Source organism: Dermacentor andersoni, chromosome 3, assembly GCF_023375885.2.
Source record: "Dermacentor andersoni chromosome 3, qqDerAnde1_hic_scaffold, whole genome shotgun sequence".
Lineage (NCBI taxonomy): Eukaryota > Metazoa > Arthropoda > Arachnida > Ixodida > Ixodidae > Dermacentor > Dermacentor andersoni.
In genome coordinates, this window is record NC_092816.1 from 87,295,961 (window position 1) to 87,584,318 (window position 288,358).

Below are 288,358 nucleotides of genomic sequence, written 5' to 3' on the forward strand. Positions count from 1 at the left end.
AAAAAATATAAATTTTATGCTATATAAAACCAAGAGTATTTATATAAAATGATGAATGAAGCATTTTTGTACCTTCCTGAGTCGTACGTATTCTCTCCCCAGGTTTGTAATGGTTGCGTTAAATGCATTGTTTTATATAAGTACTTGTTCAATAGAAACTGATTCATTTTAAGCTTGCAAAACGAGTAATAGATACGCTGTGTACATGTAAACAAGTGCAAAAGTCATGCAGAGCTGCTCTTTCTACTTTTGTCACTTGCAATGAAGCTAAAGAGCAGACGACGGGCAGCGTTGTAGAAGGCACGGGGTTATTTTTCTGTCGCTATCCGGCATGTGCTGTAGCACATGAGAGCTCTACTAAACCAGTCATCAAAATACAAAAGTCTTTATTTATTCCGACAATTACGCGTTTCAGGAACACCATTTTTCGAGCGGGATTATTTTAGTCGCGGAGGCAATCGGCTGTCGCGTTTCGGTCATCTGGGCGGGGCCGCCCCTTTTTTCTAAAGTTGTATCCGACTATAGTAGAACCCTGGGAGTGTTAGCCAGCGCCACCACTCACAGAACTTGGCGGCGGACGTGGAGCGTCCTTTCTGCCGCAGGCGTCACAGAAGAGTGATCTTTTTGGGTGAAGGCGACTGCTTATTAAACCCTCACATGCTACCTGAAGGCATCAATGTTGCCGGATTGGAGACCCTCGTTATGTAATAAACGAGAAGGAAAGTGATTAACCAAGGGGCCCGATTTTCTCATAAGTCATATCATAAGAAGCCATCAAACACTGACACCAAGGACAACACAGGGGAAATTACTTGTGCTTAATAAAGGAAATAAAGAAACGATAAATTAACGGAAATAAAAGTGAATGAAAAAAAAAACTTGCCGCAGGTGGGGAGCGAACCCACAACCTTCGCATTTCGCGTGCGGTGCTCTACCACTTGAGCTACCACGGCGCCGTTTGTCCATCCACTTTCTTGGGTATTTATTTTTCTAGTAGAACCCTGGGAGTGTTAGCCAGCGCCACCACTCACAGACCTTGACGGCGGACGTGGAACGTCCTTGCTGCCGCAGGCGTCACGAGAGCATGATCTTTTTGGGGGAAGGCGACTGGTCAATAAACCCACACATGCTACCTGAAGGCATCAATGTTGCGGGATTCGAGACCCTCGAGACCTGCTGCAAGTTATTTTTTTCATCCACTTTCATGTGCATTAATTTATCGTTTCTTTATTTCATTTATTAAGCACAAGTAATTTCTCCTATGCTGTCGTTGGTGTCAGTGCTTGATGGCTTCTTGTGATATGACTAATAAAAAAATCGAACCCCTCGGTACATCCCCTTCCTTCTCTTCTTCTACCTCAAGGCATTCCGACCATATCTTGACCAATGTCTCAATAGTGGGTAGGAGCGTTGTCATAGCAGCGACGCACACCAGCGCCGGCGGGCAGCATGGCCAACCCAAACGGCTATTTGAATGATGCCATAACGGCTTACTTTATAAAACCATATCTATATAATTGGGTTTATGTTTGCACCAGTATTATAGCACGAATGAAAGTAGGACGAATGATTGCTTTTTATTACCGCGCAAGTGTTTCATATTGAGCTTGCACCCATGCGTGGCGTGAGAAGGCTACGGCATCTTAAGCCGGATTCTTGGCGTCCGCCTTTTTAGTCCGTATCGCGTGGATAGCTGGCGCGCGGATGCTTGGTGACACTGGCTTTCTTAGAACGACGTTTTGTGGGCGGCGGCCAAACGGCGTCTATTTTACTCTGCGATATCGGGGCCACATTTCCGCCAGTCACCATCGGGGCTCCTGGTGTCGCCATGCCTTCGGCTTGCTGCAATTCCTGCCCTGGAGCTCCTGGTTGTGCCATCATGTTGCCGGCTGGGTAGAAGCCCGGCGCCAGTGTTCCTGGTTGCGCCATCATGCCGCCGGCTGGGTAGGAGCCCGGCCCCAGTGTTCCTGGTTGCGCCATCATGCCGCCGGCTGGGTAGGTGCCCGGCCCCAGGGCTCCTGGTTGGGCCATCATGCCACCGGCTGGGTAGGAGCCCGGCCCAAGGGCTCCTGGTTGGGCCATCAGGCCACCGGCTGGGTAGGAGCCCAGCCCAAGGGCTCCTTCTAGGCCTATCATGCCGCCAACAGGGTAGACACTCTGCATCGGAGCCCCTGGTGCCATCATGCCAGCGGCTGGGTAGGCGGCTGACATCGGAGCTCCTGGTGCCATCATGCCGCCGTAGTAGGCTGGCATCACCTACAAGCCCGCGCCATGATAAGTACGGATCAGATTCTATCGTACTAGAGCTTCAGTGTTCTTTTTTTTTTTTGGCTGAGTATTTCCCATATTAGACGCCGCAGTCAAAAAATCATCCGTCAGCCTAAGTTTTCCCTTGCGTCCTTAAGATAAGGAACAGCACACATCCCGAATTCATGCCGTCTATATGACTAGCGAGGTCTCTTATGTACATGTGCTTTAAAACATTAGCTTTGCTACATTAGTTGCCATCATATTGCCTCTAGCAATATTATGCTATAATTCAGGGGATTTTCGGTACTGCTTCTTCGCCTATCCAGTTTTTGTCTATTTTGTTAATGAAAAAGTGGGCAGTTTAGGGGTCAATGCGAAAGCGGTGGCGTAGAGGTAGAGTATCCGCCTCGTGTGCAAGAGGACCGTGGTTCGAATCCCGGTGTCGTGCAATTTTCCACCGGATTAAAAAAAAAATCCGCTGGTGATAAAAATTGCATAAGCAGGCCTGGAGTGCGGCCTGATTCCGGTGAACAGAACCGGTAAAACACTCCCTCACCAGAGCAGGATTGGCCACCCTGGTGCAGTACTTTGCCACAACCTCCTATATGAATACAACAATCAAATCCCGGCCCTCCGTCCCCAGCGGCTGCGAAGCGACTGACCACGACGGTGGTCAGGCCTGGTCAGGCCTACAGCACCATTTGTGCAGGCAATAGTCGGAGAAGAACTCGCGAATTTAGAGTTCATTCTGCATGTGCCGTTGCCACTTCGCAGCTGTCTCACACCCCAGGTTCATCGACTGGTCCGCAGAAAATTGCACGCTACCAAAATCCAGCCGAGTGGCGAACCACAGACGATCGGCCAATATGTTTAGCCTGCTGGCGTATCGGTCACGTTGCTCGCCATTATAACAACCGCACTGCCTTCTTCCCTCTGCGATCGCCATTCACCAGATATTACCGCCCAGAACAGAGTGAGCGTTATTACGAGCCTCTATTGGCTCCGCAAAAGCCAAAGAATGACGCTCGTGCTCCTTGGAACAGTCCATCGTCGTCACTCCGATGTCACCAGTCCCGTTCGCCACGTGCTCGTCGACCACCGTCCCTATCGCCGCAGGCTCGTTGCCCACCGTTGCCAATGCATCCCCGACACCCGTTTTCGGAAAACTAAGTGATGCCGCTCCTTGAGATGACGCTGCATTGACAACTCGACCAGAAAACCCTTCCGTCATTTTGCCGACCAAACACAACTTTATGTATGTTTTAGTCGATGGCATTCAGTGCGCCAGCACTCATTCACTGGCACGCACGTATCCGTGATTGGTGCCCAATTGCGCCGACCCCTGGAAGTCACACAACCATGGTTATGCTCTCCCGAAGATATCCGCCTGTCGCCTCAAGCCACAACGTACGCCACTATACTGTCGTTGTCATCTGTTCCTGATGGCGTCCACGTACTATGTCCCTTCGCTGACATACTGCTTGAAAGAAATTTGGCCGTTCTCCATACCCTGCGCACTGTTACAGGCAATCAGGCTTCGCTCCCTCTCCTTAATTTTAACTACCCCACTCAAATTCTTGCCAAAAGCATGTCTTTGGGAGACATCTCGGCTGTCAGCGATTGCAAGGTATCGGCTTTTGATGTCGAAATTCCGTCGACGTTTACATGAACCTACGATTCACGGACTCTAAGGGACAAACTTAGCAAAATGATTGTACTTGATCTTTTCTCGGCACAAGCTGCTCACCACCGCCATCTCTTGGAAACTTACCGCGACCTTTTTTTACCTAGACCGTCGCCCTTTAGCCCAGACATCGGTGGTCACCTATCGTATATACACCGGAGACGCCACTCCGATACACCGCCGACCGTACCGTGTTTCACATGCTGAACGACAAGTAACACAACGATAAGTCGATAAGATGTTGACTAAAGGCGTTATCGAGCCATCTTGCAGTCTGTGGGCGTCCCCTGCTGTCCTTGCCAAGAAGGGCGGCAGCTGGTGCTTTTGCTTGTATTACAGACACCTGAACAAAATCACACGCAAGGATGTCTACCTTTTGCCGCGTATTGATGACGCCTTGGACTGATTGCACGTAGCCAAGCACTTTTGATAGATAGACCGCCGATAAGTCTATTGGCAACTCTCGGTTGATGAGATGAACCGTGAGAAAACTGCCTTCGTAACACCTGACGGCCTCGACCAATTCAAGGTTATGCCGTTCGGCTTTATGATGCCCCTACAACCTTCAAAAGAATGATGGACTTCTTACTTCGCGGCTATAAATGGTCCACATGTCTGCGTCCTTTCACCAACTTTCACGAGTCGTCTAACGCGTCCATCGGCTATTGCTGTTTTCAGACCCGCAGGCCTGCAATTGAACTCATCCAAGCGCCACTTTGTACGTCGTCAAACATCCGTTTTGGCCATCTCGTCAGTGCCGCTGACGTTGAACCCGACCCAGACAAGATTCGCGCTGTCCAGAACTGTCCTGCTTCGTCTTCCGCCGGAGACGTAAGAAGTTTTGTTGGGCTATGCTTGTATTTTCATGGTTTTATCAAGGATTTCGCCGAAACCGCTCGCACACTCACCGACTTACTAAAAAAAGGACGTTGCTTTCACATGAGGCCTTTCACAAACCAAGGCCTTGTCCACCCTCGTACGCTTGCTCACGGCTCCACCCTTTCTGGTTTATTATGGTCCATCTTCCACTGTTGAACTTCCCAACAGTGCCGTTCGCCATGGAATTGGCGCTGTGCTTGTTCAATGGCAGCGTAACACAGAGCGCGTAATTGCATACGCCAGCCGCGTTCTGTCACCCGGCAAGAGGAATTTTTCAATTACTGAACGGGAGTGCCTTGGGTTAGTTTGGGAAGCTGCCAAATTCCGCACCTACTTGTACGGCGGCACATTTTCTGTCGTTACCGACAACCCCGCCTTGTGCTGGCTCTCCTCGCTCAAAGACCCTACTCGACGAATGGCTAGATGGGCGCTACGGCTCCACGAATATTCATTTTCTGTTTTACACAGTCAGGCCATTTGCTCAAGGACGCCGACTCCCGTCATCATGTCGACCGCATTGAATATGATGCGTGTATCATATAAGCGACAGGCAACATGCACGGTACCCGCCTAAAGCTGTAGGCGATACGAGTGACAGGAGAAAGGCACTAGCCCTCTCCTGCGCGGTCTATACAAATAACCGCCGCTCAATAAAGTCGGGGCTTTTTCCCACATCAGCACTTGGCCACGATGAAACTGATATATGGTGTCAGAAGCGGCCGCCATTAATGCCCACTTCTCGGAAACGTCTTCACAGGTCGAAGAAACAAGCAGCGGCATGGATTTCGTACGGCCACCGGATTTACTACGCCTCAACGGGGGACATAAAAGAATTGGCCGCAAAAATTTGAGATATTCCTGAAGGCGACGGAACCAGCAGAGAAGCACCCACAAGAGTCAACGAAGACAGCGCTATTGCTGACGGCCGCTGACGAAGAAACCATTGAAACATTTAATACATTGACATTTTTGGAAGGCGAAAGCAACACTGACTACTCGACGGTAGTCAAGAAGTTCGACAAATACTGCGAGGCCAAAAGCAATGAAATATACGAGCGCTACTTGTACAGAAGGCGAGTGCAGGAACCAGGCGAACCTTTCGAGCACATTTTACAGGATTTGCAGTGCAACTTTGCAGTGCTCCTCGATCCGATGGTGAGGGATCAAATTGTTTTCGGGACAAATGAGGAAGAACTACGAGAGAAGCTACTGAGAGATAGCAAACTGATGCTACAAAAAGCAGAGCAGATCTGCAAGGTGGCGGTTGCAGCAGCAGCGCATCAATAAATGTGGGGGAAAGAACACAAAGAAGTGGACCCGGTCCAGAAGAGGAGCGCAAGTCATGTGTGCATGTGATATAGGCGAAAAAAAAAATTAAATTATGGGATTTTACGTGCCAAAACCACTTTCTGATTATGAGGCACGCCGTAGTGGAGGACTCCGGAAATTTTGACCCCCTGGGGTTCTTTAACGTGCACCTAAATCTAAGTACACGGGTGTTTTCGCATTTCGCCTCCATCGATATGCGGCCGCCGTGGCCGGGATTCGATCCCGCGACCTCGTGCTCAGAACACCATAGCCACTCAGCAACCACGGCGGGTGTGATATAGGCGAGTTTTTGCCATCAACTTGAGAGGCTTTTAAAAGCAGGCTACCCTCAGTCTGTATTAAATGCTGTGGTCGAGTCCCTCCTGCAGAAGCAAAAAACTACCGCTGCGAGTGGGAAAACGGACTCGAAGGAAAGAGAGTGAGTAAAACCAGAAGTAGTACCTTATGTGCACCGTGTGAGCCATCACCTCAAGTAGGTAGCTACCAGATATGGCATTCCGGTTGTCTTTTCGGCTCCCAACAAGTTAGCTCAATTGTGCCCGCGATCAGACGCGAGGGGCCGCGGGGCTGCCACAAGTAGCACGCCAAACATTTCACGGACTGTGTTGAAGGGGTGGTCTACGAGATACCCCTAGATTGCGGCAAGTCATACGTTGGACAAACGGGACGTTGTATTAATGACAGACTGAGGGAGCACGCTAATAGAATCGGTAAGTGTGACAAGGCGCATCTTTCTGCGCACTGTGAAGCCTGTCGTTGTACGCCATGCTTTGAACAAGTGTTGATTCTTGGCAAAAGTAGAGACCAAACTGCAAGGGAGTTGTTGGAAGAATTTTATATTAAAAAGAAAGGGTCTGATTGTGTCAGCGATACATCTATCGTATTATATTCCGCAGAATTGTGCTTTATCCAAACTATGTTATCATGACCATGTTGTTCTGTCAGACCTTGGCTCCCTGCGCATGAGTGGAAGTTGTCTTTTCTTCGATATGTTTTTTTCAGGCTGCCATTAAACAGTCGGTAGTTTGGCGCTTCACTGTCTTCTTCTGTCCCTTTTCAAGAAATGTATATTGCGCCACAATGTATACCTAGGAAAGCTAAGTGTTTCGTTGTAGAGAGCAGCAAGACTACAGTTGTCAAATGTGCGCCGAACGCAAGCACCATGGAGCTGTGCTGCATTCGGGCGGACATGTTACAAATGTCAGCGGAGAAACCACTTGTCTGCTGTAAAGCAAAGAATAGAGTGGACGAGCTCACCGGTGCAGAAGAATTTGATATACTGTATATGGCTGGGGGAAGAGCACGGTTAGCGAACGTGACTGGCTTCCACAAGAAAAAGTTGGCGACTCGACAGTCGGCCTGGAGGTCGACACCGGTTCACAAGCCAATATTTCTATCCTCAATGTGATCAACAAGATGAAGCCCAAACGACCATTGAAGCCCAACCGCGCAGTACTACGTTCCTTCGGAGAGAGCGAAATCCAACATTGTGGCATTATAACAGCAGAAGCGCGGCTAAACGGTCACAACGCCGTCCTTCTTCAATTTTCCATCGTGCGGAAAGGCCAAGCAATACTGGGCCCACAGACGTATGAACGCTTTCAGCTGTTTTCTCGACAAGTGCACAGCGAGGCGCAAAGAACATTACGACAAGTTAAATATAAATTCAGTCATCTTTTCATAGGCACGGGTTGCGTCCACCGTCGCTACCATATGGTTATCCGTGACGACGCAGTAAAGACAGCGCGACAGGTACCCCCCTAAAATTGCGGGAGCCACTGCGCGAAGAGTTGCAGCGCGTGGAACAGGGGGGCACCATCGTCAAAGAGACGGACTCCACAGACTGGGTAAGCCCTGTGGTTACGGTGCGCAAAAAGGATGGAAAGCTTCGGGTTTACATGGCGACCCCAGGAAGATTAATGAATGTATCAAAAGAGGGCGCTACCAGATGCCGATGCCAGACGCGAAAAGTCATAGAGGCAGAACTAGTAGGAGCAGCAGTTTTTACTCGCCTCGATGCTAGCGATGGCTTCCATAAGATACCCTTGGACGAAGAAACCTCACAAATTTGCACATTTGCAACGCATTTCGGTCGTTACCGCATTTGGAGGCTACCTTTCGGCATTTCCTCAGCACCAGAAGTTTTCAAAAGATTCTAAGTGAAATCTTTGAATGTATGCCTGGTGTTAGAGTATATGTCGACGACATGCTAGTCTGGGGCAGCTCGGCTAAAGAGCATGGTGTACGACTAAGGTCAGCGCTAGGGGCGGCAGAACGCGCTACACTGATTTTCAATGCGGCCAAATGCACAATTGTTTTAAATGCACAATTGGCGTAGAGCAGATATATTTCCTAAGTGGCGCAATCGGCATTGAAGGAGTCAGACCAAGTATCTCGCAGATACAATGTATGGCAGAAATTCCAGAGCCTAAGGACAAGCAAGCAGTACAAAGAATGCTCGGCGTGGTGAACTACTTCAGGAAATTTCTGCCGTCTTTGGCACAAAAGACGGCACTCCTTCGAGGTTTACGAAAACAGGGCACGATATTTAAATGGACAGCGAGCCACGCTGAAGAGTGGAAACCGCTGTGCGACAGCATGAGCATGCAGCCCCTGCTGTCGCTCTTCGATCCACGGAAGGAAACCAAAGTCTCATTCGATGCGTCAAAGAACAGACTGCTGTCACGACAGCACGTGGAAACCTGTTGCACATGCGTCCTAAGCGCTCACGGAGGCTCAGTAGCAATATTCTCAAATCGAAAAAGAAGCGATGGCTATTGTGTTATCGTTGAGACCGACCATCGGTCGTTGATTGCTATATCCCAGAAAGCAATCGTAGACATGCCGCCAAGGCTGCAGCGCTTCTTCATGCAATTGCTCCGTTATGACACGACAATTATTTTTGTTCCAGGAAAGCACCTCTTCCTGGCTGATATGCTATCCCGGGCTTCAATCAACTGCGACAAAGCCGACATGGACAGCAACGATACTGAAGTACACGCCGTGAGTGTGATCTCATCTCGCGTCAGCCAGATGACTAATGCGATTGGTTTCCGAGACAACAAAGGATCGCTACCTGAACGGGGTGATCAAAAGCCTGAGCAAAGGTGAACAGGTCGATGGCCCGCTGAAGCCATTTATTGCCGAGCTGTCGCAAGTGCAAGGCGTTTCGTTGAAAGGGCGCAAGGTTGTAATTCCCGCCAGTATGAAGCGCGAAATGCTGGAAAAACATAACGAAGACCACTTGGGCATAACTAAATGCAAGTCGAGAGCACGGGGCGTGATATTCTGGTCGGGAATGAATACCGATATTGAAGCCTTTGTTAACAAGGGCGCAATCTGCTAAAAATATGCGTGTAGTCAGCCACGTAAGCCATTGCATATGCGTCCAGTGCCTGACCAATTTGGTCCAGAGTTAGCATCGACATCTACTACGGGAAACTTCTGCGGGTAACTTCTGAGGCGCAACCGAAAGGACTTACTACGTACAAAAGAGACATTTTGGCGTGAGCCTTTGGACGATAGTGAAGACGACTGCGAGACCGCACCTGAAGACAGCCCATGGCCGCAGCAGTGACCAGTGACGTCCGCTGATGGAATGTCTAGCGCTCCGGCGTTAAGACGATCGCAAAGACAACGTGTGCCCTCCGCGTCGTTTGGAATACGACAAACTTTCAGCAGGTTTCATGAGTTATTGTGCGCAATAATGTTTTTGTACTTGAAATTAATTTAATGTTTCTTGAACGGTATGTAATCGTATTGAATGTGCCGTAATGTTTCTTTGCTTGCAACTTCAATTTGCCGTTGTGCTTTCATTGTTTATTCCAAGAAAGGGAAGATGTATCATATCAGCGACAGGCTACATGAGCGGAACCCGCATAAAGCTGTAGACGATACGCACGACAAGAGAAAGGCACTAGCCCTCTCCTGCGCGATCTGTATAAATAACGGCCGCTTAATAAAGTCGGCGCTTTTTCCACACGAGCACTTGGCCACGATGAATGCGATACAATGCACATGACACCGACTTTTACGTCCTAGCCATTTCTGACCTGCACGACATCCGCACTGAAAACGGCGTGATGACTGCTTATATGTTCTCATCAATCGTCTCAATTCTCGACATTCGGAGCCCACGCTCCGCATGTTCGTGCTCCGCGATGACGTTCCCTTTCCTTAAACAATTAATATCTAGTGAGGAGCAGTGGGAGGCTGCCTTGCGCAGCTCGAGACCCGGCCTTCAGGAGACCATCCTGGAGTGGGCTGAGAGGATAAGGAGGCCTGCTTCAACTAGTTCCTCCCCCCACCCTCTTTCCCGTTGCCCCGTACCCTTTAATGAGGGATAAATAAAATTTTCCCTCATGAACATCTACAATCGCAGCTTACGCCCTGAAGGAACAGAATTTTTATTCGTTGTACCACGCCATCACCGGACATCCGTTCTTGACTCCAGTAGGGGCATGACGCCCCTACTGCAGGTCACCTCGGTGTTTCGCGTACTTACGACTGCGTACGGCGCCACTTCTACTGATCAGGCCTCTACCGCTCTGTGCGCCGCTACGTTGCAGCCTGTGTGCTCTGTCAGCGCCGCAAAAATTCAGCTGTGTTGCCTGCTCGACGCCCTCACCCCGTCAATGTGCCCTCAGAACCATTCTTTCGGGTAGATGTCGCTCCTCTCGGTCTTTTCGGGCCTCTTCCGACGTCGAAATCTGGCAAAAAAGTGGGTCGTCGCGACAGATTACGCGACCCGGTACGCGAACACGCGAGCTTTGTGCACAACCTGTGCAACTGAGGTGGCAGGCTTCCTTTTGCATGACGTCATCCTACATGACGGCGCACACCAGCAGCTCCTCACTGATCGCGGCCGCACCTTCTTGTCCCGAGTAGTTAAAGACCTACTTCGCTCCTGCTCTGCGAAGCAAAAGCTTTCCACCGCCTACCACCGCACACAAACGGACTGACGGAGCGGCTCAATCCTACGTTGACAGAAATGCTGTGCATGTACGTTTCTTACGACCACAGTGATTAGGACGGCACGTTACCCTTCGTGACCTTCGCCTAGAATTCGTCCCATCACGAGACAGCTGGCTTTTCGCCCATTTACCTTCTCTTTGGCCGCCACCCTTCTTTGCCCTTTGACACACTGCTTCCTTCCTCAACGAACACTCCCCCTGAATATGCTCAAGATGTGTTCGCCCGAGCTCACAAGGCGCGCCAGATTGTCGGCTCCCGGCTCACTCAGTCTCAGGCCGCGCAGCAAATCCGGTACGCCAGCCCACATCGGAACTTTCGACTTCCTTCTGGTTCAGTTGTCCTCCTATGGACACAATGTGACCGCGTCAGCTTGTTCGAAAGCTGCTGCCACGCTATACAGGGCCCTACACGTTATTGTGTCAGTTTGGCGATGTAAACTACGAGATCGCTCCGCTTGACTCTCGTGTCCCCACGGACATTGTGCATGTGTTCCGGATAAAGCCTTACATTGCAGCGAGTTCACTTCCTTTATAGTTAGCGCCGAGACGGCGACATTACATATAATAGGGCGCAACTATTAGCGGCGCCAGTAAAAAGAAGACGATTTGACGTGTAGAGGTGGAATCGATCTCGACAGCAATCTTGTTAATGCATCGTTGTCTCTCTTGTAAGTATTGTAAATGCACCTTTATATGTGTCATCGCCAACGTGAGTATATATATATATATATATATATATATATATATATATATATATATATATATATATATATATGGACAGACGAGAGATCGTCGCGATGCAGAACAGGATATGCAGACAAGAGACGATAACGAAGAAGTGTTGCTGCTGGGGCGCTTCGGCCGACATGTTCTATTCTGAGCTGGTGCCTTCAGCATTCGCCTTGCACAAACATTTGTGCTTGTCCCCGTCTCGCAACAATTTGGTCGACGTGTACGGGTACCAACGGGTACCGACGGGTACCAACACGGAGGTCCGCGACGGCTTCCGCCTCAGCACTGCCAGGATGATCGATAGCCAAAGCGCCACAATGACCGACCGCTCCCCCCGGTGCCACAAACTCTGACCTCCGTCGTGTTGTCCCAGCCGCGAGACCCAGGCACCTTCTATGGGAGCGATGATACGGACGTTGAAGGCTGGATTTCCTGGTATGAGCGTGTAAGCGAAAATAATAGGTGGGATGCAAGCCAATGCTCGCGAATGTGATATTCTACCTCCGAGACACGGCGCGAGCGTGGCGAGGTACGTGGGCGAGGTACGAGACCCACAAACACGCCATAACGAGTTGGGATGTCTGCAAGGAGAAGCTTCTAGACCTCTTTTGAGAGCCCCTTGGCCGTCAACTGGCAGCGAAGAAGGAGCTGTCGACCCGCACTCAAACGTCGACAGAATCTTAGGTGGCGTATATTCAATATGTCCTCACGCTCTGTCGTAATGTTTACAAAGACATGAACGAGTCCGACAAGATTGGCGACGTCGTGAAGGGCATAGAAGATGACGCATTTAACCTGCTTATCCGCAAGAACTATCGCTTGGTGGACGAGATCATTAAAGAGTGCTGCAATTTCGAACAGATGAAGAGTCGCCGCATTACGCAGCATTTCAACAGGCTACCAAGTACGGCTTCGACGTCTTCGTGTGAGGAACAGCCACGTGGAACTCCTCTGACTGGAGAAAAAAATTTACGCGCTTAATTCGTCCCGAGCTACAAGCCATGTCTCCCGCCGTTCATCGTCAGCATTGCCCAGACAACGTATGTTCTCTCTCGCTTATACAGGCCGTTGTCAGGCAAGAGATGACGAATTTAGGCCTCCCGTCTCTCTTCCCCACTCGTGATGCCGCGGTCAGTCAGGACTGGCCCCACCCAACCATTGCTTCCCCGTTTTCAGCGGTTTCAACTCGCCGCCGTCGCCCGGCCGACTGGAGAACGGACGATAGGCCGATTTGTTTCAACTGCCCGCGTGTTGTACATATCGCCCGTCATTGCCGCAGTCGCTTGTCATCGCCCCTAGGTGCAGCTTCCCGTCCGACCGTCCAGAGCAAGGTGCTCCCCGTTGCTCTGTGCGTCCATCTGCGAATACCGACAACGTACCCACGACCTTCCAAACCAGCGTGTCACCATATATATATATATATATATATATATATATATATATATATATATATATAACGAGAAGTAAGGGGGTTAACCGGGGGGCCCGATTTTTATTAATCGGTTCATGAGAAGCCAACAAACGCAGACATCATGGACAACATAGAGGAAATTACTTGCACTTACAAATTGAATTAAAGAAATCATAAATTCATTATCATCATTAGCCTGGCTACGTCCACTGCAGGGCAAAGGCCTCTCGCATACTTCTCCAACTACCCGGGTCATGTGCTAATTGCTTGTCATGTTGTCCCTGCAAACTTATTCCGTTCACCCACCTCGCTTTCTGCCTCCCCCTGCTACGCTTCCGTTCTCTTGTAATCTACTCCGCAACCCTTAATGACAATCGGTTATCTTCTCTGCTCACTACGTGCTCTGTCCATGCCCATTTTTTTTTTCTTGATTTCAACTAAGATGTCACTAATTCGCGTTTGTTGCCTCACCCAATCTGCTCTGTTATCCCTTAACGTTACACCTATCGATTCTTTCTTCCATAGCCAGTTGCGTCGTCCTCAGTTTAAGTACAACCCTTTTAGTAAGCCTCCAGGTTTCTGCCCTGTAGGTGGGTACTGGTAAGGCACAGCTGTTATACACTTTTCTGATAAATTATAAATTAATGGCAATGAAAATTGATGAAAAATCAACTTGCCGCAGGTAAGGAACGATCCCACGTTTTCGCATTACGCCTGCGATGCTCTAACCAATTGAGCTACCGCTGCTCCGCTTCCCGATCTACTTTCTTGGATGTTTATGTGGTACTACTAGAACTACCCTTGGCTTCTTATAAAACGATTATATATATATATATATTGGGAAAATATGGTCGCTACCTGATCAGAGGGACAGATATAAGGAAACGTATATATCCACCGTCCTAAAACATGTCGTGAAGGCATGCTAAAAATTGAAACCCTTTCGAGAAAACATGTCGTACGAAGAGCGCAAGCCGTTGGACTCGCTGAGCCGCCGACCAGATCTGGTAATTAAACTTGCGGATGAGAGTAGCGCAATCGTAATATTGTATAAGGTCGACTACCTGAAAGAAGGATATCGGCCAATATAAAATAAGGACTTCTATGCAAAACTCGCAGAGGACCACACTAAATTGCTTGAATGAGAACTAGGCCACCGATTAAGCTCACTGCAGCACGAACCAGCCATATCTTAAGGTAATGCAGCCGATCCAGCCAGCCTCAGGTTCTTTTTATTTGCTTCCTAAAATTCACAAAACTAACCACCCTTTCGCCCTGTTGTTTCAAGCAACGGCACGATAAGGCAAAGAATTTTCAGTGTCTTGGATTTCATAATTAAGGACATAGTCCTGTCCATTCCATCTTACACACAGGAAACCAATCAATTTCTTCGCGTAATAACTGGACTCGAAATCCCCAAATAAAGCTTCCTGGTACCAATGGATGTAGTAACCCTATACACAAACATACAGCAAGCAGATGGCATTGACGCGGCAGTCAACGCTTACATGAAGGTAAACATGCCCTAAGGTTCAGACGAAGACACGCTGTCAACAATACTTCGCTTATTACTAGAGTATAATAACTTCGAATTTTACAAGAAACACTCACTCCAGATCATCGGAACAGCAATGGGCACGAAGATGGCTGCGAATTATGCGAATATTTTTATGCCATCGCTTGAAAAACCCTTTCTTGCGACCAGATCTTTGAAGCCGCTCTTCTACAAAACGTTCTTAGATAATATATTCTTTATTTGGCACCCCGACGAAGATAGTCTCCTTAGATTTGTAACAGATAATAATTTAGTTCACTCATCGACCTCTTTCACATACAGCTATTCTAAATGAGCTGTAAGGTGTTTGATATTACTGTGCAAATTAAATATAATCGCATACTCATAAGCTTACATGAAACGCCAGCAGACATCCACAAATATCTTCATTTCAAAAGTAACTGTCCTCAATACTCAAGTGGGGTGGAAAATTCGGGAATCGCGTGGCTTTGCATGGACGTGGCATTATGTGCTAATTGCAGTTTGCATGAATTTCGCGAGCCAGAGAAACGCGAGCGCAGCACTACGCGACAACGACACCACTAAAACGCGAAAGCGCGGGCGGCGCAGAGTTAAGAAAGGGAAACCATTCAAGCCACGTTGCTGTCAAGGGCAACGTCGATAAGCTGTTTTTGCTAACAAAAAAAAAGAGAAAAAAAACTAATACAACAAGACAAGCTGCAGTTTCTTTGTTCTTCTATGCAATGCAATGATATTTGTATTACGAGTGGTCGAGGGCAAGTGAGAGAATTACAGTGAGGAGTGTCTCCGTCATCAGGCTAATGCATGACTGTTTCGGAGTGAATCTCACTGTGCTGCGTTTGCCTGAATTATTCGATGATTACTAAAGCTCTGCTCGCGATAATATTAATGACTTAGACGTTATCAAGCACTGATCTATTATTTTAGCTTGACCTATTATTGGCCTTCAGTGTCCCATTAACTTATTTGCGTGTCGATAAAGACAGAGAATGGAGGAAGGAAAGGCAGAGAAGGCGCCTACTATGTCGCTAATCATATAGTTGCAACTGTATATAGAGGGAAAACTATAAGTGCGGTTTATGGGACTGCTTACATAAACAGCGTATCGGTGCTTCAATGTTTAAAAGCAAAAGAAGAGAATATATCGATTCGCGTGTCCTCAGCGATGCTATGGGTGTACGTACTCCGACGAACTAGCACGCCGCAATACTAAATCTATCACGCAGTGCCAAAACACTAATCAGTAGAATCCATATTGTCTACGCCCTGACCCAGGACATGATGACCATGTGACGTCATAGGAAGAAGGGCCAGAGCCATCACGCCTTGGACTACGACAATAGCAAAAAATTGGACAAGCCCGGCATGTAAGTAGACAATCACGCCGATGCAGCGCAGTACCATGACGATTCAACCTCTAAGACAATGGGCGCCTACTCAACGTGCCGCAAAGGCGCTCGACCGAAAACTCAACACATCCTGCCGGTCGGAGTGCCTTGGCGGCCAGAACGCCAGGCAAAAATGCATCCAGCGAGACATCAAGGCTTTCAACAACGGCAGACAATGACCTAGAACGTCAGCGCCAACAGTTTGTCGCGGTTTCTAACGACGGGCAAGACATTGGCAGTGATAGCGAGGTTTAGCGTTGTACTTGTACGAACTCCGACGATGTTCGAATATTACGTGGCTGGAACAAATTTGCCGCAAGGCAACATGCAAGGGAAGTTCTGCTGGGCCGAAGGAACAGCGGGTGTTAAACAACTCGTGTGAGGAGCAGGTCATCGGGTTTCAGTGCCAACTGCAAGAGTATGCTACAACAGCCCTGAAACGAACGCATAACATCATGACGTCTTTGTTATTAAAAAATACGCCTTTCTCATTGGTACAATCACAAGGAGGTTGATAAGTCATATAATAGAGTTCTGACGTGGTTATCCGCCTTTTTGGTGCGCTTGTCAATAAATGTGTCGGATGGTTTTATCGCTGCTTCTTCGGAAATGATCATAGGGGATCTGATAATTTCAAGGAAGATGGCGATAAATGCTAAGCGTCTTTATAACTGAATTTGGTGACGGCAAAAATGAATTCGCTTTGTTCTCTCTTTCTAATACTGTTTGTTTTCTAGTCATCTGTGAATTATCTGTAAGTTGAACGTAAATCTCTTAGTTACCTGATTGAATACCTGTATTTGCTGTCGCTTCAGGTAATCAGCGTCCAGAAGGCCATTGGAGTCCAGTGATCCTTGCTGCTTAACGCCCTCGTAGAAGTCGTGTATAAGATACAATATCACCACCTGCACCAAAAACAAAAAGATGAAAATAGAAGAAAAAAAAACGAAAGCAGGACAAGCCTTAATGTGACGGTCCTCCTAACAAATTTCTGCCAGCCGAAAAATGTTCATAGAAATGAGCGCAATTTTTCAGCAGCGACATATTGTGACACGATGACGAAGAAGATGTTTTAATCATCGTCGGAAGAAGACGATGTTCGGGGCTTCGCGCGCTGTCTGCCATCTTGTCAGCTGATATATTTATTGTAAATATTCTGTAAATACACATCTGACTGTTTTTAACCCCGTAACATTTTTCGGTGGAGGTTGCGGGATCATTATCAAGACGGATTTACGCAGCGGGCGCTCCTTGGCTGCATCTACAATGCCAGCTCAAGGCGAGGATGCTTCGGGCCCGTCGGTATCCACGCCCACCGTCATTCTAGCACAACCCCACGACCCAGGAATTTTTCTGGCACCGACGACACTGATGTTGAAGAATGGCTTCAACTATATATATATATGAGCGGGTGAGTGCGAACAATCACTGGGACCAGACCATCATGCTCGCGAATCTGATATTTTAAATCGTGCGCAGGGCACGCGTCTGGTTTCAGACCCACGAATAGGCACTTATCAGCTGGGACATTTGTAAACAGAAACTCAAAGATTTGTTTGGCAAGCCTGTTGGACGTCAGCGCGCCGCCCAAAAATACTTCGATTCACGTGTCCAGACGTGCACAGAATCCTATCTCACTTACATCCAGGACGTGCTCGCTCGGTGCCGCAAAGTGGATCCAAAATGTCCGAACCAGATAAGGTTGCACACGTCATTAAGGGCATAGCAGATGATGCCTTCCATCTCCTTGTCTTGAAGAATTCTTCCACTGTGCAAGCCATCATTACCGAATGCCGGCGGTTTGAAGAAGCCAAGAGTCGCCGCAGTGCCCAGCCATTTCCCCACTTTCCCAACACGGCTGCTACGTCCACCTGCGAAGACCTCCGCAGTCCTATAACACCCATTCGCGCTGATGACATCCTGCATGTCATCCGACGTGAAACAGAAGCCGCATCTCCTGTCGCGACCCCGATCCATGGCCCCGACAATTGCCAGGCGACCGTCTCATTGATACAGTCCATCCTGGGCCAAGAATTGGCCAAAGTTGGCTTGACCAATGTCTGCTCAGTTAATCGGCCTGAATACACTCCGTCCAGCGCTGTCATACGCACCCGCAGCCTGAATGCCCCAACGCGGTATCGCAACCCGGCCGAATGGCGTACTACAGACGACAGGCCTATATGCTTCACTTGTGGCCGCATCGGCCATATTTCACGTCACTGCCGGTCTTCGTGGAATTCGACCCGCTGGTCCTACCACCGATCCCACGGCCCTGATGCTGCTCCTCGGTTCGCCCCGCAAACGCAGCCAGCAAATTCTGGCGACACTTCTCGTCCTACCCGCTCTAGCCGCTCTCCTTCGCCACGTCGGCGCTTCTCCCGATCGCCCCCATCTCGCCGATCACCGTCCCCTAGTTCCTTCCGGCGCACCCTCCCGGAAATCTAACGGGTGCAGCATCTGGAGGTGATGCTGCCCCACCGACCCGACGCAAAAAATCCTCTTTTGACCTTGCGCACACATCGAAACCTCAATAACGTGAACGTGCATGGTGTACCTGTTACGGCTCTGATTGACACTGGCGCGCACATATCTGTGATGAATGCTCAGCTTCGGAATCGTCTCAAGTAAGTCCTCACTCCTGCCCCCTCGCCTGTGGTCCAAGTCACAGACGGTGGAACACCAGCCGTTATTGGCATGTGTCCGGCTCGTGTGAGTGTCGCTGGACATCATACTTCTCTTTTATGTTCTAGAGCACTGCCCTCACGACCTCATCCTGGGCCTTGACTTTCTGTCTACACATTCCGCTTTGATAGACTGTTCTGCTGATGTTGTGCAACTCGATCTACCTGCTGCTATTGACCCTCCCGATAGTGCTCCGATGCGGCTATGTTCCACAGAGCATATTCGCCTCCCTCACCGTGCCGTTACCTACATAACGATCGCGATCAGTTATCATGGCGAGACTTGCAGTCGTGGTGCGCTTTTGATTGCGTCGATGTCGTAATATTTGGAGCCAAACATGATGATGATCATGTATGTATTTTATTGGCGCAAGCACCACACATGGCCACAGAGTGCCAAGGAGCCAAACATCGCAGGTATGTACTACTTTCGTCAGATGTTGTAGGCGTAATTCTGAAGCCGACGTTAGAGAGAGTGAGAGAGATAAATGTTGACTCATCATATTAAGGAAAATCGTAGGGTCCTTCTACGGGTTCTGGGCGTGGGTGGAGTCCTCAGTCCAGGAGCCCATGAGCATCGGCCGCCCAGCGGGCTCTCACAACAAGATTGAACCGGTCCTGGGAATTGACTCTACAGACAGCAAGGCTTCCCACTGCTGTGTGGCGGCGTGTGGGATTGCCGGGTTGGCGCTCCTGAGCAGTCACGCCGAGGGGGCGCATTAAGGCGCGGGCGCAGCATTGCTATCGGGGCCTTTTCGCGGGTGCTCTGTAGGGCACACATCGCGATGTCGTGTGCGGTGCGGAAATGTGTCTGGAGCTGCCTCCACGAAACAGCTTTTGCGCGCACGAGAGAATCGCGCAGCGGGGGGCATTTCCTGCGCTGTAGTCTGTAGTATTCAAGTGTGGTGTAAAATAGATTTTGGAATTGATTCCGAACTGTGCTCGTCACGGTTGCTTCGCTGTGAGGCTCCGCGAGTTGGCGCTCGAGCCGATGCGTGAACTCGAAACGTTCTGTGCTTCGCACATCTTTATCAAACCGACGTGAATAATTTATTCTTCGGCGTGCTGTCTAATGACTGCAATTATTTGTTATGTGCAAATGTGAGTATGTATGATTTTGTGTGAGTTGGGTGTATGTCAGTGGACACCTGGAAATAAATACGAGCGCGAGTTCGCGTGTACTAAGCTTGCAGTGCTATCTGGCCATCGTATATTTACTAAAATTTTGCCTTCAATGAAAGATAAGCATAAAAAATTTCATTACAGCAGAACCTTGAATTGAGTTACATGGTGGTCAGACATCTTGTTTTCGAGTTTGAGGCGTAAGAAAAGAAAAAAAAACAATACAGGGACATAGGATCCACAACAGGATGGAAGGTATACAGTCAAAAAGAGTTAACCAAACATTATTCAGGAGTATTCACGTGTGGCACATCTTTCGTTCCTTGCTTCTCGTTATCATCAAAAAAACGCTTTGAAACGACAAGCTCTTAATATAGAAATCTGCCTAAGAAATGCCACAGCTAGCCGTCCACTAGCCAGAATGCCGCTTTACTTAGGCATGTACGCGTACAACCAACAGCATCATTAAAATATGTTCAGCATATTTATATTGTGGACACCATTCGGATGTGCACTATAATTCGAAGTATCAGGACTGCTAGTTATAAGCTGTTTTTGAAATGTCATTTTTTACACTGTAATAAAGCCATTATTCTGTACGTGCGCTTTTTGTGAGGGGCTGTTATTATAGTGTGTGTTCCAGTGGCGAACTAGCTTGTAGGGATAAAAAATTCGCCGAAGTAACAAATATTTTGAGCAGTGTTCTTGCTACAGTGACAATATGTGAGTGCACAGACGAAAGCACAGTGCACTATGGCCTGAGGCTGGAAAGTGCACCCATCAAGTTGTTGGAGTCACCATCCCACGGCAACCTTTGGACTATTACTTTAGCGTGGAGGCTCTGGATTCATTTTGGCCGCCTATAGTCGATGCCAACCTAAACATGCAGTACAAGCTCCGCCCACAAAAACACAGCGTGCCTACCTTTCACATTTGAAAGAGAGCCAAGCGGGAATGGAGTCCACCCCCATCTAGATGACTTTTCTATGCTATCGCAAAGGCTAGGCTAATTGGCAAATGCAAGCTAGTTGTTTCAAGATAAAATATTTGGGTTTGGCTAAACACTAATTTCAGGATGACCCAAGAAATTCCGGTTTCATCCTAAGATGAGTGACCCCAAGACAGATCTTTACGGAGAAAACCGGTCATTTTAAGCACGCAAAGCTGCTTCACAAGTCGGGGTATTAAGCGAGCGGCTAATTGGCTGGTGTATCACTGCAAATTGTGTTTGAACTGGACCGCCTGCATTTAAACTTTTATGCTTAAGTTGTCAAATAGTGTATTGTTCTTTCACGTGAACCTCAAACTAAGTACAGGAGAGCCAGTCTTTGCATCAACGCGCATTGGAACGTGACGGGCACGTACAGGGAACAGAGCCACGACGCTGAGGCAACGCAGCGGGTCTTGAGGCAGGCCTACTGGCCTGTAGCTCGGCCTACCAGAAGTCTGATCCCAATTTAGTGAAGAAACTTGTTGGCGTAAAGGATATGTGCGACGGTTCAGTTACCAGTTTCCTGCTCCTAATTGCACGCATAGTATGTGATAGCTGCGGTTTAGAGTGCACTTCACTTAGGCCGCCACAGAGGGAGTGGCGCTGACTAATACTCCCAGGGCTTTCACGGTTCCAGGACTTACATTTACAAATGCGGTTGATCAGGAGTACAACCAGGAATTGATGGCAAGCAAGTGCAAGTTGGACGCTTCGCAGTAGGCGCTCACAGGAAGAGAGAGAGAGAAAGTTTATTTACAGAAAGGCAGAGAGGTCGGCCTGATCTGTAACTTGCTCTGGCCTGCTACTCTACCTCACAGGAAGAGTACAAATGAAGCTTTACACGGTGATATGGGCTAGACAAGTTTTTACGTGAGGGAAACTCACAGTAAAATTGATTTCGAATAACTACTGATGAACATTGACGCGTGTATTCTATGCAGACGACAATGAAGATGAGGGAATTAACGGACTCCGTCTAGTGGGTCAGCGAGATTGGGCGAGGACAAAGAACACGTGTCTCTGTTCTGTGTGTCTTTGAACAGGTTGTCCTGTTGTTCTTGAAGAACGTCTTCCCGTTTTTGGTCCACGCTGTGCCGCGACGCTGGAGGAGATGATGGGTACTAACCGCGCCTAATGCTCCGGAGCCCTTCTGGGAGTCGTTCATCTAGCCCGGATACATTGCCACCAGTTACGACACCCGTGCATCGCTTTAGTCGTCGACTGCTAGGCCTTGCCCCGGAGTTCTCCCCTCTTCAACCACCTCTCCCCAGGAGCTCCACATATCACCCAATGGGCGAAACGAGCCCACCGCAAGCACCCCAAACCAGCCGGTTTCCCAGTCCACAACACGCAACCGTTCTGCCTCCGCTGGTTCCCAATCGCTATCGCGGTGCAGTTTTCGAAGACATTGAAGACTGGCTTGACAAGTATGAACGCGTCGCTCAGATTAACCAGTGGACTCCCACGTCTATTTCGGCCTTGACGAAAGTTGTGGAACTTGGTACTAGATGCGCGAAGCAAGCCTAACGACATGGAATGACTTGGAATCAATGACGCCGCAGTGACTGCCGAGTGTCAGAACCCGTTGCGTGAATTTATCAGAGAGTTCGTCAGAGAGGAAATTGAAAAGATTTTGATTCCGACACTGGATAGACCGGTAGCGTCAATCGCCGAAGTGGTGCGCGACTAAATTAGGCAGGCGTTCTCAGCAGACAATCTTCAAGACCACCAGCGTCCAACATATGTACCCAGCTGTCAATGTACGCTCCACTGCCCTCCATGGAGAACTTGGGCAGGCACGTACCCAGGATTTCTTTTCGGGGGAAGGGCATCCCAAGGCAGCTTTTCTATGCAAATGATGGGGGGTACCTTTACTAGTATAAATGTGAACAACGCCGGCCATTCGCGTAAAACCATAAAAGAGACATTAAATAAGGTGCATTTCAAAGGTACGCCTGTGAGATACACCTCTTCTTTACCTGGCAAACAAGGAACCACATCGAATGGAATCGCGGAGGAAAGAAGCGCAGCAAGAACACTGCCAAGGACAAGTAAACAAACGAAAGTGCAAAATAAAGATTTCTATCATCATCATCAGCCTGTTTTATATCTACTGCAGGACGAACGCCTGTCCCTGTAGTAGATTTCTATAGTAGCATAAAACTTAAAAAAGCAGCAGTTGGCAACCAAGGAACACGGACCGCGCGGGGTTGTGTTACTCCGCCAGCCAATCACAGAAGCAGAAAAAATTGTCGTCGTGCGGCCGTTTCGAAATGGCGTCGTACTTGATACCTGGAGCGTCTGTTGTTCTTGAAGAGTTTTTTCAAAGACGGAAGCAATGAGGTGTGCAACAGAAATTAACAAAGCGTACGGAGTCTGAGCATGTTAGTCTTCAAAGTCTACTTGCCGTGGTTGCTTAGTGGCTATGCTGTTCGGCTATTAAGCACGAGGTCGCCGGATCGAATCGCGGCTACGGCGGCCGCATATCGATGGGGACGAAATGCGAAAACACCCGTCTAGTTAGATTTAGGTGAACGTTAAAGAACCCCACATGGTAGAAATTACCGTAGTCGCCCACTACAATGTGCCTCATTATCAGATGGTGGTTTTGGCACGTAAAACTCCATAATTAAATAAATCTTCAAAAGTATGTGGTTCATTTCGCTACTGAAACCGTTTTACCCATGAAATTTCACTGCCAACTGAAGTGACATTGGCCAATAAACAGTTGCAGCGAAGCAAGCATTTTATTTCACTTCAATAAAGAATTAGGCTTTCGCCATTCCACTATGATACGCGAGGGAAAACGTATAAAATTATGCGCTAATAACTGTATTTTTTGGTTGCCGCCTAATTTTGGTAACAGGAAAATTTTAAGTAAAATTATTTGCAGTCTCGCGAGGGAACAGTGGCTGGCGGTTATGAGGGCGTGCGCGGGGCTTCACTGTAGACTTAAGTTGTATCCGACTATAGTGGCGCTTTTTTTTTTTATGAGCTACGGAAAAATTATCGAGAAATATATATTTGTGGAACAAGCACAGTTCTTTTGGATCCCTCGTTAACTGCTCTACCAAGTGAAGTGCCAAAACCGACCGCTTAATTTAGGGGGGGGGGGAGGAGGTCCGGGCCTCCCCGCCCCCCCCCCCCTCCTTCCCGGGTACGTGCCTGAGTCTTGGGATCCAGGATAGAAGGGGGAAAGCTAAGAAGTCGCTAGCAGAGATTAATAAAACGCGATTGGAGGTCTGGTCTCAGAAAAGTAGGGAGACTAGAAAGAACAGTAGCGTACGAAAATAATGTTCGGAATAGTGGTTGAGAAAGTTTGATGCTGGGAGTCCATTGTCTCCTTGCAAAATAACAGGGAAATGGGACGACGATTATGCTTCTTGGTAATGCGATTTTCGAGCGCAGCTACTACCTTATTTCAACAACAGGCACCCGCATACTGAGCACGCAGTGCCGAACGGAGGCGGTTTTACGTTTCGGATTGGGTAGCACATAACGCGATCCGCCGCTACCGAGAAGGCACTCCGCCGACGCCATCCCTCCATCTTACAGTGGGTCACCGCCACGGACGGGGGGGGGGGGGGATTAGCAATTATTACTCAATGTTTCTTCTGAGGTGAGATGAAGAAACGGGTGGAGAACAGGGGTAATGAGTAGAGGTCACACACTCATTCACTCAGAGAAAGGCCTCAATGTGGCCGCGCAAGGTTGGGGTAGGAAGTAGAATAAGGGGACGAAACGCTATAAGCTAATCGTAAAGAAATCTTGGCTCTATTCAAGGAAGATTACGTATGTCTTCTTCAGATTGATGACTTTTCGTACTGGCCCCGTCTGCTCTCCTTCTCACAGTTACTGCCTACCAGACGTTCCCTTTCTGATCTCGCACCCCGCACGTGCACATCACTTCGTGGTCGCAGTAACGGGTGGCCGCGCCTGGCTTCACAGTTGTGCACTATGACTGGCGCGTCAGTCCCTGAGACAGTGCACCCTTAGGCTGTTCTAGTTTACCGGAACTAGATCATACCTTATGTACCTCGTCTAAAGCGATTCCAGCGAACTGCAATATCTCCGCTGCACCTCAGGCGCCCGTATCCCTGCGTGTTCTCCACAACAACGCTATTTGTCTGTGACCAACGTTGAGCAGCAGATATGGCTTACTCCAATGAGGAAAGCGCGGATATGATTTTGGCTATAGGTGCGTCAAGTGGACGTACAAGGCGTGCAGTTGAGCTATTTCAACGCTGGCATCCAGGAAAGTGTCCGAGCTCGATGACAATTGTGCTTGCATATGAAACGCTGAGACAAATTAGGACTTTTACGAAGAAACAACATAAATCAATCCTTGGCGAGCACGCGGAGACAGAAATCCTGTGAAAGTTTTTCTTCAGACCCACATGCAAGTGTTCGTAGTGTGGGTGCAGAAGCTCGAGTGTCAAATTCTTCAGTGTGGAGAGTACTTGAGAAAAGGCAGCTTCATCCATACCACGTGCAGCTGCACTGGATGTTCGAGTCCCGTGATTTCCAAAATTGAGAGCACTTTGAAACTGGAATAGAATCAAGACAGAAGAGGACACAGGCTTTGCCAACAAAATACTATAGACCGATGACGCTACTTTCTCACGCAATGCCCATGAGGACATCCACAAGGCTGACTATTGGAGCGACGAAAACCCTTACTGGGTTTTCAAGACACATCACCAATATCAGTGGTCGGTTAATGTATGGTGTGGAGTTTACGGTGACCCTATCATTGGCCCCCTGTTTTTCGAGTCACCGCAACCTCACTGCGCCAGGTAAGTGGAGGTATAGGGCACAAGTGAGGTGGGAGAAAGAGAGCCAGGCGCAAGTACTGCCATAGGCAACAAATGCCACTGAGTAAGGCGCCCTGCAAACGGAGAAGCGAGAGACACGGCTGACAGCCGTACAGCCACGCGACGTGGAGACGGAGAGGAACAGACGGCCGTGGAACACGCGCGAGGCGACAAGGGGCGCCCGCCGCCGGCACTGCGGCAGTGCCGCGACAGCGGGAGAAGGGACGGCGAGGGCTCAATGCGCGGTAGCAGCGAGAGGCACCGAAACGGCGCTGCGTGGAGGAAGGGGGAGAGAGGAGAGGCGAGAACGCGTGATCTAGCTTTGGAGGACAAGGGGAGAGCAAGACTCGCGCCGCGCGCGAGACCGCAGCAGGAGTGCGCGCTACTAGAGCAGCCCGTGGCTGCTGACCTTGGTTACATCGAGGCCGACGGCGACGCGAAACGCGGGATTGAGCGCGGAGGGCCTGCGTGGTTAACGATGCGTGGTTCGGAATGATTATTCTCTTACCGACGACGCCGCCGACGCCGACGCCGGGTCTTCTGCGACGCGGGAGCCGGAACGCTATCGCGTCACATAAATAACTTGGTGGCGCAACCCAACGCCCCTTTTCGTTGGGGACATTGATAGCATCCATCCATCCAGTGAAAATTTTGTACACATGCACACAGGAAAAGCAGGAGGAGAAGAATTTGATGAAGATAAAGGAAGAGAGCTCGGCCGAGAGAGCGTGTAGCTCGCCCACTATTTCGCACTGTGGTAAGGGGCATAGTGGGAGATACAAGGATAAGAAAGAGGTATACGACAGGCAACTGATATATTACAATGAGGATCCACACACGCTTTCCGATATGCGGATGTGCACTATGGAGGCATCACACGGACTTAACCCAATACATTCAGTCGCAAACGTATTTCTCACATATTCATGCTACATATGTTCTACGGGCATGCGCCTAAGTCCGTCTCACATAGAAAGATCAATGATTTTACGGCGCGTTCGGCTTGGTCAACCTGTCTCTAAGCGACCAAAATTCTCTCCTTCGAAAACGGGTAGGAGTCCAAACGGTTTGTAGTAAATTTAAAGGCCAACTGCATTGAAACTTTCGAACGTGTAAAAAGCCCGCTTTCAGATAATTTAGCCATATAATAGCCGCTGTGAAAAATCTTACGCTTGAAATACAGATCAATCAGTCACAAAGAGCTCGCAAAAAATCCGTGTTTTTCATACGAAAAAAAAAAACGACGCCATTATCACTCAGCGGAAGTGACGTACAGTGAAGAATGTGGAGAACCAGCACCTGTACCAAGGTAGACCCAAATAGGTCGCGAAGCTTCGGGCGAAAAGCGGTTCAGAACAAATTGTCGCCATCATCAGCAGGGGGTGATTATGAATTCAGCGACTAAAGCGCGACTATGTTTGGAGAAAACAAACATTGACAAAGAAAAAAGCGTTTTTAATTAAAGCGAGACACAATTATATTTATTCAACGAAAATGAAATTCCTAATCAATTTTACAAATCCCTGACGAGTAAAGAAAAGACAATTCTATTTTATTTTATTATAATGAATAAATACATCTTTTCAGCGCCCATTGTAAGAGTGGGCAGGGGCGTTGACGCCGCTGTCGCTTGCAGTGCAATGCAGTTCTTGAAGTGTGCAGGAAGGAGCTCTCGTAAAGTACACCTGCTACGATACGCCCCCCACACACGTAGCGTTGCTTTGCTTGTCGACGTTTGTCTGAATTTGGTGACGCGGGTAGCTTCATCGCTTCTTAACCTGTTCAGTAAAAAGCACCGAGTTCCGATCGCCAGATAATTGTTTACTTTAGTTGTTTCCGTGCGACTGCGCTGGCCGATGGGCTTGGCGCCGACGATAGGATCAGCACCCTACACCTAAAGCTTTCGTCGGACTCCAACGAAATTCTGCTCTATGCAGGAGCGCGATTTCGACAACCGAGCGGCTGGCCTTTTCCTGCATTGCTTTTCGCGCTGAAAGCTCCAAAGGCTCTCATGGCAGGCCATGAAAACAAGTTTCACGCCTTCGAGAACAAAATGACGTCACTTCTATTTTTAACGGATATGGCGCCACATTATTTTTCCTCCCGCCGGAAGTGTTTCCTCGTCTCATAGATGGCGCTAAATCCCGCGAACCGCCGTCGAACCGCCACGTTTTGAACGCGTGGGCTTCTGTGGAATCGTTAGCGGTTATATTTACCTTGCCCGTGCCGTCGGCTTTCTTTGCTTGCATTTCGTTCTGGTGTATCAGCTAACAGGTCCCACACGTCCGTTAACCAAAGAGTTAGTATGCTTTGTTAGCTGCTTCGTGCGCTGTGACAGCGCGGTTGCGCGTCCGTGATGCTCTCTTAATTCAATGTATTCGCCGAGTCTAGCCGGTTTTCTCTATGTGGTTGTCCACAGTCAACAGCAAGGCCTCGATGCGTTCTGTCTCTGCTCGAAGAAGAGCGTATTGGGGGTACGCTACATCGGCGAAAATTGGACGCACTACAGTCTGGTGTGGCTGGCGGGGGTACAGAACGTGTCCTATCGCACGCCGGGGCAGCTGCAACAGGGTGCATCGCGCTCTAGCTTCGCTCATCAGCAGCATGCTGTTCGAGTTCACACAAGCGAGCTGTTCTTTGACCTTCGTCAAAGAAGCGCTCGCTCGCCGCGCACTTGGCCGCTGGCGCTGCGACAACAACTGATCGCCGCGCTGCTGCGGGTCACGTTTAAAGCGCAGGGTTAAGTTTTAGCGAACTTAGCATCTCTGGCATGACGTATCCGAGCTCACCGGCTGCTACCTGGCACGCTGAAAGCGCCCGACCCGTCGACTCATCAGACCGTCCAGACAACTACCGCCATCTGTAGTAAAGGATGATAAGTAGCTCAGGCTTGGTACGGTGGAGCTACAGTGGCTTTGTGCTAAATGTGCATAAATTCACGGCCAGACACGGACAAGCGGGAGTGCGGCCCTGACAAAGCTTCGCGCATTTCGCTCTGGCGGCGTTGAATTCCGGCACCGATTGCCGCCGCTTCTACACCACCACCGCCGCATCGCGTTCTCCTCCGCGACAAATGCAGCATGCGGTTTCTGCTCGTTCCCGGTGCTTTGTCAGAAAGGACTTCGTCTACTTCGACGCGTCCCATGTTGAGATGCGCGAAATATCTTGAGGGTGACGCGCTACCCGAAACGATCGCTCGAGAATATCACCCCAGCTTCGTCAACTGCAGTTTACATGCTTTGTGCGCGTTGACTGTTCCGCGTCGCACTTGCCTTCTGCACCTGGGCGCACGCTTTCGCTCCGAAAGCTGGCACAGGAAAGATCTGTTCGGCCTTCCTCTACTCAACGTTGTGCAATGCACAAACCATTGCTCGAGCTCGAGTACGTATTCGCGCAACCGACGACCACGCAACGCATCGGCATTCTTGCAACAGTCCAAATCACGAGTGCAACAGGACGAACGCACGCCGAGAGGGACGCCCGTCAACTCGCGAATGACGAGCGAGAAATGCGCCTGGCTGCCTATGTGCAGCATGGCGCAACTGAGTGATCAACAGTTGCGTACACTTCTTCAATATTCGCGAAGAGGCATCGCTACCACTCTGCCACCAGGTGCACGTAGGTGCAGGTCTGCATAGGCGCTGTTTAATAGCTGTTAATAACAAAATTAGGCATTTACCATCCCTGTGGTTTGGCCAAGCTTACTTTGAGAGTTTACGCTAGTCATTTAAAGTCAATTTTTCCCGAGTAAAATTTCCTTGCAGTAGAGATTTAAGTGTCATTCGATTACTTTAGTGTCCTTTTTGGGGCACATGCGCGCGACTAGCTGATGTGTTGTAGGCCAGAGGAAAGCCGTAACGGTAGCTTATGGGTAAAACACCACGTGCGTATTGCAAATGGGTTCAGCTCTCTCCAGCGGCAATCTCTCCTTTCGTGCACTTTAATTTCTCTATTACTATTTATAGATTTTCTATAAAATAATGTCTAATTTGATAATGCTTTCATCGGCTTCATTTCCTCAGGCTCCGTGTGCTTTATATCTTTAAAGCAATAGAAAGTGCTCTAGGAACCATGTTATAATATTTCGCATGGAGTAGACATCGCAGAACCTGATTTTTCACAATTGCTGGCCAATACGGCTGGTATACCGGCAGTTAGCTCTGGCAGTAATCATACTTCAGTTTCATATTATTTTCCCCCATCCTTTATTTGCGCAGGATAGAAGCTTTTGCTTTCTGCTGGTGTTTAGGCGTGTCGCATGTTACACGTACCTATATCCAGCACGGTTGAGCTAAGTGACACAGTGTTATCTGCTGTCTGCGTCGCACATGGGACGAACAATACTGACTGCGTTGAGGACTCACCTTAACGGCGGTGGTGATAGTAATTACTAACACACTGAGCGGTACCATAATTACCTGCGAGAGAAAAACACCGTGCAACGTTGCCTTGTGAGCACTGATCTTGATCATTTGATTTTCTTGTTCGTGCCAGTATTTTTTTTTTCTACAAGCTTCATACCTGCTACGCGGCGTGGTGCTAATATAATAAAAATTCTTTCCTTTTCTTTTTTGAGCTACTAGTGGCGCTGGTTGTGTGAAAAATTGCAGAAGTGGTTTTGTATCGTGAACCTGGCGCTCTCCTTCTTTAGCTAACATTAAAGGCTGAACAGGCAAAAATTGCTTTAAACTGCAAAGTATTTCGTTGAAGCAATGCACCCTACAAGTCACGAATACCTACACGCAGGAACGCAAGGCAGTTTTCGTAATTGTCGCACATTACAAGGCGAATAGCCAGTCTTGAGTGGTCCAAACGCGATCCGTAATTAAGAGGAAGCATTTACTCGAAGCCAAAACCGATACCGCTTATTCAACTACATGCACACCGCCTAAATGTGTTTCTTATCTAATCACTGGGCCGATTTTAATGAAACGTTGCAATTGAGGGAAAATGTTAAATTGTAACGACTTTTTGAAGCATAATTTTGATTTAGCGTCTGAAATGTTTTTTTCACAGAAGTTACAGTAAGATCGGCAAGGCAAACAGGAAAATAGAAGCAGGAAGGTTAGAGATTCCGAATTCTGCAATAAGAACAGATAGCTCAGTACTCTTAACTCCCTTAATTAGAACATGTAAGGCGAACTAATCTCCCATCTTAATTTATATCTTACGGGATCTAGTTGCAATGTTTGCAAAGGTTTCCGAAAGTCCGACTCACATATAGTGGTGCGTTTCAGAGCCATGTATAATGCATTAGTTTCGTTCGCAGCACATGCGCTCTGAGATACAGTGAAGAGAATTGTGACATTATTTTTGATTGCCGCATTGCAGAGTGGTAAGTCCGACAGTATCATTTTCTAAAAATGTTCTTTTCTACAATTTGTATAATACATTTGACGGCCTAAATTTAAAAAAAAAACAATAATGTTGCATGTATTAGGTTTGAGGTCTTATTTCCTAAATTAACAATTTGAAGCCGTCTTAAGACGGAACTTGGCACATAGAATTTGTTCTTAAAGCGCCGCAACAAGCGTCAGTACTGTGCCATTACAAAAGCAAGCCTGAGCTTTGCATAGTACATAGCACACTTTGGCTGCCGCGTTGCTATCAGCGGGGTTTAGGTTGGAGATTTTTAGCAGGTTTAGCTCAGTAACAATAGATTTACTAAACTTACCCCATCATATGGTGCGTCTGTTGATTTCTTTCCCTTAAGAAACTGTAAAGACAATAGGGTGCGGGAGCTCAGAAAATACGTTCAAGCAAAGCACTGCATCGAAGCTCTCAGTGACTCTTACTCATAAATAAAAGCCCTAAAATGTGCTAACGGCATCGATGGATGATAGAGAAAAAACAATTACTACAACGGAAATGATGCCAAGGCTGTCAATCCTTCTAGTCAATGTGACGGATATTCTAAACGTGCGTTTAAAGACTTGGTTTTACCCTCTAACAAAAAAGGAGCTTTGATGCTGTAAATGCATATGAAAAGCTGTCGACGATTAAGGAGTAATCCGTGAGAACAAAGCAACGCGCTTGCACCGGTGTTTCGGAAGACGAGTGACAAAAGACAGCCATGCAAGTTCAGCAAGAAGAACCAGCCGAACAAACATTGAAGGCAACAGCATTGCTCGCAGCTTGAGCGTCCATGTCTCAAAAAGAAAAAAAGGCTCTTTGTGAGTGCATTCACAATCGCACGTGAAAAGAGTGGAAACGGCCGTGTAATTCTTGGGTATGCGAGTGCACATCACCATATAGAATTGACACAGTTCGAAATCAAAGAAAAAAATTACAAATAATATTCATATCAAAATGCAATTTCTGGATCGGCACAAAGCGATCGACCCTATAAAACATACTATACTATAACAAAAGCGCAGCAATGTTGGTACAAGGGGTGCATCGTTAAAATTGTTTGATAGCGACCTCCAAGATATAGTTCGCCGCTCAACGGTTAATTCTTCCACTTCAGCTGCCGGACGGGTGGCAACAGGTGTGCTTCAAAGGTCCATTTCAGGGCCTGTAGCAATTCTGCTTAACATAAGCGATAGAGGTAATATGCCCAATAATAAGGACATATTTGCAAATGATACTAACGTCTTCTTTATAGGAAATAGCCTTTGCGATACAAGAGATTGAAATAGTAAGCTTAGCGTACATCCCACACGGCTACAATGAAACGAATTTGATTGATGTGAAACTAAATACCTGATTTTACAGTGTCAATCCAAATTATGATTTGAGAATGAAATATAAAGGTGGCGGCTCCTCTTCTTAATTAAGAAAAAAAATTCATTAGGAATCACACACTATTTTGCAGAAGCACTTGCTCTGGTCACAGCACGACGTTTATATTCGCATCAAGGTTGCACACTCCTTGGCACCAGATTAGGAAACGTCTTACCTTAAATTTATACCCATAGTATAGTGCTCTGGAAATTTGCCCTCCAATATTGTAATGCATACACATCATGACAATACCGTCAGCATCGCTGTCAAGTTTACATAGCCCCTATTATATATATATATATATATATATATATATATATATATATATATATATATATATATATATATATATATATATATATATATATATATATATATATATATAATTAGTTGAAGAAACGCAGAAGCACACTTACGAAAATTGCATTTTTAATGCTTTGACGTTTCGGCCGTGCCACCGTTGAAACGTAGAAACATTAAAAATGCAATTTTAGTAAGTGCGCTCCTCCGTTTCGTCAACTACGTATGCACCTGACCTACACAACTTTCGTTTGAAATATATATATACATAAATATATATATATATATATATATATATATATATATATATATATATATATATATATATATATAGAGAGAGAGAGAGAGAGAGAGAGAGAGAGAGAGAGAGAGAGATCGGGCCTTCAAACGTTATCAAAAACGTATATTTCTTAACTTGAAACCTGAAATACGTGATCTAGCTAAACAAAACATGTCCGAACTGCTGTTTAAACTAGTCATCCAAGCACTCCCTACCACATAATCCGTTTATGTCATCTGTTTCATTTACTTCTGCAGATTTTATCCTTGCTTGTTCTGCTTAGTGCCTGAATAAATACTTAGTGTTTGTGTATTTTACTCCATGTAGTGTACCTATGAGTATACTCTTGTTTGTATATCCTGTCTTAAGTACCAATGTAGGTATATGTTTTGCGTAATGTACCGTAATTACGTGTTTGCTTTAGTCTGTTAATACCTGTTAGCGTCTCTATACTGCCAATGTATGTTTCCTACTGCGTTTTGGTGGGCATGCCTTCGACAGATCTCAATAACATCTTTCGCCTGCGTTTTCGTGGTGTCTGAATATAAGTGGACCAAAAGAATCAATACCGACGAAGGATACCGAATCGAAGTAATTTCAAGTATTTTACGCCAAGCTACAATGTACACCCGCTAAAACCGTACATTCAAAGCCCAGCAGCCTCTTCGCCAGTGACGAGAGATATTAGTCAGCAGTAATACACAACACTGACAAGCTACCTGCTTCCACGTTGCAATAGTGAAAGCTTTAATCACGGTTATCACCGGTTTGTTTGGATTTACGTCATTGTAGGAGGTAGGTAGGTCAGAAGGTTGGCTTCTTATGATGTGACTAATAAAAATCGGACCCCTCGGTTAACTCCCTTTCATCTCGTTTATTGTGAGAAGTATGTAATAGCAGTATCTGTTAACTATATAACTATGTTGCCAGTATACGCAGCGTGAGCTACTTAAAGAGCTGTTTACGGCGTAAGACATGGTCCTAACATTATCGAATAGAACAAAACAGCGCTGTATAATATGGCTCGTTATTGCTATACAGCATCATGCATGTTGAAAATATGAGAAAATAACCCAAGGCGATGGAGACTTGAAACGCCACAGTGGTCGCAGAAGTGTGGACACAGCCAACGTTTCGAAAAGTGGGCTTGTCTTCGTTAGGGTGCGTAACACGTGACAAAGGCAAATCCGTTTGTTAAAACAGTGAATGCGGTCTATAAGAAAAACCTAAACATAACCGAAAGCATTCCTTACGTCTTCCCACTTCTTCCATTTGCCTAGTTTCCTGATGCACTGGAAAAGGTGAAATATATATGGCTATTAGCAGCACAATATCAACTACTCTGAGGTATAACAATTATTGGAATAAAGTGGCACAACCAACAAGCGACAAGTAAGCAGTTGAGCACGGCTAAAACCTGCCAAGTGGAAGTTTACTAATAAAGTAGACAGTATAGGCCGCTCCCAATGCTCTGCTATTATTAGTCTACCTCCAAGCTGCAAAACGCATTAGTACACAACCGATCACTCCATGCTAGAAAGTTTCGCTCTGTTGGTTAATTCGCCTTCTTCCTGCTATAGCTTCATGGTATAGACAATGCTGTTGGCAGAGAAAGTGTACGAAAAGGCAGTGGTACCGATTGGTGCCCACTCCGGCTGCATACTTGCATGTGAATGGGAAGTTTCGAATTTCTTTTATGAAAGTAGTTTAGGCAGTGCTCCACCGTGCCGTAACCATAAAACCTTTTTGTATGGTAGGAAAACGGCATGGCACATTATTTTATGATGATGCCGTATGTGGTCACATAATTAGAGACGACTAAGTGGCAAGTCATAGCATTGTCAGGGTTCATTTGGTTTACGAATAGGTAAACGGCAGAGCAACAATTCACACATTTTTTGGATTGATTTGCTGCTAAACAACCGTACGTAGTGAGAAAAATCCCTGCAATACTTTGCGTCTGGTCATGCAACTTCCCCGAAAGCTTAATATAGGGACAAAAGGTGGCATCAGGGCTGCTTACGTAAGTAGAAGGTTTTGGCGGAATGTAGCTTGGAGCAATGGAAAAGGAAACCTGCTATGAGTAACTACTTAAGAGGAAAAAAATGAAAACAGGAAAGTAACAATTGATGATAACTCGAAGGGAAGCTCATAACCTTAGATGCAATATCAGGATGCCCCAGAACAAGGATTTATAAAGCGACAGATAAGAATGACGAAGAAGCATGTGCTTGCTGCGGTAAAGGAGGGGAAACGATGGTGCATGTTTTATATAATGTGAAGATATCTGCCCAGCGGTCGATTTAGGTAAGTCTGGCCTCCTTGAAGCCCTTTGGTTCAGCGAGAGTAGGGGGAAAGTAAACATGTCCGCAATACAGATTAGTAAGAGGTGATTGGAAGATTTGTGGAAGTAGGGAAACGCCAAACAACGAAGGCTTACAAAAACAAAGTTCCCAGTAGGGGCTCAGAAAATTTCTGTATGGGAGTTCTTCATAGGTTCTTTTTATTGTTTTGTTTTTATTGACACTGCAGGCGCATTCCTGCCGTCGGCGTCGCCGTCGCCGTGATGTTCCATATGAGTGAAAGCGTGTGAGGGTTAGCCAGTGCACGCGGTTCCATCTAACGTGCGTGAGCAAGGAACACGGCCCGGATGCGTGCCCTCTCCTATAGCGTGCAAGGCAGGGAGGTGTTCTTCTCCAGCAGCTGCTAGGGTGCCTCAAGATCCTTTTCGCCCGCCGCTCCGTAGAGCGGAGACAACCGCGGCGTCTACTATGGCGCTAGCCACGCGAATCGCGAACACCGTAGTAGACGCCTTTGGCCGACGCCGCAGGGATGCGTTGCTGGCGCTCGTGTCTTTAAAGCGATCTGCTATGCTTGCAGAGTGCACGTAGTGCCGGTAGCTTCCTATGCGCTGTGCTTTTGACATTTCGTTCACGTTGGAGACCACTCAGGACGCCTTGGCATTGAGCTCCGACAATCTCATGCGTTTGGTCGTTTTTCCTGCTACCAGCCTATCGACGACATTATGCTCGGACAATACTTCGCTCAAGGAACGCCTGGATGTCCTACCCTCCACATGTGAGCCCATCTTTTGAATTTGACGAGAGTTTTTTCACCCGACCACGCCGCTATGCCTAACGCCGGAGCTGAGACGCAATCCTGGAACCTGCTCTCGCTCCCGTCGACGCCGGCCTCGCGCCACCGTGTGCGGCGGCGTGCCACGAGCTGTCACGTGCCGTAGGCGCCCACGTGAAGTCCGAGACGTCTCGCTCACTTCTAATGGGCCTTACCCAGCCTGGCCACGCAACCGAGCAAGCCAATGTAATGGACACTCAGCAAAACGAAAACGCTGCTGAAGACGGCTGGACATTAATTCCACACAAGAAGAATCTTACCGCCCCCTGCACCCGGCTGCGCTCCACACAGTCGTAATTCGACCTCAGAGCGATGTGCACATCCTTCAACACAAATTGCACCACATCTCACAGTCCGTGCGGAAACAAACCCCCCTCACCCCACCCGAAGCTATGGATCTCTCACTGCATATCAAGCCACGAAGCAATATAATCGTGATCAAGACCCTAAGTTCAACAGCAGCGGAGAAAATCGCTGCCATCTCTCAACTCGCACTTGGGCCAACCACGCACACTGTCACAGCATACATAACCACGCCCGCAACTCCTGCAGAGGGGTTATTCACGGAGTGGACGCCGGCACACCTTCGGAGCACCTGATGCAGAACTTGGACACTTTTGGACCCACCATACTAACCGCCTGGATGATGGGCCGTTCAGAGACTGCTGTTATTACATTTGAAGGAAGCATTATCTCCAGGAACGTCCTCTATCATAGAGCTATATTCCGATGTTCGCCCCACCACCCCAAGGCACAGTTCTGTTCCTTATGCCTGATGTATGATCATTGTGCTGACAACTGCCCCATCAAATCAAATATTATCAGATGCCCTGACTGCATGAGACAACTCAAGCAAGCCGGAGAGGAACACCAATGCTTTCTCCTCTGCCTGCACTACGGTGGAGATCATAGGACCAACGACCGCAGCTGCCAAATTAAAAGGCAGAACGACCATAACAAGACAGAACGAGCCTACTTACAACGCATCAAACTGCGCAACCAGCAGCAGCCTCCACTTGGTTCCAGCACCCCCAACACAGCAACCTCGACTGATTACCATCGCGAATACCCTGCATTATTGTCACCCAGACAGCAACGGCAAACAAAACAGACGTAACAGGCCAAGAAGAAGCAAGATGACATGCGACCTAACGCACCGCTGCCACAGCCGACGTCATCGGCAAGGGCTACACCGAGCGTGCAAAGACCGGCCTCGAACAAATGCCCTGCGCGCACCCCACAGTCTGGGAGAACCGACACAACCAAGGCGCCGTGTAAGCCAAGCACTCCTATCATCCCACAGTCCCCATCCTTCAATACCCTAACCTCACAAGCGCATTCTACTACTCCCATTTACGAAGCACCACAATATCAGCAACGCGTCCTACACGCGCATTCCCACAAGACACCCTCAACGCTAGAGTCTCGTCTAAACAAATCAGACCCTGTTAGCCCACTTTGAAAGCATACAACAGAAACTCGACTGCCTCACGGACATTGTCAAAAAACTTGCCTCAGCCTACGAACGTCACGAAACACGCCTAACCTAGAAATACGGGTACACCGCATTCTTAAGCGCCTTCTTCTAGATGAAGATCTTAGCTACGAAGACATGGACCACATGTCTCATTCGCAAAAGAGACAACTTCCTGATGACCCAATCGACATCTCCAGCAACCAGTCTAAGACCGAAAAGGTCGCTAATCCATGGCAGAAGTAAGGGACGGAAACTTCTGCTTTTGGCGGTGGAACTGCTGCGGTTTCAGTAACAGAAAAGCAATAATGACGCAATACTTCATACAATAAAAAAAATCCACCACATGTGTTACTTCTGCAAGAAACATACGAAGAACATCCCAGGATATAAAGCTACACATTCAGTGCACAACAAACACGACCAACCAATAATTTCGACGTACGTAAAACATAACTTTAAACACTACACGAAAATAGCACCAGACTGTTTAGCAAAGTATGCCTTAATAACGACAATACACCCGGACAACTCACAACGACCTGTCAAGCTATACAACGTTTACAATCCACCAAAATCCACGTACAACCTTAATCACATTTTCAAACACGCTAAACAAATGAGAAAACACATTACATTATGGGAGACTTCAATGCGCCCAACACATCATGGGGATACAAGGTGAACACGAAAACGGGCAGGTTGCAGGAAGACAACATAAACAGATTTCAGTACACAGTTCTCAACACTCCGGGTTAACAACTCGCACAGGGGCGCAAAATCAAGTTCCTACTACACCAGACCTCGCGTTGTACAAAGGTGAATGTGTTATGAGCTGGGAGAACAGCCACGAAAAGCTAACTAGCAAACACGACATAATAAACATCACTATACATATGACGCCTCGAAAGCGGCGCGCTACAGTCACCTTCACCAAATTGGGACTAATTCCGGAAACTGAGGCAGAGTATCACTCACACATTTAATGACTTAGGCACGTGGGCTAAAGTCCTTATAGAAACTAAGACAGCAGTTACAGACACGCATACAACTTCAGCGCCGGCAGACCGGCCCGACCCGCACCGCACACGCGTCTGGAAAAAACGCAAAAAGCTTTTGAGAGCCTTATCCAAGCAACCGCATAGCAATCAGTTTCGTGGAAAGGTCGATGATATAACTATTCAAGCGATCAATCATGCCCGGGCGCTCGAACAGACAGAGTGGAACCATATTTCCGATAGCATCCAGAATACGTTAGACAAAAACACACGTGGCATCTTTTCCGTGCCCTGCTCAGCACAGTGATATAAGTGATCCCTACCAGAGAGAAACACGCCAGCACCCAAGGTATTAACAAAACATTTGATGAACTTCGGACCGTTGACATACCTGCGGCACATCAGCCACTGTACACAGACTATACGGCCGCCCCCAAACGACAACATCGATGCCAACTTCTCTATGGCAGAACTAAGCATAGCATTGTTGCAAAACAATAGGGCGACGGTGCCGGGTCCTGGCGGCATCACATATACTCGTCTGCGTAATCTACCCGACGGAGATAAAGAAACGCTTCTCTCGCACATAAATGAGCATTGGAACACGGGCGCCCTCCCAGACGAATGGAGAACATCACACATTACCATGATCCCAAAACCAGAGAAAAAAGCCACATTTTGCAACCTCAGACTATTATCCTTAACATCATGTATGGGCAAAACAATGTAACGGCTTCCATTGAACAGACTAAAACAACATTTGGATAAAACGAAAGATTTTCCGCACCAGCTCATAGGCTATCGCAAGGACATTTCCGCACAGGACTTATTTGTCATGTACTACAGAACACGCTTCTCCAGCCAAAACGGCACAGACCCAAGCCCCTTCTCGCAATAGATATAAGAAAGGCATTTGATAATGTTCCAGACGATCACATACTCAAATCGGTTCACGACACTGGATGCGGCGCCAACATGTACAATTACGTACGCAGCTTCCTCAAAGTTAGGACAGCACACTTCAAGGCAGCGCAGTCTCTTTCCTTCTCCATCAATATTTCCCGTGGAACACCTCAGGGATTGATTATATCCTCCCCCCTCTTTAATCTTTGCATGACAGCGCTATCAAGGCACGTATTCACAATCCCTAACCTTCACCACACTTTCTACGCCGACGATATTACCCAATGGTGCGAAACCGGATCTCCAGGGAACGTCGAAACGACCCTCTAGGAAGGCGTCGACACCATATCTGATCACTTACACAAAGCCGGATTCCAACATCCAGCAGAAAAGTCGGAGCTTCTCCTCATGAATCGAACACAATACCAAAAGAAAACAAACGCCCTGACACAACTCACCCTATTAGGCAAACAGATACCATCGTACCGAGTGCTCAGATTTATCGTAAATCACAACAACAATGCTAATTCTAACGTTATACAATATCAAAAAGATTGCCGAAATCTCACGCTCCTCATGCGAAGGATCATTTGCAAAAAATACCGACTGAGGGAAGAACAAACAACACAGCTCGTGACTGCGCTCGTGTATAGTAGGCTTTAGTACACCGCCCCATTCCTCACACTGACCCAAACTCGAAAACTCGAATATTCGCTCAACACCCTTCACAAGGCCGCCCTGTGTCTACCGATATACACCTCAAATCATCGCCTTCAACCAAACGGGCCTCTTTCACACTTTCGCAGAACTAACACAGCAACACTGAGACAGACAAGTAGCGCGCTTGTCTTGTACGGAGCAAGGATTCAACATCCTGAAACGAGCAGGGATCGCCCCTATCCAGTTGACATCAGTTAGTCAAAGCCCTCCGTACCACGCAATATTGCCTTTACAAACATACCAAAAAATATGACGCCACACCTACATGACGGTCGACGTCAAGCGCAAGCAAAACATCACCAGATAGACAGGGAATGCATCACGATATACATGGATGCCACACGCTCTAACATGGAATCATACGCGTATGCAATATATTGTCAAGTGGTAGTGATGGTTAAGAAGGCAGCAAAACTTTGGTTAACGAAACGAGCGTTTTATTGGGCAAACTTGTGCCCTCAAAAACAGGCTTCCCTCAAAGAACAACGGTAGCGGCGAACACGATCGGCGGTTGTCGCAATCTGATCAGCGGGTCAAGCGCGTCGGCTTTTATAGATCAGTCGTCGAACGTTCCAGAGTAATCGCTGGGACCCGCATGCCTTCCACAAAGTGCTACGCCATTCCCGTCGCGCATACATGCAATCAGATTACACAAGGTTCGGCGACAACAGACAGCGGATGGAACCATCGATACCATTCCAGAAACTTCCGACACATGCAAGCGCGTCCTGCGCTGTGCGATAACAATTGTTAGATAGTGAAACGCGTTGCCCGATGAAGACGAGTACACGTGTCAATATACACCTTGACAGGCAGCACCGATCATCCATACAGCTGGGCCATATTCCAACCCTTCCAACATAGCCACTCTGGAAACTCACGCGATAATATATGCCATACAAGAAGCCTCTGTACTCTCTAAGCACCATTTCAGTAACATCAACCTTCATACCGACTCCGGCAAAGCTATTCCCAACATAAAACACCGACTGTTGGAAACACACCTACATGGCATTCTAATAGAATCCTGTAACCGCAAACCGAACATTACAATCACCCTGCGTTGGGTGCGTGGTCATCCTGGCATCGAGGGAAATGAGTTGGTTCATCAACGTGCCCGCAAAATTAACCTCCGGGCGCCCTCAATTCCCTTGCCAAATCCAATGAAAGCGGAAGACGCTGTTACGTACAAAGATCAAACAGCTGAACACTACACGAACATATAGGAAAACCGCACTATTTTGCTCCAACCTCACCCTTCCCTCAACACGGAACAAGCACATGTCCTTCGCAAAGTTCAAACGAACACTCTTCTCACGCCACTAATGCTGTACAACTTCGGTTGGCGTAGCGCAGATCACTGCTCCAACTGTCCGGAGATAAGGGCAGGTAGATAACACATTCTGTACTCATGTAACACTGCCTTTACCTCTCCTTATTTTTCTTATCTTTCCCCTGCTTCCTGGAGTACTTGGCTTCACTCAGACTCGGCGGATGAACAACGGGCCTTAGCGGGGCAAACGCTCTACTTTACTGGGCCTTAGTATTGGCCTTTAATAAAAAATTTCCTCCTCCTCCTCGTTCACGTTCACGCGAGAGATCCATGAAGGTCAATTCGCTTGCTGCTGCCACGATTGCTGACGCCAGAATTTTGACAGCGAGTTTCCGCGCTATGCGAGCAAGATGTATCAATGTTTACCTGTGCGCGCGTGACACCGTGCTGGTTAATCTAGTTAAAACACGATCGCGGGCTAGCTAGTTTGAATCCATGATGGAATGTGTAAGCGCCACTGAACAAGGACGTAGAAAGTAGCAGACACACATTGACAGCGCTGTCTGTGTATCTGTTTCTTTCTACGTCCTCGTTGAGTCACGCTTACACATTCTATGGTTGCTAATTTAGTTAGTAAGCGAATGTTTACGAAGTTTATAAACCCAATAATATACTATATTTACATCGTACAGTAATCTACTAATTTGCTATCGCAATCGGTGCTTCGCCTTTTGTGCGGAAGTTCGATTTTGTTTTCTCTTCTTTTAAACATAGGTAGCCCACAGCCTCGTCCCAAGGGGGACGCTCATAGCATCCATCCATCCCTCCGGTGAACAATCTGCGGCGCCAAATGGCCGGGCTGCGCGATCATGCAAATCTCTCACGAGAGAAGGCGCCTCTCCCACATTTATTTCAGAATGTTTGTAGAGTTAGCATGCAACGGTAACTTTTGGCGAATTAATTTAATGTGAGATGCGCTTGTGTTTAAATGATACACGGCAGCGTTTTATTATTCACACCGTCGTCCTCCTTCCTGCTAGCAGCCTTCCTTGCGCAAACTGTTTCGTTCGGCTGTCTCTATTCGCACTTTGTCCAGTTAGTTAGTTGGATAAGTCAGTTATGTATGATTAGCTAGTTTAGTGTGTTAGTTATTAGTAGATTAGTTAATAAGTGATATATATTTGCTTAGTTATTATATTTAGGCAGCTTATTAGTGAATAATTTTGCTATTTCTGTTAGATAACTTAGTTAAGTTATCTATTAGTTAAGTATTAGCTTTGTTATTTAGATTGGGTAATTATGTTTGTTAGTTACGCTATTTATTTAGTTCCCCTGATTCGTGTATTATTTGTTATTATTTCGTAATTATTGTTACTGTAGTTTGTGACATTACTCCTTATTGAGTTTAGTTATTAAAATCAGTTGGTTAGCTTTGTCAATTTATCAATTCACCAGTGTTAGTGATTAGCTTGTAATTATGATAGTAATTCGTCTGGTAATAATTATAATCATTTGGTAATTTAATGCAAGTTTAGTAATTTGATAATGTATTAGTTTAGTAATTATTTGGCTACCTTTGTTCGTTTAGTAATTACCTATTTTATTGGTTTATTAATGTGTTGCCTAGCTTGGGAAGATTGAAACGCAGGTTGCAAACGCGCAATTAGATAAAAGTGGGACGTGAACTTTTTCTGTAGTCGATTTCTAACGACGGAGTAGTCCAAATGTACAATTTGTATCGTGAATTAAAACGCTGTTGCAAACGAAGTTAAAGCTTGAAGTCAAGCAAGTGGTTGTAGTTGCTTCGAACTCGTTTAAATTGAAGTTTCTCAACGCTATACAGAAAGATGGCGGCGATTCGCATGTTGCGTCGACAGTATTGTGACGCCGACGCAGGTAGTCGACCCTTGCGCAATAGCGAGCGTACGCCCAGAACGCCAATGGCGTCTGTTCGGCTTCTGCATCAGCTCCACCTTCTATTTGCGCCAGAACCTCGGTGCGTCCACTGTAGGCGCTACATGAAGCTCTCCCGTAGCATTACACGGAAGTTGTATGGCCAGATAGAACGTATTGAAGGACCTTATGTAGTAATACGTAGCCCTCTACTAAGGCGTTCTCCGTAACCTACCTTGCAGTTTCTGGATAGTAAAGCCCACAATTTAACTTTATTGTCTTAAGTTTAACAAAGTGAATGTCATTGCTTTAGCCTAGGGCTAAGAAGCTCGTAAAAACTTTTACTTTTAATAACAACGAGTACAGAATGTATTTCACAAAGTCCAGCTATAATTATGTGTTACCGCCCAAGAATAAAGTTACGTATGTCAGAAATACGACAAGCTCTACGTATTTGACGCGCTGTGCTTTAGAAGCATTGCTCAGTCGTAGATTTTATACCATTGAACGGATACCATTCACCTTCGAAGAGCAAAAGTATTGCTTTCATATTTCTCATTGAAGAATGTTGGGGTAAAGCGTAGCAGGAAGTCGCATGTGGGAAATAATACTCATGTATAAAAAGTGATAAATTATTCCCCCGAGGCACGAATTACAGCTATTGCTGCTATCACCCGTTTGCAGAGCACGTCGCCTAGTTCATTACTTAGCGAAAGCAGAGCCTTACGCGATTAACTTATACACAGGACTTCCCAATGATCCTGTCTTCAACATTACTTTTGTTTATTATTTTCGAAGTGAAACGCTTTATAGTTCGGTCTAGAGGTGAACTTGCTAAAACGGCATGTAACGAAGACATGTTATACTATTATCGCGTACATCTTTGCAACCATACTATCCACACGCCTTACTTTTCTACTGTTGTGTATACAGCAAGGAAGCAGTTACACGATCAAGCATGTGCGGCATGTGCTGATGCCGCACTTGTCGTGCCACGCATAATGCAATATCAGAGCTAAATTTCATCGCCTTGCTCATTGTACAGAGAGGCGTTGTTCAGCTTTCAAGTTGTGAAACCGGGGCGGGACTCTTCGTTATTGGTAGTGGTGACTCTGCCGTAGCAGGTATATATATATATATATATATATATATATATATAATCCATCCAACTCAAACCTTTGCCCATGTGAGGTGTTATAACGTCTTCAAGTTTGCAATATTCTGCAGAAATTTCGTGCTTGCTTGGCTATGGCGCCCCCGCCTTCGTGCATGGCGTTCACCGCGAGCGTTTCCCGGTAAACGTCACGGTTACATATTCTGCAGTTGCCAGGAAGCGTGAGAAGCAGTCAGATGTTTGAATGCTACCGGCGTTCCACTCTTAAAGGCGAAGCTTAAGACGAAGCTGTAGCTCCGCTGCTCCTATCTAAATACATGTAAAAGGAGAACTCAATTTTACCGGCAACCACTGCACCAAATTTGACGAGGTTTGTTGCATTTGAAAGAAAAACTTAAAATCTAGTGACGGTTGGTTTAGAATTTTTCATTTACGTCGTCAATATTTTATTAAAAATTGGCAAAATCGAAAATTTTCAGAACATGAAACTATTAAGTTTACAACTCTGTAACTAAACAAAGAAATGATAAAACAATTATGTGAATTGAATATAATAGTGCATATAAAGCGGACAAAATTGATAAGTCACACATGAATATCAAAAAATCTTGTAACATGGAAATACGGCTTTCGCAAAGCCCTTGTAAACAACGTAATAATTCACGTAAGATGTAAAATGAGATATCGAATTTGTCCGCTTTGAACGATCTAATAGATTCTTTTTACAGAACCGCGATATCTAATCTTGATGCAGAACTATAGATTTGTAAACTCCCTGCTTCTATCTTTTTTTCGAACGGCGGAATATTTGAAAATCTTTTTAAAATAATTCAAGTCAGAAATCGAAATTCTGCTTCCAACAGCCACTGGAATTTAGCTTTATCTCTCAACTCCAACAACTTTTGGTAAGATTGGTCCAGGCGTTATCTAAAAAAAAAGGTTTTGCGTACTACATGCATTTGAATAGGCTGCGTCGGAGTTAAGCCCGAGCTAAAGCTTCCCCTCAAGCGTTGTCCAAATGTTTTCTGCAGTTTTATCATGACGAAGGATTTCTGGAAGATAATCTTGAACACGCTATCTTGCGAGCATATCAAGATTCTTTCATTGAACAAAATAAGCCGGGCACCAGTCCGCTGGTGTGCACGAGAATGACAAATCTACTTACCAGCTTCTGAAATTGAGTAAAGAATGAAATGGTAAGTTAAATATCAATGAATTATTCCACCATTTTCTCAAGTGTTAAAATCAAATCCAAGTAATCCTTTTCAATGATGGCACAAATGTTTGGCGTTGGGACTAGCGTCGAAGACAACTTAGAAACGCTCAGAACCACCCTCGCACGACGCTATGTTACCAAGAGTTGGTTTCCTCAAACAGAACATTGCGCGACGCGTTACGTTTGCGCGTATTCAAAGCACGGATAACAAAATGTTTTTTTTAAGTAGGAAAAGGTGCTTTTGACGAACTTATGAGCAGCCCAGCAAGTCAGCCTGTGTTAATTAACCGCCACAATTTTGATCTAGTCCAGCCATAACACCAAAACCTTGCACTCTTGTTCGATAGCAACTCCTTCGCTTCAATAAAGTATAAAAATAAGGACAAGCAAAACAAAAGAAGCTTAAAGAGATTTCCGGACCGCGATGAGTCACGCCTGAAGACGCCAAAACACCCGCTGTGGTTGCTCAGTGGCTATGGTGTTGGGCTGCTGAGCACGAGGTCGCGGGATCGAATCCCGGCCACGGCGGCCGCATTTCGATGGGGGCGAAATGCGAAAACACCCGTGTACTTAGATTTAGGTGCACGTTAAAGAACCCCAGGTGGTCGAAATTTCCGGAGTCCTCCACTACGGCGTGCCTCATAATCAGAAAGTGGTTTTGGCACGTAAAACCCCATAATTTAAAAAAAAAAACACGCCAGAACGAGCCATGCTAACATTACGGAGAATGTCGCTGCCTAACTGCTGCAGGACAAACCTTAAGGAAACTCAGTTTTAATAGAACATCCTTATAATTTAATAATTCAAGAGCAGCTATATTATCAGATACACATGTATTACTTTGCTGCTTTTACTGCACATGCTACACATTTTCGAAGTGGAATAACTGTACCTGAATCCGAAAAGTTCTCCTTTATTCTTTTGTGGGCAACACCACTACTGTTCTTTGAGCACTTATATTGGCACGTCGGCGCCGGGTGGCCTCAGCTTCGTCTTTCGGAGAACTTAACCGGTGAAATCATTTTACCGTGTAATGCGCAATGTATCATACATATGTATGCCACGCTAGTTTCGGTAACTCAGGAATGTGATTTAGGACGGGAAACCTAAAGCATAGCCTATAGTAGCGTGTTCGATATGATGGAGCAACTTTTCACTCAAGGATAGTTCAGCAAGCGAAGACCTAATAAATGTACTGGTATAGTAATTAGGCTTTACCGCTCATAACACATCGTTATGTCTTTATACAAACGTGCTCTCCATGGCCAAATAAAAGTTTTTTTTTCCTTCATGTGGAGCCGGTTTTGGCTACTAGAGGGTGAGATCAAGTACCACTTCTTTGCCTACTCCTGCATTTTTCATGGTGCGTGGTCGGCGGCCAGACTTTCAGCGTGTATTCGCGCGCAACCGAATTTCGGGGCGCGTTTTACGCCTAAAGCCCAAACCACACGTACGCTTGCGCACGCGCGCAAGCTCGCGGCCGCGCACCCGGGCATGCGCAGACGGTACGACATGCCTCGTACGCATCGAAGCGCTGCGCGATCTCGATGAACAGCTTCTTCTGGGCGTGTTCCAATCGTGGCCAGCATGGGAGCAATCTACGCATACCGCTAGGAAAACAGCCAAGGCAGCTTCAAGACCATGCAATGGAACGCGCTCCAACCGTCTGAAAAGCGCAGAACGTGTGTGGAAGGTCATGGGAAGACGCCTCTGCGACATGCCGCCACCTCGCGGCGACTAGAAAATTTGAGAAAAGCACGCATGATTTCTATATTTTACGTTTTTGTGCCTGCAAACCTGGGAAAAGCACGAATGTGACTTATAAGAAGGGTGCAGCAAAGCGACTTCACGTTTTCTTGTGCGCAGATGACCTTCCTGTCAGCTTTCCAAGCGTCCTGCTCCGCCACCATCTTGTTGGCACAGGAATGCAGCCTGCTTCGTTATCTTCTTCGATGCTGCCTTCGCGAAGCTGCGTGGCTGTGTGCTTTGATGTCTTGGTGAGAATTGGAACGAGACTTAAGATGGCCCCTGTCCCCTTAGCCGTCTACTTTGCCGTCTACGGTGACTGTGAGAACAGAGCCTCTGTTGTGGCGCGCTTGGGCTGCCCCTCGCCGGCGCGCCTGGCTACGCAGCTACGGCGCGCTACATTCAAGTCTGATTGAAGCAGATCTATATCATGCAAGAAAGTGTTTCTTCTTTCTTTTTTGTGCTGATCTAACAGCATTGCGTTTAGAGGCATCAAAGCATTTTGAAGCACTGTCGATAACCAAGTACGAAGTGACGCCTGCCAAGACTTCGATGAGTGAGCCCAGTGACCGCGCGCTGTCGCGCATCTTTATGGATGCGAACCGCCATTCCTTGTGAAGCGCCGCAGGCGCAATGCGCGTAGACGTGAGATTGCACGCGTCTGCAAGCGTACGTGTGCTCTAGGTTTGATGTTCGTGCGTGAGCTCTGGGGCGTCGTTCAGCTTCTGGAATGAAGCGCTCATGGAGGTGTCAGACCTTTCTTCCTTATGTTCAGTATACGAAATGCTCTCTGCCATAACTACAGTAACTACATACTTGCAGAACAGGCCTTACTTCAACCTTGAAATTCCCGATCCAACGTGCATTTCTTATCCTTTTATTACTTGAAGTTTTTAATTTATGAGCGTCAAACCTAGCACATAGCCTGCGTATGGTATAGGGCACTTGATACGCAGGAGAGAGACTTAAGTGGCGCATAGATGCGCCACTCAAATTAACAAAGAAATAATTCATGCACTAACTACGTTATAGCTCTGATTATATTTCGTTTTATTATTTTGGGCAAATGTACTTTCCATGACGAACATATACCTTAATTTCAATATGCTAACGGCCACCTTTCTTGAATAAAAGGTGCGTTCAAATTTCTATGTGCGTTACAATCCTAACTAATCCTACTCAGAATAAAAAATGAAACCGATTCTTACTAAAAAATAGGTCAATGGAAATTATCGAGCCACGCTGAAGAAAGCGGCGATCGGAGACGTCGCAAGGTGGGTTTGTGGAGCGTGGAATGCCCTCCCGCAGACGATGGCTGTGCGAGCCTTCAAGAAGTTTGGCATTTCCAATGCATTAAGTGGACCTGATGATGACTTTCTGTGGTCGGTAAACAGCAAAGAGGTGCCACCGTAGGAATCCGATAACGACTAGCCGCTAGGATTCTGCTGTATGCGTGTCTGTGTGCCTTTGTAGGCTACATAAAATCGTTTCAACACGGTACGCGTCGGCTCAGGTTTCATTAATTGATGTGCGTGGTAGAATCGACACCAACTTATATTTTTACATTTGGGTGGAATCTGAACCTGGCAACGTTTAACGTTAGAACGTTATATAGTGAGGCGAGTCTAGCAGTGTTATTGGAGGAATTAGAGGGTACTAAATGGGATATAATAGGGTCTGGTAAGGTTGGGAGGACAAAAGAAGCATAAACAGTGCTAAAAAGCGGGCACGTCCTGTACTACCGGGGCTTAGCGAAGAGACGAGAACTAGGAGTCGGATTCCTGATTTATAAGGATATAGCGGGTAATATACAGGAATTCTATAGCATTAACGAGAGGGTGGCAGGTCTTGGGCTGAAACTTAATAAGAGGTACAAATTGAAGGTCGTACAGGTCTACGCCCCTACATCCACTCATGATGACCAGGAAGTCGAAAGCTTCTATGAAGGCGTGGAATCGGCGATGGTTACATTCAAAACAAAATACACTATACTGATGGGCGACTTCAATGCCAGGGTAGGCAAGAAGCAGGCTGGAGACAAGTCAGTGGAAGAATATGGCATAGGCTTTAGGAATAGCAGGGAAGAGTTATTAGTAGAGTTTGCAGAACAGAATAATATGCGGATAATGAATACCTTCTTCCGCAAGCGGGATAGCCGAAAGTGGACGTGAAGGAGACGGAATGGCGAGACTAGAAATGAAATAGACTTCATACTCTGCGCTAACCCTTGCATCATACAATATGTGGACGTGCTCGGCAAGGTGCGCTGCAGTGACCATAGGATGGTAAGATCTCGAATTAACCTAGACTTGAGGAGGGAACGGAAGAAACTGGTGCATAAGAAGCCAATCAATGAGTTTGGAAACTAGAGGGATTCCGGATCAAGCTACAGAACAGGTATGCGGCATTAACTCAGGAAGAGGACCTTAGTGTTGAAGCAATGAACGACAATCTTATGGGCATCATTAAGGAGCGTGCAATAGAAGTCGGTGGTAACTCCGTTACCCAGGATACCAGTAAGCTATCGCAGGAGACGAAAGATCTGATCAAGAAACGCCAATGTATGAAAGCATCTAACCCTAAAGATGGAATAGAACTGGCAGAACTTTCGCAGTTAATCAACAAGCGTAAGATAGCTGACATAAGGAAGTATCATATGGACAGAAAAGAACATGCTCTCAGGAACGCAGGAAGCCTAAAAGCAGTGATGAAGAAACTAGGAATTGGAAAGAATCAGCTGTATGGGTTAACAGACAAAGCCGGCAATATCATTACTAATATGGATGAGATAGTTCAAGTGGCTGAGGAGTTCTATAGAGATTTATGCAGTACCAGTAGCATCCACTACGATAATGTGAGTGAGAATAGTCAAGAGGAATTTGAAATCCCACAAATAACGCCGGAAGAAGTAAAGAACGCCTTGGGAGTTATGCAAAGGAGGAAGGCAGCTAGCGAGGATCAGGCAACAGCAGATTTGTTGAAGGATGGTGGGCAGATTGTTCTAGAAAAACTGGCCACCCTGTATACACAATGCCTCATGACCTCGAGCGTACCGGAATCTTGGAAGAACGCTAACGTAATAATAATCCATAAGAAAGGGGACGCCAAAGACTTGAAAAATTACAGACCGAACAGCTTACTGTCCGTTGCCTACAAAGTATTTACTAAGGTAATCGCAAATAGAATCAGGAACACCTTAGACTTCTGTCAACCAAAGGACCAGGCAAGATTCAGTAAAGGCTACTCAACAAAAGACCATATTCACACTATCAATCAGGTGATAGAGAAATGTGCGGAATATAACCAACCCTTACATAAAGCTTTCATTGATTACGAAAAAAGCGTTTGATTCGGTCGAAACCTCAGCAGTCATGGAGGCACTACGGAATCAGGGGGTAGACGAGCCGTATGTAAATATACTGAAAGATATCCATAGCGGCTCCACAGCCACCGTAGTCCTCCATAAAGAAAGCAACAAAATCCCAATAAAGAAAGGCGTCAGACAGGGAGATACGATCTCTCCAATGCTATTCACAGCGTGTTTACAGGAGGTATTCAGAGACCTGGAGTGGGAAGAATTGGGGATAAGAGTTAATGGAGAATGCCTTAGTAACTTGAGATTCGCTGATGATATTTCCTTGCTTAGTAACTCAGGGGACCAATTGCAATGAACGCTCACTGACCTGGAGAGGCAAAGCAGAAGGGTGGGTCTAAAATTAATCTGCAGAAAACAAATAATGTTTAACAGTCTCAGAAGACACAGCAGTTTACGATAGGTAGCGAGGCACCGGAAGTGGTAAGGGAATACATATACTTAGGGCACGTAGTGACCACGGATTCGGATCATGAGACTGAAATAATCAGAAGAATAAGAATGGGCTGGGATGCGCTTGGCAGGCATTCTCAAATCATGAACAGCAAGTTGCCATTATCCCTCAAGAGAAAAGTGTATAACAGCAGTGTCTTGCCAGTACTCACGTACGGGGCAGAAACCTGGAGGCTTACGAAAAGGGTTATGCTTAAATTGTGGACGACGCAACGAGCTATGCAAACAAGAATGATGGGTGTAACGTTAAGGGATAAGAATAGAGCAGATTGGATGAGGGAACAAACCCGAGTTAATGACATCTTAGTTGAAATCAAGAAAAATAAATGGGCATGGGCAGGACATGTAATGAGGAGGGAAGGTAACCGATGGTCATTAAAGGGCCCCTGAAACGGTTCGGACAAATTTTGTAGACACGTAGGGTACAACTTAAGTAGAAGATTCGCATCACAATTTAGGTGAAGCGTTACGTATTAATGGAGCTACAAGCGATTAGAAGTTACCCTCCTCCCGAGTCATGCTTTTCCTCCTCAACTCGTTCGCCGAGCCATCGGGGCTAAGCTCCGCCTTCACTGGTTTCGCGTCACGATGCGACGTCACATCGTCGCTTCCGGTTGTTTTGGAGCCCACCCCGCCCGCGTGAAACCTCTCCGCTAGCCGCTTGGCCGTCGACCCCAAGCGAGAGCTATCGAAGCAGCGTGCGTTGCGAGCATTCTGTCGTAGCGCTGAACGTGTCTGGTATTCCGGTAACCACAGGCAAGCTGGTCATTTCGGCAAATGAATGGAGGCATAAACTCAAGCTGATGAAGGAACTTTAGCGTAGACGTACGTGCGGCCTGATCGGTCTGCACGGTCCAGCCACTTGTTGGCGCAGCGCTTAACCAGCCAAACAAAGCGCTAATATTGCTCTAACCAAGTGTAAAACATTTTAAACATTTATAAAAACAAAGTGTTGATGATTACACTCCTGCGAAAAATGCACACCAGCAGCAAAGAAGAATACACTTCGTTACTGCTACTGTGTATGGTTGAGCTCTGTGCCACCAGGTGGCTGCACCGTGCAGACCATTCGCATTTGCGATTCTGCTCATCCCATGGCTCATCCCGTTACGGCACAGTCAAGCGGCCAGACCCTGTCCTCTTGCGCTTGCATGTGCCCTAATACCGGACTCGCGAAACGCTATTGCGTTAGTAATTTTCCGGTGTAAAGTGACGAACACAAACGCTCAAACCCTGGCGCCGATCAGATAGCGGCAGTCCGATGCGCAGCAGCCAGTTCGCTCGTATGCTGCCTTGCAGAGGGGCACGATGTCGCAGCTTGACATATTGCCAGTCGCTACGTTTGCAGTCCACAAAGCAACAAAGTCGAATCATAGTGCTCGTGAAAAGACTGAGACCGACTCTGACCGCGGAGCTCTCGTCAAAATGGAGTACGTTGTAACACAAGCAGACGACACTTGCTGTGTTCCGGAAGTGCTTAATTGTATTGAAAAATTGTTCTTGTGCATTCTCTTTATGTTACTTTCTGTTTATAAAAGCAAATGAACTAACATTCCAACTATTACGAAGATCATTTGTTTACCATAATGTTGGAAAAATTATTGATCGCGCGCCCTGGTCAGCCAATCGGATAGCTCGCCCCACTGACGTCATATGGGTGATTTTCGTCATATGGGTAGGGGCGGCTTAAAATTCCGCCGAGCAGCGTGCTCCGATCGGCAGCGATGTGCATTTTTAAAACCTTATAATAAATTACACGCTTTACGCGGAGCACTTAGATGTGTCAATTAATGATCAGAAGGACCTACTCAAACGACTCAGTACGTTTGTAGAAAATCGTCAAAATCGTTTCAGGGTCCCTTTAAGGGTTACGGACTGGATTCCAAGGGATGGGAAGCGTAGCAGGGGGCGGCAGATAGTTAGGTGGGCGGATGAGATCAAGAAGTGTGCAGGTACAACATGGCCACAATTAGTACATGACCGGGGTAGTTGGAGAAGTATGGGAGAGGCCTTTGCCCTGCAGTGGGCGTAACCAGGCTCATGATGATGATCTCTGCGCGTTACAATCGGTGACGCGCTAGAATCATGCAAATAGGGTAGTTGTGTCATATCTTCTATTTTGTCTTAATTCAGAACTGTGCTTAGGTGTTACAAAGCGAAGAAATGCGAGTAGTAGCGTCTTTTCCGGTGATAAGTAAAGTGTTCCAATCCTTATGTAGTTTACTGTGGTGCGGCTGTTAATTGCCTTTTCTATGACTCCACTAAATATGTTCGATATTATAAATACGTGAAGCGCTTGCTTCCTCTTTCGGCGGTGGGCTGCTCGAAACTGTACACTATAGAGCCTCGATGTGTGGACATGCTAGGTGCTTCTACGAAGATTTTAGCTAACAATTAAAAATAGCCATATTGAAATAAAAGGATGGTTCCTTTGGAGTCATGACGTCAGTGATAAGGATAACGCGGAGAAGCATGATACGAGGCAACGAGTCGCTAATTAACAAAAATCTATTAAATAACTTTTAACCTTTTAGTTTCAGCAGACACAGCGCAGCTGGGAAATAGAAGCGAGCTCTCCGTACAAGCCATATCAACTTTCGGAACTGTAAAAATACGTTTGCCCGCGTAGATGTAACGGGACGAATCAGCAAAGCGCGAAACCGGTACTGGTAACCTGCAGTGGGAGCAAAGCCGTGCCCTTCGAGGCGACGTTCTGCTTAAGTCATCCAGGAGCGGGTAGCCAGCGCGAAGCGGCTGCGGGTTCCTCGCTGTCGCAACATGCTGGCATCCCGCTGCTGCGTGACCTGTGAGAACGTCGCTTCGGGGGGCGCGGCTTTGCGCTCGCTGCAGCCTCCTAGTTTCTGTTTCGCGCGCTCTGATAGCCAAAATCCATTGTGTCGAACTTCCGTGGGTGATCGATTTTTTTTAAAGCGCAGCTCTTTGGCGCCCTTTTCCGCGTTTCGCGTCGCCAACTCAGTCATTAACCGCGTGCTGCTCTAGCTGCTAGCGCTCCTGCTGCCATCTCTCGCGCGTGGCGCGAGTCTTGGTCTTCCCTTTTCCTGCAAGGCCGGATCACGTGTTCTCGCCTATCCCCTCACCTATTTCCTCCGCGGAGCGCCGTTGCGGTGACTCTCGTTGCTACCGTCCACTCCACTCTCGCCGTCGCTTGTCCCGCTGTCGCGGCACCGCCGCGGTGTCGGTGGCGGGCGCTCCTTGCCGCTTCGCGCGTGGAACACGGCTCTCCGCTCCTCCGTCTTCACGTCGCGTGGCTGTACGGCTCTCAGCCGTGTCTCTCGCTTCCCCGTTGGCGGGGCGCCTTCTTCAGTGTAATTTGTCGCCTCTGGCAGTGCTTGCGCTTGTCTTTCCTTCTCCCGCCTCCACCCTTGTCCTACACCTACCCTTACCTAGCGCAGTGCCATTGCGCTGACTCGAATGGCACTTATAGCGTTTCGTCCCCTTATTCTACATCCCACCCCAACCTTGTGCGGCCGCATTTAGACCTGTCTCTGAGTGAATGTGAGTGTGACCTCTAATCATCACCCCTGTTCTCTATCTGTTTCCTCATCCCACCTCAGAAGCAACATTAAATAATAATTGCTAATTTCCCCCCCCCCCCCCCCATCTCCGCGGCAGTGACCCGCTATAAAATTGCGTGATGGTGCGTGGCCGGAGCCCTGTCTCGATGGCGTCGGATCGCGGTGTGTGCGGCCGAATCCGAAACGCAGAACCGCCTCAGTTCTGCACTGCGTGTTCTGTATACGGTTGCCTGTTGTTGAAATAAGGCAGCAGCTGCGCTCCAAGATCGCATTATCAAGAAACGTAATTGTCGGCCACTTCTTTTCAGGTCCAACATTTGATATGGCTTGTACAGAGAGATCTTTTCGAATTCCCAATTACGAGGAACTCGCTGAAACTAAAGGGGTAAAAGTTATTTCATAGATTTTGTTAATTAGCGAATGATTACCTCGTATCACCCTTCCCCACATTATCCCCGTCACTGGCGGCATGTCTCTGAAGGAAGAATCCCTTTATTTCAAAACGGCTATTTTTAAATATTAGTTCCTTGTGTTCTCTCATGTGCCTTGCATGTCAATGTCGTTCTGTTTAAGCTAAAATGAATTCGAAGGAGCAGCGCCTGTATGACGGAAAGCTATTCCAATATGTTTTTGTTCCAAATCCGGTATCAGCACTCCGTACTAGGTCAAAATGGCTCGGGTTCTGCCCATTTGGGCGTGGCACCTACCCCTATGGGATCGACTCGGTCCCTTCCGACCTATCGCCGACGGCTAATTGCGGTTTTGTATCAAAAACATACTGGATAATTTTGCCCTAACGTGGCCCAGATATATATCTCTATCTGTGCGCGCATGCCTTTGCCGATTTGCCGAGCGCTACCATCAGCCCTTCTTGTCTTTAACAACACTTTCTCTGGCAGTGCGCATTTTAATGGTTTTTCTCGGGTAGTTTCTCATAGCTTTATTTGTTCATTTGTAGCCTGTATAAACATTTCTGATTTCTTCTGTTGTGAATGCGTTAGCTACTGTTTTAATTCTACGACAAGATACTGACATTATATTATTTGCAGTTTGTACTACATTTCCTTTGAATAATCTTCCGCTTAGTGACTACTGCACTGCTGTTTTATGCTGTATATTTGCACAATCGCTTATATTTTCTGACAGGAGGTGCCCTTTCAGCCAAATGCTCTGGATACTCCTTCTGTATAGTTATGTAAGCATGTATCCCCTGTGAAAAAAATACACTGAAACGGAAATTGACATATGCCTTGACCGAAAAAAAAACGTGTGAAATTGAAATTCCTTAGATACTTACGTCTAGGTAGCAATTGTATAAGTACATAGGTGTCGTGAAGAAGTCGAAGATGATGACGAACACCTTGATGCAGAGTGCCCATAGCATCATCTTCATGGTATTCTGCAGGAAGGAGCGCAAACGTATAGACATACGGTTTGACTCTGAAGATGCCAGGTTCAACGTAGACAGACACGAAATAACCAAAATAAAGTGAGCCATAAGGAAATACTCATTCGAATCAGCAACATCGATGTCGATCTGTGTGTGTGTCGGGACCTTGAGCCGTTAACCAGTACTATATGTTGTGTGAGTGGACCTCCACACCCCCCTCCCTACAACCACCGACGTCGTTCAACAGCAGTGTACGCTACACATGCAGTAGCAGGGTGTTCCTGATTCGATACCAGACAGTGGCCTTTGCTTCAGTGACATTAGCGTTTAACAGGAGGCTTCTCGGCTGGCGTTCTCACCATTAGGACGCAAAGCATGTTTGCGTGATGTGAGGGATGCGGCGCTTAGCTGCAGAAACCCCGCACCGACAGGTACTACCATGACGAGTATGCGTGGGGAAAACGATGGCACTAGCTGGTAGCGTCTGCATAGCTGCACTACAATTCGTTACAGCAAGGAAAGCTGTTTTAGAATACAGCTGCTTCTGTGCGCCAGTCTGTGCTATAGAAGCACGAATATGTCTAGCCATAACTCGCCATCTGGAGCTCAAGGTCTTAAGCTCACGTTGCACCTTGGCCTCCTCCTTAGGAGCGTCCGAGATACAGCTTCCTCTTATCTAAATACATGTAGGAGCTGAATTAGTTTTTCTCGCCAACCACTGCACAAAATTTGATGAGGTTTGTTGCATTTAAAAGAAAAACTTAAATTCTATTGTCTTCTGGTTTCGAATTTTTCATTTAGGTTGTCAATTTCTTATAAAAAATTGGCACAAATCTCACATTTTCAGAAAACGAAACTATCACGTTTAAAACTCTGTAACTCAACAATGAAAAATAATATCACAATTCTGTGAATCGCACCTAATACTACAACTACAGCGGACAAAATTGATATGTTACAAATGCATCTAAAAAAGTTTAGCATTATCCAAAATACGGCTTTTGCAGAACCCTTGTGCACCACGTAACTAATTCACGTAAGATGCAAATTGACATACCGAATTTGTCCGCTTTGACTCTTATAATAGATGCCGTTCGAAGAAGCGCGATATCTGTTTTTGATAAAGAACTTTTATTTTGTAAACGTCGTGCCTCTATCCTTTTCGCACTTTCAGATGTTTCAAAATATTTTAAACAAAATTCAGGCCCTAAATCGAACTTCCGCTTCCAACAGATACTAGAAGTTAACTTTCTAGAATTCAACAAATTCCATTAAAAATGATCCAGGGGTTATCTCAGAAAAGAATTTCTGTCTTTTAAATTGATTTGAATAGGCCGTATCGGAGTTGGGCCCGAGCTAAAGCTTCCACTTAAACAATTTGTCGAGAGATCAAATACATGATTAGTAACTGCATTGCCATTGCCAGAAATGCTGCAAACGAATTCTTTAACGCTATTAGGCACTGTGAAAACAAATAATATATGTATTCTCTAACAAAAAGATTTACTCGTATGTGCCAGAAATTCTGCTCAATATAACTGATATCAATGCTTCCATGTTTTTGACCATTTAATATGTAAAGAAAATATCACACGATCCTTCGAACTATATCAGTTCGACACCAGCAAAGCAGTGCATGCCACTGATATGAAAAATGTAAAGGCCATGAAATGAACAATTTGAGGACAAATATGTTAGTGAAACTTTGTCATTCAACAACCTTGTTTGCATTTTTGTACATATGCAACGACCAGTGAAAAATCTCAATGACGGTGTCATTTATTCCAATGTATTACGCAGGGGCTGCTGTCACCGGTCGTGTATCGTGAGTAATTGCACCGAAATTATTGTCCCAACAGAGAGCACCTATATAAAGCCGTTCCGCAAAATATACGAGGGCGAGTCAAATGAAAGTGAGCCAATGCAAATATGTGACAAACGGGGTACCTAATTTAAAAGTCTCTATGAGCATTTAGACATTTATCCCATTGAGTAACGAGTCGGGTGATTCTCGTCTCATAAAACTCCTTAGGTTGCTGCTTCAACATATCTGCAACTGACTCTTTCACGTCATCGTCCGACACGAATCTGTTTCCCTTAAGCTGTTTTTTCATTTGCCCCGAAATGTGGAAGTCGCAAGGCGACAGGTCTTAGCTGTATGGCGGATGCTGCAGCGTTCCCCACTTGAACTTTGCCAGTTTTGTATTAACCACATCAGCGACGTGGGGACAGGCATTGTGGAAAAATTAAAAATTAAATTATGGGGTTTTACGTGTCAAAACCACTTTCTGATTATGAGGCACCCCGTAGTGGAGGACTCCGGAAATTTCGACCACCTGGGGTTCGTTAACGTGCACCTAAATCTAAGCACACGGGTGATTTCGCATTTCGCCCCCATCGAAATGCGGCCGCCGTGGTCGGGATTCGATTCCGCGACCTCGTGCTCAGCCGCCCAACACGGTAGCCAGGTCGCGGAACAAGATGACCCCATTCGTCAATTTTACACGTCTTTTGTTCTTGATTGCGACACGCGGCCGATCTGGGATTTCACAATATCGGAAATGATTGCAGGTTTCTGCGGCTTTAGAAAATTCTATCAGTAATGGCCCCTGACGATCGAAAAAAAAGATAGTAAACAACACCTTTCCTGCGAAAATGACGGCCTTTGCTTTCTTTGGGGGCAGTGAATTCGAATGTTTCCACTGTAAGCTTTGCCATCGTGTTTCAGGCTCGTAGTAGTGGCACAATAGTTCGTCCCCGATCACAATTGCAGACCAGTCGTCACCCTCATTGTGATACCGGATCAGATGAGTCAAGGCAGCGCAGAACCTTCTTCTGGCAGTGGTTTAAAATCTTGGGCATCTATTGCGCACGCAAGAGCCGATGACCGAGATGTTTATGAATTATGGTGTGAACCGAACCGCGACTGACGTTGACACGCTCTGCCAGTTCATCGATGTTTATCCTCCGTTCTTATCGCATCAGCTCATCAACTTTTGCACTTGTGTTGGGGGTGATTGCACGATGACTTTGGCCCGGTCTTGCATCGTCTTTGCAACTTCCACGTCCTTTTTCAGCCGTTTCCTCCAATGCTTCACAGTGGCCAATGAAATGAAATGTTCAACGTACACGGCAGCCATACGGCGAATAATTTCCTTTTGGGAAACCAGCTGTCAAAACATTCAAGGCACCCCGCTGCCCAACTTCTGAAGTGTGCATTACGTCACGCAACCATGTTCACTCCAGTGTATGAGCGCATTAAAGAACATTTACCCTCACATCTGCGCGTCACTTTTGTAAATGAAAGATGCCTGTGTGCTACGCGCATGCCTCGCAGATAATGAACCGAACCGTTATTGCGCGGGGTGGGTAGGCTCACTTTCATTTAACTCGCCCTCGTTCATTAGAAATGCGAAGATACAATGCAATATACTTGATAAAGGGCAAAAAAGTGTCACTGGAAAGAAAGTTCAATGCACGTATACACAAAACCTCGCAACAAGATATTTAAATGTACGTATAAGTCTCCAATAAATCTACGTATCTAAGAAAAGGTCACAGTATATAATGGGCCAAACAAGGCAAATAAACATGTAGCGCAATCACAGATTCAGAGTCCTAGATCCCGCCCCCATTCCATCCACTCCATCCGATGTATCGCGTGCGACGGAAGGCGGCGCACTTGCTCCCCGCTTTTCTCCTTTGCGCACGCAAGACTGAGCCACCATCGTCGGCTCACCCATTCCGCCGCCCGTACTCTTTCACTCGCACATACAGCTTGCGGCGCGCGGTCACGACGTTATTGCCCTGAGACTTCATACGAAACACGAGGGCGACAGCGAAAGTAGGAATGCGCCTGGAGTCTTCATATTATTGCTATACAATAATATAATAATAGTATCCGGCAACCGAAGCGTGCCGTGGCCAATTACTTTCCGCAAAAGAAGTAACAAACTGTCACCATGCGACAATTCGCTGCGCCGCAACAATGTATCTTTTTTTTTTTTTCCTTTCGTGGGGCGAGGGCACCGATATGAAAAAAAAATGCAAAGGAGAGTATGTTGACCACAATCCAATGCCTACTTTGGGCACCTAATCTGGCTACCGAATGAATATCGAAGAAAACGTGAGACGATTGGTCCACCGAGAACCTTACGCATAGTGCTCGGTATTTTGCACCGGCGAGAGACTTTCCGGAGAGGTTGCGCTCAAGCGAGCACGGTGTAATGCGTCAAGTCTTCACAGTGATGGCGGTGAGCGACCATTGTTTCTTTTTCTCGTCTGCTAGCCAGAAGGCGTCCAAAACTCTGCCAGGCAAAAATTCACTCGGCTAGAGAAAACCACACGCGCACCTACGTACGCCGCGCGGTGGTTTCGGGGCAACACGAGAAAAACGCATGTGCTCTGGCTGGCTGTGGCAGACCGCGGGTAAGGTAGCGAGAATAAAAAAAATATTTATGAGGCTCAATGTGTCCTCACGAATGAAAGTCAAAGTAGAAAAATAAATAAGAACGTAGTTACCCTGGCTGGCTTTAGTGTGTTGACATGGATGCTTTAACGTAGGTGAAAAAAATGTTGATATTTTTTATGCGACATGACGGCACAAATGAACCACCACAACGCTTCGTATCATCGTTTCTCGCTGCGTGTTTTGTCAACTTGTCTGATAGTGTGTTGATTTGGCTTGTCACGTTGTATGTTCAGATCTAAGACTTTAGAAAAGTCAATGCACCTTTGGCGTCAAATGTTTATAACAACATTAAGCCCACAACGTTCAGGCACTGAAAATGTAAAGCACGACTTTAGAAATATCAATGCACCTTTCGCATCAAAAGTTTATTAGAACTTAATACCCATAAAGTGTCAGAATTGTAATCCAAGCGTTCCCGATTCCGCGGCATCAGCGAGATGCCGGGACGAGCCCGCCCGCCACGCCTTTGGAACTTTGCGCTCGGATACGATACCTTGCGTTACGATATGGGACTCTCAGTGCACGGGCGTTGCCGCGAAATCGAGCCCGATTTCGCCATGTTCGCGCCAAAATCTTTTTTCGAGCGTGAAAAGGACATTCTAGACAAAATCAACCATGATTTCCGGCGCCGGGGGTTGTTTTGGCCGGCGGTGCATGGACAGAACGAAAAAATTTCGGGGGGGGGGGGGGGCTGAAGCCCCATAAGACCCCCCCCCCCGGCTACGCCCCTGCTGTAAACAGACTGGTTAAAAATCGTGCATCACTTTTGTTTGACGGCCCGTCACACACTGGTGGAGGTGCGGGGTACTCTCGCCACATGATGAAGCTTGGAAGCAGTCCGCACTGCGATGCGACCACCATGGCAACACCAGCCGGTATCTGCGTCTGCATTGCGGACCATAATTTTTTTAGTCCATCCTCGAGAGCCTGTAATGCTCAATGGGACCGATGACACCAACTTTGTGCGGCCGACACAATACGAACGGGTGAGCGATCAGAATAACTCAGACCTGACGGTCATGCTGGCCAATGTGGTTCTTTATCTGAGTGGAACGGCTAAGTTGTGGCATGAAAATTATAAGGCCGAACTTGGGAGCTCGGATACCTTTAAGGCAAAGCTCCGTGATCTGTTCGGTAAGGCCTCCTGTCGGAAAATCACGGCGAAGAAACAGCTGTCAACTCGAGCCCAAACGTCCACGGAGTAGTACATTGTACAGGATGTGCTGGCGCTGTGCCGTAAAGCGGACAGCGGCATGCCAATGTCTCACAAAGTTAGCCACGTTCTGAAAGAAATTGCCGACGATGCATTCAATCTGCTCATGTAAAGAAATTGTGCTACCGTCGATGCCGTGATCGGGGAGTGCCAACGCTTCGAGCAGACCGAATTCAACGACCATTCACCCGGCTTCCCAACACCGCCGCGACGTCTTCGTCTGCAGAGAGGCCGCAGTCTCACCTTTCACCACCTTCGGCCGAATTGACGAGGATTGTCCGCAGCGAGATCGAACCGATGGTTCCAACTAGCCTCTTTGCCAACTCGAACGCCGGCGACCCGAACGCGCAAGCGGTTTCACTCGTCCAAACCATCGTGTGAAGCGAGCTAGGGAATCTCGGGGTTCATGCTGCTTGCGCCATGGATAGTCGTACGTTCAATTCTGGGACCCCGACATCGTTTCCACGTTATCAATGGTTCATTCCACGACATCAAAACCTTGCTGATTAGAGAACAAAAGACGATCGATTTATCTGCTTTAACTGCCTTCGTGTTGGCCACGTTGCTCACTACTGCAACAACCGACGGTCGTTCCTGCAACGTACTGCATCCTTTGCTCCTGCTCGCCGGCTTGTTCGCGGCCTTTTTGAGCCAGCATCTGCGGTATATCCATATAATCCCCATGCTGCCACGGCATGGTCCAGCTGCTCTCCGTCACCTAGAGCTATCCAGTCGCGTTCGCAACCTTCCCGTCGTCCATCCTCCTGTTCCCCACCACCTCGCTGCGCGACGTCGCCGAGCAACCGTGGTTCCTTCATTCCGGAAACCTAGATGCAGCAGCCGGGGGTAACGCTGAATCCGCGACTCCGCCCCAAAAGCCTCTAGTTACTCTGCCGGCTCGACTATGTATGCTGGACGTTGACGTTGATGGCGTGACCATCTCTGCACTTGTCGGCAGTGGAGTTCATATTTATATCATGAGCTCTGGCCTTCGCCGTCACATAAAGAAGGTGATGATACGTGCTGTATCCCGCTTCATAAGAGTGGCCGATTGACGAGCTCCCGTCATCCTCGGAATGTGCACCGCCCGCGTCACCATCGCTGGTCACCCAACTTTTGTTTTATTTGCCGTTTTTGAGCGATGTCCTTATGAGAGTTAGATTTGGTATCGACTTTCTCACAACTTATTCTATTGACGGTGCGACTGCCCTCCTGCAGCTCGAACTAACTCACCTAGCCGATACTGCAACCCCGCTTTTGGCCCGTCTCTGCTCTCTCGATTATGCGCGCATGCCCCGGGTGCCTCCCAAAAGCCGCCATGTATATCTCCATGACCTTGAGCCCTCCTGCAGCCGATGGTAATTACGCGCTCTCCCCAGTAACAGACGTTCTACTCGGCAGAAAGGTCGCATTGCATAACACCCTGGCGACCACAATCGGCAATCGCATCTGCATTCCCATTTCAGCACCTCTTAACTGATTCCAGCTGCCATGCCGCTCACCGCCATCACTGCTGCCGAAGAATGCGAAATTTTGCGGGTTGGATCTATCCATTCCCTCTATTCCCTCCAATTCATCCTTCATTCTACTTCAACCAATTCGCCGCACGATGCCTTGGACGGAATGATCACTGCTGACGTTTCTCCTGCTCTAGCTGCCGACGTTCGCATCCTCATGGAGTCGTACCATGATATTTTCGACTTCAACAATCGCTCTTTGGGACAAAAGTCTGTTGTCCAGCATCGAATCGATACGGGACGCGACCCCTATCCGCTGCCGTCCCTATTGTGTCTCCCTTGCTGAACGCCGGGTGATCCAAGGAGAAGTCGGCAAAATGCTCTCGAAACGCGTTATCGAACCTTCTTGAACTCCATGGGCGTTCTCTATGGTGCTAGTAAAAAAGTACAGCAGCTGGCGCTTTTGTGTTGGCTGCCGACACTTGAACAATACGCGCGAGGATACACCCCATGCTCCGAATCGATGATGCCTTGGACTGCTTCCACGGAGTGACGTAAATTTCCTCCATCAACATGCGCTCAGGATATTGGCAGATTACGGTTGATGCAATGGCCCGCGAGAAGAGTGCGTTCTTCACACTTGAATAATTTTACCACTCCATGGTTATGCAGTTTGAATGGTTTAATACCCACGCAACCTTCGAGCGAATGATGGATTCTCTCCTTAGGGGCTACCAGAGGTCTACCGGTCTTTGTTATCTGTATGATGTGATTGTCTTTTCGCCTACTTTTGAGAACCACCTGAACCGCCTGTCAACCATTCTCCATGTGTTTCGCCACGCTGTCCTGCAAGATAACTCCTCTAAGTGTCGCTTTTCTCAGCGTCACATCACCATTCTTGGTCACTTTGTTAGTCCTAGTAGTGTCCGACCTGATCCCGACAAGGTGCGTGCCGTCCGAAACTTTCCTGTTCTTCGCTCTGTCAAACCCTTCCGGAGCTTTGTCGGCTTGTGCCTTACTTTCGCCGCTTTGTCAGAATTTTTTTCAAGGTATTCCCTAGCCGTTTACTGGCCCACTCAACAAGGACGTCCATATTTCTTGGGGCCAAGAACAAGCTACCACATTAACAACCCTCATCGGCTTACTTACAATACCGCCCATTTTGGCGCATTTTGACCCTTCGGCGCCTGCAGAAGTTCGCACGGACGTTACTGGCCACGGCGTAGGTGCAGTCATCGCACAACGCCAGAACCAGGAACAAGTCATTGCCTACGCCAGCCGCAATCTCTCGTGGTCTGAGCGGAATCTTTCGATAACTGAGCGCGAATGCCTGGCTTTAGTCTGGGCTGTGGCAAAATTTCGGCCTTACTTACATAGCCGCACATTTTTTGTCATCGCGGACCACCACATCCTTTGCTGGCTCTCGTCTCTGAAGGATCCTACAGGAAGGCTTGGTCGCTGGGCTTTACGGTTACAGGAGTACACATTTCACATTGTGTACAAGTCTGGACAGGCTACCCTGTCAAACCTCGCGACACCGGCAAACGTGATACTGGTGGCTTCGTTACAGCTATTTCAGATCTGGCCAACATTCGCGCTGAACAGAAAAGCGACGAGACGTTACGATCTTTAATAGGCCACCTCCACTCTCTTCAGCCCGACCCATCGCTCCATCTGTTTGAGCTTCACGAAGCTATTCTTTACCATCGTATCACTCCCGATGGCCCGGAGCTTCTGATTGTTCTCCCCAAAGCGACTTCGTGCTACTGTTCTCAAAGAACTCCACGATGCCCCAACCACTGGCAAGCTTGGGGGTCCCGCACATATGACCACGTGCGTGCGGCGCCGGTTCTTCTGGTCGCCTCTGTACCGGCCTTGTAGACGCTACGTTGCTACGTGTGACCTTTGCCAGCGACCGAAACGGTCCTTGGCGTTACCTGCAGGCTTTCTACACCCCATTGACATACCCGAGGAGCCATTCTACCGCATCGATTTCTACCTCCTCGTCCAATTCCCTCCGTCTACTTCAGGGAACAAGTGAGTCGCAGTTGCGACTGGCTATGCTACGCTGTATGTCATCGCGCGGGATTTGCCGACTAGTTGCGCCACTGACGTAGCCGATTTTCTACTTTATCACGTTACTCTTCATTATGGCGCCCGTAGGCAACTGATAATAGAACAAGGCCGCTACTTTCTGCCCAAAGTTGTCGATGACCTCCGTCGTTCCTGTTCTGTGAAGCACAAGCACACTACTTCTTACCACCCGCAGACCAACGGGCTCACTGAGAGGCTGAACCACACCTTAATCGAGATGCTGGTCATGTACGTGTCGGACGATCATCAGAACTGGAATAGCAATTTGAAAACTCATCCCGTCACGACACCGCCGGTTTTTTTGCCGTTCTGCCTACTCTTTGGCCGCCACCCAGCATTGCCTTTCGACACGTTACTAACTGCTATCGTTCAAAACGGCACAGAGTACGCCCGTGATGCTGCCGTGCGAGCGCATCTGGCAGGTCAGATCCTCATGAGCGACTATCTTACTCGCAATTACTTCAGGAGGACTGCTATCACAGGAATAATTGAGACCTCTGCTTTTCTCCGGGATCTCTTGTATTTCTCTGGACTCCATTTCATCGTGTAGGTCTTTCTGATAAGGTTTGGTCGTGTTACGTTTTGTCGCGTTTTGTGACTGGACAATTGTTCACCATCTGCCCTCTCATTTTGGGACGTTCATGTATCCCGGTTCAAGCCGTGTTTTTCCGCCGCTTCCTCCTTTTGTAATTAGGCTGCGCCGAGACGGCGCTCCACCCACTCGGAAGGTTAGGTGTTACAAGCCACCTCCTTGGACTAACGAAGAAGACGATGATAGCCGGAACGTTGTGCGTGTTCAGTCAAATTGGCCATCCGTGTATATATGCTGTTTAGGAATCGTGCTTCGCTGCGATTTATATATATATATATATATATATATATATATATATATATATATATGCGTGTTGCACAATCTGCGGAATCGTCCCACAGTGAGATGTTAGAAACATGCACGATACCGAATGGTGTTGACTCGCTAAGAAATATCTTGCCTTTAAAATGTGGCAATGCAACCCGAAGGACGAAGGAGTGACACTGATAGGCAGCTTGGACTCAAAGGGCAATGTTCCGACTTGACGTGGTTGCACGGCGGTTGACGTGAGGCAGCACGCAAGGCAACCCCTTCTGAGTAGACAAGACAGAGTCCTGGCACCTACCCGGCATCTCAAAATGCTCGTGTGGTGCAAAGCATCACCGTTGCAGGTGTCGCTCCCTTATGGTGTGTGAGATTGGCCCGCTGGGATATTGTCGGAATTGGATTAGTCCCCGGTAAAATACTAACCCCTTTCAGGTGCGAGAAATATACTCATGGTTTCTGCTATACTATCCAAAATGAACTGTACCGCAATAAAGAACCACAAAAAGATTATTATTTATTGTCTGTGAGCATATCATGCGAAAAAAACAGCGGAACAACACTTGTCCCACAGATATCTTGAAACGAAAATGGGACGCACGTTTTCCCTCTGCAGACCTTAGGCTTCGTCTTTTCAGGATCGGGGCTGATTACGGCTTCTTGTGAAAGGTGTGAAAGCACACAATGCGAAGAGCTACTTGGCAGGCCCTACACGCAAGCTTTGTGCGTTTTTACTGCGAAGACATCTAGCACCATCGGCACCTGTTGCGTGTAGTGGTGGTGCACCCTTGCCCTTGCCCTTGGGGCCGAACGTGTCTTGGCCCCCCTGTCATAGCTGAGCAGTTTTGCTGCCGTTCGTGTTATACACTCGCCTGCACCGACACTTGCGAAAGCTCCTCCCATTGATGAGCTGTCTGCCCATTGTGACCCAAAAGAACAGGTATGTCACGGTGAGTCTGTAGCAGTGCTGGGTGTTACGTTTCGCCTACAACGCGCGGTATAGCCGGCGCGGATGCAACGGACGCCGGAGCTTCGTTCAAAGCGGCGGACATTTTGGCCCGTTCGGAGCTCCCGCAGTCTCCCCGCCAAGCGCGTCCAGGCGTGTTTCAGTGCCACGTGTCTTCGTGTGTGCGTGTGTGTGTGTGTGCCCACGCTTGTCAAAGCGCGGCAGCCGGGGAGAGGAGCTCCCCAAGTGTGAAGCGAGGAGGTCTGTCCGGCGCCCGGCCGGCGGTTGAGTCACTACACTCGTCTCAACATGTATCTCAGCTCGTCCGTACCCGCCGTCACGTGGTCTCGTCACGAGGTCTTCCTTCTTGCCCTCAACTGCGAAAGTATAAGAGCAGCTGCCCCCGGACGCCAAGAGAGAGGCTCCGATTTCTTCTGTCGAGTTACGTGCTCTCCCGTCTCTCACTTCGGTCGACCTGACCGCCCGCTCTTTTGCGATGTTAGAATAAACCAGTTGTTCTGTTACCAGTCGACTCATGCTTTGCCGGGACCTTCGGATGCTTCCAGTGCCCCAGGCCGCCAGGCCAACGCTACCCTTGGGGCTTGCGACCCGTTTGCAACAACGGGCATCAGCGCTGAATTTGCAACAACTCGTGCCAGGAGGTGCGATTACAACAGCTGGTGGCAGCGGTAGGATCGCGACATCGGAGGCCAGCAGCGAAGAGATGCGGTTGACTGTATGCTGAGCAGCACAACGACCATCCGGGAGCAGTGCAACGAGCCCTGTGTGATGACTGGTTGCCTGCAGCGGAACGACTGCGCTGAATTCTTGGCTGCGAGGTTTGGTGAGTGCGGGACTTTCTTCTTCTGAGTTTTGCCAGGCTTTTGTTAGTGTCAGAAACAGTGCTGGTAATTGTGGTTGTCGTTGCTGCCGGGTTACATTGCGGCAAGACAATAGTAGGCAGTAGAGAAAGCAGCATTCAGAGCAGCCATGGATTTGAAGTCGTTGCGCAAACCGATATTGCTGGAGCTTGCAAGAGAGTTGGGTCTGGATGTCTCAGACAAACTTAGAAAACCAGAACTGCTAAGGGCTATTCTCGAGTTAGAAGCTGAGGATGACGAGCTGTCGGAATGCCTTGAGACCATTGAGGAGCGGGCAAAAAGACAGGAGCGCGAACTTAAAGAGCAAAAAGAAAGACATGAGCGCGAACTTCAAGAGCAAAAAGAGAAACAGGAGCGCGAACTTAAAGAACAGAAACAGGAGCGCGAACGAAAAGAACAAAAAGAAAAAGAAGAGCGCGACCGTCAACACGCTTTGGAAATGAAGCGTCTCGAGGTAGAGATGGAACGCGCTCGTAATGGAAGTCAGGCACACGGTGCAGGAGAACGAGTATCGTTCAAAATGACTGACCTGATGCGGCCTTTTAAGCTTGGAGAGGACATTGGTTTGTTCCTGGTTAACTTTGAGCGAACGTGCGAGAAGCAGGGGTTCTCTCGGGAAACGTGGCCGCAGCGCTTGCTCACTTTGTTACCCGGCGAGGCGGCCGACGTAGTCGCTCGCTTGAAGAGAGAGGAGGCAGAGGATTTCGACCAAGTGAAATCGAGTCTGCTAAAAAAGTACAGGCTGTCCGCGGAGGCGTTCCGTCGGAAGTTTCGGGAAAATGAGAAAGGCAAAAGTGAGTCATATACAGAGTTTGCCTACAGGCTTATGTCAAACATGCAGGAGTGGCTCAAAGAAGAGAAAGCGTTTGGTGACCACGAGAAAGTTCTGCAGTGTTTCGGGCTAGAACAGTTTTATAGTCGGTTACCTGAGAACGTGCGGTACTGGGTCTTGGATAGGCCAGACGTTAGTACGGTGGCTCGAGTCGCGGAGCTAGCCGAGGAGTTTGTGACGCGTCGGGCTCGCGGAGCTAAGGACGGTCAAAAGGGTGAATTTGGCTCCAAGTTTGAGAGGCCAAAGTTCACGCCCATGAGAGCAAAGGGGGACACACGTAGTGCGGATGCGAGTGAAAGCAGTCCGACCGAACGTAAGGAGACGGCGGCAACCGAAGCCGAACGCAGAAAGCGGTTCGAGACGAGGCAAGCGCGCGTTTGTTATACGTGCCAGAAGCCGGGTCACTTTTCGGCGCAGTGTCCAGAAACAAAAACAAAAGTCGTGTTTTTGTCTTTATGCAGCACTGACGAGAACATGAAGCTTCTCGAGCCTTACATGCGAGACCTCCTCGTGAACGGGAAAGAGTGCCGAGTGCTTCGCGATTCCGCAGCTACGATGGATGTAGTTCACCCCTCTTACGTAGAACCGGATATGTTCACGGGCGAGTGCGCATGGATCAAGCAAGCAGTGGAAGCTCATAGCGTGTGTCTGCCCGTAGCAAAAGTGCTTATTGAAGGACCTTTCGGAGCGCTTGAGACGGAGGCGGCAGTGTCATCTATGCTGCCCCCCCAGTACCCGTACCTATTTTCGAACAGGTCCGATCACCTCCTGCGCGAGAAGGGGCTTTTGTTTGGTGAGGCTGGCGTTCAGGCCTTAACCAGATCAAAGGTTCGGGAGCTCGCTGCAAAGGCGGTAGTTGCGGGGCCGACGTTGTCGAACAATGAGAAAGGGTCAGAGGCGCAGCAAGCTGATATTCAGAGCACGTCCGAACTGAATAAAATTGAGCCTGTAGCGTTGAAGGCACCAGATACTGGAGAGGAAATTCCCGATGCGGGAAAGTTAGAAGAGCTATCTGCAGATTTGCTCATCGCGCCTACGTCGGACGGACTTAATAGGTTGCTAAAAGTCAGCCGGTCGGCTTTGATAGCCGAGCAAAAGAAGGATGGCAGCCTAGAAAACATACGCTGCATTGTCAAGGAAGGCATCGCCAAGAAAAATGCTCGCTTTGTGGAAAGAGGTGGGGTCCTGTACCGAAAGTATCTAGACCGCAGAGGAGTGGAGTTCGATCAGCTGATCGTGCCTCAATGCTATCGTCAGGATCTGTTGCGCTTGTCGCATGGGGGTTCGTGGTCCGGACACCTAGGAGTTAAGAAAACTAAGGACCGTCTCTTGCAAGAGTACTATTGGCCAGGGTGTTTTCGGGACGCAGACCACTTTGTGAAGACATGTGACACCTGTCAGCGGGTGGGCAAACCAGGGGACAAATCGAGGGCGCCGTTGAAGTTGGTACCTATCATTACGGAGCCTTTTAGACGGCTCGTTATTGATACAGTGGGACCTCTGCCGGTAAAAACCACGGGGTACAGACACATTTTGACTGTGATCTGCCCAGCGACAAAGTTCCCTGAAGCAGTGCCGCTTAAAGAACTCAGCTCTGTTGAGATAGTCAATGCACTACTGTCCATATTTGCGCGAGTTGGTTTTCCTGCGGAAATCCAATCAGATCAGGGCACAGTGTTTACTAGCGCTTTAACGACAGCCTTTCTCGAAAGGTGTGGGGTAAAGCTGTTACACAGCTCAGTGCACCACCCCCAGTCGAATTCCGTTGAGAAGCTCCACTCCGTCATGAGGCGCGTGTTGAGAGCATTGTGGTTTGCACAACAAACTGACTGGGAGCTGTGTCTGCCTGGGGTGATGTTTGCATTGAGGACCGCGCCGCATGCGGCTACGGGGTTTTCGCCAGCTGAGCTAGTGTACGGTCGCTCGCTGCGTTCTCCGCTTCGCATGCTTCGAGACGGATCACTGCCCTCTCCAATGGCTGCAGACCATCTCTTCCACAAATGGCCGCCTCCTGCGCCGGAGCCTCGCTTTGCAGCAATATTCCTTTGAGGTGCGTTACAAAAAGGGGAGTCTCAACGGTAACGCCGATGGCTTAAGTCGAAGCCCCTAACGTGGGAATCAGCCTCAAAATTGTTTGTTACTGATGTTTTTCTTCCTGAGGCAGGATTTTTAGCATATTGCTTTTGTGTAGTGTTTCAAAGTGATGATGTGCTTTCTAGTGCAATTTTCCAAATTGTGGACGTGTTCTGAGTGCTGCTAAACTACTGTAAGGAACTAGGCAGTAGTATAAAAGGGGAAAGAGCCTGGCAGGGCTTAGTGAGGGTTGTGCCGTGCTTGCTGACTGAGCGGTTGACTTTCGGCGTGGTTCTAACGCTTGCCGGAAACGAGAACAAAAATGTCAACTCTCCCGAAGTCACTTTGCAGTGTCCTGTGTGAACCTGAACGAGAGAACGAGGCCTTCTATGTGCGCTGCGCTCAAGAAACGCCGAAGGACGACCGACTTCGGTTATGAGCATCATCGAGCGACATCCCTCCGGACAGCGGATGCAGTCCCCTGACCATCGGGATCTCCTTCCCCCGGCGGGGCGGTCTGTTACGTTTCGCCTACAACGCGCGGTATAGCCGGCGCGGATGCAACGGACGCCGGAGCTTCGTTCAAAGCGGCGGACATTTTGGCCCGTTCGGAGCTCCCGCAGTCTCCCCGCCAAGCGCGTCCAGGCGTGTTTCAGTGCCACGTGTCTTCGTGTGTGCGTGTGTGTGTGTGTGCCCACGCTTGTCAAAGCGCGGCAGCCGGGGAGAGGAGCTCCCCAAGTGTGAAGCGAGGAGGTCTGTCCGGCGCCCGGCCGGCGGTTGAGTCACTACACTCGTCTCAACATGTATCTCAGCTCGTCCGTACCCGCCGTCACGTGGTCTCGTCACGAGGTCTTCCTTCTTGCCCTCAACTGCGAAAGTATAAGAGCAGCTGCCCCCGGACGCCAAGAGAGAGGCTCCGATTTCTTCTGTCGAGTTACGTGCTCTCCCGTCTCTCACTTCGGTCGACCTGACCGCCCGCTCTTTTGCGATGTTAGAATAAACCAGTTGTTCTGTTACCAGTCGACTCATGCTTTGCCGGGACCTTCGGATGCTTCCAGTGCCCCAGGCCGCCAGGCCAACGCTACCCTTGGGGCTTGCGACCCGTTTGCAACAACGGGCGTCAGCGCTGAGTTTGCAACAACTCGTGCCAGGAGGTGCGATTACAACATGGGCATTTTCAACCACTATGTTCAGCATATTGGTAGGTAACTAAAACAATGGCTTACTTTCACGTCATATTGGTCTACAATTGATCTAGTGTCATTACTGGAGTGCAAGAAGTAATTTTTCTACTAACGAGAGACCTAATTCGTGGCGAAAGAGCGAGCAAGATCACGCACTTGAGGTGCCACGACAGCTAATAAACATAGCAACAAAGAAAACAACTCGAACTACTAGCGACACCTACCAATTCAAATAAAAACTTAGATTTTCCTTGCTTTATATTCTACGAGATGGTGCTACCTATTTCTGTGGGGCTACGTACTTCCCTCTGAAAACTTGTGGCACCTTTCGCTTGTGTTTGCAGGTCGGACATATATGGCCCAGTGACCAACGAGAGTTAAGTAACGGGCGCTAACGTTAAGGGCCCCGTTTACTATTAGTTTCGCTCACAGCAGTGCATTCATACCGCAGATCAGTAAGAACGCTAGTGTGGTGATAGTGGCATGTGCACTGCGCTCACGCCTGCACCTGAAGGCAGACCCTTACCTTAGCCCCACCATTGTAGCGCTGACAGTGCGTCGACTACATTTAGAATTTTTTGCAGCCAAACGATGTCCGTGTCTCTGGAGGTGTTCGCTAGCACGCGAGCTCTGCATGTACCGTCCAGAGAGAAAGCACAACAACGGCGGAAACGCCGTTCTTGCGTCCCGAGCGCCCTCATACATTTCTTTCGCACTGCTGTAACTTACGCTTGCAAGCCAATCTCCCCAATATAGCTCAGGGACGCGGTCATCACCACCATCCACAGCACGTCTATTCTTGTAATGTGCTACGTATCTTGACGTTCACCGATTTCCACACTGTGTGTGGAATCTGATTTTGTATTTGCTAGTCAGGCCTCGTCCTTGAATACAAGGAAGGCCTTCCAAAAATTTGTACTGACAATAAGACAATACTCGTCAAACGCACGTCATGCAATTAGGGGAGCGTTCATGCTTCGATCACACTGCGTTCGAGGTAACGCAGAGATGTCAACCGCGTCGGCTCTGCGTGAAGTGCAGGTTAGTTGGTTTATTGCGAATTGTGACTTCGTGTTTAAAATGGCATTTTTTGTTTCTTCTGTAGCAGATTATGCAGTAACAACATCAATCACATACAACTGATATTCATGAGTGTCGGCTGCTGAGCAGGCTCACAACAAATAATATATCTCCGTGGCAGGAAACTTACTCTGTGGTACTATTCTCTGCTCCTCGCATGGCAGAGCACATGGTGATGCGTTCAACTAGCTCCGCGTGTTGTTATAACCAAATCGGAGCTTGTCCACATTGGGACATCGCGTGAAGATTACACAAAGACGTTCTTATCCGTATCTGCCGGCCCTATCGAAGAGACACCGGAGATATCAATTCTAGGATTGTACATCTATAAGGAAATGCGGGTGGACACAACACTGGACAAACTCCGCAAGAGTGAAGACCAGGTGGGCAGTATGGTGAGCCGCGTTTCCAACAAGAAGCGGCGTTTACAGTGCAAAGATGCCTCACATTCTTTTGTCTTTAGCAGAATGCTCTACTCGGTACTCTATCTTCACCTGCGCAAACACGAAAACGACACGATAGACGTCATAATACGAAAGCTGATAACGAGAACATTTCAACTTCCAATAGCCACCTCGGACACTCGCCTACGGCGCTAGCGGTAGTGAACACGCACCAGGAACTCAGGGAAGCTCGCCTTACAAATCAGTACACACAATTACCCCAAGCTTGCTGTGGTGAACTGCTCGTCAGGCTACGCATGCAACATGACGTACATATACCGGAGAGAGTGCGGATAGCTCGACTATGGCGCCGTGCTACATTAGTTCACCCTCTCCCCACGAAAATGGATAGAGAAGAAAATAAGGGCTGACGAGCGGTGCAGACGCATACCCTTAAGCGCTATTATGCATGGTGGACAAGGCAGCATATATTACGTTGGCATTGCTGTCCCAAACCGAAGAGGGCGAGACACGGCTGTAGTACTTCACAACCGACAGGTGGACGGCCTCACCTTCAGAGTACGTGGCCCAACACAGGCGGAGGAAGGGGCCATTGCTCTGGCTGCTTCCAACCCTTCTTCTAAATATATCATTACGGATGCGCGAGGGGCGTTCCGTAACTACGCGGCCGGATGGATCACACCTCTGGCGGAAATATATAATGTTGGGCTGGAGCATGAAGAAGTCAGGTCATCTAAGAAACCATATTGTCTGGACTCCTGGTCACCAAGGCTTGGTGGGAAAAGAGGCCGCGAATGCGGCCACCCGAGCACTCCTCTCCCGGGTACGTCCCGCACACTCCATTGATTGTGTGTTTGTTGTAGCCAGTTTGCGTTGGCTCAGTGCCTGTTTTTGGAAGGCCATGATAGGCAGAGTGCCCGTATTATAGATCTGCTGCCGTAATGCTCTTTTTTCACGTTTGCAGCTGCGACACTTCCCTCGTCATAGAATGATGAAGTTTGTGGCTTTTTCAGGTTAGGAGAGGTTTTGTCATGGTACAGATATTGAGCCTTGGAGCCTTTCATATGTTGAACGATTTTTCTAAGACGCCCTACATATTATTGTGGATTAGCACTGCATTATGTCAAATTTTTCCTCAGCCAGCTTCCTGGTTTATGATTTCGGACTGTTGGTACGTACCTGGGCCGCTATCTTGTACACGTTCGAAAAGGCGACGTTCGATTTCGCCTCGCGCGATTGTGCAGGCTGCGCCGATATCGCGGCCCAGGCCAATCTATTCCAATTGGATGAGGCGAAATCGAACGTCGGCTTTTCGGACGTGTACAAGATAGCGGCCCTGGTTTCCATTTGCTATATAGTGTTTGTGGAGGGATTGCTCCTGGCGTTATGCTCCATTCTCGCTCAGTTCCGAAATCTTCGCCCATAGTTGCCCATTTTCTTCGTTCAGTGTTTTATTTTCTTCATTGTGCAACTTCCAATTCTGGCATATACGTTGTAAGAGATCATGTGGACGGCTCTTACTTATTTTAGTTTGGTGTTGCTGGAATGTAGGGATTTGTGGTTTCTGAGTTGAGGAGGAAGGAGAGTGTTATGCTGGCCAGCTCACACTCTGTGCTACTGGTCCAGCTTCTCCTTGAGCCTGAACTTTGCCTTTCTTATTTTTTGTTTAGGGGAACCTGGGCCGGAACTAAGATATCGAACAGCACGCAGGTTGTTGCGTGGCCCGGGAACGGTATCTGCAGTGGCATTCCGGTTGTTTAGCCAGGGATCAGGATCTCACGCGCGTATTTAGTGCTTGTCTAGTATGGCGCCGCAATCTCAAGCTGGTAATGTCCCGGTGACTGGTTCGTTGTTGCAGAATCGAGTCTTGTGGAGGGGTGTGTTTGACCATCTTAGTCGGTGTGGGCAGTTCTCGGAGGCCGTCTGGTGCGACCCTGGCACAGGGTACTATTGTTTTTATTTGGAAGGTCTTAGGTGTGGTAATTAGCTGCGCTGTGAAAGAATATTTGACAGCTGGGTTGCGGCATAGGTTTTGCGATTTGGCAGCAAATATGACCAGGCTGTTTTTTCTGCCTTCATAGTTTCACCGTAATTCCCAGATGCTAATAGAGTACGCCACGGCAGACTCGTGTGCTGAAAAAATTAACTGCATGCCTCTGCCCAAGCATTCTGACATGTAGCACTTAATGACCAGCTCCATCTAATAGTTCTGCTGTTGTTCTTGATGTGATCCCGTGTATATTTTACTTTCTTGAATAACAAATGTGTACATGAAGAAGTTCCTTTCTTGCAGAGTGACGCAGCTCGCAGGTATCACCAAGTAACTAGAATACTTTCCACGTATGTCGTGGCTGGCAGCACCTCGGGATCGACAGTTGCATCAGCACCGACGCACATATTGTGCGGGTTCACGCCGTCGTACATTTCAACTTTTCCTTTATGCCGAAAGTAAAAAAGGATCGAAAATCCCGTCCACGCACGCAGGCCAAAATTCAGGACTTCTAGCTTGTACCATCACACAGGTCGCAGGACCGTAAACCTGCGACCTGCAAGTTTCTAAGCGAACGCTGAACACAGAGCGTGGCACAAGCGAGGCAAGCGAGGTATCGAGCAATGGCAGACGGTCAGAATAGACGATGGATGTGACGTCACGTGCAAACTATGTACTCCTTCACTGTGGCGCTTTTATAGAATCTGAAGCAGTGACTGCTTGATTGTTGTTGAAACAACAGGCAGCGTTGTGCGATGGCCATATTGAAGTTTTCGTTTATTTCCATCGCTACTTTAGCCTTCGCGAGATTGAGGGTTTTCATTGTCTCAGACGCCGTGGAGTCCTCTAACCTAGCACGACTTCGCTCACGAGTATGGTAGAAAATGGCGACTAGCCGTGCTGCTCGTTAGCGTTAGCGTGGTGGACTCCGCTCGCCAAGTTTGAAGCAAAAATTATTTTCAGCAAAATTACCTCATGATTAACATTTTGGTGTCCGTGTCATGCGCTTGACAGAAGCAACCGACTGGTGACAGATGATAGTTGAGTCCGCCTGGAGTTTTGATGCTATAAGCGATACAACCCATACATGACGCGCCTGTCTTGGTCATCCTCTGCCGGCTTTTTGCGCATTTGAAGCAACGCTTTTCTTGCGAAACCTCCATCAATTCACTGGCTGTGTCGTGCCGATACCTGAACTCAAAACAATGCATATATAACGGGCCGGGTTTCTAGAATTACAAGCATATGTGCTACATATATTGACATGAACGAGACCGGTGATGCCTTTTTAGATATTACGCAATAAATCAAAGAGCACTACTTCAATACTGATGCGCTTACCTTTTTACTCTATCCTCGGGGACCGCATTTGACACACTGACATCTTAGCTCAGCGCAAGACGCGCCTGCATGAGTGGCACTTATTGCAACGTTATCGATGGTTCTGTGCGCTGTCTGTTGTCATTGAAGCTTATGTAATCTGATTGTATGGATAACGTCAATATTGTAGTACTTTCTGGAAGACACGCGGGGCACCACCGATTACTCTGGAACATTCGATGACTATATAAAACCCGACGCACTTGACCGGTCGATCACATTTTCGACGATCGCCTACTGTGTGCACCGCTGTCGTTGTTCTTTGAGTGCAGCCTGTTTTGAGCACACAGGTTCACCAAATAAAACGCTGGTTTCGACATTCACGGTTTTGCTGCTTTCTTCACCGTCACTACTATGTGGCAATATTCGAAACGTATAATATGAGTTTGAGGCAAACCGTTCATCTACTAAAATAAATGGCTTTGTTTGGATCTTTCTCCTGTTTTGGGGATCGGAGGAGGTTTTGGTAGCAATCGCATCTATACTTCTCTCGTGCGAATGGCAGGTGTTCGAGCGGCACGCGGTTTCGCGCGAGAGCCTTGTGGAGCGCGAAGTTAAGCGCTGTGCAGCCTTTGTCCATGAACTAGGTTTGTGCCAAACTCCGCTGCACATCTGTTGTCGAGATACGTCTGTTGCTTAGACCTACTGCCACAGTGCGAAGGTTTTGCGTAATTCTAAAGAGAATGGACAGAGGAGGACTTGGGCTTCATCGACAAAACAAGCTGGGAAGTTTTAAGGCGGAGGTGTGGAGCCATTTTCATGCTATCACCGTCCACTCCGGTAACTCTGTTTCCGCAAGAGTCTATAGTGCTAAAATTTCTTTTCGAGTGTAGCCCGGATTTTCTTGCCATCTGTCTATTTGCGCGAAGCAGTTATAAAGCGCCCAAATCTTGCCCGATATATCGGTGAAACGTGAGAGATTGTTTATCGCTTCACAAATCCGCACTTGAGTTCCAGGAAATGTGATCCGGCATCTTTCCACAATTCAGCGATTGTTTACGTGCTTGTTAGCCCTAGTCGTATTGCAATCTAAGGGACATAGGACGATAGACGCCGTAGGCGCATGTAGGTGACCCAGAACTTTCTATGAAGATAGCGCGGTCCTTTCTGCTTCTGTGCCCCCAGGTAGCGCCTTGGTGTACAAAGCTACGTCACTATACAGGTCCATTCTTCTTCAAAATTTCTCAGCCCAAGAAGCTTTTCACTGCAGCCGAGTTGGAGGAACGAAAGCGTAAGTGCGTAAGAGTCGCACGTTGTCGTTCTGGGGCGCAAATGCCTGAAGTCCGCGCTTCCCTATTGGAACGAAATGGGATCGCGGAACGCGAACGCCACAATCAATCAAAGCAGTGAAGGCGGTGAACCAACGGAAATTGAATAATATTACGTTAAAGTAATGTCGTACATATTTATCATATTTTATCATAGTGTACAGAATCATAAATTACAGTTAAGCGAAATAAAACATATTTATCTAGAAAAAGCACCGGGCCACTCCCGCAGCACATTACATCACATCGCTCCAACACTAGAACTTGGGCCGCAATATCACTCCATAAAACTGAAAGTTTGTGAGAGCCCTCCTCCTCACGAAAAATGTTTTGGATCAAGCCACGCTCGCATGGTACAGCGGCTGATATAACCTTTTCCCTTTTTGTTCAACTTAAGTGACAACAGCTACCTTCTTAAACAAATGCACACCCTGTGGGATGTATATTTGAATAATCGTCATTTATCTTGCTTGCGTTTCCTTTCTTGAAAACGCTGCGTTCGCTATTTCCTATCGAGAATGCTCTGTCATGCTCATAACGCGCACGCCGTTCGTGACTTGGAAGTACCAGGCTCGCAGCGTAAAAGAAAGGAATTGCGAACAAGACAGATGACGATTATTGTGTGGCAAGATACCACCCAAAGGGTATAATTTTGTTTAAGAATGTAAGCATGGTTTCACATCATCATATTAGGAACTGTGGACGTTAACATTGAGTTTGGCCGCTGCGTTAACACGAACTACACATCTATCTATAAGACACGGTCTTCTTAGACCTTAATTTCGAAAATTGTAGGTCTGCTTGTAGCACACAAAGAAATGTAATAATTAAATTGCATTACTGAAGGAACGTTTCTTTCTACAAATGAGGAGCCATCATTGGAAAATTAAAAAAAAATTTGCTGTAAGCGTTATGAAAATTTTTCTACGTCATATATTGTAGTTTATAAATTGTAGATAGTGAGTTCTCAAATCAAATCCACTTGGAACGAACCCTGACGATGGCGCAAGCTTCAAGATATAAACCATAAACTTTGCGGTAATAATGCAAGTATTCCATTTACCTAGTATAAAAAAATTGGCAGTGGCTTAGATCGGCTATTCCAGGATATACGTACGAAAGCTAAGGCATAGCATGGTTAGCCTTAGTTAATCATGACTAGCTGTCTAGCTATTAGCTATGTAGTTGTCTAGCTATGATGCGGCGTTTAGCAAGTCGTTCGGCGCGCTGTTCGTCTGTTTCCTTGGCGATTCGTTTCCTCTTCATCTCGTTCCGATGTCGATTGCTTGCCTCCTCCTGTTTATCAGAATTTTCGCCGTCCATACTGCCGCCTCAACTGTGGTTGCGGTACATGCGAGCCATCCTTTTCAATCCTCCAACATGTCAGGCATGCGACGTAGCTGCTGAAGCAAGCGGAGGGAGCGCAACGACGAGGTACGCAGTGTGACGTCATACCAAACGGCGCACGCGGAAAGGCGCGGCGCTACGCAGCGGCGGAACACCTGTGGCTCGGTGCTACTAGCAGCGCATGCGCAGTAGTGACTAGGGAGCGAGAGAGAGAGAAATATCGGGGGCGAGGGCGCGTGTTGTGACGTCATGTGCCTCCTCAGAACACCGCCACGGCGAAATCGCAAGTTCGCGGCCAGTAAAGCTTTCGCTTTAATATCCGCGACGAGGCGCGCGTTGTGACGCCATATGTGCCTCCTCGGAGCACGGCCACGGTGAAATCGCAAGTTTGCAGCCACTAAAGCTTTCGCTTTAACATTCACCGGCGAGTAAGATACTCGCGATCTATTCGCTGGCACGGACAGTAACGCTACCGAGAGCAGCGATGCGCCCGCGTTGAACGCGCATAGCGGCAGCGGAACGTGAAACGTTGCCTGCGTTCCACTGGGAAACCGATTTAGTGGAGCGTCCGGGTGCGTCTAGTTGTTTTCTTCGTCGTTTGACAGCGAAGCTGAGAGCACGTCACTGGCGACTGTGGGAGATGCGGTTGTTAGTAAGCGAAATCAATGTAGCCTATGCAGCCACCGTTGCGCGTGCAATGTGTGTGGAGCAGTGCGTAAGCAACGCTCTACTAAAACTGTACAATATGTGTTGCATCTGAATTGGCTGAAATATTTTATTTCGACGAATGAACCATTAGAAGTTTTTGTGAATTTGAGCCCAGAATTGCACGTTTCCTAGAACATGCTACAGTTCTCTCATTGGTAGTTCATTCGTAAATATGACGCTTGCAAAGTTGAGTTATTAGTTATTATGAGTTATGTGTTATTAGTTATTAGAGAACACAAATATATTTGTGATATGTTCTAAAGTGTGCTCGACAACATGCTTTTAGCAGTGCACCTCTGTAGCGCAGCGGCATACTTTTCATCATTGCCCAGCGTAGCAGTGACACCGTGTAGATGAAAGTAACAGCGAAGGATGAAAGAGGAAATCGTAGCGCTGCCTAGTGCCACACACGACGTGTTCCGAGACGAGACGATCGCTACCAGATGGCGCCAGAATACCGCGCGTCGTCTGTTGAAGTTATCTTTCTTCTGTCACTGCTTTTCATCGGCTAACGTGCGTTAAACGTTATCCCTTGGCGAACGACGCGTCTGCAAGCATCAGAAGTTTCTGGAATGTCATCGACAGTTGCCGCCAAAGCTTTTTGTAATCTGATTCTATGCGCGAAGTGAATTGTGCGGTACTTTCTGGAAGCCACGCGGGCATCAGCCATTACTCTGAACCTTCTACGAGTCATATAAAAAAGCCGACGCGTTTGAACCGCAGACCAGATTTCGACGATCGCCGGCTTTGCTCGCCGCTATTGTTGTGCTTCAGTGTTGCTTGCTTCGCTCCGTTTGCAACGTGCCACACGAGAATCGACAGTTTTAGCAGATGACTTACTGTCCACACCGCTCAGGACAGGCGTATCGTAACGATTTTAATACAGCTGTTATTATTAACGAACCCGACCCGCCAATGCCAAAGAGTACTAATGAATGAAATGCCTAGTGAATTCTACCCCAGTAGTAATTATTCGTACCTAATACATCTCAATCATTTTTAGCGCCATAAATAAAGCTCACTAACAATTAAAACCCCTACGTGATATCGTGTTAGTGCCCTACTATTGCGGTGTTTTCAAATGTGCTACGCATGAAGGAAAAATTTGGAGGACGCTTCAGCTTCGCCTTTAAGGGTGAAACGCGATAGCATTCAAAGATCCCATACTGCTCCTCACTCTTCCCGGCAACTGCAGCTTATGTAATCGTAATATTTACCGGAAAACGCTGGCGGCGAGCGCTGTGCACAGAGGCGACCATCCTGGTCGAAACGCGGCCCCTCCCGTGGGCTGAACTCCTATTTTTTCGAACTTTCAATACCTCAGTCCTAGAAAATCTAACATAAAAGGTATGCGCTGTCGGTGTATTATTTCAATGACATTTGTTTGTGGGTTGTCTTTTTCAAAACTCCGAGGAATACCTTCGTAAAGAATGAAAGACAAGGGTCGAGTAACACTCGTGATAGAAGAGTGGTTGGGTATGCGTGGTTCGGCATGACTTTTCAAGAAAAGGCAGTTGACACTGGACTCCGACGCCGGATTTTCTACGACACGGGGTGGGCCGCTCCCTTAACGCTGTCGCGTTAAAAGCGTTTCCACCTAGCGGCAGAGTTTCCGCCTAGGCAGAGCCATCGGCTTCGATTTTCAGGCGTGTGACTGGTGTTGCCTGATTGCACTGAGGGAACCGACAAACGGGCTCAGCAATGACTGTGGCAAAAACATTATAATTTTACATGGTTATAACATTACAATTTTACATGACGGCGCGCTTATTTGAAACGTTTTTCCTTCACGCGCTCCGCGGCAGAAGGGACTGCCATCGTGACATGTAACGCGCGCAATCACATCTGAAATCTCAAATATCCCTGGCTTTCTTTATGACGCTGCAAAATGATCGCATAAATGCGTATTTCCATACTGCTGAATGAGATTTCCCAGAACACACTAAAATTTCCTCATTGAAAGTTTGCCTATAAATATATCGAACGTTTATATCATTATGGACGTCATCTTTTTCTCCTGTACATAACGATCACAATAGTTTCGCACCTTCATCTTCGGCGCAGTCTCTGGTCTTATTTGTTTATTTGTTTCATATAAAGCGTCGGTTCAGCCGTTCTTTTGCCCTAAATGGGCGCGGAAATTTGAGCACAGCAGAAATCTTATCAGGATCGGGTTGATTGCAGCAGTTGTTAACAACCTGGCTCATAATTTTAATGTTCGCTTTAGTGAATCCTCAGTTCTTGGTGTTTATTTGACGCCCACAATTTGCAAAGCCCGAGAGCACTTCGTTGAGACACTGCAAATGCTCAGGGAAAATCGAAGAAAATACGACACTGTCGTCGAGAAACCGTAAGCAGGTTTTCCACTTGCGGCCGCGAAGAACAAGGTCAATCATTCTTTCGAACGTGGCTGGACGATCCCATTAGCCGAAAGGCATTGCGTTGAAATCGTGAAGGCCATCAAGAGTAGAAAAGGCGGCCTTTTTTTGTCAGCTTCGTGCACTGGAATCTGTCGGTAGCCACAACGAAGATATAGGCTGCAAAAGTACAGCGCCCCTTGCAAGACATGAATTCCGAAGATGAATAATGACGTTTGACTAACTATATGCAAATATAGGGAGTGCAGAAATTTTGCAATCTGTTCCACAGAGTGCCTGTGAAGGTGTTTTTCTTGTCGCATGTTCCTACAGGCACACTCAAATATTTATTCTTAAACCTTGGCTAGCCGAGACGACTTTTGTATAACATAGCGTGTTAAAAATTCGAAAGCATTATATGAGGCATGAGGCAGAAAAACTAGCGTTGTCCCCAACCATTGGTAACAAAAAACATCATGAACTGCGTCATCAGCATTTTGTATGATGCGAGTAGTAATACAGAAATAACGTTAAAACAAGTTTGAGTAAGGTGGAGTAATGTGAATTAAGGTAAAGTATAGTGAATGAAGGTGAATTTAAGTGGATTAAGGCAGATAAAGGGTGATACAAACTAGAACAAGGTGGATTAAGATGTATTAAGGTGGATAAGGTTGGTACAAATTAGTGCAAGCTGTGCGTATGTGTAGTAACGTGGATTAAGGTTGTATAAAGTGGATTAAGGTTGGTACAAATTAGAGCAAGGTGGATTCTGGAGGATTAAAATGAAATAGTCCGGTAGAATTTACAGCAAGGTGGATTAAGGTACCTTGGTGGATTGAGGTATAGTTGTCAAGGACAGGTGAGAATGTATGACGTCATGTAAAATGGAAGTAACAAATGAAATAGAGAAATCATGCTTTCGCATGCAGATCATGTATGAATGCTTACGCAACTGTCAATTTTTTTTCTGATTGTGTCATTAAATGAGCAAACTTGACTCATTGTCGTGGTTCTGAAAGGCTATGGTGCAACGTGATGATAGCAGCGTCATCGAAATATGCGAACGTCATACAACCTCCCAATCAACACCCATACATTTCCTGCGTGAATCACACTGCCGTGGGAAAAATGCATCAAACCTTCGACAGTAATGCTTATGACCACTCCTGGCCCTCAAACTGTTGGCCAGTAAACACAAAGCGAAATAAACAAAATAGAAAAACAAGAAGTGACAGCAGTTCCACTCCCGCGTCGCGTACAGGCAGGAACTTAAATCGTTGTTTCCAAGTTCTTGAAGTCATTGTCGTTGCCCTTGATTCACCTCTCAGTCGCGAGGAGCGCTAAGTGCTGATGTCTCCTAATGTCCTTATTTCCGAAAATCGCGCTATTTCTACATCTGTACTTTCAAATTCAAAGAACAGGAGAAATCCGTGAAAGCGAATGCTAGCGAAGCTAATTGGTTCACATAAACTCGATTTTGTGCATGCGTATATAGCTCTCTCGAGGGGAGCTCGTTTGACGCTTCTGCTGAGGTGACATGGTTGCTCTAATTGGCTCTCAATAAAACTTAGAGCAAATCTCACTGTTAACGCGAAAATGAGGACCTGGCGAATGACAGTTCGGAATCATAGACAAGAAAAAGTGTAACTTACTTTCAATGCATCGTCAGTCCCCATCGGGTTTATTGGCGGGACCTGGGGAAAATTAGAATATACGTATAATCCCACTCCGCCGGTTGTACGCCTTGGACGTGTGCAGCACAACCGCCATCTTCAACAACTGACAGCAGCGCCGGTCACCGTTGGCAATGAATATGTTGACTTTGAATCTACTGCCATAATATAGCTAAAAAAATAGGGGCAATGACTTTGTGATTCGCCCTCACATATATAAATATATATATTGTAAGGAATATAACGAATGTGAGCGCAGAGTGAGCAGCATCGGCAGCATCAAGCCTGCGGCAGAGGCTCGAGCTAGGAGACTGTGCTCGGTGCATCCTAGAAGCGGCTGTCATTACGAACCTCAATAAATCTGCCTTAAATATATATATATATATATATATATATATATATATATATATATATATATATATATATATATATATATATATATATATATATATATATATATATATATATATATATAACGCCACATTCAATATGCGGCACGAAGAGAAAAACAAACATTTCGCGTATTGCAGAAGAATGGAGTGGAATGGAATGGAAAACTTTATTGACTCTTTTAAGGTTTTAGCAGGTCGACGCCGAAGTCTTCATTCTTGAAGCTTCGGTCCTCTTCAGCCATGGATGGGCCCCTAGTCCAGGGCTCCACTGAGCCGGGCCGCCTCGCACGCGTGCGCTATTACAGCTCTTTAAGCCTTTAGCTCGCGGCTGGTGAGCCAACTCTCCCATTGCTCCGCACTTGGTGTTTTGTGTTTGTGGAATGCCTGAAGAGAAGACGAGCTCCCTGCATGATTATATTCACTTTGCCTATATCAATCAAGGCTTGTGAATCGTGACAATATCTAGAGGTATGTATGTTTATATTTGATACACTTCTTGAAAATATATGGAATAACAAGTAATGCACCACTGCATCAACAGACCCGGCTGACCGTCATCTCACCTTTGTCAATGGCGCCGCGACGAGAGACTGCAACAAACGGCACAGGGTGCAATTATCGTATTCACGTGTTTACCTCAAACCACTTCTTATGCTGCGTCTGCACACTGAGCTGAACATGTGGCCCTAACAACCTACAATCTGTCACTCGTTAAGATAACCACTTCCTACCCAAACCCTAAAGTGAATGGTGTGAATCCTTACCTCTATTCTCTTTCTCTCCCTTTCACACACACACACACACACACACACACACACACACACACACACACACACACACACACACACACACACACACACACACACACACACACACACACACACACACACACACACACACACACACACACACACACACACACACACACACACACACACACACACACACACACACACACACACACACACACACACTACATCTTTCTTTATTGTTCTTGCTCTTTCTTATATGTGGAAACTGGCATGAAATGATATTCTGTATATTTTGTTTTCTATCTTGAGAAAGGTTATATATATATATATATATATATATATATATATATTTATATATATATATATATATATAACTTTAAGTTTATACACGTCGTTCGCAGCAAACCAATGTTCGCACAGTGTATCAAACATTAAATTACATACATAAAATGTAAAATTTGATTGAAATTTGGCAGAATATCTCTCGGAGCGAGACGGGGAAACATACAAACTTTCTTCAATTGCCTCAGCTGTGTGTGCCTGCCCGAATGACTCTTAGGAATTTCTTTGCAACCTTTTCTTAAGTTGCTTATTCTCTCTTAATGTGTCTTCTTTAAGAGCACTATTTGTAGAGGTCCGTATCCCGGCCTGTTTATCGGGTGTTTGTTTCGCGTTTAGTACAATAACCGTAATGATGCTGTTGAGAGCGCAGATGGTGTTAGAGCGTTTGCTTTCAGCGCGTTTGGTCTGGCGTTGTGGAGAGCATTGGGAGGGTGCTTGCTTTCGCCGAAGTGGTTGGCGTTGATTTTATTATTATTATTATTTCAAATACTGTTGGCAATCTTGGCCGTAACAGTGTGGGTACAGCTGGTTTGCACATAGCGTAAAAAATGTAAACACTTTACAAACGTAAATAGGACATGAAGCAATGAATGTTGGAAATACAATGCGAAACAAATAATGAAATACAAATACAATAGTTTGGCTAAGAAATACATGTTTCTAACATTGTGACAGTGATATTGGAAGCAGCATAAAAGAAAGACTATTGTATGTATTTCTAGAATAGTGTGACAATGTTAGTACGGCACCACTAAGATTAAATTTCATAAAAGGTTTTTAACGTGTTCCTCAAAGATTTTAATGCTACTCGACTGCAAAAGAGACGCCGGCAAACTGTTCCATTCCTTAATCGTTCGCGGAAAAAATGAATAAGCGTACATGTCCAGATATGCTTTTGGAATTGAGAACATGCAATGATTGCTTGATCTGACGTTTATAGCCTGCCTGGGAGCAAGATAGGGCGTGGTTTCAAAATTGAAGTGGCCTTTTGATAACAAAAATAGAAATTTAAGTCTAGCTAACTTCCGCCGTTGAGCCAGTGGAGGCAAATCAAGCAACCGAAGCATTTCGGAAACAGAGTCAGTACGATAATACCGGGAAAGAATGAACCTTGCAGATTTTCTCTGTATCTTCTCAATGCGGTTTATAATTCCGGATTGAAACGGATCCCAAATGACACTGGCATACCCTAACGTTGGTCTAATGTAAGTTAAATATGCAAGTAGTTTGACGGGTGTCGTTGCTAGCTTTAATTTTCGGCGAAGGAACCATAACTTTTTTTCTGCAGCTCCACAAATTCTGTCTATGTGTGGTTTCCAGCTTAAGTCTTTCGAAATTGTTAAACCTAGGTATTTAAACCTAGATATTTTAAATTGTTAAACCTAGCCACCGGTCACTCCACAAGCTTTCTCAGATCCAAGCAAAGGGAAGACTAGAGGATGAAAGGGCGGCAAAGTCATTTCCTTAACCACATCAAGGACGTCCCTCAATCAGCACGTGGCATACATCGAGCGCCGTCGAACAGCTCGACTTCTGGATGTATTATAAGGCGGCGTGCCATGGCACGTGTCTATCATCGAGATGAAGCTCCCACTTCTCCGCGACAAATTAAGAATTCGACGAGGGGGACTTCAAGAAGCACCCAGCCATCTCCGCGACGAATCACGAATCGACGCGAGTGACGTCAGCACCTGTCCCGACTGGTTCCGGCCGACGAGGAGTCGCCATTGGGAACTTAAGGAAGAACAGGCCCATTGTGAAGGAGAGAGTCGCCTCCAGCGACCCAGTCGGTCTGATGATCTGTTACAGCTACATGTAAGCTACCATCCTCTATCTGTAAGTATTGCACAATGTTTTTCGTTTCTTCTTCGTCTGCGAAAAGAGTCAGTCTCTCGTCCTCCACCCCGAAGTCACAACACATCACGCAGGTCGCAGGACCGTAAACGTGCCATGTGGAGGAGTCGAAGCGAACTTTGAACACAGAGTGCGGTACAAGCGAGGCAAGCGAGGTATCGAGCAATCGCAGATGGTCAGGACAGGTATTTGATGAGACGTCACGGGTAAACTATGCATTCATTCACCGTGGTGTTATTCACTATGAGGCAGTGATTGTTTGGTCGTTGTTGAAACAACGGGTAGCATTGTGCAATTCCATATCCAAGTTATCGTTGCTTCTTATCGTCACTGTAGTCTTCGCGGGATGGAAGGTTTGATTATCTCAGACGCCGCGGAGTCGTCTAACATAGTACCAGTTCGCTCACGAGTATGGTTCAAAATGGCGATTAGCCGTGCTACTCTTTAGGGCTAGCGCTGTGGACTCTGCTCGCCAAGCTGGAAGCAAAATTATTTTCCGCAAAATTACCTCATGATTACCATTTTGGTGTCCGTGAGATCCGCTTCACAGATGGACCCGATTGGTGATAGCTTTGGCAATGTAAGTACAGTCCGCCTAGAGTTTTGATGATATAAGTGAGACAGCCCACGTATGATGCACCCGTTCTGGTCTGCCTCTGCCGGCTTTTTACGCATTTGAAGCAACGCTTTTCTTGTGAAACCTCCATCAATTCACTGGCTGTGTCATGCTGAATACCTGAACTCAGAACAATGCATATATAACGGGCCGGGTTGCTAGAAGTACAAGAATGTGTGTGCTACAGATATTGACGTGAATGAGACCGGTGATGCCTCTTTAGATATTACGCAATAAATCAAAGAGCACTACTTCAATATTGATACGTTTACTTTTTATTCTTTCATCGGAGACTGCATTTCACCCACTAACAAGGTAGTTACCGCTCAGGGCGAGACGCGCCTGCATGTTTGGAACTTGTTGTAATGTTATCGATGGTTCTATGCGTTGTTTCTTGTCATTGGAGCTAATGTAATCTGATTGTATGGACGACACGAATTGTGTAGTACTTTCTGAAAGACACGCGGGCACCACCGATCACTTTGGAAACTTCGATGACTCATGTAGAAAAGCCGACGCACTTGACCGGCAGATCAGACTTTCGGCGATCGCCGACTGTGTTCGCCGCTGTCGTTGTTCTTTGAGTGCAGCGTGTTTTGAGGACACAGGTTCGCCCAATGGTTCCGACATTCACGGTTTTGCTGCTTTCTTCACCGTCACTACTACGTGACTATATTCTGAAGGTGCAATATGCGCGTTGAAGCACACCATTCATTCAATAAAATGAATGGCTTTCTTTGGATCTTCATCCTGTATTGGGGATTGGAGGCGGTTTTGGCAGCAACCGAACCTACACTTTCCTTGTGTGAACGCCAGGTCTTCGAGCCGCATGCGGTTTCGCGCGAGAGCCTTGTGGAAGCCGAAGTTTGAGATGTTGCGCTTGGAGGCAGCGCTGTACAGCATTTGTCCATCTCCTAGGCTGGCAGTATAACGGCGCGTTCGTGCCAAAGTCGGCTGCACATCTGTTATCGAGATGCGCTATTTCGACTGTGTTTGTAGCAGAAATGCTTTTGTTGGCGAGTAATGTGGCGCATATTTCTCTTCGATCGTAGTGTTAATACTTTGCGAATTTCGACACGGTTTTGCTGTATTTAACTTTGCATTGTATGCTTTATTTTTGAAAAGATCGAGCCAATTGAGATGAAGTATATTTCTACACTGCAATACAGATGAAACTTTAGAGAATATAGTTATGATTTATTACTAGATGTATTGTAAACTTCATGGATATTAATGTAATCTGGTGTTATGTATGTGTCACTATATTTCGCGAAATATTATTGAGTTTGTCTTGGGACAGATATATAAATACATTGACCTATTAAGAGAGAAACTGTTTTGATTTTAGTAACTCGGCGACTACAGATTACATCCAGTTCACCAAGCATAAATGGAGGAGCTGCTTATGAAGGAATCAAATATTCCCAACATGTAAGCATTTGGAATCCCTTCTAAAGTGACCATGGCTCTACGTAGTGAGTGCTTTCACATTATTGGAAAGAGTACTAGTACTCTGTTCTGAAGGAGTACGATCTCTCTGTTAGGAATACAAGGACTCTGTTTGAGGGAGTAGAAGCAGTGGGTCACGGAGAGTACTATTACCCTTATGGGGAGAGTATTAGCACTCTTCGGAAGAGTATCAGCACTCCCTTGCGGTGGAGTAAGAGAACACCGTCGTGGGGAGTTATTCTACTCTCTATGAAAGGGGGTCGATCAACTCTTAGAAATGGAGTTAAGTATGGGATAAGGAGATACTCTCTGGAAGAGAGTTTCCGGAAGTCTCTTTATTTTTAGAGCATGCGGATAGTGTTGAATGCCGCATTTCTTAACAACCAGGCTCAGAAATTTACTCTTGGCGCTAATGAATCGGCAGCTCTTGGCGTTTAGTTGAAGACCGGCATTTGAAAGGCACAGGATCACTTCCTTGAGACACTGCAAATGCACAGGGAAAACTGAAGAATATACGACACTTTCGTCAAAAAAACGTAGGCATGTTTTCCACTTGAGGCCGCGAGGAACAAGGTCAATAATTCTTTCAAACGTGGCGAGATCATCACATAAGGCGAAAAGGCATTGCGTGCAAATCGTGAAGGCCATCTGGAGTAGAAAAGACGGCCTTTTCTGTCAGCTTTGTGCACTGGAATCTGTCGACAGCCACAACGAAGGCCTACGCTGCAAAAGTACTGCGCCCCTTGCAAGATATTGTTACGTGTGGAAAGACAAAGAAGAAACAGGCTATTTACTGGAGCCAGACAGCCAGGCCGACACTCGCTCGCGCCAAGGGCACAGACCAACTTCATCGTCATTCTCGTGGCGGCTTGTCTCTTGAGCATCTCTCGACATCTATTTATTTATTTATTTATTTATTTATTTATTTATTTAGGAATACAGCAGGCCTTCAAAGGCCCAGGCAGGAGGGGAAAGGTACATACAAAAAAAAGAAAATACAATGGATTGACGAAGGTGTAGAAAAAGCTTCGGAAAAGTGTAATAGAAAGTAGGAATGCATGATGAATAAAATATCTAAATAATGCAAAGAGAGTGGGAAATACAAAGTGAAACACTGTTTCATAAGTACAATTTCCAAACACTAGAAATGTAATAGAGATAAGGATGAGTGTATAATTCGAAATTGTTACAACGCGCAAATCAATAAATATTGATTGATAAGAATATGAATTCCGGAGAACAATAATAACGTTTGACCAATTATGTGCGAATATAGGGAGTGCATAAATTTTGTAATCTGTTCCAATGAGTGCCTTTCAACGTTTTTTTCTTGTTGCGTCTTCCTACAGGCAAATTCAAATGCCACCTTTTAAACCTTGTCTAGCTGGGACGTCTTTTGTATCACATAGCGTGTTATTAATCAGAAAGCATTATATGTGCCATGAGGCAGAAAAACTGGCGTTGTCCGCAACGACTGGTAACAAAGATCATCATCATCAGATGCGTCATCAGCGACTTGTGCGATGTCAGCAGTAATACGGAATTAACGTAGAACAAGTTAGAGTAAGGAGGACTAAAACAAATTAAGATTAAGTAAAGCGAGTGAAGGTGAAATTAGGGGATTAAGGCGGATTAAGGGTGGTTCAAATGCGAGCAAGGTGGATTAACATGTAATAATGTGGACTAAGTATTGTAAATATTACAGCAAGGTGTACGAATGTGTAGTAAATTGGATTTAGGTGGTATGAAGTGGATTAAGGCTGCTACAAGTTACAGCAAGGCGGATTGAGGTGGATTAAAATGAAATACGGTAGGTACAAATTAAAGCAAGGTAGATTAATCTGGTGGATTGAGGTAAAGTTGTCAAGGACAGGTGAGTATGTATGACGTCACGTAAAATGGAAGTAACAAATTAAATAGACAAGTCATGCTTTCGCATAAAAATCATGTACGAATGCTTAAGTGAGTGTCAATATTTTTTCTGCTTGTGTCATTAAATGAGCAAAGTTGAATCATTTTCGTGGTCATGAAAGGCTATGGTGCAACGTGATGATAGCAGTGTCATTGAAATATGCGAACGTCAGGAAACGTTCCAATCAACACCCATACATTTCCTGCGTGAATCATACTGCCGTGGGAAAAATGTATCAAACCTTCGACAGTAATCCTTATGTCAACTCGTGCCCCTCAAGCTGTTGGCAAAAACACAAAGGGAAATAAACAAAATAGAAAAGAAGAAGTGACAGCAGTTCCACTCACGCGTCGCCTGCATGCAGGGACTTAATTCGATGTTTGCAAGATCTTGAAATCATTGTCGTTGCGCTTGATTCATCTATCAGTCGCGAGGCGTGCTAGGTGCTGATGTCTCTTAATGCCACTATTTCCCTAAGATCGCCCTATATCTACATTAGCACTTTCACATTTGGAGAGCCGAAGGAATAGCTGAAAGCGAATGCTAGCGAAGCTAATAAGTTCACATCAACCCGATTTTGTGCATGCGTAAATAGCTCTCTCGAGGGGAGCTCGTTTGACGCTAATGCTCAGGTGACATGGTTGCTCTAACTGGCTCTCCATAAAACTTGGACCAAATCTCACTGTTAACGCGAAAAAGATGACCTGGCGAATGAAAGTTTGGTATCATAGACCGGAGAAAGTGTAACTTACATTCAATGCGCCGCCAGTCCCCATCGGGTTTGTTTGCGTGGCCTGCGAAAAATTAGAATATATATATCATCCCACTCCGCTCCTCGAACGCCGTGGACGCGTGCAGCACAATCGCGAACTTGACAGTAGCGCCGTACTGCGGAGCTACCGGCAGATAAGGCCGGGCCGGTCCAAAAATGCCCACCGTTGGCAACTGATTGTTTACTTCGCATTTTGTCCCGTAATATAGCTAGAAAAAATAGGGGCGAAGACGTTTTGATTCGCCCTCAGAAATATATATATATATATATATATATATATATATATATATATATATATATATATATATATATATATATATATATATATATATATATATATAGAACTTGAGTGGTGCTACAAGGTAAACAGAACAAATATTTAATTTCGACAGTTTCGATCGGTGGACCGATCTTCATCAGGGTTTACAAAAAAATGGCAGTTCGGCCCTGGTAGTGAAGACACCAGACCGGGTGCCCGGTCGTTCTTACATACATCAAACCGAGAGGAACAGTTGTGACAGTGATTGATTTTCGGCGCCTTGGCAGATTTACAGCGGCCTTTGGCAGCTATGCAGGGCAAGAGGAAGGCGGATTCACATGTATGTAGAGCAAGGAGGTCAGTGAGGAAAAAAATGGAAAAAGAAAGAAAAAGGAAAAAAAAGCACACAGGAGGAGGGAGACGTGAGTCGGAGAGTGAGGGGGGCGGGAAGTAGCGGCAGCTAGGTTCCCGTGCACCCGAGGCAAGGAGGGAGAAAACGGTCGCTCCGCAGCACCAGTGCGTGGGCTGCCGTTGTAGCGGGAGAGAGGGCAAGTTGAATCGGGTGGCGGGTGGCACAATAGAGAAGGGGTCCAGAAGGAAGACAGAAGAGCGGCAACTTGTGGAAAGAAACACAGTGTCACAGTACACATATACAAGGCACGGCCCGTTCCGGCAACTCTGTGGTCCAGCTACGGTGCGAAAAAAAATATATAGTTCCAAAAAAGTATATATGCATGGGATTCGCAAAGCAAGTGCGCCCATGGGCTTAGATTTAGGGAGCCGAGTTAAATAGACTCCTTGTGGTCCAATTTTTGAACGTTTAACAGACAACTGCCATCAAGTCAGCACGTGCGTATTTCAAGAAGGGGCCCACGCGCCGGGGCTCACCATACCATCCGGGCGACGCCCAGGCTGCCCCCTGTGACGGATCGGACCAACACGCTGCACGTGCCCGCAGCTCAGGCACGACCAGGGGCGCCGGTTGCCGGGAGGGCCGCGGACACCGCGGAGATCGCCCCACCTACGCCGAGGCTGTCGGCTGCGCAGCGCCAACGCCGAGAGATTGACTTGCCAACACTTCAGGTACGGCGCGATCCGGCACTTTTTGGTCCCGCGAGTTCATGACGTTGCGTAAAACAGTTGACAAGCGTTTGCGATTTGAGATGCATGCCTCTAATATGAATAAATATTTAGCCTCGGGCATCGCACCGAAGGGTCTTCACGTAAAAGAGAAGCTGGCAATGGATGCCTTTGACGAAAAAGAAAGAGAGCAGTGGAATGCTATACTGCGGGAGGCCTCGCTTGGGCTCACTCGGCTGGTGGCACAACATAGCGTGCGTAGAGCATCGCAGCTTAAAAACGAGGAGCAGCTTCTGTTGTGTCAGTCAAAGCTCACTGAATCGGAAGCGCTGGAACTGGTAAAGTACGAGGGAAGGAAAAATGGCAATATCCAAGAACAACAAAGAAAGAAACGGGAGCGTGACAATATCCCAACGGCCATCAGAGCTGATTCTCAAAGCCAAAACCTTGAATCCGAGGCGGGCGATTGTTCTGAAGTAATCAGTGGAAAAAAGCACGAGACAGTGGGCAATGCCTCAAATGTCATAAACTTGTCGAGTAGCCCATTGTCGAGTGCACAACTAAATCTCCTTTCGAAAGGTCTAACTTTTTGTCCGGCGTCAGGAAGGATGAACGAGTTTCAATTGTTTCAAGATTTGGATGACTTCGCGAGAAATTTGCGACTACGGGAGTACTTTTATGATAAAAAAACTACAGAAGGGCGTCTTGATCAGCTACCTGAACTCTCCGAAAAATCATGGACACCTGGCGAGGCACGCGACAAATACTTGGACATGTATATTTGTGCGGTTCAAAAAGACATTATAAAAGAGTACGAGAGGCATCGTCCCATCCGCAGTAACCTCTCAAAAGAGGAAGAGCAGGCACTGCGAACTCTACGTGATGATCAGACAATTGTCATTAAGTCAGCGGACAAGGGTGGTGCAGTGGTGGTACTTGACCGGAGTGTTTACATAGCCGAAGGTTTCCGTCAACTGGGAAACTAAATTTTACAGAGAACTCCCAAGCAATCCTACCGACAAATTTGAAAGCGAAATAAAGGACGCCCTAACCACTTTGCGCAAGGCAGGGCAGATAACCGATAAGACGTTCAAAGCATTGATACCAAGAAACTCTGGCCCCGGCCGTTTCTACCTACTACCCAAAATTCACAAAATAAACAATCCCGGTCGGCCTATCGTTTCCAGTAATGGAACAGTGACTGAGAAAATATCCAGCTTTATTGACAGTCTCATTAAGGACATCCCATCTTCATTCCTCTCGTACATTAAAGACACAAATCATTTCCTTCGGGAGGTATCAAACCTGACGGTACCGGCGGGGGGTTACTTGGTCACTATGGATGTCGCATCTTTGTACACCAACATACCTCACGCCGAGGGCATAGCTTCCGCAGTTTCAGCTTACGCTGGCTCCAGCCAACCTAGGCAATTAGATAAAGATACAGTTGAGGCTCTTTTAAATCTAGTACTGAAATATAATCACTTTGAGTTCGAGGACAAGCATTATTTGCAAATCAGTGGAACCGCCATGTGAACGAAGATGGCGCCAAATTATGCAAATATCTTTATGGCATCTTTAGAAATACCCTTCCTCGCAAACTCGGCCGTAAAACCAATATTTTATAAGCGATTCCTGGATGACATTTTCTTTGTGTGGGCCGACAATGAACAAAGTCTCTTGAACTTCATTTCCAATTTCATTTCTCTGCACCCGTCAATCTGCTTTACGCACAACTTCTCGCAAGATAGTATTCACTTCCTCGACGTCACTCTGTCACTGAGTGGCGGTCGCATTTCCACGTCCCTATACAAAAAGCTGACAGATCGTCAGCAATATCTGCATTTTTATAGTAGCCACCCCCATCACTGCAAAACAGGCATTCCCTACTCCCAGGCCCACAGATACAGAAGAGTGTGTTCCGAATCTGCGCAATTTGAGCGACACGCGGAGGAACTGAAATCTGCTCTCATACGCCAAAAATATCCTCCAAAAATAGTAGACGATGCCATTGAACGCGCCCGCAGCTTAGATCGAGCACAGATAATGGGAGAAAAGGTTAGCAATAGCAATACACAATCAGATCCAAACTTGGTCCTCACATACACCACCGGTGCTCCGCGGGTCCATGCCATTCTCACCCGCCATTTTAATATCATGAAACAGAGCATCCGACTCACTACTATCTTCAAGCAGCCGCCTCGGGTTGTGTATAGAAGAAACAAAAATTTAAGGGATTTGTTAGTCAGGGCGAGGACACAGAAGTCAAACACGCCCAAGGGCTGTCGACCGTGTGGGAAACCTCGTTGCAAGGTATGCCGTCACATGACAACAGCAGACACGGCTGAAGCATCGAACTCGCCCTTCGTACATAAAATTACCGAAAATCTTGACTGTGATTCCAGCAACGTCGTGTACAAAATTCGATGCGAGGTGTGTAGGCAGGAATATATCGGCCAAACAGAGACCCCTTTTCGCCTGCGGCTTAACAATCACCGCGCGCATGTGAAAAGTCTCCCCAATTTACCCTTCTCCAGGCACGTTCGGCTGCAAGATCACTCCTTTGAACGCGTGAGCGTTGTGCTCTTGCAATCTGGGTTCCAACACACCCGTGCACGCGAGCAGAGAGAATCTTTTTTCATACATAAATTTGGAACGTACACTAAAGGAATTAATGAGAGTCCGGGGCGGCTGACGTGCCTCCGGGATATGCCGTGAAAGTGCATGGGAAACGCGAATACATGTTCTGTACTTAAAGATTGAGACGCTGTCTATTTACTGCTTGCTCACCCCTCCGCATGCGCCTCAAGGGCGCGAGCGTAAAACCAATAAATTCGGTTTCCTGGACCCTGCCACTGAAGTGGTCATTCTGAGTGACCTATTGCCCTTCTTGAAATACGCACGTGCTGACTTGATGGCAGTTGTCTGTTAAACGTTCAAAAATTGGACCACAAGGAGGCTATTTAACTCGGCTCCCTAAATCTAAGCCCATGGGCGCACTTGCTTTGCGAATCCCATGCATATATACTTTTTTGGAACTATATATTTTTTTTCGCACCGTAGCTGGACCACAGAGTTGCCGGAGCGGGCCGTGCCTTGTATATGTGTACTGTGACATTGTGTTTCTTTCCACAAGTTGCCGCTCTTCTGTCTTCCTTCTGGGCCCCTTCTCTATTGTGCCCCCCGCCACCCGATTCAACTTGCCCTCTCTCCCGCTACAACGGCAGCCCACGCACTGGTGCTGCGGAGCGACGGTTTTCTCCCTCCTTGCCTCGGGTGCACGGGAACCTAGCTGCCGCTACTTCCCGCCCCCCTCACTCTCCGACTCACGTCTCCCTCCTCATGTGTGCTTTTTTCCCCTTTTTCTTTCTTTTTCCCTTTTTTTCCTCACTGACCTCCTTGCTCTACATACATGTGACTCCGCCTTCCTCTTGCCCTGCATAGCTGCCAAAGGCCGCTGTAAATCTGCCAAGGCGCCGAAAATCAATCACTGTCACAACTGTTCCTCTCGGTTTGATGTATGTAAGAACGACCGGGCACCCGGTCTGGTGTCTTCACTACCAGGGCCGAACTGCCATTTTTTTGTAAACCCTGATGAAGATCGGTCCACCGATCGAAACTGTCGACATTAAATACTTGTTCTGTTTACCTTGTAGCACCACTCAAGTTCTTTACGTTTGAAAGGTAGCCTGAAGAATCCCTCTTTGCCTACTACATATATATATATATATATATATATATATATATATATATATATATATATATATATATATATATATATGTGTGTGTGTGTGTGTGTGTGTGTGTGTGTGTGTGTGTGTGTGTGTGTGTGTGTGTGTGTGTGTGTGTGTGTGTGTGTGTGTGTGTGATACACTTTTTTGGAACATATGGAATAACAAGTAACGCACTCGGCATTAACTGGAGCTGGCTTATCGTCATCTCACCTTCGTCACCTGCGCCGCGGCGAGAGGCTCTCCACTCCAGCATTCAATAAACGGCGCAGGGTGCAGTGATCGCATTCACGTGTTTACTTCAAACCACTTTCCATGCTGCGTCTGCGCACTTAGCCGAACTTGTGGCCCTCGTAACCTACAATCTGTCACTCCATAACATAAATACTTCCTACCCGAAACCTTAACTGGCCTCCATAAATTCTTACCTCTACTCTCTTTCTCTCCCTTTCACACGCACACGTCCACTTTCTTTATTGTTCTTTTGTCCACTTTCTTATTGTTCTCCGGCCGAAATGTCGACACCAAATACCATTGTTTGAAAAGTGTATCGCATTTATATTATATGCATAAAATGTAGAATTTGATGTACTTCTTAGTGAAAGCGTGCGAGGGTGAGCCGACGATCGTGGCTCTACTTCGTACATGCAACGGTGGAACGCAAGGAGGAAGCGCGTCACCTTCCGTCGCGCGCACGACATCGGGCGGAGGTAGCAGGGGGGAGGGGTTCTGCTCCGAGCAGCCCAGGAGGCTGCGGGTCACTGTATGTTGAAGGCCATCAGCGACTGGTACAGAGTGCGCGCTGCGCTGTGTTTTCAAGGCGTAGTTTGCGTTGATACGAGGGGCTGTACGAAGGTCAATTCGCTCGCTGTTGCGGTCGCGCTTCCTCTTCGCAACGCTTTAACAGTGAGTTTTCGGCGCCATCGAGTGAGACGCGTTCATGTTGACCCTTGCGCGGGTGGCGCCATGCTTGGTAATACGGTTAAACTTGCGGACAACTTTCTGTGGCTATGAAGGGAAAGCTGCGGAAGCAAAGCGAGCATATTGAGAGCGCTTCCGAAAAGAGTACCGCGTTTCAATCCACGTTAGTTTATGCTTGGGCAGACAAAACATAAGCAGCTCATTAGCAAGAGGTAGATAAGACAGAACACACCCACTCAGTGTAAGAGTTTACTTATTTTTTGGCTTTTCTCTTCCGCGTCTGGGGAAACGCGAAACCGTCGCACGTGGAAGCTGCGTCGATTCAGAGTCTGTTCCGAGCAACCGAAAGCACTGTCAAACGCTGCTGCGCTACTTGGCGCGACAACACATATGCAGCGGTCACGGGCCCGTAGTTCTCCCTTCAAAGCCACAGAAATCTATCCGCGATTACTGTAGGCCTACGTTTGCAAGTTTATATGGCCCATAACTCTATTATCCCTACTTCATATAGCTGTCCACTAATTTGCTATGACAATCGATGGTCCGCCATTCCGAGGAATCTGCGACATTTTTTTTTTATTTTTGCTTTTCCACTCTAGTGAGCTTCATTCCCGTAGCCAGGAGAAGGGGCTTGGAAGAAGCGGGGAAGGAAGTTGGTGACGCGCCCAAATAATTGAAATCGTTGTTCAAAGCACGCGCGCGAGCAGACAGCAAGAAATAGATCCCTGCACGGGCCCGAGCTGACCCGAAAGCTCGGGCCCGGCTGGTTCCGATTTCAGCGGTTTTCTGCGAGCCTGGGCTTGAATCCGCGGGCCCGTGCGGGCTCGGACCCGCTCATTACAGGGTCTAAGTCAGGCCTTCGAGCACATGCGAACGTTAGCATACCCTGGTCCAGGACATTCTGCGCCAAGCTGAAGTGAAAAACCGATAAAGTTCTAAATTTTTTCAAAAAGAAATAAAAAATGGAACACCGTGCCCACGTATGGGAAAGATATCCCTGTTACCGCTTTTGCGCTTGCACTAATACCGATCTCGATACTATCATACTATTTTGGCCATAACGCAAGGAGTCTCTTTTCGTACCTGTGCGATTATTGTATGCAGTATGCCCGTTAATTGGACTGCATATATATATATATATATATATATATATATATACATATGTGTGTGTGTATATATATATACGAGCGGCAAAATAACAGCATGGGCAGTGCGCCAAATTACTGTTATTCCCAAGAGAGAAATGAATGTTTAGGTCGTATATTGCTTATACACTGTAGGTGATTAGACCCGAGTAGGTGTGGCTGACACTCAATGTACAATCTGTAAGAAGCGAACGCAATTTTAGTGTAGCTGCGTACGTATACCAAGTGAGATATTTTGTGCCAGATATGATTCCAGAGTGGTCCATAGATTGCTTTGTTTTACTTATAAAGTTTCGTGTGGGATTGGGCTTGATCAACCTACATAAGGCAGGCTTGTTGCTGAAGTAAACTTAGTTGTGAGTGGCGCCGGTCCTGTCGTTTGTGTTCTTCTTGAGTCCTCGTCTTCTGCGCCTTGCCTTTACTAATTCAAGAGAGGAGGACCTGCTTGAAGCGTAGAGCCTGGACAAGCTGCTGCTTTTTTGCCCAGAGCATGTAGGTTTCTGCCTTTTGCTGGCCTTCGCACAGCCTTAGTTTTGGGGCAACCTTTCCAGGTGCAATCTTTTGGGTCACTGCGTGTTATCTTAAGCGTGCTTTCCGTCTATTAAAAAAAAACGAGGAACCTTTTATCTGGGATACCTTGAAGCATGGTGCGTGGCAACTTCATTATTTGAGTTATATTGCACGTAGTGATTACCTTTTCCTGTCGCGGTCAGAATGTGATTGATTTGCAATGAATTTCCGTTTTCTTGCTGTTCACTGTATGTAACCTGAAGTTTTTTATCTTGGTGCAACAAATTATTCATCAAGAACCTTTTTTTAAGAATTTGTGTAAGCATTGTTTCCAATGTAAAGTGGAGACTACGGGCATTAATGATAATGCCCTGGGTTTGCTTCTGTCCGCTTTCTCAATTTAGTTTTCCACTTTGTTTAAAAAAAAAAAAAAAAAAACTTTGCGCAATGTTTCGTTGTCGCTAAACCTTTCGTGTAATGACTTTTCATGCACATCATCAGCATTTATATTCTGGCGTATTACGTGCCTAAACCACGATATGATTACGAGGCACGCCCTACCGGGGACCGAATTAACTTCAACCACCTGGACTTATTTAACATGCACCTAAATGTAAGTACACCAGATGTTTTTGCATTTCGCCCCTTCGAAATGCGGCCGCCGTGGACGGAAATCGAAGCCGCAGGTTAGAGCTTAGCAACGCAACAGCCTAGCCGCTAAGCTAGACTTGCTAGAAAAGAAGAAATTGAAGAAAGGAAAAGAAAACTAGAGGAAAGAATAAGATGGATAAAATATAAGCATGAACGAGTATAAAATAATTAGGTAGGCAGTCCTAACTAGGTAAGTACAATCGCTGGAAGCATTTGTACTTACCTAGTTACTTTAAAACACTTTAGTTTAAAACACGTAAACATCTTTCGGGCGCAAGACCCGAAGGGAGCGAAAGTAGCACCTATTCATTTAAAGCTTGCTAAGAGCACCGCGTGGCAGGCGAGTATTCTACCACGCGTTTCCCCCTCTTGGCCGGCGGAGAGGGGAGGCTTCGTTCCGGCCGCGAAGCTCTCTCCACATCTCTGTAAGGTGCCTTGTGGATGTCTCGTGCTGAAGATGCCCTCTCGGTGAGCGCATATTTCACCCCTCATTTTTCAAGAGGTTCAATACATACAAGCATTTGTCTAGCAAACCAGATTTTTTTCAAGGGAATTTTCCACGTCTCAGTAATTTCTCTCGTCGTATTCCAGTGCTGATTGCCGTGTTATAGTTTGTTAACGAAGCTTTCCCTCAAGTCTAAATATTTTAAGGCAGTTTTCCTAGCCTCTAAAGCCGCTCGAGTTGGCTCTTCTCCTTGAGCGGCCATTTTTCCTAGAAAGTATGCCTTCCAACTACTCCGCCCTTAAACTGGCTCTCTCAACTACTACACGCAGAGACAAAGCAACAGCGCCTATCTTAGAAAACCGACTATCGCGGACAAGGTGAGTCTCTTTCCACGTAAGTGTGAGGCTCGGAGCAGGAGCAGTGGCGCTTGAAATTAGCCTGGCGCCTGACGAACCAACCGACTGAGCTATCTTTTCGGGCAACATCGAAGGGTCACGAGTTCAAATCACCTGTTATGTTCCTTTTTTTTTTTTCCGCCCCTTTTTCTTTCTTTTTTTTTTCTTTCTTTTAATGTCTTTTCGTTTATTTTATCACTGTACGGGAACCCTCCTAAAAAAAAAAAGAAAGATATATATCTTCAAATATGTATGGCCTCACACTCACATGTGCAGGTCATAAATACTAGGTTCTCTAGCCGAGTGCCATCCATGCGGTATAACCGAGCTCAGATTGGTCCACCTTGACTGACCAAGTAGGGCACCACTGTAGGTTAAATGAGGCGTACAACTCCTGCGGGACCCGCCGTGGTTGCTCAGTGGTTATGGTGTTAGACTGCTGAGCACGAGGTCGCAGGATCGGACCCCGACCACGGCGGCCGCATTTCGATGGGGGCGAAATGCGAAAACACCCGTGTACTTAGAATTAGGTGCACGTTAAAGAACCCCAGGTGGTCGAAATTTTCGGAGTCCTCCACTACGGCGTGCATAATCAGAAAGTGGTTTTGTGACGTAAAACCCCATAAATTATTTTTAATTTAACTCCTACGGGGACGGTAGAGTATCCGTCTCCAGTGCAAGAGGACCGTGATTCAAATCCCGGTGCCGCGCTATTCTCCACCGGAAAATACAAAAAAAAAGAAACCGTATGTTGAGAAAATTGCACAAACAGGCCTGGAGTGCGGCCTGATCCCGGTGACCAGAACCGGTAACGCACTCTCTCACCAGAGCAGGATTGGCCACCCTGGTGCAGTACTTGGCCACAACCTCCTATATGAATACAACAATCGAACCCCGGCCCTCAGTCCCCAGCAGCCGCGAAGCAACTGACCACGGCGGCGGTCAGATCTGTGACGCTGCAGAGGGTGCTAAGAATACCTGGCTCCGGACAGGCCGCCATTGGAATCTGAACCTGGCAACGTTTAACGTTAGAACGCTATCTAGTGAGGCGAGTCTAGCAGTGTTATTGGAGGAATTAGAGGGTAGTAAATGGGATATAATAGGGCTCAGTGAGGTTAGGAGGACAAAAGAAGCATATACAGTGCTAAAAAGCGGGCATGTACTGTGTTACCGGGGCTTAGCGGAGAGACGAGAACTAGGAGTCGGATTCCTGATTAATAAGGAAATAGCTGGTAACATACAGGAATTCTATAGCATTAACGAGAGGGTGGCATGTCTTGTTGTGAAACTTAATAAGAGGTACAAAATGAAGGTTGTACAGGTCTACGCTCCTACATCTAGTCATGATGACCAGGAAGTCGAACGCTTTTATGAAGACGTAGAATCGGCGATGGGTAAATCAAAACAAAATACACTATACTGATGGGCGACTTCAATGCCAGGGTAGGCAAGAAGCAGGCTGGAGACAAGTCAGTGGGGGAATATGGCATAGGCTCTAGGAATAGCAGAGGAGAATTATTAGTAGAGTTTGCAGAACAGAATAATATGCGTATAATGAATACCTTTTTCCGCAAAGCGCGTTAGCCGAAAGTGGACGTGGAGGAGCCCGAATGGTGAGACTAGAAATGAAATCGACTTCATACTCTGCGCAAACCCTGGCATCATTCAAGATGTAAACGTGCTCGGCAAGGTACGCTGCAGTGACCACAGGATGGTAAGAACTCGAATTAGCCTAGACCTGAGGAGGGAACGAAAGAAACTGGTACATAAGAAGCCAATCAATGAGTTAGCGGTAAGAGGGAAACTAGAGGAATTCCGGATCAAACTACAGAACAGGTATTCGGCTTTAACTCAGGAAGAGGACCTCAGTGTTGAAGCAATGAACGACAATCTCATGGGCATCATTAAGGAGTGCGCAATAGAAGTCGGTGGTAACGCCGTTAGACAGGAAACCAGTAAGCTATCACAGGAGACGAAAGATCTGATCAAGAAACGCCAATGTATGAAAGCCTCTAATCCTACAGCTAGAATAGAACTGGCAGAACTTTCTAAGTTAATCAACAAGCGTAAGACAGCGGACATCAGGAATTATAATATGGATAGAATTGAACAGGCTCTCAGGAACGGAGGAAGCCTAAAAACAGTGAAGAAGAAACTAGGAATAGGCAAGAATCAGATGTGTGCGTTAAGAGACAAAGCCGGCAATATCGTTACTAATATGGACGAGATAGTTCAAGTGTCTGAGGAGTTCTATGGAGATTTATACAGTACCAGTGGCACCCACGACGATAGTGGAAGAGAGAATAGCCTAGAGGAATTCGAAATCCCACAGGTAACGAAAGAAGAAGTAAAGAAAGCCTTAGGAGCTATGCAAAGGGGGAAGGCAGCTGGGGAGGATCAGGTAACAGCAGATTTGTTGAAGGATGGTGGTCAGATTGTTCTAGAGAAACTGGCCACCCTGTATACGCAATGCCTCATAACCTCGAGCGTACCGGAATCTTGGAAGAACGCTAACATAATCCTAATCCATAAGAAAGGGGACGCCAAAGACTTGAAAAATTATAGACCGATCAGCTTACTGTCCGTTGCCTACAAAGTATTTACTAAGGTAATCGCAAATAGAATCAGGAACACCTTAGACTTCTGTCAACCAAAGGACCAGGCAGGATTCCGTAAAGGCTTCTCAACAATAGACCATATTCACACTATCAATCAAGTGATAGAGAAATGTGCAGAATATAGCCAACCCTTATACATAGCCTTCATTGATTACGAGAAAGCGTTTGATTCAGTCGAAACCTCAGCAGTCATGGAGGCATTACGGAATCAGGGTGTAGATGAGCCATATGTAAAAATACTGGAAGATATCTATAGCGGCTCCACAGCCACCGTAGTCCTCCACAAAGAAAGCAACAAAATCCCTATAAAGAAAGGCGTCAGACAGGGAGATACGATATCTCCAATGCTATTCACAGCATGTTTAGAGGAGGTATTCAGAGGCCTGGAGTGGGAAGAATTGGGGATAAAAGTTGATGGAGAATACCTTAGCAACTTGCGATTCGCTGATGATATTGCCTTGCTTAGTAACTCAGGAGACCAATTGCAATGCATGCTCACTGACCTGGAGAGGCAAAGCAGAAAGGTGGGTCTGAAAATTAATCTGCAGAAAACTAAAGTACTGTTTAACAGTCTCGGAAGAGAACAGCAGTTTACGATAGGTAGCGAAACACTGGAAGTGGTAAGGGAATACATCTACTTAGGGCAGGTAGTGACCACGGATCCGGATCATGAGACTGAAATAACCAGAAGAATAAGAATGGGTTGGGGTGCGTTTGGCAGGCATTCTCAAATCATGAACAGTAGGTTGCCACTATCCCTCAAAAGGAAAGTGTACAACAGCTGTGTGTTACCAGTACTCACATATGGGGCAGAAACCTGGAGGCTTACGAAAAGGGTTCTGCTGAAATTGAGAACGACGCAACGAGCTATGGAAAGAAGAATGATGGGTGTAACGTTAAGGGATAAGAAAAGAGCAGATTGGGTGAGGCAACAAGCGCGGGTAAACGACATCTTAGTTGAAATCAAGAAAAAGAAATGGGCATGGGCCGGACATGTAATGAGGAGGGAAGATAACCGATGGTCACTAAGAGCTACGGACTGGATTCCAAGAGAAGGGAAGCGTAGCAGGGGGCGGCAGAAAGTTAGGTGGGCAGATGACATTAAGACGTTTGCAGGGACAACATGGCCACAATTAGTACATGACCGGGGTAGTTGGAGAAGTATGGGCGAGGCCTTTGCCCTGCAGTGGGCGTAACTAGGCTGATGATGATGATGATGAAGAGCACCCGTATTTTATGGGATACCTATGCATTTTATTCATGCTGGTTTCGCTTCAGACACAACACACACACAGCAGTAACCAAGTTGGAGAAACCGAGACTGACGAGTAATGCATTGCGCTTAAATTACAGGAAGTTTTTCAATGACTTTGCTTTTGCAGATTGCTGCCTGCTTCAGGGACGTGTCTGTATCAATTTGCTCCAAACAAGGGCCTTTCTGTCATCATTTCAGCATAGAAAGATTTCCAGCGCAGGATCGAACGACGACCATCGCAACGTATTCGGGAACTCACAAACACCATTCTTCGTAAAACTTGACGCAACATTCGTAAAATTGAAAAACGATCCCAAATTCGTAAAGTTTACAAAAAATTTCGGGAAAGTTAAGCTTATGTTACTGGAAGGTTAAGCATATTGATGAAATGGCGCTCACAATTGTGGGCACGGAAGGACTGGTACAGTCAGGAGTCCATACATATACACTATTTACGTTGTTCCTTGTTCGCACATTGTGATAAAAAAGACGTACAGATATCGAACTTTAAACGTATTTATCTTTGGTATTAGTTACCTCCCTTCAATATCAAAGCACCCCTAATTGAAAAGTGGGGAAAATAAGGATAACCCGTTATTTATGCATCAATACATGTCTTTGTTTGCTCTGAAGGGCGACTATTATTACTTAGGAATAACAGTTCAGCGGAAGCGTAAGCTAACTGCACGCTGTATATTATATAGCATTGATGCTCACCAATGGCCCATACTTCGACTCAGTTTGGCTTCCTCTGCAAAACTAACGTTTTTATGCTTACGGCAACGCGAAAATAAACCTTAAGGTGTTTATACACGTCTTAAGAAAGAACGTACTTTAGATCTGGCAGACATGATAAGCAAGATGTCACCATAGATGCTCAGTCCGGTAACAGCCATGCTGGCGATGTTGAAGATAGCTGCTTCGGCTGCACAGGGAAAAGAAGACGCAACCCATTTTAGAGTGTTTCATATTCAGGTTATGAAGATATAGTTAGTGCATCGTGTATTGCGCCAGAGTGTAATTGCACGAAATTTCAAAAAAGTGCAGCACATTGCTTCAATCGTTTGAATAAATGTGGCGCTTTTTTAAATTCTTATGCATGGCGCACAAAACACGACTACCAAAACAATATGGTGACATACGGTGCACTGTCTTTCTAAGGAAATTTATTTGGCGGTAAAGCTTGAACGCGCGCAAACACACATATACACACGCACGTACTCACACACGCACACACACACATAGATAGATAGATAGATAGATAGATAGATAGATAGATAGATAGATAGATAGATAGATAGATAGATAGATAGATAGATAGATAGATAGATAGATAGATAGATAGATAGATAGATAGATAGATAGATAGATAGATAGATAGATAGATAGATAGATAGATAGATAGATAGACAGACAGACAGACAGACAGACAGACAGACAGACAGACAGACAGACAGACAGACAGACAGACACACAGACACAGACAGACAGACAGACAGACAGACAGATAGATAGATAGATAGATAGATTCTGCCGCCCATGCTCCCCGTATTCACATCTCTACAAAAGAATTTAGTTTTTCTGATTGTGCGATTGATGGTTTTCGCACACAGAATTTACCCAGCTTAGCTTCAAGCACGTCTTCTATAATCTGATCAGCTGGTTACGGGTGCTCTAGACAATAATTGTTATATCTAGAGCTGGTCGGGAGCCACACACTATGCACTAAGGTCAAGAAATCCTTGATTTGTCTTGCCGATGTGTTTTTCATATTTAATCAGTCTATCCTAAACGCATGCAGCTGTTTCGCCCACACAGACCAAATCACACGACAAAGGTAAGCGATAAATGACCGGCTCTGCTCCGCCAATAAATTTGTTCTTGTGAGTTTCTTCAGAAATGTGAATTGGGGGAAAAAAGTACGTAGTGCGGCGGGCATTGTCCCTGTAGCTTATTGGGCACTGAGAACATGACCTTCAGTGAAAGCGCATTGCAAGGCTTTCACCTTGCCAGATACGAGGTGAATAACACGGCGTATTTTTGTTTTTCTGTAGCTGCAGGCCTATCATAACGTTTCCCACAATGAATCTCCTACAGAACATGTGTTATGCGATTTGGAACGTGATCAGAATAACTTGCAATAACTAAGGGTGCTATCTTTCTTCATAAGAAACGCGAAGAGGAGAATGTGATTTTTGAAAGGGATTCACGAAGCACAAATTTATAACGGCCCTTTTTGTTTGATTTCATAACTTTGTGTAATTATGTAGTATGCATATTGCAGTATGCATATTGTAGTATGCATATGTAGGGGCCGTACAACGTAAAACTATTCCAATATGTTTTTATTCCAAGATCCTGACGTCAAATTTGCGTAACCGCCGACACAAGCATTAGGCGGTCACCCGCAGGATTGTATGAACAAACCAATCAAATGCTCCCCTTGTTCATAGGAGGTAACTTTTGTTTGCTTGAAACACGAATAACATTGCGTGCACTGAGCGGCCTGTCTTATCTAATGGTCTCATAAGAGGCGAGGAGCATGCTCAAGTGGAGAGGGATTCGATGGGGCCGAGCCACTGCACTGAATATCGATAACCAGATGAAGAGGATGGTGCCGGCGTCTGCGATGGTCCGCTTTCTCTTGTTTCGCTTGCGGTGGCTCGTCGACAATCGTGGCTGCATGCAACGGAAGCTTAGGAATGATTCTAAAACGGATCTTCAGCAAAAAATAGTTGGCAGAACGAGGTTGTAAACGTGCCGAAAGTTCTGGAAAACGTTACACGGCCACGCAAAAAGCTTTATTACACTCAAATGAACCCATGCTCTTCGGCAGGGGCGAGTAGCGAGTGCCGGAGCGATCGGCGGCAGCCATATTTTATTCCTTTCGGAAGGGGGCAGCCTGCGCCTATTCAGTAGAAAATTGAGTTTTGTTTGGCACATTAATACATCTTGAACGCGTACGCGTCACTTTGACGCGGAAAGTTATTGCGGTTTTGTAACGTCGTGTGAGGGGCAGGTGAAGTGGGTGCAGCCCCAAAACTTTTGACCAATCGCCGAGGGCTAATGGCAAAAATGTGTCGAATAAGAATTAACTTCTCTTTTCTTCGGTCAAATTATGCATAATCAGTCCGTACACGTTATATCAGATGAGGAGCTATCGCGGTTTTCGTGACGTCGCGTGAGAGACAGGTGAAGTGGGGGTGGTCCAAAATGTTTTTGACCAATCGCAGTGGGCTGATTGCAGAATTGGAATAGAAAAGTTTGGAATAGTTTTACGTTATAGCGCCTAGTATGCATAATGCGCTGTCAAAGGCGGCCGAGACGCCTTATACCTAGCCGGGTTCCCGGCCTGCTGCGCACGTACGATTCCGGAACTACGAGGCCAGAACCGTTTAGAAATCAATCTATATTGGGTTACCCATCGCGATCAGCTAAAGGCATCTATCGTGGACAAATCAAGGACATATTTAGGCACGTAACATTCACGCAGTCGGCAGCCGAAACTCTTGAAACGCGCCGCCGAGGCATGCCAACTGAGATGCATGCGCCCCTTTTGTGGTGAAAGCGAGCACATAGTGGACGTTATTGCTGATATAATCATATTTAAATGAGAGTAGGGTGTTGTGAACTCCGTGCCGTAGAAAAATCCGGGTTCGCAGTATTCCCATTCGCTCGTGAGCGAAAGTTTTCGTGTATACAGGTGTATATATGCGTATCTGCATATATGCGTCTGTGTGTTCCGGAGAAGGCGTCTCAGATAAAATAACAGCATCTGCGAAATGCACGGAGTCACTTCCACATGACCGCACTATTTCCGTAGCGTCTGCAGGTGTTCCCCGCGAAGTATGAAGCGGAATAGAAACCACATGCACGAGCTCAGGGTCTTCGCAACAGAACTCTGTAGTTTGTGAGGAGCTGCAGTACGGCGACCACTTACGCTTATGGAGCCAGCGCTTGCTCGAGGTCTACAAATACGTAAGCCAGGAACAAATGAGAACATTATTTTTTCTTAATGCCACATTCATTTCAGTATATTACTTGCTTTCAACTGAAGGGGGGGGGGGGGGGTCTTCGCGGCCGCCATGTTGTAGTACTAGCGAGCCGGGAGGCTGCGTAAGAAACGTGACAACACGAACGGCAGGTGCTCTTGCACCGAGAGAGATATCGATAACAGTGATACGATCCGGTGACAAATGGTAACCGTGAAAAAGTAAAACAACGCATGCGCAATAATATGGTGCACTGACGTCATCGTGGCTGGCTGCTCAGGCATGGCACAGACACCACGGTGGAAAGCAGCGTGAGTGACGTCACTGGAAATGTATTCGTACAGCTCCGTGAACTATTGCCATCGTCCTCGCACTACGTGCAAACCAAGTTTAGTAACGGGCTTTGGCGTATCGGAGCGAATATAGTGCCACACCAACCAGGGCAACTGATAAGAGGGAGAGAACATTGGAAGAATACGACACTGCAACATATTATGGTACTGCTTCTTGCTTCTGAAAATACTTTGGCGACAAATAAGATTACGTAATATATGACATCCGCATATGAAGGTATAGATACTTACGGAAAATCTCAGCAGCAAGACTTGCCAGGGTTATCAGTATATTAATGACGTTGAGTACCTGAAACGACAATAATAAAAATTATTAATGAAGTGGTCAGGAACCACTGGCGATCATGTCAACTTAAGCCAAAAGTAAACGGTTTCTGAAGGCTATTCAGTTTATTCAAGGAATGGCATTGTCGATGGCGCATATTTGCTGCAATCAGAAATGTATTCAGGAAGTGTTTTTGATTTCACGGTGTGATTCCGTAGAAGAAAGTCATTAGCCAACTCATCTGTAGTGGTGATAGAGGCGGCTTTACATAGAGCCAATTTGTCATGTGGGTGGTGTGTCCAGCGACCATCCTACCCGTCCTACGATCCCCCCACCTCTTCCGGTGACCTCTCTAGCAGTCGCCATAGAGGGTGAATTGATAAAAAGATAAAGTGCGCGTTCTGTCGGCGCTTTGTTTCATGAGATTTGTTCTTGGGTCCCAAGTCTCGAAATTCTGAGGAATAATTTAGTCAAAAATATAAGACCTGCTGTGAGCAACCTTAGTGATAGAATGGCGCGGCTATATGATCCTCGTATACCGCACGTCATATTGGCGTATGCATACACATATCTAAGTATGTACGGAACCTCACGGTGGCGCCAACGCCGGCGACAAAAATTCACTTAGGGTGTCCATGTTATTGCTGTACCAATAAAAGAGGAATACCCTGCACGTACCCGCGTCTAATACTAGAGGTTCAGATACCACAGAGCTCACGAGCGAGAGCACGACGACGATTCGGCGAGAACCACGCTCCGCAACGTGGCCACTCTGTCACGTGACAGCACATGTCCTTTCCATCGCAGGTGAAATTCCGTACGCCAATCGTCAATCCCGAAAATAAGCGAAAGAGACGTGGAAACCTACCACCTTAAAGTTTAGTTTTATTCGATTTCCGAAGCAAACGTGATTAATGACGTATATGCGTCAGCAGAGTGCCAAAGGAACAGCGAAGGCAGCAACAAGTGTCTTTACAAGCGCACGGCATTAAAATGTGGTTTGCCCATGGAAGAAGAGTGCATTCTAGATCATTCAGACATGAGACCCGCAGTGTATTTTGAGCGAGTGAGTGAGTGAGTAAAGACTTCATTTGAAAACAAGGTATTGACGGATGACCTTGTTGTGCGAGAAACGACGCCCGCAACCGTCAGCCCAGACGTCGCAGCAATGCGATAAAGCGCCACACGTCTCAACTTTGAGACGCGAGAAAGCTCTAGTGCAGCAGTACCTGAGCCTGAATCTACGCAGGGTGTCCCACGTAACTTGAGCCTAACATCGAATATATGCAAATGCCATGTAGCTGCACAGAACCAAGGTAATGTTGCTTGTCGTCGTTAGGAGATACTCAGATTATTTCTTTTTCATTCTAACTAATTAGGTAATTGCACTTAATTAATTCATCAACTCCTCAAATATTATAATAAGATGAAAAGTGTCAATGAGAAAATTGTAGAGAAGCATGAAAAACTTGCCGATACAGCATTCTGTTGCTCGATACGTGCTACATAAAAGTATTTTCCAAATCGCAACTATCAACGGCGCACACAAAGGGCTTAAACTGAGCAATCTCTCCCTGTATTGGGAAAAAGGCTTTCTGACTTCAAATGGAGTGTTCTGACCAGCTCGCCATGCAATGCGACCCATTAAAAGCATCACATAATCGTGACCTTGCAGAATCTGACTGCTCAATTTGCAACTCAGCTGTTTCCTCTGGGCAGTTGCACCAACGTTTCAGTTGCTGGAAATGAAATCCCATACTTTATAACCATGGTTGCATTTGTTTCTCCAGTTTGAAACGTTGACCGCATCTCATGCTTTCAAACACCTTCATTGTGTGGTTTTTGCTTTTATTACGAACGGTTGTTTTTGATCCACACACATTTTAATACGCATACAAATCTGCTATAGCATTCTGTCGTGATATTTGATCTTGGAGGTATTGTTTTGCCAGGGCGAAATGTAATATTCCGCATCTTTCGTAAAACGCACTTGTAACGGCCATGATCGCTTTCGTAAGAAGTTTGCTTCTAAAGCCCTAGCTTATCCACATAATTGGAACTCGCCTACGCAGATTCCATAATGCGGCCCAAATTTTCATAGAAAGTAAACAAAGTGCTTGGTTAGTTTAGCGACAACGCCGTACATCGGGAAAACCTCATATGAACGAAGTATATGACATAACCTAGGGAAAATACTGTAAGAACTAAGATTCAATAAATATTTACTGTGCTCTTAATTAGTGCAGCAACACTAAAGTTTCGCTATACAATACACCTATAATTATCCCTGTTACCACCAAATGTAAACTTGCTGTAACGTAGCGCTCACTCGGGACTTTTGTATATATATATAGCGCTAAAGGGAAATATAGCGTGACGACCGCCTACTTGCTCGAGGAAGCTAACTTAAAGACAATATTTATGTAACTTTGCATACTGAACAGTCATAAGTGGCCTTCCAATTCCTTTTTTGATGCATTCATGAATCAACAGAGCAAGAAAGAACTTGGTACACATCTGCTGAAGCATTGCGCAATTTCACAGCTAAGCTGCTAAGGGCTAGTTCTCCCGGGATCGTGTCCGTACGTCGACACAAAACTCGAGCTGAGGCGGCGGCACTCGCCCCCCGACTTGTGTGTCGGCGGGTGGGTAGATCACCTTTTCCGTTGGACATTAAAGTTCATTCTATCTATCGAGCGTTCTCCTCCGGCGTCCGCGTCAGACGCCGCCTGCATCGTACGGTTGAGCACGCGCCGTGAGTGCCGTGGCCCTACTTCGCGGTCATTACGCTGACTGATCCTGAAGATAGTGAAACGCCGGGCCAACCCGCGGTGGAGGTGAAGCAGGTGTTAAAAACTCCAAATACATAGGCCGATCCCGAAGATAGTACAATACCGGGCCGACCAGCGCCGGAGGTGAAGCAGGCGATAAGCATTCCCAATATGTGCTCCGATCCCGAATATTGTGCAACGCCGAGCCGAACCACAGCTGAGGTGGAGTTGGCCATTAAGGGGCCCACATACATAGCTTCCCTGGTCATCCTTCTTGACAGAGTGAAAGGGCACTTAGTTTTTTTTAGCAGCTTGACAGCGCGTGTCATGGGTCTTTCGTGTAAACGGCAGGTTAATAAGTAGCTTTAACTTTCACACCGATTATTTAGCCTCGCTGAGCACTTCCACGGGGCATTTTCTTAGGCCGCTATACCGAGCCTTCAAGGTGATCCGGACGTTAGGTTTCATATACTTCGAGGAGCTACGCAAATCTCAAAACTCGCAGATTTGCTTGCACGCTGTAGTTTAGGTTCTTGTTGGCAGCGAGCGATAAGTGGTCGATACCGAACACATAAACACGATGAGCTTACCGCACAAATGCCGGATACGACCGTCACAAACACAGCGCCGGCCATGTTGCTTCTCTCATTGGGCCCTCGTCTTCTTCTTCGTCTTTGTCATCTTTGCTGTCCCGCAATTCGCTCGGATTACACCGTCATCTTCACAATTCGAATACAATTTTAGGCTTCCGCGAATATGCACGACAACGTGAAGTAAAAGTGGTTTTCGATTTTTTATGTCAGGATGTTCCGTATAAGCATCTCTTATTAGCTGACGTGGCATGTTATTGATTGCTATCGGTTGTGCTTTTTCCAACTATGATTGACGCAGACACTTTGTAGATGCTGTTACGATGGAGATTGCCACGAATTTGTTTACAAGGCCTAAACAGCGACCAAGAGTGCGTGATTCTCAACCTCTCATTTTTCTAGCCCTGGCGCGTCATGCGTCGTGCGACATTTTCCCAAGCGGCACATGAAGGTCGCCGAACGGGCCAAAGGGGCCTATGAGGGTTGTACGTCAAAACACTCGTGATTGTCCCGTGAAGATCTTGTCCTCATGAATATCTCGTCTTGTGTGTGGGCGCCCATTCCTAGACGGCACTTTGACGAAAACATATTTTGCATCACTCAAGCGAGTGAGTATTTCAAATGGTCAAAAATGGATGACGAGCAACTAGTGGTATAACGGCTATCATACAAGTCATTAAAAATAAATGACACTTTCGGCCCGAAGGGTGGAGCACTAACTGCAATGGCAAGGTTTCTTGTTGCACTTGAACCTCTTGCACGGTGTCCTAACTATGCCCGGGTCTGACTGGCACGAACGTGACATACGCGGGTGTGCCAGAATTTCTTGCACCCTCAGAAGCGTTAACACGTCGTGTTGGGCCTATAATGAAATAGCACAGGTCTCTATAAGCTGGCAGTGTCACGCCAGTAAAATTACGTCCCTTTCAGGTTTTAGCGCTGATGTTGTTTTACTTTTTCAATATTTATTGTCTGAAATTTAAGGTAAAGGGTATGCGCCGATAATGTTATGTTTCGTGAGCCTTGTTTGCACGCTGTTATTTCCAAAATGCTGAGAATTAATTGAGACAAGAACGTAGGTCCCGGTATGGGCATCTTGAGCGTTTAAATAGTGTAGCAATGTAAACTGCCTAGAGGGCATGGATAACCGTGTAAATACATATACCTAAATTGATCCTGAGCCTCACGGCAACGCCGACGGCAAAAATTCCCCTGGGGTGTCCATATAACTTATCATCATCAGCCGATCTTTATGACCACTGCAAGACCAAGGCTTCTTCCTACGATCTCCAATTACCCCTGTCTTGCGCTAGCTGATTCCAACTTGCAAGTGCAAATTTCCTAATTTCATCACCCCATCTATTGTGTCCTTTTCGGCTGTGCTTCCCTTCCCTTGGCACCCATTCTCTAACTCTATATGGTCCAACGGTTAGCTACCCTAGGCATAATGTGACCGGCCAAGCTACATTTCTTGTATCTATATGCCAAGTGGAGTATCAGCTATCCCCGTTTGCTCTCTGATCCACACACTTCCCTTGGTGTTGGATCGGGGGTGCAGGAATGAGACAGAGAATAGAGTTTGCGCTGTCTGCCGCAACATGACAAAATTTAAATATAACACAGTTGTCTCAACTAACTGTTTTGCCTATACCTTGTGGACGCCTGGAGATATATCTTTTAAAGCACCGTTTAACAATACTAGCCGCTTCTACAGCGATCGATTAAGCAATTTCTCTATTCGAAGTAGTTCCAATTTCTGGCAATGAAGTTTTGAACAAAAGCATTGTGCAAGGTTTTGTAGCCCGGACTTCCCCGGTTCTGCAGGCGTCTGGCGCGTTGCTGCTGCGGCCTGCTTCATTGGCTCTTTGGTAGTACTTGTACATGGACATAAACATAAATAAATAATTGAACTCGCCATGCAAAGTACAGGCATGCTAATATGAATGCCATTCTTCATTCTGGCTGCAACTTAAGGTTCTTTCGCTATTAGTGCAACTAATCTACAGTAAAAACATTTTAGTAAGGACATCATTTTTTTATTTCTTGTTTCATTTTAACAACAAACAAACAAGCAGTATTGCGGTTCAGTTTAGTTCTAGTTTGCCGCAATGGAACTGAACTGAGCCGCCATCAGTCGTAGCGGTCTCGCCGTTTCCGACGAAATCGACCAACTGAGTTGAATTAAAGGGATGTAGTTCGCGTTTGTTTCACGGAATATTAAACGGCGTTGTATTTTTTAATTGTACTAGTTATAGAAACACCGCAACAGCAAGCAAAACAGAAACATTTCTTTGTACAATTCCTGCATTTGTTTTTTTTAAACAGACGTTCGCGATGAGTCCTTCTTCTCCTCCTTGCGAGTCGTACTCCTCCTTGCGAGTCGTACTCCTCCTCGATGGACGCATCGGACGGAAGCAAACGTTGATACAGGCCTGCGCCTGTTATTTCTCAAAACCTGCCGTTTTTGTGGACTACCTACAGGACGGCATCGACATAATTCAGTTGCACAGTGAAACTATCGCAGCGCCTTCTGGCCACTGGTGGTTCCCTTAGACCCACAAAATTGATGCTGGGCAGCGTTGCACGTGTACTACAAAACCAACACCGAAATTTGTTTAATAAAAATAAATTCTGGAGTTATACGTGCCAATACCGCGATCTGACTACGAGGAACGGCGAAGTGGGTGACACCGGATTAATTTCGACTGCATGGCGTTCTTTAACGTGCGCTCAGAGCATGGTATATACTGGGGTTATTGCATTTCGACCCCATCGAAATTCGGCCGCCGCGGCCGGTATTCGATCCCGCGAGCTCGTGCTAAGCAGCGCAACGACAAAGCGGCTAAGCAACCACGATGGGTAGACGGCAAAACTTCGTCATAGTTCGCATGGTTAGTGCCTACACACATAAGAGATTTAGCTAAACGTTTACAGTTCGATCTATTTAAACTGGCGTACCCTTAACCCCTTTAAGCTAATGGCATAGTAGCTTTGCATTTTATTACGATTGCAGTCACATGTGCTACACTCCATGCAAATTTTCGCTGTCACCGTCGCCGTGATGTTTAACGTAAAGTCAGAGTGCGATAACATCGCGGTCACACGCCGCGCGCTGTAGGTGCGAGCGAAAGTTTCCAAAGGTGAGCCGAGGGGTATCCTGGCTTGAAGCGGTGGTGCCTTCAAGCGCTTGCAATGGTGGAAGGCGGGTGGATGGCGGGTGGTGGAATGGTGGAAGGCGGGTGGTGGATTCCTCCTCTGCGTGCCGTCTTCTCACGCGCGCGAGAGGAGGAACGTAGATGTGCGTGCACTAGGACTGGGAGGAGCATGGCGCTAGGTTATTGCTAATATCCTCTTCTATTCCAGCCGAGGCGGCTGAGCGCAGCCGCGCATATCCTATCTTGGAGGCAAATTGCACTGGGTTCAAAGGCTAGATGACCGGATATAGATGACGGCTTCGTGGGCACTGTGTTCTCGCGCTCCTACTTCGCGTTGAAGCGAGAGGCGGCATGAAGCGGCATCCACTCGCCGCTGCTGCCACTTTTCATCACGCCAGGTCATCCAGTGAAATGTGTTCATACTCGCGTGACAGCGTGCGTATCAATTTATTTAGTAAGAGAACGTTTGCACCAGTTTATGCAGCTGACAAAGCGAGTAACCTTGCCTCGTATAGCTCTCCAGTGATTTGCTACCGCGATCCATGCTCCGCCTGTCGGGCGAAAATGTTTTATTTTTTTTTTTACTTTCAACGCGGAAGCCAACGTTTCGACATGGGTCATCAAGACACTGAAAAGTGTCGTGCTTTAGACGCTGGCTCCCGAATCATCTCTTTAACGACTACTTTTGACCACTTTAAGTATCCATACACCTGTGAACGTCTGTACTAAGAGGATCTGGGGGGCACACGATTCCGATGCCTGACCATTGGTGCCCAACTGCAATAGATACGCACGCGAAAAACTTGTGGCGTCATCTGGCGAGTTTATTGACTTATTTACGCCCGTATAGTCACACGACCGGCTGAACAATACAGATTAGAAAAATTATTTAGACGCGCTTGCTCAGGGCACTAGAGAGCGCTTGAAAGGCCTAGGTTTGTATTCCTGCGTAACGTGTGAATCTATAACATGAACCTAGAGCCCACGTGCCTTACCCATGGAGAGATCCTGATAGGAGAAACTGTGCGATTTTGTTTTCAATCAATTTCGTTAGCAAGAAAACTATTTCATGCTGGCGGAATGCGCCGGGTAGGCCAAAATGTGTGTGTATGAGTAAGCGATACTGTTACCTACAGCAGGAGTCTTTAGGTAGCAACAAAAGTACATACTTGTCGAGCAGATCTACTGGATGTGGTTCGGATGAGAACAGTTCGGGTCAAGATATTGATGGATTGGACTTCAAATACGGCCCATAAAATATGTATTTGACGTTAATGCCCAAATACTTCACTATGTATCTAACATCTCTTCCTACGAGTACTTTGCCAGGAACGGGCTATACGCAAAATTAACGCTTTCTTAAAAGAGCCTCAATAAAATTATTTTTTTGAATTTATCAACATGATGCTCTTCTCCCCGTTTTTCAGAGGCTCCCAGCAAAAGAATCTTCATCTGCAAAGCAGACATTCTTCATATAACGGCAATATTTCGGCTTTTGTCAGCGTTAACACACAAATATTACTTTTCTGACGCAGAAAGAAATAACACTATAATCAAGTCTTTCACTAAAATAAACTAATGCCAAACATTTCTTGCAGATTTCTCCAAGGCATTCGATAGACTGCATAGATATTTGAAATTTGTTTGGTTAATTGTAACCTGGTGACTTTAGTGGTTCGCTTCTTTCCCTTCTATAGCCATCCTTAAAACATTGACAGCAGGCAGCAGCAATCACAAATGAACGTATTCTCTTGAAGATAATATAAAGGCGCCTTTAAAAGGCCGATTGCTATCAATATTATTCATTGCATCTACATAAATATGTTGCAAAGGCTCCACTGCGCATTTCATCGCTCTTGTTGACGAGTCAAATTCGTCCAAACGCACAATGTTCATGAGCTTTCTCGCTTAGCAAACACTTTGAAGCTTCACGCGTGGACTATAATAAATTTACTATAAACGAATACCACAAAAAACTATGTTTCATTTATGCCATTTCAATGTTCAGTGAACCGAACAATTGATTTGTATTTGGAAACTAAAAAAAAGACACCCTTTTCAGCCAGGTTAGTACACAGAGAACAATTTTCACCTAGCACCTAAGCTGAGCGTCTCCCAAACCTTTTCGCACATTTACCGGGCTCCGGCAAGCTCTGCAGACCGGGATTAAATTACTGTTCTGCAATGCTCTCACTGGTCCTCTCATTAGCAATTGTACTATGTTGCATTGTGCTGTATTTTATTGTATAGCGGGAACCACATTGTGCGTATAGAAGCATCTGGAACGTGTATTCCGCTGAAAATGAAAGGGAACACAGCGTCATAGGTCTGGTTTACTACGATAATGATTCAATGCTGGTATCAATTATATAAAACAATTCCTTTACATGTATTATGTAAGTTTATTTTAGTTTTGAGATAACTCAACCGTTTCAAGCAGGACGGGGAAAGATTTTCTGCATCATGTGATTTAGCCCCTCTTTCGAAACCTTTTTAATGTCTTTACATTTTCCTTCAACCCTTCTTAAGAGCACGTCACGAGAGCAGCGTTAAGTTCCTGCATATCTATTCCATCAAATTGTGCTGTAAATGAAACATGGATAGGTAATTTATCCCACCGAGAAATGGAAACGCTTCTGAGAAATCGCTCCCGTTTTTAGACACATGAAGGCAGCCGAGATTTTAATTGTAATCGTTTAGTAAAGCGAAAGCCGTAAGTGGCTCCTACCCCCGTTGGTCTGGAAAAGACGTCGTGCGGTAAAGAAAATCACGTGAGCTCGCCTCGCGCGGACACGCGCACGTGCCCCTGCTCGCGCGTTCGTCGTCGTCTCCTTCCACAGCTGGCTCCGATGCCACTCATCATGCCAAAAAATAACGCAAAGTTAATTAAAATGGAGTTAATTCATGCGCTCGAACCCACGACCTTCGATGAAAGTTGAAGCCTCGAGTTTATACGGAAGTCTAAGCCACGAAGTTTGGTGCAAAGGCGAAGGCCTCGTTAATATAGAGTTAACTGAGGTCCTAGAACCCACGACCCTCGGTGTGTGTGTGTGTGTGTGTAATGCACCAGGCGAGGACCTGTTTGGATAAGTTGACGCGCAGCAACCCGAAGAACAAAGGCAGTGCTCGGGTGACCATGTTTACCTATACGACCGCAACCTCCTGCTGGATATATATACGTATGTATACCGTATGTATGTACCGTCGGCTTTATCAACCAAGAAAAAAAAGTCTTATTTGAAGCTGCCGCACACACAAAAAGAAAACGCAAATCCACATTTCATGGAATTGTCGGAAACCTTGTTACAAAGACAATATATATATATATATATATATATATATATATATATATATATATCACAAGAGTGTAAGATATACATTTCTGAAAAAAAATTCTCGAAATGTCTGCTATATAAAAGCCGGTGGTTCGCAGGCGCTTGGGCTGTCTTAAGCATTGGCGATGCAAGCATGGCGGTGGTTCAAATCACATATTCATAACACAAATCAAAACACATATTCAAAAAACAAAATTTCCCTAATTGACTGCCCAATTACTTGCTTTATGGCACGAAATGCACATTACCAATTGTAGCCTGTGAGATTGCATACGCATCCACTTGAAATGAATATCCAGGATGACATCTGTTTCGAGTTGTTACTTATCAATGTGTTGGACCAAATACACGGGCGTTCCAGTTACTTTAGTGCTTCAATGCGTAAAAATCATTTTGTTAATGAAATGGAACGGACCATTTTTACGGCGAGTTCGATGGTAGATATCTCCAAACTGGTGTAATTCAGGGAATTCTTTCCAAGTGGACACGCCTATGAATGTTCCAGCTCAAGGATTGTCTCTCGGAGACAGGTGTATTTTGAAACTTCCGGAAAGCGTGAAAGTGATCACCCCGCATATCCTCCCCTTGAACCTAAAACGGGGGGCTTCTTTAGAACCTACTTCAATTTCTTTTAAATATCGCTTATGCCAGATCGCACAATTGTACTATTGGAGGTGCATTACTCGAAGCGGCGGACATTATGCTCACGAAAAATCAAAATGCATGATTATCTAATCAAAGTAATTAAACAACTTTGTAATTACTTAATTGTTGCATGTACTGGAATTTACGAATTACAGCTGGTGTGCTTGCAAGGCATATGCGCTGGTAACGAATTCTAAAGATCGCACGGGTTTGGACTCGCGCCCTGGAACTTGCAGCAAGAATGCAGTGTCGTCACGCGTTTTCTTTTTTTTTTTACTTTTTTAAGAACGTCCGTATTGTACAGTGAAGTTCAAAAGTAGCTGGAACGGTCATGCATTGCATTGCATACTTTGGCAATGAATGTCCAGAAACTGGTGCCGTCCTGAAGATTTGTTCCAAGCGGATTCGTGAATTGCAATATGTGCCACAAAGCGTTTTATTAAATAAAGGTCACTGGTCAATTTTCATGAAATTATTCGATTCTCGTGCACGTCCACGTCATTTAGCAATCCGGCTCCAGTTACGCTATCTGCCCCAGGTGATCTTTTACGAATTCTGCAGTTTCCAAATATATGAACACGAAGGAATGGGAACGAGGGGCCTGTTTTGGGAAGTCACAGCCACGTTCGCTTTCTGTGGTTGCAACTTATATAAAATGAAATTAGTTCAAGGTGGCGCGCTCCACGCGTGCTCTGAGAGTGTGTGTAACGGATTGTGCGCATGCTTCTGCAGTGTAAGAACCGGCCGCGAATAATGTAACTACTGCATTCCAATGCCACTTCTTTCCACGCTCCAGCAGTGATCTGATTCCGGCTCCGCGCACGTTACCACAGGAATCGGTCGCTCCTGAACAATGAATAATAAGTGAGAAATAGAATCGATTGGATGAAATCCTTTTGTAAAAGCGCCGCCCGTGTCTCTTTTTGTTGTTTTATCGTCATTAGAGATACAGACCGAGTTGACTGGCAGTTGAATCGCGTATATGTCTTGTGAGAGCGCCAGTGAACTCCTAAGTCAGGATCTATTCTGTCTGGATGAATGCATCCTAATTGTTTAAAAAATGCAAAGTTCAGTGCACGAGCTGTCTTGAATCACAGACACGTGCACAAGATGTCCACAGCGGGTTGGAGGTTCCCAGCTAAGTCGGCCTCGTTGGCTCGTAAGACTGACTTGGGTAGAGAGCGTCGCCGAACGGCTGGGCGAGGTTTGCAGGATTCGGCGGGAACCCAGTTCCAATGAGCACGTCACCGTGCACGTAAACCGGCAACACCTGCAAGCACACGTTGCTCTCCTTAAGTGACGTGGAACATTCACTTTTGTCGTTGTGGGTGTACCGCCATCTGTATCGTACAGGTTCTTTTAATAAATAAGGAGCTGGGGTCATACGAGGTTACATTGTACCGCCTAACGTGCAAAATAAAATGTTGAAGAAAGTGCGCTGGACTTGTGCGCAACCACTTTCAGTCGCACAATATTTTTTGTGGGGACGTACATAACAATCGTCAGCAAGCTTTAGATCCAGTGTGGAACATCGGCAGAGCTCGTGTACAACAGAACTATATACAACGCGCCCCAGCTATCTGGAGCGAATGTTTATAAACATTCGGGTGGGTTTTAAGATATTTTTTCACGTGACGTCACAGATACAGCGTCTCGCCGTACTTGTACCCGCACATGGTAGTCATGATGACGTTGATGCACAATACCGTCACGCGTACATTATTTTACTTGCTGACAGTGACCATTTTTTTCTTCTGCGGATTATCACTGTTGCGGATTATTTGCTGCTCGGCGCGAGACACCAACGTCCTGCTGTCACGTTTCTTGTTGACGGAGCTTCTCGACGTGCTGGTAAGATTTCAATTCTCGGATTTTACATGCTAAAACCAAGATTTGATTATGAGGCATGCCTTAGTGAAGGATTGCGGATTAATTTTGACCAACCGGAGATCTTTACCGTGTCCCCAATGCACGGCACGCGGACGTTCTTGCGTTTCGCCCCCATCGAAATGCGTCCGCCGCAGCAGGGATATGATCCCGCGACCTCGTGCTTAGCAGAGCATCACCATAGCCGCAAAGTCATTGCGGCGGGTAAACGTGCTAGTAAGGTCATGACCACAATGATGTCAATGCAGACCATCTATAGGCGCCTAGCAAAAACACATGGTTGGTCAATTCATAGAGCAAGTCACTATTCTTGTATTAGGTGTAATCGAATATTTAGGCGAAATTCCTTAGTTACATTCGGAAGCCTTGAAGCCATGGGAAAAATATGCAATCAGGAAGATGTCACGCGCACGAGGCAACGCCTGACTTAGCAGTACTTAAATAACTACAAGAGCACCATTATTGCTTAAAACTACCGAGAAAATGCCCCCGTCAAAGTACGAGAGCTAATGGCCGTGACCAGGTGAAAACCGCCGTGGTTCCATATATTCGGCTGGTATCGCATAGCCTGAAAAAAATAGGAAGCCCAGAAAACCTGCGGGTTGTTTTTTCAGCTCGAAACAAGCTAAGTACACTGTGTAAAACCACTAACGCGATTAGGACCAAAAAAAAAAGAAAAAAGCCGATTTGTGATAAGAAGCACAAAGATCAGTTCGTCGCACGCGGTGTAGGGGTAGTTTACTGTATTTCGCTGTTTTGCGGTAAATGCTACATAGGTCAAACCTGAATCTTCAATGAAAGCTGGAGAGCGCACAGAAACAAAGTGAAGAGTGTATCAGGTGAAGGCTTGCTGGCGTTTCATTGCAAGACGTGTACGTGTCACCCTCTTCTAGAAGACATCGCTATCATAGACAGGAATAGACATGAGTCTAAGATAAATAATAGAAGCCGAGCACATCCTGTCGGCCGCTGACCAATGTATAAGCAAACCTTCAGTGTCATTGTCCGCCAAAGGAACTGATTATTTGCGCATGCCTTAAGAGCTGACTTCATTTGCAAAGCAACGTTTAGGTTTTCTCGGGTTTTTTACAGTGTATTGGTTACAGGATTGCTGTCACGCCATCATGCATCTCTGAGGTTTGATATCACTCTGCACGGGGTTTCTTGTGCGTATAAGTACGATCGACCTTGTAACTAAAATATCCTTGTTGATAGTTAGCGTTTGTGTCTGTTGTTTCTTCTTGTGTCCGTGCATTGGTGGACTATATAAGATACCATTTCATGCTGTTTGAGAAGAGTGGCGCATACATATATCAGTTTCCTATCTCGCTGGTTTATAGTAGCTGACACAGCTAGTCTTTCATAATAACGCAGTTTACCAACCGTATATGTAGCACACATAATAAAATGTAAAGGACTTTCAAAAGCACGTCACAAACGAAACATAGGCAGTGAAACATGTGCAGCAATTTCGGTGCCATATTTGTTGCACCTGAGCCCAAATCTACAATGTTTTTGCCCGTAAGTGATCCTTGCCATTCGCTAACTGTCTCGCTAATTATATAATAATAATAAATTATGATGTCATGTCCAGCATCTGGATTGACTGCAATTCATTCTTATGAGCGATACTAGCGTAATAGTTTTTTTTTATACATACTACCCCATTTCTTTCCATGTGACCTGCTCGTAACGTGGTTTTACAAGTTTTCTATGAATTACTAAGTCACTGACACACCCTGCTATAATTCACGATAATAAGTTAGTTACACGCACAGTAATAATCCACGACACGCTAAAGCTCGCGTGATCGCTGATTGCGAAGTCGCAACTGCCATGCGTCCAGTCGCTTCATGAGGGCAGAAATGTTTATTATTTACCTACCGAAATCATTAAAATTCAATGTTACATTACTGCGCATAAGGCTTGTGGATATTGTCGTGGAATGCGGCAAAAGTTTATGTCGTGGCATGGATATCACTGCCATCACAGTGACCATAATGCCATCTAGTGGATATCTTTAGTGCACCCAATGTGGGGATATAAATATCCCTGATATGTGCTTAAATTCGCTAGCACACGCTCTGCGCATGATCGCTTGGACGCCCATTGCGCGTCGTGCGGGCATTCCTTGCATGTGCGTGATGGGGCGTGATGGAGCCATGTTGGGTACATCGCAAGGGCTAGAAGCCTTTTGACAGTGTTTGCTGCGATGAATATTACTTTCGCAGCAGACGTTGCGTTACGACTTGCGCAAAAAAAAACAGATACCCCTCGTGGACACGTATGCATGCAAGGACGCGCGGGAACGTGGCAATGCACTACACTCATAGTGTTTTTGTGCCTTCCGCCAGGCACAAGTTCCGTATTGGAGTAACTGCGTTTTGAAATTTAATGTGCGAACATATCCGAAGCACCTTGCATACGTGAGCTCCTTATGTGCAATACCTTCCAAATACGATTGGAGCAAATCAGATTACACAACTTCTTGATGGGGAAACTGAAAGATGAGGCCTCTGGGAGGACAACTGTTCCCGCAGGCACCAGGAAAGCTGCGCTTCCAATATTCTTGGCAAGTGCTTGGTGGCATACCTGACACTGAACGTCCAGTGGATATTCCATTTCTCTGCGCAAGGGCTTAGGTATATAAAAAAAAATATTTGAATGGTACGGAGGGAAAAATTGTGACCCAGGCGTACCACGGAAAATTGGAACTTCGTTTGCCCTGTGCTCAGGTCGCCTTAGAATTGCGCGTGAACCACTGTGCCACAGCCCATCTGTGGTAGCGCTCCCATAGGAAGCGAAGTCTCTGAGCGCCTTTAGGAGCATTTGTGGTCAAGGAGAGCTCAGGATCGCCAGACAGCCTCTACAGTGTGTGAAGAAGTACGTGTACCCAGGTCAATTAACAGGGAGTCCTGATTATGACAAAGAAATTAATAGAAGAATGAAAATGGGTTGGATCGCATACGGCAGACATTGTCAGCTCCCGACTCGAAGCTTACCATTATCACTGAAACGCAAGGTGTACACTCAGTGCATTTTACCGATGTTCACATATGGGGAGCGACTTGGAAACTGTCAAAGAAGCTTGAGGGCAAGTTAAGGACCACGCAAAGAGCAATGGAACGAAGAATGCTAGGCATAACGTCAAGAGACAGAAAGAGTTTGGATCAGGGTGCAAATGGGTATAGCCGATATTCTAATTAACATTCAGAGAAAAAAAATAATGGAGCTGGACAGGTCATGTAATGCGCAGGTTAGATAACCGTTGGACTATTATGGCTACAGAATGAGTACCCAGAGAAGGGAAGCGTAATAGAGGACGGCAGGTGGGACGATGAAATTAGGAAATTCGCGGTCGCTAGTTGGAATCGGTTGGCACAAGACTGGGGTAATTGGAGATCGCAGGGAGAGGCCTTCGTCCTGCAGTGGACATAAAATGGGACGATGATGATGATGATGATGATGATGATGATGATGATGATGATGATGATCGACGAAGCCTGTGCCCAAAGCTCATGATGCGAGTAAGCAATAAATTTTAAAAAGTCGTAGCGACGTTGCACTCACGCTCTCTCCACTTGAAGGAACACAGTTGATATACACTACAAGCTGCCCTGCTGCATGACAAATCAGAACTTTATGCATGCGCTTTTTGTGCGTCCTGTGTTTATTCTGTCGAAATGGAAATTTAACGAGCAGTGCTTACATGGATCAATATTTGATTGCTTGTGAAATTGAAGAAGAGTGGTATACAAGTTCGTAAAATGTTACAATATGCCGTGGGAAATGATGTCTTAAATGGAAGAACTGTGGTCAAGTTCACCCAGCGCGTTCAGGAATGCTGTTAAGACCCAAAGGGCGATGCAAGGTCAGGACGGCCCGCCACGTTGTGCGACGATCAACACAACAATCGTTTACTTATCTCGTGCTCAGTGACTGGCGAGTGGCTGTCAGAATACTATTAAACGTTCTTGCTTTGGAAAAGTCGTCTGTTGACCGCAATTTACCGGAATATTTGGAAACTGCCGACTCCTTAGCAAAACTTGCAACGAAAAAAAAGATACCGCATTGACTTTAAAAAATCGGATAAGAGCGGTGAATTCTTGGAAGAGTCGTCACGAGAGACGAAACATGGATTTACGAATGCGACTTCGAGGAGAAGCCGTACTGAACAAGAAGCTGAAAAAAAAAATGAGCGATGAGAAAAATAGAAAAAAGAAAGCTGCAGAACAAAGCAATAGAAAGTCGCATTCATCGTATTTTGACTGCTACGAAAATGTGCAACACGAACTTGTAACAGAACATCGACCTTTCAACGCAGCTGTCTACTTGGAGGTGAGCGTCTCAGAGATTGTGCGCCCCGCGTTTCACCAAATTTGTCGGAATGTGCACGACGATAATGCTCTTGTGCAGTTTGCATTAGTAGTGGCAGAGATTCTGGCACATATTTTGTCACTGTGCTAGGATCCCTCTCTTCTCGCCAGATTTAGTCCCCTGCGAATTTCTTTTTTTTTTTTTTTATGAATGCAGATGCGTGTTCTGGGGCGGCAATTCGGGGATGTGATGACAATTGAACGCTTAGCCATAAACTTAAATAATTGTGTCCGCACTGTTATTAGTGTATGTTCAGACATAAGCAATCAATCACCCAGTGTGATCAGGTATTCAAGTCTTACATCACAAGAAAAAGTTCTCCAATGGCTTTGATACCTACGCTGAATTTATGTCCACGTTTTTGCCAATTCATATTGCTTGTTTCATATTTATATTTCAAAAGAGCAAAAGACATAAGAAAACCGTAGAATAGACCAGAACATGGTAAATATAGACACAAGAAAATTGAAGTTCATCAACATTTGTTCTCATTAGGAAAGCCATTCCAGCTAATATATTTAAGAAGTGCCGTAACCAATTAAACTCGGAACTGAGAAAACTAAACCGCTGTATTATGATGGACGCTTCTCTCAAATATCGCAGATGACTACTGAACAATCATGGAAAGTGTTAATGAAGTTTTGAAACTCAGAAACAGTGAACTAACAATTTATAAACGGCTTTCGGCATCTTTGGCTGAGCACATGAATTCTGACTTTGTAGATATCGTAAAACCCTCACATGACTTCCCCAAAGCATCGGCAATTAAATTCCGCAATTAAACAATTTCCAGTGGGGCCACAGAGGAGCGTGACATTTGTCGCGTATTTATGGTTCGGAAGAACAGAATGACTGCAGATGTTAACAATATACAGATTGCGCGAGCAATATACGTATGACATACCATGTCCCACCACCTCGAGCATATATTAATAAGGTATTATTAACTTTTTGTCTTCCATGTGCGATACAACATGCAAAAGTAACGGTTATGTATGAAGCAGGCGAAATGAACCAAGTTACTAACTATGGACCACTATAGATACTCCCAGTATTTTAGACGGGTACTCAATGAATTATTCTTTTACATGTAATCATTTTTTACGAACTACGATGGCTTTTCTGATAGCGAACTTGCTTTTCGGCAGGGATAATTGACGGAAACAGCGTTGTAAATTCTGAATAAAAATTATTCTTTACAATACCAAAAAAAGACGAAGTAATACATGATGTTTGTATATATTAGCCAAGAACCTTTAGCTATTAAAACCACTACATTCTTTCAAAGGAATTTGCAGCTATGTTGTAGGTTGTGTAGCTTATTTCTTCCTTGAGACCTACTTTAATAGTCGCGAGCAGTGTGTTATGGTTAGTAATTGCATGTCCTCTTAAAGTGTTACATCAGGTAGTCCACAGCGAGTCTCCTGGATCTTTTTATAACGTGTACGTAAACAATGTTAATAAAGTAAATAATGGTATTTCCATAGTGATGTACGCAGATGACTTCGTCAGTTCATAACTGGCCCATAAATAAATATTGTTTTCAATGCATATAACTACCCAGTTCATTAGTATTTTATATCATTTATGTTTAAACATGCTTTAAATTAATTATGCTTTTAAGCTGCTTCTGTGCACGCTATAGAGAAATTTTAAAAATTATGGGGTTTTAGGTGTCAAAGCCATGATCTCATTATGAGGCATGCCGTAGTGAGGGGACTCCTAGAAATTCGGCCCACCTGTGGTTTTTTAACGGGCACCTAAATCTAAGTACACGGGTGTTTTCGCATTTCGTCCACATCGAAATGAGGCCGCCGTGACCGGGATTCGATCCCACGACCTCCTGCCTAGCAACCGAACACCATAGCCACTAAGCAACCACGGCGGGCGAGATAAATTCTTGTGCATACTGCGTGGTGTATGGGAAGCACCCAGGAACCTTTTAGCTGCATTTCGCCTCTTTGCGCCCGGGTTGTCGCACAACTACCATGTTAGAAATAAAATCGCAGTTGATTAAATGATTGATTGAGTGTTCAGTGATTGAAGGATTGATTTATTGAATGAATGAATGAATTCAAATGAGACCGACACTGATGCTTAGCGCTTCACAAAATTAACAGACATTATATACCTTTGCGAAAGCATTTGATAAAATTTCGCACCAAAAATGGTTATATAAGATTTATGCGGTCTTTAAAAATCAGACACTCACACAATGGTTTTCTGCGTATATATCCTCTCGTGAACAGTATGTAACTGTTAGAGGTTGTCAGTCCAACATTCTTCCCGTTGTTTCTGGTGTACCGCAAGGTAGCGCCTTATGCCCACTCCTATTTTTGCACTTTATTAATGATTTACAAAATAGCATTGATGTTCTATTAAGACCTTTTGCTGACGACTGTGTGATGTACAGTACCGTAAATGCAGTTGATGATCAGATTATATTAAATTTAATTCTGCAAAGAATAGTGAAATGGTGTAACGACTGGCAGATGGAGTTAAACTTTAAAAAGTCTCTGTTCATGTCAGTAACTAGAAAGAAAAACGTTCTTCATTACAATGATCAAATCAACGGTTATATGCTTGAAAGAGTCGCTCAGTATAAATACCTAGGAATAACATTTACATCAGATCTACGACGGAATTCCCACATTGAAATTGTCATTTCCAAAGCTTGTAAAACACTATGGTACCTGCGACGCACTATGCACAGTGCTACTCCGGATGTAAAGTGCCACGCTTACAAAACCCTAGTAAGACCGATAATCGAATACGCTAAAGTAATATGGGATCCTCATGCAGCAACTAATTGTCACAAGCTTGATAGGATTCAGCGAGTCGCTGTAAGGTTTGTCTTTAATAAATACCGCCGGAACCATTCTTCAACAGATCTCTGCCAGCAAGCCCAACTACCTATGCTAGAAACCATGAAAGACCATGAAACCATATGAAAGACTAAAAACTCTTCATCTCAGCAATTATTATCTTAAGATAAATAAATCAGGTTACTTTGTGATCAAAACCAATGAAACATCAAGGCATCGTCATAGTAAGTTTATCCCATTACCGACAATAAAAAGTAATTGTTTCAAGTTTAGTTATCTTCCCCGAACTTGTAGAGACTGGAACTTTCTTCCAGATTCTGCTGTTCGATCGACATCATTAGCTGAATTTCTACGCCACTTATATAATTTCATCTATGGCACTGGCACAGAGCGATGAGGTCAGATTGCTGCTACATAAGATGGCTGTTCTGATTTCTGAGTGATGCATTTTTGTTTTGTTTATGTGTGTAGTTCACGAGATGATTCTTTTCTTTGACTAATGTATAACTATCGTTTTCAATATGATCTGTAGTACTTATTTTGCTGTTCAGTTTCGTTCTCTTTTTTCCACTACTGTTACCACCCCTGAAGGACGCTGTCAGTATTAATAAATGAAATAGCACTGCCAAGGGTGCTTTGAGCAATGGAAGAATAGGTGGAACCTGTGTATTGTGTCTAATGTAGAGTATTATGAAGGTGATCGTCATTGATCTACCCGAGAGATTGTGAAGACAACTTTTTTAGACGTACTGCACGAAGTTTTCAGACAGACGTCGTACAACTATTCATTTGAGACATTCCATGTGATGCCAAACGCTTATACTACCTGGGTAGGGAAGTTCGTAATGCCAGGTATGGGCGGCGGGAAGACATCCAAGAGCCCATTTGAATTCAGTGTTCCCTGTTGCTTCACGCCTTCGTAGAAGTCGTGTATATAAAAAAGCACCATGCCCTGCGCCAATAGAACATATTTAATTAAGGAGACGGCGATGAAACGAAGACAGCGGGGATCTTGCCCGGACATTATTCTACAAGCTGCCCGCACTGTTTACAATACAATGTTGCTATGAATAAGCAGATAGTCAAACGAAGAGCAAAATATGAAATAAGACACTGCGGAGAGCTATGCTGCTTAGTTGATAGTAACAGCAATTATATTTCTAAATGCATTAGCGCCAACTGTAATATTAACAGATTAGCTGTATTATAGCATCTTAATACGTCAATCACGTTAGCGCAGGGCAGCTATAGGGACAAAGCACTTAGCACGTTTCATCACTTCATTACGAAAGTAGCTGATCACTGGTGATAGCCAGCCTTATAAAACCAAACGCTGTCGATAAATTTTATCTTTTAAAACAAAAAAATACCAAGGTCCTGACCAAAGGAACGCCCCAGGGCTCGGTAACATGCCCTGTAGGTGGATGACTTAACCATATGGGCGCTCGAGGAATCCGCAAAAAGACAGCAAGAAGCCTTACAGGAGGCGGTAGAGAGAACGTAAAGGTACCTGGGTGTTTGTGAACTGTCATGCGCCCCTGAGAAATCGAAAATCCTGATTGTAAGAAAGAGAACAAGGGGGTGACCCCCACAGGAGACATCAGATCATGAAGTTACGCTGAATTGAATCCCCACCCGAAAGGTTACTACGCTAGGTATCCTTCGATTAGCCTTCCAGAACAATGGAGCGGGGCTGGCCACACTACAGCGACTTCAAGAAGCAATCGAGTAAATTACACACCTAGTGAAGAAGGTTACAAATAGAAGACGTGGATTAGAGGAGCAAGACACGTTGGAACTCATACAAGCATTGGTCATCAGCAGAATCACCTACGGCACAGCGTACTTAGAAATGGAGAATAGTGAAAGAAACAAGTCGAACATACTGATAAGAAATACGTACTGATTGACGACAGGGCTACCACCCACCACCTTAATAGAAAATCTACTGAATGTAGGAGTGCATAATACCTGGGAAAAATTAGCGGAGGCTCACAAGACGAGTAAAATACAAAGAATAAAACTTACCACTGCCGGTAGAAGTGCCCCGAAAAGACTTGGATACCCTCTCGAAGAACACAACAGTCAAGTCAACAACGGTACCCCCGACCCTCAGAGCAAGGATACCCATAGAATCCACACACACAAAAAACATGCACCCAGACTACAACAAAGAGAAGACAGGCGAGGGCGACCGCACTACAAAAATGCTAAACAAAGAATGCAGCAAGGTAGAAATAGGGTATACCATCGCCGCCACAAACAAGGCAGGGAGATATGTCACTTGCGTAACCAATAAGAACGAAGAGATAGGTGCTGTATCAGTAGTTCCTAGGGACGTTGAGGTAGCCGAACAGATCGCCATAGCAATGGCCATACGATTCTGGCGATGGGACGTGGTGGTCATCGTCGCCAAAGACTCGCAGGCATCTTGTTTTTGTCGGGAAGGATCACCGAGACCACGCTCAACATCATCAAGAACCCAGACATTCCTGAAGCTGCATTGTCTTGACGCCGGGACACGAATCCTTGGTGGAAAACCAAGTGGCTCGTGCCGCCGTCGGAGAAAATGCACGCAGAGCAACCCCACTAGGACATCGTGTACCATCAGACCAAGACGAACTGATGCGAAACAAGTACCAAAATATGCTAGGACATTACAAGAAGAATTGGCGGGATTGTCCGCTACCACACTGCAAGCTTAGCAGAGAAGAAGCCGTCATACTACGCCGACTTCAGAAGGGCAATTACCTCCACGGCACTCTACTACGCGCGATGTACCCCTCAACATTTATAAGAGACTGCCAATTCTGCAGTGTACCAAACACCCTTTATCACATGATCTGGGAAAGCAAAAAGAACCCACGCACAACGGCTATCCAAGCACCAACAGAAGACGAGTGGAAGGGCCCGCTGACAAGCCCGAGACCTGAGGACGAGCTGGTGAACAGGTTTAGGCGGTCAGCACAGGGCCGCGGCTACCCTGGAATAAGGTGGCCGCCGGGCCTTAGGGCATTAGCAGCTTGGTCTCCGTAATAAAGTTTATTCACATACACAAACGCAGATTTGCGAATACTGCCCTTAGGCGCTGACTACAACGCTGCTGTCTTTGTCAGGGGGTGCAATGTTTCAATGAACTTCCATACCTGAGAGCCTAATGCTGTGTAGATGTCGCAAATCGCAATAAAGATCACATATCACACTTTGTAATTGCGTTGATCAGGCTGCACGAAGCTTGATCTGCACTCACCTTAACGGCAGTGGTGATTCCAATACCTAGGAGACAGGCGAAGACAAAATCAAGCTGCCAGAAAAAAGGTAGCAATTCTTGTTAGGCCTTTTGAAATCAGTTTACCTATGAATATTTGTGCGTGAAAGCGTCTCAATGTTTAGAACACCGCAATTCTCGTGTTTTTTTTCAATCGAATTTTTGAGTCAACCGCAAAGATTGTGAATGACGCTGGCGTTCGCCATCAAAAATAAAGCAAGTTTTCCGAGGTAGTCGGTGACATGGAAGTACGGAGAGCGCCTATATTGATCCAACTCTGACCTAACCTAGCCTGAACTAATATAACGTAACTTTCTAATGTCGGATTTTCGGTCAGGTGACGACAAATACAAATCACACTCCAAAACGACAAGCACTCTGTGGCACCTCCTCACCACCCCGCAAGATGCACATGACCACGTCAAATAAGAAGCTTTCACAAACTTCGTCGACCTGCCTTTAGATATAGTAATAAGGCAGGGAATGACGACACTAAAAGAAGTTAATGACAAGTGTTAAATACAAGTGCGGTTTTAGCGCGACAAATCCACGAACATGCAACGAAGGCTAATCATAATCGTATGCACACTGATAGCTCATAACCACAATGCTATAAGCATGAACTACGACTGTAGGCAATGTAAAGGAAGCAGAGCATGTGGCTCCTAATAATAATGCTGCCAAATGTTCAATAGTTTCCAATAATGTCGAAAGAGAGTACGCAGTCCTTTCACATAGCCAACTAGCATTATCACTCGAACCGCTGTTATTGCCGATTTGTTTTTATTGCTAGCTAGGTAGTGCGCCTTCACAAGCGGGTTAGAAAATGGCGGCTTAGCTTGCTCAAAACGCGAAAGCAGTGAGGTTGAGGAAGAAATTTGTATGCTGGGGTGATTTCGCCTTTGGCACATGAACAAAACGAAAGTAGAAGTGTTGGTTCAGTGAACTTTAATATGTGGTGAGTGAGTTCAAAGCCACGATGCTAAAGTTATATTCTTTAAACCCACTAGCTACTAGATGAATAAATTGTTTCCCGCAATATTTTTGTTGAGCAATGGAGCTGATTTGTAGCGTTGTTTGAAGTGCCATTGAGCAGAATTTGATAATATTTAATCTAACACACCAACCTAGTGACATTGTGCACCTAGCGAGCCGATGTACTCCTCTTTATGACGTTGCAGCTTAGAATACAATAGCCAAAAACATTTTTTTTTTCTTATGAGAAGAATTTGCGCTCTGACATCAGTGAGCATTTAAACGAAAGCGTTTAGGTTTTCGCTCATAGAGCACATCGTCCACTAGTGAACGCGTATAACTTTTTACTATACATGTGGTTCTTGGCGGTCATCACGGAGAACGAAGCATGGCCACAGGTAAGAACACAGAGACCAGCATCTCTGGGCTTCGTATGTTGCGTCAAGAACAACAGATATATAGTAAACCTACACACTACCTTACCCAAGAATAAGTTCTTTTGAGGCATTACTGCATGCGTGATCAGTCCGGAGCTTGGCAGCCCTGAGAATTCTCAAAGAAAAGGCGCTCGAAAACTTTTACAGAAGCGAAATAATGCTTGTGTTGCACAGTTAATGCGGAAACTCCACGCAGCTGCGTCCCTCACGGACAGAGAAGTAAGAGCATGGCGTAATATGGGAGGCATCTGTTTTAGTATCATTGATGCACAGGTATTGAAACTCACTGCAGCACCGCCGTCTGAGCCGGAAGTTGATGCTCCCTTGAGATACTAGAAGAAAAAGTACCGTGAACATAACATCACTAAATAGATAAACAGTAATTTGACACTCGGGTATGCACTATACGTGCTTAACTTTCGGCGAATGAATTAAATGATGTTCATTCCTGTCAGACATGAAAACAACTCGCTCACAATAAATTGAGCGACAAGAGCCGTTCAAATGAAAATCTACAATGCTGAGCATTCTATTGGACGTCGCAATGCTATCAAAGTGAACACCTGCGCTCTTTCGCCAAGGCTACATCGACTGACATCCCAGAATGTGAACAGCTGCAGAGGGCACAGTCGAGCAGAAAAAAGCGACGCTGAAGCCGTGCTGTTAGAAGGAGCAATGCTTAGCATTAAAACTGCATTGCTTATATATAGTGCCATGACGTGTCAAGCGTTAAATTATTAACTGATTGCTAAATTTCCGCTACCACTATAGATTCCGACACGTTCACCGTTGCATTGGTGCAAGTGGTGCTAGGAAAATTTCTGTGGAACTTATGCTTACATCCATAACCTCCCTGGCAGCCATTAAGAGGAACCAACTAAGAGGAGCTTTGTAACATGGAGAAGCGTGTAGATAAACAAGCAACTGCAACGCATTGGGTTTAGCCAGAATCACAAGAAGAAAAAAAAAACGATGTTTAATGCGCATTCAGCGCGCATATCCCCTTGCGGCCGTAGTCGCTGCTCGCCGTAATCATCCTCATTTCCGCTGCAGAACGAATGCCTCGCCTAACGATCACCTGTTACCCCTCTGTTGCGCCAACTGACCCCAAGAAAAGGTAATTGTAGTTGGCCGGGAAAGACCTGTCACAAGGCTGCTAGATGTGTGCCACTAGAGCGTCGGACAGCAACACGGATATGAATGGAATAGTGCCGGAAATAACTCCAATTTAAAGCCGAATACTCTAAAGAGCGAGAATTGAAACAAATATTACCAGTTCATGTTGTTATCCTAGGGTATTATACGTGTTTGCAAGTTTCGGTCATAAAGCGCCACGGCATACAGTATTACTTGATACAAGTACAAATCGAGCATAAAAAAAAAACAGTTTTACATAAGTAGGACATTTTGGAGAGCGCAAATCAGCTCCGTTTAGAAAGGAACATCTGGCTTCCCATGCTATGCAGAGCGTGCTCGGAGATTTGGCTGCTCTAGTTTTAGGTTTATAACGGCCGTGATGATTCACTCTATTCTATTGCACGGTGGCTCAAATTTTATGTTTGATCGCGCACATTTGAGTATTCGCTCTTTAATAACTATTCGGTTAATATTAGCAGATGCAAATACAGACTATTCGATACAAGAACCAAATCCGATAGGACGTTATACGATTCGCTATTCAAGCTTTACGAATAATCGCGCATTCCGAGTAGCTGGCGTCGGCCAGCATCAACACGTGTCACCGCCGTAGTCAAAAACAATGCAATCCCTGGCCAAGCTTTTTCACCGAGAACATTACATTGTCAATAACCAGCGCCCACTGTGCAAGCAGCTCAAGAAGTTAGAAAATAGGTGATAGCACGGATCATGCGTGGCCTCCGATATACCGTGCAGAAAACGGCACACGTTATCTCGGTGGCCAGTAACAGACCATTTCGTACAACCTGAACAAAAAAAAACTATATTAGGTGGAAAAGAGTGTTTATTTTTTCTAATAATTACAAACGCCTTACTCTGGATTTCAAACTTTACTTCGGCTGTATTTTACTATTGTCATCCGCATTTTGATTCTCCTCTCTCCTAAAGCTCACTGTCCAAGACCTCTGGAGAGATAACTACATCGTCGGTATTACCTTTAGATGGATACTGCGACATGCCAGCGCCATCATTAGTTTTTCTGCTATTTGTGCAAGCAATTGCATGAAACATAGTCATTAACCAACTTTTCTCCCGTATTTCTACATTGTGCGACAACATTATTTGTGCACGAACAACAGGGTGTTTATGAATACCTTTTTTTGCTTTTATTTCATTCGTTTTTCATACGACATAGTTGCATGCGCGACTTTCCTTCCAGAGCGGCTACCCAGTACGCTGGTTTTATACACTGCGACTAAGCTTAACAGATATTTTCACACCGCTTTCCATTCCATTAGCGTAATGCTCACAGGATACTTTCTTGGCTCTTCTCCCGCGTATTCCGTCAAAGCTTTTTTCTTCTAAGCAGATTGCGATATGGCCTAGTCGGGCACATTGTCTAGATTGTTCTTTCATTGTTCGCCCTTAAAGCTAGCCATCTTGACGGTTTGCTTAATTTCAAGAGCCGATAGAACTTTTGATTTTCAAGCAGTACCAAACACTTTTTTACTTAAGCCTAGCTTTGGGGCTCCTATCTAAATACGTGATAACAGAGAAATTGCTTTTCTCGGCAACCACCGCAGTCACTTTGATGAGGTTTGTTGCACTAGCTAGAAGAAGTGAAAGTCAGGTTATATTGGAAAGCGGATTTTTTATTTAGCCCACCAACATTTCGTCAAAGCTGCTGAAAATTCATGAAATTTCATATTAGGTGATCATTTTGATGGTCTATGAAATTTTTCAACATCGCCTGTGGCATGTAGCATAATTCTTGTCCTTGAGCGGTATGTTTCGGAGAGGTGGACATTACTAGAACGAGAAATTGAAGCAAATATTCAACTAATTCACGGAAATGTATTAATTAAGTTCTTAATTGTTTACCTTACGGCACATATTGAAATTTACTAATTGTAGACGACGAGTTTGCAAGGCGTGTCCACTTGAAATAAATTACCAGGATGACGCCAGTTTGACCTCAAGCATTTGGTCGTCAAACTCGCTGCAAGAATGAAGCATTGAAGCATGAAAGTAACTGGAAAACCCATGCGATTCGTCCCACACTTTGGGAACTAATATCCCTAACTAGTGTCATCCTGACAATTAATTTCAACTGGATACGTTTTGCAAGATCACCGGCTACCATTCGTAAATTGCAATATTTGCCATAATGTGAATAATAAGGATGTTTTTAGTAGAATATGTGTTTCAATTTAACGTGCTAGGAATGTCCGCCTCTTCGACTAATCCATTTCAAGGACAATAATTTTGCTATCTGCCACAGGCGATATTTAAACTCGCCATAAAACTTAAATGTGATCACCCCTTATAACAAAACTATAATGTTCACAATTCTAGAACTCGGCAATGAAAATTGAGAGCATAATTCGGTGAACATCACCTAATAATATATGTAAAGTGGGCAAAATGAATATAATAAACACCGGTGTGAATTCTAGCAATAATTTGTGAATAGGCGTTTTGCAAACCTTTCGCAGACATTGTAGGAAATTAGTTTAAGCTGCGAATGCATACGATCATAATTCCCACTCCAGATGAATTAACGGATGCAGTTTACAGAATGTCCATAGCGTATTTGGGGCTCAGGTACGGATTTGTAAAATTCGTGCTTGTTTTTTTTTAATGCGTCTCCGTTTTTCCTGCAGTCTACTAGCTGCACGCTTCCATTACTCTTTGTTTTGTTACCATAATTTATTGTGTACGTGAGCGCTACCGTACGTTTGCGTTCATTGCGGTTATAAATGCTCGGAACCTTTCGTGTTTTAGTGCACGAATGTTGATGTATATATACATGATGTATATGTATATACACGAATATATATATATATATATATATATATATATATATATATATATATACACGAATATATATATATATATATATATATATATATATATATATATATATATATATATATATATATATATATATATATGTGTGTGTGTGTGTGTGTGTGTGTGTGTGTGTGTGTGAAACTACAAACGTCTGAACTACAATGGGATCTGAATGAATGACTGCCGCCAAAACTTGCTCCCAATTGGAACGAGTTCATGCATGCATGAAACTGTACATGCCTGCGAAAACACCCAACAACCAGTAACAAAATACTTCTTACTTGTCTTAATTTTATGTGTGCATACAGTTTCGTGCCCAGTCTACTATTGCAACAACACACCATTTCGCTTGTCATGAAGTCTTGCCTTACGTTGTCAAAGCTAAGACACTGAAAGCAAGCCCTTACGTCTTGCCACGTCACATTTCTTCTTGACCCGCTCTTCATGAGAAACTGCAGAGAAGCATGAGAATACATTGTGTCAAAGTAGGTTTGTTTAAACAGGGCAATTAGAGGAAACACAGCAAGAAAGAGGTGCTGAGTTTTCCGAAGTAGTCCTCTTATAAAAAAATTTCACGCCGATATACAAAGTCTATACACTCACTGTATGAATCACCTATGTACTCTGTGCACACAAATGTTTCAAATGCAAGGAGGCGATAATGATGGGCTCGGCTTCTCCACAGGCTGAGAGCTTATTGTCTTACGCTTTATGAGCTTGAGCAGCAGATCTATATGGTTCGTGGAGTTTAGACAAGAGAAGCCGACAAATCACGAGCAAGGTGGCACTGTCGATGAGATTTCCATACATAGTACTGCAGGGTAAATACATGTACAGGTAAAATCAGTTTACAGGAGCCGCTGTTCAAGCGTTTTATCAAAGTAGAAACACAAGAGCATGTCGCCCAGCTGTAGGTGCTCACAACGCTTCTCATTGCAACAGGCCTCTTTGATTGGTCGCCGCGAAAGTAACGGTACCCTCGAATGCAGCTATAACATAGTTGGCAGACGGCTGCCAAAGGCTCAAAATTGTGCATCTGAACATGTTGAATGAGTTCGACGCGCATAATTAGGCGCCTGAATACACCGTGAAGGGTATAATTCGCCATTACAGGCGCAGAAATTCGGTAATGAGGCTGACAAAGTGATCGCTGTCTTTCTGGCTGCCCAAAAACCCTGATTTGAGAGTGCGGTGCTTTCGGGAGCGGTATTTGCAATACTAAATTTTAGGAAGTTGTGAGGTCAAGTGGCAACACAAGTATGCCTGCTATACAAGCGAAGAGAAAAAGAGGCATGAACATTATTGTTCAAACAGCTCATTGTCCGAGCCCTCATCGCTTGTGACACATTATATGTTGCTTGAGTTCGGCAAATTCCCTTAATGTGTTGGAGATGCTGCCCGAGGAGTCGCCAGAACTTTGAAGGGGGAGCTCTGTTATAGCGGTTCAACTCACCCAGGACAGGGAAATGAATGGGGACGGAAGAAAGACATGTAGGAAATACGGTGAGAATTTAGCACGAAGACGAGACGTGTAGGTGTGTAGGACGTTCGGGTAGCGTCCGCATGCACTCAGTAGGAACGGAGATCACGACAGCGCTGCATTAGTTTAGTCGAGGGAGTTTTCGCAGGTGTGAGTGCCTGCGCTTGGCCGATCACGGAACAGTCGTGTCGGCTGAATGTATGAGGAGGTGCTGAAAGGTAGCGTATCGAAAGTCGCATGTCTTTCAATCTGGATCAATGCTGTTTTCTCTCCTAGGCGCGACGTGTCCTCGGGCAAAACACATTGGGCCACAGAATTTGGGCACTAGGTATCTGTCCCCCGGAAGCGAGGAGGTAAGCTCGCTCGCTCGCTTATTTGCATTCCCTGCTGACGCGGCACCCACTCCAGTATAACGCGTAGCTCGGTGTGCAGTTTGGTGCGTGATGAAAATGTTCCTCGGATGTGGGGAGGTAAATCGTTATGAGCGAAAGCGCAGAATGCCCCTTGGCGGTTAGCGCAGGTAATGATAGGGGGCGCGCAGTACAAGGGGAGCTGGGCAATGTTTTTGGAAATTGCTAGGTTTTCCACATCAGTCGCTATCCGCACTACCTTGTTTCCTCAGGTTATGTTTCCCTGAAGACCATAGACTGTCCTCGTAAGGGGGGAGTGTGAGCGGCATCGCTGTAGCAAGTGTGCTGTAGTTTGGACCAAGGAGTGGCATGGGTTTGTCTTCTTTAAGCGTCGCATGACGGGTCCACGTTGCAGGACATCGGCCGTACCTCGGCTTCAGGGATGGCCCTCTACGGTAGTCGGTCAACAGAGAGAACTGGGTTCTGTACCCAAGCTTGGTAAAATGACTCACCCTTGAGAGAATGTGCTCTGACTAAGCGGTTGAGATTCATGGAATGCTTGTACTATCTCTTGAAGAGTGTTGTACATGGTGGCTGGTTGCGCGTTAATGCTTTGGGTGTAATGGTGACTCTCATTTCTACACGCTAGCACATTCTGAGTGGGGCCTCCAGTCATCTGATCTCGGTACGCGTAAGGGCTGTGTATGGTAAGCCGCAGAAAACCATGGAGCAAATTACTGCTTAAGTGACTCTGCTTAGTTCTTGTTCACGCTGTCTCAAGTGATATTTGCTTACGCTCGCCTCACTGCAAAACAATGTATCCGATACGTCTTGCACTTTAGAATGGGCTGGCTTATCATGGATAGAGGAACGAGTCCTCGGTTGGTGCAAAATTTGTGGGTCGAGTTGTTGATTGCTACGACGTATACAGGATTTTTAATGAGCTAGTGAGCAAGCAGTTTAACATTACTTAGCAGTGTATAGGCCAGCTTGAAGAGATGCTTGTTGCTGTCCCGTGTTACGGTGTTGCAACACCGTGTAAAAGTGTGAGCGTCTATTACATGCCGTAAGCCGGGAATGACGTTCAGGTAGGCCACGAGGTACGTTATGACCAGATGAAACATGATTACCGATATAATAAATATTTGTGATGTCACGCACTGCATGGGGAATCGTGCTGATGTTTGACTGCCCGAACCCCAGAAGGAAATTCGCATGTCGCTCGGGAAGTGTAGAATGCAGCGCAACAAGAAATTTCCCGGATATATACTTGCAAATTTGTTTCTGATTACTTCTTACTGAAAGCTATCGGAAGCTCGTTTCAGGACTGCACCGACTACCATCCGCTACTGGATTTCACTTCTGTGATCGTACACGTCATTCATGATCTGCTGCATTACGTCTTGAGTAATAGAATACTTGCGGAAGGCGATGAATGTGTCGGGAAGGTGTCCGTGGTTAGGGGGATGTCTTTCGAGCCGGTTAACACCATTTTGTCTTTTGCTTTTCCCACAAACGAAGTCAGGAAGATCTGTAGAAGGTGTCGTGGTGGTTGACTTTTCAAAGTAAATAAGGACTTCCTCCCACGCGATAGGCACATGTGTCATTTGTTATAGCTGGTTGACAGTACAATGTAAATGTGCTTGATGGTATGCAGAGAGAGAACGAAGGATGGTGCAAGTGACACTGTTTGAACCGGGGAAGGAATCATGCCAGAATCGAGTGCAGCGCTGACTGGAGCTTTCCCGGGCTTCATTGGGCCGCTAGGGGGCTGGGGGCGGAGGCGGCAGTTGTGAAGAATAAGATTCAGGATAACGAATGTTACGAAGCTCTCCAGTGAGCTCGTCGGTGGAGCAACAGTTCTGTAGTAGGCACCCTTGAAGTGCGTAGTGTGGTTCTGACATAACCACCAGATCCTCAAAAAAAAAAAACGAAAACAGACACAACTACAGTAGATGTCTTCGTGATGTCGTTACTTAGATATTGTTTCTTACTGTGATACCTTGTCGCCCAAGCTGGCGTCAAAAATTCGTTGTAGAGGATACATAGTAGTCCCAGTGACACATACCCAAGTTTAAATAACGAGGAGAGAGGCAGTACTTGTGGCCCCAGGGGCACATCTTCAAATTAGTGTGAAAGAGGTTAATCGAAAAGCAGCAGATACCCATTGGCGCACACACAGTGACTCCTTGAGCATATACCCAATGACACATACCCAGAGGACACATACTCAAGCTAATGTTTAAAAGGGAGGAGGAGGAGGAAAAGCAAGGAAGGAGAGGGAGGGAGGTCAACTAGACGTACGTCCGGTTTGCTACCCGACACAGAAGAAGGGGTTTAAGGGAAGAAAGGAGAGGGAGGGAAGAATGTGCGGATGTCCATAATTTCATGCTTATAATTGGTCACTGGGCCAGTCACCTTTATGAAACATAGCAGTGCCCGCGTCGCGTTGTGAGCCTGCGACGCGTGGGGGCATGGTACCGAGAATCTCAGTCTCTGAATATGGTCGGTTATAAAATCGGCTTAACACCTTCCGGAGAACGCCGCGTTCGTTGTCATAGAGCTTACAAAAACAACGCGTGCTCCGTCGTATCTTCACAGTTGTACGAGTCACATATCGGTGTGTCGGACATTCCAATAATGAATTAGTAGGCTTTCGTAGGCGCGACAAGCTATTTAATTTATATATGAAAACCACAAACTTAGGCACTTTAGCCAAATATTAAAAAAAAATCTGAAATAAACTAGGCTCCGATATTAAGAATTCATGTATCGCGAAGAAACAGAAAGGGAGCTGGTCCGGCTATTTATATGAAAAACCAACTATACTATGACACCACCTTGGTACACTCAAACGTTACTCCTTACTGCGAATGTCTAATGCTTAAATACATGGGCACAGTTATTATTCCTATATACAGAACCCCTTCTGCTCGTGTTAATGCATTTTTAAGTTTTCATGTGTACATGAAAATTCATGAGTTCTTTGATGAATTTTCATGAATTTTCAAAGTACTATGGTCAATCCGGACTACCGGCCATCTTTTGTGGTGACTTCGACATCCACTTATTACTAACAGCGGCTGATACGCAAAATCGCAGTTGACATTTTCTGTTACTTTGGATATTAAAACGTAACTAGCATGCCGACAAGACTTCCTGATGCCTCTGAAACCCTGCTAGATCTGTGTTTTACAAGCTATCACCAGATGAATGTGATGCAGGGGTGCCGCTAGCAGATTAAAGTGACCAGCTGCCCTCTCTCCCCCTCTTTCTTTTTTCCCTTCATGCTTAACCACCCATGACTAAAGCACACAGAACACGGCCGTCACGTGCAGAATAATACCTAAGACCAAATGGCGGTTTTTAAACGTTTATCATCGGGTACCCGCTGGCACGCCGTAATGCCGATAAAAGACCCCGTGGCTTCGTATTGCCTCTTTTTAGGTATTATCAAAGGACTCTAGGATAGTGAGTTTCCTATGGTAACGGTTAGGAAACACCACGAATCTAGGAAGCCGTAGATAGATTCAGGCGTTTTAAAGAGAATACAAGAGTGCGACAAACTGTTCAATTTATATATCAAAACCACAAACTTAGCCACCTTAGCCACCTTAGACAAATATTTAAAAAATCTGAAATAAACTAGGCTCCATTATTAAGGATTCATGTCTCGCATATTACTAAAATATGTTTGCTAGCGTATCGAATGACTAAATAAAGTAAAAATAGTAAATGACGGTATGTTTAACGATGATAAATCTGTTATACCGGAGCTCACGATACATGATGAAGCATACTCGGACGCACTTCTTGCCAATAAGCTGAGTGAATACTTGAGAGCTGGCCTTTCTAGAGCTTCTGTTGATAGAAATGGCAGTTACACTTCTTACGTCACTGATAAAGTTGTATACACAGTTTTTATGTTCCCCACAACTGAACCTGAAATATTCACAGTAGCTGCCGCCAACAGACCTCCACTCATGCAGTGCTTTGTTTCCACACAGACAACGCGCGCTACTCGGGCACCATATCGTTGGAGCCGTCTTGCGCGGAACTACGCTTTTATTCTCACGCTTTCGTGCCACCAACGATGAGAGCAGCCTTTGTTGGGGCGAAATCGTGCCACCAGTGTCAGCTGCAACACCCAAGGGAGCGTCACATCGAGCCCTTCTCACAGCCGCTTCGCATCGCCCCTTCCAGGAGCAGTGATCTGAGCGCGGACTGACCTCAGCAGCTGACGCTGCGGACGAGCGTAGCCCTCCCCACCTCAAGCCAGCCTTGGAAGCACAGATGAGATCGCCCACGCGGCTGCCGATGCCATGGCCGCCGGCAACTCAGCTATTGCTCAGGCCGTCTACCCTCCGCTCCTCAACCACTTTCCGCCTCATGCTGTCATTCTGGCCTCCTTCTCCACTTTCCACCTCGCGCACCCTTCTTATCGCTTTAATCTGCCGCTGTGCTCGTTCGCTCGGTTATGAGGTACGACGCCGAGGCACCCCTACCGTCAACGCGGCAACGGGCACCGAAAAGCTGCGCTCTAACAAAAAAAAAGATAAAAATAAAACAGAAACGCTTTTCCAATACATTAAAGAAAGAATGTTTCACAATACCGAACGTCGATTGCTCACTTTAGGGGCCTTTCTTGACTTACAGAAGATTTTCGATACACTTGAGCACCATATATTATTGCGGTAGCAGTTACGACACTCCAGACGCATTTCTGCCGTCGGCATCGCCTTTAAGTTCTGTATGAAGTCCAAGGACGATAAAAATGTCGCCGCGCTCCGTATGCTGTATGTGCGAGTGAAAGTGTGCGAGGGTAAGCCCGCGATCGAGGCTCCAAAAACGCGCACGCAATGGAAGAAAAGGGTAAGGAAGCGCGCCGGCTTCCGTCGCGCGCAAGGCTACGGGGGAGGGTAGAGTGGGGAAACGCATTCTATTGTGGGCGGCCCGGGCGGCCGCGCGTGCCCGGCTTGGGCCGCTGTATCTTGAAAGCCATTTGCGACGGAGACAGAGACCGCCGTGCGCTGTTTTTTCGCGGCTTAGTTCACGTTGATGCGGGAGGCAGCACGAAGATAGATTCGCTCGCTGTTGCGACCACGCTTCCTCAATCCATCTGAATCGCGTTTCCGCGGTATTCAAGTCAGATGGTTTCATGTTTGCTTGTGCACGCGTGACAGCATGCTTGTTAGTTTATTTAGTGTACCTATGTATAGAAGCATATACGGCCTATAAACTTACTATCCTTACTTTCTATAGCTGTCCACTGATTTGCTATTGCAATGGATGCTTCGCCTTTCGGGAGAAACTGCCACGTTTTTGTTACACTTCGTGTAATTTGGAAGTTGTGAAAATAAATCTTTCACTGTCGTTTGCCTGCGTTAATTTTGTCATATTTTTGGTTTCGCTTTTATACTCTTTCTTACTTAAATATAACAGTCATAATTTACGTATATTTATGTACGATATGTATTTAGAAGACGGTTATTGTTTACTTTTTCGCACTCTTATAGCTTTAGTGAAGTTATAACACTAGGCATTGTGCCATATTGATGGCAAATTTTAATTTTCGGGAGGCAGGTGCACTGTCAGGCTTTTCTGTCTGTTCCCCGGTCTGCTAGGCAACTGTATATTTTTCCACAGTTACCTTAAATAAACGTCGAACTTCAAACTTCAAAAGCAAACAAATTTACTTACAGGCCGGCACAAAGATTCACGCCTGTGTTGCACATATCGGACCAGCTGTGGTGTAGTCGAGAGCGCGTTCGTTATGTGTGTTAAAGACTTGAAATTTCGTGCTGCTAACTGCATTCGGAATTGGTAGGTGACACCCAAAAGTAACAGTCACTGGCTGCCTTGTTTAGTCGGTAAGGTTACTAAATCAATCGCTACCAACTACCGTTATACCAAGGTAGCAAATGACGTGACACTAGGGAGTAACTACTACGACCTTTATTTAAGAGTGAAAAAGTTGGGGTCATGTCCATCGTGGTCATTCCGATTAGTGATTCAAGCCACTAATGTTGAAGGAATGATGCCGCTCAGATGACGGCTTGCAGAAGCGAAATCTCAGCGTCAGGAAATATATTAGGGCGTCGCGTTTGGCATGTATTTTTTAAAAGACGGCTATTCAAACGCCGCGGAGATACCCGTGAGCTCACGCAAGGTTTCTGTTTCCGATTCAAGTCAAAGCGCTATTGATTCCCATGCTTTAGTTTACACTGTTTTCTTTCAGACCTTTCACGTACACTTCGCAGCTTGTGTCAATGCGTTACGGACCATATGTAACGGAAATGTCTGAGTAGTGTAGTGGTTAGAGCCAGCCTTAAATGTACCTACTGTCCGAATGCGCTCGCTTGGCCAACGACTGAGAACAATTAGGCAAGAAACTTTCGCCCTCTCTAAGTGCAGCATTATGAAGGGAAATAACTTACTGTTCTCTGAAAAGCAATCACAAAAATATGTCAGTATGCATGACTTACGGTGCATTTCTCTGAACAGATAATAAGCTTATAGTTTAGGCACCTAATTTCTGTATTACATGCACAATTACCAATAGGAAATTGCATAGATCCGCTTATTTTTTTTTTTCATCTTGAAATTGCCAAATCCAGCCCATTCATAACTCAATGACCTACATCTACCAGGAAGCTATCACGAAATTACCACTCATTAATGTCAGCCTCCGAGAATATGGCAAGAATAAGTTTGTGTTGGCAATTATGTGCTCGCGTACGTAAATAAGGTGTTGTAATTATAAAGAGAAGGCAGATAAAATGTACTTCCACAAAAGAAAATAACAAATAAAATAGTGAGCATGAAATATTAGTAATTTCCATAATATTTCAGTGATTACTGCAAGGTCTTTCAAGGCGAGTAAAGTATTTTAAAGCAACAATCTACTTTTCATTACTTTATTGTTTAAAACAATTAGTGCTCAGTAATACTGACTTTTTGATTAATATATAGGTTTAGTAAAGCAATGAAGGGGGCTAGTTGGTGAACGTTCATGATTATATTGCGCTTAGTGTTATACTGACAATTTTAAGTGAAGGATAGGACGTGGACGTACGTAGCGCAATGTTGTTACCACGCTTCCTCACTCCATCTGAAGCGAGTTTTCGACTAGTGCGTACGTTCACGTCCTGTCCTTCACCTAAAATCGTCAGTATAACACTAAGCGCAATATAATCATGAATTTATAAGTATTTGTTCAAACACCTAGGCTATATGGACTCTGAATGTGGCAACGTTTGCGCAGATGTACGGTCTCTCAAAGGTAAAAGTAAGTAAATTTATTTACAGTGAATTTACACTGATGAGAGGCGTACTTTTCAAAGCGTTTTTGGTCCACTTGAAGAAGCTACACCTGTGAACATTATTTCGCATAGTTACCTAGTGCACTGATGTAGCTATCATATCCGTTTCTGGCCGCAGTTAGCCTAATTATTGAGCGCTATCACAAGTTCACGAACTGTTTAGGACTGTTTAGAACTATTTAGAACTGTTTAGGACAAGAGGTGCACTTATGAAAGAAAACTCAGTGCCCATCCACTCTTTGAAGAAGGATGACCAGCGAAGCTATGTTGAGCCCTAAATGGCGAATTGCACCTCCGCCGTGGGTCGGGCCGGTATTGCACAATGTTCGAGATCGGGCCACGTATAGGGAGTGCTTAACACCTGGTTTACCTCCACCACAGGTCGGCCCAGCATTGCACTATCTTCGGTATCGGCGCACGGATGGGGAGTGCTTAACGGCTGCTTCACCTCCACCGCATGTCGGCCCGGCATTGCACTTTCTTCGGGATCGGCCCACGTATAGGGAGTTTTGTGTCTGCACAGGGACAGAGTCCTGGGGGAACTAGCCCTTAACAACTTCCCTGTAAAAATCATTCGTGCTGTAGCTCGGTTTTTCTGTGCTAACTAGTAATTGATGTTAATAGTTGGGCTAGTTAGTTACTGGCGTTATGAAACGTGTTCACGGCACGAGGAACCAGGCCGTGTTTATTATTTCATCTTCCCTAGAGCTGTAACCGCGTTACATAATTCTAGTAGCAAGTGCTTGGCCATTTTCCTAATGTTGAAATGTGACGTTTCTCACTTCTAACAACTGGCAGCGTAACGCAACTTACGTCTTGAGCGCAGGTGTAGTAGGAGAATGTGTTCCCATAGAAGTCGAAAAATATGATGAACACCTTCATAGTGAGCGCCCACCGCATCATCTGCAAGGCTCTCTAGAGGGGGATGTAAAACAACAGAGATGCATTAGCGAGTAATCAGGCGCTGAAGAGACAAAGAAATTTCACATGATACAATATAAGAGACACGTACAATTGCCAAGGCAAATAAAAGTTTTCGGATGTTTTTTGAACTCGATGCAGTGGCTACCCACAAGGAAGTAGTAGAGGTGTAAGTAAAGTTTGTAATTCGCAACTCCAGAATCCGTTATTTGTGCTGGCACCATTGTCCAAATAAACAAAGATGGCGACAGTTCGCAGGTTCACACCGGCATTCTAGCGCGGTGCTTTGCTGAAGTCTCTAGATTGTGGAGCCGAATCAAGGTGGTTCATCGAAGCAGAAAGGGCCCTTGCTGACGTCCATGCACCTTATTTGCATGGGTTTTAGAGATTCCAGTGACGAAACCACAGATATACTTTCGCTCTGCGGGAAAACGTCCAGCTTGGTGGGCAAGCCACATCAGATATTTTTAATAGCAAAGTGTCCTTCATGCGAGCCAGTGTAAGAAGGCAAGCGTTTGCGTATTGTTGGCCTTTCTGAAAGGTGCAGTCACTTGTGCTTGCGCCTTTCAAAAGCACTAGACTGCTTTCGACCTTCACAGGCAGCACCGTTCTACAACTCGTGTTGCTGTATATCACAAAGCATCCCATAATCTATCATTCGTAGCATCTGTAGTGCTTTCAATAGATAAAAGCGTGTATTGTGCACTGATAGAACGATGTTAAACTTGTACATTTACCCTGTCAGTCTGTCTTGCGATAAAAGCAAATAAGAGTTCTGTTTGTGAATCAGGGGGCACGTTTCTCTTTTGTTCATTAGTCCCTGTGATAGGGTCGTCTGTGTCCAATGACTTGCTCTTATTCATGTTCGCAGTGCAGAGCATTTCAAGTAGGGGCCGGGTTTGGGAACATAGCCCACACCCGTGCCCGTAGGGTGCCTCAAACCCCGGTGAACCTTGAGAAGTGAATAACAAGTAATCAGAACAAGTAGCGTTTCTTGCGACAAGTTTTCGTATTTAGCGATGGTTATTCTTGAGCAAAGTTATTTGTATTTTTAATGAAGCAGACGCACCTCGTGTTTTCCGGGTTAACTCGAAGACGACGACGACAACCCGTGCTTGGATTGCGGAGAGCTCATGCTTTTCGTTGCCGCTAGACTGACCTTCAAAGATTATCGTCGTTGCAATTAAATGTCATTGCATTTCGTGGACGTTACTGGAGTCTCTCACCTTACCCTGGAGCTCCGCACTCATATGTCGCCGAACAAAAACATGACCGACGCCGCCAACGAGCCGACTGGACCTATCGCTGCCTCTGTCATTTGCGCTGGCACTCCCGCCTGCGCCACGTGGCCATATCTAGCGATATCAGAGAACGTGACGTCGACGACTTTACGTCCTCCTGTGAACGTGTAAACGTCCGCAATAAGTGGCACGACCAGGCGTAACTTAACAACGTCGTAATTTACCTTGATGATTGCACAAACCTGCGGTTTGGCAGTCGCGAGACTGACATCTTGAATTCGTGCGCATTCGAGATCAATTTCACGGAAGTGTTTGGCCACCCCGCTGTCTGCAAGCTACGAGCTCAAAAATGCCTACGCCAGCGAGCACAGCAGCCGGCGAGGCTTAGCCCAGCTATGTTAAGGATGGGTTGGATGTATACAGTCGTTTTAATCCAAAAATCACGGATAAGAGAAGATGACACACATTGTGAAGGGCGCTGAAGACAACGCATTTCAAATGCTTCTTGCCAAGAGTCCAACTGATGTCGCCGCACTCGTCTAAGTGTACCAGCTTCGACGAATCGCTCCGCCAACGTAAGATCGCCCACCAAAAGGACACACAGGCTGACCGCGTCTCGGCCATTGCAGTTGGCGCTAGCTATGCCGATCCTTCTGCGCTCGTACCTCAGCTCAAGGATTTCATTCAGGAGGAAGTGGCCTACCAGCTATCTCTGCTACCTCATAGCGAGCAGCCTGCCACAAGCCATTTGCACCCGTTCGCAGACTAGCTTCTGCGACACCACCGCTATCCTCTGCCGACTACCCACATCGGGTGACACCGCCACGCTCAACTACGCTGCAAACCCCACCGTCATATTCCATCCCACCACCAAGGCACTCGGCCACCTTGCCCCCGTACTACGCCGTGGAAATTACGCGGAAATTACGCCGTGGAAAGCTCGTGGAAATTACGCGTGCAAGAAGGCTTGGTGAAAGATATGCAAGCTGTGTTTGAAGTGTGGTATGACTTGTTAATTATGTTGTGCAAAAATTTTAATGATTCCGTATCACGACGTACCGAAAGTAATGTTAGATTCAGCGTAGGGAGGGCAGACGAGGGTGAAAAATAGCGGTCATACTGATGTAAAATGAAACGGACGGCTTTTTTCTGAACTGCTTCTAGTTTGATTATGTTGTTTTAGTTATGTGGGGGCCAGACTGTTGCGGCATAATCGATAATGGGGCGAACAAGAGTTTTATACATTAAATGTTTAGTTGACTTCGGAGCCTTTTGCATAGTACGACGTAGGTATCCAAGCTGTTTTAGGGCCTTTGAACATGTTTGGTCAATGTGTGTAGTCCATGAGAGATTGTGAGTAAATGTTACGCCAAGGTATTTGTATTGTCGAACTCTGGTTAAAGGTGACCCATTCAAGGAATATGTCGCAATTACAGGTGCTGCTCTTTTCGTGAAGGACAAAACAACCGTTTTTTTTAATTAATATTCATTTTCCATTTTTCACACCAAGCACTGAAAGAGACAAAGGAATCGTTTAATCACTGAAAACTATTCGGGGAATCAATCACGTCGTATAAGACGCAATCGTCAGCATAAAGACGAATATTAGAGGAAACATGTTTTCGGAGGTCATTGACATAAATTAAAAACAATGAAGGACCCAGGACGGATCCTTGAGGAACTCCGGAGCCTACTTCAAGCATGGATGACCTTGCAGAACTAAAGTCGACGTATTGGGACCGGTTAGAAAGGAAACTAGCGATCCAATTGACCAGATGGGAATTTTTTAGTATTGCATTTAATTTTTGCAAGAGATGAGAATGAAGTAATGAATCGAAAGCTTTAGAAAAATCAATGAAGATAGCATCAATCTGTTTACCGAGATCCAACTGATAAGCGATGTCGTGGATGAAGTCGGTTAACTGCGTGATAGTACTGAAACCACGTCTAAAGCCGTGCTGAACTTGGACTTGGGCTGACGAAGCATGCATGCAACGCTTTCCATCGAGTCAAAGAGGCTTTGGCAAACGCTGATTTGCTTGTTGTTGTGACTTCTGGATGGAGGATGAGAGACGGACTCTTTACGAAAAACCTTATACAATATTTACAGATAGTGGGTGATTGCGTACATGTAGCTGGAAGAGCGCATCAGACCGACTGGGCGGCTGGAGGCGACTCTCTCTTCACAATAAGCCGGTTCTCCCTTAAGTCCCTTTGGGCGACTGCTCGTTGGCAGGAACCACGCGGGGCGGGTGATGACGTCACCCGCGTCGAATTCTTGATTCGTCGTGGAGATAGCTATGTGCTTCTTCAAGTCCACTGCCGTGTCGAATTCTTGATTCGTTGCGAAGAAGTGGGAGCACTCGTCTCCTCGATGACCGACACGTAGTATGGGAGCTCCCGTCGCCTCGATGATAAGCCCGCGGTATGGCACAACATTGTGTATCCACAGCCAGGCATACCGCAGTGCATAATGGTCGATGCTTAAGACACAGCCATCGGCGCAGTGCTACAGCAGCTGAGCAACGGAGTCTGGCACCCGACAACTTCCTTCTCGAGATAGCTGACCCCTTCAGAAGAGCGCTACAGCACTTTCGGCCGAGAGTTGCTTGCCGTCTATGCTATTATCCGACATATTCATCACTATCTGGAAGGCGTGAATTTCGTTGTGCTTACGGACCACAAACCTCTCACATGCACCCTGCGTCTCCCGACATCGTACAGAGGAACGCACACCTCCCGTGAGCCACGTCAGATGTGTTACATATCCGAGTTCACTACTGACATCCGGCACGTGAGCGGCCTCAACAATGTGATCGCAGACGCCCTGTCACGCAGTCGAGTCAACACCCTTATCCTTTCTGGGGAACTAATTTGGCTCAGCTGGTTTCAGCTCAGCAAGCAGATCAAGAACTGAGTCAGTTGCTGACAACAGTAACCTCTATGAAGTTGCAATCGCTACCTGTGCCCGGCTCAAAGGATCGAGTGTGCTGCGACGTATCAATGGACAACCCGGATCATTTCGTTCCCTCTGGCCTTCGTCGTACCGTCTTCCCGTCGCTGCACAAGCTGGCACACCCGGGTGTTTGGGCCTCACCAAAGCTAGTGACCGCTAGGTACGTCTGCTCATGTATAAATCGAGACGTCCGGCCGTGGACGCAAAAGTGCATCGCCTGCCAGCGCTCTAAAGTCCAGCGCCACACCGTCACGCCACTGGCGCGGTTTCCAGAGCCAGACGTGCGTTTGAGCGTGTGCATTTGGACTTAGTCGGACCGCTGCCACATTATCATGGTCAGTCGTATTTACTCATCTGCATGGACAGATTTACATGCTGGGTTGAAGCTGTACCTATCGAGGAGAACACCGCTGACCCAATCGCCCATGCATTTCAGTACCACTGGGTGGCTTGCTTCCGCGCGCCGTCCACAGTTACGACTGACGGCGCCAGGCAGTCTGAATCTGCTATTTTCGCTAGCATAACACGGCTGATCGGCATTTCTCGCACCAGAACTTCCTACTTACGGTTTCCACCGTCACTTTAAGGCAGCTCTCATGGCGACGGGAGGTCAAAGTTGGACAGAAACGACACCGCTTGTCCTTATTGGTACTCGCACAACGCTGAAAACCGACATTGGCTGCAGCGCCGCGAAGTTGGTGTATGGAACCACACTGCGACTGCCTGGCGAATTTTGCACAGGCTGTGGAGGTGAAAGACCTCTTGCTATTGGCGATTACACCAGCCAGTTGCGAGACATCATTGGCAAGCTTCGCGCTACACACCTCGTCAGCTGGTGCCGCAACCCGCCCACATGCACGCGGAACTATCGTCTTGCTCCGATGTGTTTGTGCTGTATGAGGCAGGGCGGCGACCTCTCCAACCCCCGTACGAGGGGACGTTCAAACTGCTCCATCGCAATAACAAGCGCTTTACTGTGGGCATTCGCGGTAGATGCGAGGTTGTCTCTGCTGATCGCGTGAAAGCGGCTCATATGCAGAATTCTGACTAGGCATGTTCGCGGCTGTGGCGACTATTGTCAGAGCGACGAAGGAAGCCACCGCGACTTCTTCCCGAGCAACAGTGCGCTCCACACGCAGTGGGAGACAAGCACTGCCGCCGTTCGACAGGACCTGTAACGTTGGGGCAGTTCGCTGGGGAGGGAGTGGTGTAGGGAACGTCCTCCGCGCGCCACTATAACTGGAGCGCGTTTACATGGCTAGTTTATGGCCCCACTCTACTACACCATGTTATGCACGTGACAGGCAAGTCTGTGGCCGCACTGCGTGAGAGGCATCAGGCCACGCCCTCCTCCCTTCACGGTTGCCTTGTTTGGCTCTGGATACTGCCTCATACTGCTGGCCTTTCTTCTAAACTATTTGCGTGGTACCACATTCACTACAATATCATCGAAGCCACCTTCCCTGTGAGCTATACATCGTTCAGCGCGTCAAACTATCGCCGGAGTTTCGTTGTCGGGGTCGCGCGACTGTGAATGCTAGCCGCCTAAATATATATTCAGCTCCCCTATCTGGCATGCACGCCGAGTCGCCAGGATGGCTCCGTTTCACGTCCAGGGTCAATGTAATGAAGCAGTGGCGCCTCAAGGTCTCGGTGGCAATTCGAAGACGACGACGACGATCCGCGGTGTAATTGCGAGAGATCTCGTGCTGCTCGCTGCTGGTTGATTGATTGAACGATTGGTGCCTTCGTAATCAAATGTCATTACAGCGTTTTACGAGTTTTGAAATTTTGTTAAAATGCACGAGTTTGAGTTGAGTTTAAACCCGTTGTAACGGAATTTTGTTGCCGTGCACACTGCCGGAATGAAAACAAGCGGCACTGTGCGCAGAGCTAATGCTTCAAAGCTAGAACGAACGCTGTTTGTGGTTCCTTCTAAATTTCTTGCCAGAAACTAAAATCACAACTCACGATGTTCAACGACGAAACAGCATCTCCTGCTTACACCAAAAAACTAAAGCATGCTATCAAAACGACCTTTCGCCTCGCGACGGAACGTTTGTCGTAATTTACTTAAGAGCTTCCGAGCATGTTATCCGCTCACTGCTACCTTGTCCGTGGACAAAGGTACATTAGCGATAATATTCGTGCTCCTCCTTAGAGCACTTCTAATACTAATGTTAGGGCAAAAATTGAAGTTAACAAAACCGAATTAGGCTTAAGATTGCATCACCACAACTTATGGAGGTCACTTCCTACAAGAATGTACACTCCAGATTTGAAATGCGACATTGATATTTAAAATACATAAAAGGAAAGTGATGCTCTTCTAGCCAGGATGAAATAAGTTATCCGTGGTGAATTCTTTCAAACAAACAAGCGTAGTGTTTAATCACCTATTTCCTAATGCGCCAGTTTCTTTCCCATGTGTCTTTCTGGTGCGCGTCGTATTTTTCTTTCTAAGAACAATAAGATAATAGATTGCTGTCATTCCACCGCGATGACAAGCGACACCCATTCTTTCGACAACCATTTGATTTTTCGGGCTTCTGCTCAGTGCTATTGCGACGGTTTGAGAAGAACGAGACAACTTTTTAGAGCATGTCATAACAGAAGAGCCTATTTCGCTTCAGGTCTGAACCTGGATAGGCGGGTTCTTGGTGAGACAGCCAGGCGGCGAGAGACGACGTGGAGCAGCGAATATAAATGATGTTACAGCGACTATTACGCACGCACCGAAGAATCTACAGCGACGTGGCGCTTCTGTGCATTACGACTGCACTGTGCAAAGGACGGATGGCGAAAAATCGCCCTATAATGTGCCCAAGCCCATACAAGGGGCATAGAAGAAATTGATAGACAGTGCGATGCTCATTGGATGTCAAACCTGATACCAGCTTCGTTAGACGCCCAAGGACAAAACAAGCTTGCAGCAATGCCTTCGTAGGGGGGACATCAATACGGCATGCTATCCTTTGACAGGAAATGGACCCACTGAGCCTTGGGATGATGCATACAGTTTCGGCAGCCGCAGGAAGAATCACAATGATACATGCTTACCAATACGCACTTTAGCTGATTCGCAGTGTCAGAAACTAATCGAACAGCGTAGAAATTTTTCCATTGATCACATATCACTAAATTTGAAGTTAAAATGGGTAAGAAGGTTGCAGTATACGTACTGTGCAATTGACTGTATAATCAACTTACGTCAACTTTAGTTAAAGCGGCGAAATTAACGTGTTCCGCTGCTGACCTAAATATGGATACTTATCTCAATCAGTGACGTCTTTACTTCAATCTGTTTACTTCAATGCGAAATGGCAAGGAATTTTCATAAAATATGTAAAAATATTACGCACTTGAATGTAACGCATGGAACACAAATCTGTGAAGGAACCCCATACTGTTTGTGAGAATCACGTATTGATTTCTGTCTAGTATTTAGTCAACTGGTAGCCTGAAGCTACAAAGACCATACGGGATCCCTTTGCAGCTTTTTGCTCCAGTTTAGTGAATAATTATTCTTTTAAAGAAACTTGGGGCCCTATAACGTAGAACTATTCCAATATGTTTTTATTCCAATCTCCTGGTGTCAATTTTACGTAACCGCCGACTCGAGCTTTGGGCGGTGACCCGCAGCGTTGCCAGAACAGCCCAATCAAACACTTTCCTCATTTATAGAAAGTCGCTTTTGTTTGCTTCCAAACAAATAACATTGCCTACACTGAGCGGTTTTTCTTATCTAATTGACTGACAAGAGGCTCTCAAGAGGCATGCTCAAATGGAAAGCGGTTCGATGGGGCCGAGCGAGCGCACTGAAAATAGATAACCGGATGAAGAGGGAGATGCCGGCGTGCGCGATTGGTTCACTTTCCCTTACTTAGCTTGTAAACCAATGCACTCCGGCGGGTGAGAGCAGCCAGTGCCTGCTCTCGTCAGCTATCGTGCAGCTATCGGTGGCAGCCATTTTCTATTCCGTTCAGAAAGGAGCAGTCTGCGGCTATTCAGAAAAAAAAAAGTTTTACTCGAAATATTGACGCATCTTTAATGCATACAAATCACTTTGACGGAATGAGTTTTCGCAGTTTTGCAACGTCGAGTAACGGACAGGTGAAGTGGGTGCAGCCTGAAACCTTTTGACCAATAGCAGAGGGACAATGGTGAAAAGGTGCCGAATCTGAAATAATTTTGTTTTGTTCGGTAAAATCATACATAATCAGTGTGTATACATCATGTCAGATTGGGAGCTATCGTGGTTTTCGTGACGTCGCATGACAGACAGGCGAAGTGGGCATGGTCCCAAAAAGCTTTTGACTAATCTTGGAGGGCTGATTGCAGAATTGGAATAGAAAAGTTTCGAATAGCTTTACGTTATAGCGCCCATGTTTGGTTGCCTTGATAGCATATTCTTGTAGTGTATTATCTGGCGATAATACGATGGCTAGTATTTATGCGCGAAAGGCTGGATTTGCACGCAAACCTGTTTACGTTTTGTGGACTTTATACTGTAAGCATATATCACCGCTGGAGGGCAGTTTCACAGCTTACTGGTGGAACGGCTTCGGCTTGAAGAATGGCAGATTGCTGCATCACGTTCTGCGAAAAGAGCAAGGAAATGCAGCCTTTATACTATTTGTACAATGGATGAAAAGAAATAATTTTCTGCAACAACAACAATAACTACAACACGGAAAACGTAACTGTAGCTAGCGGCGGTGACTGCAATGGTGCCACATATGTAGTGCTTAGTCACGAACACCGGTTTTTACAAAGTAGGAAGGAGCACGTCAGAGCAAACTGTTGTCAACGATATCTGGGGTGACATTAAATTCCATGCACAATAAGAAATATACTATAACAGACTACACCGTAGCCAACGATAAATTAATAAACCAATCTTCATGCATAATTAAATATTACGCGTAGTATTCATTTACTGCAAATCTTATCCCGAGCAACGCGTGAAATATTCTTAAACGTGAAGCGATTTACGCTGCCCATGTATAGAAATCTAGTTGCTTGATAAAACTACGCTTGCACCCATTATTGTCAGGAGGATTCCCACATCAGTGTCGAAATCCTGAGAGAAATTAGGGACCTTGAAGCTTAGAGTGCTTTGCAGAATGTCGCCAGTTTGATGAAACTCGGGATCTCCGCAGCTCTGGCGACACCTTCACATGACTGAACTAATGGTAACAAGACAAAAAATGAACCGCTCCGAACGCCTCCAGTGCCGTTGGGTTATTACAGCGAAAACCGCCATGAACAATAGCGTGACGTCAAGGTTATCGCAGTGTGTAAGCAGGACAGGTACCGGCGCTAAAAATAGCTGCGTTATTGATGGGGTGGACACGTATAGTTTGCACACCCGAAGAACAACTTGCGTAGGAAGAGCGCCGGAGAAAACCACAACGAGAATGTAAACGGCGCCGGCGCAAAGCGACCACCGATGAAGATCGTTCCTGCGATGCTGAACGAAAACAACAATCACGAGTCCGGGCCCATCCAAATGAGCAACGACGCCAGACTCGCAACGCAAAAAAATAACCATTCCACTCTGTGAAGGTGGAATGCGCGTAGAGCGCGCGGCGACGGTGTTATCACCCTTGGACTTTATATGGGACATCACGGCGACGGCGATGGCAGAAATGCGTCTGGAGTGTCTATATAATTGTTATCTCAATAAACATTTCCCGCTGAGGAACAGAGATTCAGATTAAGCACGCTTGGCCGCAGTCTTACGGAATGCGAGCCAGCCGCATGGATACGTGTGTCGGAGGCGTGCCTGTTACTCTCTCGCCGTTCTGCAAATGGTCACTAGGTGCGGGGCGTTACTTGTACCTTGCATATCTCGGAGTGACCTTAAACTGGGCTATGGATTTCTACATGTTATGTTTTATGCAAAATGCGTTGCTAGGCCTAGTAGGTTCGCACTTGAATGGAATAAAGGATAGCGCACCTTTCAAACGGGACGGAAAGAAAGACAGAGAGCGTGGGAACATGAGCGAACTGTCAAGAATAACGCTTTAGTGCATTTACCGGCGAATTGTCGGTCCTGTTGCTACGAGCCATTGCTATATATCATTCGAATTATGGGCAAGACAAGGGTATATGCTTGCAAGAAATAATGACAGCATATTAGAAAGAATGAAAAGACCTGTTTATGTGACACTTCTGATTTTCTGCACTGCAATGAAATTATACGTTTAGGGGGAAAACTTACCACAGCATGATGGCCGAGATGATGCGATTGTGGCTTTAATGCGCAGTGTGGTCTGTCCATCTGCCTCGATTCTTTATATGTAGGAAAGCTGTTCCCATAAAAATTCAGTTGCGAATTGGCCGCCTCTCCGGTGCCCCTTTCTTTCTTTCTGTCTCTTTTGGGTTAGCGCTTTCCTTTATTCCATTCAGGGTGCGTTTCTGTTGTGGTTGGACATAACAGGACGCGCGCCCAGAAAAAACGTCACGCGGTAGCATTGTTTGCAAGGCAAAAAATTATGCCAGTCCTGACGGTAGACAAATCATTCGCAAAGTCGGCTGGCCAACGGCAGCAAAGAACACTGGCAGACGAAAAGCTTTAAGAACTCGGTGCCAGATGTTTGGTCGCCGACGAGAATCCGATGTCAATTGTCAACACCCATGCCAATGCCCAAGCCTTGTGCGAAAGATCTATTGGTGTCGCGTCGCCCGATATTTCCTGCTCGTCTTGTCCACAAGCTCATGTTTGGGGTTGTTATTTACTATGCCGCAAGTGAAAACGTCCCTCTCGACCCTGAAAAAAATAAACTACGCACAATTTTGCAATCTGTGGAAGATCTATGCTTCGCAACCAGTGGAATGCAGTGGCCATGTGAAGCGTCACTGTCGTCATTTGTCGGCCGTGAGAGAAGAGCTTTGGAAGTATTTTTGCCTGTGTTGGAGAAATCAGCACCGCGAAGAAAAAAAGTCTCTACGCACCTGCGGAAAGGGAACGAAATTCTTGCAGGAAAGAGCAGAGCTTTGTCATGTGTCTACTCGGCATCTAATCAGGAGTGCGAATCCCCACCCGCCCAAGGTTCGAGGGCTATTGTATTTGCACATCGACGCTATTTCAGCGAAACTGCCTTCTACACATGGCTACGAAAGAGCGCGGGCCGCGCGAGCACGTGGTGGACGCGTTGGCGGTGCTCGTGTGTCTCGAAAGTGATCTGCGACGTGACCCAAGTGCGCGCCCGCGCGGGCCGCATCTTCAAAGCGATCTGCGATGTTTGCAGAATACGCGTAGTGCCGGTATATTCGTATGCGCTGTGATTTCGACGTTTCGTTCGCGTTGAAGCGACAGATGCACGGAGGTCAATTGGCTTGCGGCTGCTGCAGCGATTCCTAACTCCAGCGTTTTCACAGACAGTGTGCACTGTCTTCGAGTGAGGTGTGTTCATGTTTACTTGTGCGCGCGTGACACCGTGCTGGTTAATTTAGTTAAAACACGTTGACGGGCTAGTTGGCTTGAATCTATGATAGAATGTGTACGCGACTGAACAAGGACGTTGAAAAAGCAGACACACGAAGAAAGCGCTGTCTTTGTGTGTTTCCTTCTACGTCTTGGTTGAGTCACGCTTACACATTCTATCATTGTTAATTTAGTTAATAAGCGAATGTTTACAAGTTTATACTGCCGACGAAACTATTATTCTTACTTCGTACAGCTATCTACAAATTTGCTATCGCAATCGGTGCTTCGCCTTTCGGGCGCAACTGCGAATTTTTTTGTCGAGTCACGAGCGCGGACGCATAGGGACCGGTCGCGAACGCACCGGTCCCTATTTTTTTTTTCTGCGCTGCACGTTATCGTCGTCAATCTTCGTTCTTTCTTTTTACGAATGGGGCGTTCTCTTGCAGAAGAGTATAGCACAAAGGGCGCTCTGTAGAAGCAAACAGGCAATAGGAAAATGAACTCCTGGGGTTCGATTGGAGATGGTTGTTCGGCGCGTTCATTCGGTTACCGGCGCGCGCGATTGGCCTACTTCGCACCGACGTCACCAGCCGCGAGGCGCGGCCACGTTTTTGGTGACGTCAAAATGACGACAGGCTCCTGTCAATCATCCTCGCACCGAGCATTTCGTCTGCTAGGCGCCGAACCCGGCGGGACTTGGGAAGTTTAGAGCGATCATCGCTCGTTACGAGACCGGCTCCGCATGGTGCGTCTGGTGGATTGGATTGGATCCAAATGATGGCTTCGGCAATTGATTAGCACGTTCGGATCCAATCCATAGTTTAATTCGAGAAAAATTGCGCTTGTGTTGGGAACTTCGGTGTCTGCGCTGGCGTTGCTCGAGGAGGAAGGAGAGCGGGTGGCATTGCGAAACGCGTTTGAAGAAATGGCAGAAAGCGAATTCCTGCGTCGCTTTCCTTTCTCGAAACAAATTGTGCGTTGGTTGTACGGCGAAGTCGACCCTATCATCGGTGCCAGTGAGCCACTGGAATGTTGTTGCTGCTTCTTAAAAATTGCGCCACTGCTCCCGTCGTTTCTTTTCTCTTTATTTGCTCTCGCTGTGCGCGACACCACCTAGGGACGACGCAAAGAAACTAATAGTTATAAATTGTAGTATTCACACTTACTACTATTTGAAAACGTGTTTAAGCTTGAGAAGACAAAATTAGATAAAGATTTCATTCATAGAAAGACGAGAAACATTTCGTTTTGTAGTATACTGTTTGCAAGCAAACGACAAACGAGGGAAGTAAACTTCCGGGGAGTGCACCACTTGCCGATTGGCTGCTCTCTCCGCCCCCGTTCTCAGAAATTTTGCATACTGCCACTTTGTGACGTTGCAGCAACCGAACAGAACGCGTATCGAACAAAGATGTCCGATCGCGCGCCCTTTATTTCCGTTATCAAAACGAAGTTGTGCCTGTCGAAGCTGACACATTGCCGATCGCAAGAGGGGCACCTCGCAGCTGCACTCGCTTATCGCAGATGCGCAAGAAGAAAGCACGGAAGCATGCATACTTGTACCATGGAGGGATGCGCATGCGCTCAAGCGTCGGTCTCGACAACAGGGGTGCGCCGCTAGAAGGCGCGGAGGGCCGTTCCGCCACTCGCTCGCGCACCCCGCAAGATTTGTGGCCGAGTGTACTTTGCCTACTCGCATCTCATCTTCACTCACGTTGTAAGTACATCGCTAAGGTTTTACAACGCTACGTCGTCATTCGTGCACGGTGGGTTGGTCTCCTGATATCCATGGCGGGTGAGTCTCGCACACCTACCATTTAATAATGCCGGACACCATGCTACGAGGAATGGGTAAGCGGCGTCCTACCATCCTCTATACGACAGTTCACAGTGGTTGGGAGCGTCCAATGTAACTGTCTGAGCCGACTCTTCCTCAATAGCTGCCGGTCCCGTATACATTCCGAGGACGCACAGGCTGGGACTGCAACGCATTCTGGGAACACGAGGGTCGTCCCTTAGCACGTCGCATAGCCACCGAAGGAATGTTTTCTACAGGCGAAGGTGACGCAGCAACTATTCGTCGATCCAGCTGACGTTTTCCGCCGCTCGAAGCGATGGTCCAAGCTGCGGCTTCTGCCATAAATAGTTTCAGGTTCAATTCGGATGCTTTCACCATTAACCAATTTCGACCGAGTTCGCATGTCGGTGAATACCAGTGGCCACGCCCCGCGTGCGGCATGTCACTCTTCTTCGCGTACAAGCTACGGCTGGGCCACGCCCAACGTGCTTGCGGGGTACAGCAAAGCAGTGTTAAGAGACATCAAAACAGCTTGCTTGTCGAAATATAATAGGAATAACGGGCACATTATCATAGCAGATTGGTCAGAACACCACTCAAAAACACAAAGTGTCGACTGTCGCTGGTTTCTTTGTTTCATAACTGCGATGGCATCCCCACACTGCTACCTGCATCGTTCCTACATGGCACACAGAAAACAGCTGTTGGCACATCAGCGCACCTGTTCGTAAGCTGGCTGGGCGTTACCTATGGTGAACGATGACGACAAAGAGGTGTTGGAGTACGCGTCATTCTCCACACAAACGCATCACTAATGTAGATTGAGATAATCGTGCTGTCATCAGTGATGAATCAAAGCCGCAGTGTCGCAAACACTTTCAGCGTCGACAAGCGTTCGCTTTTGTCGACCCAGTACGAAGGTAGCTTTCATATTAATGCATTATCATTACCGTATCATCTTTCCACCAGAAGTGAATGCCCTAAGGAGCATCACTGATTCAGGGTGAAAAAATTTTTGCGCAATCCTTCCATGGACGTTGACTTCTTTCGATGCTTCCTGGCATGCCATATTGACGGGTTGTCTAAAAAATTCAGAGCCTTTCCACCCTGTGAAGAGTGAAGTCCAGCGAAGCTGGCACTATGATTGGTTGTCCTATGTTGCGGGTTTTCTATGTTGGAGATCTACTATGTTGAATTTGATTGTTATGAGTTTAGTATTGGGCGAATAGAAAAATTTACTCGAAAATCCCAGTTGTCATAATTTATTTCGTGACAATTGTAATCATTGCCTTGTGGTCACTGTGATACACGGCAAGTGGATGCACTTTCATTGGTGACGAGTGGTGGGTGCGGTGGTATCTGCTAAGCACGAGGTCGGGGGATCGAATCCCGGGCACGGCTGCCGCATTTCGATGAGGGCGAAATGCGAGGACACCCGTGGACTTGGATTTAGGTGCACGTTAAGGAACCCCGCTTGTTGAAAATTTCCGGAGACCCCCGCTACGGTGTAGCTCATAACCAAATCGTGGTTATGGCACGTAAAACCCCATAATTTCTCTTTTTGTGTGTGGTGGCATCAGTGAAACACTTTAAGCCAAAGCACTCCAACATGAAGGCAAGTATGCACGCCCCGTTGGGTCTGCTCTCATCGACATGTGAATCTACCACGATGGCGATGGGCGTATTGACGGTGGGCTTAATCTTCCCGAAGACATTTACCATAAGCTTTTCGATCCAGACACGCCCCGCGCACCGTCTCTTGATCCACGTCTTCAGAGCAGATGCACTGCCGCAATGGACACGCTGCTACTTCACGCTGTTGAGCAGAACATACGCCACCGATCGTGGCCAAGTCTCCGGCGAACCAAAGATGATCACGCGCGATTGGTGGGTAGAGACCCTGACGTTTTATTATAGCGCGGCTACGCCAATCACTGTACGCGCTCTAGTGCGCCGCACAGGTGGCCGCCGAAGATCGCGCGCCGCGGTATTGCGTAATGTTGGAAGAGAGACGGCGCTCGTGGCGAGGAGTATACAGAACTTGGGAAAAGGGCGTCGGCAGTTGGGTGGAGTACAAATAATTGGTCTATGTCCACGGAGACGAGATCCGCCAGAATCTAGCCATAGAAGCTTCGATGTAACAAGACGTAGTTTCGCCCGAAAGGCGAAGCATCGATTGCTATAGCAAATTAGCAGACAGCCGTACGGCGTAAGGATAGTACCTCTATACGCCGTACCAAGTTGTAAAAAATGGCTTGCTAGCCAAATTAATAAGTGTAGTCTCGGCGCGCACAGCAAATATAAACACGACACACTTGATGACTTCGAACATTCGTTGTCAAAGCGCTGGCGTGAGGAAACGGGGCAGCAGCTTTATGCGAAGTGATATTAGTGCTGCCTATCGCTGCAATGCACAGCGGGCGCCCAGGACACTCAGTACGCACAAAGATACGAGAAGCCGACCTAAACCTATAGGGCTCTTGCATTGCCCAGGGGGCGCTGAGAAAATGGTGCTAAAAAGCGCCCTCTGTCGTGCACTGGGTAGTACCAAGCTCGGTCGTCTACTTCGGAAAGCACGTTTACAATAAGGACCCGCCACTTTCGGTTTTGTTGTACCACGGCTTGCGGCCAATATCCGGCGCCGAAGATTTTTTCAGGGGTGGCACTTTGCGTAAAGGCAATAAATTATGCAACGCCGAATACGTGTACGCCGTTCAAGAAATAAGCGGCGAAGTTTTAGCGCGTTGTCAATCGCAACTGAAGAGAGTCGCGTACGAAATTCAACTTTAGGTAACGTTTGCACGCTGCTAAATTCAGGCGCACAAACGCGAGGAAATGCTTGCTATAAATTATTCACAGTATCGATAAGCACACATCATGTATATGGAACTGCTCAAGGCACGACGGTACGCGCTGCGACGGCAGTGGTCTTTCAGCATGCCGCGATGTACGAACAGCTCGAGCGCATGATCGTATGCGCCGCGACAGCAGCGGTCTTTCGACGTGCCGCAAAACGGCGGGCCTCCTGCAATCTTTGTTGACTGCATGCCACCTGACAAGTAGTTATGCCTGCACTGTAGTAGCGGCCATCTGTCCCTTTAGCAACTCATAAATAACTGATGCAATGCATATATGAGCTCGCAGTAACGTACGTGCGAATCACGCTGTAGCGCGTGCTCGTGCGCTGCTCGCTTCATATAGCTGTTAATGACAGCGCTCGAACATCGATGTGCTGCAATCAATGAACAGCTTTAGTTGCGCGTACGTAGAGGCTTTGCGTACGTAGAGCTTCTACGTGTCAGCAGTGCGCATGCGTAGAACGTAGCGGCAGCGCGCTGGTCTCACGGACGTACGTGAGATTCAATTCTTTGCGTGCGTTTCTTGCGCACGTAGACAGCTTCGCGCGGGAGTTTCGCGAGATCACGAAGAAGCGATAGCGGGCCGTCCGCGTGCAGACCGCTTGCATCGAAACACGACGACAAGATTGAATTGGCTGCCGCCGTGTTCACATTTCCCGATAGATGGCGCTACGTGGTCCGTCTTGGCGCACGTCGCGTACGAGTAGCTAAAAGCGTTTGAGATGGCGTGCGCGTAAGGTACGTAGGCTTTTCACGTTTGCGTACGTGATGTCTCTACGTACGTGTAACTAAAACTGTCTAATACTACCTTGCTGCGCTGCCTCAACGTGCTGGCTTGAGGTCAAGGATGAGCACATTTAACTCTCCAACCTGTGCTGCTTGTAGTGGAGTAGTGAATTGTCACCGAGTCAGCCCGACCATTTGTGGTCATTTGCACACAACTGGTCACTTCACCAGTTCGCACCAGTTGAACTGTTATTGGTCGCTGTGGCCGGGTCTCGAATCGTGAATCACCAGCCATGCCTGCTGCTATGTCGGTCTCCCGTCGGGACTGTAGGTGCAAAAGACCGAATTTTAGAAGGCAGATAAACGAGCTTCAAAACCGGCGAAGCAGTCATCATGGCGCGAAGTTTCGCTTATCCAGCGCGACGAACTGCAGCCATCCAGCGCGTCCGACGCTCCACTTCGTGAGGCCTTGAAGGAAAACGGTAGAATCTGATGTTTGGATTCAGGCCTTGTTCATGGCAGCCCACAACGCAGAAGTAACGACGGTGACGCTTTTTCGAGGCTGAGCTAGGTCTCTCCGGATCCACGTCGCCGATTCTTTCTGCTTCCAGCATTACGTCTCACGGAGAGTCCGTTTTCGTTAAACTATAGGCTGCGGCTAGCTCGCAGCGTGGTCTGTGAGAAGTGATGAGCCTTTTCGCACTCGCAACAGGGCAGAAAAAAGTGCGAATCGACGCAAAACTTGGCCTAAAAACGTGCTTCGCCACAGCCAGGGCTGAATACTACATAAGCCGGTGCTACCCGATAACGTTTCGCGCGCCGCCACCAGGCGCCGCTACTATACCTCAAACTCCGGCGCAAGACGGCCATAATCTGCCCCCAACGCAGATTGCTCTCAAGATACGGAAGCGCGACCGCGCGCAGCCGCCACATGCGCCGTCGCCACCGGCGATAAGACCTCGTGCGTGACGTTGGGTGCCCAGCGCGTGAGGGAAGACCACAAGAGGCATCCCTTCCTCTCACAATCCCTTAAACTTCTTAAAGTAGCGACACTCTCCTCCTCCGCCTTCCCTACTCCTCGTTTCTCCCCTCTTTCACACTCCTTCCTCGACCGTGGCGCCGCCTACACTGCTCGAGCGTAGCAACGGCGCCAACTGCGCCCCTCGCCACTCCGTTGAAGCTTCTCGAGCAAAAATGGCGCTGATGCACGGCCGTGTGCACGGCACGAGGGCCTATGTGATGCTATAAGGCCAATAGCGACGCGGCGTCGGCCTCGGCCTGAGCGCGCCAGGAGAAGGCGGCATTCTTCGAAGCGTGGCACTACTTTACGAAGTTTAAGGGGCTTTACTTCCTCTTCTCATTCGTCCTTTTCGCGCGGGCGAGATTCAGCTGTGATCGTCGGCTCCCCTCGCACGCTTTCGTTCGCGTATTTCACTCGCGGCCACGGTGTTCTTGCGCTTCGACTGTGTACAGAACCACACAATGACTCCAACGGCAAAAATGCGTTTGAAGTGTCCACGCACATAATAGCTATTCCAATAAGTTGGCTCGATATTCAACACTGCCTCGCTTGCAAATAAAATGCTGCGTTAGTCTGCTTGCGCATTGCGCAGAGCAGGCCAACCGGTTTGGCACCTAGAGCTTCTGGGCGTGCGCCAACGGTAAGATGGCTTTATATATACTGTTTGCTGTGCACGTAGCGCCGAGCATAGCTAGCTCTCGGTGCTTCGTTCAGCCTGTAGAGAGCCACTTCGAGCATCTCGGTGCACTTCCATACAACGTCTTTTCTCGTGAAGTGACGGGCGAGGGCGAAGCGACGGATTGCTATGCTTGAGAAATTTTAAACATTTTAAAGCACTTCTTCCTTTCTTTTTTTTTTTTTTGGAACGTAGCAGAAGAAGCTAGAAAGATCGATCGATAGACACCTCTGAATAAACTTTAAGGGGCTTTGTGGAAACGTACTCCATAGTTGACAGAGTGAAGCAGCAGGACGTCACTGGCGAGGCTGATTCCAGCGGACACTGATGAAAGCCCTAGGATAGTCGGAGTCCGGTAGGCACAAGTAAAATACGTCCACGTGGGAGCTGCACAGAAAAAAAAAGAAACCTACATTCTCAGAATAGGCACATTGAATACACACTACCGTTCATTCTCCGCGCTGAGTTGCAACGGTATAGCGCCATGTTAGAGGCGTAGCAATCACAGCAAGTACGAATAAAATAAATTAAAAAAAAAGAAATGAGGAAAATACCTCTTTCGCTGGGCAGTACATGCCAGGGACTCGCAAATTTCGTATTTAAAAAAAAATATTTCTTCTAATAAAAGACTTGTGCCATCATGTAATTACGATAAATTGTTTAATACATAATTAGCAATGATTTGTTATTTAGCCACTTCGTTGTTCGTGCGTATAATGCCCACTACCTTAGAGTAATTCAATTCTGGAGAAGACCTGTGTGACACACCAGTTAATACTTAAAAAGCGTTAGCTCTAACAAAATTAACCTACATACTTTGTCGTAATGTTGCTTCACTGACGTCCTAGGGAAAACAGCAATATGCACAGATATCACTATGTAATGAAAGAGAGCAAAAATAAAGAGCCTTTGTAGTGAAAGAAAATGATGTTCAACTGGCATGCCATCGACATACTTTAGTGTTTATAGTCACTCTGCAAGGGGAAATAGTAAAAGCCCTGCAGCGGAGGCTCCAACTTAAACAGAGTTCAGCTTTCTCCATTTTTATTTTTGCGTAGTTAGGAGCAGATTTTTTCGGTTTTCACTTGCAGTCGAAAGTTAGTTTTGTTTCCAGTTATAGTTTTCTAGATTAGCTTTCAGTGAAGTTTTCTAGGTGTATAATTTAGCACGCCGAACTGGCCGTTATTGTGTTTCGACAAAAAACTGAATTTATACTTTATGCACGCTGAAACGTGCTGCAGGATCTTGTTCTGCTCTCCGGAACTGTCGTCGCAGTCAATATACAACATAACAAATACTTCCGCAGCCAGTACACAGTGAGGGTACAACGCCATAAGATATAGGGCATTTTTTCCAGTTAAAGTCGAAACCACACAGCCTTCGGCACAACGCAGTAGTCAACAGAAAAATTACTTACGCCAAACAGGCGTTGCCATGCTCACAAGAGAAGTTAGCACAGAAAGAGAGTTCGTTACCTGTAAATGGGCAAATTTGCACAAGAAAGTCTGTATACAAGATTTGATATTTTGATGCACAATATCTCTAGTTTCGAAGTTACTTGTTCAAGTGCCATGACACTTCGATAAAAAGATCTAAACATAGCAAATTATTTTAGTTTATTATTTAAGTGTAATACACAGATACGAATTCCAAAGTTTGTTGGAGAACTCACGAAATTATATAGGTAAGGGTAGGGCAATCAGCGTATCGAAGCTATACAAGCGGCCGGAAAATTCAGGCATTTCAAACGCGCAAAAAAAAAAAAAGCAGTGATATTGTGAGTGCGACGCTGATGCTGATCTCCAACACTGTATACATGCCCAGCATGGAGAACTGAGAAATAAATCAGCGTTGGAGGAGAAACAGACATCCTTGATGCCATTGTTTTGTGCGTTAGCTTTTCTTGGCCAGTTGCCATGCGTCTATACATTCACAGAATTTGGGATGGGTGTGGTCCAAAGGCTATTTCACATCCACCGCCATGGCGGTTGGTGGTCTGGCTTACAATACCTGTGCTAAATCTAGTACATACACCCAAATACCCGGGGATGTTCACGGTGCATCGGCCGCCGCTGTAGATCAATTGGCAGACAACCTTGGGCGTCGTGTGGAGTGTTTAGATTCGGCTCCCCCCGTTGGCAAGGGGTGTTTACGACGAATTGTAGTACACCTGAACATTAACATTATGTTTTTCTTGGCTTAATTGTTCCTTGGCCTTATCTTGCCATAACCAGCTAGAAAAAGAAAAGCCGTACTTAACTGTTACGTGAAGGACGCTTTAATATCGGATGCATAGGATTTGTAGTGATTCAGGCAAAGGATAAATAAAGCCAATGTGGATCGGTCAAAAGTGGAGGAAAGAAGATGGGATTTACCCAAACCTCGATTAAATTAAGCTCGGAAATAACCTAAGACATTCCAAAGCGGGCATTCCAGTGTTGCATAAGATGATAAAGCGCCACGCAAAAGAGATTAACGTTAGTTGTGAGCTCGTTTATGAATTACATAGCGTCAAGATGGTCTAGTTGCAGCAAAAGATCCTTGAGATGGCCGTATTCGTCGAAAGTTGTCACAGTAAGTATGGAAAATAAGACTTACGGCGCATATAGCGGATACGATAGCCACGACAGCTGCGTCGACCATCTTTGTCTGTTCTTCTTCACCTTCGTCTTCACCCAACACTTCGTTGTGCGGTATATAACAAAGAAGCAAGTAGTGGATAACGAAACACTAATAATTATATTTAAAATGTTTGTTTCTTTAGCAAGGCAGAACTGAAGCGAAATATCTGGGAGGAAATAAATAATCGGTATTTGTGGTTTTAAATGTTACAACTTGAAAACACGGACAGTGTTGTCTGCGCCTTACATTTCCAAGCACAAACCTTTACAAGCTCTCTCAGGTTCCTGGCGTTCTAAATTGATATATATTTTATTTCAAACGTGAACAGGCGAACACAAATATACTAACGCATACGCTAAAGCAGACAGTTGCCAGAAAAGGCATCACACTTTGCTAAGGACCTGAAGTCGCAGTGCAGAATAGGATTTCAAGTAGAGTGAAGAAATCTTTATCTGACTTCCTTCGTTTTTATCGCGTCACAATTTCTCATTATGTTTCTATTTAAACTCAAATAATTTCCCTGACTCACTCGATCTTTCGTCGATCTACCACAGGGAGCATCAGCCACTCATGGAAGAAAATAAACAAACCAACGTAGAGCGGTACCGATGACACTGTAGGTAAAAGTGGTAAAGCACAAGAATAGATTATGTGGAAGGGTTTTATTCAGTTTTATTACTGCGCAGTTGTTTATGTCTACCATCCCATAGATTTTTCAAACACGAGGTCGCGAGATCGAATACCGGTCACGGCGGCCGCATTTCTACGGGGGCGAAATGCGAAAAACACCCGTGTACTTCGATTTAGATGCACGTTAAAGAACCTCAGGCGGTCCTAATTTCCGTAGTACGAGATCGCAGTTGTGGCGCGCAAAAGCCCATAATATTTTGATTGTTTCAATCTCCATGCCTCAAAACTCTCGCGCGCTCTACGTTTGTGCAAAGCGAACCAGTAAGGAATGCGTGCACCTGGCGTAGCAAGAGGAAAACTAAGAAACCACCTAATACTACATAACACCGCACTGTGTCAGGAGGCGGATCAAATCAGTAAGGCAAGTGCTGACATCGGGCGTAGCAAAAGGAAAGCTAGGAAACGGGCGCGAGTAGAAGCGAAGATCGTGCCTAGGGTGTACCGTGTACTAGAATGGTGCCCAAGAGGCTGCCCGTAATCGGCGGTCTCGACAGGAAGATGCGCGCTCCGCGAAGTGGAGAATGCGGCGGAGCGGCGCAGGCACCATGCCAGTACATTGGACGAGCGCAAGGGTGCACATGCGACATTTTAGAGGGTCTGTCTGGACAGACAATCGGGATTCAGTTGTGCAGTGTGCGACAGACTGTGGTTCGAGAACGAGTTGATGGTAATTGGTGACGTTCGAGATGTCGCGAAGCGTCAACGTAAAATGCGGCTTTGACAGCGACCCCAGCTCCCGACTTAGCCAGATGCTCGGTTTGAGTGTGTGCCGAGGGAGCGCTAATGGCCGTAGCGCGCATCGATCATTTGGTTTTAGATGTGGTTGCTAACAAGCCACCTGCCGCTTTTCCGCGACTGCGGGAAGAAACGAATAGGCAGTTAGTACGTTGCGTGCGCCAATACAGGGAGGCCGCGTGCAGTTCCGTACTGCCGAAGAACAAGCTGCTCACGAGGCCCACCTTCGGGTCCGCAGATGCGAGCGTGAGCGAGTGGAGGGCGGCATGAACCAGTGAGGCGCGCGCCGAGGAGGCTGCCCGTAAGCGGAGGGTTTGAGTGGAAAGCCCGTTAGATCGCGAAGCAAATAATGCAGCGGCATGATGAAGCTACCACGCTCGAAATGCTTCTACTTGCAGTGGTGCGGATGTACGATTCCGCTGAACGTGGAGAAAACATTGCGCCAGTTGTCGTGTGTGTGGCCGATTGTGGTTTCAAAGCGACCTATCGGTGACTGCGAACATTTCTTGCCACGATGTTTACAGCTCCGCTGGTCATCCATCTTCGCAGGGGAAATGGCCTTGAACTATATTTTTAATGCTTGTCTGTAATTTTCTGAAACGTTGTGCTTGTACACTTCAACATGGTGAGGATTCGCGCGAGCTGGTTCTGCATAATTTTAGACATTGCGTAATGGATACGAAACACAAAAGAAGACAAGGACAACGTCTCTCCTCGCACATTCACACTGGGTATAATTGAAGTCAGCCGACAGAGCAAATGATTGCACTGTACCTTCAGCTTGGTAGATTGGTAAGAGACTCCGCGTTTTCGTTTGGTGATCTTGCCACGGGGACGGAATTTTATCGACAGTTGATCTCAGCGGAAGAAAAAAATTACACTTCTTTCTTTGGAAACTTCAGTAGATGGATGAAGCGCCACTAGGCTATAACAAAGATCACTGCAGGATCTGACTAGTGGGTCTTGTCAGATTGTCCGTAAGCATTCTTTCCAGTCACTCGTCTTGCGCACGTACGTCTCTGACGTTTCCAAACTGAGCAAACGTTTCCGTCAAGTGACCAGACGTGTTCTGACAAGTCATTGACGCATGCAACAAATTATTGATTGAGTGGTCAATTTTGCATACCACCGCATACTGTGTCGAGGATGACGCAATTTGCTTCAGGGCAACTACCTTTTCAATTATCCAATCGGTGAATGGAATTAGTCGGAATTATTCTTATTTGGTCACATTAATGTAACCATGTGCAATATGAATTAGGGGTGAGTAATGTAATGTGACATATTCTTCATTACCGTCATTTAATCTTGATGCATGCGCTTTAGTGACGCAATAATTAACAATCTTAATAAGGCTTCAGTCATCCCATTACCTTCAAATCACCCTAATTAACGTTAATCAAATTATTTTAGTAGGTACTTTTGGATATTGTGTTATTCGACACTTGATACTATTAATGCGATTAGCCATTCCTAAGACTCCTTACGTAGTTTTCGGCGCCTCTATGTGTCTCCAGCTGTTTCCCCAACTTAGGCCACTGGGTAAGTCCATGTACACTCTAATCTTGGTAACCTATAAGTATACCTATAAACGTGAGTAACGAATAAAATAACGGTTACTTCGCCCGTCCTTTTGATGTTTTCATTATATTGCTCATGCTAAGGGTTACAATGACGAAACTGAGTGAGACGGGTGCTGCTTATTAGTTACATTGATCTGCTGCCAGCATGTAACCTCTATATTGTAACCTATAGAATTTTAGTAACCTTTAACCGAGACCCCACGGAGACATTATATATGGAGGGGAAGTTCGCAATTTACACATTAACAAAGCGAAGGATAAGTTACCTGCGTGCACACATGGCTGATCCACTTGATGAGCACTTGTGCGGGTGTTCAGTCGCAAATTTTGACTGAGAGCAAATTACTCATCGAACCGGCAGAGCCGCATATCGGAAGTAGGCCACGGGAAAAGAACGCTCTGCAAGACTAATGACGATTCTTGCCGGAAGTACAACCATCGACTGAGCAAATATTCTATACAATTAGCGCTTTTCACAGACCCTACATGTGTCCTGCAGAAATCTATCTCGTTGCCGTCGCATGCCGCTGCCGACACATGCCGCCGCAAGTGTTTTTGTTGTTTCTTATGGGTCTCACATTCACGGATTGGGGAGCCCTTTTGACATACGTTTAGCTTATAACATCATAAAATAATGCTCCTCTCGCACTTCTGCCTTCTTCGTGAGGCGAGAAAAAAGAAGCATGGTTATTATTATTATATGGTAGGAACCTGGAAGGGCCTTTTGCCGTGTTTACTCAGTGCGAATTTGGTTGGGTGCATTCATGGAGCAAGCTCAATCGCAGACTGATGTACGAACATTTTCCTCATATTACAGCCATCCAGCGCAATGCGTCGTTGCCTAGAAAGCGTCCAAAGAAATTAATGAGTGTTGCCTCAAAGGAAGATATAATAAATGAGCATTTTAGCAAAGACTCTCTGCAGCCGAGGTGCGAATTCGGAGCAAACAAAATGCAATCATTAAAACGCTTGGCACGTTTCTCCCATTATTTTTTGTGCACTCAGCAACGGTACGAGTCAACGTCTGCAACACGCCACATTTCCCTATATTGTACAGCAGCAACACGGTTGATGCAACGCGCCAATGCATGTCAGCGCAGCAAACCCAGCACGGAAAAGCCGCATACAACCACTCCATTACCACGGAGCCGTGTAGACAGATGAAAAGTACAGTTGGCTGAAGTTCTACCACCATGATAGCTATAAAGAATAATTCTGTTCAATGCAGCAGCATTGTTTCCAAGAGCGCACTATGTCCATAAGTTTTTGTTTTCGTTTTACTCTCAACGAACATGTTTTCGTTTGAATATGTGCAGCCGGATCAGAATGTCCGAATCGTGCTTCAGTTACTGTACTTCAGTACAGAAGCAGCGGCCATGTTCTTATGTCATCTCTCCGCGTTCCCGTATATATTTTTAGCATTGCATGACGGGAAGTAGTTGCAAACATGGCGTTGTGAGTTGTGTCTGGTTGTGTCAATGGTTGTGTATGTGTGTTTTGTTGCTGTAGTCTCGGCGCCAATTTTGTCAGTGGCAATGGCAGTGACGAACAGAGACTTGTTTGGGATAATGCGCGGCCGCTGCAAAGAGCCATTTTGTGACTGTGAGCGCTTCAGTGTCCTTATTTCGGCGAACCTTCGCTGTGACTACTGCGACGACAGCCCCGGATCGCATGGGAAAATAGACGAACTTGGTAAGTGTACTTGCATTGTACTGGTTTGTCTGTATTCAGCATATAGCTAGGCTGCAGCTTTTCTTTCATTATAGGTCAGGGAAGTGCAGAAAAAAAGGAGAGAGAGAAAGCAAAGGGGTAAGCAGCGATATGCGCGGAAATGCATCCGTGTTTCTTCCACGCTCAAAAACGACACACGTCCACGTTACCGGCACGGCAGGCCGCCGCGCGCCGTTCGCGGGCCGCCGTTCGACGGCGGCTTTCCTCGCGAACGGCGAGATTTACTTGCCGTAGATAGGATGTGATAATATGATGTTGCCGGGACCCATTTGTGTCGCATCCGTACAGCGAAGTAGCGACCGAGGAGTGGTCGTTCTGGCAACGTCGGCAGCCTTACCGCCCCTCATCGATATCGGCGGCGCCGATATCGTCGCTAGGCCTTTTCCGGTTCACGTCGAAGCGAAGGCTTATGGCGCTTCGGAATGAATCACCGACGCTCACAAGCCGCAATATTTCGTACCGTTGCTGTCGCTCTTCGCAATGATTATACACAATGCAGAAAATACGCTAATATTAGCGGCGCCGTTGGCAGTGATGCGAGCACAGCCGCGCCCGTCGTCTGCCGTCGGGAGACATGCAGTGCAGCGGAGCTGGACAGGTATCCGTGCTCTCGTTCGTGTTTAACGTTTGACAGTGGATATTGTTTTGCGTAACATGTACAATGTACGCATCACTTTATGTAGTGGTAATTATTTTGCGGGGATTTGCGTGGAACAGAAGCTGCAGCCGATGTTTGCGTTGCCGGTGGCGGAGGCGCGCAGCTTCGCGGTCGTCGATTCGCCCGTCGGACGTGAAGCGGCAAGGTGGCTTTGGCGGCGGGCGGTGCGCCGGCCGAATTTCCGTCTACATTAGACACCTCTCGCGCGGTAGACGTTCTACGTCACTGGAGGCCGGTTTGCCGTTCAGGGATATTTACCGCTAGTGTGGTGTCGTTGGGATGCATCTTTGCTGAAAAGAATGCAGATGTAGACCAAAGTGACCTCAATATTCCAGAATAAGCTGAGGTATGCTGGTACAGTGCAGGTGTCCTGAGAAATGAAAGGAATTTGAGTTAGTGCCTCTCTCTGAAGTTGCTTGTCATCCTGACAACTGCAACAACTTTGAAACCAAATGACAGAAAATCTCAATTTACGCACTGTACTTTAGTTCATGCATATATAATGGATTTGATTCTATATTCAGGGCTCATCTGTCTATTATATTTGAATTCGATATGAAAGTACTGCTGCTTGGACAGCCCTGCTTTTTTACGACGATTCTCATCAGCTTTCATATACAATCATGTGTCCTAATGCGTATAAAATGAAATTGATCTAATTGGCTCTAATAGTAATAGTTGTTGCTTAGGTTTTCTTGCAAGTAATGTTGGTCTGGACAGATCGTTTATATGTAGTGACGTCAGTATAGTGAACATGAGTGCGTATAAAGAATAAAAAAGTGCGACGTACATTTTGACTGGTGGACTAGCCTTTGTCAAAGCGAAACGTTCGGAAAATGTACCGTGCAATAACAGTGTGTGGCGTACCATCTTTTTTCTTTTTTATACTGCCAGTACCAGCCCGATATATATATATATATATATATATATATATATATTGGTTAATATGCCATTGATGGTGCCGATATGTGGTTTACATGTATGCCATGGGAGAAGATCTTGTGCATTGTCTTGCTTGTTGTGCGACCTCTTCTTGCCTTTCATTTACGAGCATTAAAATAATGGGCTACAGATGTCAGACGATAAATAAGTTCTGCTTATATCCTGGGCTGAATAAAATTTTTTAAACAGATAGGAGGGCAATTTATTCATTCTTTTTGTGGAGATATTTCTTCCACGAAAACTTTGGTAAGAGATGCGAACAATAAAGAAAACAACGCAGGGGAACTGGCTCAACCTACACTAGGCTAAAGATGCGAGTTTTGAGCGTTAGTTGTTTTCAGTGAGTTAGGAAATCCAAACTACTAAGGCACAGTCAATCCATGTTGACTGTGAGTAACACACCTGCCCGGTTTACTAGTGCCAGCTTTCCTAGCTGACTTCTCTCCTTTTGCCCTTGTTCGTACATCTCTTTGTTTTATTATGTGGGAAAATGCGACATGCATGCCGTGCTCTAAACTACATAAATAAATTTCGGGCAGTGGTTTATGTCATCTTTAATTTCTTTTCATAGATGGCATTGCCAGCTGATGAGCTCCAAGTAACAGCACCTCACATTTACAGCGCTCCTGACAAGATATGTATTTTTGATGGCAGTCAAGCCGAAGTCATCACTGTCTCCACGTCTGAAATACAACGGGCACTTATTTTTTGCCTTTTGGCATATTATGTTAAGAACCTAGAATATCCATTTGCATTTTACCAAATGCTTGCTCTCGTGCAAAAAGATTGTGCTGCCAGGAGACAAGCTAGTGAAAGGACTGCTTTCTACCCGTCTGAAACGTCTCTTTGCGCTCCTAAGCAGTAAAAATGTAATCTAGGGAGTAGTGCTGTTCGCGCTGCTTTCCATGTTTTTCACCAACTCTGAAGTGAAAGAAAAAAAAAACATAGTGTGTGATTTACTTCAATGCGGTTGGTTAGCTCCAAAGGTGGGAGAGGCTTACACCATAAGCAGCTGTTTTTTTCACGTCATACATTGTTTACTTCTAGTCACAAGCAGTGCATTTACTTGCTCTAGTCATTTGTTCCTCTCCTTTGTGGTGAAGGCTGGTTAATTGTATTTCATTTGTGTATTCATAGGCCTCAGAATTTCTTATAAACATAGCTTAAGCATTTAACTCACCCACGTAGATGGTTGTTTTGCAAAATGTAATGCACTCTATTTGCCCTTTGCTCAATGAGCAGATCGGTATATATCTCTGTGCCTGTGCAGAAATCTAGTATTGCAGTTATTAAATAGCATCAATTCTGATGTTTGTCATTTCACACAGTTGTGCTTCAATGACTGTATATGGGAGGTCTGTCTCATGGATAGTATTTTTGTATCAGACCTTGTTGAACAATAAACTTGTAATAAAGAATTTCGTACCTGAGAGAGTACTCCAACTTATTTTTCGAGAACATTCACAGAATATTAAACGGAACAGCTTATTACAAAGGCTAGGTGCATAGTTAGGAAGTGAAATAACGACATTGCCTTCAGCTACATTAAAACAACTCATTGTCACAACATTATTGCCAGCAGCGCTTTGCAGTATGCTTTTGCTCACCTGAACTAAATTATTATGGCCAATCTACAATACTCATGCATATGTCGCTTCCCCAAGTGTTTTTCTTCATTGAGTGTACTTCAAGTAATTTTGTGCCTTTGGAAGATGGATTTTTAATAAATAGTGGCTTTTCTGCACAAGTATGTAAAGCTCTACGAACTGAAGGTATTTTTGGCTTCCACATATTTTAGAGGGACATTAACTCAGAGGCAGTATATGTTAGAAACTTACAGCTAAGTTATATTGGCAGTCAAGCAGGAACTGACCCCCAAAGGCTATGTTAAATTTAGGGGTTACTTCGGCTATTTATTCAGATGTCTTTATTGTGATTGCGCTGCATTGTTATAGCTAACCTATAAAATCTATCATGGCGTCATGATTGAAAATGTTCTGCATCTCGAATGGGGCCAACATTGTGATGCCTGTCAGTTGCCTCTGATTTCTTCTCGCCACAGATTGTCATGTAGAAGTTTGAATTATGGGACTGAAAGAAAAATGTTTGGGTCGATACCAACCCGAGCAAATTACATGCTCTCTTTAAAGCTTTAATGAAATGCATTGACAGTGAAAGTCTCTTTTGTAGTCCCACAGTTTAAACACCAGCATAACTATAATCTGAGGTGAGAACATAGCCAGCTGGCAGGCATGACAATATCGCCCCAATTCGATATGGCAATATCTTGTAGTGGAACAGTGCAAATTTTCTAGTTTGGCTATAAAAATAGAACGCAATCAAGAAGAAAATATCCGTATAAGTTACTGAAGTAACCCCTAAATTTAACACATCTTTAGAGGTTACATTTGCTTTAAGAAAATAAAGGACTACAGCGTAACCTCTAAAGCTGCATATTTTTCAAGGGTAACAATGTACCTTCTATTTTATATTGGTTACAATGTACCTTGTAATATAATGGTTACAACGTACCTTATATTTTGTATTAGTTACAATGTAACTTATAATATATTAGTTACAATGTACCTTATAAATGCGAATTTGTGCACCTATACTAAGGGTTACCCAGCTAAGGGTGTACAGCGTAACCTCTAAAGGTGCATATTTTTCAAGGGTAACAATGTAACTTTTATTTTATATTGGTTACAATGTACCTTATATTTCGTATTAGTTACAATGTAACTTATAATATATTAGTTACAATGTACCTTATAAATGCGAATTTGTGCACCTATACTAAGGGTTACCCAGCTAAGGGTGTACTGTTGGGTAGAGCATCGGTGTGGCGGTGCAGGGGCAACGGCCTTTGAAACCAGCCATGGGACCAACGTATGGTAACAGGGTATGTGACCCTAGCTTGGTTCCACTATTCAATCACCCACCTTCGCGGTAACATGAGTCTCCGGTTGTGCTTCTGGGTCTGTGCCGCTCATGAATGAACGCGTATAACTTTAACCTGTGTCAGGGCGCACGTGCCACTGGGTATTCGCTGTTGTTCAGAAAAAAAAAAGGAGGAGCCATTCTGTTCTGTGAAGGTGGATGACCAGCGCAGCTGTAGCCTATCACACATGGTTACGCAAGGAGGGCACATGTATTTATTAAGGCGAAAGCATAAAGTGGCTCGTTGCAACGCTCGAACCCCCCAAAAAAGCAGCGTCTCATAGAGTGGTTCGAAAAATGTCGTCATGAAGTGGAATGGTTTAAAGAAAGTTCACGAGTGGCACAAAAAATAGCATCATGAGCAACGGGGCATACCCGAAAACAAATAACATAATCTGGAATGGCTCATACCCCCGTAAGCAATATACGCCATATCTTATGGCGTAGTACCCTCACTGTAGAGTGATTGTTTAAACATTTATTATGTTGTATACTGAACAACATAATCTGGAGTGACTCATACTCCCGTGACAAAGCAAAATGCTATGAGTGAATATGAATGAAGACACGAAAGAAAAAGAAAAAACGAATGAATGAAAGAAAGGAAGAAACAACATCAGGAATGACAGGAAAGAAGCGAAAAATCGAAAGAAGGAACGAAATAAAGAACGAACAAAAGAACAAAGAAAGAGAGAACAACGAAAGATGAACGAAAGAGTGAAAGGAAGACAGAAATGATTGAAAGTGAAATGACTGAACGTAGCCAGCGGGTAGTGTGTGTGTGTGTGTGTGTGTGTGTGTGTGTGTGTGTGAAGTGATACTTAAAGAGAAATGGAAGAGATAAGTGCAGTGCCGACACTCTCACAGGAGGTCGCCTCGACAGCACTGCACGGGAAAAGGGGTGTGGGAGAAAAAGATGAAGGAGATAGAGACTGGAAGTAAAAAGGAGAGAGAGAGAGAGACCGAAATAGTAAAAAAAAAAAAGACAATGTGGCTAAGCATTTGCGGGGCCTACAGCCGCGCTTTGAGATGTGTTGCTCCATAGAGTTCCACAAATGCCGAAAATGCACGCTTCGTGATGGAGCTGTGAGCACTGGGGAAGAGTAGGCACTATAGGGTAGGGGATGGTAGGCCACATCGGCGGTAGGAGGCGTACAGAGCCTCCCTCTCGGTCTCGAAGGCCGGGCAGTGAAGCAGAAGGTGCTCTAGTGTCTACACGCCGTCGCAGCTACCCTACGCGGGGCTGCCGGATCCCGTGAGCCTGTGTGTGCGCGCCGCTGTTTTGTAGCAGCCGATGCGCAGGCGGAGAAGGAAGGCGCAGTCAGCCCCAGAGAGGCCCGCACGCGGAAGCAGGCGCGGGGGCGTTCGCGCCGCGACGCGCCAATCTGGATGTTGCGCAGTGAGGCTGCATAGAACCGCTGTCTTGGCCGCGTCGAAGCTCGTCACAAAGTGGGTGAGGGGGAAGCGCTCACCGTGCGCCGCCTTGGCGAGGGAGTCAGCCTCCTCCATGCCCGGCAAACCGATGTGTGTAGGGCCGCTATTTCGTAGCGATGCCACATTCTATGCTATTCTAATCATCCACCACACACGGCCGCCTGATCTAGTTGATAATGTGGGCAGACCGTCGCTCTGACCACTAGAAAGCGCGAAAAGTCTGAAAAAGAATAGAATCGGAAAAGGCATCGGTACAACATACCGGCCCAGGTATCCACTGGAGCGCCAGGTCGCAGCCTTGATTGGCGATGTGTAGCAGCTTGCAGCCAACTCGAACAACAAGGGGCACTCCGGCGTAGTCCCTGGCCAGCATGTAAATGCCGCACGAGAGTCAGTGAGAATAGCCGCTGACACAATGCCCGGATGTTCCAAAAGGAGGTCGGCAGCGAGATCGATGGCGGCGAGTTCGGCAACTGTTGACGACGCGGCAAAGCGCAGTCGGCACTGGCGCGTTTCCGAGAAGTCCGGTGCCGTGCAAGCCGCAGCACCGGACCTGTCCGGCGTCACCGATCCATCAGTGTAGACGAGTAGTCGTCCTGCCAGTCGCTCGTGCAGTAGGGTCTTCTGTCTCATGGCGCACACCGCAGTTCGGCGCTTTGATGCGACGCCAGGGTCCGTGATGTTCATGTCGAGTAGACTTGAGTAGTACGGCAGGTAAACGAGCTGTCGCGACGACCCGATGAGCTTAGAAAACTCGGTGGCGCGCTTGCCCGTACCCGAGCTCAGCAGGCGAGCCGCTGACCCTGTGGTGAGCGCTGCAGGCGCTCAATGTGGTGGAGCGCCTGCTTTCGTGCACGAAGGGATGGCGGCCAGTTGCCTACTTCTGCGAGTGTCGCCCCTACTTGGGAGAAGCGAGGGAGGTCATATAGTTCTCGCACCGCAGTACGGTGCGCCATGTCAATAGCATTCCAATTCGCCGCTCGAGCGTTGGTGGTGGGGAGGGCGTAGAGTGCCCTCGATGTGGCCACAGAGTTGTACGCGCGCAATACGAGTTGCGGCGTGCATCCGAGTCCACGCGCGAGAAGAGAGCGCGCGGCGCTGGCGTCTTTCCTTGATCTTGATTGCTTGCAGATGTGGGAGACGGCCGCATTGGAGTTAACGCGGCAGTCGATCGGCAGGCCGAGGTAACGGACGCTCTTGCGCCGCGGGAGAGGGAAACGGCGCAGTCAGCGGTGGCGCTTCGGAACGTGCTTGCGTGTCTCGTGGGTGTACCAGCAGTGGCTCTGTTTTGGTCGCCGACAGCTGGAGGCCGATGCTTTCCATTACTGGTCCAACGCGTCGATTGCAGTCTGGACGGATGCACGCACCTGATAGCCGACTTCAGTAGGGCCAGTCGCAAAGAAGGCGATGTCGTCAGCGTAAATGGCCACCCGTATTTCGTGCGGCGTCGCTTGTGGGATGTAGTACGGAAGTCGCGTGAGGGCAAGATTAAACAAAAAGGGGCTCAAAACTGCCTCGTGGAACACCAGAAAACATACTGCGCGGCCGGCTGAGCGCGCCTCCAATCCTCACCCGAATCGTGCGATCAGACAAGAAGGCTCGTACGTAGACGAGTAGCCGGTCGGTGATGCCGAGATCGTGTAGCGCACTGACGATTGTAGGATGCGGCATCCCGTCGAAGGGGCCCTGTACATCAAGCAGGACGAGTTAGCCGGCCTCGCGACGGCCCGCCGCCTGCTCAACGAATGCCCATAGAGAAAGGGATTGAACAAGAGCGGACACTCGGCGAAAATTGGAAATAGGAAACACGTCACGCTATAGTATTAACATCTACGAATTGGGGCCGCGAGCATCGAAAAAAAGAAGAATGTGAAATGAGATTAACAGAAATTGTTTTATTTTTTTATTCTTTCCCGGAAAAATTAAATATATCTGCGTATATATTAAATTAAACTTTGCGGCTTACTTCCGTTGCCTAGCGACAGGCGAACCGGCGAATGACGAGCCAGATGTTTGCGTCATTCGTCAGACACACAGCCGAAGCGAGAGAGACCGGCCGCGCATCTGAGCGTTGGACTGTTCGGGCACCCGTCTGCCTGTTTTTCTATTTTGGCATTTAGCCTGGTTTGGTGGCCTCCCGGCGAATTATTGCGTTCATTCGGAACTTCGACATGGCAGCACTGCACTATTGGGCTACGGCAAGGTGAGAAACTTTGTTCGACAGTCTGCGACGCACTTCAAGCAATTAGGCTTGCTGCCCGGCACCTAGGCTAGGCTTGTGACGCAGTTAACGAAAAATAGCGTGGCCGTCGTGGAGCAGTTAATTTGAATTAAAGAATCGTACTGGGAGATGTTTGCGACGCTTCCTATAAGCCCCAATATTTTAACTAATTTCGGTAGGTTTTGGGCACGCTAGTCGCACAGGGTGCTGTGACGCAGTTTCGCGTGTACTGAATTTTACTGCGACAAGTTTTGGCGCTTTCTCTGACTGCCAACATTATTGAAACTAATTTCATTACTTTTTGGGCTACCTTTGGAGCGCAGTGGGCGCGCCTGGCGCTGTGACTCGGTTAGCGAAAATAAGCTCGGCCGTGGTGCGCGGTTTCGCGCTTTAATGCCCTAACAAGTTCATGGCGCTTTTCTTTCTCTGACGCCGAACATTGTTGAAAATTATTTTCGATACTTTTATGTTATGAGGCCCGCTCGCCGGGCGTGTTGTGACGCAGCGAAAAGCAGCTCTGCCATGGTGGCAGTTTGGCGCGTACTGAATCTTACTGCGACAAATTATGTCCCCGCAACAATTTAAGCCTTCTTTCGGTACCCACGCTTGTAGAAAACGCGACGAGCAATCGCCCAAGAGTGATAACACGGGAGTGCGTTGCTTGCGCCTGCAGAATGCGCAAGAGATAAGCCAAGGTGCTCAAACGCCAGGAACTAGTAACTCAAAAATTCTGTCTTCTGAACGACACCCACGCATTTTGTCTTGAGTGCGAGTAGAAGGAATTCTGCGAGCGTCCAGCATGCACTGGTTGAGAGCCTGTGTTGTGGCCACCTCTGTGTATTCGTAGCGTACTATCGCGTCGGTTGTAGCCAAGTTCTCGAAACGCGCCGTTGCCCGCGCATTGGTGCTATTAAAGTACAGGAAATAAGTATTGGGAAGAGGGGAATGCTTGGAATTAGAATTTGTTTGTGGTATGTACGGTATTGCTTGGGATGAATCGGGTATTTTCTACGCCGTGTGTGTAAATACGAACTGCTTTTGTTTGTAATGCCGCCCACTCACCACTTTCGCACGCTTCGCCTCTACAGGCATTATTCTTACATGTTAATACCAAAATAACGCTTGTAATTTTTTCAAGCTCACGTCGTCTGTTGGAGCTTCCTGCTGAAACTACTGCTGCTTACCTGGTGCCACAACTGGATGAATGCACAAAAAGCCCGCGACGAGCATTTACAAAGAACAAAAACGTTAAATTTTCCTCATTTCACAAGGTGTCTTGCGTCTTTATGAAATTGCACGTGACACATATTCGTAGAGGCTTGTGAAGATCGTTCGACTTAATACAATGATTTGCAAATAAATATTTAATAAAAAATATATAAATATTTGCTGCAAAAGCAAAAAAATAAAAAAGCGGAGCTGTCGTGACGCGCACCAGCTTGTATTCAAAACGCGCGCGCACAAAACCGAAACCGGAAGTGTGCTTCAGGTTTTAACATCCACGGCTTGGTGCGCTGCAGTCAATTCGGCCGCTGGGCTCTATGGGAGTGTCCGCTCCTGTATTGCTTTCTCTATGGAATGCCCTTTATCACTTGGTGTTACAAGCTTTGTAACGAAACAGAAAACGGGCACCTGACTGGACATGATAAGCAAGAGTGCGACACGTGTAATCGGTCTTGCTTATGCTAGACATCAGCACGCGCGCTTGATAACGTTACATTACGCGTGCTCGATAACACTACAGAAAGAAAGAGTGAAAGAAACAAAGAAATAGCCTTTAGATAGTGCATTAGGTGCTCGCATGTGTCTGAGGAAATCGGCCTGCAGCGCAATACGTTTACTCCACTTTGCAGCTCGTTATGACTGGCAAGAAGTCTGACCCCTCCGATTCGATAACCTAATGCATTACCACGTGCGCAGCAGGCTTTTGCTTTCACGTGTTACATGAGCGTAACTTGTTGCAGGATTTTCATCACTTGGTAATGGCAGTGACAACAGGTTAGTTATTACTGTGATATGCACTGACTGGTTCGGTTATAACGTAAGACAGAATCTTAGCCAAAGGTAAATCTGTACGCGAACATCGCTGAGTAGTTGAGTGACTCGGATTGATGCGACACTTCAACTCAAACTCTTCTAGCATAAGCTCATTGAACGATTTCTTGTCGGGCTTTCAAATGTCCACATTGAAGTCTAACACGATGGTCACAGGGGTATTGTCATCGCGGCTGATCCCCTCAAACTGCGTACTCATGAACTTGTCCATATCTCAATTTGGTGCTCCTGGAGATATATACAAAGTGGGTATCACAATTCCCTCTTTCGCTTGTAAAGCACAGACATCTCCACAGTCAATGGCGTTGTCTTTTTGCGAGTCGAGAATGTATGGCTGTACATGCGTTTTTTCCTTGACGTAAATGGCAGTGCCTCCCACTTGTGAATAAATCCATGTGCTGTTCACAAACATTTCCAATATAGCTATCGACTTGAACCTGCGCATCTTGATTTATTTATTTCGTTTATTACTTTTTTATTGCTATTTGAGGCGCAGTGTTTGAATCCTGCTTTAACTCCGCCGCGGGTTCGGCCCGTTAATGCAAACACGAAAAATAGATGGCAACAACAACAATTATTATTATTATTATTGTTATTATTATTATTATTATTATAACAAACAAACTTACCGTCAATCAAAAAAAGTCATAATTATCAAAAATCCCGTGAAGATTGAACCCACGGTCATTCCAGTGTATCTTCCTACCCAAGACTGCTTATCCTGTAAGTGCACTCCTGTCGAAAATAGAAACTCAATTAAGTATCTCGGCATTCATTTCGGTAGTGACTTGTCGTGGCATAATCATGGGGCGCATGTATGCTCGACACTAAGATCTGTTGCATGTTTACTCTTTAACATTAAATGTTTGCCGTTTCAGACTAAAAAATGGCCAGGCTTAGCTTGGTTAAGCCAAGAATGCGTTGCATATTGTGTTGGGGCCCAGCTTTTCCTCCGGCTGTCGTGACGTCACGTCACGTGGTTGCGCTAAAGGTCAATGGTGGCTGCCCGGCCGCGCCCAAGGGCTGAACTAATTGCAATATGCAACGCATAAAAGATGATAGTACTTTCTCTTGCATACAGCACCTTAAGAGGTATGGTATATCGGTTTTCGCTTTCTGCTCCCAACGTTGGCAGGACAGATTTGACAACCTATTAAAAAATACATTAAAAAGTGTGGCTTATAATCGCGTAACCCCATCAAACAAAGATATTTTTCATGATCTCTGTTTCCCGCACTTTCAATCTTTATTCATTTCTACGGTTGTGCTGCTCCATATCTGGACGGATGAATTTAAGCACCCGCATGCATCCCCGCGACCGCTGCCCAAAGAAATGCGCTTCGTTGTAGCCCGCGTAAGTACTAGATAGGAGCAGCAAGACGCTGCGTGTATGTCCCCAAGATATTTAATTTCTCAGACGACTATTTTTCTGTGGACTCTCGGTCTAAATTGAAGTCTATTGCACATGTTGTAATACAGATGTATGTACTTATTTTCCTTTTGTTTGTCACAGTTTAATAGTGATTACTCTATGCTTTTGTTTCGATGTCTTGGAAACCTGATCAAGGCTTATCACTCTCATTTGTTTTTTCTTTGTTGGTTTTAAATTTGTGCATGTATACTGCAACCACATCGCTTAGCTGAAGATGCCGGGCCACGTCTCACAAGACACCATTGGCTTAGATGGGCTCGTTTTGCTGTACTGATTTCCTTGTGTGCTTAAGATTATTATTATTATTACTATTATTATATTATTATTATTAATATTATTATTAATATTATTATTATTATTATTATTATTATTATTATTATTATTATTATTATTATTATTATTATTAGTGGCGGAGTGCTTGAACTTCACCTCCGTAGCAGCTTGGCCCGTTATTGCACCACCTCCGGGATTGGTCCACACTTCTGTCCACGGATGCCTTGGGGGGCAGAGGTATACAGCTTCACTGTAAAAGTCTTTAAAATATTCCCTGTACTTGCCAGAATTAATCCCGCGTTATGCATGTTCATAATCTTCTCTGAATTAGTATTCACAAGTGCGCCAGGCGCGGATTTCAGGGTTATGCCGTCAGATGGCTCAGCGTGTCCAGTGAGAACCGCGAGAAAGGAGCCCAACTGTGAGCCTTTTGGTTCCGCACCTGGTTCCCACAGCCCTGTAGGCCGATGCTCTACTAGGCCATAGACTAGTATGTGACCAAAGTTGGCAGGAATGAGAGAAAAACGGACAGACACCAGAAATGTTAGGCATGACTTTTGTAGTGCAAAAATTCAGAAAAAGAGAAAAAAAATCCCTGCCCGAGCACTCCGTACTCGTGGTCAACCAGCGAACCTGAAACGTGCGGCCCCGATGTTTATCACTGGGTTAAACGACGGCTCGGTAGGCTGCCGCATCCTGTTCTTGTGCCCGGACTGCAGCATCGGCATGGCGTAGACGAGCTCGTTCCCTGTTCTGCTCGAGGCGCTGCTGATCGGAAACTGCCTGCCCCTCAGGAGTATGTATGACGCATGGCTTAAAGATTTCGGAGCCAGAGAGAAACTGCTGCGCGCGCGCTAGGCTGCAACGGAGAGCAACGAAGTCACTACTGGCACAGCCAATCGCGCGCCTCTCTATTTTCTTGCGCATGTGCATGGAGTTGAGCCGGAAGAGTTTTTGGTGTACAGGCGACAGACAGACGTAGGGACGAATCGGCTAGCCATAAACAGCTTCGCTGTAATAAAGTAAGGAATACGCGCTGTAAGTAATAATGCAGATGTACCGACTCGCACAGCTAGCCACTGTATTATAATTCAGATTGCCTGAAGCTGCGGCTCGCTGCTCGTACGAATACTGACCCTTACATAAAGAAAATGTCGAGCAAGGAGTAGTGTTTTACAAAGAAAATGCATTTCCGTACCTGCAGAGAACCATGGCCCATTTTGAGGAAAAGTAAATCGATGGCGACGTCAACTGAAGCGACAGGTCTGAGTACACGTATGAAATTGCATTGAAACCAAGCCAGCGCAACCCTTTCTTGTACCCCTTGAAAGCGTTCCCGGCAGTAGGGCGTCTCTGGTTCCTGTGAGCCTATCCCGCAGCACTCGTGCTGCGGAAGTCTCGCGAGTTTTATGGTAAAACACCCAGTATAATATAAAATGTTCCGCCCCTTTCGGGGAGTCTGCTTTTTCCGTTGTTAACACCTTTACCCTTCAAGCGATAAAAGCTTTATTCTGCACTACAGTCAATCCAACCTACACCTGCGTTGACAGAAGCGCTGGTTTCTTACGGCGTTTTAATTCTGATTACGTTGTGCTCACAAATATCTGGCATCAGTTTGACTGCGTCAACTGCTAAAGTTTCATGTTCTTATACGAAATCTTATAATTGCCCATTGAGCGAAAAAAAGTATTCGTGTGTAGCAGCGAAACGGCACCTAAATTCCCATTGGCTGCGACGAAACGTCACGAGCGCCCCTCAGCGTGGCACAGCGGTCGAAACGGTGTTGCGTGAGGGGCGATGGCATCGCCGCGAAGCCACGTCGCCAGCGTGCCAAGACGGAGTAAATACGGTGACGCGACTCCGCGGTGCGAGCTTTGTTGTCGCCGGCGAGGTAGTCGCGTGACAAGCACGTGCGGGTGCCGCCGTCTCGCTCTTGGAAGCCGGTGCGCGGTCCACATCTTTCTCTCTCAACCCCCCCACCCCCTGGACTTAGCTGCTACGCTCGCCTGTCGGCTTTGGTGGCCGCTGCTACTTCCTCGGTCTCTCGTCCCGCGGGACCTCGGTGACATGTGGCGTTGGCAGCGGAAGCTGCTGCTGCTTGTTGGCTTGGGTAGTATGTGCCGCTATGGTGCATTACTCGCAGCGCAAAACTCAAAGGACAATCAGCGGTCTTCAATTGGACCATAATGGTTTAGCATTCACAACGAATGAAAAGTACTTAGGTGTCCTCAGGTTTTTTTTCATGGGGTGTCTGTGTCTTCCGTCTCAACAATTATCATGGTTACTCGCCCCCCCCCCCCCCCCAAAAAAAAAAAAAGAAACTTCATCCTTCCCATGACCGACCTCATCGCATCCCTCAAGGCTGATTGTGGTGGCCAGAGGACCAAACTCTTTATACACAAATAAGGGTGTGAAAGTGTTTTTCTGTATAATCGAGATACAGCAGAATAGCTCCACGTTAAATGCTCGACAAAATCCTACAAATTTCTAAATAGAGGATTGCTTGTGGCCCATACCAAACACATATATATTTTCACATTTCTGAAGCTTACTTTTGTAGACGCTTTTTGTCTACAAAACTTTAATCTTGATAGGCCCGAAAGTTCCGAAACGATGTACTGTCGAATAGCGAACAGTGTGCCAGTTAATTTCGTAAAAATTTGGTAGTATCCCAAGACAGACCTCTGTCGACCTCAGAGTGTTATGTTATCTCAAATATTACCCATGGAAATACAGACACGATCCTCATCAAAGTGCATTGCGTTGCAGGTAAAATTCAATTTAACCTGCAATGCATTGGTTTCAGTTGGACAAGTGAAGATATGTTCATTCATCGCTTATTCAAATTTCCACTTCGTCTTGACTCAAGACATGCCACAACCATGGAGGGGTACTCAGCAATACAACGAGAAATAGAGAAGAAGCCTTTTCTTATTGGAAATGGCAAAATTAAATGAGTCGCCATGTATAACATTCAGCCTCTTATGAATGGTCAAAGCGCATTCAAACGTAACGTTTTTCATTCGTTCTTGAAACTGCAGCCGCACTTACTTCCTAAGAATAATTTTTTTATTAGAGTGCTGCTCAGCGGCACTCCCATAGATGAGGAATCCCTTATAAACAATTATGTCTCTTTCCGCTCTATCTCTGAACGGCTTGTAGTGATCGAGTGGCGAACGGAACGCTATGATACATGATGCTTTACAACAATCGAAATGGGCACGATAGCATATATAACATAAGATGTTCACTGCCATGTAGGAATAAAATCCTTAATACAAGGTGTTGAAATGGGGAAGGAAGACCACCTGGTGCCATGCTTTTAGTCTCTTTCACGGCCTCTTTCATGTCCTCTGCACGCACAAGACCTAACGCTCCCTGAACGCTGCGACGCCAAGCAGCCTCCTGCAGCTGCAGCCCTCATAGTCTCAAGGGGGTGTGCCGAATCAGTACGTCGGCCAGTCGTGCCGTCTGCAGTATCGAAACAACCCACCACTACTTTCTTGTTTAAATTATGCTTAGCAACATTTCATTGTGCTGGTGACGTGCGTTAATTACCTGCTTCGCTATGTTTGAGAACGCATTTCTTTCTGTTTTCACTTTGCCCAAGTGTACTTGGTGCGTACTTCATCAGATTGCATAAAAATTCGAACGATAAATCGCACACAAAAATCTTTTAGACTGCCTCCACAAATATTACGTATCGAAACTTGGTCTTTAGGCCCGGATGAGACAAAGCAGAAGCTCTTGCGATGTCGAATGGAAGTAGTATCACGGTGCTGTTGAAGTGAACAGTCGTTCCATAAAAATTATTTCTTGCCGGAAGATACTCTCTCTAGTCAGGCGTTAAAAGAAAAAAATTCCAAGTTTATTTCAACAGACAATTTCATGGATTAGAGAGAAACTGTGCAGATTTCGTAACAATTAATACTATAAACGACAAAGAAGCTGTTCCAGACAAAGAAGCTGTTTCATAAGCTGTTCCACAGGAACCGCCGAGGTGATCTGCGCGCTGCTGGCCAGGACTGAGGCCTGTGGTTAAGGCTACAAGGGTTACGTCATCCCCCAAGTGTGAAATATCTCCAGCAATCCTTGAAACTAACTGTCTGTGAACCTAAACAGTCGATTAACACGGCTTCAAAGCGAATCATTCCAGGTCCTATAAACGACGTTGTAATGCGCTGGCGAACGCCGCTATTAGCAGCAACAAAAGAACTAAGACTGCAAAAGTACAGGGCTACAGTGCTGCAAGCTGTGTCCATGTCTTACGTATGACAGAGCCTTCTTTTGCAATGAAGCACTTAGTTTACTTATTCATTCGTTAGGCTTGATTCCATTCTGAGAAAATGACACATATCTTTGGCGACCCTAAAGGATACCTTAGAACTGTACTTTTCTTCTAATATTGCATGGTCCGTGCGCTCCATAAATGTGTACACAAGAAAGCCGAAGATGAATCAAAACTTATTCTTTCCTACAGAAATATATTATACAATAAAACATTTTTGCTACGAACAACACAGTAAAGCACATAAACAGTAAAGGAACAAAGAAACTCCAAGATGCATTCGCTTACTTAATTTACTTAAGTCTGTCATTTTGAAGGCGAATTATCATTGTAGATGCAATAATAAACATCCAGTTCTCCGCGCTATTCCACCAGGGCAAGTTCAATTTGTGTCCATTTACCGCGTAGTTCCTAGAAATGCACTTACATCAATTCGACCAGCTGCCAACTGTATTGAGAAATTATGGGGAAAAAATTGACGTGTACCGCAGTTTCAAAACACAAAGTAGAAATTATATAACTAAAACACCAAGAGCACAATTACAAATTAGATTAGGCTTTCCACTCGATATTTTTATACAGTAAACGACAGATAGGTTTTATTGAAAACTCAACTGCATTTCCTCGCATTACTTCAGGCGCGTAGGTTCACATTACCTGAGAAATACTGTTCTGCTTCACTACACGCACATTCGGCGTGGCGAGGCACAAACACGACACAGAGATATTCACACGGGGTATCTTCGTGGACGGGTAGCGGAAAAGGCCACGGCTATTTCTCGTGCAGTCAAGGGCAGTTGACATTGGAGTGCACCCTCACGGTCGCCTTGTTGCGGAAGTAATCGACCACTGCACGAATTCTGGTTTGGTTTGCCAACTCTTTTGTATGGGCGTGACACACGTTGGCCCAGTCTTCGCACTCGATATCGAATAGAGCCATGCCGAGAGAGATTCCGCGGTAGCGCCTCTTGACGCTGCACATCTGCACCAATTGAGATGATTTATGCGGTATGAAATTGTGCCGTGTAGGAAAAGGAAAATGATAGGAATTCTCTACCGAAAGCGCTGTACGCAGGCGTAACTGTCAGTTGCGTGCTTACACGTCGAAATCCGCCATTTTGTTCATGGCGTCCTACAGAACCAATTGAATATGACTCACTGCAAGAATAATGTGCGACAACGTGCCGAGAGATTATGGACATTCGAGTGCAGCTCGACTGTCCGTCTACCAGGCGGCGTACCGCCTGGTGCGCTTTAATGCTGACAGTTATCGCGATTGCACAACCAATCTTGAAGGATACACTGTTTGGCAACTATCTGAGCATGCAGAGTTTAGAAAACAAGACAGAATATATTGTCGTGATGGAATCGAAGGACCCAAAAGAATTAGTCTTGCAGCGAGTTTGATATCCGTTTATTTGAACCGTTTGACCACTGCCAGAAAGGAAGCAGGAGCATATCAGTAAGCTTATATGCAGTGCATACAGGTCTCGTTTTTCTATTTTCCCAAAACACGGCTGAAATTTCTCGGGCTTTCATTTCTCCCCGAGAATTCGTTTGTTCTTCTTTAGTTGAATACAGTTATTTTTGCAGGTGAAATTTCACTGCCTTTTTTTCCGGGGCAAGCTTATTGCACCTTGCCTGCCGTTCTTTCTTTTTCTCGTTGAATAATGGGTTCACTGAACTCAATGTCGCTGAATCGTAGTGTGGCTGCAGATCTTATTACTTATACTGTAGTTTTATCCAATGAGCACAATTAAAGATTTTTGAGTAGCAGTCTAACAAAGACCCGATGCCATGTGAAGATGTGACTATTTAGGGCTTACAATTAGGTGCATTTGAGAATTTTAAAACAAGGAGAATATGACTTATTGATAAGCTTGCGCGAGTGCAGAGCTCCAATGAATATTAAAGAAAGAAAGTAAGGAGATGCTACGTGATGAGGAATCAATGGGATGCGACGCACTTTGAAGATGGTTGGCAATGCAGCAAGGTCGGCGTCTCTGCAGAGAATTATCAGATCGACTTACGTGTTTGTGTAAAGTAAGAAACTGCGTGTGTGACGCGAGCCTTTGTGTGGCTACAGAAGCAAGACGATGCTGATGGTAACGATGATCGTAGACGGTGACCGGCATGGGTTCCACACAAGCCCTTCGACGCACGCTTATACTGCATGCCGAATTTCGGATTTTCCGTTGGTAATGGATGTGCGCAAGCAAGAGAAACAGAAATTGTGTCGTCATTTAAGGCTAAGTGTTTTACAATCGTACGTACCTACGTCTGCATGTGGTTTATGTTAAAACAACCATGGTATTCGTGCTGCAGCGAAGAAACGTTAAAACCTAATCAACATGGCCTGATCATGAAGGCGGTAAAACGTCGCAGAGTTTCTACGTGGAATTCGCTGCTTCGTTGATTTGGAATGTAGGCTTATTCTGAAGGCGGTGAACTATAACTCAACATCTGAAGTCGCTACCTGTCATCAGAGAACTGGTAGGTGAGGCATACGCCAAACGTTTCATAGAGTATATAGTTGACCTTGGCTAGGGTAAGTGAGCGTGCGAGCGCGGCCTACGGGATAGAACATCAAGCTGTTGTGCTTAAAGGACGAGATTTCATTATGCCATATGTCGCGTATTTCTTTTTATTAAGAAGGACCGGAATTAGGTGAGACAGCGACCTACCTACCCTGAAGTGCCTGGAATGAGGCTATAACGATTTTATCAATGCCCTGTATTAAAATGACTTATAAAATGCGCATTTCCAAATCACTATTCCATTGCGCGAAACTACAACCCAATTTCCAAGGCCTACATATATTTCCGATATTCAATCGGCCTATTGAAATTAAGATGAGTCTGCTGCCACAAAAATTTTCACCGCTTATGGGATGCACTTCGAAGCGGGAGAAATATTGTTATGTAAGGATGAGAGAGAAGAGAAACGAAGGAGAAGATCTGAGACGCTGGCTGCTGCGTGTTGTTGGTGGTCAGCCATCTTAGCTATTCTGACTTATCCTGTATATATATTGTAAATATAGGTTTTATATACTCACGACATCCCCGTAACAATATCTTACCGGCATACATGTTTTTAATGTCTAATTATGGTCTTTGTGCTTATTTCTATGCGAAAAACAAAGTTGACCCATACAAACCGCGCCAGTTTTCCTGTCTGGGCCACTACTGGCACTGCGTATATCACATCTCTTTAATGATATTGAGCTGATCTTTCGTGCTGTAAGGATGGCTGCCCTATGTCTCTAAGGTTACTGGACGTGATAATCCTATATATTCAGAAAAAGAATATAATGTAACGAGCCTGAAGAATTAGGGGGGCCTAGGTTCCAGACTTGCGCAGGTCAGAACCATATGAAACCTAACGACACCAAAGAAATGGTTGAAAAAGTTATGTGTGGTTCTATTTGAAATATAGAAATAATAAGGAAACGGGGAATGAAAGTGGTGAAAAACATCACTTGCAGCCGGTTGCAAAATTGTTGTACGCAGTTTAATAATTTCACTTAATCTGTAAACAAATATAACGAATTTTCTGCTTTAGGTGAACAGATGTAGCTTACAGAAGTGAAATAAACCAGCTTTGATGCAGCTTTGCAACCTTATGAAGCAAGCGTTTTAATTTGTTGAACTTTATACTTTTTGCCAATTCATGTAAGAAACTTATTCGAGACACTAAGTCAAACACTCTTTTTTGACACTAAATAATATTTGGCACTCACTGTTAAACACAATACATTTCGCTGAAATTAATTTAGTGGTAGTCGAATGAGAGCATATGCATGTTTCACATGTATTTGAAAAGAGAGATCGTACGCAGTCGCAAGGTAAAACTCCTTCTTAGTATAACATCGATGGACGTTTCTTCCTAAATAGATAAAAATATTGGCGTTACACTTAATGCCTTGACATACAAACGTGGAGCTTGTTATGCCAATGTAGCAACTCAGTTGTGCGTGTCAGTCATGCAGTTATTTGTCACTGTCTTTGAAGATCACATCATTTTCGCATTCAGTGTTCCGTACATTCTAACGACAACAAGAAATCTACTTGCGGCTGCAAGCGCTGCCCATCAAAAGTACGGTTATTGACTTACCGCCTATTAGTAAACTTTCTTTGAGCATGAGTTGATACATAGAGTGGCGCTAAAGCTGAAACAATTTTTTTATAAGTTGTCAGTTAAGTTAAATGTAACCCGGCTTATCCTTATGGTATCCGTATTAGTTGTCGTCGAACTTCTGTATGCTGAAGATTTTGGATACAGCGCAATATGCACGCTTAATTAATTGAGCACATGGACAAACGTTCTGACTATGTAAACAACTGTCCAAAAAAGGCTACAAATGGATGCGGTATGCGTTTCGCATTAGTTGATGGTGCCCTTTAAAACTCACAGTTAAACCAAAGTGGTTGTCTTTATTATGACAGGCCAGTAATCATATTGGTCTGCCCCTGGCATTGGCTTTGCACTTGAAACAGCAATCCAAGAAACCGTTCCTTCAGTAAGGTCTACTACGTAATGGCGTCCTTCGAGGTCTGCATGCATCGTCCTTTGTATTTTGTACGTGCAGTTCTGTGCATCCTTGATGAGCTCTGTACCAGGGCAAGCTTACGTGCATACAGACCTTTGAGGCAAGACGTTTTCTCGCAAACAAGAACCTTCTTCGTTTTCCTGGAGCTCAACCGGAATGTATAACTTTTGGTCCTAAAAAAGAGCCATGACTAAAACAAAAGTCGTCTCCTTGTAACACTCCGCCTGTAAGTACATCACGGTGACAGAAACGCAAGATGTATTTAACTTGAACACGGACCGCAGCGCATGCAGGCCACGCTGAACAGCAGCAACCATTTTATGTCTGCAAGTTTCAGCGTGCTTGTTTACATAGTGCTTGCACATTGTTGTAATTCCTTTTGAGTTGATATCATTTTTTCCGCCTTATATACCACTCCCGACCGGCTGATAGGTGCAATAACGGTGTTGGAGTGCAATTGGAACAGCTTGTAAATCGTGGAAAGGGACGGAAATGGGACAGAAATGGGACAGAAGTGGGACAGAATCGTGGCACTATGCCAGGCCAGCATCGATTTCTACAAAATGCTAACCTTACCTTCCAATTTATGGTATCGGCGTTATCGTAGGTTGCCAGCAGGTCGGGTCGTCCACCTGTTATGGCGTAAATTGTGTGTTGTTTCACATTCAACATGGGGGACCGGTAAGCTTCTATACCGAAGTTGCAAAACTGGAAAAGGAAAGAGCATGGGAGTGTTACATGGCATAGAATGTCTACGGAAGAAATTACATACACGTGGTGGCTGTAGTTTAGAGAAGTTGCGTATCATTTGAATACCATCGTCTTTTTTTCACAAAATAACGCGTTTAAATGGCATTAAGAAGGCTACAAAGAAAATATTTATAGCCTAAAGTAGAATAGAAATCTACAGACCGCTCAAAAGCGCAGTGAGCTAAGTTACGGACCCTGTAATAACTAAAGATAGACAATGCGTTACGCTGCGCAGGCTGGATACCGCTTTCCTGAATTCGCCTCCACTATTATTGTTGCATCTTGGTTTAAATTCTCTCCCACCCCGCCCTCTTCCGAAATAGCTGAAGTAGACAAATGCCGTAGAGGCAAGTGCCATCGTCATGCCGGGCTCATTTTCTTCCCGGCTGACCAGCATTATCAATGACTGCTCTCGCCAATCCTCAGAGAACGAAGAGTATAATAAGACGGTTGTTTTCAAAGTTAGGATTGGATAGATGGCGGAACAGATTCTCTGTGTAAGACATAAGCGCTCTGTAGTGACAGTCCAGGCAAATGATTTTACTATTTTCATTAAGAATGCACTGATCGCTATAAAAATGTTGGGATTTTGAAGAGGTACGTTGAACCAAGACTGAAACAACGAATATTCATCAGCGGCGAGTTTGACATCCGACGCCCTGATAAGGTAGAAGAAACCTATTCTTTTTTTTTTGTATTCTCGATTACACATATCACGACAACACCGAGACATCGAAACTGCCTAGATCTCGCCAAATATTTATACTTGCAAAATCTTTTATATAAAGTGAAGTAAGGAATCCATCCTACCTGTTAGAGCCCTGAAGTTAATGTTACGTACAAGAGCGAGTGCTATTCTTAAAGACGAGATGGTTAGACCCACACAACGCAAAGGCATGATTGTATAGTCACCCTATTTGATCTTCGCAAATGTTCTCTTGCTCAGTTATAAATGTATGGTATTACTTCCTCCCTCACTGATTCTTGAGTGAGCTTCAGACATTAATAATGGCTTCAGAATGGCCACATGCGGGACCCAAGTCTCGCAATTTTGTTGTGCCCTCCTGTTCAGGAATTTTCTACAGTGCCCATTCAACTATCTGTAGAACTTCACCGGATCACACCAGCATACCTCAATGAGCAGTATATTCCAAAGATTATATTTCAGAGGGCCGCCCGAATTTAATACCTTTAGCTTGGCAACGTCGAGAGGGCACGCCCTTTTACTAGCACGCGTGCTTACGGCACTTGTAACGTATTTGCATGCGTTATAGCAGAATTTTTGGTCTGGATTAAAACACTACTATAACACTGAAGGAAAGTTACGAATAAGTGGCGCAAATATGCATGTCACTAGAAGGGCGTGGCCTATCAACGTCGCTAACTGAAATGTATTCAAATCTTGGCGGCCTTTTTTAAATATCGCTCTTAAAATTGCTGCCTTTAAGGAACGTTGGTGCACTGCGGCAACGTTAGACATATATATAGTCGCAAGTACAACCTTCAAAATTCCTGGATACGTATGATGAGGCGTGCAACGACAACGCACTTATTATTTTGCTAAAGCTGCATAGAACAACGATCTGTAAAGTGTGGTGGCCAGTATCTGTGATAGACTGCGCTTATGTGCTGGTTCACAGCGAAACGAAATCGCCAGCCGGAAGTTGTGATGTCAGGCGTTTGACCGATATATCGGTTGGCCGATAGAATCGATATATGAATACAGCGAGTGAGGTGATCCGTGTACACTACGTTCGAATTGTTTTCGTTCAATGAGCGGAGAGAAGGGCCCCAAACAAGCACCCGCCACATTTTATAACTGGGGAACCTCCTTGTGTGAAACAGTTAGTATATATATATATATATATATATATATATATATATATATATATATATATAATGAAACAGTACAATTGAATCTGCATTTGGGACAAAATCTTGGTATGTGGCTGGTGATGCCGCAATTGCACCTCACAGGAAGTGGGCAAAGCTCGCGCTATCTCTAAATGCCGTCACGCAGGTGGGAAGGCGTCAGATAAGTCTGACCCATCCTTAACCTAATTGAGTGTGAAGAGGTGAGGAGCGCGCGGAAATGGAGAGGGTTTCGGTGGGGCCGAGCTAGCGCAGTGAAAGTAGATAACCGAAATAGGAGGGTGTTGCCGACGCCTGGGACTGGCCCGCTTTCCCTTGCTCAGTTTGCGGTGGCTGGTCGAAAATTGCGGCGGTGTGCAACGTAACGCTAAAAATATCGCTAAAACGGATACTCAGGGAAAAAGAGTTGGTAGAGCGATGCCGTATACGTGTCAAAAGGGCTCCGCAACGCTATACTGCCACGTAAAATTTTTATTTTGCTCGAATGATTCCGTTCACCCCCGCAGCTGAAGGAAGCCAGTGCCAGACCCATAGGTATACGCAGACATCGTCAACCTATAGCAGAGGGCTAAAGGCAAATAAGGTGTGGAATTCGAAATAATAATTTTTATTTTGTTCCATCTAGCATGCATGATCAGTGCGCATACGTCATATAAGATGACGTGTTCTCGCGCTTTTCGTGACGTCGCGTGACACACAAGCGAAGCTGGGGTAGCCCGAAACATTTTTGCGCTATCGCGAAGGGCTTATTGCATGCATGCAACAGAAGCAGTTTGAAATAGCTTTACGTTATCGCATCACTTATCACAAAAGAAATAAAAACAAATACAATAATGGCGAACAACGTACTTCCGCTGTGCTATTCGGTGGCATCATGCTGTCTTCACACTTCGAATCAATGTTCAGCGCCGACTTCGGCTTGTACATGCGAGTGCACATGGTGAACGACACTGCCAGAGAAGGTACAGGGAGCCACGGCATGGTGCGCAGGACGTCCATGGTTGGTACCTTAAAGAATTCAGAGTTTTCATCATATAATTCTTAGTGAGATCTTATTTTATTTTATTTCATTTCATTTATTTAGGAGTATATTAGACAGCAAAAAATATGGAAGGACCAGTAGCTTTATCGGCTAGTACATAGTTCACTAAAGATGCAACATAAACGCTACAGATTTATCTTCGTAAATTAATTTCATACAAAGTTAGGCAGAATAGTGTCCAAAAATTAGCGTCGTGGTGGCGTACTGGCTTTGGTGTTCGGCTGCTATGCCCGACGACGCGGGATCTAATCCCGGCTGTGGCAGGCGCATTTCGGTAGGAGCGAAATCAAAGAACGTTCATGTACTTCGCATTGAATGCACGTTAAGGAACCCAAGGGTCATCATTAATGCAGATTCGGCTCACCCCCCCCCCCCCCCCCCCCCTGTACTGCAGCGTGCTTCATAGTAATCCCGTTGTTCTGGCATGCAAAACTCTAGTATTTATTTAAAGGGCCCATCACCAGGTCGGGCAATATTGAGCTGACAAGCGCAAAGCATACATTGCGTGATAACGATCGTGTCTACAAAGTATTACATCGCTACGCGCCGCGGAAATATCTAAAATTTCAAACAGAGTGCCGTTTTTCCTTCTCCTCGCGGCCGCCGCGCTCCAAGCTGGATGGTGACGTACTCGCGTCTCTGCGTCAACGTACTCGGGTCCGCAGTGTGGCATCGCTAGTGGTGACACGTGACTTCGAGAAGTATTTAAGTCACCATCTGTTATTTGTGTGATCTGTTGCTTGAATTGACGAATGGAAGTTCATAGAAATAACAAAATACACAAACGGAATGTCTGCGTGTTCTTTGTTTTATTTCGCACCGGTGCAAGAGATATGTACTTCCGCTTCGTCCGCTTCTTTCCACGGTCGTACATTCACGTGCGCAGGTACCGAAACTATGCCATTTTCTACTGTGTTCCAGCGCGGGAACATACTCTGCGATCCGCTGTTTCTGCCTCAGTATTCGTGTAGCACTGAATTATACCGCTAGTCATGTGTCTTTGGGCACAGCGTGCAAAATCGTGCGCCGCGCGAACGAAAGAACAGCTCGCGAGCGACGCATGTGAGCGGAAGTACGTGGCGCCGAAAAAAAAAAAAAAAAACGAGGAGAGAAAGAATGAAGGCGGGGCCTGTGAAATATGCGTCACGCGTTCCTCAAGCTCGGGTATCGGAGAACGCAGGGAAGGAATTTCGCTAGCGGAGGCTAGACGGGGCGGGGCGAATGGGGAGAGCGTCTTGCTTGGCAGTGGAGCCCGCCTGCTGAAATCATGGGTTCGCGGCACTGTAATATTCTATCTCGGCCATTTTTGCGGCAGAACGCTCCCTAGAGGACATGTAACAACTTGACGCATATGACCAAAATTTGCTGTGTGACATGGTGAGGGGCCCTTTAAACATTATAGCCTGCAAAAATGGCAAGTGCGCATTGTGCAGTTTCATAGGGAATATAAGGTAAAGTTCGCAATGACAAATATACGATAATGTACACACGTCTAGAAAGAACTGTCATCATGCTCAAGGACGAACCATTTCCAGCTACTCAAGCGTAACATTGTTTCAACGATAAAGGTTTTCCTGCTGAAGTTTCGAATTTCTAGGTACTTCATTCCAAACAGTGCCTCCGTCCATACACACTGTGACATGGCGCTATGTTAAGGGATGAGTACCTAAATTAGGAAAGGGCGACCGTGTTTTATGAAGCAATCCATGATCTTTATTTTGAGCGCAACGCACCCACTAGCTTTGTCTCCAATGCAACAAAGATCGTACTAGGCAGTAGATACCAAATACGTTGGAGTATGTGTGTGTGAACACTTTTATTGAAATAAGTTCCGGAGGCTCGATTTTTTAAGCCAAGGTGGGCCGCTCCAACGTTGGCACTATCAGGCCAAACCCTTCAGCGACATCCTGGGCCCTCTGGACGGCCCTAAGTTTGTCTTGAAACAGTGGGCTTTGACTACTTTTTTCCCACTGTGTCCATTCTTCAATGAGGTTGGGGAGAGTCGCAAGACACCCGCCAGCATATGTCTGATTCCAATGGTGCCATTACAATCCTTGCAGTCCATCTTAATCTCCATCTCTACATATATTTTATTAATGTGGTACGGTGTGGGATATGTACCTGTTTGCAATAAGCACAGCGAGACTGCCTGAGCCCTGTTCAGTTTTGAATGTGGCAATGAAACTGCCTGCGTCCTAGATAGTAATGTTTGGTAATATCATTGTAAGTTATTAAACAATCTCTATATTTTCTGGCTTGATGGTGAACTGCTCGGTTGTGACTGTCATGGTTAGCAAGTCCTGGTGCCAAGCCATGAGCAACCTCATTGACGTTTACCCGAGTCCCGTCCACTTTCCCCATAAGCGCAGTTAACCGTCGGAGTGAAAATAAATTTTAGGGAGATGGCGTAAACTTCGAGTTTAACTTATTGCAATGCTCATGTCCCACCACCTTCGCACGCGCGACAAACGTTGCGTCGGGCGCAGGCGGCGTCAAGTAAGTTTGGAGAGAGGGGGAAACCTTCCGTTCGTGGGCAGCGCACGGGTATCGCAAGCGTTATCGGGGCCACAGGGCGTGCCACGTGACATCCCTTTGTCATCTCCCGAATCCCTTTAGGTCACCAGCAAGTTGCCAGTGTTGAAGTCTACGCCACCACCCCCGTTTTCCCTAACGTGGTTAGGCAACCACATTTTAAATGCGTAAGCATTTCTATACTTACTCCACGAGAAAGGCCTTTCGTCCTCCGTCCGCCCCTCCATCCGTTCGTCACGTAAGACGATCGCTTTCAAGATAAAGCCCGCTGCAGCGAGCTCTTTTACCTTCGTGCTGCCTGCCACTTCAAAGCGAATGAAGCGCCGAGAACGTAGCGCTCACGAAGCTCTTAGCACATGCCGCACCCTGCCACTTTCGCTTATCGCTTTCAAGATACGGGCCCTCGCATCTCTGTTCAACCATAGAGAAAGGAATACAAGAGCGGACACTCCCATAGAGCCTAGCGGCCGAATTGACTGCAGCGCACCCAAGCCGTGGATGTTAAAACCTGAAGCACACTTCCGGTTTTGTGCGCGCGCGTTTTGAATACTAGCTGGTGCGCGTCACGCCGGCTACGTTTTTTTTTTGCTTATTTATATATTTATTTATTTATTTACTTATTATTTATTTGCAAATCATTTTATTAAGTAAGATTGATTGCGAACGATTTTCACAAGCTTCCATTGAATATGTGCCACGTGCAATTTCATAAAGACGCAAGACATCTTGTGAAATGAGGAAAAATTAACGTTTATTTTATTTTTTGTAAATGCTCGTCGCGGGCTTTTTGTGCATTGTGCATTGGGCTTTCTGTGCGTTGTGGCACTAGGTAAGCAGCAGTAGTTTCAGCAGGAAGCTCCACCAGACGACGTGAGCTGAAAAAATTACAAGCATTATTTTGGTTTTAACATGTAAGAATAATGCCTGTAGAGGCGAAGCGTGCGAAAGTGGTGAGTGGGCGGCATTACAAACAAAAGCAGTTCGTATTTACACACACGGCGTAGAAAATACCCCACTCATCCCAAGCAATACCGTACATACCACAAACACATTCTAATTCCAAGCATTCCCCTCTTCCCAATACTTATTTCCTACACTTTAATAGCACGAATGCGTGGGCAACGGCGCGTTTCGCGAACTTGGCCACATACGACGCGATAGTACGCTACGAATACACAGAGGTGGCCACCACACAGGCTCTCAACTAGAGCATGCTGGACGCTCGCAGAATTCCTTCTACTCGCACTCAAGACAAAATGCGTGGGTGCCGTTCAGAAGACAGAATTTTCGAGCTACTAGTTCCTGGTGTTTGAGTTCCTTGGCTTATCTCTTGTGCGTTCTGCAGGCGCAAGCAACGCACTCCCGTGTTATCACTCTTGGCGATTGCTCGTCGCGTTTTCCACAAGCGTGGGTACCGAAAGAAGGCTTAAATTGTTGCGGGGTCATAAAAATTGCCACAAACTTGTCGCAGTAAGATTCAGTACGCGCCAAACTAATTGTCACCACGGCCGAGCTGCTTTTCGCTGCGTCACAACAGGCGCGGCGAGCGGGCCTCATAACATAAAGGTATCGAAAATAATTTTCAACAATGTTGGGCGTCAGAGAAAGAAAAGCGCCATGAACTTGTCAGTGCATTAAAGCGCGAAACCGCGCACCACGGCAGAGCTGATTTTCGCTAACAGAGTCACAGCGCCAGGCGCGCCCACTGCGCTCGAAAGGTAGCCCAAAAAGTAATGAAATTAGTTTCAATAATGTTGGCAGTCAGAGAAAGCGCCAAAACTTGTCGCAGTAAAATTCAGTACACGCGAAACTGAGTCACAGCACCCTGTGCGACTAGCGTGCCCAAAAACTACCGAAATTAGTTAAAATAATATTGAGGCTTATAGGAAGCATCGCAAACATCTCCCAGTACGATTCTTTAATTCAATTTAACTGCTCCACGACAGCCACGCTGTTTTTCGTTAACTGCGTCACAAGTCTAGCTTAGGTGCCGGGCAGTAAGCCTAATTGCTTGAAGTGCGTCGCAGACTGTCGAACAAAGTTTCTCACCTTGCCGTAGTCCAATAGTGCAGTGCTGCCATGTCGAAGTTCCGAATGAACGCAATAATTCGCCGGGAGGCCACCAAACCAGGCTAAATCCCAAAATAGAAAAACAGGCAGACGGGTACCCGAACAGTCCAACGCTCAGATGCGCGGCCGGTCTCGCTCGCTTCGGCGGTGTGTCTGACGAATGACGCAAACATCTGGATCGTCATTCGCCGGTTCGCCTGTCGCTAGGCAACGGAAGTAAGCCGCAAAGTTTAATTTAATTTATACGCAGATACTTTTTAATTTTTCGGGGAAAGAATAAAAAGAAATAAAACAATTTCTGTTAATCTCATTTCACATTCTTCTTTTTTTCGATGCTCGCGGCCCCAATTCGTCGATGTTAATACTATAGCGTCACGTGTTTCCTGTTTCCAATTTTCGCCGAGTGTCCGCTCTTGTTCTATCCCTTTCGCTATGGTTCAACGCTAAGCGCCGAAAACGCAGCGCGCGGAGCTATCAGCAGTCGACACTCTCCGTCCGCCTCGCAGATCGTTTTCAAGATGCGGTCCGCACGGCCGTGCCATGTGCAGCCACCGCTGGCGAACGTTTCATTACGCTACATAAATGTTAGACGCGGATGGTTCGACACAAAAACACGGCACAACAAACCGAGTGGATGACGCAAACGCTCCAAATTAAATATCACTGTTGTTTCGTTCACATGTAAACGTTCACATGTACTACTGTATGCAATAAATGTAGAATAGGAAGAAAGAAAGAACTGAGAGGAAAAATGAGGCGACATTTCAAAAGGGTGTGCCCATAACGTTTCGGAGTCTTGTATTAATTATATCATATTGTACTCCAACTTACACGAATAGTCTCTTCTGGGAACTGTTAAAATGTAAAATTAAATTACGGGGTTTTTACGTGCCAAAACCACTTTGTGATTATGAGGCACGTCGTAGTGGGCGACTCCGGAAATTTCGACCACCTGGGGTTCTTTAACATGCATCTAAATCTAAGTACACGGGCGTTTTCGCATTTCACCCCCATCGAAATGCGGCCGCCGTGGCCTGTTAAAATGTAAACGTTGTCTAGGAAAAAAAAAAAAAAGAGCGTAATACACAGGACGGAGACGAAGAGGAAACATCATGAGCGCCCTCTGTCCAATGTATTTCGCTATTTTGTTCTTGACACGACTACCATAACTGGCCTATGCTTCCACACTGGCGAAACGTGAGCACTATATGCACAAATGTCAACATGGTCTCGCAGAAATACCGGTCTTGCGGTAAGGACACACCAATATGAAAGGACACTATTTAAAGAATGCTTACGGTTTGCAGACCATGTTAACGTTCTACAGACATGTGATTGATGCAGAAAGAATTACTGCGAGCAAGCAAAATAACTGCCTGCTACCGGGAAATCTGAAGAAGTTCTTTGCCACCGCGAATGTGTAATAATATGTCGCGTCAGTACACCCGCGCGGACGTCTCTGCAAAAGCAAGATTCCAACCCCAAAATTGTTATTGACCTCCTTTCTTGACGTTATGCCAGAAAATCCACGCAGCTATATTAAATAGGAAGCCATTTAAATAACTTGTGTCTACTAATTGGAACTAAGTTATCAGTATGGGCACAGTACCTGTTTATAAATTTATTGTCACTAGTATTTATTCATTTATTTATCTATTTGTATGTTTGTTTTCTGACCCTTAACACTACCCGCCACTCGGCCCTCTAGCCAAAAAGATTGGAGACCCGTCGTATAAATGAGAACATCTGGAATGAATGCCCAACATTTCCAGCAACATGTAAGGTAACCGCTGTTACGTTTAAGGATTCGCGATGAGGCTTCACTACGTTTTCTTTTTGGAATGAATTTCTGGGGTGCCTGTTGAAGGCATAACTTACTTTATCTGATATGCCAAACTAGATTGTTATTAAATGTACAACTGTGCAGACTTACTTACATGCAAATAATGTATTGTAGTATGAAGCATAAACCGAAACCAGACAAGAAAAATTGCAGGTAGCGCGGGAAAAGAATATGAACAGTGTATGGATGAGTGAAGAAGCCTTTATTGCCACCTAGTTTATTTGCAGCATTGAAAGCTAGGAATACCTTCACAATTTCCCATTTGGCCAGCTTACATGAACATCTGACAATACACGCACGAAGAATGTGAACCGAATTCATTATTTGTTTGGTGAGGTATAACATTCACGCCATTTTTGCAAACTAATCTTCGGCTTTTCCAATACATGTGATGCATTTGTTGCATTCACATTTTCAATCTTACCATGCCGAGTAAATTTCTGTTCTTGTTACGCTCGAGTTCGTATGGTGCAGGCCCCGAGGTCCAGCATTCGCTGTAGTTGCTCTGAAACTCATCGTCCGAGAAATGCGTGCGCACAATGAAGCCGTCCACCGTGAACAATCTGCGTTGGAATTAAAAAAGGAAGGCTGTATAATATATCTAGTTATTGCTTTTATACCGCTACGAGAAGTCAAGAGATAACCCCGCGTAATTAACGTATTCAACATTAATGGGACAGGGAAACGATTTTCACGATTTTGTGCAAACGTGCTCAGTCGTTAGCGTAGGTTCTTTGATCATTAGGCGACGCATTGAAGCGCTCTGCGTAAAGTGTGAAATTTATAATAAGGTTTTAAAATGGTGCATCTCTGTCTGATCGCAGCGGCGCCGCTCACCTGAGTTTTCAGCCGCCCACTCGCAATTGACGTATTTAGACCAACTGACGTCAATTGGGCGAGCTATCCGATTGGCTATCCAAGACGCGTCATCGATAATTCTTCAAACTTGATGGTGAACAAACGTTGTGCGCAATAGTTGGAATGTAGTTTAATTTGTTTTTACAAAAAATAACAGAACGACAATACACAACGGCAGTTTATGACTACGCTCAAGCACTTCCGGCGCACAGGAAGTGTCGTACATCTGCTTGTGTCACAACGTTCTTGGAGTTGACGCGAATGGCGCGGTCAGTGTTTTCTCGAGCCTTCTTTTCGCGTGCACCATGGATCGCCTTTATTACGCTGTGAGCTATACATCTAGCTATCGCCTACTTGTCAAGCTGCGACATCGAGTCCCTCTGCAAGGCAACATGCGAGCGGAGTGGCTGCAGCGCTTTGGGCTGTCGGTATCCGATAGGCGCAAGCTTCTACGCGTTTGCGGCCGTCACCTCACGCTGGAGGATTACTATCGTATTAGAGAGTTTAGAGTGTCCGATATTCGGGTAAACGCAAGCGCAAGCGGACTGGGCGTTTTACCGGATGAGCGGAGTCGCAAACGGAAATGGGTGGGACGGCGCAGCCACCTGGTGGCACAAAGCTTAACCGAGTGTATTCTACTTTGCTGCTGGCGTAAATTTTCGGGAGCAGCGTAATCGTGAAAATGGATCGTTTTAAATGTTTAAAATGTTTTGCATTTGGCTACAGCAATAATAGCTCGGTATTTAGATAGTTAAGCTCTGCACCACCTTGTGGCTGCACCGTGCAGGCCGCTCAGGCTCCTTACGTTTATGCTAAAACCCCTTCATCACAGTAGTAGTCGTATCGAGGGGCTTTAGTTTACGCCCCCGCCCACATGTCAAATGCCCAGCTCGCCTGCATCAATACCGCCGTGGGGTGTCGGGACAAGCCTGCTCACTGAGCGCACTGTGACTCTCTGGGTGCACTATGGCTCGCTGAGGACAACCGCGTTTGGCTCGTCCGGCCCTTCGCAGGCGCCACAGTAAAAGATAGTGACGTCTACGTCAACATCCAGAATGCCATTTGAACTGCGCCCCATGGTGAAGCTCAATATGCGGAGCATTATGGGCATGCACCACTCCACCATGGCCTTCGCAGTGCAAGGGCTTGAAGAAAGAGCGGGAGCACCGCGAAAGGATTCTAAGGTGATTTTTATTGCCAATAGCTCCACTCCTGAACGCATTGACGTACTTGTTGCTGCAAATTATTTTTGAAATAGTTCAGTTTACCTTCAAGTGAATTTCTTGGCCTCTATAAAGAAAGCGTTACAGGCCCAGGCCCCATTGACATGTATTTCTTTTCTCTTGTTTTTTTTTTGTCGAGAGATTCAATTACCTTATCAAATATTTAGGCAAATGTTCTTAACAAAGTGCGCATATGTGTAGAAGTTATTTCCGTCCGGACAAAAAATTTGGTTGGTGACCGCATGCATGTAAGTGTAGCTTTCGGAGTCCGGATTTGTTTTTTAAGGTCACATGAAACGCAAGCTGATTACTTTTTCTCAACTATAGAACGAGACCCGCCAAGGATGAGGTGGCCGGCCGATCTTCTTGTTTAGTCCAAACAGAAGTGTAATCCACCTATCTTTAATATGGATGTTGCTGCAGAAATGAAGAACTTATCACGTCAAGGTTCTATATCTAGTGTCTGTTGCATTAAGCCGTTGTATGCTTCAAAATTTGACATAGTCATCCTAAAGAAAGACGCTGTATACTTAAATAATCATACTTTGGTTACATTACAGTGTCCAATAATATGTATTAAATACTCTTGTTCATTTTAGACAGTGCAGCGGTCAGCTAAAATATATATATATATATATATATATATATATATATATATATATATATATATATTGCAGTGCTGCGCGACGATGCATGTGTCTGTAATAGCGGTGGTGGCTTTCAGTTCACACGAAAATCTTGGATGCGTGCATTAACGTACGTATATACGCATGCAAGATGGCTACCATGCCCATGCACACACGTAAGCGCATATATTTGCAGCTGGAAAAATCCTGAATCATTTGGCCTCATTAAGGTGACATGAATGTGGGAGGAAACTTAGTACACAATTTTAGTGGTTAGTTAAAACTTCGATGAATAGCACAAAACAATTTCTAATAATCATCTCTCCTTGGATTACAGAGCTTTAGCGCAGGGGGCACGAGAATTCGTACGCACCTATGAACCCCAAGTACGCTTCACTTTTGCTGTTACGCAAGCGGGTAGCATACGAAAGCGTAACACCATGTGTTTGCGTCTATTCCAAAAAATTCAGCTGTTGTCTCTTGATGCGAAATAAGTCTTAGAACGACAGACAGCTGAGCTAGTTGGTAAGGATTCATTATGCAAAAAAGAAGTGAGGCGTGCAGACAGGACACAAGAGACACGCCTCACTTCTTTTTTGCATAATAAAGAAAAGTCCTTGCTCCGACCGCTTAGGTTTTAAGAATTTTTATCTTCTTAGTTTGCTACGGCTTATGGGCAAATTTGCAGGGGACAATGTGTATATACTTACGGCTAAAACAATCAAGGAAGGTTAGTAACCTCAGTCCAGATATTTGTTGCATCTATTAGATTTGCGCTGGACCCTGTAGTAAGGCTGCTGGTTCGTATGCTGCTGATGCAGTAAAATGTACTCTTTTTATAAAGACTTACGATATGTGCCTCGTTACTTCGGCTAATAGGGTTATGTAGTTCGCCGGCCACAGTCGCACTCCTAGAACCACGAAAGCGCGAACGTAGGGCTGAGGCAACGGGTGAGCTGCGTTGAAGACCTCTTGCTGAGCTCGTAACGCCTGCAAAGGTCAATGTCAGGTACCGGTGGACGGCTTGAACAATACGACGAATTTTTTTCTATCCCTCGGTGGCGGTTACAGCCACTGTTTAATAACGAAACATCACCACACCTGCGTAGTAAAGTAATTAACTCACAGAGGTTATGTCAGAGGGGTCTGCGCTGGCCTTAATTTCATCACAGAAAAGAAGATGGCAAAGTGTAAATGAGATTTTTAAGGCCGGAGTACGAGGAATGCGATTGTTGGGGCATTTGAAGGCTTCGCAATGTGTCCCCTTTCTTTTTTGGTAACCACGTAGCAATGCCGTGGCACACGTAGCTCTATGCCATGTGTAGTTTTACGTAAAAAGAACGGGCTACCGAAGTAACTTTGATTTCTCCTCAAGTAATTTATTGCCGATAGTACCTGTCTCTCCAACCACGTTCCATGTCGGGAAACGTTTTCAGTTGCGAATACGCTTTCTCAGCAGACCTCTGGCGATGTTTGTTCTGCTGACACACTTGAGCGCTCTTTAATTAGTCATTTGCGGATTATAGAGGTTACGAACAAGCATTCCAGTATTGCCGTGATTTGGGTAGTTTCTCATTTATCAACAACAGAGAGCCACTCAAAAAAGAAAGATAGTGTCAACCAAGTGTGGACGCTAAATAGGACGAAGTCGGCCCACATCCATTTTTACATTTTAAATATTCTTTCTCTAGGAGCCTCCCCTCTTGGAAAATACCGCAGGGATGTTTGATCAGCCGTGGAGGAATTCATGGCTGTTTCAAGGCGATTCTCTTAAGTTCTTCAAACATTGCTTTTATTCATTTCCACGTGACACTTTTGCCAGTTTTTGTAATACCAACGTCTTTTTAATACCACGCAAACCTTGGCCAATCCCCAACAGTGGGTACGCGCCATCGAAGAAGGATATCCTATACTATCCTATCCTTGTTCAAATGAGCCAATAGTTAACTGTTGATTATATATCTCGGTATTTTGTCTCTTTTTATCTTCATTGTTCGCTCATTTCGTGTCTAAATAATACGATATTCCAATTGCAATTGGGTCTCCTTGGCAGCCCTGCAACGTAGGAGGCGCTCGTTGTATTCTTCAGAAGCAGCGGCAGCCACACGTCTGTGTTGGACGACTGTCTCCCGCTCTAGAGCCTCCAGACGCCACGTGCTGTCCTGTTGCTTTCCTGACGGGCGCGACACGCATCACGCGTTCGGGCGAGACGAGCCTCACGAGCTTCGGCCGTCTTCTTGGCGCGGCTAGCGCGTGCAATCGTGAGACGAGCTTCACACGCTTCGACACGCGTGGCACTCTTCACACGCACTGTGTGTGTGTGTGTGTGTGTGTGAAGTGATTTTAGAAAAGGAAACGGAAGAGATGAGTGCAGCGCCGTAACTGTCTCTCACAGGAGGACACCTCAACAGCACTGCACGGGGAAGGGGGGAATGGGAAGAAAAAGATGGAGAGAAAGACAGGACGAACGTGGCAAGGGGAAAAAAAAGTGAGTGCGGGGCTCAGAGCCGCGCTCTCAAGTGCGTCGCATTGCAGTAGTCTAGCAGTGCCGAAAGAGCGTGCTTCACGATGGACCCGTCGAGCGCGCCCAGCCTCGGCGCGCTTGCGCTTCCTCCCTTCAGCGCCGAGTACTCTGTTGCGACGAGGCGGTGTGTTGCCGTTGCGAACACTCTCACTGACTATGAGGTACGCGCTGGCGACCGCTCTCCTCTGTTTCTTCTGCTCCCACCTAGCTCTCTCGTCCGTCGCGAATTTGAGCACTCGGCAAGGTTTGACGGAGGTGGCAGCTGTTATAAGCTAGATGGCAGCAGCATGGCAGAGGACGACGCAGACACTTACATTCCACCCTCTTTATGGCTAATAATATCCATGCTTTATCCTATCCCTCGTTCCTGACTAGTGCCACAAGTTCTCGGCATGGTATGGTATCATTCAATAGCATTTTCATGTTCATACAACATCTGCAAGTCTCCTATAACCGAATGTCTTGTTGTTCTTGAAGTGCTTACAAGATAATGAAATCCCATGTGCACCAACGCCACGTGAAGTCAGCTAATAAGAATTATTTTCCAGAAATGCCGTCACCGAATGCAGTTCGAACTCAGTAGTCGGCTGCGAGTCACGTGCTAGCTGCAATACGTCAGCATAGACTATAATTGTAGATGCTTTGGGTTTTACGCTGTCAAACTATCATACTTCCGCCTGTTACGGGCCGAAGAAGACATGGTTTGGAGCACTGGAATTCTTTGTCTGACGGTAAAAGGGCAGGCCCAAAGAAATGATAAGCATACACTCTTTAACGCATGCTTCTTTAGCGCACGCTATCAGACGCTAGCACAGGAAGCTCAGCTAGGAAGGGTGCGTGCCTTAAGATCGTGCTAATGCTTCTCGTTCACTTTTAATAGCTAAGTACTTCTTGAATGTTAGCGTGTGGGCGATCATTGTGTATAATTTTTCTTTGAAGTGCAAGACCCAGCATGCAGACCAGCCAATGCTATCGCGAAAGAATTGAAACATGTATTCAATATTTCCATTGGAATGTGAGGGATGCTACAAGACTGAGAACATTACAATGCACGTAAACCTGCTGGGAAAAATGATCACTGCACTGGGCATGGAAGTGTGCCAGACAATTTTAGCAATTTTGTATTTAGATTTAGGTTGTGATTACAAGCGTTGTGCCATTCCATTATAGTACTCTCTAGAAAGCGCGTAGGGTAGAAGCAAAAGGCAAAAAGATGGAGGAACATGACTGCTTGATGACATGAGTCCGGGACCTCTGTCAGGCCTTCGTGCTTTTAGTCCCTGTCTCCCTTCGCTCGGACGAGAAATAAAGTACACATGATGATGATGATGAAGAACCGTTTGCAAATTTTTTCATTTTGCGCAATCCTTGCAAACGCAAATAGGTAGACCATCAGAAAAGTGTCGTAAGCATAGCTCTGGCAGGGTGCCTCAACGCTGTTGCAACGTCTTCAAATCGCGGTAGTTTAACAGCGTAAGGAAAACAGCTTTTGTTGAAATAATGCGTCTAAATGTCACAGAGCTAAACTCAGTTAGAGTGCTTTGCACGATCTTTGCGTTTATCGATCAGTAACTCAGGACGTGACTCTCTGTAGCACCACGGAACGTGATAATAAATATTCAAGTACATTCGCTGGTTTTACGTGCCAGAAACCACGACCTGATTTTGAGGTATAATGTAGCGGGGCCCAACGTAATGATCTTGACCACCCGGAGGTTCTCAACGTGCACCTACATATAAGTACAAGAACGTTCATTCAGCTCGCTACTATCGAAACGCGGCCGCTGTATCCGAGATGGAATTTGCGCCCTCGAGCTCAACAGCAGAATGCAATAGCCACTAAACTACCGTGGTTAGTGACGTGACGTTGTGATGATAAATAAAGAGCTTGCAGTGATCGAATGAAAGCCCATAGAATCATTATGTGGACGACATTCGTGCGTAGAAAGTACATAGTGAGTCAGCAGATGTCTTTAACTTAACAAGTGGATAATTTTAGGCATAAACGATAAAATGTAGGCATGAGACAAGAGCTGAAGAAATAAGTGGTCCAGTTACACAGGCAATGAGGATAAGCCTTAGTGTATCTTGGCTTTGATGTGCATCATGAGTGGCGCGAACTCCCTGTTTTCCCTGTCATCATCAAATTTCAACACGCTACTTAATCCTTTGCCGTCTCCGAGTCTACTTGTACAATTCTCTTAGCACACATTTGATAACTCAAGCACGCCGCCTACGCATTACATGGCTTGCTGAGCTCCATTGTCAACTGAAATATCACCTACGCTCGTATTCTTTCTAACGCCGACCTTTGTCTTCCTGTCTGTTAACATCACGTCTAACATCTTAAAATGAAACTTCCTTTGCCTCTTCCTTCGATTTTCGCACTGCTGCTGCTCTTCTGCTGCTGTCTAGCTTGCCGCTTTGGGTGGTGGTTGAGAACGTGCATAATGTACATTGCAGGGGCGCTGAAGAGGGGTCTATGCGACCTTTGCAACGCGAACGGGGTGGGCGTAGCCACAGTTCCCTCTGTATCTCGCTGCCTTTCCCACAATGCCCTCTGGAACTCCTCGGCCGTCGACACAATGCCTTCTGTGCGTCTGTAATTACTCATGAGGCATCGCGATTGCATTGTAGAAGCTGCAGCGCTTGCTTTGTGCACGCGCTCAAGAAGCGCAGCGGGAATATATAGTAGTAGAACGAGGCAACAGAATATGCGTAAAACCAGCGCATATTATTATTATTATTATTATTATTATTATTATTATTATTATTATTATATAGAAACGAGTCAATAACAGCCTTGTTACTCTTCGCTCCTGCCACATCGCATACATGAGAAGATCGCGAATGAACCGACAGGCGCCGTTTGCGATTAGTTCTTTTGTGTCTCTGCAATGAAAGAAACGCTGCTACTAGATATGTACAACTTGCGGAAAAAGTAAGAAATTGAACTCCAGGTACGGTACAGGACGTTTCTGCTATTTGTGAAAAATAAACACCGTGCCATGTACATGATCGATGTACGGGTATCATTACTCCACCAAATTTTACAACCAATTATCTCAAAGGAAATTCTATATTCGCACCTTGAGCACATCGAAGACAACCTGGACGACTTGTCTGGCTGATGCGTTCCCCGGACGGACTTCTAGGTCCAGCACGCCATAGTGATATACTTTTCTTGTGGTCCAATACTCTAGCAGCTTTGCCCGTCCATTAGTGCTGTTCACGTCGGTCATAACCTCCATGTATTTCCTTAAGCAAAGCGAGTAAACATTCCTATGTGAATTCTTTCTGGCGTTCTTGTCATTGTACTAGTATTTGTATGCGTGATATCGTCTCGTGGTAGGGACGTTTTATAATATAAGCAGTGTCAAATATCACTCAGTTATCAAGAATCTTTTACAGGGCAGACTGTACCCAGAAATCAAACAACAGTTAAAATCACAAAGATCGAACAAGCAGAGACGCCGTTAGTCAAAACAGAATCTGTGGATAAGGCTGCGCACCACTATTCGCTTGGTGCATCCATCTGATTAGACAAATTTTCGCTGTAGAGCCAGTGAAAATGTTGGGGAAATTTGGCATACATGCAAGTACGTCATTCCATGCCAATTGTCCTAGACATGCGGCTCATTTATATCATAAATTATTGTAAACTATCATGGCTATTTACTACCTTGCTCAGAGTAAACTTACACTACATTCTTGCAAAGCAAATTTTGCTTCTAACATAACGTGTTGGTAAAACTTACTGAAGGACGTATAACTTGGGCCTGCGAAAAAAATTATTCTAAAGTATGTTAGTGTACACAGCCTCCTGAACCGACAAAGATTTGTGTTCATAGTGCATTAGTGCTTAATAGTCAATTTGTTCGGAAAAGCTCTTTAGGCATGACAAATTTTGACCAATATATACCGAATTAACCATTTTTACAGGCAAGTTCTTTGCCAGTATTTTACTTGACGGTTCTAGAGCTCTAACGCATAGTAAAAGTTCTCTTGTGCTATTACAATATACGGATTTTCTGAAATATCATGACAAACATACTAAGATTTGCATTTCCGCTGCAGATTTTCCACACTTAAACGATATATGTAAAACATGACACAAAGTACCTTAGTTGGGATTTCTGTGAGCTTTCATTTCTTTCAATGTTTCGTTTTGATTTCTGTTTTACGGCCGATATAAATTTTTGAATTTGGCCCTTGCAACACGCTCCGCAAAGCAGTGTGTCACGACTTTACCGCATAGCAATGGCTGTCGTGTTTCAGGCAGTCGGCAAGTGCACTGCAGGACTATACCACGACTTTCTTCAGCCCCACACGCCTCGAGTGTGTTGCCTAGCCTGAGAAACTACGGTAAATGTCGTCTACCTTGCCTTTCTGTGTTCCTCCAAAAGCGATCACGATGCGGTGGGTGCCGGTCATGTTCAAGATATCCTGCTTGCACTTAAGCTTTGCCCTACCTTTCCAATTATGGAAACTAGAAAACCTCTGGAATTTATCTCGGCATGTACTATATTTGCTGCACTAACATCATTTTCAATGAAGCGAGAATATAAAGTGCTGAAGTAAATTCAAAAATTCATCACACTATATTTGCGCAAGAGAAGCAGTAGTGTAAAGTGCAGCTCTAAGACAGTCAAGCAAATAAATACATTGAAAAAAATCGCTATTACCTTTAGGCAGGAAATATATAGTCACTTTGGTAGATTCCTGTTATAGTTTCGAGCTCTTAAACAAGTTTTTCCGACCGAGATTGCCCATAAACACCACTACATGTTAAAGAAAAACCATAGTAGGTTCCACAGGCGATAATGTGCAGCCTTATACGCTAAAATATTTCTAAATGATAGTTTTCTCCGAAAATAAGGCTTCAAGTTCATGGGAAAATTCTACAAGCACGTCATGTGACAAGATCTTCTTTCGGCAAAAATATATTGATGGATAAGTTTGAGCAAGATAGTTTGCAGCCTTAGTTCACTACAAGCAAATTTGCGCGGTCCAACAACGGTGCAGTCACAGTGGTTACGTGCTGAAAGACAGAGGTCATTATTCGGGCATGTTTACCGTCGGAAATGCGATTAGCACTTAATGGCCCGGCACCTGTAATTTCCTGATGGAAGGTGACAGATGGGCGGCTCGTTAAAAGCCACCGCCGAAACGCTTTGCGCATCAGCCTCGCAGCCGGGCTCCTCTCTCGCGCTTCCTTTCGGACATGGTGCGCGCCAATTAGCGACACCAGCGTGATATCGCGCTGCCTTTATGCGACTTCCGAGATTGGAGCGGTAGTGATCCGGTGCGAACTAACACTAACCCGCGGTCATTCGTGGCGCAGCGCCAAAGCATCTGGCTGCTCTGCTTGAGGAGCCCGTGTGACGCGGTTTAGATTACACCCAGCAACAGATAAATTTTAAAGGTTTTAACACGATAAGGGCCCCGTATCGAAAGAAATAGCCCGATATCAGCGTCGGACGTCGCTTAGCGAAAACTCATTCCACACCACAACCACGCAGGCACTTGGCATAGAGCAGACGCGTTAATGAACCAATTTAATTCCTCAAAGTAAAATACGTCAGAAAAATCAAATCGTAAATTGCGACAGAAACACAACCTACACACATGATAGCGTCAGAGTATCCTTTCAATATACCAGAAAATGCCATTTTATTACCCGGAAACTCAAACACAAACCCATTTTCCGAGTGGCGCGGCCTGCTTGGTTCCTCGCCACAACACCATCGAGCTCGGCTCCGCGCACCCGCAAGAAAAGCTGCGGTTGCCGGAAAGCGTGACAAGCAGTCAGGGACCTTTCAAATCTAGCTTATGCGTCCTGCAATTTTTTCCATTGAAGAAGGGCCCAAAGGGGCGTCTGTATATTGTCTCTTACCAATGCATTGTATTTAAATAATAATAAACTGAAACTGAGACAGACAGACGGACAGACAGACGGACAGACAGACGGACAGACAGACGGACAGACAGACGGACAGACGGACAGACAGACAGACAGACAGACAGACAGACAGACAGACAGACAGACAGACAGACAGACAGACAGACAGACAGACAGACAGACAGACAGACAGACAGACAGACAGACAGACAGACAGACAGAGAGACAGACAGACAGAGAGACAGACAGACAGAGAGACAGACGGACGGACGGACGGACGGACGGACGGACGGACGGACGGACAGACAGACAGACAGATGCTGAAATAGGCTAAGAATGCTAATCACGTTGAAGTGCTCATCTCAGAAAGCTAGACAATGCACGCGTGTCAGTGTACCTTCGTTGCATTTTTACTATACAGATCCCTAATTACAACACACGAGTCAGCTTTCCGACGTAGTACGAGCACCCACCTTTGAGGGACGTGGATGCCGAAGGAAGTGACAGTTGAGCGAGCCGATTTATTTAGCATGAGCTGGACATCCCGTTGGGCGTCGTCCAGGAAGGTATCATGTTCCAAGGCGTAGAACGGTATGAACGTGTAGTCACACAGGCCGTCAGTTTCGACGTATAAGTAGCCGCCCCTATGATTAATGCCCAAAATGCAGAACAGTGGTTGTAGACCCATGGGTTTTACTGCAGACGGAAGAAAGCACGAAGAGCACCGCTTTATTCACAGCATATGCGTGGCGCACATACGTTGGTACTATTCTGCAGCTTCTCGACACTGTATTTAAACGGCAAATAATTTCCCCATTCAGGACAGCTTTAAGCTTCAAGATAAAATTATTGCGTGGTGGGGACACGAATGGACGACAAGCCAAACAACTTGCGACTATTAATTAAACTCTGCCTTCGCTGTGCAGGAAAACTAGCTGCATTAGAAGCAGGCTATTTCTGGGCTGCTGAGAATGCTCGCGGGGTGAAGAGATTTTAGAAATGAACATAACTGCAATGCTCGTAGTTAGATATTTTGGTTGCATCGAAGCGGAATGAGTCGGGAGCGAAAGCATCGTGACAGCATCATTTCTACTCTCGATAGTAATGGCATAACTGCCTTGTCCTTTAAAGCACCCTAAACATGCTGCAAAAGTTTTACTTACTGTTTTGTTACAAGGATATTTTGGTTCGGTAGCGCTAATTGAGCTATATTATCACAAACTGAATCAACTCTTCATCTCTATTGAGCTCCATTGTTACTGTGTGATGTAACTTTTGTAGTACCATCAGAGCACACGGAAACGAAACATCGAACACTCCAGACGTTTTTTTTTTTTTTTTTTTGATATGGTTGCCTCCCGCCAACTTCATTTGCAAAATTTTGTGTTCGAGCGTGAAATGTCAAAATCGCGGCACAGTTTCATTTTCGTTAAGCAACTTAACCGCTTCTTTTTCCCGTACACAATTGTCCGATGATTAGTCGCTAGCATAAGGTTGAGAGAATTTTTCAAAGTTAGAATAATAGGCGTAATGTTGGTAATTTTTTCACGAGGAAGCAAGTAATACTTTGGATCATTTCGTTTTTTTTAATGCCACCCCCACCAAGTGTTATGTAATGATCATGTTAGGCGAGCTGGTAGAGTCTAAAAGAAGAATCAACCAGGAGAGAGAATAATTTTCGCGTTTCGTGAAGTATTTATTGCTGTATTTCTATTCACCCCTAAAACACAACTGACACACCATGGTGCAGCATATCTATAGTAAAACCAGGCAGTCAATTAAAAGCTATTGTTCATGTGACTTAAAGATGTGCATTACTAAAAAGGCTGTACAAATATAGCAGATCGTTGACACTTCTGTTTGTTCTCGATCCAACACCCGGTGGCAGACAACTGTCATCGAATGAGGCAATGCGAGTTATAAACGTGCAGCGACCGGTGTTGGACTGATTAAATTTTTCTTTCTAGATTATACGCCAAACGTTGTCCTTGCTCTGAAGGAACCTACATTAGGAAGAAGTCGACAAAGCCGCCTAAATATGTTCTCTTTATAGATGGGTCACTTTTCAAATATTAGAGCAGGCAAATGACGATTATCAAATATTTAACATGTCAGATCTTGACTGATTAGCATAATGAAACAATATTCGACACAGTCAAGCGATTATTCCAATTAGAAAATTGAACACTCATTATGTATTATAACAGTGATACTATGCTTGCAAATATGCAAAACGTCCGAACCTCACTCACTGCATGTACTACCAAGTGCTAGTTATGTGGAATCTTGTCAAAAAATAGGTTCAGGTTACAAGCAGACACTCAAAATTACTAGTATTGAACACAAGTCTAGTGTTCCTATGGCATTGGCGCACCGACTAGATAATTAGGAATGATATGAGAATATTTACTTTATTAATTAAACTCTCTAAAATACTACAGTTTTAACTACTGCAAGCTGAGCTTCGGCATCAGGTAGCTTAATATGTTATCATGAATGAGGTAAGCTACTGTGAGAACTATGCGACTCGCTGAAATTTAACGAGACTGGCAAAAAGCGCCTATGGCATCGCTGTCTGCCGACTGCCAGCTCACAAACATAATCACTGGTTTGGCGCCATGAGCCGGTGCCTCGAGAGTTGTTTTAAACATGAAATACCTTTAGCTCCCGTTCTCGCGGACCTTCAAGTGACCTTGAGCCAAAAACCAGAGCCGTCATCCGGGCACTCAAACGAGAACATCCAGGCAAGTTGAGAGAACAAAATGACATCATCCGGGCAACCAGTCAAAACTTTAAAAAATGCTGTTTCGTGCCCGCAGCAAAGCTCTTTGTACAGGACCAAATTACATACGCTAGTTACTGGCCAAACAAGTTGCAAAAAAATATTGCTTCCGAGTTCTTCGCAATGTTTGTTCCCAATATCACTCGAGCTATAACTTCTAGTAAGCTGAAGTTTCATATGTTCTTATGAATAGCGACCTTCAAAAATAAGATATAGGGCAATATACACTTCATTGCCATCTTTTGGCGCTGAGCTCTGAACGCCAGCGGTCCGTGAGTTCCGCGGAGCGGGGTTGGCGTCCTCTCGAGAGATGGCGCCACGCTGCATGGCGCCTCCTTGAGGCACTTCTACCCTCCGCGGTGGCTGAGTGGTTAAGGTTTGTTGCGTTGCTAAGCACTAGATCACGGGATCAAACTCCGGCCATAGCGGACGCATTTCGATGATGGCGAAAAGCAAAAACGCCCGTGTCCCGTGCATTTGGGGCCCGTTAAATATCCCCTGACGGTCAATATTCATCCGGAGTCCTCCACTACGCTTACGCCATAATCAAATCATGGTTTTGGCACGTAAAACCCCATAATTCAATTCATTCTTCTTCAAGCCGGGCAGTGCGCTCTGTCTCCCTGGCGTCTTTTGCTGCCTGTCATGTGGCCTTTAGCCGGTTTTCTTCTTCTAGCTGGGCAGCATCCTTATGTACCAGCGCACAGTATGGCGTGATGCGTTGCAGTGTGGGGTGAGGGGGTGTGCCGTTGCGAACTTGCACTACACCCATTTTAAGATTGTGGCTAGTATCGTCTCCAACCAATCTGCTTTGCATGTTGCCATTTCAGCTTACAACTACTCTCGATTACATGAGGGCCCGTAGGTTTTCGTTATATTTTTGGTGTTTATTACAGCAGCCTTGCTGCTCTATGCTGGTGCCTTACCCAATCTGCACCATCATTACGTCTCTATTCAGCACTATACGTTCTCCGGTGCATCAACAGTTTACTTACCCGTTGTAAACGAAAATGGCAGCATTGAAAGAAATAGCGTGGAGCAGCGCTCTGGCAGAAACGCGCCCTTTGGCTAGTGCTGGTGCGAAGAGTTACGCGCATCACCCATCGATGGCACAGGAGAAGAGATTGACCAAAAGCTCTAGGTATTCGTGAGCGTGCATTCTAAGGATTAGATATATAAAGCTTGATGTCTACTGTACTTTTCGTTCAGAGCACTGCATGCATCATGTTATGGTATCTATACACAGCTTTTGAGCAGGAATGCTAATGTGTTTGCGCACAACCCTCATGCAAGCATTGGAAGCAAGAATGTTGCTCTGGCACTGGCATAGCTGGTTGAGCGAATCATGACGGTGTGTACGCTTGGCTTTATTGTTTTTTTCATCCAATACACTGGATGTATCTGGGGGCCTTCAAGCCTTCCTCTTGCGGGCCGCACATGCACCGTTCATACGAGGACAGAAAAACGGTTCGAACGCGCCTCAAGTGCCCATAAAAGTTCTAACAGAGTAAAAAAAAAAAATAGAGAGAAGCCTAAACCAGTTGGTAACAAGTCACTGGCTCACACTAGCGTTCCAGTGGTAAGGCTGCAAGTCTGACGAAGGGCGGGAGATCCATAGATCTACTTCAAACGCTTACGATTTGCCACTACATTCCGTTTGAGCGAGCCTGAGAAACGAAAGTAATTATTTGCACAGATTGAACAAAAAATCCTTACTTTTATATAGAGTAGTTTTTCTGGCAGCATAGTACCAACTACCAGCTGCTCTAATGAAATGATTATCTGTGATCATTATTGATGAAGGCTTACCCACATCAACGCCTTTATGTGTACATTTGGCGACTGAAGTACACGAAACACCGTATTTCCCCAAAAATTAAAATTCTCGGGAAGTCTGAGCTCAGCTTCAGCCTTTAGCTCAGAATTTCATGCCGTAGAAATTTGCGAATTCAGAACCGCAGTGGTCTCACAGAGCGTAAATTACCATATGTCGTTCAAAGCGTGTCCCATAAACTTTTGTGGTCGACTATACTAACTGGCTAAAGCATACTTTTGCTTGAAGTTTCAAAGCTTAGCGCTCACATGGTAAAGATAACGCAATTGCTGAATGATGCTGGCATCTACAATTTCGGTCGAAGTACAGACAACCTTTGCACACAGCAACGTGCACAATGTTCGAAGAGACTTAATTGTGACACTACATTGAGTATGTTAAGGCATTATCGATTATAAATTCCATCAAACGAGTAGTTGGCATTATAAGGGTGTCTCCTGCTGAAATTTTTGCTCTCTCTATATCTGAAGCCCACGCAAGTAGCTTTCACGTACCGTGCCATGTTCAATCCCTTGGTCTACTGCAGCTCCTTCGCAGGTTTCTCAATATTTCATGAGCATAACTATGCAAAATATTCAGTACCTAATGTGACTTACTCTCAATAACTCACACTCACTCAAAAGAGCAATGTGGATCATTCAAATTTAGCTTGCGTCTCACTTAGAACCAAATTTACAGAAAAGGAACTGAGTAAAACTGACTTACACTCAAACACTTCAAAATGCATTCCAACCACTTAATTGAGGAAGACTGAGATACCACTAAAATTGAATGCGGCGGAAATTACGCTGATTCTTTCTCATCCAGATTAAGTTGGGCCTGGCCAGAGAGAATAACTGGTCCACATCCACTTACACAAGAAGAGATTACCGGAATCGCTGCTCGTTCAAACAAAATGCTGCGCCATGACTCAACTGTGTGAAACGTCTATAGAATTCTAAGTTAAAAGAAGAAATTCACGAAATCGGGTGTTTATAGATTGGTAGCTTTCTACTGAAATTCATCAATTTGCAGACTCAATGTTGTTGGCCGAGAATGAACAATTCCCTGTGTGATAACTTCTTCGATATCTTTGATTAACACTTCTAAGTGTTAACGCTGCCGACAGCTAATAGGTAGGCATGTTGCATGTACAATGGAATTGTATGTTTTTGTAAGTTCAATGTTCGGAGGCCGGTGAAATTTCGTGCGCTGTTAAGATTATTAAAATTATATAGTATTCAAATTAACTCTCCTGAGTGGATTGCATAAAGATGTTTGCGCCGATAAGTCTCAGCGCTGCCTAGTTTATAACTTCGGGCCTTACATATGTACACTCAATATTTACGAACGCAAGTTCTCTCTATACCTGTGCTCAGTAAAGGTTATCCGTTCAGGCAGAAATCGTTTTGGGCATAGAGAGTCAGATTAACGAGGGGCGATCACGGGGACTCAGTTTCGCGTGCAATATCTTCGTTGACTCGTGTTTGTTCCCTTACTCAATCTGCTCTTTTCTTATCCCTTAACGTTACACCTATCATTCTTCTTTCCATAGCTGGTTGCGTCGTCCTCAATTTGAGTAGAACCCTTTTCGTAAGCCTCCAGGTTTCTGCCCCGTACGTGAGTACTGGTAAGACACAGCTGTTATACACTTTTCTCTTGAGGGATAATGGCAACCTGGCAATGACATCTGGACAATGGATAATGGCAATGACATCTTAGTTGAAATCAAGAAAAATAAATGGGCATGGGCAGAACATGTAATGAGGAGGGAAGATAACCGATGGTCATTAAGGGTTGCGGACTGGATTCCAAGGGAAGGGAAGAGTAGCAAGGGGTGGCAGAAAGTTAGGTGTGCGGATAAGATTAAGAAGTTTGCAGGGACAACATGGCCACAATTAGTACATGACTGGGGTAGTTAGAGAAGTATGGGGGAGGCCTTTGCCCTGCAGTGGGCGTAACCAGGCTGATGATGATGATGATCTTCGTTGAACAAAAAAAAATGACTGAAGTCATCATACCCATCATCATCAGCCTGGTTATGCCCACTGCAGGGCAAAGGCCTCCCCCATACTTCTCTAACTACCCCAGTCATGTACTAATTGTGGCCATGTTGTCCCTGCAAACGTCTTAATGTCATCCGCCCACCTAACTTTCTGCCGCCCTCTGCTACGCTTTCCTTCCCTTGGAATCCATTCCGTAACTCTTAATGACCATCGGTTATCTTCCCTCCTCATTACGTGTCCTGCCCATGCCCATTTCTTTTTCTTGATCTCAACTAACATACCATTAACTGGCGTTTCTTCCCCTCACCCAATCTGCTCTTTTCTTATCCCTTAACGTTACACCTATCATTTTTCGTTCCATAGCTCGTTGCGTCGTCCTCAATTTAAGTAGAACCCTTTTCGTAAGCCACCAGGTTTCTGCTCCGTACGTGAGTACTGGCAAGACACAGTTGTTATAAACTTTTCTCTTGAGGGATAATGGCAACCTGCTGTTCATGATCTGAGAATGCCTGCCAAACGCACCCCAGCCCATTCTTTTTCTTCTGATTATTTCGGTCTCATAATCCGAATCCGCAGTCACTACCTGTCCTAAGTAGATGTATTCCCTTACCACTTCCAGTGCCTCACTACCTATTGTAAACTGCTGTTCTCTTCCGAGACTGTGAAACATTACTTTAGTTTTCTGCAGATTAATTTTTAGACCCAACCTTCGGCTTTGCCTCTCCAGGTCAGTGAGCATGCATTGCAGTTGGTCCCCTGAATTACTACGCAAGACAATATCAGCGAATCGCAAGTTACTAAGGTATTCTCAATTAACTCTTATCCCCAATTCTTCCCAATGCAGGTCTCTGAATACCTCCAGTAAACACGCTGTGAATAGCATTGGAGAGATCGTACCGCCCTGCCTAACGCCTTTCTTTATTGGGAATTTTTTGCTTTCCTTATGGAGGACTACGGTGGCTGTGGAGCCGCTATAGATATCTTTCAGTATTTTTACATACGGCTCGTCTACACCCTGATTCCGCAATGCCTCCATGACTGCTGAGGTTTCGACTGAATCAAACGCTTTCTCGTAATCAACGAAAGCTATATATAAAGGTTGGTTATATTCCGCACATTTTTCTATCACCTGATTGATTGTGTGAATATGGTCTATTGTTGAGTAGCCTTTACGGAATCCTGCCTGGTCCTTTGGTTGACGGAAGTCTAAGGTGTTCCTGATTCTATTTGCAACCTTAGTAAATACTTTGTAGGGAACCGACAGTAAACTGATCGGTCTATAATTTTTTAAGTCTTTGGCGTCCCCTTTCTTATGGATTAAGATTATGTTAGCGTTTTTCCAAGATTCCGGTACGCTCGAGGTCATGAGGCACAGTGTATACAGGGTGGCCAGTTTTTCTAGAACAATCTGCCCACCGTCCTTCAACAAATCTGCTGTTACCTGATCCTCCCCAGCTGCCTTCCCCCTTTGCATAGCTCCCAAGGCTTTCCTTACTTCTTCCGGCGTTACTTGTGGGATTTCGAATTCCTCTAGACTATTCTCTCTTCCATTATCATTGTGGGTGCCACTCGTACTGTATAAATCTCTATAGAACTCCTCAGCCACTTGAACTATCTCATCCATATTAGTAATGACATTGCCGGCTTTGTCTCTTAACACATACATCTGATTCTTGCCAATTCCTAGTTTCTTCTTCACTGCTTTTAGGCTTCCTCCGTTCCTGAGAGCTTGTTCAATTCTATCCATATTATACTTCCTTATGTCAGCTGTCTTACGCTTGTTGATTAACTTCGAAAGTTCTGCCAGTTCTATTCTAGCTGTAGGGTTAGAGGCTTTCATACATTGGCGTTTCTTGATCAGATCTTTCGTCTCCTGCGATAGCTTACTTGTATCCTGTCTAACGGAGTCACCACCGACTTCTATTGCACACTCCTTAATGATGCCCACAAGATTGTCGTTCATTGCTTCAACACTAAGGTCCTCTTCCTGAGTTAAAGCCGAATACCTGTTCTGTAGCTTGATCTGGAATTCCTCTATTTTCCCTCTTACCGCTAACTCATTGATCGACTTCTTATGTACCAGTTGCTTCCGTTCCCTCCTCAAGTCGAGGCTAACTTGAGTTCTTACCACCCTATGGTCACTGCAGCTCACCTTGCTGAGCACGTCCACATCTTGTATGATGCCAGGGTTAGCGCAGAGTATGAGGTCTATTTCATTTCTAGTCTCGCCGTTCGGGCTCCTCCACGTCCACTTTCGGCTATCTCGCTTGCGGAAGAAGGTATTCATTATCCGCATATTATTCTGTTCCGCAAACTCTACTAATAACTCTCCCCTGCTATTCCTAGTCCCTATGCCATACTCCCCCACTGCCTTGTCTCCAGCCTGCTTCTTGCCTACCTTGACATTGAAGTCGCCCATCAGTATACTGTATTTTGTTTTGACTTTACCTATCGCCGATTCCACGTCTTCATAGAAGCTTTCGACTTCCTGGTCATCATGACTGGATGTAGGGGCGTAGACCTGTACAATCTTCATTTTGTACCTCTTATTAAGTTTCACAGCAAGACCTGCCACCCTCTAGTTAATGCTATAGAAGTCCTGTATGTTACCAGCTATGTTCTTATTAATCAGGAATCAGTTCTCGTCTCTCCGCTAAGCCCCGGTAGCACAGGACGTGCCCGCTTTTTAGCACTGTATATGCTTCTCTTGGCCTCCTAACTTCACTGAACCCTGTTATATCCCATTTACTGCCCTCTAATTCCTCCAATAGCACTCCTAGACTCCCCTCCCTAGATAATGTTCTATCGTTAAACGTTGCCAGGTTCATATTCCAATGGCGGCCTGTCCGGAGCCAGGGATTCTTAGCACCCTCTGCAGCGTCGCAGGTCTGACCGCCGCCGTGGTCAGTTGCTTCGCAGCTGCTGGGGACTGACCTCCTATATGAATTGAAGTCACAGTTAGATAACACTTGACCTTACTCGGACTCGACAAGTTTTCCTTCACTCGTCTCCATAAGACATAGGTGAAGAGACTCTGGTACTGGCACGCGCTCACCCACACTCTTCATGGCTTGCGCAGTTTAAACTGACCGATGGCTACGACACTAAGTGCGCCTTATCGAGTCGCCAAATGAGGGAGCTCACTGGCCAATGCTCGTGATCGGAAAATATCGCAGTCTCGCTTCGCTGCATAACATATACCGCCTGGAACCGCGCAAAGAATCTGGCAGCTCAGACATGGGCCGAGCCAATGGTCGGAGGGAAGTTTACAGCTTGGAAATCGTTCGCTTATTAAATCACGTTGTTACATACCTGTGAACAGCGCAGTTGGAAGAGAGGTAGTTGTGCTTGTTGTCGTTGTGGTTGTTGTTGTTGTTGTTGTTGTCGTGGTTGTGGTGGTAGTTGTAGTGGTCGTGGTTGTTGTTGTTGTTGTTGTCGTGGTTGTGGTGGTAGTTGTAGTGGTCGTGGTTGTTGTTGTTGTTGTCGTGGTTGTGGTGGTAGTTGTAGTGGTCGTAGTTGTAGTGGTCGTGGTTGTTGTGGTTGTTGTTGTCGTGGTTGTGGTGGTAGTTGTAGTGGTCGTGGTTGTAGTTGTGGTTGTGGTGGTAGTTGTAGTGGTCGTGGTTGTAGTGGTTGTAGTTGTGGTTGTGGTGGTAGTTGTGGTGGTCGTGGTTGTAGTGGTGGAAGTTGTTGTCGTGTGTGTTGCACTTATTGTTTTTGTGCGTGTTGCAGTAGTGGTTGTGGTTGTGGAAGTGAAAGTCGCAGTTTTGCTGCTTGATGTAGGCGTAGATGTTTGGGTGGGCAACCCTGAGGAAGAAATAAAATGGAGGAACACGTGTTACTACTCGACTGTAGAGCAACACACACTTTCGGAATTATTTTTGTCAATTACCTCAATGAGTGTCTCTTATATCTCGTGTGTCACGTTAGAATAGAGCTGCGAATAGCATCTAGTCACCGTTGCTTGATTAGATCTTGCCACACATTGGTGTCATAGCATTAACGTGACTATGCGAGGCTGACTTGCTCCTGTCAACCTAGATACATGTTCGATTGCAGAGACGCACGCTTTATGTGACATGCGTAGACTCTGTAATAGTCACTTATTAATCTTCCCGAATGCTCCTCGTCTCGTAGAAAATCTGTTACGATAAAGACATGCCAAGGGCGGCTTAATGATAGGAATAATTGGTCACCGCCCACAAACTCGCAGTGTATAGAGGCAAGTTAATAGTTGGGTGTCGCAAGCCATTCTGCCATGTTCATATTGCCAATAAAACAGAACGTATTCTGCCTTCATGTTACACTTTCCCATGTAGAAAATTGTGTTCACCAAGCGATGCTTACCAACAAGTTCAAAGCTTTCTTCGTGATCCAAAATTATTTTGAAATACAAGAGTAGGTCATAAAGTAATTGCTGTCCGCGTCAGGGTACAATTCCGACCCTATTGACTAAACGTACAAACATTCTGGTAGGAAGTTCATTCATCAGCGACAATACCATCACCAATTCACCATCTGTCATTAGTGAGATTGCAGATTTATTGTTCAAGTGATGTCATTGAGATGTATTTCCCCGTTCTACAAAAGCAGTGCACAAAAATGGCCAACCTAATGGTGGTTTATTCGTTATATTATTCTTTTAACTATATTTCCACACTTGTCAGTATTACATACGATACAATACAATGCAATACGGTTATTTAATAACTTTTGGATGTTGGGTGCGCCGGCAAAAATCCGATGAGAAGGCTTGACGAGGGAGACAAAACCTACGGCGGCTTGGCAGTGATACACAAGAACATACAAAGATACAGCGTGAAAACATTTTCAGATAAGAGACACAAGATAATAAACACAAGATAACCAACACAAGATAACAAAGTTGGCATTGTTTAGCTATACGCGCAGTGATTGAGATTTTCTGTTGAATAAATGCGGGAGAGTGTAGCACGACATTTGACTACCATAATTAGTACGGGTTTTAGGTACAAAGCATTTCAAGCTAGTTCGTGTTGAATCCTTAGGTTGTTTGCGTTTTAATGCGGACAGCTGTAAGATAAAATAGTTATTTTTTACAACACGTGCGTTATACCGTCGGAGGATAAAGGTTTCGTACAACTGGGGAAGTGGGTTATAGCAAGTGTCTTAAAGATCGGCTCAGTCTGTTCAAGTTGCGGCGCATTCGCAATATTTCGAATGGCTTTCTTTCGAAGGAGATACAAGTGGTTGATAGTGGTAAAAGATATGGTTCCCCAATCCAGATAGCAAGGATTACCAACATAAGAGAACAGTGCATTATGCAACATTTGCTTAATACACTTCGGAATGAACTATTTCAGTCGACACAAAATACCGGAAACCTTTGAAAGTTTGTTCACCACCATTTCGACGTGATCAATGCCTTCCGGAGCAACCCCACCGTACGTCCACTACCTCGCCACATGCACCCAGTGCACCACGCACAGCAAATGGAGGACCGGCCCTTGGCCACACATAAGAAATAGGGGACTTTACCCTCTACAGCCTACACGGATGCGGCGAGGTCTTACCCCAGACGCGCAGCTACAACAGCCACCGCATTCGTCAACAAAGAACATCGGAGCAGCATTTCGCTCACCCGAAACAGTGCCCTCCTAGCCGAGGAAGCGGCCATAGCCCTCGCGCTTTCCCACACAAGGGTTGAAGTCATAGCGGCCGACTCCCAAAAAGCATGCCGCAACTTTGCTAGCGGCAGAATTCATACAACTACGCTCTAGATCATCAATCAAAAGCCGCCAACGAGATCAGTCATGCTCATCTGGGCGCCAGCTCATCACGGCATTCCTGGCAATGAGGTCGCCAATTACGTGGCTCGAGATTTGACGCACCGAGCCGACGCCGAGGAATCTGAACCCGAGCGCATGCACCCTCTAATCTCGTACCAAGACATCACACAACACTACAAGCTAACCCGCAGACCATATGTACCCCCACACAAGACACTACCTACAGAGCACGAGCGATTCCTCCGAGCTCTACAGGTTAATACATTCCCCCACCCAACCAGAAATCCCCTGATAGCCCCTACACAATTCTCTCCGCATTGCCGCTTCTGCGCAGAGCCCGGGTCCCTCACGCACATAGTAGGAGGTTGCAGAGTGGCACCATTAAATCCTCCGAATCCTTACCACTGCAACGAGCTTTGGGAGAGAGCCTTGGCCAGCTCCCACCTCGAGGATCAGCAACAGCTGATTGCGAGGGCCCAGGACGCGGCCCGAGCTCAAGGCATTCTGGAATGAGGACGCCTCTCCAAAGCTGCAGTTATCTAATCAAAATGTGTATTCTCTCTATATATATATAATAAATATTCATTGAAGATGTTACCTAAACTTTTGACAGCAGGAACTGTTTGCGTGAGTGACAAACCCAGCCTTAATGAAAGTGGCGGCACGTGAGGCAGCTTATTGCGAGGCCTGAAAAGTACCGCTTTCGATTTTTCAATGTTTATTTTAAAAAAAATTGTAGCTAGACCATTGTAGAAGAGAGTGAACAATGTGGGGCTTGTTGCTCAAGATTTGACAAATGTGCGGCTCTGAAGAATAAAGACGGGTAATCGGCGTAAATGACAAATGTTGGGAGCTTGCTTATGCCGACGATGTCATTCACATACAGAAGGAATAGTAGTGGTCCCAAAAAAAACTCCCTTGCGTAACGCCTGAAAAGATGTGCCTGAAATCTGAGGAATCATTGTTTATTTTTAGTCTGTACCCTAGAACGTAAAGGGACACTAAAGCGAAACAATAAATCAGTTTAGACTAATGAAGCATTGTTTGAGAACCCTGCAGGCAGTCATTTCAAAAAAATAGTTTGATTATTAGATGAGAAAATGAAGGTCCAAGTATCAGTATTTGAATTTCGCGCCGAAACCCCAGCGCCTGCACGTCAGCGTGACGTCAGGGATTCCAAAGTATGTTTTCGCATTTGGGCTGCGTTGGCTGAATAAACATTCTCGAAACTTTGCATGTTTAATATCTGTACAATGTCGGTACAATGTAGCCAATCTGTACCGTTATATTTAATTAGTAGGCCCTAGAAGATGCCATCAAAATCCAAGACGGCACAGCCCCCAGGTGCGGGAACTATGTAGGCGTCGCCACCCGTATTTCGTTCTTGCGCTTTTTCTGGCTCACCAAACATCTTATCGTTGTAAGAGTGGTGTTTTTGGTGTTGTATAACGGTAATTTACTGATGCAGAAGAAATCATTTTTCACTTTAGTGTCCCTTTAAGTAAGACTGAATTATTTGAAGGAACTTCCCGCGAGAACTATAGTGCTCGAGCTTAGCTGACATTATTTTTGTGATTGATGGGGTAAAACACTTTTGAAAAATCAGTGATTATGCCAAAAGTTACAAGTTTCTGCTCAATGGACTCTAAGATAAGCTCTTTTTGGGTCAGAAGCGCGGTTTCCGTCGGAAGATGCTGCCAAAAGCCATGTTGTCTTGGAGTTAGTATGTTATGTTCTTCACAGAAACCAGACATTTGTCTACAGTTTCTTTCCGAAACACTTGGAGAAAATAGGTAGAATGGACATAGGGCGATAACCCTTCCTTCGGCTTCTCCAATCAACTACTGAATGTAAGGGTGACTAAGATGTCTTGACCGCCCCGTCAATACGTATGTTCATGTCGACTCGTTAAGGATGGAAATCAGTCACTTCACCCTACTTCCATTGTATCATCTCTCCTCTCTTCCTGCCACTCGAATTATTGCCGCCAACTATGGAACTTCACTGTTGAACTTCACACCTGCAGCAGGACCATCTCTACCGCTGTGGTGCCTGCATCCACTCCAGGCCCTTCTTGTCATTCTCGGCATCAAAAACAAAACGGAGATATCATCTTTCGCCCTCGAACAAACCGTGCTTTCATTCCTACATGACAAACACAACGAATGTACCCACGTTTGCTAGGCCGGTTCTGTCTCCTCTAAAATTTCAGCTGGAGCAGTGGTAATTCCCGCTCAATCTGTCATCATCTAGTTCAAAATGTCTCACGTTGCATCATCGACGGCTGCAGAACTTGCAGCTATGCGGGCTGCTCAGGAGTTTATTAGTCCCAAATCACCGCAATCCTGGTCCATCTTTTATGGTTCAAAGTCAGCTCTCCAGTGTTTGCTGTCCCCTTTCAACCATGGACCTAATGTGCAATTAGTCGCAGTCATCCGACTACTCCACCATTATGCAATAGACAAGGGGCACAACATCATCTACCAGTGGATACCGGGTCACTGCAGAATTTCGGGAAATCACAGGGCGGATGACGCTGCTCGGTCGGCCCACGATGGTGCCCATATTATACCCATACCACTGTCAAGACCAGATGCAGCCACAAGTGCTCGCTCCCTCGCACGCCAGCTTACGCAAACTCGGTGAAACACCAGTGATTTCACGAACGCACATCTTCACAGATTGGATCCAAGTTTGCAACTCCGTCTTCCACCAGGGTTACCACGAGCAGAAGCGACACTTTTGTGCCACCTATTGCTCGGCGTGGCATACACGAACTCCTATTCCTTCCGCATTGGAATGGCCGACAGCCCCGCATGAGACACCTGTGGCTGCGAGGAGACAATAACGCACCTCTTCTGTGACTGTCCACGTTTCAATGTGCCAAGAAAAGTGCTCGTGACCGTGCTCGAAAAACTGGACAATCACCCCTTCACAGAGGACAAAGTTCTAGGACACTGCTCCAGACGGGTTTCGGCACTCAAGGCCTTAAAGGCTTTGCTGAAGTTTTTAAGGGGCTGTGAATTGTGCGACCGCCTTTGACTGCTGCGCGTAGCATCGCGTTACTGTGTGAATTTTCTCATCTTTCTCTCTCCTCTTTCTTCTTTTATTCTCTTTACCCCTTTCCCCAGCACAGGGTAGCCAACCAATATTTACACTGGCTATCCTCTCTGTCATTCCTTCCCTTTTTGCCTCTCTCTCTCTCTTGACCTGCCTGAATCGACACCACAAAAGAGGGTCAAATAGGAGGATCATTTACTAATAATTCAAGGTTTATAGAAAAAAAATTGATGTCGATCCCACGCACTGTGATAATAAATTAAACGTAGCTTTTTGTTCTACTTGGGTTGATTGATTACAACTGGCGGTGATGTTTAAGGAAAATGTTTTCTAGTGTTTAGTGTAATACGAAAGTGGTGAGTTACTGTTAAAGGCTAGCTTTCATGCATCACTTGTGCTTGTTTACGTAGCATACATAACACACACCAAGACATGTTTGCTTGAAGCGCTTTGTGCGATTGTTCATAGCCTGCGAGAACATTAGTACTGTAATCATCTGAAATTTTCTTTAAATTATGGGGTTTCATGTGTCGAACCAACAATAGAATTATGAGGCATGCAATATTGGCAGACTGAGGATTTATTTTGACCAACTGAGATTATTTAATATTCACCTAAATCAAAGCAGACGAGCATTTTCTCGCATTTCGCCACCTTCCAAATGCGGCTGCAGTGGTCGGGATTGAACTGCGCCCTCTAACAATCCCATGTCCACAAAGATAGTGCCGAAAGTACAGAAGTGTTGATTTGATAGGAGGCCGCTTCCGTAGTGCCGGCTAGACACCGTGGTGCTTCAATGAATCTTTTCGTCTGGACATCCTGCGTCAGTTGTACACCTGACAAATATATATGTTGCCTATTTTTCAGAACTAGCGCAAGGGTACCTACCCACATTCAATTTAAGCTTATGAAGTTTGTCCGCAACTGCTACGGTGTCTAGTAGTAGCGTTTTCTTGCTTTCTTAAGTCGCCTCTCCTACTGCCATGCTTCCACCATGTACGCGAGGTGCGACGACGGAAGAGTAGCAAGGCTCTTGGGCGCTAGAACGTAAAGCAATTCCAAGCTTTTCTATTGCAATTCTACAATCAGCTCTCCACGATTGGTCAAAAGGTTTTTGGGCCACCTCCACTTCGCCTGTCTATCACGCAACGTGACGCAAACAACGAGAACGTACTGTCTGATATGATGTGTGTACAGTGATGATGCATGGTTAGACCAAACGAAAGAAAAATAATTATTATTCATTGGACGCCAATGTTGCCAGTTACCCCTGAAATTGATCAAACGTTTTCGAACTGCGCCCGCTGCGCCTGTCTGCCACGCGAGGCCACAAAACGCCGAAAACTCACCGCTTCGAAGTGACATGTATGCGTTAAATGCGCATTAGTATGCTGAAAAAAAAACTGATTTTTTTCTAGATAGCCGTAGGCTGCCCCGTTCTGTAAGGAATAGAAGATGGCTGCCTGCCGATTGCTCTGGCACTGCCTGCTCGGAGCTGCCTTGGAGCATGAATTCATTTGTATACAATAGATGTTGTGACGCACTATAACGCTATCGAGCCCTTTTGGCACGTGTACGACATCGTTCTGCCAACTCTTCTTTGGCTAGGATCCGTTTTAGCGGCATTTTTAACCTTGCGTTTCACGCTGCCGCGATTTTCGACCAGCCACCGCAAGCTAAGTGGGAGCGGACCGATCACAGAAGATGGCACCGCCCTCTTCATCCAGTTATCTACCTTCACTGAGCTGGCTCGGCCCTATCGAAAGCCTCTCTACTTGAACGTGCTCCTCGCCTCTTGTCAGCCAATTTGTTAATAAATCTGCCCAAGTAGGCTATACTGTTCGCTTTGGAAGCAAGAAAAAGTGACCTCCTGGCGTATGAAGCTCGCAAAATACTTCAACCGATTGAACGGCCCCGGACGCCATTTGATCTCGTGGGCATAGACCTCGGACCGTTCCCTTTGTCGTCTACGGGAAACAAATAGATTGCAGTGGCAATGAACTACTTGAGTCTTTATGCCGATACGAAGACGTTACACCTCGTGGCATGTATCTAAGAAGACCAGTTCTTTATGCAGCACATCGTTTTATGGCACAAGCCCCGTCACACATAATCAAAGATAGATGAAAGGCATTTACAGCGCTGATGGCAGAAGATGCTTTAAGACTGAGCTGTACCAGAGATTGAATAAGATCATTCTTCCATACAGCACGTTTGCCTGCAGCAATGCAATGCACAAAACAACGCACGAAACAACCTGGTGTGCGCGCAAGGTGCAAACCATGCTCCATGGTGCTACAACGGTGAATGTATCAGTTTTAGCGGCATTCTTAACCTTCCGCTGCATGCCGTCGTGATTTTCGACCAGCTACCGCAAGATAAGTAAGGGAAAGTGATCCAATGGCAGACGCCGGCACCACCCGCTTCATCCGGTTATCGATTTTTAGTGCACTGGCTCGGCCCCATCGATTCTCTCTCCACTTGGTCGTGCTCCTCCCCTCTTGTCAGCCAATTAGCTAAGACAACCGCTTAGTGTAGGCAAAGTTATTCGTTTTTAAAGCCAACAAAAGTGACCTCCTATAACCGGGATATCGTTTTATTGATCTGTTCAGACAACCCTGAGGGTCACCGCCCGATGCTTGCGTCGGCGGTTACGCAAATTTGACGTCAGGAGATTGGAATAAAACATATTGGAATTGTTTTACATTATAGGGCCCCATATTGCAGCATTAGTAAAATTGTAGAACGAGCCCAAATTTGTAAATTTCACGAAAGATTCCGGATGTTGGCAGGTACGAATTATACCAACAGAACCTGGAAGTTATAAGTGACAGCGACCGTTCTGTGCGCACCTTACAAAAGCAAGCAGATCAAGGCGATAGTATCGCCGAAGTGAATCGGTTCAGAATACAGCCCCAGATGTTTTGTCGTGCTGTTTAGGCTGCATTAGTGCCACAGGCCCCTATGCTTATAGAAGCCGCAGATGTGCGTGTGTCTTGATCCGACGTGTCCTGATAAGGTCCTCTACCAGGGAGTAAGAGCGAATGAGGTTGCCTGCATGGTGGAAGATTAAACCCAGTGAGCCCCAACGTGGGGACCCTTCTCTGTCTTTGCCTGCAGGTGCACGCACGCTGAACGTTTCTACATTTTTGGTCTTGGAGGACACCGCTTACCCGTAATGATTTGTGAAACTTGTTATTTGTTTTTGCACCACCTCCTCTTCCTTGCCGAACCCTCTCCGATGGTCAACCTGGTTTGAGCTCCACGCAGACGGTGCTGTAGGTCGCAAAACCCCGTCCCCATAACAGCCTGCACATCCGGCAACAGCACGATGCAAATGCGCGACTTTACAACCTCCATCATCAAGACGTCGCCCATCACCCCGGTGATTGAGTATTTGTTTGGACCCCTATCCGACGCCCCGGCATGTGCGAGAAATTCCTAAGCCGCTATTTCGAGCCAGTCTTTCGAGACGGCGTCTTGTCTTCGCGTCGACAACCACGAAACGAAACCGTAGATGTACACCTGAAGTCATATGTGATGCAGTAGCGTACCTCCATTCGTGCCACTTCATGTACGTGTTTCTTTTTCATTTTTCCTATGATTTTGCATGTTTTGATGTATGCTTGAATGTTTATGTAGTGTTCAGCTTTCTTTTTTACTGTTTCTTTCTGAGGGCATCCATTATCTCTCGTTCCTAGCGCCTAAGCAGGCCACTGTGTCTGCGCGTATTTGGGCAATTCATCGTCATCATCATCAGCCTGGTTACGCCTATTGCAGGGCAAAGGCCTCTCCCATACTCCTCCAACTACCCCGGAATTGGGCAACTACCGAGTTCATATTTATAAGCGTGAGGGGGTGGGGCGAATAGGCTAATGTCACCTGGTGTTGTCTTTAAAGTAGCGTATGGAAAACGACGTACTAGAAAAACTGGCCTACGTGCCATCGCCAGATCTGAGCTTCCATCGTAACCAAAGGCTGACCTTTCGTCAATCGTTTACGGGGCAATATATTGTTCAGAAAAGTTGGAGGCTCCAGTCGGTCACTAGTTTATTGTTACAAGACGAGTCTGGCGATATATTTGAATGACAACCTGAAGAAGTAGCAGCCACTGTATGTAGAATATACGACGTCGCAGCAAACGAAAAGAAAATATTTCAGAACATGAAAAAAACCGATAATTAAACATGCCTTTCGCGAAGAGGAACAGCACGTAACACAGCACAGCCAGCAGGACCAGAAGTATGCATGTCGCAAGCAGAAGCACGCACCTCAGTCCACTGCAATCAATAAAAAAAAACATTCCAATAGTCATTTTTTCTTCCATTATTCTAATATAAAACTAAATACAACTATGTCCTCAAGTGTATCAGATTGGAAGTATTTTATACATGCAGATTTCTACAGTTTTCGTCGGTATGTAAGGTTGTGCAGCCTCAAAAGACGTTGCCTGAAAAGACGGCTAACGTCATTTGAACTTTTGGGAGCCTTTGCAGAACTGAATGTTTCAACGACGGATATCATTTTGGACTTTGACAAGTTGAAGGTCCTGGTGGGACAAAAATCAGGAAATCTATCAATTAGGCGGTGTGAGCCAGATCGACGCCGTCACGAACGTTTACAGTTGACCACAAAGCGCTAAAGAAAGCATGGTGTCAAAGGCCAAATTGATTCGGCGCAAGTTATATTGCATTACAATACATGAGCAAAATTATATGTGCACATTCGAAAGCCCAGTGTGGCATCCCAGTCGAGGTGATTGTCGGAGAAGTAAATTGAAAGCGTCTCTGTAAGCATTCGCTTGAGCCAGTCGGTAACACCATTCGTTTGTGGGTGTAGAAAAGGGTTGACAGCTTGTGCTCTGTAGAGCAAAATAAGAACTTCGACAACTTTCGAGAAGGAGGAGTAGCTACGGTGAGTACGCTGCTGTCGCTGTCGCCCATGTAGCATATAATAATCTCATGCAGGAGGAAGTTCGCCACATCCGTGGCGCAAATTGTCGGTAAGGTTCTTTAGATTCCTTAACCTGTCTCCTGTCTCTAACAAGACCTGGCGATCCACTCATTTCCCTGAGTTGTCGTGGAAATTGTGCTTGTAACCTCAAACCAAATGCCATAAGATAGTTCAGAGGGAATTCTACTAGTACTAAAATTTGCCGCAAGCACCAAGCGACGTCTTTTCCGTTAGCATAGCGCTGAAGCAGCAACATGGCGACGCACAGTGCGCTAAAAATCAGGTCAGAAGCGACGTTGTGCGTGCTAGGAGAAGTGCGATAATCCGAGATTACCCACCATAAGTATATAGCGAAATTGTTCAAGGAATTCAGAATGGAGATGACGAGAAAGGATGAAGAGACGTTTTGGGTCTTCAGTGTTGGTATCGTAGCAGTGCAGGACATCACCGTGAAACACAAGCATGCTGCATCTGGAAACTATGCCACCAGAATGTACACCGTTCATTACAAAAGTGCAGAAGGCCATCGTGCCCGGTTTTGTTCTGCATGTCGCTCAAAACAGTAAAAGGCCGTACGCAGGCGTCCGTATCACGTGTAGCAAGATAAGGGGGACCCACTGGGCGATGAAGAGGCCAGCCGGTCTCATTGTGCACATGGTCAGAAGTGTAGAGCATGACAAACGACCTCTTTGAAGTGAACGAGATTGATGACTGCCAGGCGATCACGAGCGATAGAACTACTCGTTGCTATAGCCGAAACTTCGGTAAAATTAGTCTCGAAACGGGGTGAGAAAGAGCGGGCATTGCTGTCAGAACCCCCAGGTATGTTGGCTTGAGAAGATTCGATGGTCAAGTGCTGCTACAAACGCGCTGGACAGGCCCATCAAGGTAACAGGGGAAACCAAATGGCTCGTCGTTTGCCGTTATTTGGTCAGTAATGTTGCGATAACGCGGGAGAAACAAGTGGTAAATAACTAAATAATAAATTATCCCGACCCTACGCAGTTTGGGAAACCACGTTAGGCGAAGCATGTTGTAGGCAATATATTGTAGTCCGGCTATGGTTACGGTTTCTAAACACTTACTAGATGAGACAGACTGTTTGTGCAATACAACCAAATTTTTTGTCCCGAAAGTTTGCGCGTAGCGAGCGAAAGTAGCAAGACAACGGTGACGACGACGACAGTGTGATGGCGATGGCATGGCAATTTACTGTTTTCGACCCCTCCACCAAAAAACAAAAATATATGACCTGTTTTGTCACAATTAGGGGTGATTAATTAATCCCGAATGCCGTACACTGTCGATGAGCGTCTACTTAGCGTTATCTAATAACATAAAAAGGCGGGAATACGTTGGTCCACCCTGATGACGGGTGCAGTCTTATACCAGCTTCTAAAAGCGCTGGCTGCCACGAGAAAGAATTTGACAAAATCGCACCCTAGCGCTTTCGCAAGCAACTTGGTAACATTCAGGGCGACGCATGCGTAAGGTAGCGGCTAGTCTGCGGCGGTCAATTGGATCCTGCCGCTCGCACATCGCTTATGCTGGGCGACTGTATGCGCGCGCTGGTCCTCCTAAATAGCTGGTTGGTGTTCGAAAGAGAGAAGTTCAGGCGTGTGCGTAATGCTACCACCATCGCTGTGTTGCTCTGTAAAACCGAGGCTCGATCCGATCATTAAATTAAAAATTAAATTGTTGGGTTTAACGTGCCAAAACCACTCTCTGATTATGAGGCACGCCGTAGTGGAGGACTCCGGAAATTTCGACCACCTGGGGTTCTTTAACGTGCACCTAAATCTAAGTACAGGGGTGTTTTCGCATTTCGCCCTCATCGAAATGCGGCCGCCGTGGCCGGGATTCGATCCCGCGACCTCGTGCTCAGCAGCTCAGCACCATAGCCACTGAGCAACCACGGCGGGTGATCCGATCATCGAACACATCCATTTTTTTTCTGTATGTTTTTTTTTTTATTTGAAGGAAGCCGAACTGGTGGGATATGAGAATCTACCTACCTCAAAGTATCTTAAGTCAGCCAACCAAAATTTTGCAATAAAGTGGTTCAGCGGAAAACATTGTGCTCTGAATTTTCAGGACCCACTGGCTCTCTGAAGACATGGATATACAAGAGCAAGGACCCGACACTATGGGTGACCTTGATCTGCTGCGCAAAATGGTATGGTGGCCACTTAGCACATTTTATTGGATCGCGAAGATATTCATACACACGGAAATGAAGGGAACTTTCACTTTCCGGAATCGGAAGAACTTAGATTTAATCATGCCGTTGAATGGTCAGCTCTGAGGGCGAGCCTGGGAAGACTGGAGCCTTGGTAGCCAAAATACACGGAAAAAAGTTGGGACAGGGTCATTAATGGCACCGGACGATTTTCGAAAAAATAGCGAAAATTATTTATCGCTCTCCATGCACAAAACCATAATTACCTCACGGTTCCCTTAATTACTTCCCGCTACCCTCACCCCCCCCCCCCCCCCCCCCCCAAGAAAAAAGAAAAGTCCATGCCACGAAATAATGGAGTTCACAATTGTTGATGGTACGTATAATCTCACTATTTGAAGGCGCCCTGTGAGCTAGAAGTTTACGATTATGGTGCTCTACTCATTTGGTGGAGCTACTGAATATTAGTAGACATTTTGATCAGAGCCTTGAAATCTTTCAGTAGAAACCAAACAACGTAGAGACTGTGCCTTCATAATTTTTTTACTCTGCAAGACGTTATATGGTATTTTTACTGAGATAGCAGGATTACGCGCTCATAACTGTTCATTGCGATGGCTTTGCAAAGGAGACGGCGACAATTACAAAACGTACACAAGAAGAGAAACCAGAAGAAAAAAGAAGACAGACACAGAAAAAAAAATTATGACAGAAGAAGGAAGAAGAAAGAGAAACACGATTGCTTAACCGCGAAATCAGTTTTCTGGAAGGATTCAGCCTGTGCTCGTAAGCATGAGGATGTGCACGCCGACGGGCTTTTTGTATTTATTTCTTGGAGAGTGCGATCAATTGTCGGCTGTTAGCGAAGCGTTTGCCCGGTCTCCTTCTTTTTCTCTGTGTTGTCGTATTGTTTGCGCTGCCTTCATAATCAATTTGAACCAATTCAGACTAGTTTACGCCCAATTGCAATGGATTGCTACTTAACGCTATAAGCGACGAGCTATTTCTGGTCAGACCAGGCCGGTACAACATCAAGAGTAATAAAGAAATGATGCATTTCGAAATGTGACTTTGAAATCTACAATGCGTAGCGTAACCTACCTCGCTTCCCCTATTCTGCCTGCATGACTGCGTGGCGAATTCTCTTCCGCGGTAGAGCGGCTGAAAAACATAAATATTGTAAATTAATTTTTATTGACCAGGAGTGGTGTGAGGCGGAGAGCGTCGCCGTTATACTGATTTGCAACTTTATGGTAGTGGAAGCAAAGTATTGATGAAACTGGGTTACGGCGCAAGAGAATCACCTTGACAGTGCGTTTTTTTCGTCGAAATTACTTGCGTCCTTGTGCCGCCAATGCATTGACTGCTGTTAAGTTTCTGTATTGCATTTGATGGAGGCTCGTCTTACTGACACTCCACAAACGTATAAAAATTACAAGAATTATGCTCGGAAGTGGTAAACATCTTGCGCCAATCAGTCATAATACGATGTTTTCCCTGATCAGTGTTCCGCTGTATTGGAATACACTTTGTGAACAGCTGTCTTATTCATAGTGCCTTATGAGCCGGCCAATCGTCTTAGCTGGAAGCATTGCATGCCTTATGCATAGAATCACCGTTCTCGACGGTTATCCCAGCCTTGAGCCACCTTGAATTGGTCTCTTTTTTTGTGAGGTTAGCAATGCCCATCTTGATTGCCCTATACGAGCGTGTTTGTTTACCCATGTTATCATGTGATTCGTCATTATTGACTTGGCATTCGAGTCCTTCAAAAAAAGGAATCACTCCATCCTCTTCTCAAAAGTAGTGAATCTCATACTTTGCTGCACAATCACTAGCTCAAAGTGGAAAACTAAACGAAGGGCAGACACCCCAGTGTTCAAATTACCACCAAATATATACGAGAATTATCTTGTCACATGTTTCTATTTTCCTAATCTGTCTGATCTTTCCCATTCTAGGCTGGAAACGTTTCCATTAGCTCACCCCCCTGTACATGCGACCGAGCCGCTGACCCATTCCAGATTGCTATCACTACTGAGAGTGAGAACTTGTAACCCAATCTTGCGTACATACGCAATAACGAAAACTTGTCTTTAGCTGTAGTTATAGAGGACGATGATGTGTCTGCAAGCTATGCCTGCAGATTAACGCCAAAAAAGGAGTCAGTGGAACGAAAAGATGAACCGTGAACCACGATACACCTGCACAGGTAATTACAATTGAAACCTAGTTTCGTGTCGAGGTTTAGTTCTGAACCAGTTACGTACCAGTCTTTTCTAGCTGTAATGTGAATACTTTCTTTGACAGGCGGTAAAGCTGTGGACACTCCATCTGAATGCGGTATGCTTTCTTAAGTGCTTTATGCCTTGTATTTCAGCGAACAGTTTGAAATTTTTTTTTTTATATTGCCTTTAAGCAGATAGCACAATTCTAGTTCTATAGCTGCTCTACTCGAAGAGGCGCACATTACTTGAAAAAAGAAAATTGAAATACATAATCGACTAGTTAAGAAACATTCACTAATTAAGTTTTGAACTACGTATCTTATGGCACGTACTACAATATACAAATTCTACCTGGGGAGTTTGCAAGGCCGATCCACTTGGAACGAATGCTTAGGAGGACACCAGTTTCGAGATATCGATTCCCGAAGTTTGCGGTGAAATGAACTGGCGTTCCAGTTATTTTTGTGCTTCAATGCATAGAATGATGTTCTGCTAAGAAATTAAGTGAGACGGCAGTGCATATTTACCGCAAGTTTTACGGCGCATATCTCATAAATGGCGTCATCTACACAATTCCTTTCAAGTGGATATGCCTTGCAGTCTGACCCGCTAGAATTTGTAAAGTACAGTATGTGCCTTAATTATTTATTTAGACAGTTAATTATGGAATTTTATTTAATTAGCCGATAATGTATTTCAATATTTTGTGAAAGTAATGCCGGTCCCTTCGAGTAGACCAGCTGAAGGACTATATTTGTGCTTTCTGCCACAGACAATTTTAAATAATTTTGGAAGTCTTCGCTGAAACAGGCTGTATAATCATAGTGTACGGTTTGCCAATTGACGAAGTATTCTTGCTTAGCCGCAAACAAAACTGAGAGCCGTGTAAGATACGCAAGGAACGCTGGGGAAACTCAGAGGGCTACGAAGTGCGCTACGTAACTGGCTTTCGAAAGAGTAAACGGTAAATATGCAATGGGCGTTGTGGGTGCCTGCAGAGACACTAACACAGCGTACGACCTGCGTTTTCGAGAATTATGTGTGCTGATTGAAGTAGCGCACACTGCACTACGGGCGTTCCGCTGGGACTGAAAGCGCACGCTGGAAAGTTCAAACGTGTATGACCCAAAAGGCCAGAAAGCAAGAATTATAAACCGTTTGGGCACCACATCGTGCTATGTCCACTTATCTTAATACAGGAAGGGTTACATGCAGGTTGCACACTTGCGAGACTGCTTTACTGCGATATAAATAGTTGTCTCCAAGCTATCCGACAATTTTGAAGCTTCCGGGAAGGTGCAGCCAACTGATATTTCGCTTGTAGCGATGCGAATGTCGCTACAGATACTGGTATTGGCGGTGTGTTTGAGAATTCAAATACTTACATCGTCACTACAACAAAGGTAAAGGTCGTCTGGATTAGATGGGGAAACCTCGAATTGTTTCGTGGAACGTCATTTTCTCATGGAGAAGAATTGGCCAATACTAATTTCTCTTGTGTGTAAAAAGTAATTCTCCCACTGTAGACTGACCACAGTATGCTTCAATTGCGGTTTGTAGATATGAGGATTGCAAAAAAGTTTAGAGTCTCGCAAACTGTTCTCTTTCAGACAAAATTTCTAATTTTCGTAAGAGATCATTGAGCTAACGCCATAGTAGAGGTAGAAGACTATTGTTTTAAGCTGACGATATCTTTGGAAGTTCGTGATGACTTGCTTTCTGTGCCCTTCTTCCTTGATTGCTACCGATATTTCACGCAATGCGAAAAACACACGCTGGCATTTTCGCCTATGGACAGCATTGTGTGCACGCCGTATTCACCTCTTTACTAATGCACACATATCAGCTAGGATTACGGCAGACGAAGATTTAATATGCTGAGTTCGCAAATGCAAGTAGCTGTTGTACTCATCCAACTTTTTCAGATCTCGCGGTAGACCACAAATTTGTATTATCCACGGTATAGCGTTCAATAACGTTTGAATAGCATTAATATAGCCTTGCTTCGTGCATCCTCACGGGGAAGTTATCCATATTCATGTCACCTCGAAGCTAAACTCAACTATAATTATAGAAGCTAGAATTTACTATGGAACCGCTTTGAACTGGACATAAGCATGATTACTAAGAGCATTGTTTTGAGTTCAATATAAACGGGTAAACGAAGAAAGACGGCAGAAACTGTGTGGCGCAAAAAAAAATTATCTTAGAATACACAGCAAAAAGGTGAAAAAAATTCCCTATTGATGAAACAGGAAATATTATTTTTTATAAAGACGAGAATAAAATGTTATTTGGGCAGATCACCGCGGAAGTTAAACCATACGTTGACCCTATTGGCAAGAAAGGAATCGAAGAATAGCAAATACGTGAAATGGCCCTGTGATTTAAACTGACAAACCAGAAGCTTTTCTTTTGATGTAGACAATCTTTGCCAAAGTGGCCGTCCAAATTGAACTATAGTTAAGTCTGACAGTATCCCAGTTGAAAGCTTATACCCTACCCACACTATCTAGTGTAAGTAATTCCGACGCTGATATGCGTGTTGCGTACTAAAATAAATAGACGGTGCTTTTTCAAAGGACAGTATAGTTGAATGAACGGGCAGGTGGGAAAAGAACCTTGACACGCCTGAACTAGTTACAAGTAATGACCCTGACATGAATTTATTTTGCTGTCTCTCTACCCTATAAATCAAACCATGAAAAGCCACTGCCATAATTAGCATGGTGTGAGGCCGGGCTAGCTGATATTCCATATTGATATAACCAGCGCATAAACACACACAGAACAGAAGAAAGGACAAGGACAAGTGCTGTTCCTGTTGCTTCCGCTTGTGTTTTGTGTCTGCTTTTGCGCTGGTTATATCAATATGCCATATTTAGCTCAAACACACCTTGAGCACCTTTTTTTAATCTACTGCTGTAGCTTTGTTATTTATGGATAGGGTGTCTTGAACGTCCTATATTACCGCGCGTTCTTTCCGAAACTCTTGATCTTTGCTCTTTACAAACCAAATTTATCTAAGCTAAACCCCTAGAAATGTGTGTTCTAGGTTGGAATTAAGTCATGACAGCGGCTGTAACTAACAGTGCCTTCATATGGTTCCTTACTCCAATTAAATTGACTGTCTTAAGCGAATGTCTATCGCATGAATAATCTCTACTGATAAGAAGTATAAATGAAACTGAAGGGCTGTTTCTCTTTGACACTGTCGACTAAGTGTACAATCAAGGGCGTATGTGCATTTACTGAACGTTGAAGTGGATATTTGGGGGGCAGAGTGTTCTCTCAAATTGTCTCTTGCTCTTAGGGAGAAAATAGCAAATACGACCAGACGAAATACAGAAAAAATTGACACTTACCTCGGTTCGGTTCTTCGTGGTATACATGTCTGAACACTCTGGGCTGTGGCTCTGAAGAAAATGAAGTCATAAGCATATACAAAAAAGAGATAGAGAGTTGCCCTTGGGAATATGAAATATATTCAGTGGTGCATAGAAGACTTCGCAGAGGTAAAAATATTGACATCTAGAATGACATTACTTAGGTAATAATTATTATTTATCACGAAATGCAGATCTTAAAACACATCTCAGCATGCATCACGAAAACGGTTATTTTCCTCGATTGCTGCTACGCACCAAGCTAGGAAATTGTTGGTCGCATAGAAATCATGCCAAAGTTGCCTCCCTCCAAGCGCGTAACATAGGTACAGGCCAGATCCCCTAGTATGACCAGCATTTTATAGTTTTACACCACTCTGGCTTCGGAATCACTGTTGCCATAATTTTTGAACCTTTCACTAAACCGAGACAAAAATAGCTAAATGTCCGCGAAATGTTGCTTCAATGTCTCTAAAATAGTCGGTAACTCTTTTTAGCAAATTTTTGAAAACATACGTAGGTGTTTTGGAACACTATAGCCTACGGTAGCCTGGCGTTGATCAATGTACTGAAATGTCTTGCGGTTGTAAAGGGTCCGCGTGAAGTAATGACAACACATTTATGCCAAAGGTTACTTGCACTGTAGTTATTATATAGGGTCCCTGTGAGAGGAATTAACAGTGAGTTCACCAGCAGTGTATAGTGGGCTCTTACTTTAGTGTTATACTTACATAACAACGCACGATGACCGCTAAAATTTTGTATTTATCCTCAGATTATGAGGTTCCCAATGCAGTACAATTCAAAGGAACCTAAGCAATCTGATTACCCTAGCACGCTAATGAAGTTGGTCCAGATTTTACTTGAAAATTCTTTAACTTATCGGTGCTCCTGAAAGGATAGTGAAATTCAGCACGACGCACAAGGTCGCATGTTACGTTGCGATGACAATTGCGTGACTTTTACGGACGATAAGTACTACGCCTTCGCCCCTTGATCTACCTAAACGGTCTTCGCAGTAATAATTTATCCAAAACTCGTGCATCACGGAACCAGCGCACTTGGGCTCCCGTGAACGAGCCCAGCCGCTCCTATCTATACGCCTTTCTACAGTCAATCTATCTTTTCCTTAACTTGATGCCTCTTAAATCTCATCATAACAATTATAAATATCCAGTGGTCAATACGTATTTAGTGAAAGTACCGAACCGGGGGTGTTAAGACTCATTAAAATTAATCAACATGCATTTTCTGAGCACAATGTTAATGCTAACGCAACCATTGTTTCATCATGGTCACAGAGCCTACACGTCATACAACCAATATCGGCCGCTCACATGCAGCTTTTGAATAATAAAGTGCGTTCTACAAAGTTATTTTCGAAGCAACCTATTTAACTTTGAAGTAGCTAAAAGGTCGCCAACTGTTCTTTCAGGTCACTAAAAAAAGGGGGTTGCTGGTCACGAAATTGAAACATTTTAAGTAAACACACAACCAAGTCGCTAAATCTAACAACAAAACCGCCAAAATTGCAACACTATTTTGGACTGACATAAACAACACCTAACCAAGCAAGCTATTCAAACCAAGCTCAGCGCTCTGTGTATTATAGCCTAGCGCTGTTGAATTCTTGTTTGCGGAGCAATCAACGGAATCCTACTCGCACATTTGTCAAGATAGCTTCACACCAACACTCACTGAAACCAAGGGCGCATCAGGTATCAAACTCAAATGATCGCCATGGGCCATACCTTGTAATTTTTTATCTCCGTTCTTCGTCCCTTTTCACCCGTCATCATCCGCATATTTTTACATGGCTTCCAAATATTTGCCTGAACTTCTAAATGCGATTGCTTGACTGCCGCAAGCGTAGCAGTTAGGAATTTTATTTTATTTTGCACTGGTCACATACCTCGCATAATGCCCGTTCTAAACGGGAGCTGTTGCTAGTCTTTGGGACCAGCCAGCTATCATATGAACGATGTGGTAATGATACGTTTATAGATCAGTCTCATTCACAGGTGGCGTCGTCACGCAAGCGCTGAACTTGCTTGCCGTTGTTTTCCGGAGCATGCATTCACGGCTATTAGGTACAGGACATTTGCGGCTCACCTTTACTTTCCGCAAGCAAGCCAGTGGGCAACGTCGATGTATCTGAAATCATCCGCAACGACGATTACACGCATTATGCTAGCTTTAGGAGCAACGATCTTTCATTACAATATCCGTCATCATTATCACCATCAGCCAATTTTTTTTGTGTGCGCTGCAGGGCGAAGGCCTCTCCCAGCGATTTCCTATTGCCCTTATCTTCTGCTAGCTGATTCCAACTTGAGCCTGCAAATTTGCTAATTTGATTACCCCTTCCAATTTTCTGCCATCCTCGACTTCGCTTATTCCCTTCAGCACTGGCACCCAATCTGATATTCTAATGGTGCGCCAGCTATCTGCCCTGCGCATTACATGGCTTCCCTGCTCAATTTCTCCCTCTTAATGTGAAGCATAATATCGCCTATGGCCGTTAGCTCTCTGATCCACCCCACTGACGTCCTGTCTCTTCCCGTTACAGCTAACATTTCTCGTCTCATCGCTTCTTGCGCTGTCCCTAACTGGTTCTCGAGCTTCTTTGCTCATCTCCAAGTTTCAGTCTCATCTGTTAGCGCGGGCAGAATGCAGTGATTGTTTTCAAAAATATCCGTACGGGAGAAATAGAAGAACTGTACCTGTACACGTCATAATTTATGTCGATATCTAGGGTATCATCAATAGCTTGCCTTTTTCATATTTACACAATGTTTTGATACAAACGTAACACACAGGCGCATGGCAATTGCGAAGCGATTATTGCAGAGTAAGTTCCTCATTCACTTAGCAGTTGAAACACTAGAGCGCTTAGCGTGAGCAACCAAGGGCTTTGATTGATGGTGAGGATGCTGGTTTCGTACTTTTTTTTGTATTTTGGCGCAAATGCCACATGTGGCCAAATAGCGCTAAGTCCGTGGTATTTTAGCAGTTAGTCATAGCGAACACATTCGGATGAGAAGTACAAGTAATGAAAAAGAAGAGTAGCATTTCTAACTTTGGCTGCTGGCTTGTATTCACATAACAGCTCACAACATTCAGCGGCCCTGAGAGAAAAACGTAGTGGGCTATTGTGTTAGCACTCAGGTAGCTACTTTTTACGAAATAAGAAGCTTCATAAATTGCATCACGGGTTCCTCAATTATGCCTGAATCAAAGGTAAGCATAAAAACGGCGAAATTGTTAATTTTTTAGCATCGGTTTTCACTGTGGGATGCGGTGGCTGCATCTTGAAGAAAGAAGTACAAACGTTTGTACGAACTTTAGATTAGGTAAGCGTCAAAAGCCAGCACCTAGAAATTATTTCCGATCCCTGTACTATAGCAATTACAAAACGCACAACATGGTTCTTCACCGTATGGTTACGAGAAGTAGCAAATACGTACGTGGCAATTATACTGGCCTCTGGAAAAGGCTAGCACTCAACAGAATAAAGTTTTCTTCGAGGCTATCTGCGGTACTAATGGTGGTGTTCTCTCAGTTTTTTTTTAAATGTACGTGTATATTAATGTGCATGTATAAATACTATTTAATTTTCTTGTTTCGTTTGGTCAAGTCCGGCAGTATACGAGCAACTGTGAATGCGCCTCGGGATTTCGCTTTTGTTTTGTTTGTACAAGTGCAAGAATACGCACGCTTTAGCGTTGTTTTGTTTGTTCGTCAGTGTTGTTAGGCTACAGCGGACCTCAATCATTAAATTATGTGTAAGCCTACGTGCCTGTTGCTTTGGTTGTGTATGTTCGTAGTGTCAAAATCACCATGATTAACGCTTAGATGCAGTCAGCAAAAGAACAAATTGTTGTATATCTCAAGAACTTCAAGGTGCACTGCAGTCTGCAGACAAGGACTCACAACTATGGGCCGTCCAGCAGGCCCGGGGTGCACTCGAAAAGCACAAGCCTCATGACCCACTACAAACGGGCCCAACTGGGCTAGTGCAGAGTAGGGTATAACCCCGGGTCGACGCTTGGCAAGCGTCACGACGCGTTAAACCGTCGTTTGCCGGCACTTTATTAAAGTTATCTCTATCCTATCCTATCCTCAAGAATTATTAGTGCGTTCTTGAAGAGGTGCTGTTTCGTATCGTTGCTTCTCTAAAGCTGTACGAGTGTGCTCGTCATCACGTGTTCACGAAAAGTCTATTCTGCAAGATGACCAAGCTATTTATATTGAGGAAAAGATTTCCTTATGTAAATGACTATGAACCTAGGCCATATTTATCAGGGATCGCACGAAGTGACCTTGTTGCCCACTTCTAAGTTCCAAAGGTTGCATGTAAATTTCTTGGAAAACATGCGCATGTTTTGCATTTTTTGTACTCAATAAACACTCTCTGTAACAATATTTTCTTTCTAAACTACCCAGAACCACAAGAATTTTCAGGGAAGAATTATTTCATGGGGTGCCCGGAATGGTGTGCGTATTTCATAGCTAGCTCTTTAATCTGTTTGTGAGGCTTAATAAACAAATATTCTATTATCGGTGGTTGTGGTTGTGACCAATTGAACGCTGAATATCACCAACATTTTGAAAACACAAAGCTGTTATAAAAGCTTGTCTTATAGATATTTTCAATAAACAGATCTGGAAATAAGAGGGCTCAGGCTTTATGTGTCCTTATTCTAGCTTAATAAACAATTCACGTTCAAACAGAACTATTTATTATTGTGGTGGCTTCAAGAAAGACAGAACTAACAAAATATACCGGTGCAGGAAGCGCAAGGAATGAATCGTGTCAACTTCACCATTTTATTGATAAATACAGAAGTACACGACAGAAAAAGCTTTAACGACGTTTTAACGACGTTTGGAAGCATAAGTATAGAGAAATGTTAAAGCATAGTTGTCATATTTCACCACTATAGTAGCGTAATTTTGCAATAAAAAGTGGAATCGATATGTCCCATCGTCCACTAAAAGGTTACCCTAAGTCTCAAGGATTGTTTTGCTATTCTGTAATTTTTCTCCTCAGTTCAACGTTTCCAAAACGCAGAGGTACGAAAGCGTACGCACTCGATAGTTTTGTTGTCCCGTATTTGTTGTTGTTGTTGTTGCTGTTGTGTGTGTGTGCGTGTGCGTGTGCGTGTGCGTGTGCGTGTGCGTGTGTGTGTGTGTGTGTGTGTGTGTGTGTGTGTGTGCGTGTGTGCGTGCGTGTGTGCGTGCGTGTGTGCGTGCGTGCGTGCGTGCGTGCGTGTGTGTGTGCGTGCGTGCGTGCGTGCGTGCGTGTGTGCGTGTGTGCGTGTGCGTGCGTGCGTGTGCGTGTGTGCTATTTAGAACACATTCGGCTTCTCAGGCCATGATTGCGAGTGTTCCATGAACCCTACAATGTCAATACCTTGCCTAAAAACCATGGCAACAAAAGAAGGTCAGCAGGCTCATCTCCTCAGTTTCTTTGGCAAAAGCCGCTGACGCCGCATCCTGTAGGCAAGGCTGCCTGCCTTTGTAGGCTGTCCTTGTGTCTTGATGATGAGCGGACATTTGCCGCTTGCCCGATTCCCTTACGCCTATTTCGTCCTGAACTCTAATCTGCTCATTGTAAACCGACGCAATGTATGTAGGTTGTTGACATTTGATGGTTGAACTAAGCAATAATATGTCTCCTGAATCAGAATTGCACCACTCTATAATGCATAATTTCATGCCTGATTTGGAATCATGTAGCCTCCGTCATGCGTATAAATTTGATGTATTCCGCGTAGAAGGTGAAGCGGAATGAATTTTTCATGTTGTATAACTGATAAACTCAGTTTGCTTGTGTTCATTTAACTTTCATTTTGATACTGCGTTTCATACTGGCTGCTTCAACGTGGAATGTGAACATCTTTTCTGATATACCAGTAGAGATCTTGGACCCAAACCGAGTTGTTCATACTAGCCTACTCAAAGCCTTTCTTTACGACTCACTTGTGCACTACATAGCTGTAGTGTTTTATAGCGCCTGTTACGAACGCAGTCCTGCGTAAACTTGAGTAGTAGTTAGGCACCATGAGACCGGAGGATAGACTTGCAGTAATGGTCGAAGAGGCCCTAAGTAGAATTCGAACGTATAGCCTGTTTTAATGTAGAATGCCGACTGCAGAAGAAAATGGCCGCCGCCACACACCTCGTGCGGCGGGTCGCGAACAAGAAGAAAGGAATGAAGGAACACAACGTTACGAGGCTGATACAGGCGTACGCGCTGAGCCACATAGCGTACGTCGCCGCATACGCCGACTGGAACAGGAGCGAAACCGACAAGCTGAACGTGGCGATCCGCAGGGCGTTCAAGACCGCCCTGGGAGTACCCCAGTACACGCCAACCCATAGGCTCCTCGAGTTGGGCGTACACAACACGCTCGAGGAGATCGCCGAGGCGCAGAGAATCGCGCAGCTGGAGAGGCTGTCCAGCACCGTAACGGGAAGACGAATCCTGGACTTGCTCGGGTTTCGATATCACGAGGCGCGTGGACTGAAAGAATCACTGCTACCGGAAGTCAGGGACGCCATACAGAAGGAATACATGCCGGAGAATATGCACCCGGTGCATGACGTGCAAAGACGTATACGTAGGGCGGTAGCAATCCTCGAGAAGCATGGAAGACAAGAAGGCGTCCTCTTCGTCGATGCAGCCAGGTACCCGCGGCCAGTCGGTGACTCTGATGGCGACGAGGAACGTCGACCACCACCACCGCTACAAGGGAATGTGCGAGGCGAGCCGCAGTTACCAGCACCACCACCACTACAGCTACTATGACAACAACGGCAGCAGCAACAACGGCAACATCGACACGGCCGGCCGACGGCGGCGGCGCCCGCCTTCTCCATGGCAGTCGTAGATACAAAGGGAACGATCCCAGTCACGGCATCAGCGAGGCTGCCATCGGCCGAAGCAGCGGAAGAGATGGCCATAGCCCTCGCGGTACTCCACAGAGGTGCGGAGGATAACCTGATTATCAGCGACTCCAAATCAGCGATTCGGAATTACATCAAAGGTTGGGTGTCCGCGGATGTGGCGCGCATGCTCAACGCCCGGGCCGGGGACTTCGGATCCGGCACCATTACAAACAAGTCCCTCAAGTGGTTCCCCGCGCACGTCGGGGAGCTTGGCAGTAACAGTAACAATGACACCAACATTGCTAACGGCCGAAGACGCAACGACACTCCACCCAACCACAATGAGCGCGCCCACCTCGTCGCGAGGCAACTTACCCGCCGCGACGCGGTCACCCAGAGGGCAGCCGCTGCCGTTGTTGTGCGGGACCCCAGCGGAGGAGTGACGGAGACGGCGGCTGCCACTCCGTCTGACGCGGCCGCTGTCGTTACCAATACAACACAAATCGCGGCGGACGGAGCTGGGGATCACGCGGACGCCGACTGCGATGTCAAGGAGTTTCCGGCAACGTACAGAGAGGTGACTGGTCACTACAGGAAAGAAAGAAGAAAATATCCACAACCCCACGGGCGTCTAGACAGGTCCCAGGCGGTCGACCTAAGACGGTTGCAGACGGGCACTTTCACCAACCCCTACCACCTGCACCGCCTGTGGCCCGCGCTGCACCCGTCGCCCGGCTGCCCATGGTGCGAGCATGAACGGGCCGATATGGCCCATGTGCTTTGGGAATGCCAACGCCACGCGGAACAAGGACAAAGAGGAAGGGGGAATACAACAGCGGAACCCTCTGAAGCGGGGCGCCTCGCTGAGAGATGGCAAGCCGCCCTCCTCAGCGAGGCACCCGAAGACCAGGAGTGGGCCGTCCAGCGGGCCAGGGCCGTTGCCGAGGATCTCGAAAGATCTTCCTCGGGCGATGGACCCCTGGAAGCCTAGCCCCGGGCACCAACATCAACAACCGTTGGACAAATAAAGTTTACTCCTATCCTATCCTATCCTCACGAATGCCTCTGTTGATTCCGTAGTCAGTGTCGAGAAACCGAAACCTATGAAGGGCCAAACATTGTTAATAGCTCAATGTTCACAAGGATTAAATAGAGATGCTTGCTAGAACCACGATTGGGATTACTATAACGTTATGCGAGTGCATGGTGGAGACAAATTTTATCTGCAGACTTTGTGGCAGGAATCAGTAGATTTTCCTTTGTTTGGTCTTATGCAGTACTTCTGGGTCTGTTTCGCCGGCTGAAAAGTTGTGGCGATCGTTCTGACCCTGACTCCGCCGGAAAAGTGACACACCCGTGGGGATGCATTACATGCACAAAATCACCGACACCTGAAAAAGATGGTCACGAAACACATTGTCCCTGTGGGTTTTTCAGAACTTAGTACGTTGTCAAGGATTTGTGCCGTGTTTCGGTACAAAAAATCAAATTGTCATGCGAGGATAACCATGTTACAGACCCTATCTGCGCGGCGCCGCAGGTGCGACACATGATATGCCTATCAGGGTTAATAAAGCACACATCGGTCAAACCAGGTTGTGCTTTATTTACCGAACAAGGAAACACATCCTCTCGATTAGGAGTGAACCTGTTTCAGACAAACATTCGCACTATGGCTAGTGTGGCTGTCTGCCGCACTACTTGAGCATTCTCATTCCTGGAAGAAAGTAGGGATACTGTGACACCAGAGCTAGTGGAAGTGATGGATACTAAGCGCGTTACCGTGATTACAACGAAGGCGCCAAATAAAACAACGGATGTAGGAAGGAAACACGAGGCAATCACGTGGTCTTTTACCGTGATAAAGCATTCGCTAGGGGCAGGGGCACGCAAGTGACCGCACGTCAACTCCTGTAGGCCATATCTTGAAAAATATCTGCGAGGGGTGCAGAGCTGCGGTAAGTCAAGACGGCTGTTCGATTCATGCGCGCTCTCTTCGCCTAGTGTTGGAGGTCGCTTTATCTCGTCACGGAGAAGCGTTGAAGCGAGAAGCAGCATGGAGCGGTCGCTCCACCATGCCAGCGCTCTTCACCGCAGCCTTGTAAGCGTTCGCGGTGATCGAGCGAGATCTCTTCATCTTTGCCTATGTGCGCGCAACACCGTACTTTGTAATTTAATTAGTAACATAATATTACTACAAACCTTTAGTTCCGGTGGTTGTCTAACATTTTGCTATAGTCCTCAGTGCTTAGCCTTGGGGGTGAAAGTGCGACCATATTTATTTAGCTTCCTTTGCTATGTTTCCGTGCTAACTTTCAATCTTGCATAGAACACACACACAAGAAATCGAAAATAAACGAGCAGAACGGCACAGTGCTATGGAAGTTCTGCCTGTTTTGCGCTCTCGTCTGTGTACGATGAGCTGAAAGCCGACGTATACTTGGAATTGCTACTCACCCCCGAACAGTATCTTATTAAGTTGCTGCTTTTGGTAACAGATCGAGGTTAGAAATAGAACGGTCCTTTTTCATTTGTTAGGAGGGAGAGTAAATGCAAAGCCGGCTAATTGAACATCGCATGCAGTTGGACGTAAGGTGGCCTTTGACACAACTTTTGGACGAATAAATAGTCAGAAACATGTACACCAACCTCGAGAACGGTATGGACTCCTTTACCAGCGTTGGACTGCTTAGAGCCGTCTAGCACGCGTTCTATCATGACCTAGTTGCGAAGGGGGATTCTCACGTATTGATGCATAAAATAACGCGTTATGATGTACTGGAAACATTCATAAGTCATGTCAGTGTTATCTTGACAAGAATATGTGCTCTTTCATTTATTGCTTCTCATCTTGTCCGCTAGAGCATCTTAGTTTTGGTGCGCATGTCTCCAGGCATGTGTTTTACGCGTTGTATAGTTTCAGCAGTCAACTGCAGTTCTAATAAATACGTGTAAAGACGAAATGAAATTACTGGCTACTGGCAAAATTTTTTTTAAAATTCTTTTTAATTTTGTGGAAGATGCTTCGTTACTACTAGTGCAAAATGGAGAGAAAGCTCACCCCTGTGTCCCTACGTCGCGGATAATTTTTTGTGGATTGTAGCCATGCTCCTTCTGGAGCACGACGCCCGAACTAATAAGTTGCTATTCCCCATAACATCTCCATGCCATAGATACGCGAGTCAACGTATACACGGAGGTTATTTCTCAAACAAGGATAACCGCTGCTTTTTGTTCCGTTTTACATCAAGGTTGGATTCATATACGGTTGGACTTCGTACGTTGAGGTTTGGATTAAGTTCTTAACGAAAGTTTCGCTCTGGCACATTCATCGGGTTACATTCCTGATCGTTTCGACACACTGTATCAAAATTCTTATGTTAATATTGGTATCGGTCAAAACCGAACACCAGTATACTCTGTCACAGGATTCATAGAGAGCTCTGACAGCGGTGGGTTCAGATGACAATCTATGACAAAATATTGGTTGCTTCTTCAGCTACATTCAGCTTACCCGACGTGAAGCCACTACCACTTTATTGCTAAGGAAGTAAATGCGCGTATAGCAATATACTCTCTGGTCAGATCTAGAATTTTCAATTAAGAAGTATGCGATCTTTTTCGTTCCAGTGCACTGTCGTTGCGAATGTTTTCTGCTGTGGAGCTTACTCACGTGAGCTGTCCGACCATCCAGATGTACTGCCCGATGCCAAAGACGTTACGGACATCCCGCTTGGGTCGACTGCTGAACGAATACAAACGCGCGTGTTACGTCTCTTACGTGCAGGAAGGTAAACCACGAATTTAATCCAATGCTATTGGCAAATATTTCACAGTGAAATGCATTTCGGTTACTAGCATTAAAAAACACTCTTTCTGCAGTGATAGGATAAGAACAAAATAGTAGCTTTCTCAAATAAAAGAAAAAAAAAAATAGCAGACATGATTGGTAAAGAATCAAGGCAGACATCACATTTGTTAGCAAGCTAGTCAGAGTATTTAGTTTCTCCGCAGAGTGAAGTGGGGAAAATGTTCATTTGTCAGGTGTAACTCGCTGTCAGTGGGACAAGAGAGAGGGGCCGTGGTACGCGCATATTAACGCCTATAGTGCCGCAAGCAGTTGACGGGGCATGCACATTCTGTATTGATAATATTGAGAAAAATTATGCACAAATTGTTTAGAAATCATCAAATCTCTGCAACTGAGCCGCAAACTAATCAAACCCTTGGACTAGTTGGTATTGAATTACGCACAGTGTAGCGCAAGCGAATTGCAGAGAACGAGCAAAAGACCTGGCCACCGGGTCTATTATTTCCCCCAGTGCCCTTGGTTGCCGGACGCTCTTCTTTTGTCAACGGTATGTTAAAGGTAGAGAGCAGCGGGACAGAATTGCATTCTCAAACGACTTCTATATCGCGATTAGTAGGTTATGAAACGAGCAGCTAAATTTGCTTCCAGTTTTATCACTGTTATGTTTGAATGCTAAAGAAAAATATACAGGAATGGCTCGCGGACCCTAAAGACGTTTTAACGTCTGAAAACCCTCCCCCAGCACGGGAAAGGGCGCGAAATACGCGAAACTTGACGACCCATCTGCCGGATGGACAGGGAGAGGAGAGGGTGAGGAAGAGTTTTTTGAACGATTGGGTGCCAATGTGCGAAAACGAGAGGCATCGGAAACCTTCGATCACAAAATGATTGCCCAGATTGGTTGGCGCGAGGCTTCCGCTCGTGTGTGCGCTTTGAAACGCTGAAGGACGAAGCAATGGTGACTAGAATATTGGGGCATCCTCGCACCGGTCCCCGCACTGCTCCAATGCGCTCAAACGAGACAAAGGAGAGAAGCGGGCGAGTGGCGCGCCACCTGTCGGGGCAGCGCCGTACATAGCGAGGAGGGGGTCGTCTGTGTTTGCCGCAAGATGGCTCTGCATGTGCACCAAGCGCAGAAGAAATATAGCGGAAACATACCTCGCTACTCGTTGAACTGCGACTTCTGCAATTTACATGCTCATAATTACCGATATACACCGCAGTATAACTTTCTACGGCACGTTTCTAAGGCAACACCACATTCATTAGAGGCTCTGTTGTCTCGCTTTGAACCATCCAACTCATGGCTGAGTGGTAGCGTCTCCGTCTCACACTCTGGAGACCCTGGTTAGATTTCCACCCAGTCCATCTTGCAAGCTGTTTTTATTTATGAATTGCCTTCCGGGATTTTTCGCTCACGGCCGGCGCCGCCGCCGCCGGCAACGACGCCGACCACACCGACTTTTATGCGACACGAGCTCCTTAGCGCTGTCGCGTTAAAACGGGGTGGATGATGAACGAGGCTGCGTCTTGAAAGGTCCATAGGACAGTTTACCACATAGCCAGCTATAAGAAAACAAGGCACAATATTTATGGGCTAGGAGAATCTGAGCTTAACATTGTGGCAATGAGGAGAGGGAGTGAAGTAGAAGATGTAACAAAAAGAGTCAATATTTCTCAGCCCACGAAGGTCGCGTTTCAAGAAGGCGTCTAGAAACATCATGTGGATATCAAAACGCCTGAGCGACGTGCTGTACGTTTGGAAGCGCTGATTGGCAAAGCGTAAACCCTTGGAAAACCAGACGACTCAAAAATGAGTGCTGAGTATTAGCAGCTGTAGATAACAAAATAATAAGTAGGGCATATTCCTGAGGATGTCTATGTGTATCGTGTGTATTGGGGCGGGATTTACGCGAAACTTAAGCTCGTGGCATGGACTAAAACTGCCCGTGGCTGATAAGGTTCTTTAAATGAAACACAAAGAGTTTACGTAACGTATAGAATTACGTAACCAGCCCATTCTGGCAGCGGTTGTGGCAACAGGAACACAGACTGACCAACGTTATTTGTATCCGCAGGCTTGTGTCGTCGTCTTCCACTCCCCGTGACCAACGTACCGCTATCTGCTTCCACGTCTGTCCCGGCCTACAGCAGCTGTGCCATTCAAGAATCTTCGGTGCTATCGGAACCGGCGTTGCGCTTGCGCCACCAGCCCACCGTGAGAAAAGGATATAAGGAGGCGCAGCGGCACCGGCACCTTATTCTGGCAGCGGTTGTGGCAACAGGAACACAGACTGACCAACGTTCTTTGTATCCGCAGGTTAGTCATATGCGTATGTATCGTTGTCATTTCTGATTCCAATATTGCTGCAGCCGCTGCCAAACATTGCTGCCGAACTTGTGTTAACTTGTACTGCCAAGCTTGCGTCGTCTCGTGCGGCCTTCCGGGTGTGGTCGGTGAACAATGCCTACAAATGCGGAGCTTGCCAAAAGAATTGATGACATTGAATCCAAGCTTGGAAACGTAAGCGAAAAACTTCTTGATGACATTTTTGGGAATTTTCTGCTCAGGGCGAGCAATTCGGGCATAGACGTCGTAGAACTTAAGCAAAGAACTGATAGTTCGGAAACTAGCGTGGAATTTCTAAGCAAGCTCGTCGAAAAGCTGAGCGCCGAAAACAAAGAGCTAAAATCCGAAAACAAAGCTTTACAAGCAAACAACAACACTCTCACAAAGAAAGTTGGCGAACTGAAGCAATATTCTCGATTAAACAATGTCGAGATTAAGGGCATCCCTTGCACGCAAGGAGAGGACTGTGTGACAGTCATACAAACTATTGGCAACAAAATTGGTTGCCCAGTAACGGCCAGTGACCTCGACGTTGTTCATCGTGTTCCTACTAAAACAGAACATAAAAACATCATCGCTCGCTTCTGCTCGAGAACGAAGAAAGCCGAGTTCGTCGCGAAAGCACGGAAAGCTAGACTCTGCCTGAGTGATATTGGCCTCGCAACAGCAAAAGAGAACCCTGTCTTCATTAATGAACATTTAACACTTGAAAACAAAGCTCTCTTTTCCAAAGCCTTGGGTCTGAAAAAAACGAAGAACTAGAGATTTCTGTGGACAGAAAACTTTCAAATCAAGGCCCCGAAAACAACTGAAAGCCGCGTCTTTCGCATCGCAACCGAATCCGACCTTTCAGTAATAACCTAAATCTAATCTACCTTTGCGCCACGCCTGTCCCGTAGGCAAGTCTCACAATTTCGACCTATCTCACAGCTAACCAGTTAAACAATCTTCTTTCAAATCATCAGCGATCTGTCTTGCACTTGAATGCGCGCAGTCTGCGCAAGCACTTCGATGAATTCTCCGATCTCGTTTCTTCATTCACCTTCCCATTTTCAATCATCGGAGTATCTGAAACTTGGTTGAGCGACCACGATAAACACCTTTTCTGTTTTTCTAGTTTTGTTCCTGAATACTCCAATCGTACGTTCAGCAACCATGGCGGCGCAGCGCTGTACATCTATTCAGATATTACTTACAACAGAAGGAACGATCTTGAACTTAATGTAACTAATTGTGAAGACGTTTGTATTGAACTTAAAAATGACTTCCTTAACATAGACAACAAAGACCTAATAATTGGTTGCATATATCGTTCACTCTCGTCATCAGCAATAGACTTCTGTACTGCTCTCCATAAAGTCATGGGACTGCTAGCAGATGAAAACGAAAATGTAATAATTATAGGCGACATCAACATTAACCTCGATGATAGTGCGTCTACTAATTCTTTACATTATTCTGATTGTTTTAACAGCTTTGGTTATGAATGTTTAATTAAGATACCGACACGATGTGCTAACCACCCCATAGGTACATTAATTGACCATGCATTATCAAATTTGGCATATCCACCAGACGCAGGTGTTATGATGACCGACATAACTGATCACTATCCTATATTTCTAAATTTTCACTAAACTCATGGCTCCGAAAAATTCACGTACACGAAGTTTATACTAGACAAGGAATCATTCCTTGACGCCGTGTCGAACCTTGACTGGTCCCCCATCTTTTCTACAAATGATCCACAAAAAGCATTTGCACTGTTTATCTCTATGCTTAAGTCATGCGTTGATCGTCATTCCGTTCAAGTTAAATGCAAGAAGTACGCGTCGCCTCAAAATCCATGGATAACAGATAAGCTCTTAGCTTTAATGCGCAAAAAGGATAATCTCTATAAGAAAACCAAACGACAACCATTTAACAAGAATTTAGCCATTCGGTACAAAAAGTTTTCTAACCAGCTTTCTGCCACATTGGAAAAAGCTAAAGAAACACGGTACGAAAGGAAAATTTTGGAATGCGGTAAAAACGTAAAAAAGACATGAGAAATTGTTAACTCCTTCTTAAACAGGGCAAATAATCGCGAAGCTATAACAGAAATTGCATATTAGGGTATGGTATACAAGACCGCCAAAGAAATAGCTGATGCGTTTGCTGATTTCTTCTTTAGCAGCGAGCTACAGCCACCTGCGCATGACAATCCCTTGCCCCAGCGCCTGCCACATTCTTTCTTTTTATTTCCAACTACATCTCAGGAAGTTCTAAACATTATAAACCACATGAAAATAACCGGCGCCGGCATCGATAAATTACACCCTTCCCATATAAAATTAATTGCACCCCTAATAAGTGATGTTCTTGCAGACATAATCAACGTCATGTTTAAATCAGGCAGTTTCCCACAAGAGCTAAAATAAGGCAAGATCACACCAATTTTTAAGAAAGGTGACCGCTCTTTCATTTCCAATTATCGCCCCATCTGTGCATTACCATTCTTTAGTAAGGTACCGTATTTTCCGGTGTATAAGACGCGGTTTTTTTCCAAAAATCTTGCTGGTGCGTCCTATACAAGGGTGCGTCTTATATGCGAATTTTTCGTTTTTTTTTGCGGGTTCAGAAATTACTCAGTTTCATGCTCAAGCTTTTTTCACCGAAAAAATATCACTACCAATGATGCGGTAGTAGCACGGTTAATACTTCAATACGGGGACCGCCGTGCGCAACTTTTTTTAGGTGAACTTTATCATGAAACGGCGGGGATGACGACTTCCAGAATCGCAAACACGCGGTCGTTTCGGAGGCGCAAGCAAAAGTAATGTGAAATTCCCAAAGATGGCGACAGTCGCGCTTCTCGACATTGTCAAGACAAGCCAAGCCGGCGTTCTTTTTTAGTCATTCTTTGCAACTTCGCAACCGTGTACGTATTACGTCTGCGTTGGTGACTTCGGCGTGTGTTTTCCACTACCTACACCTGTCGTGCTCGGTCTTACTACAGTATGCCACCGAAGTTGCGCAAGAGCTACACCGCAAAGTTCAAATTATCTGCGGTCGAGTATGCTACCGAAAACGGAAATCAGGCTGCGGGCCGCCATTTCGACGTCACCGAGAAGATGATTCGCACGTGGCGACAGTCGTCCGCCAAACTGCAGGCGATGAAGAGCGGAAAGAAGGCTGACCGCGGGAAGAAGGCGCGGTGGCCTGAACTTGAAGACCGGCTCCTCAAGTGGGCTCTTGAACAACGGGCTCAAGGTAGGGCTCTGTCAACCGTGCAGTTGCGCTTGAAAGCACGCACTTTGGCGAGTGAAATCGGTGCCGCTGATTTTGTTGGTGGGCCGTCATGGTGCTATAGATTTATGCAGCGCAAAGCCTTGTCAATAAGAGCGCGAACGACAATGTCTCAACAACTACCAGACGATTTCGGAGAGAAAGTGGAGAAGTTCCATGAATTTGTGAAGAAGGAAGTCGAAAAGAACAACATCATCGACAGCCACATCGTAAACATGGACGAAGTGCCTCTAACATTTGACATCCCTATGTCAAAAAGTGTCGCTCAGAAAGGTGATAAGACTGTCACAGTACGAACAACTGGGCACGAAAAGTCTCACTTCACTGTCGTACTTGCGTGCTGTGCTGACGGAACAAAGCTGCCGCCGATGATAATTTTTAAAAGGAAAACGATGCCAAAAGAAAGCTTTCCGCCTGGTGTTATTGTCACAACTAACCAGAAGGGCTGGATGGATGAGCAAATGATGGGAGTTTGGCTCGAAAAGTGCTTTTCGAAGCGCCCGGATGGATTTTTTCACTCCCGGAAACGCCTTCTGGTTATGGATAGCATGCGGGCGCACATTACTGACTTGACACTGAGGCAAATCAAGGCGAAGAACTGTACCCCTACAATAATACCCGGTGGTTTGACGAAGGTTCTACAGCCTTTGGATATTTCCGTCAACCGCAGCTTTAAAGCTATTTTGCGACGTATTTGGGAGGCGTGGATGACGGAAGGCGAGCACAGCTACACCGCAACTGGACGCATGAGGCGCGCTTCTTACAGCGAAGTTGCGAAGTGGGTCCATGAGGCCTGGAGTGCTGTTAGAGTGGCAACCATAACTGCAGGGTTCCGGAAGGCTGGCCTGCTAGCTTCATCGCCAACCGAGCACGACGACAATCAGACCAGCGGTTCTGAGTATGAAGAGAATGCTTCAGCCGCGTTGCCTCCAGAAATGGGCGAGCTTTTTGAGAGCGCATCCGAAGATGAAGACTTCGATGGTTTTAAGTAAAAATAAAATGTTGTTATGGACATATGGGAGAGTTCTTTCGTCGTATTTTTTTTTCTTTTTTGCTAAAACGTGGGCGGGTATGGCGTGAGTGTTGCCTTTTGCGATCACTTAGCGTTGCTTAAGAACTTCTCACAGGCCGCCGCGGTGGCTCAGTGGTTGAGTGGTGATGGTCGATCAAGCGTGTTTAATTAACCCTGACTAGCCTAAGTGGGTAAATTGGGGTGCGTCTTATACACGGGTGCGTCTTATACACCGGAAAATACGGTAATCGAAAAGCTAATAGAAAAACGTTTAACTAATTACCTTACAAAATTTAACATTCTCTCACCACTCCAATACGGCTTTCGCTCGGGTTACTCGACCGAACTGGCTCTCGTTGCTCTAACCGATCAACTAAAACTAGCTATCGATGAAGGGAATCATGCAGCGTCAGTGTTTGTAGATTTAAGCAAAGCGTTTGAGAAAATAAATCACCGCATCTTATTTCGTAAGCTTGAATCATTGGGAATCACCGGCCCAGCGCTCTTGTTACTACAAAATTACTTAACAGTCAGAATGCAAGTAGTAACCATTTCAGCCGTTCATTCTAAAACCATGTTCACTAATATTGGTGTGCCCCAGGGTTCCATATTGGGTCCGCTTTTGTTTTTAATATACGTGAATGATCTGCCTAACTGCCTGTCCTTTTCGAAATGTATACTTTATGCAGATGATACTACTATTACTAATTCCAATAAATGTATTACAACCTTAGTATCTAACCTTAATAGCGACTTACACAGCCTGATGGAGTGGTGCCAAACTAACCAGCTACAGATAAACCCGTCTAAAACAAAATTTGTTGTATTCACTTCCCACCAACGAACACGTCACTCCATTCCTCCTATCTTATTGGGCGGAAGTCCTATCCCTGCAAGTTTTTCATGCAATTATCTTGGCATAGAAGTAGACAAACATCTTAAATTTACTGAACACATAACCAAACTAAAACAGAAGATTACCTACGGGATTAGGGTACTTCTAAAAGCACGAAACATATTTGACCATCAAATATTATTATCATTATACTTTTCATTTATTCATTCCCACATTAATTACTGCGTTACTTGCTGGGGAAACACTTACGTAACCCATTTAAACTCATTGCAAATTCTACCGAATCAGGCTATTAGGATAATTACATTTAGCCCATATAATAACAACGCCTCATATCTTTTACGAACTAATCACATTCTTACAGTCACACAACTCGTTAAATATAATCTAGGTACCTTTTTGTTCCATCAAATCAATCACACACGATGCGATAGCTTGTTACCACAGTCTTCTCTATTAAATACTAATATTACCAGGTTTGCAATAAATAGGAACTTCAATTTACCTAAAATACATGCTAATTATGGCAAACAGAGCGTCCATTTTTCATCTATCGCATTCTGGAACACACTACCAATTTACATAAAAACACTTAAAATTCACGAATTCAAGAAACAACTAAAAGATTACATTCTGTCGAATACTGATGCCTAGTCCATACTCATAACCATTCTTTCAGGGTCCCTTCATTTCATTTTCATTGCCATACCGTTAGGTTTCTGTTTCTGCCTCACATATACATTCGAGTTAACAAATTCTACTGTGTTCGTCACGTCATCTACGCAGTTACTTCATCAGTTGTCAACGAGATTGTGTTACAGTGCCTTTTTTCATGACATTTATTCATATGTAATTCTTCAATCATGGTATTCATACTAAAACCTGTAATTTTTTAACAACTTGTTGAAAACTGCTGTACTTCTGTTTTATTACGTTTACTTTGTAAAGGAGGTCCCATTGCAGTCTTTGACTCCGGGACCTCCTCCTGAATATTAACAACTTGTGATCATTCTAATGATCTCAATAAAAACCGATTCTGATTCTGACAAAAAATTCGCAGTGGCTTAGCTCGGTCATGCCAGGATATACGTAGCGAAAGCTAAGGCATAGCACGGTTAGCCTTAGTTTAGCTTGACTCTAAGTCCAGGTTAGTCTGGTTGTCTAGCTATGTTGCAGCGTTTAGCCAGTTGCTCGGCGCGCTGTTCGTCTGTTTCCTGGGCGATTCGCTTCCTCTTCATATCGTTCCGATGTAGATTCCAGGCCTCCTCCTGCTTATTAGAATTGTCGCCGTCCATACTGCCGCCTCAACTATGGTTGCGGCGCACGCGAGCGCTCCTTTTCAATCATCCGACATATTATCAGGCATGCGACTCAGCTGGCGATACGAGCGGAGGCGAACGCAATGACGAGAAACGCGATGTGACGTCACGTGCCTCTTCGGAGCACGGCCACCTTGAAATCGCTAGTTCGCGGCCAGTAAAGCTTTCGCTTTAAAAACTACAACACCACCAGAGTAAACACAAACGAGTGCCGTATAAACAAACCAACGGGGACTCCACCTAAGTTTTTCGCATTTCTCTCGATCAAGTGTTCCACGAGAGGCCCCCGATATTATTGTTGATTCCTTCACCGGTCACTCAAGGCGTTTGCTCTATCTTTTAAATGTTGTGCGCGTTCAATCTATCTGGACTTTTTTTTATTCCTGCGCTGTCCACACAGTGCATTACCTTGATGAACAGATTAGCCGAATGAAGGCGGATAACTGGATATGAAAGAGCAATGTGCTTTCACTATAGTCCAGAAAAGCCAAGCTTGATTACTGTGTGCATAGCCAGTCGACACGTTAACTTGACCGCATATCCAGCCCTACCAGTGGACGGTGTTGGCCTCGCCCATGGTCCACTGACCATCGAAAAAAAGGCTGGTGCCTTACCCATTCCTTAGGAACTGGGAAAACTGTAGTCGTCACTGTAAGTCATCAAATGCTGGAATTCTTCAGGGCATTTTTGTGGTTGTTGTCGCCTCAACACATGGCTCGTACCCATGAGGGGGATTGGCCACACTGGATCGATTGAAACGTACACCCAACAACGTAAAAATGGCTAAAGGCGAACATTTTAAACGAAATATTTCGTAACTAAATGATAACACAGTTGCTACTGGCGCATAAGACTCTTCTTTACTGTTATTGCACATTGCACGTGCCGATACCACCGTAGATAGAATATTAAAAAATATTGCGGTTATTTTTTAGAGCGCTGGCAAGGTCAAATCGATGACATCATGCAATTGGGCAAAGAAAATAGTTATATTCGCAATATAAATACGAAATAAGATGAACTCATTATGGGATTTTACGTGCCAGAACCACTTTCTGATTATGAGGCACGTTGTAGTGGAGCACTCCTAAAATTTCGACCACCTGGGGTTCTTTAACGTGCACCTAAATCTAAGTGCACAGGTGTTTTCGCCCCCATCGAAATGCGGCCGCCGTGGCCGGGATTCGATCCCGCGACCTTGTGCTCAGCAGCCCAACACCATAGCCACTGAGCAACCACGGCGGGTTTAGAAATAAGATGTCGTCGTAAGGAATTGGCAACTATGTAATACAACGCCGTCAAATGATGTGCGGACGTGAGCGTGGGAACAAAAGAATAGTTCATTACCGGATGAGGTTGTCTATAAGTAAAGGTAGTTTTTTTACATTTGATTTCATTTTTCATCTTATTACCTTAAACACCCCTTGCGGGGTATTCGATAAGGGGTGGGTGTACAAAAATACACGAGGTTGCCCACTATGTTATTTTACAGTGAGAACATTTGTTATTTCTTCCACGAAGGCAGATGAGGTGACGATGGAAGCGACGTGGTGGGGAAGGCCGTTCCACTCTTTAGCTGTACGATGAAAAAATGATGACGAGCAGGTGACAGTGCAGTGCGCTAGACGAGCAACATTTAGTGGGTGGCCTGTGCGTAGTGATATGGGTGAAGGTGGTAAAATGTAAGTTGCGTGGCGAAGTGAACTGACGTAGAAATTATGGAATAATGATAAGCTCGCGATACGGCGACGGTGCGCTAGCGTGTCCAAACCAGACTCTACATTTAATGATGATACGCTGATATCATATGAGTATGACCAGTGAATGTATCTTACGGCGCGGTTCTGTATGGATTCTAATGCGTTGCTGAGGTAAATCTGTTGAGGATGCCATATGGGTGATGCGGTTTCGAGTTTTGGCCTACCCAGTGTTTTATATGCGAGTAATTTTACCTGTTGAGGAGCATTGCGAAGGTTGCATTTCAGAAATCCCAAGGTTTTGTTAGCAGATGATATGATGTTAGTTGTATGCGAGCACCAGTTTAAATCATGCGTGATCGTAATACCTAGGTACTTGATTTAGTTTACAGAGTCGATTGGGATGTCATTTATTGCGTAGAGAAAATCATGCCGATTACGGCTGCAGGAAATTGACATAGATTTCAATTTATTAGTGTTTAGGACCATTAACCAGTGATCACACCAGGCTGTAATGTTGTTAAGGTCATTTTGGAGACAAATGCAGTCATTACTTTTAGTGATAGTTCGAGAGACAACGCAATCATCAGCGAACATACGAATGAGAGGAAACATGCAATGGAAGATCGTTAATCTATATTAGGAACAGGAGGGGACCTAGAACTGACCCTTGAGATACGCCTGATGTTACGGGAAGAAATTCTGAGGTAGTATTGTTAACACTGACGCACTGTGATCGGTTACTAAGAAATTCTCTTATCAATGTTAGAACATTGGGGTGGAAGTTCAAGCGAGAAAGTTAGAAGAGTAACCGTTGATGAGCTACTTTATCAAATGCCTTTGCAGTCAAGAAAAATGATATCAGTCACAGTGTTAATATCGAAATTTGAGTGTAGGTCATTAAGAAATGCAGCTAATTGAGTGTCACATCACAGGCCTTTACGGAAGCCATGCTCCGACGGATGGAAAAGTTATTACTGTCTAGAAAATTCATTACATGTGAGTATATGACGTGTTCCGCTATATTGCAGGGGATACTAGTTATGGATATTGGACGATAATTTAAGGGTGAATTACGGCTAAATGATTTGTAAATTGGAACGACCTTGCTCTTTTTCCACGTGCCTGATGATAGTGATTGGGAATACAGCAGGGTCAGATACATGGCAGATATCCTCTTCGTGTTCTTTAGAAGCTTTGAAGTGATATAATCAACACCACGAGATGAGGATAATTTATGATTATCAATGAGTGCGGATATTCCATATGCTGAAAAACTAAAAATTGCCTGTGGTTTAGCTCTGGTTAAACCTAGTTGAATTGCGAAAGCAAGAGCTTCATGGCTGCGATTGTGGTGTTAGCTTGTGGCCAAGCGTTTGGTTTAGCTCTATTGTATAGACACAACAAGACACACTCTCCAGGTAACGTCTAGGCTAGGTAACGACCAGGTAACGTCTACGGAGCGTCTCATTCTGACGCTTTCGAGAACTCAAAGTGGTCTCTTCCGCAGTTGAAGAGTCACTCCGGGACGTGGCACGGCTTCTTCTAGCCGTATATTCGTTACGACGCTGCTCGAGTCGTGCGGCGCGTTTTTCTGGCGTCTCTTGAGCTCGTCGTCGTCTCTTCCTCACTTTGTTGTGTCGTTGTTGCGTCTTTTTCCCGCTGTGAAAATACACTGAGGCGAAGCGCATATATATATATATATATATATATATATATATATATATATATATATATATATCGCCGCGAGGCGACACCTCCTCTCCCTCTACCCCAGCGGAGCACATCTGGTGGAGCGAGCGGCGACGGCAGCGGCGTCGACGGCGGCGCTATCTGTTGGAGCGTGGCGGCGGCTACAGGTCGGCGGCTACAGGTCGTTTGTCGGCCATGGCATATGGCATACGGCATACGGCTGCCTGCATACGGCATACGGCGCGACGAGCCGAAATGGCTCGCTAGCTGGCGTAGTAAAGCTCTTTAATATCCGGCATTGGAGACATATGATAGCAACAGGGAAAACAGGAAGAGGCATGTGTGGTTCGGTAGTGAAAACAGGTGAAAATGCATTATTAAACAGTTTGGCACAGTCAATACCAGGTAAAATTGCACCATCTTTTGAAATTCTGACACCAGGGGATGACTGGGGATTGATAACCCGGCAAATTTTTTGGGCTACTGCTGAGCATGCGGTGCAGGTCTGAATGAAGAGTCCTTCTGTTGCCGGATAGCTATCAGGTAGGCGCGTTCAGATACGTAGTATTTTTTCCCAGGAGCCAGGGCTTGGCCTCAGTTTAGCGGAGCGAAATAGACGTTTCTTTTTGTTTTCCAGTTTTTTTTTTGTGCGTTCGTGAACCATAGTTTATTGCGATTAGAACGAAGTAAGATAGTTGCTATAAACTGCGCAACGAGGTTAGTCATGTTATTTTGGAAGAGTAGCCAGTTTTCTTGTATCGAGCGATTTTCAAAACCTAGTTCCAATGATTGATAGAATGCGACTAGTTCGTTGTTTATCGTGGTATAATTCCCTTTTTCGTACAGGCGGATTGTTTTTTCATCCGAATGACGTACTATAGGTGAAAATCGGAAAACAGCATTGATTACTTTGTGATCACTTATTCCGCGTAGGTTGATAAAGGAGGACATGCTTTCAGGATGAGTGGTTAATATGAGGTCTAAGATGTTAGCCGAGCCACGAGTTGCGCGCGTTGGTTGTGTTATGATTTGGGAGAGCTTGAAATTGAGGCAGATATCTGAGAATTCTCTAGCTCCTATAAAGTTACTGTGCTAGAATGATTTGACCAATTTGTATGTGGGTCATTGAAATACCCCAAAATCAACATGCAAGCGTTCGGGAATTTTTTTGTTAAATGGTTCAAGGTGTTATTGAGATCGCGGGGGAAGTCAGGATTACTGTTGGGGGGATGTTAGTAGTAGCTGCGGATTAGTGCGAACGATGAGCCATATAATTTCTAGGTCAGTGGCCACATTGACTGTGGAGCACGTTAGATGCTTTTTTACTGCGATAAGAACACCCTCGCCCCGAGTACCCCGCCTATCTTTACGAAAGACGTCGAAATTCGGTAGTTCCCTAAGAACTTCATCGTGAGCGACATCATTGGTAAACCATGTTTCAGTTAGTATAAGTAGATCACTGCAAGACGAAAATACTATATCTGATGCTTGTTCTTTTTTCAGAAGCAAGTTTCATGTTAGTAAAAATAACAGAGATTCAAAAAGATTCTCGGCGGGCAGGCAGAGCACGTCAAGACGAATGCTGGTGAAAACGCGGTAGCTATAGTTCTTTCACGGATTGGGACGCCCGATCAAAAATGTAGCGTTTTGAACCTATGAATAATGCTTTAAAGCGAAGAGAAAAAGGAGCTGATTGGCTTCGTGCAAAAGTGACTAGATGTTTTCGCGTGTTCTGTACCGGCTTAGAAAAATCCTCACCCATGCTGTACGAAGTGTTTTAAAGCTTGCGGTCATTTGACAAGATGGCTTCTTTTCTTTTAATGAAGGAAAGTTTGACAATGATGGCCAGGTTACGACCAGGTATGTACCGACCAAGGCGATGCGCTCGCTTGATTTCTATTGGCTATAGGGAAGCATTTAGCTGATCAAAACCCAGCCCAATGACCAGTTCTTCAGACTTTGCAAATGATTCAGATTTGTTAGCATCCGTAATACCTTAAAAGATCAAGTTATTGCGCCGAGAGTGGTTATCGGCATCATCAAGGCAAGTTTCAAGGTTACAAACCCGATGGACCGTCTCAGCGGTGTTGGTTTGCGCCGTTCCGAGCTGCTGTCTCAAGGGCTCAATTTGCTGGCAGTTAGACGTCTACTGAGCTCGATCAGGGCGTTAGTCGTTGCCAGGAGCTGATGTTTAAGATCATGGACTTCCGAGAGAAGTTTAGATTGCCCAGAAGATAATTTCTTTAGCTCCTCTAAGACTGCCGCTGTATCGGGTCCAGGATTCCGCTGAATATCGCCTGATTGCAGCATCAGAAAACGCGACATAGCGAAGCACTCACACGCCATAGAAAACAAACACTGGGGGCTCGGAAGTTGCCACGGAAGTTGCGAACGTAAATGTTGACTTAGCATCGAATGGGCTGGCAAGATGCCTAAACGTCTCGGCGTCCGGAGCTGATACTGCGTTACGGCAGGGAGACCATGGAGGGAGCCGAACGAACATTACTAGCTGCCGCTGGTTGTGTGCGCTGTGGTGACATGGTGGCACACTCGAAACGCTATGCATTTGTCCAGATTTGTAAGTCAAGACGTCCAAATATTCTGAAGGCATTTTACAACTCCGCAGAATATGACTTCTCAAGTTGGCCACAGGTGGCGCGACGTATAACAGTGCAAAGGAAGAACGGAAAGCTGGGCGAGTCGGTACCTATTCATATCCATGCTTTTGGTGACACACGAAACAGACGGGCAAAGAGAAATGACTAGACGAACCCAGTGCAAACTCTCTACTGGTTATATTAAGGAAGGGACATTATTTTTATTTCTTGCTCAACCACAGCTTTGTTGAAATAGTCGAGTATTGGCCGCTGCTGTGGGAGCCACACAAATGCTGCCGCTAGGTGCCTACTGGTGAAATAGGTGCAAGCACGCAAGCGGCCTGGTGCTCGGCAACTATAGGAGTTTGCGACACTTGGGAGGACGTTCACCGGTTGGATTTAGCTTTATGAGACCAAAACGAAGGCGCCAAATAAAACAACATACGAAGGAAGGCAACACGGGACAACCGCGTAGGCGCACCAACAACTCACGTGCTCGGTCATAGACCGCCAGACTCCGTTTTATGAAAGATCGTGTGCTACAAGTACATCACGCATGCGCGCAGCTGCAAGCAGGGAATCAATTATTCCTTCTCAGTCCATTTTGCCGCAAGATTTATTGCTACGTCCGCTGCGTGGTTCACGTAAATAGCTCGGCAACGTGCTGGCGGTCCGAGCAGACCACCTCGAACTGAGTTTGGCGTTACTCTTGCAAAGTCCGCTTCATTTGTGCAAGTTAGTGAGAAGAACGGCTTTCGCTTAATATTGAAATTACCCTTTAATGTAATGTTTTAATAATGTTTTGTGATTGTAAAGCATTACTTGTCAAAGTGATGCCTAAGTTAATTGCTGAATTAATATTTCGCAAAGGGAGGAGACAACACATGCTTGGCAACCTGCATACTTGAGTATTTCTTCTTGGCTGGACGATTTATGCAAGTTTCCAAGCATCTGCTATTGCGTCTGTTTGTGAACCATTACTTCAAAAATGAAAACAGGGAAGGAAGTGTCAAACAAAAGAATGTGAAAAAAGACCTGAGCATGTGATCCCGTACCTCCACAAGGTATCACACAATCTCCAGAAGTCTGCATGCATATGTAGTTTTTTCCTGCACTTTGAAAGCTGTCAACACTGTACAATCTTGCAGTGAACCGGTAAAGCATGCAATTAGAGACAAACCTCCGGACCAAATACACCATATGGACGTCTGGGGAGGACCGTTAAGGACCTATAAAAGCCACAACCACACGTATGCTCCTGTCGTGTTAACACCAACAGGCTCTTTCTAATGATTGCCGCGTGTAAATTATGATTCCCAATGATGGCACATGCACACAACGGGGGGGATCGGCCTAAAAACAGGGGGTACATAACTAGCCGATGCCTACCGGCTCTTCGAGATGGTCGATTCGTGTGGGTAGTTATGATTGGCATTATGGCAGATAACCGAAACGACGATCGGCCAACAAGTGCATCCGTGTGTGGATATGACAATAATTTCCATTCTATCTATTCTATGGCGCATACCCACAACGGGGATTGACAAAGAAGCTGTCGGCACATATCGTCCCATCAGCAACATGTTCTTTGAGATGACAGCGGTGTGTTGAGAATTTCAATTTTATAGAATGTCACATACTCACAACGGGGAGTTGGCCAAGAAGGCGGCGGTACAATGGCACATGCTCACAACGGGCAGTTGGCCCAAGGCGTGGTACAATCGCAAATGCTCACAACGGAGAGTTAAGGAAGAAACGGGGATGTCCCCAATGTTCGTCCTTAAATGGAGCAAATTTCCTCCCTCATACGTGGGAGGAATGGTTTCTCCCTCTTCAAAACCAACATGGCTGACTCCAGGCAAGCGAAGCGATGGATGTGACTAGGCCTGCGAACTGTGTTAGTTTGCTGCTGGAAAACAACGTACGCGTCACGAGCATAGTGTACGTTACTGATATTTGCCAAAAAAGAAAAAAAAGCAATCTTGCTAAGCTTTCTTTGGCGCATACAAGGAACCAGGTGAAAGTACGGCTTGATTTTTAAGCGATGTCTTCCGCTCGACTGTCACGCTTATCAACCACGATTAACGGCTGGCTGATCATGTTAATAACGCGGGCGGAGCGTCGCTCTAACCACTGTCCAAGCGCGAAAAGGAATGGCATCGCTAGAACATCGCGGCGTTGAACTTACGTAAACATATGGATATTCATACACCAATCTGTCGCACACACATACACACACACGCTTGTGTAAACAACGCGCTTAGCGCAACCTGGAGAGGCCTTATTGCAAATTGCTAAATCGTATCGCTATATACTGCGCAGCCCGATAGACGGCGCTAAAAACTAACAGAAAAACAGGCTGCCGTTTCATTTTGCACTTTCCGCTCGGCAACGTCTCGACAGAGCAACATACAACACTTTGACACACATTATGCACAACAGAGCAAAACGGAGCATTTTTACACATACTGCGCAGAGGAGAGCAACTCTAACACACGGCTAATACACAAACACTGCTCGAGCTGCCTATATCCGTATGCCTTTGAACCTTCTTATAGACAGTTTTATTGACGGCGCCGCCATTTAGCGATCACAGCGCCGTCTATCGTCCGGCGCCATGCTGGTATGTGGGATTGCGCTGGAGAGTGCACGGCGAACGTGCTGTTGACGAAGAGTGGCAAGTTTTCGCTCTTTTCCGAGAGCAGTCAAAAAGTTGCTTGGATAGAGAAACTTCATAGCGTGTCGTCACTAAGCTTTTCGCTTTGATATAGCCGTAATAGCGAACGGCGACGGGCCTACAGGCGCTCCCGCAGCTCTGCTCACAATCGAAATAGGAGGCGAGCGATGTCTGGACATTGTCGATACGTAGCGTGTACATGTAACGCGTTATAATTGTATGTCTAGCTTCGAACTCTACTAAGGTATCACTAAGGCGACAACAATCGGAGGTCTCCCCATGTGCCATGCGCTGTGCTGCACCAGCGTACATCCCAATCCAGGTAACTGCGAAGCTCCGACGAAACACGTTTTGCTAGCTTTCGTGCTCCTAATATTTTCGCAGTACGAGGTTATAAACATTGTTTATCTGCCATCAAGTAAAAAACTGTAGGATGAGTTGATGGAAAAGGCTGTTAACATGGATAAAATGAGCTTATGAGGTTTTTTTTTTTTTTTTTTTTTTTTTTTTTTTTTCGAAAGTAGTCCTATTAGGGTTATTATAATTACACGAAGGTACTTCGCCCTCATCAGCAGCAGTCCTTGGTATAGTTATTCTGGCGGCTAGCTTCCCACGCTATGCGTGCCGCCATCGCACCTGGTTAAGCTTTTCCTAGACGCTAGAGCTATGCGTTGTCCGCGCAACCTTGAGCGATCGGAAAGCACGTTTCCCCCTCTTGGCCGGCGGAGAAGGGATGCTTCGTTCCGGCCGCGAAGCTCTCCACATCTCTGTAAGGTGCCTTGTGGATGTCTCGCGCTGAAGATGCCCTCTCGGTGAGCGCATATTTCACCCCTCATCTTTTAAGAGGTTCAATACATACGAGCATTTGTCTAGCAAACCAGATTTTTTTCAAGGGAATTTTCCACGTCTCAGTAATTTCTCTCGTCGTATTTGAGTGCTGATTGCCGTGTTATAGTTTGTTAACGAAGCTTTCCCTCAAGTCTAAATATTTTAAGGCAGTTTTCCTAGCCTCTAAAGCCGCTCGAGTTCGCTCTTCTCCTTGAGCGGCCATTTTTCCTAGAAAGTATGCCTTCCAACTACTCTGCCCTTAAACTGGCTCTCTCAACTACTACACGCAGAGACAAAGCAACAGCGCGCGCATTAGATCCCATAGATGAGATGAATATTTACAATTAGTATTAGGGTTAAAATTATATTAGAGTGCTGATTGCCGTGCTATCGTTTGCTAACGAAGCTTTCCCTCAAGTCTAAATATTTTAAGGCAGTTTTCCTAGCCTCTAAAGCCGCTCGAGTTCGCTCTTGTCCTTGAGCGGCCATTTTTCCTAGAAAGTATGCCTTCCAACTACTCTGCCCTTAAACTGGCTCTCTCAACTACTACACGCAGAGACAAAGCAACAGCGCGCGCATTAGATCCCATAGATGAGATGAATATTTACAATTAGTATTAGGGTTAAAATTATATTAGAGTGCTGATTGCCGTGCTATCGTTTGCTAACGAAGCTTTCCCTCAAGTCTAAATATTTTAAGGCAGTTTTCCTAGCCTCTAAAGCCGCTCGAGTTCGCTCTTCTCCTTGAGCGGCCATTTTCCTAGAAAGTATGCCTTCCAACTACTCTGCCCTTAAACTGGCTCTCTCAACTACTACACGCAGAGACAAAGCAACAGCGCGCGCATTAGATCCCATAGATGAGATGAATATTTACAATTAGTATTAGGGTTAAAATTATATTAGAGTGCTGATTGCCGTGCTATCGTTTGCTAACGAAGCTTTCCCTCAAGTCTAAATATTTTAAGGCAGTTTTCCTAGCCTCTAAAGCCGCTCGAGTTCGCTCTTGTCCTTGAGCGGCCATTTTTCCTAGAAAGTATGCCTTCCAACTACTCTGCCCTTAAACTGGCTCTCTCAACTACTACACGCAGAGACAAAGCAACAGCGCGCGCATTAGATCCCATAGATGAGATGAATATTTACAATTAGTATTAGGGTTAAAATTATATTAGAGTGCTGATTGCCGTGCTATCGTTTGCTAACGAAGCTTTCCCTCAAGTCTAAATATTTTAAGGCAGTTTTCCTAGCCTCTAAAGCCGCTCGAGTTCGCCCTTCTCCTTGAGCGGCCATTTTTCCTAGAAAGTATGCCTTCCAACTACTCTGCCCTTAAACTGGCTCTCTCAACTACTACACGCAGAGACAAAGCAACAGCGCGCGCATTAGATCCCATAGATGAGATGAATATTTACAATTAGTATTAGGGTTAAAATTATATTAGAGTGCTGATTGCCGTGCTATCGTTTGCTAACGAAGCTTTCCCTCAAGTCTAAATATTTTAAGGCAGTTTGTCGTGTGCGTATCGTGGCTACGCACGCTTATATCGCATTCCGTTTCTCTACCACGGCTGCGCTTTAAAACCACGGCGCTGCAGTTTTTGCTTTTCTTTTCTTTCTTCTTCTCCGCCCTTAAACTGGCTCTCTCAACTACTACACGCAGAGACAAAGAAACAGCGCGCGCATTAGATCCCATAGATGAGATGAATATTTACAATTAGTATTAGGGTTATAATTATATTCGAGTGCTGATTGCCGTGCTATCGTTTGCTAACGAAGCTTTCCCTCAAGTCTAAATATTTTAAGGCAGTTTGTCGTGTGCGTATCATGGCTACGCACGCTTATATCGCATTCCGTTTCTCTACCACGGGTGCGCTTTAAAACCACGGCGCTGCAGTTTTTGCTTTTCTCTTCTTTCTTCTTCTCCGCCCTTAAACTGGCTCTCTTAACTGTACTACACGCAGAGACAAAGAAACAGCGCGCGAATGCGATCCCATAGATGAGATGAATATATATATATATATATATATATATATATATATATATATATATATATATATAGAAAACTATCAGTCATAGCTCTCGTAGTATAGCCCTCTGGGCCGTTTCCTTTTTTTTTTTTTCGAAAGTAGTCCTATTAGGGTTATTATAATTACACGAAGGTACTTCGCCCTCATCAGCAGCAGTCCTTGGTATAGTTATTCTGGCGGCTAGCTTCCCACGCTATGCGTGCCGCCATCGCACCTGGTTAAGCTTTTCCTAGACGCTAGAGCTATGCGTTGTCCGCGCAACCTTGAGCGATCGGAAAGCACGTTTCCCCCTCTTGGCCGGCGGAGAAGGGATGCTTCGTTCCGGCCGCGAAGCTCTCCACATCTCTGTAAGGTGCCTTGTGGATGTCTCGCGCTGAAGATGCCCTCTCGGTGAGCGCATATTTCACCCCTCATCTTTTAAGAGGTTCAATACATACGAGCATTTGTCTAGCAAACCAGATTTTTTTCAAGGGAATTTTCCACGTCTCAGTAATTTCTCTCGTCGTATTCGAGTGCTGATTGCCGTGTTATAGTTTGTTAACGAAGCTTTCCCTCAAGTCTAAATATTTTAAGGCAGTTTTCCTAGCCTCTAAAGCCGCTCGAGTTCGCTCTTCTCCTTGAGCGGCCATTTTTCCTAGAAAGTATGCCTTCCAACTACTCTGCCCTTAAACTTGCTCTCTCAACTACTACACGCAGAGACAAAGCAACAGCGCGCGCATTAGATCCCATAGATGAGATGAATATTTACAATTAGTATTAGGGTTAAAATTATATTAGAGTGCTGATTGCCGTGCTATCGTTTGCTAACGAAGCTTTCCCTCAAGTCTAAATATTTTAAGGCAGTTTTCCTAGCCTCTAAAGCCGCTCGAGTTCGCTCTTGTCCTTGAGCGGCCAGTTTTCCTAGAAAGTATGCCTTCCAACTACTCTGCCCTTAAACTGGCTCTCTCAACTACTACACGCAGAGACAAAGCAACAGCGCGCGCATTAGATCCCATAGATGAGATGAATATTTACAATTAGTATTAGGGTTAAAATTATATTAGAGTGCTGATTGCCGTGCTATCGTTTGCTAACGAAGCTTTCCCTCAAGTCTAAATATTTTAAGGCAGTTTTCCTAGCCTCTAAAGCCGCTCGAGTTCGCTCTTCTCCTTGAGCGGCCATTTTTCCTAGAAAGTATGCCTTCCAACTACTCTGCCCTTAAACTGGCTCTCTCAACTACTACACGCAGAGACAAAGCAACAGCGCGCGCATTAGATCCCATAGATGAGATGAATATTTACAATTAGTATTAGGGTTAAAATTATATTAGAGTGCTGATTGCCGTGCTATCGTTTGCTAACGAAGCTTTCCCTCAAGTCTAAATATTTTAAGGCAGTTTGTCGTGTGCGTATCGTGGCTACGCACGCTTATATCGCATTCCGTTTCTCTACCACGGCTGCGCTTTAAAACCACGGCGCTGCAGTTTTTGCTTTTCTTTTCTTTCTTCTTCTCCGCCCTTAAACTGGCTCTCTCAACTACTACACGCAGAGACAAAGAAACAGCGCGCGCATTAGATCCCATAGATGAGATGAATATTTACAATTAGTATTAGGGTTATAATTATATTCGAGTGCTGATTGCCGTGCTATCGTTTGCTAACGAAGCTTTCCCTCAAGTCTAAATATTTTAAGGCAGTTTGTCGTGTGCGTATCATGGCTACGCACGCTTATATCGCATTCCGTTTCTCTACCACGGGTGCGCTTTAAAACCACGGCGCTGCAGTTTTTGCTTTTCTCTTCTTTCTTCTTCTCCGCCCTTAAACTGGCTCTCTTAACTGTACTACACGCAGAGACAAAGAAACAGCGCGCGAATGCGATCCCATAGATGAGATGAATATATATATATATATATATATATATATATATATATATATATATATATATATATATATATATATATATATATATATATAGAAAACTATCAGTCATAGCTCTCGTAGTATAGCCCTCTGGGCCGTTTCCTTTTTTTTTTTTCGAAAGTAGTCCTATTAGGGTTATTATAATTACACGAAGGTACTTCGCCCTCATCAGCAGCAGTCCTTGGTATAGTTATTCTGGCGGCTAGCTTCCCACGCTATGCGTGCCGCCATCGCACCTGGTTAAGCTTTTCCTAGACGCTAGAGCTATGCGTTGTCCGCGCAACCTTGAGCGATCGGAAAGCACGTTTCCCCCTCTTGGCCGGCGGAGAAGGGATGCTTCGTTCCGGCCGCGAAGCTCTCCACATCTCTGTAAGGTGCCTTGTGGATGTCTCGCGCTGAAGATGCCCTCTCGGTGAGCGCATATTTCACCCCTCATCTTTTAAGAGGTTCAATACATACGAGCATTTGTCTAGCAAACCAGATTTTTTTCAAGGGAATTTTCCACGTCTCAGTAATTTCTCTCGTCGTATTCGAGTGCTGATTGCCGTGTTATAGTTTGTTAACGAAGCTTTCCCTCAAGTCTAAATATTTTAAGGCAGTTTTCCTAGCCTCTAAAGCCGCTCGAGTTCGCTCTTCTCCTTGAGCGACCATTTTTCCTAGAAAGTATGCCTTCCAACAAAAACCGACTATCGCGGACAACATGAGTCTCTTTCCACGTAAGTGTGAGGCTCGGAGGAGGAGCTGTGGCGCTTGAAAGTAGCCTGGGGCCTGACGAACCAACCGACTGAGCTATCTTTCCGGGCAACATCGAAGGGTCACCAGTTCAAATCACCTGTTATGTTCCGTTTTTTTTTTTTTTTTTCCCGCCCCTTTTTCTTTCTTTTTTTTTTCTTTCTTTTAATGTCTTTTCCTTTATTTTATCACTGTACGGGAACCCTCCTAAAAAAAAAAAAAAAAAAAAAAAAGATAGATATATATCTTCAAATATGTAAGGCCTCACATGTGCAGGTCATAAATACGAGGTTCTCTAGCCGAGTGCCATCCATGCGGTATAACCGAGCTCAGATTGGTCCACCTTGACTGACCAAGTAGGGCACCACTGTAGGTTAAATGAGGCGTACAACTCCTGCGGGACCCGCCGTGGTTGCTCAGTGGTTATGGTGTTAGACTGCTGAGCACGAGGTCGCGGGATCGGACCCCGACCACGGCGGCCGCATTTCGATGGGGGCGAAATGCGAAAACACCCGTGTACTTAGAATTAAGTGCACGTTAAAGAACCCCAGGTGGTCGAAATTTTCGGAGTCCTCCACTACGGCGTGCATAATCAGAAAGTGGTTTTGTCACGTAAAACCCCATAAATTAATTTTTAATTTAACTCCTACGGGGACGGTAGAGTATCCGTCTCCAGTGCAAGAGGACCGTGATTCAAATCCCGGTGCCGCGCTATTCTCCACCGGAAAATACAAAAAAAAAAAAACCGTGTGTTGAGAAAATTGCACAAACAGGCCTGGAGTGCGGCCTGATCCCGGTGACCAGAACCGGTAACACACTCTCTCACCAGAGCAGGATTGGCCACCCTGGTGCAGTACTTGGCCACAACCTCCTATATGAACACAACAATCAAACCCCGGCCCTCAGTCCCCAGCAGCTGCGAAGCAACTGACCACGGCGGCGGTCAGATCTGTGACGCTGCAGAGGGTGCTAAGAATACCTGGCTCCGGACAGGCCGCCATTGGAATCTGAACCTGGCAACGTTTAACGTTAGAACGCTATCTAGTGAGGCGAGTCTAGCAGTGTTATTGGAGGAATTAGAGGGTAGTAAATGGGATATAATAGGACTCAGTGAGGTTAGGAGGACAAAAGAAGCATATACAGTGCTAAAAAGCGGGCATGTACTGTGTTACCGGGGCTTAGCGGAGAGACGAGAACTAGGAGTCGGATTCCTGATTAATAAGGAAATAGCTGGTAACATACAGGAATTCTATAGCATTAACGAGAGGGTGGCATGTCTTGTTGTGAAACTTAATAAGAGGTGCAAAATGAAGGTTGTACAGGTCTACGCTCCTACATCTAGTCATGATGACCAGGAAGTCGAAAGCTTTTATGAAGACGTAGAATCGGCGATGGGTAAAGTCAAAACAAAATACACTATACTGATGGGCGACTTCAATGCCAGGGTAGGCAAGAAGCAGGCTGGAGACAAGTCAGTGGGGGAATATGGCATAGGCTCTAGGAATAGCAGAGGAGAATTATTAGTAGAGTTTGCAGAACAGAATAATATGCGTATAATGAATACCTTTTTCCGCAAGCGGGTTAGCCGAAAGTGGACGTGGAGGAGCCCGAATGGTGAGACTAGAAATGAAATCGACTTCATACTCTGCGCGAACCCTGGCATCATTCAAGATGTAGACGTGCTCGGCAAGGTACGCTGCAGTGACCACAGGATGGTAAGAACTCGAATTAGCCTAGACTTGAGGAGGGAACGAAAGAAACTGGTACACAAGAAGCCAATCAACGAGTTAGCGGTAAGAGGGAAACTAGAGGAATTCCGGATCAAACTACAGAACAGGTATTCGGCTTTAACTCAGGAAGAGGACCTTAGTGTTGAAGCAATGAACGACAATCTCATGGGCATCATCAAGGAGTGCGAAATAGAAGTCGGTGGTAACGCCGTTAGACAGGAAACCAGTAAGCTATCGCAGGAGACGAAAGATCTGATCAAGAAACGCCAATGTATGAAAGCCTCTAATCCTACAGCTAGAATAGAACTGGCAGAACTTTCTAAGTTAATCAACAAGCGTAAGACAGCGGACATCAGGAACTATAATATGGATAGAATTGAACAGGCTCTCAGGAAAGGAGGAAGCCTAAAAACAGTGAAGAAGAAACTAGGAATAGGCAAGAATCAGATGTGTGCGTTAAGAGACAAAGCCGGCAATATCGTTACTAATATGGACGAGATAGTTCAAGTGGCTGAGGAGTTCTATAGAGATTTATACAGTACCAGTGGCACCCACGACGATAGTGGAAGAGAGAATAGCCTAGAGGAATTCGAAATCCCACAGGTAACGCCAGAAGAAGTGAAGAAAGCCTTAGGAGCTATGCAAAGGGGGAAGGCAGCTGGGGAGGATCAGGTAACAGCAGATTTGTTGAAGGATGGTGGTCAGGTTGTTCTAGAGAAACTGGCCACCCTGTATACGCAATGCCTCATAACCTCGAGCGTACCGGAATCTTGGAAGAACGCTAACATAATCCTAATCCATAAGAAAGGGGACGCCAAAGACTTGAAAAATTATAGACCGATCAGCTTACTGTCCGTTGCCTACAAAGTATTTACTAAGGTAATCGCAAATAGAATCAGGAACACCTTAGACTTCTGTCAACCAAAGGACCAGGCAGGATTCCGTAAAGGCTACTCAACAATAGACCATATTCACACTATCAATCAAGTGATAGAGAAATGTGCAGAATATAACCAACCCTTATATATAGCTTTCATTGATTACGAGAAAGCGTTTGATTCAGTCGAAACCTCAGCAGTCATGGAGGCATTACGGAATCAGGGTGTAGATGAGCCATATGTAAAAATACTGGAAGATATCTATAGCGGCTCCACAGCCACCGTAGTCCTCCACAAAGAAAGCAACAAAATCCCTATAAAGAAAGGCGTCAGACAGGGAGATACGATATCTCCAATGCTATTCACAGCATGTTTACAAGAGGTATTCAGAGGCCTGGAGTGGGAAGAATTGGGGATAAAAGTTGATGGAGAATACCTTAGCAACTTGCGATTCGCTGATGATATTGCCTTGCTTAGTAACTCAGGAGACCAATTGCAATGCATGCTCACTGACCTAGAGAGACAAAGCAGAAGGGTGGGTCTGAAAATTAATCTGCAGAAAACTAAAGTACTGTTTAACAGTCTCGGAAGAGAACAGCAGTTTACGATAGGTAGCGAAACACTGGAAGTGGTAAGGGAATACATCTACTTAGGGCAGGTAGTGACCACGGATCCGGATCATGAGACTGAAATAACCAGAAGAATAAGAATGGGTTGGGGTGCGTTTGGCAGGCATTCTCAAATCATGAACAGTAGGTTGCCACTATCCCTCAAAAGGAAAGTGTACAACAGCTGTGTGTTACCAGTACTCACATATGGGGCAGAAACCTGGAGGCTTACGAAAAGGGTTCTGCTGAAATTGAGAACGACGCAACGAGCTATGGAAAGAAGAATGATGGGTGTAACGTTAAGGGATAAGAAAAGAGCAGATTGGGTGAGGCAACAAACGCGGGTAAACGACATCTTAGTTGAAATCAAGAAAAAGAAATGGGCATGGGCCGGACATGTAATGAGGAGGGAAGATAACCGATGGTCACTAAGAGCTACGGACTGGATTCCAAGAGAAGGGAAGCGTAGCAGGGGGCGGCAGAAAGTTAGGTGGGCAGATGACATTAAGACGTTTGCAGGGACAACATGGCCACAATTAGTACATGACCGGGGCAGTTGGAGAAGTATGGGAGAGGCCTTTGCCCTGCAGTGGGCGTAACTAGGCTGATGATGATGATGATGATGATCATAGTGGCCGGGAATATGCCACGAATATGCAAGACGCATGCATCGCATGAGAGATTATGCGTACTCTTATGTATCGAATGGTTCCTTGCGTGCAAGGGCATACCGTTTACTCGAGAGAACCGAAAGACGAACAACTACTTTTGGCAACAGCAACTTTATTTTTCGCGGTAACACAGCGCGCGACGAGCTGTTGACGAGCTGCTTGTCGACAGCTTGCCGGCGAGATCCGGAAGCACGGAATTGAGCCCATGTGAAATACAGGGCCGGCCAGAATACGGTAGGCATGGCTTTGGTTACAGAATGGAAAAGAACACTCCTTCATTTCATTTAATCGGCATGTACGGTTTTCATATTACCTTCTCCGTCAACGTTCTGTAGAACGCTGCTTGCCAAGCATGATAATCTTAGAACACGTTTGAATAGAATAAGTTTAATGTGCGCGTACGAATAGTTTATCCATTCGCATACGGAAGTGGCCTCACATATGCACCTTTCTTTCCTATTCCAGTTTGATCATGAGTGCCGAGTTCCATGTTCACCCCCGAGTGCTCATTGGGAACAGAATCTTCCGAACATACACGGGATGGCATAAAGTCATTTCTGTTTATGCTGGAAATACAAGGCGGACGCTTCTCTGCTATAGCAGCGACGGTGTCCACGAAGTCGCCGCGGCTGAAGATGCACTTCATGCTTGCTTCCGAAAGTCATTTTTGCAACCTAATACAGTAGAGTGATAGCCCGTCGACGGTGAGTCATCTGACCTCGCAGGAATCCCAGACAGAACACGTTAGAACCGCACTAATTCGCAATTACACCGCTACCTTTCCAAGCTGCCACTCGGGGAAGAGGAATCCGCACATACCAGTGCCAGAAGGAGAGCGGCGCGGGGCACTGGTTAGAGGCTACGTTTCTCCTCGCCGATAAAACAGTCTAGATAGACATGATGTTTCTACCTGCATTCTAGCGCCAGTGACTTTCTTATACGTAACTCAGCAATAAATTTCCAAACAATACTTGTTTGTGTATAGTCAACTGATAGGCACGGTGAATTCACACAGATCTTATGAAACCGCACTATAATGCATGCTCTTTGACTAGCACCTTTCTATTATCAACACAGTGGCGACAGCGATCTAGGCCTTTCTCTTCGAAGCCGTAGCGTATGGCGTTTCAAGAACCGCTGGCGGTTGCAAAATACATTATGTTGAGATCGCCTCAACGTTTTCTCGCCTAACTTCATACAGAAATGGCAAATAGCTATCTGCGGCGTCCATACGCCGCTGCAAAGCGGATACGTGCGAGCCGGCGTGTTAAGCCGGCGCCAATCACGTGGTTGACCACGGTATATATATATACCGACTCGTCAACCTAGTTGCCGTGGTGCAGTTTGCGAACATCCCACAAGAACACGGAGTCATGGCAACCCAAGAATATGTGCTCAATAGTTTCAGGTTCCTTACATATGATGAAGTTAACAGACCACGGATCATAGAAAGCAAGGAGAATGCCAGAATGCAATTGAAAAAGAACTCTGAAGATAGACCCGCCGTTAAGTCCTATCGGTATTCGGTTCTTACCAGGCACAGACACAGGGGAGCGCCGGCTGACTTGATGATGCTTTTGTGTATGAAGAGCGTGTGGAAAACGCATATGCATGTCAGGAATGCCCGCGTAGATGAAAGGTCTACGAGGGAATACCTAAGTGAAAGTCTTGGGTACACGCGTGATGCCTTCAAGCACATGACTTAACCGCCATAGTGGTTTCAGGAGCTTGACAGTTTGGTGTCATTGATATCCTCTTTGACGGCCTTTTAAATATGTACAGTCTCTCCAAACGATGTAATACTTTTTCTGCACCAAGTGACATACTTTGTACGCGTATACGTGGTGTTATAATGAAGGTAATGAAGAGAAAAAAAGGCTGCCCTGGTGCAGTGGTTACAGTACCTGACTTGTAAGCGCCAGGACGTGAGTTGATATCCTACTTTCGGGCACTTTTTTTTCAGCTCAGTAATTTTTTATTAGGGTATAAATGCGCAATTTCATTAATTCCACCTTTGCGGAGCACCGGAAAACCATGACCTTACTCCCATGAGGAGCACAGGAAAAGATTAACTGTTAGTCCTCCAAGGAGTAACGGCATGGGGAGTAATAGTTCATTCCCTCGCAGTTACCCCCTAAAGGGAGGACTGGTTGTGGCAGATCAGTTCCTCCCCGAAAGGAGTAACCTCAATACCCTATTTTCTCCTTTTCTTCTTAGAGTGTATGTGCAAAACTGCAACGTGGAACTCGGCAAATTGTGAAAACTTTTTCAAATTTATTTTCTGGATACTTTTTGTAAGGACGTTTCTTCGTACCCCGCCTTCTAGGAAATAGATCTTCTCTATTGTTGGTCGGTGCTTCCTGTCCCTGTATAGTGTCATGCACGCTACATTATGCATCACGGAGAAGCCGCCGCTGGCTGGCGGAGACGCGGACCAACCGACACGCACGTAAGGGACGCTGGATACACAGTTGTATATGTGGTTGCATGGTGCGCTCAAGCGCCTCCTTGCTCTGGCGGCATAGTTTGTGTTCCAGCTGTGGGTTTGACAGCGTCGCTTGCGGCGGTGATGCGCTCACACCGCCCAGCTAAGTGCGGACGGCGCTAAAGCAAACGTATTTTGCTGTCGCTTGGAAAGCGCCGCGGATGGCGCTTCAAACCGGCCAAAAATATATGCATTCGCGGTAGCTTAACCTTCTCCTTATCCGAATTTTGCCCATCAAAACGAGATAAGCAGGCTCAAACCTGCGGCCTGAAGGAGAAAAACTGCTAGTCCCTCCTTTCTGTTCTCATTTTGATCACCCTGTATGCATCACATTTAGCGGAATGACCAGTCGAGATCAGAAGGAAAAACGATTTCTGTTCACGCAATCGAAAAACAATATATATGAAGGCACCAGAAGTCGCAGGAGCAAGCCTTCCGCAAAATTTTGCATTGCATTGCAGCTCCTACACGTACCCGGAATCCATCGCACACACGTTAAGCACGTTAGGTTAAGTTAAACACGCGAAAGACAAAAACCAACTTTCTTCAGCGAGACATGAAATCGCAGTGTCTTTTCACGTGGTTCGGAGAAGGCTCGAAAGTTTTCGGAAACTATAAACACAAATATTATTATAAGCCTGTGCGCGGAAACTGTACGCGCCACTCATGTTTACACGCAAAAAAGCTACGCATCCAATCTTCAACTGCCTGTGCGTCCGAATTACTAGCGTCGTCCGAAGGTCTGACGACCACAGCACACAGAAGGCACAGAAAGTCCTCAATTACGCGATTGAGAAAAGAGGTGCCTCTTGCGCAAGTGCTATGGTGGTGACTGGCAGGGTAGCTTGTCGGGGGCTAGCTTGGACACTCTGCCGAAGTATTCGACGATGTCGTCGAACCTCTGCTTGCCCGCGATGGGAGAATTCGCCGAGGTGCACTTTTTCTCCCAATCCTCGCATTCCAGGTCGTATAAGGCCAAGCCAAACTTAATGCTTTCATAATCGTTCCTGACCATGCAGTACTGCAATGAGAAAAAGGAATAAGGGTGGTAAGTTGCGACGACTAAACGACTTTAGACAATCAACGTTAGCTGAATAAGCCAGAGTAACGCCATAACATGAATTTAATCACAACAACGTGAAAGTTAAGCTGAAAAAAAACCTATGCAGAACTAGCTGCAACATGTTCCATTGTAAAGTCGAAATAACGCGCAAAAGGTAGGTGAAAGTTATTGAAAAAATTACTGGCCAATCCAGAAAGCTTTGATTCTTTATAGATCCTTCGTACTAACGTTCTAGAGCAAATATTATTTTCTCTAAAACATTCACCGACGATTGCGACACCCCCTAATGAGAAAGTTAGGCAACCTGCCGTGGTTGCTTAGTGGCTATGGTGTTGGGCTGCTAAGCACGAAGTTGCGGCATTGAATGCCGGCCACGGCGACCGCACTACGAGGGGGGTGAAATGCGAAAACACCCGTGTACTAACAGTTAGCAGCAGGTTAAAGAACCACAGGTGTCCGATATTGTGGAGTCCACCACTACGGCGTGCCTCATAATCCGATCGTGGTATTGAAACAAAATTTATTTAGTTGAATTTGAGGGCAGCTCTACACGTGTTTTTATTTCTCGACTTCTTGGCTGTCGCGGTCAATCTGTCTCGTGCGGCACGTTGCAAACGGCGCGAAGTTTGGCGGGACTGCCTCGCTCATCGTGAGGCCGCGAGAGGCAGTGCGTGGGCGACGTGTGGACGCGATTCACAGCAGCCGCCGCATACATATCACCGCACTTGCAGCGTTTTGTTTCCATATATGGTAACGGTGGCGTCATGGGTGAATAGACGATGTGCTCAACTCAGGCGCGATCTTGTAGTCATCGTCGCCGCAGAGCCAGTCTTGCGCGCCACTACTCTTTTCTTGTCACGCTATCGCCACACCCTCCTCCTCCGCTTTCGTCCTCGCGTTCTCTTCGCTATGGCCGTATTCCATCACCCGCTTGCTTTCCCTCTTCCATCCTTTGCATTGCTCGTTCTCTCGCTTACACCGAAAATGCCAACGCCGACGCTTGCCTCATGAACGGGCGCCTAAGAGCTGCGCGCTGAAGCGCCTGTCGATCCCAAGCTGGGATAGTTGAGACATCTTTTTTTTTGTCCACAAGCACACAACACAAGCGACTCACTAAAACACGAGAACCACCGTGCAACACAGTTTATCAGCAACGTGTACCTGTCTTCAACGCTAGCATCAGAAACGTGAAATCGGAGCGTATCATCGGCAAATATTGACACGTGTACTTGTCTCTATCGGGCGACAAGTTTTGCCGCCGAACAAATGTTATCGCACAGCGCGGGACGCGGCTTCATGTATCCGAAGTTTCTGGAAAGTTATCGATGCTTCTACCCGCTGTCTGTTGTCGCCGAACGTTGTGTTATCTGATTTCATCGCTTGACAAGAATGGTGTAGAACATTTTAGAAGGCATGCGGGTCCCAACGTTTAATCTGGAACATTCGATGATTGCTGTATAAAAGCCGACGCGCTTGACCCGCTGATCAGATTTTCGACGATCGCCGAGCGTGTTCGCCGCTATCGTTGTGCTATAAGTGTAGCCTGTTTTGTGGGCACAGGTTCGCCCAATAAAAGTTTGTTTTGTCGTTCACAGTATTGCTACTGTGTTATTCAACGTCACCACCACGTGACATCTGGTGGAGGTGCTTTTCGTTCATGTACCGGACGCCCCCGACAAGCCGTGATCCAAGCCCGGAGCGCAAAGAGAACACCAACGTAGTCCCGGAGCATCGAGCAAGCCGCCGTCTTCAACAGCTGCCCCCGGAGCACGGACTTCTACCTGAGAAGACCAAGAAGATTGTGGACAAGGCAACCCCAATGGCAGCCCCAGCGTCCCCCATCGTGCTGCAGCAGCCCAGGGAACCTCCGACGTTCCGCGGATCAACATTCGAGGACCCGGAAACCTGGCTCGAAACGTATGAGAGGGTCGCTAAGTTTAATAGTTGGGACAGCGACGACAAGCTGCGGCATGTCTATTTCGCATTGGAAGACGCCGCCAGGACGTGGTTCGAGAATCGGGAAGCCACCTTAACGACGTGGGACCTTTTCCGAAGCGGCGTCTTGCACACGTTTACAAGCGTCGTGCGAAAAGAGCGAGCCCAAGCTCTACTAGAAACCAGAGTGCAGCTGCCAAACGAGACGATCGCGATCTTCACGGAGGAAATGGCCCGTCTTTTCCGGCACGCCGACCCGGAAATGTCGGAGGAGAAAAAAGTTCGCTTCCTGATGCGCGGCGTCAAGCAAGACCTTTTCGCCGGACTTATTCGTAACCCACCAAAGACTGTGGCTGAGTTTTCTGCAGAGGCATCGACGATCGAGAAAACTCTGGAGATGCGCACCCGGCAATATAACCGCCAGGGGCACACGCCGCAGTATGCCATCCAAGGACTGGGTTCGGACGAC

The 288,358-nt window shown here is 45.8% G+C and overlaps 2 protein-coding genes and 3 long non-coding RNA genes across 8 annotated transcripts; 2 read left to right on the forward strand and 3 right to left on the reverse strand.

Moving 5' to 3' along the window:
• Nucleotides 1-1,358: 1,358 nt before the first annotated feature.
• On the reverse strand, nucleotides 1,359-133,700 carry LOC126525293 (uncharacterized). 3 transcript variants are annotated; one of them, XM_055067503.2, is made up of 10 exons: nucleotides 133,080-133,700; nucleotides 130,656-130,781; nucleotides 110,211-110,268; nucleotides 106,468-106,559; nucleotides 92,605-92,646; nucleotides 84,515-84,556; nucleotides 56,229-56,330; nucleotides 31,466-31,507; nucleotides 16,966-17,088; nucleotides 1,359-2,256 (listed from the first exon to the last, which is right to left on the reverse strand). In XM_055067503.2, exons 2-10 carry the CDS (start codon nucleotides 130,776-130,778, stop codon nucleotides 1,672-1,674), a joined length of 1,209 nt encoding a protein of 402 aa, XP_054923478.2. In that variant the 5' UTR covers nucleotides 130,779-130,781; nucleotides 133,080-133,700; the 3' UTR covers nucleotides 1,359-1,671. The 3 variants fall into 3 exon arrangements, with proteins under 3 accessions (XP_054923478.2, XP_054923477.2, XP_054923479.2); XM_055067502.2 differs by lacking the exon at nucleotides 133,080-133,700 and having other exon boundaries at nucleotides 130,656-131,024; XM_055067504.2 differs by lacking the exons at nucleotides 130,656-130,781; nucleotides 133,080-133,700 and adding an exon at nucleotides 113,606-113,669.
• LOC140216373 (uncharacterized) lies at nucleotides 101,402-102,505 on the forward strand. The gene is made up of 2 exons (XR_011893027.1): nucleotides 101,402-101,556; nucleotides 101,744-102,505. It is a non-coding gene; the product is annotated as an uncharacterized lncRNA (long non-coding RNA).
• A 5,048-nt stretch (nucleotides 133,701-138,748) lies between the features above and the next one.
• LOC140216374 (uncharacterized) lies at nucleotides 138,749-168,002 on the reverse strand. Its single transcript, XR_011893028.1, has 3 exons — nucleotides 167,549-168,002; nucleotides 148,465-148,566; nucleotides 138,749-138,951 (listed from the first exon to the last, which is right to left on the reverse strand). It is a non-coding gene; the product is annotated as an uncharacterized lncRNA (long non-coding RNA).
• Nucleotides 168,003-174,431: 6,429 nt separating this feature from the next.
• On the forward strand, nucleotides 174,432-177,170 carry LOC140216375 (uncharacterized). Its single transcript, XR_011893029.1, has 2 exons — nucleotides 174,432-174,605; nucleotides 176,816-177,170. It is a non-coding gene; the product is annotated as an uncharacterized lncRNA (long non-coding RNA).
• A 13,301-nt stretch (nucleotides 177,171-190,471) lies between these two features.
• On the reverse strand, nucleotides 190,472-203,929 carry LOC129383130 (uncharacterized). 2 transcript variants are annotated; one of them, XM_055067452.2, is made up of 4 exons: nucleotides 203,682-203,906; nucleotides 198,908-199,066; nucleotides 196,013-196,144; nucleotides 190,472-191,869 (listed from the first exon to the last, which is right to left on the reverse strand). In XM_055067452.2, exons 2-4 carry the CDS (start codon nucleotides 199,055-199,057, stop codon nucleotides 191,675-191,677), a joined length of 477 nt encoding a protein of 158 aa, XP_054923427.2. In that variant the 5' UTR covers nucleotides 199,058-199,066; nucleotides 203,682-203,906; the 3' UTR covers nucleotides 190,472-191,674. The 2 variants fall into 2 exon arrangements, 1 of the variants encoding a protein (XP_054923427.2); XR_008611041.2 differs by lacking the exons at nucleotides 190,472-191,869; nucleotides 196,013-196,144; nucleotides 198,908-199,066 and adding an exon at nucleotides 201,930-202,507 and having other exon boundaries at nucleotides 203,682-203,929.
• Nucleotides 203,930-288,358: the final 84,429 nt, after the last annotated feature.

Excerpts from the sequence above, each read along its gene's own strand:
- LOC126525293 (XM_055067502.2), bottom strand. The coding sequence starts at position 130,853 with ATGTCCGGGCAAGATCCCCGCTGTCTTCGTTTCATCGCCGTCTCCTTA. Across the intron at positions 56,331-84,514 it reads GGACTGACGATGCATTGAAA|AATACCATGAAGATGATGCT; the intron begins GTAAGTTACACT and ends TCCTTCCTGCAG. Across the intron at positions 31,508-56,228 it reads TATACAATTGCTACCTAGAC|TTTCTTAAGGGAAAGAAATC; the intron begins GTAAGTATCTAA and ends TTGTCTTTACAG.
- LOC129383130 (XM_055067452.2), bottom strand. The coding sequence starts at position 199,057 with ATGGACGTCCTGCGCACCATGCCGTGGCTCCCTGTACCTTCTCTGGCA. Across the intron at positions 196,145-198,907 it reads CACCGAATAGCACAGCGGAA|TTTTGCAACTTCGGTATAGA; the intron begins GTACGTTGTTCG and ends TTCCTTTTCCAG. Across the intron at positions 191,870-196,012 it reads CCGATACCATAAATTGGAAG|ATGTGCAGCGTCAAGAGGCG; the intron begins GTAAGGTTAGCA and ends CAATTGGTGCAG.